This window comes from Jaculus jaculus, chromosome 4 (assembly GCF_020740685.1).
Source record: "Jaculus jaculus isolate mJacJac1 chromosome 4, mJacJac1.mat.Y.cur, whole genome shotgun sequence".
Lineage (NCBI taxonomy): Eukaryota > Metazoa > Chordata > Mammalia > Rodentia > Dipodidae > Jaculus > Jaculus jaculus.
In genome coordinates this window covers 162,905,394-163,193,751 of record NC_059105.1, presented here as the reverse complement: position 1 = coordinate 163,193,751, position 288,358 = coordinate 162,905,394, and the positions used below count along the sequence as shown (strand labels likewise).

The window sequence follows — 288,358 nt, the reverse complement described above, 5'->3', positions numbered from 1 at the left end:
ACAGAGCATACAGAAATTCATGGAGACTAAACAGTACACTATTTAATGATCAGTGGGTCATTGAAGAAACCAAAAAGGAAATCAATAATTTCATAGAATCAAATGATGATGCGAATACAACATACCAAAATCTTTGGGACACAATGAAGGCAGTCCTAAGAGGGAAATTTATAGCTCTAAGTGCCTACATTAAGAAATTAGAGAACTCACAAGTAAATAATTTAATGCTCCACCTTAAGGCCTTGGAAAAAGAAGAACAAGGCAAACCAAAAAGCAGTAGATGAGAAGAAATCATAAAGATTAGGGAAGAAATTAATGAAATAGAAGCCAAAAAAATAAACAATCCAAAGAATCAACGAAACAAAGAGTTGGTTCTTTGAGAGGATAAACAAGATTTATAAACCATTAGCAAATTTGACCAGAAGAAAGAGAGAAGAGACAAAAATTAATAAAATTAGAGATGCAAAAGGCACCATTACAACAGATACCAAAGAAATTCAGACAATTATAAGGACATACTTTAAGAATATATGTACCTCTAAGTTTGAAAATCTGAAAGAAATGGATGATTTCCCTAATTCATATGACCTACCCAAATTAAATCAAGATGAGATAAACCATTTAAATAGACCTATAACAAGTACAGAGATCCAAACAGTTATAAAAAGTCTCCCAACTAAAAAATGCCCAGATCCAGATGGGGTCACTGGCAAATTTTACGAGACCCTCATGGAAGAACTAACACCAATGCTTCTCAAACTTTTCCATAAAATGGAACAGGAAGGAATTCTAACCAACTCCTTCTATGAAGCCAGCATCATCCTCATACCAAAACCAGACAAAGACAGAACAACAACAAAATTATAGACCAATATCCCTCATGAACATAGATGCAAAAATTCTGAACAAAATATTGGCAAACAGAATACAAGAATATATCAAAAATATTACTCACTCCAACCAAGTTGGCTTTATCCCAGGGATGCAGGAATGGTTCAACATATGCAAATCAATAAATGTAATAAATCGTATAAATGGTCAGAAGGACAAAAACCACATGATCATCTCAATAGATGCCAAAAAGGCATTTGACAAAATCCAACATCCTTTCATGGTAAAAGTATTACAGAAACTGGGAATAGAAGGAACATATCTCAACATAACCAAAGCTATTTATGACAAACCTACAGCCAGCATAATACTAAATGGTGAAATACTTGAAGCTTTTCCACTAAATTCAGGAATAAAACAAGGGTGTCCTCTGTCCCCACTTTTATTTAATATGGTATTGGAAGTCTTAGGTAAAGCAACAAGGCAAGAGACACTCACAAAAGGGATACAAATTGGAAAGAAAGAGATCAAATTATCACTATTTTCAGATACTATGATTCTATACATGAAAGATCCCAAAAACTCTACCAAGAAACTGTTAGAGCTGATAAACACTTTTAGCAATGTAGCAGGATACAAAACAATTACACAGAAATCAGTATACTAACAACAAATGTGTGGAGAATGAAATCAGGGAATCTCTCCCATTCACAATTGCCTCAAAAAATATATATATAATAAAGTGCCTTGGAATAAACTTAACTAAGAAAGTGAAGGAGCCCTACAATGAGAACTTTAAAACACTCAAGCGAGAAATTGCAGAAGACACAAGGAAATGGAAAGAGATCCCATGATCTTAGATTGAAGGAATCAATACTGTGAAAATGTCAATCTTACCAAAAGCAATCTACACATTTTAATGCAATGCCCATTAAAGTTCCAATGGCATTCTTCACAGGAACAGGAAAAAAAAATACAAAATTTCATTTGGAAGCACAAAAAAAACCTCCAATAGTGTCAAATAGGGAGGGAAGGGGAGGGAAATACCATGGTTTATTGTCTGTAAGTATAGAAGTTCCCTGTCTCTCTCTCTCTCTCTCTCTCTCTCTCTCTCTCTCTCTCTCTCTCTCTATATATATATATATATATATATATATATATATATATATATATATACTCATTTGTTTGTTTATATTTATATAAAGTAATATGATGAACCTAACATGAGAAAAATCAGGAAATTCATCATGATTCTCAAAAGTTTGGGCTAATGATCATCCTGTGTCCCCCCACCCCCCACCCCATTAAGTAGAAAGCCACCAGCAATGAACACCCAGAATGTGGAACGAGGGAACAACAGGTTATTATTATCTTGGACTGTGCTTCATCAGGCTCAGTGTCTGTGGGTCGGTACAGAATCCAGACTTAGATATGTTCTTTGCATGGTGCCTCGCTATCTAGCAATCAAGGTGTCAACCAGGGAAAAATCTGTGTGCAAGCTGACTTGGGTTGTTGGCAAGAATTCAGTTCCCTGAGTTAAACAGAAATGAAAGCTTTGAATCCTGGAAGGTTGATCCCTGACGTCTTTCCGGGTGCTGAGACAACCTACGGATCTTTCACACATACGTCTTCCCAACTTAGCTACTTGCCTCCCAAAGTCAGCCAAGGAGAGTGACAGAGTCTTCTATGTGATACCGTCACACACATGTAATTGCATGTATTCTATAATCGTTGCAGTGTTTTGTTGGCTAGAACCAAGTCACGAGAAGTCACAAGGCCTGCCCACATACAAATAGGAGGTATTATGTAAGTTGTGGACTAGTAAGAAGCAGAGATTGTGGGCATCATCAACCCAATAGCCAACCATATAATACTTTTGCAAGACTGTAGTCTATAGACAGTAAGGCTTACAACTGGGCAGAAGCAATGGAAGTTAAAAAGATGACCAATCGGACACCTACAACTACAGACATGCCGAGGAGGCAGAAGACAGCGGAATACTGAGCTGAAGAATTTCTGGGGCTGGGAAATGGCTCTGTGGTAAATAGTGCTTGTGGCTTAAGCATAAGGGTTTCCTGGGCTAGACACTGCGAAGTTCACCTCCCAAGAACCGAAGTAAAAATCCAGAGCCTGATAATTATACGTGTTTATGCTTGTTGACAACGATATTCTCCCTTTTGGTACAAGAAGCTTCAGTGACTAGTAAGAAGACACAAGACTCGTCAAGGGGTCAAGGAGAATAGAAATCCCAGTGAAGAGCACTGGGGAGTCATCTCCAGCTTTCCAGGGCTCAGAGACTACTGGAGAGGAAGTGTCACCGTGGACGTGAGCGCCGCTCTCACCGCTAACCAGAGACCTTTCTCTACGGACACGGTGGTAGACGCTGCGGAGACTCAAAACTCACCAAAGCTGAAGACGGGCTGTGGAGAGCTCAACACTAAGTAAGATATCTACCATGCCCTCCAAAGCTCAGAGGATGTTGCAGAACAAGGAGCAGAAAGAACGTAAGAGGACTGGGGAGATGGCTCAGGGGTTAAAGGCACTGGGTTGCAAAGCTTGCCAGCCCAGGCTCAATGCCACAGTACCCATGTAAAGCCAAGAGAACCAAGTGGAGCTTGCATTGGGAGCTCATTTGCAGTGGTAAGAGGCCCTGAAGTGTCCATTCTCTCCCTCTCTTTCTCTCTCTCTCTCTCTCCCTCTCTCTTCTCCTCTCAAATAAATAAATAAATATTTTCAAAGGCTATAACAGCCAAAGGGTGGAAAGGAGTATCTAGCGCATTCATGACATCATGATGTTGGCCAATACCCCCTACAAGATCTTCACTGTTCTGTGCCTATTAACATTTTGTCATGGGTGGGCAGAGGGAGACTAAAGGAATGAGACAACAAAAGAGAGGAAGGACTGCCTAGAAAAAGGAGGGTCCTGAATCCAGTGGAGGTGGGGAAAAGGGACAAATGAGAATAATCAGATGGGAATAAGGTCAAACTAGAGTATGTTCATAGATCAAAGTACATAATTTAAAAAAAAAAAGACAATGGCTGGGCATGGTGGCATAACACCTTTAATCCCAGCACTTGGGAGGCAGGGGTAGAAGGATCCCCATGAGTTCTTGGCCAGCCTGAGACTACATAGTGAACTCCAGGTCAGCCTGGACTAAAGCAAGACCCTACCTCAAAAAGAAAAGACAAGGGCAGGAGGGATCCAGGTTCAATTCCCCAGGGCCCATGTTAGCCAGATGCATGGGGGGGTGCACGCCTCTGGAGTTCGTTTGCAGTGGCTGGAGGCCCTGATGTGCCCATTCTCTCTCTCTCTCTCTCTCTCTCTCTCTCTCTCTCTCTTTCTCTCTGTCAAATAAATAAATAAATAAATAATAAAGAGAAGACAAGCTATTTTTAACCTGCCGCTTTCCCTGTAGTGATTCCTAGGATCACCTTCAGTGGAACGGAGGCAGTGGAGCCGGGACACAAGAGAACATAACCCACGGAGACTGTGACCAGATGGCAGTATGTTCACGCTTTAAAGTTCTCAATAATTTAAAAAAGACAAACTCAGAAAAGAAAAGCCAGGCATGGCCACGGACTTCTATAACCCCAGTCTCCAGGGAGTGGAGGCCAGAGAATTTCTAGGGCTCCATGATGGGCAGCAGCCCTATGTTTAGAGAGAAAGTTCAGCTCCAGGAAATATGTGGGTGAGCAGTTTGAGAAGGACACCCACACTCTCCACTGGCATGGAACATGCACATCTGCGCACACACACACATGTGCATTTCCTACAAGCCGCCTAAATTCTGGTTCTGTGAAGACCAAGGAAACTGTACTTAAATAAGTATTTTTATTGGCCCTACAATGAGCAATGTGCTAGAAAGGATAGAAAACAGGAATTCACTTAAAGTTTTGCTCGGAAAATATTCCCTCAATATATTGTAAAATGATTTAGAATCAAACATGAAAAAGGCTTAGCAGGTAAAGGCACTTGCTTGCAAATCCTGATGGCCTAGGTTCAATTCCCCAATATCCATGTAAAGCTAGACACACCCCTTGTGCATCTGGCTTACGTGGGTCCTGGGGAATTGAACCAGGATCCTTAGGCTTTGCATGCCTTAAATGCTAAGCCATTTCCCCAGCCCTCTAAAACAATTTTTTAAAAGAGTTTGAGTCTACTAAAATGGGTGGGTGAGGGAGGGGAACTGGAGGGTACGGGGAGATATACACAAAACTAAAGCCAAAATGAATTAGTACCATAGAAACCTTCCTCCTGGATAGCAGAGTAAAAGATATAACCCTCAACAGAAGTATGGGGGATTTGCCTGGCAGGAATGGCCCTGGAGAGGGTGGGATGAAGCCTAATCCTAAAACAATTGGCTCTGCCAATTGTAGCTCCTAGTACCAGTAACCAGTTACAACCCACACTGAACTGTTGGACAGAGAGACCTGCAAGGTCCCTAAAACAAGACCCTATAAGGCTTCTATAAAAGCCCTTGACTATCCACCTGAGGTAAAGGTAAAGCCCTATTGCTGAAGATACCACGTGTTGTGATGCAGAACATAGAGAGATACTGATAGAGAGATGCAGCTGGAGTCTGGAAGAAAGCCAGTGCCCAGAGTGTTAACCCATATAGTGCTGGAAAATACTACATGAGCTGCTGGGGGAAAATGGCCTACAATGTTGTGAGCAAGCAGGGGACACAGTTATATGACAGCAGCCAGCCTGGCAAGACGTCCACACCTGTGCAATGACGGCACCCAGCCTCGGTGAGAAACCAAGGGCTTTCTGATTGCCCAGTGGACAGGAAACCATAGCTGGAACTGGGAACTGAGTCTGAATTCTGTGGAGACCAGGATGATGGATTCCAATGAGAAGATCCCACTAGTCTTTGGCAGAAAGGGAGGCTACACCCATCAAAGTCTCTCTAAATTAGCAACCTTCAACCTATGCTGATCTCACTCTCCACTGGAGAGTCTGTTCTTTTTTGACCAAAGAACAGTGGAAAACAAGGGCAACCAAAATATAAAGTACACAATATATAAAATATCAACCAGACAAGATAACTGACTGCACATCATGAGATGAGTCACCCCTCACACATCAGCTGGAGCCCGGGTGAAATCAGAGAGGAGCTGGCGAGATGAGCAAGAATGCCGCTCTGTGAGCCTCACAGCCTGCCCCAGGGTGATGGCGATAGACATCGAGGACACTCCAAACGTAACAAAGGGCCAGAGAAGTAGCTACGTGGTTAAGGCATTTACCCGCAAAGCCAAAGGACCCAGGTTCGATTCCCCAGGACCCACGTAAGCCAAATGGACAAGACGGTGCACGCGTCTGGAGTTAGTTCGCAGCAGCTGAAGACCCAGCCTATTTATCTCTCTCTCTCTCTTTCTCTCTTTCATATAAATAAATAAATAAACATAGCAAAGCAGAATCCAGAAGTTGCTGAGAGCTCAACACTAAGGTAGACTTAAAACAGACTCACAAGGCTCAGGGAAGTTTGCAGAAGGGGGGGGGGCGGGAGGAAAGATTGTAAAGGCCACAGGGTGGGGGAGAATTTCTAGAGGCAGTGTACCTCCTCCCATGGACTCACTGCTGCTGTTACAACTCATAACCCGTAATCCCATGCTGAATACCAGCATTCCCTCTGAGGGGGCCCTCAGTGGTGTAGGGGCAGAGAGGAGGAAAATGGTGCTGACACATGATGTGTCCATACAAAGTTTCTACTGTAAAACAAAATGCATTCAAAGAATATAATAGGAAACAATTTTGTTAACTGTAGTCAGAATCTTAAAGAACGTTAGAGAATCACTGGAGGGAAAAACATCAATGCTTAGTCAAAATGAAATAAACCTTGGCTTTAATTAAAGAGACATGGTCATGTTATGCTGTTCTTGACTTGAATTTTAACCATAATAGAGTGAATATACAGGCCAAAAGTCAAGCGACTAGCCTTTAAAAATAAAAATCTTATAAGAAAACGCATCTTGTGTTAATTCGATAAAGACTTAGCAGTAGAAGAAATCCTTCTAGAAGGAAATATTTATTTTGTTACCGCCAAAATTGCCAGTGAACCTGTGGGAGGACGCTGTAGAAAGGCCTCTCCGGAAATGAAGCCAGCGCTGCCGCAGCCCGGGGTCACAGTCTCATTAACACCAAGGACCACGGGGAGCAGAGTCGTCAAGGTCTGAAGTGCACTTTCTTCAAAACTTCCTCGCAGTTGCATTTTCATGTTTTAAAGAAATAACTGATCCATACATGTTCACATCTAGACAAGTTTTAATGCAGCCCCACATCTTTGGTACACGGGGCAATGTCGAATGAATTGTAAACTTTAATCACTCTCGAGCAGCTGGGCTGGGAGACCCTGGTCCCCGGGCAAGGTTCCGCAGCCTTGTCATGGCGTGACGGCAGCTGCTAAAAGGCCAAAAGCAACTCTATATAAACGAACAGGCTTTTAGGACAGTATTGCCCAATCGGCAGTGATGGCCAGTCCTTTGTTGGCTTGTTTTTCAACCTTCATCCCACTATAGAGCAGTAACGGGCTCTACTAAACATGTTCCATGTTTAACTGACACTACCTATGCTGTGTGACTTTTCCAAGTTGGTGACACAGAAATGCCTATTCACCTGGCTAGGATGCCATCAAACCAAAGAAACAATTTCATCCAAGTCTATTTTAGTGAACCATTAACATTATTTTTGAGGGGGTGGGTTCTTGCAGGATGATGAAGGTTACTTACAGGAGCATAGCTGAGGAGTTACTTACAGAAACAGATGACTCTTGGGCAACTAGGTCACTGAAAAGCCCCACCCCAAAGTGGTAGAGCAGTGAGGTCCCCCCCTGCCCCCCGTGGCCACACCCTGGTCTGGCCACCAGTGAACCTTCTACCTGCCATCTACTCTGACCCTCCCCGAGACCAAGTGCACTGGGGCAGGATTAGATGCGACTTCAGAGCAGAACCAGGGGAAGGGAATCTCCAGTGAGGATACGATGGCCTTCCCTGCTCCTTCTCCCAGGAAATGGTAGGCAGAATCGAGTGATGGTTGCATGTAGCTCCTCACAATCACTCTGGTTTCAAGATGACAATGACCATGACATGCCCAGAGGACAGAGGTCCATTATAACTTATAACTCGCCAACGGCAGAGCATAACACCAGAACATGTCTGTGCCCTAATCAATGACTTATTGATCATCCACCTGGATTTCATGACTGTATTAATTTTCTATAAATTGTCCTCTGTCCTCATCCTAGAAGCTGAAAACAGTTACCCTGTTGAAGAGCAGCCTGCAGATGTCACCGGGAGGGGGGGGGACCAACCTCTCATGGTATTTGCTGAGATCCTCCTATGCCAGGTACGTAAGGGCTTCGCTCACGTGAGCCCACTGAGGCTTTTTAGGAACATTCTGTGGTGGGTGCTCATTTTATAGATGAGGAAAATGAGGTACAGGGAAGTTGGGAGCATTCCTACCCCCCTGTGTCCCTACCCCTAGCCCTGAGATCACACAGTTTGGTAGTCTCATTTTCTAGAAAAGATATTTCTGAGATTGAGAGGTGGGGGGGGGTCTGGTTTAAGTCAAGTATTAAACTGACTCAATTTGGGCTAAGTTCTGACTGCCCTGGGAGAGGGTTATTTTCTCTAACAAAGGATGGTTGAATCATTGGGGGGTTTTGTTGTTGTTGTTTGTTTGTTTGTTTCTGATTGACGTAAATGAATTTTTCAGGAAGTCCCCTAACCAAATAACAATCATTTGCAACACCGCATCCCGTGGGCAAGAGTTTCCTGGGAGCCCGTCATGCCACAGTAGAGAGTCAGGTGTGTAACTGAGTTCTGAGCCTCAGTTCTCAGCAGGTGTCTGCTACCTATTCTCCCAAATGCTGGTTCGCTCACACAGCTCAGCCTCCCCCTCTTGAATGGCTTCAAGTTGGTTGCTGGAATGGTGCGTGTCAATATGCCTCATAAGCTGTGAGCCCCCGTGTGCATGTTCGCTATAGTATTGTTCACAGTAGCAGTCCCCTTGGCTCCTGACTTCTGGAAGGCACACTATTTGGGCCAGAGCTTAATGACATGGTTGAGGAAAGCCACTGGGCCTGGCAGTTCTCGGAGGCAAAGCTCACCTTGAGTGAATCAGAAAGGAAGCCTGGCAAAGGGATCAAAGAACAACTTTGGCACCAGCAAAATCCACATTCTCTGCATTCCTGAGAAAGTGAACACCCAGCTGTGAATTTATTGACTCTCCCTTAAGAAGTTCTAATGAAATAAATTTTGCTTTCTTGGTGCCTGCTAATTAGACAATTATTTAACTCTGTTTCTTTTTTTTTTAATGACTCTCTGCTGTTGTTTGAAGACTTCTGTCTATTATTTGTAATAAAAACCTGTGTCACATTTTTGCCTCATTATCCCTAACAAATAGTGCATTCCCCAGCTCCAGTCCCGGGCTCCCTTAGTTCTCCCTCCCCAGAACTTCCCCACTCTACAGCTCTCAGACTTTCAAAGACCAGCTGTTATCACTTTGTTGACTGAGAGATTTTTAGAAACTTCTATCACAGGCACAAGGCTCCATGGGGGGCTATTGAATTAAATATCAGCTCTTCAAACAGGAATTAGCTCAGAGAACAAAAGCAGCAGGAGTACAAGGGACACGCATTGGCAAAGTCTGAAGTCCTCCCAACTCAGGGAGTGAGAAACAGCTCCCATCTCCCTGCCCAGGTCTTTGCGACTCTTACCAGGGAGTCTTGGGCAGTGTTTTGCCCAGGGTTGGAGATCAAGCCCAGGGCAGACTTGGGTCATCCATCCTTTCTTTCATCCAGATCAGTGATCCTTTTCAGTAGCCCCTGTGGTTAATCAAACTACTGGGCCGTTAGTTTTCTTCAGTGAGAAAACACTGAAGGGAATAAACGTGTACTGAGACCTGTCGTAGACCGGAAGCTGCCTGTAAGGCAGGTACTGTCTTCCTACCTTCACTCCATAGCAATCCTAGTGACTAAATCCTTGCCACCCAAAGCATGCCCATGGTTGGCATCACAGATGTACAACATGACTGTCCCTGGGGAGCTTTTGCCCAGGATGGCCATGTTTGATTTATTACTCTGCCATAAAATTCTTAATAGTGTTATCTCTCAACTTGTGGCTTGATAATTAAGTCCAAAGGGCCATGGAGCATGCCCAGAAAGAGAGGAGCGCTGGTCAGCATGCATAGTTGTAACGCATTTGCATCCAGCACCTGTGAGGCCCATGAGCACAGAGTTGTGCTGGCAGGGTGACATTCAGGGAGACTCAAAGCAAATACATGGTAAGCAGGTGCCAGCCAGCAGGCCCTAGACATAGAAGACACTGCAATCTAGGGAATGCTGGCTACCAGGGAACCCTTGCATCCCTATGTTACCAGCCACTAGGGTTGAAGATGACTCAGAGACCAGGAAACTTAAGGCAACCTACAGTTCATTCTTCTAACCCTCCCTTATCCCTTTGGGCTACTGAACCCAGACAGAGAATACTAGATGGTGTATGTATCAAGAAATGAAGTAAGGGCTGGGCAGATGGCTTAGTGGTTAAGGCGCTTCCCTGTGAAGCCTAAGGACCCATGTTAGACTCTCCAGACCCCATGTTAGCCAGACGCAAAAAGGTGAGGCAAGCGCAAGGCCGCACATGCCCACTAGGTGGCGCAAGCATCTGGAGTTCCATTGCAATGGCTGAGGCCCTGGTGTGCCAATTCTCTTTGTCCCCTCCCCTCTTTCTCTCTCCCTATCTCTAAAATGAATAAAAAAGAAATGAAGTAAAAGCAGATGAGTTAGGTCTGGGTATCAATATCACCATGTGGGTAAGGATAAAATGTATGCACACACCTTGGGATAAAAATTACATAATTTTGTTGCTTCTACATATGAACTAAATGCACTTATACATGTGCTATGGACTAGGAGCAAGGTTGCTTTTTCCTAATAGGTCGTAGTTAGGGACTGGTCCACAGAAACATGGATGCCACCTTGCCTGCCCTGGCTGGACTAGAACCCGCATCTGATTTAGTCTTCAGGCAACTTCTTAATCGCTCCTCAGCAACAGCAACAGCTGTCTGTTTCTGAGGCTCAGTCCCTGTAGGTGGGTCCTTCCTGAATCAGTGTTCCTCCAGGGTCCACCAACCAATCAGGCTCCTCCTTACACAGTCCCCTCCTGATGCTTGTCATTCTAATCAGATGTCTGGTTCATGGAAGTAGGCCTGAGATACATATGTAAGCCCCTTCAGGAGATGGGCTTCTTTTGACATGGCCACATCACTGAATGACTGTCCTCAATTCTCCCTAAAGTAAATCTCGTAGTTTCCTCTTCCCTGAGTCTGCGTTTTCAGTGTTTTGCTAACGTGGACAAGAACTTGGCTTGAGAGCCACTGGCATGGGAATTCTAATCCCACGTAACTGTTTTCCCGCATCATTTGCATATAAACGTAAATGGTGCCACATAAATGATAACGTTTATAACTTAAAACTTGTTTTTCTCTATTTAGCACAGCATTATATTAAACACACACACACACACACACACACACACACACCGTGAGGAGCTGAGTGTGTGACTATAGACGAAACAATGTTTACCATAGTGCCCTTCATTAGCTTTCCTTCCTGCTACTAGAAGAAAGGTCCCACATTTTCGTTATATCTTGGGCCCAGTGGTGCCCACCTGCTGACACCATCGGTGTGCAGTGGGAACTTGGTGGAAATGCTGAATGCCAGGACCTACTGCAGACCCAGTAAATCCGAATGTGCATTTTGCCTCGGGCCTGGAGTGACTCATGAGCACATTCAAGGTTGAGATGCTCAGGGTTTGATAGCCAGCACCGTGATCTCGGGTCCCAACAGGGGGAAGGGGACCCAAACCCTGGCAGTCCCCCGGAGCACAGGTGAGAAACCATTCTACTCCACAGTGAACTGGGAAGTCAAATCCCTAATTATATCCAATTTACACAGGTAGAAACAGCCCAAAGAGTTTGGTGGACTTGCTCAACGTAGTAAGCTGCCAGCTAATGAGACATAGAATAGGAATTACAACAAACTCTGCCTGGTCCCAACCCTGAGGTGTTTTACTTGACAACAATTGCTTCCCGGTACAAATGAGTGGAAGAAATAAATGGAGAGGGTGTTATTGACCACAGATTCCTGAGCCCCAATCCCCAGTCACAGAAAGCCAAAAATCTCCTGATTTGGGCTACATATTTAGGAACAGTAGTTCCCAAACCTAGATGTTCAGGGATGGGAGAGCCTGTGAGGAGCCCCAGTGCTCAGGGCCCAGCTCAGCATAAAGCCACATCGCTAGAGTGCACAGTCAGGCATCAGAACGTTGAGCAACTTAGAATCTGAAGTTTCAAAACACAACCAGGGAGTGACGAGTCTCACCCAGGTTTGAGAACTCTGCTTGATCCTTGCAAATGCGCCTGTTCTCGTAGCTTCCCTCCAGGGCACAGAGGTTAGGAGTGGTGGCTAGTAAGCAAACAGAAAGCGTGGGGCTTGGGCTGGAGAGATGGCTTAGCCGTTAAGGTGCTTTTGCAAAGCCAAAGCCCCCACGTTTGATTCCCCAGGACCCACGTAAGCCAGATGCACTAGGTGGTGCATGCGTCTGTAGTTTGTTTGCAGTGGCTAGAGGCCCTGGCATGATCTCTCTCTCTCTTTTCTTCTTTTTCTTTTCCTCTCTCTCTTCTCCCTCTTTCTCTCTCTCTCCCTCAAGTCAACATACAATAAAAATTCTTTAAAAAAAAAGAAAGTTTGGGACTCAGAAAACTAATTTTATTCCTCAAGCCAACTGAATCAAGAGCTCCATATGTGGAAACATATATAATTTATACTCAGGATCCACCGGTGCACATTGTGTTAATAAAAGTCTAAACTGTATCAATCATTAGCAACCCCAAAGCAAGAAATCAGTACTAAATATTTATGTCCGTTTCTCCGTCAACATTTGCTCTTCGGGAATAATACCTTTCACGAGGCATTTTCCCTGCAACTCTTGCCAGGTGTCCCTGTTAAGAGAGAGGCACCACCACGGGCAGTCAAGGAGATGGTGGAAATCACAAAAATCTAAGACCCACAGAGACCTAGGGAAGAAAGGGGGGGAGTCTGGAGTCTTGTCAGCTGTTTGCAGAGAATGCTCAGGAACCCCTGAGTCAGAAGGTTCCCCAGAGGTTAAGAATTTAAACTCCTCACAGCCTGATCTTCCGGCAGCATCTGGCCTCCTACAAATCTTCCCAAACCTTATCTCAAGCCGCCACGTGCATATGACTCTGAGCCCAGATCCCCCGTCACCAGGGACCATGCCATTAAGAACGAGTTCCCCGGGTTACTTGTGTTCACGTGGACATTTGAAGGCAGCCGCTCTGTTAGTTCTACCTCAGTGTAAGACAGAGGCAAGGCCACTAGGCTAGTGCCACCTTGGAGAATACTGGTGGTTTACCAGCTAGCTTGTCCCCTTGCCCTGGAGCAGCTCAGCCCTTCTTCTCAGCCTCGCCTTTCCTATCTACTCACGTTAATTGTAGGCTGCTCTTTTCGTGTTCCAAATGTGCAGTATTAGCCCTAAAATGGAAGATGGCCATTTTGTAACTAAATAGGACCAAAACAAAGGTCACTTATACATAAGCCAAATTCCCCGCTTTCTCTCTCCTAGGTAGGTCCAGCCGGTCCACTTTGTAGAATGATGTGTTACAGAAAAGATGTTTGGTATTAAGCTAGAGGAGGACAGCCTTCAAGGACATCCCAGAATAAATTTTGTCTCCTCTACAAAACAGCTATAATGTATATCACATCCTATTCAACCTTTAATTCATCAAACTAAACATCCCATATCCTCTAGCTTTTCCTTTTTTTATTATTAAATTGCCTTAAAGTGTTTGTATGTGGCCATATGTAATATGTATTATTGCTTGGGCATATGTATTTTTAGTTCATGCGAGCAGAATTAGGTAATTCTGTTCCTTGTTTTTCATCAAACATGAGAGTTTTCAAGAGCTATTCTCATTGCTGTGTTCTGTCTCTCTCTCTCTCTCTCTCTCTCTCTCTCTCTCTCTCTCTCTCTCTCTCCTTCATCTTCCTGATTCTTGGTATTCCACTTTATTCATGTCCCTTTTCAACCGAAAGGTGAAACTCATCCCACTCTAGAAAAACAGAATACAGGAGATATTTTCTACTGGACTGATTCTTCTAGATCCCCTCAACAGTTAACCACAAGTAGGGTCTTTGGTTTAAATGCTATTATGAGTAATGACAATACCTCATTTACACCATTTGTTATTTAAAAATAATTCCCTTCTTTTTCAGGCTAAGTAAACCTAAGAGCGGCAAATATTGTTTCCCAAAGAGTCTTATACTACATTCTATTTTCACATATTTCTTTTGCTCCCAGAAATGCCTGTTGTGTTGTTAAAGGCAGTCCCAATGAAAGAGACTCAGAATGTTCCAAATAAACCTTGGAGATCATCTAGCATGAAATTGCCTGAGGTGGTATAAAACCCTCAGCATGTGATGAAGGAGGAGACAGAGGTCCAGAGGTGGTTCAGGACTTGCGGGGGAACACATGCCAATTACACCCTCAGAGCTTAGTCAGAAGCTCCAGGTCTCCTGATTCCCAAGCTAGCTCCTTCCAGCTCCCACACAGGCCTGCTCCCACAGGACAGAGGGGGGCTGGAAGCTGCCTTCCTCCCAGGTAAGCGCCTGTCTCTCTGAACGCAGAGCACACAGACCCAGTCTGCATTGCCACTTGGAAGCTGCAAGACCTGCATTATTTAAAAGTGGCGTTAGCTATCTGGGGTGGAGAATAAATAGCACTATAATAAAATCCATAAAATATACCAAATTGGATTTTTTTTTTTCAGGGATCGCTCCAAGCACAAGTTGGCAATCAAAAGGTTTACAGAAATACTGAAAATAGTGTTTGCTTTGTGGAAATTTCCTTGAATCTTGAGAGCGCTCCGGTCCTCCATCATCCAGAGTCCTTCAGGAGAGCATGAGTGGCTGGGAGTCACGAGGAAAGGCGGCATGCACCAAAGGCCCCATGAAGGACACCTTCCCCCCATCTTCAGGAGCCATGACCACTTTAGAGATGAAACCCTCAAAGTTTGACATATTCCCTGTACAGCAAAAGTCAAGCTGGGGGACAAAATGGTGGGTCTACTGTCTAGCAAGGAGAGGTAGCTGTCGCTGACGCAAGGGACCGTGATAATCACTGTAGATAGTTATGCTTGCAGGCTACTAAAAATGAAGCTTCCCTCTTCTCACACTTTCGCCCACCATTCAGATATGTCATCAAGTTATGCCTCTCCTGATGCCTGGGAGTCCAGGGGGCTCCATTTCCCATCAGCGTAGTCAAGTGACCCGCAGAAGCTGAGGACGGCTCCCCGTGGTGATTTTCCCATTCGCATAATCCTGGAGAAAGGAAGGCTTAACTAGTATGCCCCATTGCCTCTTTTCCAAGCGCGTTCGCAGTGGAAAGAACTGAAAGATAGTGGTTAAAAGGTGGAGTCAGCAGAAGGGGCCCAACTGAAACTAAGGACAACTGGCGAAATAAGCAAGGGTGATGTTTTCCTGTGAACTGGATACCAGCACAAAGGGGAAGGAGATCAATGCAGAGAAAAATCAACTCCTACCAAATCAGAGAGCCAGAGCCTCAGAGGCCCCCAACACCTCAGCACTGAAGCAGACCAAAAATGAACCCAACATGGCTCAGGGAAATCTTGCGGAAGAGGGGGCGGAAAGAATGTCAGAGTTACATGTTGGGTCATGATTTTCAGAGACATTTATCATACTAATAACTGGGGGCTAACTCCACAATGCACGACCCATTTTCATTAACAAGGAGGGTCTAATGGGAGGGGGTAGATCACAGATGAGCCTAAATAATGGTACCAAACTGCCTGTATTCACTGAAAAGAAAACTAATAAATTAAATTAAAAAATAAAATAAAAATAAAAATAAAATAAATACATTTTAAAAAAAAAAAAAGAATAGATGTAATGGGACTGAGAGATGGCTTAGTGGTTAAGGACTTGCCTACAAAGCCTAAGGACACAGGTTCAATTCCCTAGTACCCACATATGCCAGATTCACAGGTGGCATATGCATCTGGAGTTCATCTTCAGTGGCTAGAGGCCCTGGTGCACCCATTCTCTGTCTCTCTCTCTCAAAATAAGTAAATAAAATACTTTTTAAAAAAAGAATAGATGTACTATCCAGACTATATGTAAAGAATGTCTATAAACCAATAAGAATTAAAATATGTGAATAAACAAAAAAAAAAAAAAAAGGTGGAGTCAGAACGTAAGACAGACACCACTCAGGGTAAAGGAAATCTGCAGAAATCCTGAAAGGCCGGAGGAAATAGAACAGGGGCAGATGACCTCCAAAGGCACCGGGGGTAACAGCTGTTGTCTCAGCAAAGCTGGACAAATTTACCAGGCTGTGAGGCAAAGGATGAGTTCATTGAAGAAGGCAGTTGTGTAGCCACTGGCAAGTGTGGGGGGGGGGTGGCCAAGAAGAAGGGGTTCAACAGGACTAGGTGGGGAGCAAGGGAGGGTGATATAAGGTACACACGTGCCAGTATGTGAAATCGTCATATAAATAAAATAAATAATAAGTCAAATTAAAAAAAAAATCATAAATGAAGAACAAAGAAGTCCTTTTAGGTCAACTGAGCTGGGGAAAGGCTCACTCTTCTTGCAGGTACACAGAACCCAAAGGGCAGAACTTGTGTCTGCTGGGGTGAAGCTCAACCGCAAGGCCCCAGCGAGAGTGGAGTGGCCGGTGTCGGGATCAGAGGCAGCGGGGGCTCCGAGAGGGGCTGCGAGAACCAGAACGTTTTGCAGTCCTGCGCTGCGCCTTGAGAGCTGAGAGACAAGAGGAGGAAAAACAAGAAAAAGGAAGTAGAAGAGGACAAGGAGAAGGGGAGGACGAAGAGGAGGCTACCCGTCAGATCTCACCCTTTCCTGGAGCAAGAGTGCTCTAACTTCAGCCAGTGTGGCAGAAATACTGCCTGCTATGCCTTTTATGCAACACACACACACACACACACACACACACACACACACACACGTGTGCACGTACACATGCACTTTCCTTTCCAAGAAAGTCCTGTGGACATACCTATACAGCTAGTGGAAACCACATCTGGAAGTTGAGCTAATTAATGCAACCTTTATTCACCAATTACAAGACTCACCGTTGCCACGACTCATCAGACATTTGAGTAAATAGAGAACGAGAAAGAGAAAGTGAGAGAGAGAGAGAGAGAGAGAGAGAGAGAGAGAGAGAGAGAGAGAGGGAGAGAGAGAGGGAGGTCCAACACAATGACTGACTCAAACAGCTGGGACAGAGATTTCAGGGAACACGTATCAGCACTTTAGAATCTCATTAGTGATCTCAGAAAATAAACAGAGCTTCCTCTCTGTAAACCAATTCAAAGCAAACAGACCAAGCAGTTAAAAATGTGGATGGAAAAGTGAGAGAACATGGATGACAGAGTGAAGACACGTGGCATCTACTTAATGAGAGTTTTGGACGTCAGCAGAGACCGTGGATGTAGGCAATGTGTGGGTGTGCGTGTGCGGGTGTTGTATGTATGCAGACGTACAATGAAATTTTTTGAGAAATTTCAGAAGAAAATCTCTCACCTAAAAATCCAAGTAAAATTCACAATGCAGCCTAATAAAATTTCAAAATCCGGGCTGGAGAGATGGCTTAGTGATTAAGGCACTTGCCTGGGAAGGCTAAGGACCCCAGTTCACTTCTCCAGATGCCATGTAAACCAGATACACATGGCGATGCACACATCGGGAGTTTGTCCGCAGTGGCTAGAGGTCCTGACATGTCCATTCTCTCTCTCTCTCTCATAAATAAAAATATAAAATAAATTTTGAAAAATTCAAAATTCAAGAATTAAAGAAAGAAAAAAACCTAAAAACTTACACATACACAAAAAAACCAACATGGGCAGGAGGAGACTCTAAGGCTTAGGGACAATGTCTACAGCACGCATCACATGCCAGGCCCTTTTGTAGGCACTGTGAAAGAAAGCCTTCTTCAAAAACGAAAGTATCATATTCATCTCCAATAAAGTTGTAAGAAAAATTATATTTAATCCTTAAAACCAATATGTATTCAAGATATCAATTAAAACGATATGTGTAAAATAAAGTCTTTCCCATCTTTTAAGATTTGGAAAAACTCACATACCCTATATGAGAAAAAAAAAAATGCTAGAAGCTAATTTCACAGAACTGAAAAGAAATGCGAGAGACACTATGGGCTGGAAGACACTGGCAACATAACCCCAAGGAAATGGAACAACCGAGAGAGAATACACCATCATCCACTGAACCTTGATGCTCAGGACACTCTATTTTTTGTATATGTGATTTAGGCACCCAAAATGACCAGGTACTAAGCCTGATGCAACACTGGATAATCTTTTCATACTCACAACACCAAAATCACAGCCAAAAGAATTAATTTTTGTAATAAACAAGTCAAAACAAGAAAAGTTATCATTACAGGATAACATACGAACGCAAATGAAAAAATAACTAATGTGACAAGACTTGAGATTAGAAAACTGGAAAAAGAGACTGGAAATAAACAGAGTAAAATGGCTCATTCTTATGACAGGAAATCAATAAATACAGTCTGGCTTTAAAAAAAGAAATCAACAGCCTGGGCTAGAGTGAGACCCTACCTCAAAAAAATAAATAAAAATAAAAAAAGAAATCAAGAAATGTGGTGGCACACACCTCTAATCCCAGCACTGGGGAGGCTGAGGCAGGAAGCACTTCAGACCTAGAGCAGCCTCAGCTACACAACAGAACTCTCTGGAAACAACAGCAGCGCAATCAATAAACTTATATTTTAAGGTCAAAATGATGAACATCTGTTTAATGACTGCCAGGTTCTTTTAAAAATAGGTGGTAGAGGTTTATATTTAACAGAATTATCCTGTATTTTCTGCTCAACTTTCCTGTAATCCTAAACCTGCTCCAATTTTTTCCCCTTATTTTTAAGGTTTATTTAATTCAGAGGAAAAAAAAAAAAGGGTAATCACCCTCATGGATAGGTGGGTGGCTTTCCTGTGTAGTCTGAACATTTTTTTTATGATTAAAAATATAATAACTATAGAATAAGTATTACGTAACATTAAAGCAGCATGGAGAGTTCTTGACAAGTGTATTTGTGCCTTAATATGGCTTTTTATATATTAATATGGTGCCATAAACTCTCGGGGAGCTTGTCTCTGAATTTCCTATAGTTCTTCACTCAGCACTTTGTTGGTTGGGTGCAAGTCAAATGATTATTTGTGAAAAGTTTCGCAGAAAGACGAGCTCAAACACGCGGTCGCCGATGTTGTTCGCACATTCCCCCCTTACGTCAATCACTGCACTTTGCGTGACATCTACTTGGACAGATTAGGTAAAGGACCAAGATTGTCTCCGCCATCTGCTGCCTGTCTGGCTCTCCTCTCCTGGTGGCTGCCTGGCTTCGGTTGCAATCCTGAGTTTGCTGGAGCCCTTGCCTGGTAGTGCTGAGTCTGCCGCACCCCAACTCCCCCGCCACCCCTCCACTGCTTGCTCAGAAGTGTGACGGGCTTGACAGTCCCATCTCCAGACGCCCTGCCTTGCTGCTGACAGCCCGTGGCCTGTCTCCCTTCTCTTTGTCTTTCCCTTCTCCCCCTGTGTACCTCTTTCCTCTGGCACACACACACCCATCCATTTCGATCCATCCCCATCCCGCTTACCTGGCCATACGCTAGTCTGAAGCACATTTGATTCTTTCTGTCTATTGAGTAAAGTTTTGTGTGCCCTGCTCTTAATTAACTTATCCTTCCTTCAGCTCTCACACAGAGCTGTTGTATAATTCAAATAATAGATGCAACTCTGATAAAGCTATTTGTAAATCAATGTTTTACAAATGGAATCACATGTCTGAGGTGCTGAAAGAGCAGGTCAGATAAAACAATCCTCTGATGAAAAATTAAAGCAATTCCCAGTGTTTGGTTTTGTATATCCGAAGTTTCAGATATTGGCCTCAGGAAATGAAACAAACTCATCTTCATGTCCTCTACCACAATCATTCTGCCACAGTTTTGGTTGATCACCTTAAGATAGATATTGGACATGAAAAACAGTCTGTACAAGAGACAAAATGATATACCAGCGACTCTCCTATATGAAAATTAAAGTGTTGGGAGATGATGGATGAATGAGGAAAAATGCTCAAAATGTGAAAAATTTTTAAGTGTTCAACAGCTAAAGGCACTTGCTTTCAAAGCCTGACAGCCTGGCTTCAATTAATGCCCCAGCACCCATATAAAACCAGATGCATAAAGTGGTGCATGCATCTGGAGTTCATTTGCAATGCAAGAGGCTTTGGTGTTCAAATACTCATTCTCTGTCTTTCTCTCTCTCTCTCTCTCTCTCTCTCTCTCTCTCTCTCTCTCCATATATATATATATATATGAAGCATTAATTATACTTATGTATATTCTGGGCACTCTGCTAGTACTGGTAATAAAAACTGATTAAGACATAGTACTTGCCCTCAAGGATTCACAGCCTCTAACAGGACACACAAACACACATAAATAAATAATTTCAAAATAATATGTAAGTATGGTGAAGTACACCAGGATGTATTTTTAAAAAGAAGCTCCAGCAGTGACAGCCAGTGGGGAAACTGGGTCTGGTTTTTGGTTGTGTTACAATATGGAGCACGCAGTACTAAACACACAACATATATTTCTTATAAAATTGTTGAGTGATCCACTCAGCTACGCTGAGAGTTGGGATCTGCAAATTCGTGATGGCTTCAGGGTGGGGGGTCATGAAACAGAGCCTTACAAGAAGAGCTGCTCAGTGGGCTGGAGGGATGGCTTAGCGGTTAAGGCTCTTGCCTGTGAAGCCTAAGGACACAGGTTCGATTCCCCAGGACCTACATAAGCCAGATGCACATGGTAGTCCATTCATCTGGAGTTCATTTGCAGTGGCTGGAGGCTCTGATGTGCTCATTCTCTCACTCTCCCTCTTTCTCTGTCAAATAAACAAAACTGAAATATTTTTAAAAAGAAGAAGAGCTGTCCTGTAGTAAGAGTGAATGAAAAATGGAATTCCAAGGCAGAATAAAATGAGTTTAGGGCACCAAGGTGACAGGGATCATGGCACACCCAAGAACTACAAGTACCTCGCTGCCCAGCCTCAAAACAGCACGTCACTCAAATCCCCCTCGGGCATCACCAGGCGGAGAAAATCTGGTTTCCTTTATGTTCAGTTCACCACCTTGCTTTCTCCCTTGATGGCATTACCTGTATTTACAACCAAGTTGCTTCCTTCCTCCATCCTTGTGTTACCCTGCCCAAATTAGTCCCTCAAGGGTCGGTCTCTTCCAACTGTCAGGCCTCCCTTACTGGCTCATCCCCAACGTTTCAGGAAGTTTCCTAGTGTGTATTTTATAAGAAATAAAAACATGGAGCCGGGCGTGGTGGCGCACGCCTTTAATCCCAGTACTTGGGAGGCAGAGGTAGGAGGATCGCTGTGAGTTCGAGGCCACCCTGAGACTACAAGGTGAATTCCAGGTCAGCCTGGGCCAGAGTGAGACCTTACCTTGAAGAAAAAAAAGAAATAAAAAGCTCCACAGTCCAGTGTGTGCTTCCATCTGTGCCCCAGGGGGACCTAGTAGGAATAGTACTCGAACTGCGGAGTTTCCATAGGTAGCATAAGCTTGCGTCTAGAACTTTCTCTTTTTTAAAAAAAAAAATATTATGGACATACTTAGTGCAGATACATCATGTATTAGTACCACCCTCTCTCTCATCCCTGCCTCTATTCCTCTGGGGGCCCACCTCAGTGGGGTTGCAGGTATTCCCCATGGGGTTGTGGGTTATGCCTTGTGGGAGCAGCAGCCATTTGTTGGGGGGAGGCATCTAGAACTTTCCAGGACAAATTTTACTTCAAACACTCTATTGCGCTGTTCCTTAGAGCTTCAAAATTCCTGAAGTTTGAATGTTTCATCTTCTATGTCTCCTCTGATCTCACAGCATAAGGCAACAGAAAATTCTAGTGTGAGACTATGTATCACAATTTTTGTCTCAAAAACTCTGAGGTCTTCAGTCTGCTTTGGAGAATCTGCTTTTCTTTGCAGAAGGCAGCTAAAGCAGGGAGATGAACCACCCCTCACACATCAGCAAGGCCCCAGGTGAAACCACAGAGGAACTGGCGAGATGAGTAAGGGCGCTGCCTCCACTGTAAGCCTGACAACCAGCACCAAGGTGACGGAGACAGACACTGAGGACACTCAAAACACGCCAAAGCAGAGATCCAGAAGTTGCTCAGAGCTCAACACTGAAGTCTACTTAAAACACACCCACCACAGCTCAGGGAACTTTGCTTAAGACAGGGAAGAAAGAAAGTAAGAGCCACAGAGTGGAAAGGAATGTCCGGAGGCACTGCCTCACCCCTTACAATAACTGACTGATACTCTGACATCTATACCTCACAAACCTAGGGAGAATACCAGCAATCCCACTCTAGAGAGCCCTCAGCAGAATGGGGATAGGGAGGATGGAAATGATGGTACTAACATATGATGTACCCATACAACTTTCTACTTAATAAAATACATATATATATATATATATATATATATATATATATATATGGGGTCAGATTCCTGGGACTTTTCTCCTATGACAATTGGTACACCCTAACATTTGTTGCCCTGGTGTGCCTTCTCCAAGGCTGTGAAGGGATAGGGGCTGCATGTTTACCGTGGCTGGGCCATATGTTAGCTGAAAACTGGGTTCCATATTGCCCTTAGGGTAGGTAATAAGGCAGGACATGAAGCACAGTAGTTTTGCAGCCAGACAGGCTGGAATCCAAATGACATGATTGCTAGTCACGGAGTAACAGTGGCTGGCACTGCGCTTCCTTCTCCATCTGGGAGTGAGACACGGGGAAGAGGTCTCCAAGGTTTTGCTGTTTGTTAACCCAATAGCACAGCAACAAAATAGACACCTTTAGAATTCTACCAGAGGCTTCCCAGAACCGGTGCTTACATAGGGGTCCTAAGCCTGCGAGAGGGCTGTTTGCAACCCTTAGATTCGCATACCAAAATCTTAATATGCCCATTTCTCTCTCTCCCTCCTCGGGTCATGCATAAGTTTGCATAATTTTTGTCTGTATAGATGTGAGCTCCCCATGGCAGGAAGGCTCTGCATATAACTCCCCAAGGGAGAGGGGAGTCTTCCTCAATCATACACAAGATAGGAGATACCTAGCTCTATCCCGCAGGCTGCCCAGGCTTGCCTCCTGTAGTCTCTTGCCCTCCCCCCTCCCCGTCCTCTTGCGGGTTCTCCCACTAAGTCCTCTTGAACCCGCCCCCTCGTTTCCACGTGCTTGAGTCACCTTGTGTGAATGGAAAAGGCATGCGCCATCTTGAACTTGAATAGGCCTTCCTTGATTTTGCCCCTTGGTCACTCCAAACCAGCCAGAGCAGAGGGAAGGACTGCACAGCAACATGTGGGCAGTCATTTTCTAAGAGCTAAAATACTCACCCAATTTACATGATTATTTGCATTTGTGTATAAATTATACATCAATATGTATTCTCCCAAGACAGTGAGTTACTAAAATAATTTTTTGCTACTTTCAAACTTGTCATTGCTCAATTTTTCCTCTCTCCCCCTTGCTTATAACACCCACACACATTTTTTTTTTCATTTTTCAGGGGGGAAAAGAAAAGAGAGAAAGCTAATGAGATAAGAGCTAAATAGAGGACAAAATGGTGCACAGGAGAACACAAAGATGAGGAAAGTAACAGATCAATAAATAATGAACATATTGAGGCAATCAAATGAAGTGCCTCTGTCATGAGGTTGCAATAATGATTAGGAACAATTGAGTTTGTCCCTGAAAGAAAGCAAAAACAAGTATGAAATCAAATATATGCAATGTCTACATCATTTATTAGTTATTCCAGGTAGGAACAATTCTTAGGGTTTCAGAACATTTCTGTATGAATATGTAGATGAAGCCTTTTAACAGGAAGCATGTGTCATAAAATAGCGCAGCCACAGCTGTTTCATGTCTACATTAAACCAGCTTTTACAGGGAGGCTACAAAAGGATCATACAAGGCAAGTATTCAGTAGACACGGCTCATTCTACAAACCCACCTCAGTGGCTTCATCTCTTCTACCGCACCCCATCCCCAGTCCAACCCTCTAGGCAACGCTGTGTTTCTTTTAGACTTCCACATCTCAGGGGAGTCATATTCTCCTCCAAGTTCAGAAACGCATGATAGTTGCCAGCATTTCTCTTAAACCCACAGGGCAGACAGAAGCCCAAGGATGACCGCAGACGAAAGAGAGTTTGAAGTTCACAACATGCCTTCCATGTCTCATCTTCACAGGGTGAGAATTCCAGGGCACCATCCCAGTTTCTCTCCCTGGGAACTCTGAGACACCCATAATTCCCTTATGATAAACTTCTCTCTACTCCAGCCTACTTTGGTTAAGTTTCTTTTTTTTTTTTTTTCCTCCAAAGGAATCCTAACTATAACTATGGAATCCAACCAAGCTTGAGACATTTGCAGTTTGATTTTGTACTTCCAATTCAATTTATAATGTACTTGAACTATTTTATGGTTGATAGGATTGTTTTCATGTACTGTTAAACAAATTTGAACTCCATAAGATAATTTTGGAAGGAACATTTCAGAATAGTGATGTTTTATCCATAATAGTATCAGAGACTTTGGAGACAAGTATCCATGTGTGTGTTACCCAACAGATTATGACTGTATGAATTATAATACATCTTGGAAATAAAAAGACATTGGAGTTCAATAAAATTCTCACCTATGGGTCTCACTTTTTCATTTCTGCCATCAAAATACCAATACCTCATTAACTGTGAACAAACATTGGAAATGTGCTAATTCACTTAATAAATGCACGGGAAGAGCAAAGGCACGAATAATGAGAGAAAAAACCAAGTCATCAGAAGTAGGCAATACAATCTGATACGTTTCACAGGATAGGTGCAAGCTTGGTAAGTTATTATAAGAGACATGAAACAGAACCTGAGCGAAGAAGCCAGACGAGCCAGTGTGGGGCTGGTCTCTCTGCCATGCTGCTAAGGATCATGTAGAGGCTAATGTCAGAAGCCCACCATGCATCCTTTCCAGTTGGCTGTTTAACCACAGGCCAAATCTCACATGGGGCAAAACACATTCCCTTCACACTGCACAACAGAGCATCAGAAGCAGCAGCTTCCAGCCAATTACTTACACTTTCAAAACACTGTAGACTCATTCTAGCAATTTTCATGATAACAGGCACATTCAAAACACTTTTATCCTATAGTATGTAGGCATGTGGTGGTTTGATTCAGGTGTTCCCCACACACTTAGGTATTCTGAGGGTATCCCCCATAAACGTAGATTCCCAGCTGATGGAGATTTGGGAATGAATGCCTCCTAGAGGCAGTGTATTGTTGGGGGACAGGCTTATGGGTGTTATAGCCAGGTTCCCCCTTGCTAGTGTTCAGCACACTCTCCTGTTGCTATTGTCCACCTCATGTTGGCCACCCTCTGCTCATGCCATCATTATCCCCTTTCACCATGAAGCTTCCCCCTCGAGCCTATAAGCCAAAACAAACCTCTCTTTCCCCACAAGTTACTCTTGGTTGGATGATTTCTACCAGCAATGAGAACCTGACTGCAACAAGGCGCATACTGAAAGCTATACATATGAGTAAGAGACCAAGTCCCTAACTTGTAGTCAGTGTAGACTTTACCTAGCTCTATGTTCCTACCCTTTCTCTCCACTCATGACTACCAAGATGACTATCATTAGGTTAAACAGCCTGGAGCTATGGCTATCACTATTAATATTCAATATGGGCTCTATGTATGGACTGCTAGATGGTATGTATTTATATACATTAATCATGTGGATATGCATACACATATAAAAAAGAATTATATGTGCTTTATAGAAAATATATGGGTATGTGCTCTCTATATAAAACATATAATACTCTTTACCACTCTACATAGCAGACATTGCTTTACTACTTTATAGACTAGCCCATTGAGCTTTAAAGACATTGGGTAATATGACCAAACCATACAGTAATTAAGTAGGGAGCCAGGATTGAACCTAAGACTCTCTCAATGTATAATCCATATATTTCTATTTTATTTAGATTTAACATAAAGTACACTATGCTGTCTCTGTAAATGAAAAGAAGGCCAATTACTCAGTTATTCACTTGATTATTCAGTTTTGTTGTTGTTGTTATTTTCAGTTTTTTCAAGGTAGGGTCTCACTCTCGCCCAGAGTGATTGAGAATTCACTATGTAGTCTCAGGCTGGCCTTGAACTCGTGGTGATCCTCCTACCTCTGCCTCCCAAGTGCTAGGAGTAAAAATGTGTGTCACTATGCCTGGTTTATTCAGTAAATTATTTGCTTCAGAGGTGCCATTCACAGTGTATCCCATATTACTGCATACCTCAGAGACCTTGCCTACTTTTGCATATGTCTGCATACATATTTCTAAATAATACAGAATTATGGGGGAAAAAAAGCTTCTCCTACAAGAATTTTGTGGTATGTTTGGAGGATAAATAACACACCTATTTAAAAGTGAAACAAAATAAAACAATGCCTCCAAAGAAGTAAAAATATCAAAGACATTCCAAAGCAAGCGTCCGATCTCCCGAAGGGCTGCTGAGGAGATTAATAAAGGAGCCCTTTAAATACCATAGCAATTTGCTAACTGCACAGGTGGCTGGCATGGCCCGCTGCTGCCAAGCACATTCAGAGACAACACAAGGAAGCGAGGCAAATGAGAAAAGCTTTCTACATTTTTCATCTTCTGTGTTGATTTATCCTCTGTGCTATGAGTGGAAGCAAGTCATTCTCCCTCCCACACTCACCTCCTCCCCCACTTTAACTCTCACCCTTTCTCTCTTTGTCTCCAATTTAAATTTATAATTTGTCTGTGTTCTCCTTCATTCGCGTTTCCATGATTCAATATTAGAGAATGCAAATATATGTTCTTTTGCTAACTGCCCTAGCTCAATGATCACTTGTCAGTAGGCTGGCTGACAATAGATGAAATTAAAGGACACTTGAAAAGACATATGCATCTAAGAACAGACTGGAGAATATTAACAAATAATGAATCTGCATTTGGACACCAAGTAAACTTACCTTGTATTATTCCCTGGCTCATGGATAGCTGATAACGCACTTATGACTGTAAAGTATATTAGGTCAGGGATCCAATTTTGATATTTTTCACATATCTTACATTATCTATTACTACAGCTCCATAAAAATATTAAAGTGATGCTAATCACATAGATATGTGAATGCACACATCTTGTCTCCTACCCAGAGATAAACTGCATCTGCCTATTTCCTTCCTTCTACTGGTATCTGCATTTCTTACTCTTACCAAAGAAGGAAGATATTAATTTTGTGCTCTAGTAGTCAGAAGATTAGAAGCATTAAAACAGATGCACCACAGTCATGTTTATTTGGGATTTTTTTTTTTAATCTAAAGACCAAAAAGGAACAAATCTAATTGGTATACACATGAAACAGGAATGTATTCTCAAATAGCCTATTTTCTTGCTTGCTCTCCTTTCGTGTCCTATCTATCCAACAACTCATCTTTGCAAATATAGGGTTTACTCTATAATGAATCACAGGAAATCCTCCCTGTCAGTCAGCCAGGCAGGAACAATCCTCAGTGACATGACATGGCCCTTCCCAGGTGGCTATGCCTGTGGAGAAGACATCAGCAAGTCCCAGCAGGGAGAAAACCTACAAAACAGAAGGCTTAAAGTTAAATGGAGATTTGAGTGAGCAAGGTTGTTTTAGGTAAGAGAGGAAGGAGGTGGGGGGAGATGGCGCAGAGAAGGCAGAAACTAGAAAATAAGCTCTTCAGAACACAGCTAGCCACAGATCCACAGACAAGTAAGAGCTTGCTTAGGGCAAACTAAAGCCTCCTGGTCCTTGGAAACTCAACCTCACAGGATATAGATTCCTGGTTGGTACAGTTTGCATCTTATCCCCCAAAAGATTATGTATCAACGGCTTGGTCCCCAGGGTGCTGTTTGTGAGGCATGATGGAGCCCTTGAGAGCTGTCATGTCATGGGAGGTTCTTAAACACTGGAGGCATATCCTTAAAGGGGATGAAATACTGGAGGCATATCCTTAAAGGGGATTGGACACTGGAGGCATATCCTTAAAGGGAACTGAACACTGCAGGCCTAATCCTTAAAGGGGATTGAACAGTGCAAGCATATCCTTAAAGGGGATTAAATACTGGAGGCATATCTGTAAAGGGGATTGAACAGTGCAAGCATATCTTTAAAGGGGATTGAACACTGCAGGCCTATCCTTAAAGGGGATTGTAGAACACCAGCTACTTCTTCACCCCCTGGTGTGCTTCCTGGTCATGAAGTATGGTTTTGCTTGGCCTCAGTCTTGCCATTGATGTGTTACCACACTACAAACCCGAAGCAATGGATCTCCAAAACCATGAGTCCAAATCAACCTTCTCTCTCTATAAGTGGATTCTTTTGGATATTTACGATAGTGGCATAAAGCTGACTAATATACAAAGTTCCACCCCCCTCCAAAAAAAAACAACACTAAACCAAGACCTCCAAGAATCAGTTCATTTTCAAAGTACACCAGATGACGGAACATGTGTTCAGATCTACGGCCTTATGCAGCACAGAGATTCATGACATTTCCATAGTGCGAGTTTGTTTTAATAGACCCTCATGCAGATCCTGGGCTGGAGAGCCAAGGGGCAGAGAAATAGCAGTTCCTAGTGATTCTTCCTAACAAGCATGAGTCCGTAGCTCTACAGCTAAGTGCTAAGACAGAATGGAAAGAAAAAAATAGAAGTGTATTAGACAGAGAAAGTTTCTGATTGAATATGAAGTGTGATCAGACATACTAAGAGTTGAATACTGAGGTCTGAACTTGTGTCCTGGATCCATCTTCTTCACTCCACCCGTGGTCACGTGCTTCCCGGCTCCTCTGTCCCTCTGACCATTCTTGCTGATCAGATTCCCTTCACTGTTGCTACTCACGTTGGTTTCTTCGCTGCTCTGGCTTGCATGGTGTCCTGACTGGCATTGCTAGTCTAAGACTTTTAACAATGCTGTGTGTATACACACTGTGTGTGTGTGTGTGTGTGTACGCACACGCTTGCCTGAAATGTCTTTCTCCAGCCTGACTCATCGATCGGATCTTTGGTCAAACATTACTTGGGAAGAAAAGCCTTGAGTCAGGCCAGGTTCTGTCTTATCCATCTTTGCCCTACAGGCTGCTTTTCCTTTATTTTTCTCCCCATACATGAAGTAAGCTACATTTTGTGATTATATAGTTATGTCTAACTCTCCTACTGTGATGAAAAGTCCACTTAGGTAGAAACCATATATTTTGATCCAAACTCTACTCAGTACACTGCCCAACACATTGTCTGAAACACAGGCACTTTTATATTTGCTGGGCAAAATACAGTTGGATAGCTGGAAGAAGAAAAATGCTACGGAAGAAACAGAGGAACCAGGAAAGGAACAGAAAATGAAATACTTGATATCAAGGGTTAACAATAAAATGACAGCAGCAGAGGCAGGTTGGATATATGGAAAGACAAGAATAATTGCAATGACATTTGACTTTAATGGAAAGGCGATAATTTATGTATAGTCTACAGCTGAAAATAATGATTTGTAACATGTAATCATTTAAATTGTAGTTAAGTCTTTGGGCATCCAAATGAAAAAGAACAAATAGGCAATAATTTCAAACAGCAAAATAATAAGTCTTCAGGTATGACCTGGTGAAGAAATGGCAGGGCAGATTGAAAAAGGACAGCCTGGCTGGACAGGAAGTCAAGCAGGGTGGCATAGAGAAATAGCATGGGGGAAGGGCTTCACATCATCATTGTTAAGGAAATCAAATGTCACAGAGAAGATAAGGCTGGTGAGAACCATACAGACCATTAGTATGGCCAAACATGTACTTGTTGAAAAGTGGACCATTTAAAACTCTTGAATGTTGGCTTAAGAAGATCAGGCAGCTAGATAAAAGCCTGTTTTCAACCTTCATACACATGTTTATCTGTAAATCTAATGCTGACATCTCGAACAGGTCAGCATGTCCGGCAGCGCACATGTTAAAGGCCCTCTAGATGCTGTAGTAAAACCTGAGTCGCCTCCCTCCTTCCTTCCGCCTCTGCTCAGATGCACAGGTTCCACTTCCCTTTGCTCAACGGCATCTTAGGCTCCCCTGGACGCCTGGCAAACTAGACGGCATACTCAGTCATGGGCACTCACTCTGCTTGTTTTATTCTGATTGAAGAGGTACTGAGGAAGGCACAGACATGGAGGAACCATACAATAAACCTGAAAATTCAAATGGGTTCTATCTGAAGCCCCTTTGTAACATAACCTCAATGAATATGTTGATATTCAAATGATGTTGCTGTGACTCTTGATCTTTTCTCAATGTACCCACTTTACTTCCACAGAGCAGAATTCATTTTATTATAAGCATTCATCATACATTTAATTAAATGTAAACCGCCATGTACAGGGCACCATTTCTTACTGAGATGCTAACCAGTAAAAGCAAAAGGGAAGGGACAGTGTATTTGAGCCATGTGGTACTTTGAATGTATGTTCCCCATAGACTCAGGTTTTTAAAAATATTTTATTTTTTATTTATTACAGTGAAAGAGAGGAGGGAGAGAGGGAAAGTGAGAATGGGTGCACCAGGGCTTCTAGCCGCTACAAATGAACTCCAGACACATGTGCCACTATGAGCATCTGGCCTATGTGGGACCTGGAGAATTGAACTTGGGTCCTTAGGCTTCGCAGGCATGCACCTTAACCACTAAGCCATCTCTCCAGCCCCAAGACTCAGGTGTTTTTTTTTTTTTTTTTTTTTTGGTTTTTCGAGGTAGGGTCTCACCCTGGTCCAGGCTGACCTGGAATTAACTATGCAGTCTCAGGGTGGCCTTGAACTCACGTTGATCCTCCTACCTCTGCCTCCCGAGTGCTGGGATTAAAGACGTGCGCCACCACGCCCGGCTGGTTTTTTTTTTTTTTAATTAAAGCTTGTAACTTGGGTCTCCAGCTCCATGGCTAGAGGAGATATCTCTGAGTAAGGACCTGAATTCCAGCCCAAAGGTGTGCACAGAGATCTAAGCTTTACTGGAGTCCTACTTACTGCTTTCTGTGTGTTTGCTGTTTGTGATGTTCACTTGCCTGTGGTGGTTTTCCTCTCTCCCTAGGTTTAAGAATGGAATCAGCTTCTTCTGCCACATATGGAACGTCCCCCTGGATCTGTAAGCTGACACAAACTCCCGCCTCCTGTACATTGTTTCTGCTTCGGATGTTCACCCCAGAGACATGAAGCTGTCTACAACTGGGGATCACAGAAAACATCAGTTGTTGGGAGATTTTTCTGGCCCACAATACCATAGACACTTAGTGGGATGAAGGTTAAAAAGGTCACTGACTTAAGAGTGCCCATAAAGCTACAAGGTAGTACTGGAAACTGTAGTCTACCACCTTGCCTATATGGAATATGCCAGAGAGCTGAGAAATGCAAGTGGCTAGTTCGCATCCAGAAATTTCCTCCAGGCAGCTACTTTTGTCCCAGCACAGATGAGCAGACAGGCGTGAATCGGGCTAAAGAAAACTCTTACCAATTGTATTAGTCAGGGTTCTCTAGAGGAACAGAACTGCTAGAATGAATTATTTAAAAAGGGGATTTATTGGATTAGCTTACAGTAGTCCAATAGCCGTTGCAGGCCCGAGAATCACCGAACCTGGTAGCTGCTCAGTCCACGTGGCCAGATGCCTCAGCAGTCCTGACCGGGCACTGCAGATGGTGCCGGAAAGCCTGGAGGCTTCCTGAGGAGCCACTGGGTTTTGATCTACGTGGGTCTTCAGTTGATGCTGGTCTTCAGTACACACTGGTCTTCAATCCACGCTGGAAGGTAGTGAGTAGCTCTGGCAGCCAAGTGGAAGGCAGGCAGGCAGGCAGGCAGGCAGGCAGGAAGGAAGGAAGGAAGGAAGGAAGGAAGGAAGGAAGGAAGGAAGGAAGGAAGGAAGGAAGGAGGGAAGGAGGGAAGGAAGGAACTCTTTTTACCCAGAGCTTCCTTGTATCAAGTCCCCCTCTGAGCGGGGCCACCCACTCTGGGGGAAGGGCTCACCGTGGGGGAAAGACTTCTTCCTTTAGTTGATCCTTCCTAGAAGCAGCCTGTGGATTACTAAACAGATCAAGTTTTCAACACCTTAACTATCACACCAATCTACTGCTCCCCACCCTCAACGAAATGTTCCCCAACTATCACTGTCAACCCTTTTAGACTCATGCCATTTGGCAAAAGTGCTGATCTCTGGATAAACACTTTCCATGGCCTTCAAAATGTTTCCATGTGACCCTAGGAACCCATATTTAAACAACCAGGAGGAAGGTCAACAAAGAACGGAGGGACTAAATCATTGTGACCCCAAAGCTCTGATCGAGTTGCTTAATACCGGCAGCCAGGAGCTATGAAGAGGTCCTTGTGGCTTAATTATGTGTGTCTTTATGATGCGATTGCACTGTGTCATCTACAGAGGGAGGGAGGTGTCAGCCCCTCTCCTACGTACATCCACATCACATTAGACACTTCATTATGGTTGAAGACAAGCTGAGGAAAGGTTTAAAATGCCTTAAAGAGGCCTTAAAACATTCTGCATGAAGGAATTAGAGGCTAGTCTACCTAAAAAGCAGTAACAAGTGGTGGCAGAGTTAGGATAAGGAGCCAGGGTGGCAATGATGCATTGCTGGAGCTGTGAAGCTACCGCAGGTTTTTCCACCTTCTTCACGAGGTGGTGAGTATCACAAGTGCCATGGCCATTTCGTATTTGCACTGGGGATCCAGCTCAGGTTTGCACTCATGATGGACAATCAATAAATCATTAGAAAAAAAAAATAAATGAATGAAAACTGTCTTCAAACTTTTGAAGAACTTCAGCATGAAAAGATTAGATTTGAATTTTGTAGTCCTAAGTAACAGAATCAGAAACAATAAGTATAAAGGGATGGCTTTTGCATAGGTAGAAGGTAGAATTTCCTATAGAGCTTTTCTGTAGAGGGTGAGCACTTCTTCCGAGGTATCTAACAAAGACTAGCCAAATGCAAGTTGATTTGCATAGGCTGTGATTTTCTATTCAATACACAGTAAAATTAGTGTTTGTGAAGAAAGGAAAAAAAAATAAATAAAGGTCCCTATGTATAAACCCAAGAAACTTGATTCTAGTATCCCAGGGTATCAGAATTTTTTAAGGCACTCTACATAATTCTAACATGTAAATGAAATTAAGAAACATTAGTCTAGGGCTAGAGAGATGGCTTAGCAGTTAAGCCATTTGCCTGCAAAGCCAAAAGACCCAGGTTTGATTCCCCAGATCCCATGTGAGTCAGATGCATAAAGAAGACCATGCATCTAGAGTTCATTTGCAGTGGCTGGAGGCCCTGGCATGTCCATTCTTTCTCTCTTTTCCTGTCAGCCTCTTTCTCTCCCTCGCTCTTTCTAATAAATAAATAAATAAAAATAAAGAAAAAGTAAATCCATTTTTAAGAAGAAACATTAGGGGCTGGAGAGATGGCTTAGTGGTTAAGCGCTTGCCTATGAAGCCTAAGGACCCCAGTTTGAGGCTCGATTCCCTAGGACTCATGTTAGCCAGATGCATAGGGGGGCACACGTGTCTGGAGTTCATCTGCAGTGGCTAGAGGCCCTGGCTCTCCCATTCTCTCCCTCTCTCTCTCTCTCTCTCTCTCTCTCTCTCTCTCTCTCTCTCTCTATTTGCCTCTTTCTCTCTGTCTGTTGTTCTCAAATAAATAAATAAATAAATTTATAAAAAAGAAACATTAGTATAGCAAAACTTTAAAGTTCCCTATGAATTTAATACTCTGTCACTCTACATCTGAAGAAATAGAAAGTTCCATTCAAAACATCCACTTTTGACCTACTGTATTTTCTGTAGCATTGGTTGATGAAATGAATCTTCTAAGGCCAAATTTCAAACCGAGGAATAGAAAATGGGAGATGGGCACACATAATGTTAAAATCCGTATCTGTATTTTCAGTTTGCAAATTCTAAATCATTGTATTTGCACTTAACCAAAATTTCAGAAAGTTTCGGCTATGCAAACACACAAACTTCTTTCTCCTTGAGTTTCCTGATATGGAACCATCAACAGTTGGATCACCAGTAGGCGTAATTTTAATCAAAGACCTCAGTATTCTTGGATTCTGCTAGAGACCTTTCAGCCTGAGGACTGAAATATGGAAAGTGAACGGGAGAGTACATATGGTTGTTAGAATGGAAGTAGGTGACAATTAGATAATTGCATATGTTGCTTTTTATCCTCAACTATTTTAGTAGAAGTCTGCTCTTTGGTAAATGAATAATTCACTTATATTTCAAATGTATTTTAAACTTGTCATATTTGAGAGCAGGCTAAGCTATATTTAAATATTTTATTACGTTTTAATAGGTTGAGAAGTATGTTGGGAGATTTCTCTAGATAGAAGTTGGTTACCCACAGACCTAGGGAACAGACAAGGAATGGACCCTGAATCATTTCCTTCATTCCAATAATTGTGGCCAATTCCACCTGAAGATTTCCATTGTCTCTTTCCTTTTGACTGGCCTTTCAAGAACCTGATCACGGTGCTAAGGCTATTCAGAACACACCACAAGCTGACTCCCAGTGACTGAGGGCTCAACTTATCTGCACTTGTATGCTTAGAAAGGACCATTAAATACAAAGGCATTAAAACATAATGAGAGGGCTGGAGGGATGGCTTAGCAGTTAAAGCATTTGCCTGCAAAGCCAAAGGACCCAGGTTAGATTCCACAGGACCCACGTTAGCCAGATGCATAAGGTGGTACATGTGTCTGGAGTTCGTTTGCAGTAGATGGAGGCCCTGGTGCACCCATTCTCTCTCTCTCTTTCTCTCTGTCAAATAAATACATAAAAAATAAAATATTTTTTAAAAAACATAATGAGACAAGAAATAATTAATTTTACATAAAGAAAGTTGGACAGGGAGGAAGCATAATATCATGTCCACTGAATATTCAGAGACTCTACACATGCAGTCTCCTATTAAAGGAAGATCCTTTCAGCTGGAGACGTGACTCAGTGGTACAGCACTCACCTAACATGCACAAATCCCTGGATTCAAGCCAGTTATTCAGAGTCTGGTACTGGATTTTGCCTAATGAACATTGCACTCTGATCAATACATCTACAATGAATGCTTACATATGAATCTTAAATTCTTGGTAAAAATTTTCAGAAAAATAAAGTTGAACCTTATGTTTTAATAAGACACATGGCCAAAATATTTGGCCCATTTTTGTATTGTTTTGTTTATAATTAGTTCTAAAATACAGAAGCCTGGCGTGGTGGCACACACCTTTAATCCCAGCACTCCGGAGGCAGAGGTAGGAGGATCGCCATGAGTTCAAGGCCACCCTGAGACTACATTGTGAATTCCAGGTCAGCCTGAGCCACACTGAAACCCTACCTCGAAAATAAATGAATAAATAAACAAAATACAGTAGACAAGGGAGAAGAGGAGGGTGTAGAGTAAATGGGCAATTTTTTTTGTTTGTTTGTTTTTTTGTTTTTTGAGGTAGGACCTCACTCTAGTCCACACTGTCCTGGGATTCACTTTGTAGTCTCAGGGTGGCCTCAAACTCACAGCGATCCACTTACCTCAGCCTCCCAAGTGCTGGGATTAAAGGCGTGCGCCACCACACCCGACTGAGCTATCCAATTTTAAGTTAGAGGGTGGAGAAGACCTCTCCAAGAGATTGATGCTTGAGCAAAGACGCTAAGGATGTGAGGGAACTCCCCATGCGCATACTGAAGAAAGCTCCATGCGGAAGGAGCCACACACTCTCCAGAGGCAACCAGGTGGCTGGAGTCTTGGAAGGCAGTGTGGTCAAACACAATACATAATAAGAAATAGGGAGCCGGGCGTGGTGGCACACGCCTTTAATCCCAGCACTTGGGAGGCAGAGGTAAGAGGATCGCCATGAGTTCAAGGCCACCCTGAGATGACATAGTTAATTCCAGGTCAGCCTGGACCAGAGTGAGACCCTACCTCGAAAAACCAAAAAAAAAAAAAAGAAAAGAAAAGAAGAAAAGAAATAGGGAGTCTGTTGGGATACTAGCTCAGAAACAGGCGTGAAAAGACTTATAAGCCATGGTAAAGACACAGGCTGTTGGTGAAATATGGATCCACTAAAGCTCCAAGCGGGCGAAGTGCGTAATCCCACTGGTTTTCGGGAGAGTCGTGCTCTGGCTGCCATGTTGGATGGGCACTTGTAAAGTGCCAGCATGGAGGGAGACAGACACTGACGAAAGGTGCTGCAATGTGCCAGGTGCAAGAGGAAGGTGCAAAGTGACCTCAAGAGCGGTGCTGAGCCATAGACAAATCCTGAATATACACGCATCTTGGAGATAAAATAAAGGGACTATGCTGATACATGCATAGTAATATGGTAGTTTAAAAGGTCACTTAAGAATGGGGCTGGGGAGACGGCGAAGCCTAAGGACTCAGGTTCAGTTCCCCAGAACCCACATAAGCCAGATGCACAAGGTGCCACGTGTGTCTGGAGTCTGTTTGTATGACTAGAGGCTCTGGTGCACCCATTCTCTTTGTCTCTCTCCCTCTCTTTTTGTCTCTAATAAGTAAATAATATATATATTTTTAAAAACCAATGACTTGGGCTGGAGAGATGGCTTAGCAGTTAAGCGCTTGCCTGTGAAGCCTAAGGACCTCGGTTCGAGGCTCGATTCCCCAGGACCCACGTTAGCGAGATGCACAAGGGGGCGCACGCGTCTGGAGTTCATTTGCAGTGGCTGGAAGCCCTGGCGTGCCCATTCTCTCTCTCTCTCTGTCTGTCACTATCAAATGAATATATAAAAATAAACAACAAAAAATTAAAAAAAAAAACCAATGACTTCAATATTTTGACATCACTGGAACTAAAATAATTGCCCTTTACATACAGGGCAAGTCTAAGATTATGATAGGGAAGAACAGAAATTCACTATAAAACACATGAATTTTTCAATCTGCCTGTGACAAATTCAAACTGGAAGTTGTTCATATATAGTTTCACATCTCTGGGAGAGTTTCAAGCCAGAGATAAATATTTTTTGGAGTCTTTATCTGATAACTAGTATCTAAACCCATAACATTGGGCAAGCATGGATGTAGATAGGGTCAGGTACTCAGACATACAAAGACTGAATTGGGGGAACCCAATATTCAGATATCAAGGTCAGCATGTATCAGGCAAAGGGACTGAGACGGAGCGGCCCCCCAGATGTGAGGAATCCAGAAGAGAATGGTGGTGTTCTTGCAGCCTGCGGAAGAACTGGCTAAGTGAGTGTGTGTAACCACGTAACACGATGGGGCAGGACGATGAGCCTGGAAGGTGAGAATTGATCTCTGTCTTTAGCCATGGGGAGAACATGGATAGCCTTTAAAAGAGCAGAGTTTGATTGGAGTAGAACAGATAAAAAAGCTTGAGGGCTGGAGAGACGGCTTAGCGGTGAAGCGCTTGCCTGTGAAGCCTAAGGACCCCGCTTCTAGGCTCCTCCATTCCCCAGGAACCACGTTAGCCAGATGCACAAGGGGGCGCACGCGTCTGGAGTTCTTTTGCAGTGGCTGGAGGCCCTGGTGCGCCCATCCTCTCTCTATCTGCCTCTTTGTCTCTCTGTCTGTCACTTTCAAATAAATAAATAAAATAAACAAAAAAAAAAATTTTTTAAAGGCTTGAAACAAAACAGGAGATGAAATAGAGAGAGCAGACACAGTGGTGTTCTCTGACGCTCAGGAAGACCTAAACAGCTATCCCATGTAAGGAGAATACAGCACACATAAATTGGGTCCTGGATATCCACTCTTAGAGGAAGAAAAGAGCTACTTACCTCTTTCTGACAAAGGTGAGACTTTTGTGTTTTTTTTTTTTTTTAACTGCTTATCTTGTCAACCTACCTGGCTTTTAAAATCTAAAGTCACGGTGTTCCTGCTCAATTTAACAAACTTGGTGGCAGGCTTGGATTTCAGCTCCAACCAGTTTCATAGGCCACAATACAATTCCATACCCAAAATGCCTCAGGCCTCCACCCAATCAATAAATTGCAGCTAATGCCCTTAGGGAAAATGGCCTTTGATGAGGCTCGATGTTAGCAGTCAATCCAAGACCATTAACTTCCACATCTGGAAATAAGGTGAGTCAGGAAAATGAGGCTGATGGCTTCAATTTACCTCTCATTTATCAGCATCACAATAACCTGACTCAACCACATACAATTCAGGGTGATTGGATGAATTTTCTGACTAGAGGTCCTAGACAGAAATAATAAGGAGGTTGAAGGTTAGGATCCAAGATTACTGGTGGAGTTCTTTCAGAGCACTGGGTTTAGAGTCAAGGAGCAAGAATAAAAGGGCAACAATCAATGCTCAGAGGTTCAACTCCAGAAAATGAAGGAACATGCTATAAGTCCATATCACTCACACTTCCTTAATATATCATCTCAAAAACAAATAAGCAATGATCACAATCAACCTTACATGCCTATCATTTAAACCCATTACAAATACATTACTACCTTTTACTTTTTTACTTGAGTGCTTAAGCTGGCGTGATGTTCTCCATTTCATAGATGGAAAAATTGAGCTTGGAGAGGGCAAAGGCAGTCCACGGTGCTGGCTAGGGAAATAGCACACTTTGTCTCCGTTAATGACACACTCCCCTAATGAGGCAAAGAATTGGCTGAGTCTGACCAAATTTAGAAATGTATGTAATGGGGTGAAAAGAGAAGTTTTATTAGCTAACACCAGATTTCCTCTGAAGGAGAAAATTGTGCACAGTTAGAAAAATACCTTAATAAATAGCAGATTCTGGTTTACACAGAACAATCCAGAGAAATTATTAATATTGATCACTTTTGGGGGGGGGGGCAGGCTGAGGGGATGACTCAGTGGTTAAAGGGGCTTACTTGCAAAGCACAATGGTGTGGATTTAGTTCCTTAGCCACCCACATACAGCCAGACACCAAAGTGGCACAAGCATCTGACATTTATTTATTTCGTTTACAGGAGCAAGAGGTCCTGTTGTGCTCACACACACACAAAAACATACGTGAAGCAATGAATCAATTAAAAATAAATAAATAAAACCATTCGTAGCTGGGTGTGGTGGTGCATACCTTTGTTTTTAAATTTTTTAAAAAAATTTTTTGTTCATTTTTATTTATTTATTTGAGAGTGACAAAGAGAGAAAGAGGCAGAGAGAAAAAGAGAGAGAGAGAGAAAGAATGGGCACACCAGGGCTTCCAGCCACTGCAAACGAACTCCAGATGCGTGTGCCCTCTTGTGCATCTGGCTAACATGGGTCCTGGACAATCGAGCCTCAAACCAGGGTCCTTTGGCTTCACAGGCAAGTGCTTAACCGCTAAGCCATCTCTCCAGCCCTGGTGCATACCTTTTAATGTCAGCACTCAGGGTAATGAGGTAGGAGGATCACTGACTTCCAGCCCATTGTGGGCTACAGTGACATGTACCTCTATCCTCACTACCACCAGATAGATTAGATATAGATACATAGATATAGATGTAGAGAGAGAGAGAGGATATAGATAGATATAGATATAGATATATAGATACAGATATAGAATAGATATAGATATAGATATATAATAGGTAAGGTATACGTATAGATATAGATATAGAGTAGATATAGATATAGATGATATAGATATCGATATAGATTAGATATAGATATAGATTAGATAGATAGATACACATATAAATAGATGATATAGAAAGAAAGCTCACTTTTCCTTTCAAAGATGTTCCAGTGCTCACAATGTGGTCACTCTATTGAGGGGTGTGTGTGTGTGTGTGTGTGTGTGTGTTGCCCACCCAACATCTGTCACAGGAAACGGGGCAGCACGGAGTTAGCAGAGCTGCTCTGCTTCTGACATAAACAGGAATAGGAAGTCAAGGCAGAAGAAAGAAAATAAGTGAGTGAAATTAGAGGAAAGTCGGCAGACACACGTGAGACCCATGGTCTTCCAGGAGCAAAGTGAAAACACCCGACTTTAGAGCACAGATCTCTGACCCCCAATTACAAAATGTTTTGGTTCCCACTGTGTAGAGCTTTGTGTGGTCTTTCTTTCCCTTTCAATGTCACATACATACATACATACATACATACATACATACATACATACGGACTGCACAGGGAAATCCTTTGTGTAAGACCTTTTTTTTTTTTTTGAGTGAAACTAAGGAAACCAGAGCTTCATTGAACAAAGGGCACCCACAAAAAATAAGCAATGATAATGTTGGGTGTGGTAGCACATGACTTTAATCCCAGCACTTGGGAGGCAGAGGTAAGAGGATCACCATGAGTTCAAGGCCCCCCTGAGAATACAGAGTGAATTTCAGTTCAGCCTGGGCTAAAATGAGACCCTACCTCATAAAACCAAAAAAATAAAAAATAAGCGATGATGGGAAGCCAAAAGTTAAGAGCCAGAAATGACCACGGACACTTGAATCTACCAGGAATTGTCAAAGTTCGCGGGGCCAGAGGCGGAGTTTCACCACTCTATCAAGAATACATAAAAGGACAAGGGCACACAGTCCATACTTGGATTGGATCAAGAGTGGCTGCAATGAGATTAACGGTTACAGGTCTGCAAGTCCTTCATTCAAGCTTAAGCCTAGAAATCCTATCTCTAACGCAGCATCTAATGGCTGCAGATAAGACAACAGAGTCTAAACACAGACCTATCTTTTACACACCTTTTATAAATGTTTTGCCCCCATCTTTAATTTAAAAAAAATTCTAACAATACGTTCCAAGGAAATAATACCTTCTTGCACGAACAGCTCATCCGTTTCTATAATGTTTAATAAAATGACATAATGCTGAGAGCAAATACAATTGACACAAACAGTGTTGCAATAAGTGCAGTCAACTCGAGAACTAGAAATGGCATCTGTGAGCAGGAAGTACCATATGCGTTACCACAGTACAGTGTCCCACATTTTAGAGAAAGAGCGAGCTCAAGAAAGCTTGGTTAACAAGAAGCCAGCTTTGAGAACTTCCGCTGGGTTTGACTTCATTTTCCCGAACCATCGAGCAGCTTGCCAGCTCCGCACGTTCTGACACTGGCCACGCCTGGAGCCCTCCAGTGAGTGCCTCGTCCTCTGAACCCCAGACACTCCCAGGGTACCTCCTGAGGCCACCTGTCTTCACCAGTGTGGAGCAGCCCAGAGGACAGAGAACAGACTCCCCTTATGGGAATTTAAAAAAAATTAAAAATAAAATATACTCCCATTTCTAACTGAAGTCACACCATGGGACAGGCTCTGACCCTAACATAAACTCAAACTTCAGTGATGGTCCCGAAAAGCAGCCACGCAGGAGGTTCCCAACGAGACTACGCGCTGGTAACATTGAGTGGTAATGACTCAACTGTATGTATTCAGTGTAAATTAGGACTCTCTGCTGCGGCTGCAAAGGGCAGGGAGCTAAATCTTAAGCAGCAGACAGAGAAAGCAAATTTTCTTCTAATCAGAAAAGCACAATCACGGTGAAGTGGTAAAATGGAGCTAGTGGGGAAATTAGGCTCTTTCTCTTCTCCTCCAAACAGCAAGAAAGGAAAGGTGTGCATCTGAGGAGAATGATGTTAAAAATCTCCTGGAAGATGACTATCCTTTAGCTGAGGGCAGATTGAGCCTGATAATTGTCTTGGTAAAGAAGGCCTGAGGACATAAGCAGCCTGGGGATGCCCAGGAAGTGAAAGAGACTTCGAATGTCACAAATCCTAAAGTGACAGTCTGATTGATTTAAAGTCACGGATGTTTGAAAGGACTCATATTAATCACTGTGAGCAGTTAATAGGAGAGAGTTCTAACTGTGCCTAAATTCTGTGTTATCTTTTTTTTTTTTTAAATTTTATTTATTTATTTGAGAGCGACAGACACAGAGAGAAAGACAGATAGAGGGAGAGAGAGAGAATGGGCACTCCAGGGCTTCCAGCCTCTGCAAACGAACTCCAGACGCGTGCGTCCCCTTGTGCATCTGGCTAACGTGGGACCTGGGGAACCGAGCCTCGAACCGGGGTCCTTAGGCTTCACAGGCAAGCGCTTAACCGCTAAGCCGTCTCTCCAGCCCAATTCTGTGTTATCTTAAGTCTTATCAATTATGTGTATTTTGGGTGCAGTTTTTAATTTTTTTTTTTATTTATTTGCATGTGGGTGCATGGGCAGGCCAGTATCTCCTGCAGCTGCAAACAAGTGTCCATCGGGTTTTACATGGGTGCTGTGGACTTGAACCCAGGCCAAGCAGGCTTATGTAAGCAAGTGCCTTTAACCATTGAGCCTTCTCCCCAGTCCCTTATGTGTGGTGTTTAACAAATACACACACTCGAGGATTGAGTACAAAGGTAGTTTTTTTTTTTTGTTTTTTGTTTGTTTGTTTTTTAAATTTTTATTTATTTATTTGAGAGAGACAGACACAGAGAGAAAGACAGATAGAGGGAGAGAGAGAGAATGGGCGCGCCAGGGCTTCCAGCCTCTGCAAACGAACTCCAGACGCGTGCGCCCCCTTGTGCATCTGGCTAACGTGGGACCTGGGGAACCGAGCCTCGAACCGGGGTCCTTAGGCTTCACAGGCAAGCGCTTAACCGCTAAGCCATCTCTCCAGCCCCAAAGGTAGTTTTTGAAGAAAGGCAGCACTGAGTAAAAGAAAGGTATCCCTGTCTCTGGGATCCCACCTCACCTGTGGCTCATCTCATTCTCCACACCTGAGGTGGGTGGCTTAGTTCATGAGAAGTCTATGCAGACAGCAAACCAATAACTGTCACGTAGAGGCACCCGGCAGGAGACAAAGACGGGACTATGCAAAGAGACTCTGCCAGCTAAGTGTTGTCTTTATTTGTTTCTTCCATTTCAAAAAATATGAAACAAGGGCTGGAGAGATGGCTTAGCATTTAAGTTGTTTGTAAGCCAGACACACAAAAGGTGAGGCAAATGCAAGGTCGCACATGCCCACTAGGTGGCGCAAGCTTCTGAAATTCCATTGCAGTGACTGAGGTCCTGGCATGCCAATTATCTCTATGTCTCTCTGTCTCACTCCATCTCTCTCTCTCACACACACAATAAATAAAATAAAAATAGGAAATAGTGCAAATGACCTTAACAGAAGTTGCTGTCTGGGGGTTGAGGGAATAGATGCATATATGTTGTTTTGCCTGTTTGCGCCAACTTGCCTTTAGATGGATGACTTTGGTTCCATCTTCAACTTTCTTGTTTTCATTTGGGAGGCAAATATCAGTGGGGTCTCCATGTTTTCTCCTTGCCTCCTGTTCTTCCCAGCTCGAATTTAGAGCAAGGAGGTTGGTGCTGGGTCTCTGCAGGAAACCATGAACAGTAGCTGCTAATGGGAAACCTAATGACACTTTAATGGAACCAGTAATGCTAAGAGAGCTGTGCAGATAATATTTATAATAGAAGAAAAATAACTGCACTAAGCTGAAACAAGAGGTAGCCCAGGCTGGGAAGTGTCAAGCCCAATAAAGAACAGGCTGGGGCTGGAGAGATGGCTTAGTGGTTAAGCGCTCACCTGTGAAGCCTAAGGACGCCGGTTCAAGGCTCGGTTCCCCAGGTCCCATGTTAGCCAGACGCACAAGGGGGCGCACGCGTCTGGAGTTCGTTTGCAGAGGCTGGAAGCCCTGGCGCGCCCACTCTCTCTCTCCCCCTCTGTCTGTCTTTCTCTCTGTGTCTGTCACTCTCAAATAAATAAATAAATAAAAATTAAAAAAAAAAAGAACAGGCTAGAGTCTCCCTAAAGAAAGAACAACTCACCATACCTCTGAAGGCTTCCACCATGCCTACTTTAACAGGCCAACACATCAGGAGTGGTGACATGACAGCCCAGTGTTCCATAGCATCACATCTGAAACTAGTTTTAAGTAACAAGCAGTGGACTGTGGATTCACTTCATTTGTATTCACCACAGCTTCACCCTATAGGAAATTAATTGTGGCTGAGTGTCCAAGACCAGATCTAAATCCACCTGAAACTAAACATGTTGTCAATCACACTCAAATGCAGCCATAGCAACAGGGAGAATGATTGTACAGATAACTTTTCAAGACCTGGCACATCACCTGACCTTACCAAACTCAAACCAAATTCCTCTTTATGCATTGAATAGTTCCATTCCATCCATTCTCATAGGGTTAACATACCTGAAACTCTAGAACAATGGCCTGAAAGATGTAACTACCTCCCCCAGACCACTGGCATCAACTGGAAATATATGTAAGAAATAAAAATTCTTGAGCCCCTTCTTAAGCCTGCACACTCAGAAAATCTTGGAGGTGAAACCCAGGTTTTATGCTTTAACAAGCTCTCCAGGTGATTCCGACACAGCGCAAGTTTAGGAATCACTGGTCTATAACATTGTTTCTCAAACTTGGCTGCACATTAGAATCACCTACGAAGAGCTCAAAATAACAACGCTAAGACTGGCTCACCCACCTCCCCATACCCCAGACCGTCTGATTCCATTGGCATCAGGTGCAGCCTAGACAATGATTTTTTTTTTTTTAAACTAGTCAGGTGATTCTAATGTGTGAACACCACGAGAATATACTCAGAAAATGCAAGTCAACCGCCAACATTTTGTACCTACGTCAGAAAAAGTATGTAGATGATGTATTACTTGCTCTTCTCATTGCTGTAATGAAATGTCTGACAGAATGAATTATGGGAGCAAAAGACTTATATTGGGGCTCTGGTTTCAGAGGGATGTCAGTTCACCATTGCAGGAAGGCTGGGCAGCAGGAGCATGCGGCGGAGCTCCTTACATGGTGGATGAACTGGGAAGCAGAGTACAAGGCAGGAACCCATAGCAGTATGACCTGCAAAGAATCCACCCCTAGTAACCTGCTTTCATCAGGTAGGTCGCATCATCCAAGGTTCCATCAACTCCCAAAACAGAACCGCCAGCTAGAGACCATATGTTCAAGCCCATGGGCCAGTAGGGAACATTTCATGTTTAAACCTTAACACGTGGTCAACTTGCATTTAGAGTCAATAATTATGAATATTCACAAGTAACTCATGCTGGTAAACTGAGAAATGTTTTGCCTTGATCACATTTCACCCAGAGAGAACATAAATTGCTTCAAAAGTCTTAAGCTTGCCGGGTGTGGTAACACATGCCTTTAATACCAGCACTCAGGGGGCAGAGGTAGGAGGATCTCCATGAGTTCAAGGGCACCCTGAGACTACATAGTGAATTCCAGGTCATCCTAGGCTAGAGACCCTACCTCAAAATTAAAAAAAAAGTCTTAAGCTTAATTGATTCAAGCACCTACTCAATCCTGAAGGCTTCTTGTTAAAATTAAGCATACTATCTCCCTCTTTTGATTCCTGATCTTTCATACCTATTTGAAAGTCCTGTGGCCATGCTCCTCAGAATGAATAACATGTATTCCCAAGCTATGCAGCAGTGTGTTGTGGGATCCAAGAAGCTACAGAACACAGGTGGTTCACATGTCTGGAGACCCCAAGTTACTCAAAGATAAGCAACATAGACCTTTAAAAACAATAGGAAAGGCACAGGTACATTATTAATTAGAAGGTAAAATCCAATCATCTTAGTCAAGCCTGGTAACAAAGGTTTATAATCTCAGCTACTTGGTAAACTGAGGCAGGATGATTATCAAGTTCAAGACATGCCTGGACTACAGGGTGAGTTCAAGCCCAGCTTAGATAACTTAGTGAGATTCTATGTCAACAATAAACAATAAAGGAAAGGTGAAAAAATAAAAATAAAAAGGCCCAGTGGTAAAGCACTTGCCTAGTCTGCACACAAGGTCCTGAGTTCAGTTCCCAGTATCACAAAAAGTAAACTAAATTACAATAAAAGGCCTCCTGGGTTCTTCTTCTAATAGTAATGTCCTTTTCTTCTCTTCTGCCTGGAGCATTCCACTGGCACCCGGGATACTGGGAAGACACAAACACTGCATACATGAACCTTATTGAAGGTAATTTGGGATTTCCTTGGAAGAAATTACAAGTATAAACGAATGTATTCAGCTCTCACAATCATCAGTGCTTCCTCTTCTCAACCACTGTGTATTTTTTGAATTTCTTCAGAAACCAATCTTCAGTGAAGAAAAAGGGAAGTATTTTTTCTTGTATTGTAAATATTATCTACACCATTCTTTTAGCTTTAATGGTCCCCTTAAAGTATCATTCCCAAATTCCTATAAGAGATGGTATACTGTTCTGCTACAGCAAACATTCAAGAGACCTTGGAAGTCACGGCAAAGCCCTGTAACCTTTAATTGAAAACTGACTTTGGGACTGAAAACTGACCCAGGAGGGAGAGTGTGGTGGTTTGATTCAGGTGTCCCCCCATAAACTTAGGTGTCCTGAATGCTAGCTTCTCAGCTGATGGAGATTTGGGAATTAATGCCTCCTGGAGGGAGTGTGTTATTGGGGGCGGGCTTATGGGCTTTTATAGCCAGTTTCCCCATGCCAGTGTTTGGCACACCCTCCTGTTGCTGTGGTCCACCTTATGTTGGCCAGGGGGTGATGTCCACCCTCTGCTCATGCCATCATTTTCCCCTGCCATCATGGAGCCTGTTAGCCAAAATAAATCTCTTTTTCCCAGAAGCTGCTCTTGGTTGGGTGATTTCTACCAGCAATGTGAACCGGACTGCAACAGAGAGGATGCTTATTGTGGAGGAAGTGGGAACTGAAAGGTTCCCAGGAAGGAGTGAAAGGACAGAAAATTGCCAGTTTACAACCCTAGACCACAAAGGCTCAAAAAAGGGAAAAAAAAAAAAAAAGCAGTGAATAGAGATTGACAGACAAAAATCTAAATGGAGATTGTGACCACAAAGGGATACCATGGGCATTTCATAGAGGATTGTAAGTGCCAAGTTCACACATGTCTAAAACCCAAATGGTTCGTGGTTTCTGCTGAATTCTACGTGACAAAGAAACTCTCCTCTTCAGAGCTTTAAAAAAGAAAATCAGTAATAAATTTCCCCATAGAATTGGCCCTGTCTCCTCCAGCTTTCCCTTCCTCCTAACCAAGTCTGAGATGATAGGATTGGGGTGTTTCTCATTTAATTTTTGTTTTGGGTACCGATGTGCCGCACTTCTGTTGTGACCCCAAGTGTAGACAGCAGTCCAGGAAGCCAGCCCAGCATTCCCCTAGATTTGTCAGTGGCTGGGAGAAAAGCACTTTTTCTCTTTCCCATGAGAAAAAGTGTGTGTGTGTGTGTGTGTGTGTGTGTCCTGAGTATTCATCTGTCCTAAGCAACAAACGAAGTATGTCCATTTCCCAGAGAGCTGAAGAGAGGATCCAAGAGCATTGGACACACTACATTTGGAGCCACAGTGAGTTCATTCCAAGAAGAAAAAAAAAAAAAACAAAACTCTACAACCTCACAGTCTAAGCTAAGTGGCCAATGAGATCAGGATCGCAGTCTCTGCACTACAGAGAATTACAAAGATGGACCGGTTTCATCATCCATAGGTTCAGTTACCCACTGTTAAACGCAGCCCAAATGTATTATGCGGAACATTCTAGAAATAGATAATTCCTTTGCTTTACATAAGTTGCATATTGTCTTGAAATCATCCCGTTTTATTATCAGTTATTGTTATTAATTTCTTACTGGGTCTAATTTAGAAAGTAACTTTTACCATAGGCATGCAGGTATGAGGCGGGGGGAATATATTATATATAGGGCTTGCTACAATCAAGTTCCAGGAATCGTCGTAGAAGTCTTGAGATCTCGTTTCCCTCGAGGAGGATGGTCATAACTCCCTTTTCCTCCCAATCCGCTCACCATGCCCCTGAAACGCCGCAGACTTTGGGGAGGCTTCACGCTGCTTTTGCAAGCAGTAAGCCACGATAAAGGAACCAGAACGAAACGTCATAGATGGGGCTGAGGCCTCGATCACATGAGTTTGGGAAATCCGTGCAGTAGACAGGAGGCAGCCAGCAGAGATGCAGCAGGTCTTAGATGCAGAGAGCACACAGCAGCCGGAACAGAGAAGCCGGGCAGACTGGGCAGGGCTCAGATGCCACCTGGCCGTGCCTGGTGCCCAGTTGTCTGTAAGCCTCCCCTGATTCTCCTGGACGGTCGCTTACTTGCAGCCAAACGTCTACCTGCTGCTCTTAACACCCCCAGAGGTGGAAAGGACAACAGATTCTCAAACACAGATTCCAACTTCTACGTCCTCATCTGTAAAATGACATTAACCACCTTAGCCCTGTAAAATTGAAGTGAGGCATGTTAATGTCTATGCAGATGACAAAAGAGAGCAAAAGGGGCTGGAGAGATGGCTTAGTGATTAAGGCACTTGCTTGCAAAGCCTAAGGACCCAGGTTCGAATCCTCAGTACCCACATAAGCCAGATGCACAAAGTGGCACATGCATCTGGAGTTCCTTTGCAGTAACTGGAGGCTGTGGTGCTCCTATTCTCTCCCCTCTCCTCCCCCCAAACTTTCTAGCTGCCTCCTTTATTCTCTTTCAAATAATAAATAAAGTACTTTTTTTTAAAAAGAGAGCAAAAAAATCACTTGCCACCCTGCTGAGGTTACTGTGATAAAGTACCACAGGCCTGGTGACTATAAATCAAAGGTCATGTCTCAGACTTCTGGAGGCTGGAGCTCGCGAGACCTGGGCACCAGCCTGGCCAGGCTCTGAGGAGGACCTTCTTCTGGTTGTCAGCAGCTGATCCTCAATGGATCTTCACTGGGCAGAGAGATAGCCAGATGGAGCTCTCCGAGGCCTGTTTCATAAACCCACCAGTCCTATTCGTTACATGACCAAAGCTCCCACTACAGTGGAGGTTAAGACCTCAACATACAAACTTTCAGTCCATGATAGCGCTGTCCTGCCGTCATGACCAATACCATGCCAGGAGCAACTAGCCCCGCAGCACATAAAGGGTTAAAGGTGGGGGAGTGCATATCATCAAATATGAGCCTCAGTTCCAACAGCAATGAATAGCAATAAGAAGAGATTGCTGGGCTGCAGAGATGGCTTAGCAGTTAAGCGCTTGCCTGAGAAGCCTAAGGACCCCAGTTCGAGGCTCAGTTCCCCAGGTCCCATGCTAGCCAGATGCACAAGGGGGCGCACACGTCTGGAGTTCCTTTGCAGTGGCTGGAGGCCCTGGTGCACCCATTCTCTCTCTATCTGCCTCTTTCTGTCTCTGCCTGTCACTCTCTAATAAATAAATAAAATAAAATAATTTAAAAAAAGAAGAAGAGGTTGCTAATAAAAACCTTTCTAAAAACCTTTCTAAAACAAATCTCAAGACCAGAGGACAATCTTTCTTGTGTATGTTCATTTCTAAACTACTAAAGTCTAAGCCCAGGCAGGTTTATACAGATATACCTTGGTCCTAAAGTACTTTCCCTCTGTTCTTTTCCAGTTGTCCAAGTGTGAAAGGTCAAACTCAAACTCCAGTAGCAGGTTAATCTTAAGATCAAAAATAAAAGGACTCTGGCTGGAGAGATGGCTTTAGTGCACTTGCTTGCAAAGCCTAAAATGCTTGGGTGAATCTCCAGGTCCCAAGTAGGCAGACGCAGAAGTGATAAAGCATGCAATGTCACACATGCACACAAGGGGGCACACGTGTCTGGAGTTTGTTCACAGCAGCTGAAAGGCCCTGGTGCGCTTGCTCTCTCTCACTCCCTCTCTCTTTCTGTCTCCCTCTCAAAAATAAAAATGTAAAAAAAATTTTTTAAATAATAAAAATACTAGACCAAAAAGAAAAGAATAAGAAAGAAAGAAAGTAAAGATATTCTGACAAACTTCCAGCTTTAAAATTAACTAGTTTCGGGCTAGAGAGCTGGCTCAGCAGTCAGATGCACTTGCTTGCAAAGCCTGATGGCCTGGTTTCAATTCCCTAGTACCCACCTAAAGCAAGATGCACATAGTGGTACATGCATCTGGGGTTCATTTGCAGGGTCCAGAGGCCCTGGCGTGCCCATTCTCCTTCTCTCTCCTTCTCTCTCCTCTCTGTTTCTCCTGCTTGCAAATAAATAAAATTAACTAGCTAACCTTCAAATGTTCAGTATATTATTTTGCAAATCTACTACTAATAATTTGAAATAACTGCTTTTATTTAGCTTTATTATACATGTAAGAGATTAAATCTTCCAGCAAGTCAAAGAAAACATAGCTGAAAAACAGCAGCAAACATACTTGATAGAAATGACAGAAACCACTGTTCCCTGATCTGGATCAAAAATATTAAACAAAGAAAAAAGAAACACTCATTATTCTGTCAGCTTGAAGACATTTTCAGCTCGTTCAAACTGGAACAAGTCCCCCTGTGGTCTTGTAAAACTCACTGACTTGGAGTAAAGTAGAGTATATGGGCAGCTTCACCCTCAAAGATGCCACGTAAAACACCCACATTAACAAGCAGGGGCTTTCTTTTTCTCACCCCCGCCCCCACTCTCCGTTTGTTTCTCTGCGCTGTACCAGGCTCCGAGCATGTCTTCCTCGTTTCCAGCAGGGCATGCGTTTCCCTTCAGCTGCCAGCGCTGAGCTCCTCCACCGCTGCCAGGGCGACCCTCCCGGGAGCCTCCAGCAGGTACTGGACTTCCTGATTGCATGACGTTGACATAAATACTTACATCTCTTTCCTGTAAGACGGTACCTGGTAAATAGTGCCCTGGTTAAACTGCTTGTTTTGGGGGGAAAAAAAAAAAAAGCAAATAAACCAAAAAGGCACGTTAGTCGGTCTATGTCTCAGCGCTCCACTCTGTAAATTCCTGCAGAATAGCTGATTAAACGAAGGGCAAGCAAAGCTCCCATCTAAAATAAGTTTAGAGCTGTGAATTGGGGTTCAATGTTACAGACACACATCTTCATAATGGGGGGGGGGTTGGGAGATACATCTAGTCATTCCCACTTTGCAGAATGGTTAGGGGAGGGGGCAAGGAGACAGGTCAATGGTGGACTAAGAGACAGAAGGCTTGGTGATGGTTTCATTGTCTTCTGCCCTTGTCACTTTAGCATCTTCTTTGTCCCACATATAGGTATTTGAGGCATGGCCCTCAAAGGAAAGCAGCTATCCGAGGTAGGGTTGGCACTCAGCTTAAGAACTTACACAGCAGTGGCATCTTTTGAGACCTTTATATAGATGTAACTGCATCTCCAGCACCCAGTAGAATGTCACGTGCATTGGAGAAACTCAGTGAATAAAGTTGTGGGTGGGTGGATGGATAGATGGATGGATAAAGTACATCCTGGGATGGAGAGATGACTTAGCAGTTAAGTGCTTGCCTGTAAAGCCTAAGGACCCCAGTTCGAGGCTGGATTTCCCAGGACCCATGTAAGTCAAATGCACAAGGTGGCACATGCATCTGGAGTTCATTTGCAGTGGCTGGGGGCCCTAATGTGCCCATTCTCTCTCTCTCTCTCTCCCTCCCTCTCTTTCTCTCTCTTTTTCTCTCTGCCTCTTTCTCTGCTCTCTCTGTCACTCTCAAATAAGTAAATAAAAATAAACAATAAATTTAAAAAAGATGTCAATCCTGAATGTATGCCAATGATGTTAAGGAAAAGGATAAAATTTGATCTTAGTCCCATCACCCACAATAAAACTCATAACAAATAAGAATTTAATCTCCTCAGAAAAAAAGGTTTTGTTATTTTTACATTTTAATTTTTTATTTTCATTTATTTATTTGAGAGAGAGAGAGTGGGTGCACCAGGGCTTCCAGCTGCTGCAAACGAACTCCAGACACATGTGCCACCTTGAACATCTGGCTAACATGGGTCCTGGGGAAGTGAACCTGGGTCCTTTGGCTTTGCAGTCAAGTACCTTAACACCCAATTTTTTTTAAGTTTAATAACTCCAAAAAAATCATTCTTTTTGGGGGAATAAAAGGCTGGTGTGATGAAAGGGAAAATGAGCCAAACAGCTGATAAGGTTGAAACCTGAAAAACAGACACACCCATCACCGCTAGGCAGGTTGACCATCCATTTCTATCCCGCAGTGGGAACGCCAGCAGCTGGGCTTAGCCCTGTTAAAGCCAGGCTTTGACTTGAGCCCCCAGTAGGCCCCAGGGTCAGGCCTGGGAAGGTCTCCCTACCTCATGAGGGCTAAACATGGAGATAAGGCTCCAAGGACTAGGCAAGCATCCCATTGTTTAGGGAAAAAAAAAAAAAGCCAGGTCTGTGTTCCTTAAACCTCCCTTCCTTAGACTCACAAGTCTTCATGAGACCAGAGTGTGGCTGAGTGTGAACTACCAATAATGAGCACTAACATGACACCCAGAGTAGTGGGCACTGTTAAAAAAGAGTCACTCATTCAACCTGGCCCTGTGACGTCACGCCCAGCATTGTCATACCCACTTCACAGATGAGAAAAAAGCAGAGTGCACATAGCGCTCGCCCAGGTTCTTGCAGATCGTAAGTGGCACAGCCTGGATCTGAACCAAGGCTCTCCACGCCGGCTCTCCTGGCTGTCCGGCTATGAGGGAGACCTGAGCTTCAAGTTCTTTCTGAGCAGAGCCAACGAAACCAGTTGCCGATGTGGACAGCTCCCTGATGAGGTCCACACTTCCAAAGTGCACCATTAGGGCTGGAGAGATGGCTTAGCGGGTAAGCGCTTGTCTGTGAAGCCTAAGGACCCCGGTTCGAGGCTCAATTCCCCAGGTCCCATGTTAGCCGGATGCACAAGGGGACACATGCGTCTGGAGTTCGTCTGCAGTGGCTGGAAGCCCTGGCATGCCCATTCTCGCTCTCCCTCTCTCTCTCTCTCTCTCCCTCTTCCTTTGTCTGTCAATCTCAAATAAACAAATAATAAACAAAGCGCACCATTAGCCAGCACAGCCCATAGCCAAAGACACACACGCACACACACACAATTGCACGACCCTAAAGAAGTAACTCAGCAGGGCAGGGGGAAGCCCAAAGAGTCCGAGGTTTGCCCATGCAGTGAACTTAAAATTTGCACATTATGACTAGGCTGCAGAAATGGGGCTTAATGCGCTATGCTTGTGAGCCTGTTCCCATCTCTCTGCCCTATGGGGCCACCACACATTTGCGGGCAGTTGAAAGCAGTCACTTGGCCCAGCTGCCAGCCTGACTCTTGTATGGTCTTACCTCTGGGGAGGGGTTATCGGATGAGAGGGCCTGTCCCACTTGCGCCTGGGCCTCCACCTCTTCACTGTGGTGCTATCTGAATTCAAATTCAGTAAATAAAAATCCAGTCCTGGGCTGGAGAGATGGCTTAGTGGTTAAGCACTTGCCTGTGAAGCCTAAGGATCCCGGTTCAAGGCTCGGTTCCCCAGGTCCCATGTTAGCCAGATGCACAAGGGGGCGCACGCATCTGGAGTTCGTTTGCAGAGGCTGGAAGCCCTGGTGCGCCCATTCTCTCTCTCTCCCTCTATCTGTCTTTCTCTCTGTGTCTGTCGCTCTCAAATAAATAAATAAATAAATAATTTTTAAAAAAAATCCAGTCCTTTGGTTGCATAAGCCACATGTTAAGCATTCCTTGCCCATGGGAGTATTCATTCACAGGCCCTTCCTGTCATCACAGAACATTCAACTGGACAGCACTGCATGTCTGTTTATATATTCTCATGTGCTCATTTGTAGCTTACTTTTTTCCAAAAGGACCTTAGCACACAATAAAGAAAAAAATAACAAAGCACTAAAACATTAAGTCGAGCTAGGGACACGGGTCAGTCGGTATGGTGCTTGCCCGGCAGGCATGAGACTGGGTTCAGACGCACCAGTGTCCACGTAAAAGCCAGGCAGGGCCACGTGTGTCTGCCATCGCAGTGCTGGGAGGGAAGATTTCGGAGGCTGGCTAGCTCACTAGTCGAGCCACACCTGTGAGCACCAAGTCAGTGAAAGACTCTATTTCCAAAACAAGCAGGAAGAGAGACAAAGACATCCAGCGCCAACTTCTGGTATACACTCACATGTGCACGTGCACCCAAGACATGCATACACGCACCATACACATATACGCGTGCAAACATGAAAAAAAAAATAAATGAATAGGGCTGGAGCCGTGGCTTGGCGGTTAAGAGGCTTGCTTGCCAAGCCTAAGAGAACCCATGTTCAACTCTCTGGATCCCACGTTAGCTAGACACGCAAAGGCAAGTGCAAGGTCGCACAAGCCCACTAGGTGGCACAAGCGTCTGGTGTTCAATTTCAGTAGCAGAGGCCCTGGTGCACCAATTCTTTCTCTCTCTCTCTCTAAAATAAAAATAAACCAACAAATAAATTCTTTAAAAATCAAATCAGAGCCGCACACTTTGTAGAACCAAGATCTGCCAACTTGAGATCTTGGATAATTTGCATAGACCCAGAGTCTGTTTCCTTATCTCTCAAGTGGAAATACAGATTGAGAAGGCCTAATCCAAAAACTTTGAAGATTCTCAATTGAAAAACATGTGAGCACTAAAGTGATGTCACGGGTATAAGATCATACTTTACTGTGTGCACAAGACTGCTTAAAATATTGCACAAAATTTCCTTCAGACTGGGTGTATATTTATAGAACACACAACAAATTTTGTAGGTAGACTAGGCTTCCATCCTCCAGTTACATATGTCCAAATAGTCTAAACACAAAAACACGTCTAGTCCCGAGCGTTTCCAAGTACACCCGACCTCACACAGGGCTGCGGCGACCATAGGAGAAAACGCACATGGATGCACTTTCAAGGTCTTAAGACCACAACCACATTTAGTCCCTGTTATTTATTCCTATTCTGATAATCATTATTTTTAATTTTTTATTGACAGTTTTCATCAACATAGACCATATACCATATTCCCCTTCTACCCCCTCCTTTTTGTTAATCCCCCCTCAAATCCCCCTCCACTGAAACCCTTCATGTTTCCATGTAGCTTCTCTTTCATCTTGATGTCATCACGTGTTTTTTTTTTGTTTTTTTTTTTTCTTATGTAGGTAGTATCAGCCCCTGTGAGGTCATGAATATCAAGGCCACCTTGGGTTTGGAAGACCTCCTCCCCTTCCTTTGTCTCATACGTGCTTCCTGGCACCTCTTTTGGAGTGGGTCCTGGGCTTTGGAGGGTGAGAAAGACATGTCTCATTTAGTGCTGAACACTCATTCCTCTTGGCACTTTGGCCATTTTTAAGTCGCCCTGCTGATCACTGCTGAAAAAGAACCTTCTGTAACCAAAGGTGAAAGTAGCATTTAATGTATGGGCATAAACATAAGTAGGTAGAGAGCATGGTAATAATATACCCAGTCAATATAGCCAGACGACAGTAGTAGTTTACCCCTAGGACTTATGACCTTTCCAGCCCTAGGCTTTTGATTAGGTTTTCAATACTGTCAAGAATTCCCTTCCCTGTAGCAGCCCTCAAGTCCAATCAGACAGCAGTTGGTTTCCTTTATAACAAACATGCCACCATTGTACCAGTTGATTGGCCAGCAGTCTAATAATGGCTATTTTTTAAAAAAATATTTTCATTATTCATTTATTTATTTGAAAGAAAGACACATAGATTGAGTATGGGCATGTCAGGCCCGCCTGCCAGTGTAAATGAACTGCTAACACATGAGCCACTTTTTGCATCTGCCTTAACGTGGGCGCTGGGGAATCAAACCCGGGTGTCAGGCTCTGCATGCACCCTTAGCATCTGAGCCATCTCCCCAGTCCTGCTAACAAAGCATGTCAGAGAATCTAGACAAATTATATCGCTTGTGCAAAAGGAGTGAGCGTCCGTGTCAGGGTTGCTCTCTGTTCACAGAATGAAATCAAGAATATGTAATATAGAAGAAGACTGGAAGGGGAATCATTCTTGAGTTTTGTTTTTTGTTTTTTTTTTTTTAGAGAAGAAAAAAAGTAGTCCCAGGAAACTATATACCAACACAGTACTTAATAATTCTTAGAAATGTGAGAGCAGGGCTGGGGAGATGGCTCAGTGGTTAAGGCACTTGCCTATGAAGCCTAATTCAATTCCTCAGTACCCATGTAAGCCAGAGGCTCATGGTAACAATGGGTCTCGAGTTCATTTGCAGTGGCTAGAGGCCCTGGTGCACTTATTCCCTCTCTCTCTCTCTCTCTCTCTCTCTCTCTCTCTCTCTCTCTCTCTCTCTCCACTCCCATCCCTCTAATAAATAAATAAAAATAAAAATTTTTGAAAAGAGGGCTGGATAGATGGCTTAGTGGTTAAGGCACACACATCCAGAGTTCGATTATAGTGGCTGGAGGCCCTGGTATGCCAATTCTCTTCCCCTGCCCTCTCCAGACATAAAAAAAAAAAAAAAAAAAGGCCAGTTTGTTGGGCTTGCCTCAAAAAAAAAAAATCTAAAATATAAAAATTGGACTTCAAAATACTTAGAACACAATCCATTCATTATAATTACTTATGATGCTAAGTGACTTTAAGGAGGCCTTGGCGTTCTCCCACGATACCCCTAAGCTTAGAAACAGAGAGTGAGTGCAATGCATTGGGTAGACTCATGTCTGCTTGAAAACTGCCCCACGTTGTGTTGAATCTGCATTCCAAGTTAGCTGAGGAGGAGCCTGGAGACATGGTCTCGGAGCCCTGCTGCACATTGGATGGATGCTCTCAAGGGAAGTCTACAGAGGACAGCACAGATCTATTCACAAACGCATAAGCCGAGAAAGCTTGAGTGACGTGCCCCAAACCTGCTACTCCAACACAGCCAGCCCTGCCTGCACATATTCCTTGGAATGCATCCTTACAACTCACTAGGCCTCACCCGGGCTCCGGGACACATTTCTCTATGTGGGTGTAGAACTGGGAACAGCTGGTCGAGGGAGAGGTGTCCCTGGGCAACGAGGATGAGAAGTTACTGCTGCTGGGCTGGAGGGATGGCTTAGCCGTTAAGGTGTTGGCCTGCAAAGCCAAAGGACCCAGGATCAATTCCCCAGGACCCACTTTAGCCAGATGCACAAGGGGGCGCACGCATCTGGAGTTCGTTTGCAGTGGCTGGAGGCCCTGGTGCACCCATTCTCTCTCTCTCTCTCTCTCTCTCTCCCTCTTTCTCTGACAAATAAATAAATAAATAAAAAGAAAGAAACAAATTCCTGGAAGTTTAATAAAAAAAGGAAAAGTTACTGCAGCTTTGTTCCCAGGGGCCTCCCATGTCTCTGGGTAAGGACATACACACAGAGACATGGTGTCCCACTAAAACTATAATTATACAAAGACAGATGTCATTAACCCCCCCACCCCCGAGAACTGAGGGTCAGAGTGGTTACTGAAGGTGCAGAGAGTGAGCGGGTCAGCAAGAAGCACTCCTGGGGTTCCAGGTATGGCATCCTGGCTCCCAAGCTGACCGTCTTGCCTCTCCCCCACCTACACCTGATGTACAGCTCATTCCTTCGCAGCTGTCCTCCTCTTTTCCCTCATTCCTCTCCGTCCCTTCTCTGTGATCTGCTCTTTAGCCCAACCTCATGCTTTCTATCTGCTAGCATACTTCAAGAGAGGCCAGGTGGATCCCCTGCCCTAGAAAATTATGTTCATGTCCCCCAGGCGTAAAATTAGTAGGTATCCCAAACACAGTAAGGAATGACCCATATTTTTTTACTGTTTGTTCCATTTTTTAACACCATTGGGACAAATAATTGTCCTACATTTTAAACTGGAACGAGGGTGTGGAGGGTATGTAAGTGTGTGGTGAGGGGAAAGAAAGAGAGACTGACTATATAATAACCTTGCTTTCTGATCTTATAGATAAAATCACTTCATCTGATCCAACTTGCCCATATCACGACCTCTTTCACCCAATTCACAGAAACACACACACACACCACACACACACACACACACACACACACACACACGCACTATCAGATGTCTAATAGCCTCCAGTTTTAGTGCTGGCATCCTGAACCCCAATATTATTATCCACCTCTTACATGTTCATAACAAGCTTGTCTGCTAGAAAGAAAAAATATATATATTACCATCAAAATTTTAAAGAATCATCAAATCAGAAAATGTCAGTCATTAAATTTACAAGGAGTTTTATTTCCAAGACTCTCTATATGGAGTCCCCTAGCTTCTGAGCCAGCTCCTCTTATCTCGCCAAGCTCCTTGGCAAAACTACCAGGAGGAAAACTAGATCCCCTGTCTTTGATTCCAGTGCTTTTACAAAACCACAAATTCATACCCTAAAGAGGAAGATACTTTAAATGAAAATAATGTATTGAGGCCTGGAGGGATAGCTTAGCAGTTAAGGAGCTTGCCTGCAAAGCCAAAGGACCCTGGTTCGATTCCCTAGGACCCACGTTAACCAGATGCACAGGGTGGCCCACATGGCGTCTGGAGTTCGTTTGCAGTGGCTAGAGGCCCTGGCGCCCCCATTCTCTCTCTCTCTCTTTCAAATAAATAAATAAATAAAAATAAAGATATATAATAATAATAACGTATTGGGTGAAAAGGAGAGAAAGAAATATATAAAGGGACAAAACTTCCTGTCACTTCAAGTGCAGTTCTGTGACCAGATCTGTGCTCAAACAGGAAAATCGCTAGAAGACAATCGTTCCAATCCACCGGGCATTCTCTAAACCTCAGGGCACTGGTTGAGGTTTTGCGTATTTTCTCATTTAGTCTGCAGTGCTGGGGGGTAACTATCATTATTCCATTTGACAGATTAGAAAAACCTACCTGATGCTCACCTTCAGCTTTGGTAGCGACCCAGAGAGATTCCCTAGACTGTTAACAGCACGTTAGAGACGATTAACCGAGGTCCATAAGGGTGCCGTGGTTTTGCCCACGGTGCCCCAAGCAGCCCAAAGCTCGGGCAAAGAGCAGCGTGTCAACAACAGAGAAGGGGCATCAGACTCTCCCATTGGACCATTCGTCAGAAAACCTTCAAAATCCGACCCTGGCAGCGATACGCTGCAAGTAAGTCCAAGTGTGGGACTTTTAGGGATCCATGAAAAAAAGAAAAAAAAAAAAGGACAGTACTCACCCCTGAGGAAACCCCAGTCCATAATTCTACAATGTAGGCATGGATTTGTCACAAAGCAAACTAAATCCTCAAAAAATGTAATTTTACAGAAAGGGAGCTTAAAAAAAAAACAGAGAATTGATATCTTAGGAAAGGTAAAGTTATGACAACGGATTGTAAATCCTGATCATAAATTAAGGACGAAATGAAGGGAGTGTGTGTGTGTGTGTGTGTGTGTGTGTGTGTGTTTGATTCAGTAGCCAGGTGTCTTCTTGGATACGCTAGCTCCACCTGGTGGTGAGATTAGAGAAGTCACACGGTCCTCTCTGGTGCTACTGAGCCTGGTATTGCAAAGGTCAGGATAACCACGGCTGGACATAAATCGCCAGGCTCAGGATTTCACTAAGTGGCAATAGCTGTTTGTGACCAAATAGCCTGCTTCCCAGAGATCTTATTTTATCCAAGATAAACCAAAGTGCAACTTGATACATTTGGGTGCAGATCAGGAGTAACTTTACTCACGTGTGCTCAAGTTTAATATTATTGCATAATGACATCTCACAATTGCATGCCACTTCCACATACAAAATTGCATTTTATTAACAAAGCAACAAATTTATTCCGTTTTATAGACATGGAGGCTGAGGCTCCTTGTGATATTAATTGGGAGGCTTGTCTGGATAGCCAAGAAGTTTACTAAGCCTTCCCTGGGACATCGGGAACTGTAAAGATGAGATTCTGAAAAGGCCTAGAACGACAATCAAGTGCCTGTCAAAGAAATGACTTCTGCATAAAGACAGCGCCTGCCACAGACTCAAATGCAAAGAGCCCTAGCAACAGATGCCAGCGAAACAGGTGCTGCAAATGGCTGAACCACCAGGGAGCAGCGGGCCACGTCCATCACTGAAGCCCTTCGGGGTAGTATGGTACGAAGCAAGTCGGTGCCAGGGTGGCCTCACCATACTGATGTTAAAGTAATTACACCATCCCACCAGATCTTTTTTGTTGTTGTTCATTTTTATTTATTTATTTATTTATTTGACAGTGACAGACACAGAGAGAAAGACAGAGGGAGAGAGAGAGAATGGGAGCGCCAGGGCTTCCAGCCTCTGCAAACGAACTCCAGACATGTGCACCCCCTTGTGCATCTGGCTAACGTGGGACCTGGGGAACCGAGCCTCGAACTGGGGTCCTTAGGCTTCACAGGCAAGCGCTTAACCGCTAAGCCATCTCTCCAGCCCCCACCAGATCTTTCAAACCACCCAAAGTCGACTGAACTTTGCCCCCTCTTATACAGGCTTCTGTCTATAGAACCCTGGGGCCATTATTTTCATCCCTCCTACCATAGCCAAGGAATCCTATTCAGCAGAAAATAGTTCTTTAAACCAGTGGTGCAATCAACTTTCTGGGACTGCTTGCAGGGGGGTCTGCGTCAAAGGCAAGTGTTTACCCAACCCTTTTTGGAGAAGTGTTACTTGATTTTTTAAAAAATTTTTCTATGACCTTATAAGCCATTTGGAAGGTCATGTGTTTGTTCAAATGAATTTTATTGATCTCAAAACTCATCAAATTTATAAATAAGTATGCTACATACAGCTCTTTCATTTACCTTTGCATTCTAATACCTTTCTACCAGATGTTTTTGAGAGGGAGCGGCAGAGCTTGACAACTCATTCTGAGCTCTACTTAGAAAAATATGCAGACAGTAATCTTTTTAATCACCTTATAGGAAGAATGGGGAAGGTCTCTTCAAAACATTATGCAGCTATTTCCAATACCTTTGTTTATAATTTACCTTTTATTTTGATGATGCTGCTACTTGACATAACATTATTAAAATCAGAGGATTTAGAATTTTTGTCACCTTCATTGGCCCCAAGTTAATTTATTAGTTTTTAATAATTTTTATTTATTTATTTGCATGCAGAGAGAGACAGAAATAGAGAGAAGAGAGACAGATAGAGAGAATGGCACTCCAGGGCTTCCAGCCACTGCAAATAAACTCCAGATGCATGTGCCACTTTGTGCATCTGGCTTTACATGGACACTGGGGAAACAAACTCAAGTAGTTAGTTTTTGTAGGCCAGTGCCTGAACTGCTGAGCCAGCTCTACAGCTCCTAATTAATAAGTTTATTTTTTTAAAGCATCGAGTGGAAGACCCAGATACCAATAAGACTTGTTTCAACAAAGTACCTTTATTTTCTGCTTTAGATAACATTAAGAAATCATCAAATCACACTTCTTTGACTATTTAAGACACCTGAGTCAAACAGTATACAAACAAGACACACACACACACACACACACACACACACACACACACACACACACTGGATGCATTGACTTAGATACAACCACAACGAAGGAGCCTGACCTGGTCCCTCAATCTCTCCCTTGATAAATAACATCCTCTCTTAATATGTCACATGACTGACAGTGATGACTACCAATCAAAACCTTTCTGGTTTTGTCCTGGGGTTCCAAGAAGTTGGCTTTGTTCTTAAAAACACACTACAAACTGGCAAGCATTTTGTTGACATGCTGCAATACATAACAAATGAATATCTTAAAGCTCTTAATCTCTTCTCCATTTTTTTGTATAAATTCTCTGGGAAATAATTTACACCTCACTGTTCAATAGCTGTCATGTTGTGGGAAAGAGCTGCACACTGTGTTGGGGGAGAAAAGTCATCAGTGGCTTTAATCAGCAGTGGACCCTGTAAGTTCTGTAGCTGGCCAGCCATGCTAAGTATATGCCAACTGGTGCAATGGTGGCACGTCTGATATGGAGGAAACCAACTGATTGGATTTCAGTTTGATACTGAAAACCTAATCAAAAGTTTATGGCTAGGGAGTTCAAAAGCCCTATGGGGCAAACTATTACTGTTGCCTTGCTAAATGAATACTCTACTCACAAAACTTCCCTGTAAATATTTATGTGTATGCCATATATTAATGCTACTTTCACTTTTGGTTAGAGAAGCTTCTTTTTTCAGATGATGGTGACCACTGAGGTGACTCAAAACTCATCCAACTGCTGAGAAGAAGAGACAGAGGAGCACTCAGCACAAAGTGAAGCAGCTCTATGGCAACCTCCAAGGCTCAGAAGTGTTGAGAACATAGGCCCAAAGGAAGGGGAGGAGTGCTTGCAATGCAGTCCTCCAAACACGAAGTAGCCTTGATCTGCGAGACCTCACAGCCACCTCACACTACCTATACAAGACCTGAAAAATAGGAGGGAAACAAATGATGTCAGAATAAAAGAGAAACTAATTGGAAAGAATAGATTCAATGGAGAGAGGATTTGAGAAGAGTGGCGGATGGTGTTGCAGTCAGGTTCTCATTTCCGACAGAAAACACCCAACCAAGAGCCGACTGATGCAGGGGATGTTTTATTTTGGCTCATGGACTTGAGGGGAAGCTCCATGATGGCAGGGGAAAATGATGGCATGAGTAGAGGGTGGACATCACCCCATGGCCAACATAAGGTGGACAACAGCAACAGAAGAGCATGCCAAACACTGGCAAGAGGAAGCTGGTTATAACACCCATAAGCCTGCCCTCAACAATACACTCCCTCCAGGAGGTGTTAATTTTCAAATCACCATCAGTTGGGAACCTAGCATTCAGAATGCCTAAGTTTATGGGGGACACCTGAATCAAACCATCACATTCCACCCCTGGCCCCCATAAACTGATAGCCATACATAAGATAAAATGCAATACATTCATCCAAATTTAAAAGTCACTGTAGTTCTTAATCAATCCCGATAATATTCTAACATTGCCAAAGTCCAAGATCTTTTAATTGAACCGTAATACCAAAAATGCCAATAAATAAATAAATAAAAACCCATAATGGCACAGAATAAACATTCACACTGCAAAAGATGGCATTGGGCATAGCAAAAAAAAAAAAAAAATTCAACCAATACATGATTCAAAACAACCAGGGCAAACACCAAACTCTATAGCTCCAAGTCCAATAACTAACCAGTGTCAAGCCTCCAAGTTCGTTAATGCTAACCAGCAACAAGTCTCTAACAGTTCTAATTCTGATCCTTCACCTAGGCTACTCACAGTCCTGGAAAACTTCATCCAGTGCCAGCAGCTCTCCTTTGCAGCCATCTCATAGTATTGGCATCTCCACTGGGCCTCCACTACAACCCAGAGTTCATCCTCCTGGCTCCAACAGGTCTTCATGCAGGTAATCCAACAAGCCAGCTTCACGGTGCCCATGGCTATTTCCAAAATAAAAAAAAACCATGCTGCAAATTCAATGACTTGCTCTTTCCTGTATTTCTTATACTCCATAATACCAGGTAGGCTGCCAATTTGTTAATCCAGGGGGGAATAAAGCAGACTTTGAAGAACAGGACACACCTTACCATTCAGACCCCTCCAAAAGACGGCATTTTTTCCATTGCAGGTCACCTGGCCCAATCTCAATGGCTGTAATCTCTCAATTACAGCTGAATGGTCCAGTTTTAGCCCCAAAATGTATTTTTTTTTCTGTTCCATATCCTTCTGCTCACACCAATCCATTTCTATGCAATGCAATCCTGCACAAGTTCTCAGGACACAGGAATAACAGCAAGCCTCTCACACAAACTGCTTCTAGCCCAGTCCAGGCAAAGTCATTTCTCACCCTCATAAGCCAAACCTCACAGTCCATAGTTCTTACTGCATTCAGGTCTTTCGTTCCAACCAGAATAGTTCATCAAGCTGTACTTACAGCATTGTAAGTTGTCTCTTACACAAAGACTTTAAATTCTTCCACATTCCTCTTGAAAATCAGCTCTGCCCTCCCTCCAAAAATAACAGACTGCTGCCACCACTGCACCTAAGCCATGACCCCATAGGAAATACCTACAACCCCACTGACGAGTGTCCCCAGGGGAACTGGGGCAAGGATGAGGGAAAAGAATGAAGCAATACATGATGTATCCATATATACATCTTAATAATAATAACAATTTAAAAATAAATAAAAATAGAGACAAAAAGAAAGAAAATCAGCTCCAAGAGACATGCAGTCATGTTTCTAGCAGTAATAACCCCACTCTTGGTACCAACTTTACTGTTGCAGTCACGTTCACATTGCTAGCAGAAAAGAGCTGGCCAAGAGGGTCTTGTGGAAACAAAGGATTTATTTTGGCTTACCGACTCAAGGGGAAGCTATGTGATGGCAGGGAAAACAATGGCATGAGCAGAGGGTGAATGTTATCTCCTTGGCAACAGGAGAGTATGCCAAATACTGGCAAGAGGAAGCTGGCTATAACACCCACAAGCCTGCCCCCAACAATACTCCGCCTCCAGAAGGGTTTAATTCCCAAATAGCCATCAGCTGGGAACCTAGCATTCAGAATACCTATTTGTGGGGGACACCTGAATAAAACCACCACAGATGGGAATTATGATCATAGTATATTGTCTATGTGCATGGAAGTTGTCAATAAAAACATTTTTAAAACACAATGTATTTGGGAGGTGGGTCAGCAGGTCAGAGAGCTTGCTATACAAGTGTAAGGGCCTGAGTTTTACAACATCCACATAAAACAAAGACCAGGCATGGCCACACATGCCTGTGCCCCAGTGCTGAGGGAGGCAGAGGCAGGAGAGCCACTAGAACTTTCTGTCCAGCCAGTTTAAATCACTGGCAGCTCCAGGTCTAGTGATGGACTCTTGACTCAACAAAATAAGGTGGAAAAGCAATAGAGGGAAACACTCCATGTCTTCTCCTGGCCTCTGCATGCATGTGCACAGGCATACACACACACACACAGACACACCCCCCACAGTATTACAAAACACACACATAAAAATGCCATTTCACATTGAAAAGACTAAGCAACATTGGTATAGGGCATTCCAGATTGCTTGAGAGATCTTAAAAACCCTAGATAGGGCTGAGGAGATGGCTCAGCAGTTAAAGGCTCTTGTTTGTAAAGCCTGACAGCCTAGGTTCGATTCTTCAGTGCCCATGTAAATTCAGGTGCACTAAGTGTAATATTTTATTTAGTTTGTGTGTCGTGTCTAGAAGCCCTGGCATGCCCATTCTCTCTACCCCACCCTGTGTCTCGTTCATTCTGTCTCTCTCTGCTTGCAAATAAATAAAAAAAAATTTTTTTAATCTTGAATGGCTTCTTAAGACATAGAGCCCATCACTAGAAGCTGTTTAAGCTATACATTAAGTGGAAATATAATTAATGAAATGTAAATGGCTCCAGCAATGAGTATTTTTCTCTATCAAGCTGGCAAATATTAATAACATGAGAGCATTATAAAAATCCTCCATTGTCTAGTACCATATCTTTTATTATGCCAATATGCATCCAGAGCCTTACAGTGTTTATGTCCTTTGACCCATTAATTCTTACTCTAGATAACTACTCTAAGGAAATCATCATAAAAAAGGGCAAATTTATGGGCAAATATGTTTATGATAGCATTATTTATTATTGTAATAAATGGTAATAATAAAAATGGCCAGCAACAGAGGACTGCCTTAATAAATTACAGGCCACCCATGGCACACTGTGGACTGTTACACGATCATTAAAAGTCAGATTTACCAGGAATCTTGACTGGCATCAGGTCATACTTACAACGCACAAGTGAAAAATAGATATGAGGCTGCTTTGGCAACACGGTCTCACCACTTCTTTTCTTTTTTCTTTTTTTTTTTTTTATTTTGAGACAGGGTTTCACTCTAGCCCAAACTGGCATCCAACTCACAGCTATTCTCCTACCTCAGCCTCCTGAGTGCTGAGGTTAAAGGCATGAATGAGCCACTTTACCTGGCTTTAAACAGTGCTTTTTTTTTTAGGATGGGGGGGCGGTTGTATGTAGAGAAAACGGTAAGAAGAAAATGCCATAGAAAAAGGTAAGAAAAAATGACTAGCCACGAAAAGAAGATAAAATTACAAAGGGATTTTCAGTTTTTTTTCTACATCTTTACTGTATTTTTTTTCCCAAACCCTCCATAATGTGCATGGATTTCTTTAATAATTAAAGCACTATGAACCCTGAGCACATGCAGTAATATGGCATCCAAGGACGTGAGAAACCTCCATCTGACCCACTCGCTTCTAGCTCTGGTGTTGCCTAAGCAATAAGACGTTTGTTTCTACGCATCCATGTTTTTTTTCTGCCTTGATGTTACAACTTCTTGGAAGGTCTTACAAGAGAGCATGAGGACTTCAGAGATGGCTTAGCAGTGATGACGCTTGCCTGCAAAGCCTAGGGACTCATGCTCAACTCTCCAGGTCCCATGTAAGCCAGACGCACAAGGTGATGCAAGCACGCAAGGCCACACATGCCCACTAGGTGGCACACACGTCTAGAGTTTGATTACAATAGCTGGCGGCCATAGAGTGCCAATTCTCTCTCTCTCTCTCTCTCATAAAAATTTGTTTTTTAATGCTTAAAACAAAAGATAATATGAAAGTCAGCTCTTCTAGGTGGCTTTCTCTGAGTCCCCAGTAGGAAGGACTTTGTTGTTTCTTTATATGTGTTTTGAAACTACTTGAGACTTGGCTGTAGAGTGTCATTTACAAGACTGATTGCAATTTTTCAATTTCTGTGTTTAGTACTTCTAACGGACTTTGAAATTTTGTAAGGCCCTGAGTCTTAGGAACCTTGAAATCTCTAATAACTGCTACTGCTCCTCACATACTACACATATTTAATGTATGCACAAAAGAATGGTAAGTGTATGGAAAGACGGGAAATGGATGGTTACCTATAGGTTTTCAGATGATAATAGACTCCAGAGACCTAGTCATCTTGCAGATGCTTCGCCTGTTTGGATGAGCATACCAAAAGTGACACACAGGAAGCCGTGCCCGGAGCACTGCTAAGATAAAGCGGGACTATAATTAGCTTATAATGGAACTGGAATTTTTCTAGTTGAAACAACAAATCTGTTATCCTGCTTTACAGTAAATGCCTTTCTACATAGGATACCCACATGCTTTTCTTTTTATTATTAAAAACCACTCCAATAAAAGACATGCTGAGAAATTATTGCAATTTCTACTAATTAAAAACTAATTAAGTCATTTGCTGAATAATACATGTATTCTACTTGCGTTATCTATGAGCATGCTCTTCACTCACAAATATTTGTCTCCATTTCATTAAAGTAATTAAACTGCTCCAAGTATGGTTATTTTTATAAGCATTTTTATAGCCTGCTCTCAATTTTCCATACCAATGAAGAAGCATAATTGAAATATTTAAAACCGAGTAACAGATAACAGAGACCCTTCCTGCAATTCTCCTCCTCCCCCTCTGGTTTAACAAACGACGAAAGGAACGGACTTGAGTTTTAGCTCTGGTCTCTTCCCTCACTCCCACTCTGTGCGCCTGCATGGGGAAATAATTGCACGTGAACAGCATGAGCGTGTTCCTGCACATACACCCCCTTCCCTTCCATCTCCCCTTCTTACATGCTGTGTGTGCTGGTGAGGTAGATGGGAATCAACGACAAAATTAATTGCACTCTGTCTCTCCTTCCTCATCACGATGCTTTGTCTCAGGCAATTGTGACAATTTCTTAACTTCCTAGAAAAAAAAGAAGTGCTGCTTAAAGCAAAAAAAAAAAATTAAGAATTTTGTTCATTTTTATTTATTTATTTGAGAGTGACAGAGAGAGAAAGAGGCAGATAGAGGGAGAGAGAGAATGGGCGCGCCAGGGCCTTCAGCCACTGCAAACAAACTCCAGACGCATGCGCCCCCTTGTGCATCTGGCTAACGTGGGTCTTGGGGAATCGAGCCTCGAACCGGGGTCCTTCGGCTTCACAGGCAAGCGCTTAACCGCTAAGCCATCTCTCCAGCCCCCTAAGCTAAGAATTTTAATGGAGATTCTGAGTGAAGGTGTCAGTGTGAGCATGACACCTCGCCTGGCTGCAGCTCGGTGGGCTCTTTGAAAGGAAGGGGTTAAGTGAGGATCCTGGGAAGGACGGGCAGAAGGTAACTGGAAGTTGGATGCATCTCGTCATGTATGCGGAGAAACATGACAAAAGAAACATATACGGGAAACAGATGGAAACCCCGTGTCTCACGGTATTTTGTAAGGAAAATGGAGACTTCTCCCACTCCTTCATGCCAGCTGTGGGCCGGCATGTGAAGGCCAGGGGTCACGCTGGCTCCGAGAGGACAGCAGTGGTGCTGGGCAGGGCAGACCATGGGGGAAAGTGGAGCTGAGGGGAGACCTGGCACACCACCCTTCAAAACACATCGAGTGCCTAGACAGTAGCTGGCGCTTGGATGATGCCCTTGAGGCCCTGAAGGACAATATCTGATTCCTGAGGTCCAAGACACAAGAGAACTGTGTGGCAAGAAGCGGGAGAAGCTTTGAGTGTTGTCTTGGTTCATAGTGTGTGTGTGTGTGTGTGTGTGTGTGTGTTTAATACAGGCCTCAGAGGCAGTTCCCACAATGTGTGCAGCAGGTTCAAATGAGAATCTCATTCAGACCCCCACATGTTATATGACATCTGCTTTCTTCTGAACTTGCCCCTGCTTTAAATTTTATTGAATTTTAATCGGCGGGCCATCTGATGAAATGTTCTAACCTAGATTAGATAGAATGTAGCCTGTACGGCAGCTAAGCGACAGGGAGGACAGCGGAATTACATAATGGAATGTAAACTAGATTTTAAGAGCAATAAAACTGCAGCCAGCGGATCGGGTCTCCTCGGGGGTAAGGAGAGGTGGAAACAGGCAGGTATTCCGCGCACGGAGATCTGGAAATGCAGCAAGTCCCTCGGAGAGCAGCCATTCGCCATTCACCAGGAGCTCTCTCCTCCTCACCACCCACCCTGACACTGGCAGAAAGGACAGGCAGGTTCATGGACATGACACTGACCACGATTATGTACAGGAAGAGAGCCCCCCCCCCACCCCACCACTGCTTGTGATTTTTCCAAGGTTCACCACAAGAGACAATGGAGAGCTGCCTGCTCAAATTTATTGTGCAACCAGACCTACATGATCTTCTTAAGATGCAAACTCTCGGCTACAGAGATGGCTTAGCAGTTAAGGGCGCTTGCCTGTGAAGCCTAAGGACCCAGGTTCGATTCCCCAGGACCCACATAAGCTGGATGCTGTGCATGTGTCTGCAGTTTGTTTGCAGCAACGGGAGGCCCTGGCACGTTTCTCTCTCTCTCTCCCTCTCTCTCTCTCTCTCTCTCTCTCTCTCTCTCTCTCTCTCTCTCTCTCTCTCTCTGTGTGTGTGTGTGTGTGTGTGCCTTTCTCACACACAGTCTCAAATAAATAAATAAAACATTTTTTTTAAAACAACCTTGGATTTAGAAGGTCTGGGGTGGAGCAAAGAATCTGCATATCTAGCATGCTCACATGTGGTGCTGATGTTGAGTAGCAGAATGTGCCATGATATTTTCCTCACCCATATCTGCCTCACTCAGTACCCAGTTAAAACTCAGACACCTGAGCCCCCATCTAGACTATCATCTCTAAGAGAAGATGCCCAGAAAATTTTCAGTTTACCAGATTTCTCTGTTGCTGTTTTTTTTTTTTCCAAAGGAGGAATAGTCCCTTTTTTTCCTAATATTTTATCTTTATTTATTTATTTATTTGACAGGGACAGAGAGAGAGGAAGGGAGAGAATGGGCACACCAGGGCCTCAGGCCACTGCAAATGAACTCCAGACGCATGTGCCACCTTGTGTATCTGGCTAACGTGGGTTCTGGGGAATCGAACCTACATCCTTTGGCTTTGCAGGCAAACACCTTAACCGCTAAGCCATCCCTACAGCCCTTTGTTGCTGTTTCTTGCCAGCTCTCCCACATGCCAAGCAGATTCTCAAGAATGTCTAGTGGGGAGTTCCCCATAGAAAATACTGTCAAGTCAGGAACGTGAATGGCAAGCGGATTGGCAGAACTGGGAGACAGGGAGGACGTGTAGGGACGTGGAAGAGCGCTGGAGTGTGTCTGTGTGCAGGAAATGGGTCCAGGACCCTCCCACGGGGTCATCAAGTGCACGGTTGAGGGCAGGCCCAGCTGCCGACCAGCTATGCATTCCCAGCAGCGTTTTGAAGATAAACTCCATTACCTCGCCCGATTCCGTGGGGACCCATCTCTGTCTTCCTTTGCCTCACCGTCTTCAGCCTGCCGCCCCATGCTGCTGGCTCCGCTTCCGTGGTCCGTCATCTCATCTACCTCCCGGTCCCGTCTCCACCACCGGCATTCCAGCAGCCACTTTCCCTCACTCGGACCACAACCCCGATTCCCATGACATCCCACTGTTCAGCCACTGCATTCAAAATGCAACCTGCGCTTAAGCGCTAAAGGCCCCTCCATCTCTCTTAGATGCCACCTGCTTTGCCCTGTGCTCCAGCTACACTGGTTTTCCTTGTTTCTTCGGGGGGGGGGGGTGCACGTGTGTGTGTGTGTGTGTGTGTGTGTGTGTGCAGGTGTGGGCTTGTGTGTGTGCATATGCATGAGGAGACCAGAGGTCAACTTCAGGTGTTATCCTCAGGAGCATCGCATACCTCTTTTATTTTATTATATTTTGTTTATTTGAGAGAGAGAGAGAGAGAAAGAGAGAATGGGCCTCCAGCCACTGCAAATGAACTCCAGATGCATGTGCCCCCTTGTGCATCTGGCTTACGTGGGTCCTGGAGAACGGAAAACCAGGATTGTTTGGCTTTGCAGGCAAATGTCTTACCCACTAATCCATCTCTCCAGCCCATCTACCTCTTTTTTGACACAACGTCTGTCCTTGGGCTGCAGCTCACCCATTAGGCTACCCAGCCAACTCCCGAGCTACCCCTGTCTCTTCCTCTTCAGCTTTGGGATCAGGGGCATGTGCCACCATGCCCAGCATTTTACATGGGTACTAAGGATGGAACTGAAGTCCTCACATTCCCAAGATGAGCACTTTACCCATTTGATGTATCTCTCCAACTCCTACTTTTCTTTACTGCTTAGATTCAGCAAGCTCCTTTCAACTTCGAGGTCTTTGCACACACTCACTTCGTCATGTGTTCTCGTGCCTAGCTTGTTTGTGCCAGTTAATCTCTGCTGGTCAACATGACAGGAATTTGCATCCCCATGGAAGTAAGTCTCTTCTCATGGCTGTGAGGGACTTTCTAGACTGTATAAGTTGAGGTGGGGAGGGTTCACCCTAACTTGGTGATACCACCTCATGGGCTGTAGTGCAGGGCTTTATTAAAAGGAGAAAGAGAGATGAGCAGTCAGGATTCAATGGCTTCTCTGCTCCATCCTTGCTGATGTGATGGCGTGATGGAGGCTGCCCACTACTGCCGTGCTTCTCCAGCCATGATGGACTCTGCCTGCTGGAACCGTGAGCCAAAATAAACTCCTTCCTTCTGCAAGGTGCTTCTGGTCAGGTATTTTGCACCAGCAAGGAGAAAGTAGCTGATTCACAGTTCAGCTCTCTGTAGGTCTGAGCCTCCATGTCACTTTCTCCAAGCAAACCTCCCTGCCCACCTAACCTTGAGTATGTCCTTCTCTGAGGCCCTGGTTTGTTTTTTTTTTCTTTTCTCCAAAGCATGGACTAAAATTAGCAACTATTTCGCTTGTTTAATAATGTAGCTTTTTTCTTCCATCACACCCCTTAAAGTAAGGTGACCCCAACAAGCAATTTTAGCATCTCCTGAGAAACTGAGGGTTGGGCCTATGCTTGGTTTCAGAAAATTTCCCTTGTGGACCTGTACATGCTTGACAGGTGAGAACCGCTGATCTGAACTGTAACTGTGACAGGTGTAAAATCCACATCTATCTTGGTTGTATCTGGTCAGCAACTAGGGTAGAACGTATAGGAAACACTTGGTAAAATTTTTCCTTAAATAAACGTGTTCCATAAACCAACAAATGTCCATACAGCAACCAGTATATCATCCAAGACCTACTAGTTTATGCTCAAAATCTCTATGTGGAAAAGGAAATCCACATCGATCGTTTCCATCAAAGGAGTCATAAGCTGGCTTTAGGGCACAGAATAGGTTTTAAGGTGTACAATAGAAGATGGAATGCCAGGAAGAGACTGTCACATTGCCCAACTTGGAGATGATGGTGGCAAGAACATGGGTGATGGCAGCAGGCATGGAGAGGAGATGGGAAATTTTAAGGACAGATGGGAGGCTGAGCCACCTGGACTTTTATGCTGATTGGTACAGGCATCAAGGTATGAGAGAAACTGAGAGATTGGGAAAAGCATTACATAGGAGAGGGTGGGAAGGAGGATGAGGACGCACTGTGACACTGAGTCCAGAGTGAAGACAAGAGAGAGCAATGAAAGAAAATAAGTATATTACCTTTGCTTAGGAATGGTTGCCTCTATCCCTCCCTCTCCCAACAAACCCATGCAAGAATCGGGCCATGATCCCAAAAGACATCATTCTTAATGACATAATCCAGAATGCTGACACTATGAAAGATCAGCTCTCTAAGTCTAAATATTCCAAATGATAAAAATCTTGAAAATATATTTCTTCCAAAGACATACATTTACATTTCAGAAGGGATTTATTTATTTGAGAAATATATCAAAACTGAAAACTTTGTGGCCCACTATACACTATAAAACAGGAAAAAACATACACAATTTTGTAAGCGAACCCAAGTTCGCATACCAACTACAACTGCATGAGTTTAAGAGTTATGTGCAGATGAACTACATTCATAAAGAAATCGGTCCAAAAGCAAACACATGCAAGTCAAATGCATAAACACATAACACTACCATTGGTACTTAGTACAACCAGCTTTCAGCCTGGTCACTTGAAAAGCCAGGAAAGACAAAATAAGTCTTCTGATAAGATTGATCCACAATCATGCAGGACAGAAAGAGGACTCACATATTCTGTCAGTGAGAATATAACTTAGGGTATCCATCATGGAGTGATTTGTCATCATATGACTCAACAATCCCACTACTTGGTATGTATCCAAAAGGAAGGAAGCCAGTATTGGAAAGAGATGCCTGCACTCCCATGATTGCTGATGGACTATTTACAATAGTGACAGAATGGGTCAACCTCAATGTCTATCAACAGATAAGGACAATGAAGCAAGCCCAAGGATGACAGCTCCCGCCCAGAATCCCAGCACATGGAGGCTGAGGTAGGAATGTCACTACAGGTTCAAGGCTTGCCTGGGCTACATAGAGTTTCAGGCCAAACTGAACTGCAGTAAGCCCCTGTCTAAGAAAGAAAGGAAGGAAGGAAGGAAGGGAGGGAGGGAGGGAGGGAGGGAGGGAGGGAGGGAGGGGGGGGGAGGAAATGCAGTGTGTATAAAATAGAATATTATCTGCCATCAAAAGGAATGAATTCCTGTTATTTGAGGTAATGTGGGATGGAACTGGAGGATATTAAGTGAAGTAAGTGAGACCTACATGTGGAAACTTAACAAAAAGCTAACATCACAGTGATATGGTGGTTACTAGAGGTCAGTAAAATGGGGTGCAAGATGGAGGTATCGAGAGGAGGCGGCTCATGAGTATAAGGGTATAGTTGGTTAGGAGGTCTAACTTCTAATGTAAAATAATATGGCTAAGAGCAATTAATTGAACAATTTCAAGGTAGAGGATTTTGATATTCCCAACACAAAGAAATGATTTTGAAGTGACAGAAATGGCAATCACTCTGATTTGATCATTACTTATACATGTATTAAAATATTATACTATGCCGTATAAGTATGTATCATTGTTATAAGTCAATTAAAAATATATTTAATTGTTTTAAATTTTTTTGTTTCTTTTTATTTATTTGAGAGTGACAGAGAGAGAAAGAGTGAGAGACAGAGAGAGAGAATGGGCTCGCCAGGGCCTCCAGCCACTGCAAACAAACTCCAGACGCGTGCGCCCCCTTGTGCATCTGGCTAACGTGGGTCCTGGGGAATCGAGCCTCGAACTGGGGTCCTTAGGCTTCACAGGCAAGCACTTAACCACTAAGCCATCTCTCCAGCCCTTAAAAATTTATTTAAAAGGGTTTTTTTGTTTTTCATTATAATGAGTCAATACAACAAATGCAGTCACCCAAAGACATGAAGTCTCCAGAAACTACATCTTCTGCAAATGCATAGGAAAATGAACTTTTGGTGTTTTACAGGTACATACAATGCTTAGGCATGAATCTACCTTGTAATGATGTATTTTTAGACTCAAATTACAAAAAAAAAAAAAATGCATGCAGTCAAATCTGTAAAATCGTTGCATAACCTACCCTCCTGTCCTGGAAATGGTGCAGGGATGAAGTGCATGGCACATTGAATTGTAAAAGTTAATGCCAACCACTTGAATTCGAGCAGAGGAAAAACTCAAAAGGAAATTCAACATCTGTATTGCAGCCAGAGGTTACAGGCAATCACAGAGGCAGCCCGTAAAAGCTGGCCGGTTTCCATGATCGCTAACTACATTTGAAGCCTGGTATCATGAGCCACAGCCGCTCCTTTTTTTCTTCCAGCGTCTCAACTCTCTTTGGCAAATACGGTCACATTCTTTTTCTGGTGGCGTGCCCCTGTGACCTGACCTGCACCGGCATGAGTATTCCTTCTCTTCTCGTCTTCTGGGCCATGCTTCCTGCTCCGGGGTGTTCAAAGCCCATTTCCACCTGCACTCATAAACAGACCACCGATCTGGTGGAAGCAACCCCTGCGAACAAACAGCAGCACCTTAGCATGAGAGCCTTCTTATCCTACTGCGCACATCATTATTCGTGAGCCGGCCAGTAACTCCGCTGGCCTTTTCAGGTGAACGCAGCTTTAATTTGCTGAAGAGCAAGTGCAGACAAATGACGCATTTTTAAATGGAAGTTTCATCGTCGCAATATTGCATGGCCAATCTACTCATGTGAATTTTCCAGCAAATGCTTTGGGCTGAGATGGAAAAAAAAAAAAAAAAAAAAAACCACTCTATTGATAACACCTTCAAATGCACTTTTAGATGCCTTGATTAGGTTTACTCCTGAATTATTCTTCATGGTTTGGGGATTCTATTGAGATCCAGTCTCTCAAATGGAGTTCAGACTCAGCCATCCAACATAATGCCTCTTCTTCTTGAGAATTTTTCTGCCTGATATGATGCAACTACCCCATTATCCCATGTACAACTGAAAATGCACAGTCACACTAACCCAGGCCTCAACTTTCTGCCCCTCCCTCTCCTGTGTATCTTTTTCTATCAGGATTGCACCATTCAGCATTTCAACACTTGAAATTTTAATCTCTTGGGATTTTAGACTTAGACCTTAAAGATTTTAGAGTTTAGGAGTTTTCAACTTTAGGGATCTTAATCTCTCAAGATTGCAATATTCAGGAGTATGTTATTTCAGTTTGTGTGTTTCAAGATTATGGTTAGAGAGGAGTATTCTCATGCAACCCAAAATTATGTATTTGGAAGAAATCTCGTAGCACTTTTTTTTTTCTGATGCTTAAGACTGAGAGGGCAGAGCCTTATGCTTTCTAGGCAAGCACACTACCAGTGAGCTAAATCTCAAGTCTTTTATAGTATGTGGAAATGGCCCCATGTTTCCCATGTGGCTGAAGCTGCCCCGTCCACGCAGGGTGTGGCTGGTCCACTGCTGAGGCCTCAGGAAGTGCCCCAAGAGCCCTCCCCCCCCCCCAGTTCTTGCCTTCCTGGTGATCTGTGGGGAAAGAGGAATTTCCAATGACTAACATGTTTGACTATGCTACAAACAACATTGTATGTAGAGAATTTCAGTGGCGGACGTATTAAAGCTATACACAGTCTTCTACTTGAAGAAACATGGGTAGCCCAAACATCTCTCAAACATAATTTTCCAGGGAGTCCCATGGCCCCATGGAGCACCAGAACCCCCTACTTAGGCACCCATGAGCAGAGGTGCAGACAGACAAACAGACACGGAGGAGTGAAGCCCAGTAAGAAGATTGCACGTGGAATGTTAGATGCGCATAGTGGTGCCTGCATGTTTGTTTAATGCATATTTTGAAAAGTTGTAACTGACCAGCTGTCTTAAGTGGCTATCTCGGGCCCCTTGGGAAAGCATCCAGTTTATCATGTGGGAAAAAGAACCTAGAAAGACCTGAGCCGGTCCTCACTTGAGGTATTCCTGAAAGGCTGCAGACATGACATCCCCGGACCTGGTGATCTGTCGCAAGAAGTCTTGCCCTGTCAGCTTCCCTTCTTGTTCTAAGACTGCAGAACACACGGAAAGGTTCTCTGGTGTGGGCAAAAGAATCCCCTAGAGTGACCAAGAGAAAGTGCCCTGCCCAGGATGTCCAAGCCAGCAAAGTGGGGAAAGAGAGAGGAGACTGCCCCTGCTCCAGAGCCCCTTAACTAGGACCATAGAAGCTTGGCAGGCTTGGAGACAAAATTCAGGAGAAAGAGTTTCCAGGCTTAGGACCTTTCTAGCGGGGAAGGGACAGGACTGCTCATTAGAAGCTGAACCGAGCTGCGCTGCCCAGCTGTGAGCTAGAGAATGGCCAGAGACGCCACTGTGCTTCTGGGTTTCATAATAGACAAAAATCCAAACAAGCAAGCTTCTTGTGTTTTAGATTCATGAATTTAAACTAAGTACCTGTTTCCCTGTAGTCTTGGTTTCTATATAAATATGTGAAAAAACAAAAGTGTAACGATGTATGCCTCTTAGATTTACTAGGTGGTGTAGATCAGAGAATGAGTACGGGAACACTGACAAGATAATCAAAACCCAACCACATAGAGATGTGACTGCCGTAACGACTGTGCATGCTTATTAAGTATTTACAACGCACCAAGCACCAGGTCAAGTACTTTCATAGGCTCCGGGTTGTTCAAGCCTTCTCGGAGCAGTGTGAGGTAGGTACTGTCATGATCCAAGTTTTATAGAATAAGGAATCCAAGCTCAAGAAAGCTGATTTATTTGCCCAGAGGCACGCAGATGCAAACAGCGAAGTTCTGAAGAAAAGATCCTCTGCGCACAGAAAGTGTTTCCTGCTCCACAAATAGTGATGTGGGGAGGTGGTACATTAATAGAGAGCAGGCAGAGTGATCTAGGGTAAGCTGAGCATATTGCAGTCAGCAGCTGCCCCTCTCTGGGGTCAGCCTAACAACATAATCCTTTGAGTTCAATTTGCACACTCTGACTGAAACTATATATATATATATGTGTGTGTATGTATGTATGTATGTATGTATGTATGTATGTATGTATGTATACATATCCTGCCAGGAGATTCATTCAGGCCTCCCTGGGGTGGGCAAAAGAGCCCAGCTGGGTGTCAGTGGCCAGAGCGGATATGCGTCAGCACCAGAAGTAGCCACAGGATTTTCTGTGCTGACTCCTGAAACAAATGACCCCTTCCAGACCCGCAAGCCGCCGAGCCCTGCACTGCAGAAATGAGGGGCACAGGACCCATGGGCCCGTGGTGGGAGGCCGGCCTTAGCCACATCACGTGGCATCTGACCTCAGGCACCCTGCAGAAGCCCATTGAAACTTGGAAATACGACAGCATTTAGCAATCCTGAGGCAAAAGCCTCTACTCGGGGATTAAGACATGGAAAAGAGATTTTCCCAGTCAGGAACTGATGAACAAAACCCCCCAGCCCTGACGGGGGGCGGTCTTTGGATGAAGTCTGGCGGGGTTTGGACGGAGTGAGAGCATCATCAGTGGAGCAAGGTGGCGGTGACCTTTGCAAGTCCTGCCTACACCTGGCCACGCCGGGCAGTCCCCTAAGCCTCCAGTGAAGGACAGCTCCAGTCACCTGTATGTCCTGGTGGCTGGGAGGAGCAGGCTCAGGAAGACGAAGTGTGGGTGATGGTGGGGGACACTGAAGAGGACCTCCCAGAGGAATGGCAGCCCTAAAGGGGTGAGGGGGTGCTGGAAGCCCACCGGGGGCTGTGATGCAAGCACGGGGAAGGAGCAGTCCACTTCTACCCAGCCCTGTCTGGGTTGTGAAATCCATCCAGGCTAGAAAAGTGCTGCTCATAAATGACGTGACATCAGCCCCAAACCTACGGAACCGCCTCCAGGCTAACCCGTGCTGCGTGGAGACAGACGTCTGCCTGGTGGCCCTTGAGAAGAGAGGAAGGGAGGCCAAGAAAAGAAAGTGAAGGAAAGGAGTGAGAGAGAAAAGGAGGCAATAGGAACTCCTCTTAAATTAAAGCCAAATACTAGATGAAGACATTTTACACCCAAAATTGGCCCATATGCAATAGGACCAGCTTTTACTCCATTGGTTGAAATTTGAATAAAATCCATTGTTTTAAAATCATGCTGCCAAGCTTTTAGGCCATCTGCTTTTCAGTATAACTTTCACTCTTGTAATAAAGGGGGAGGGGGGAAGAGCTTAAAATTAAACATAAGTGATCAAAACCTCAAAAATTTCCAGTCAAATTTCATTAACTGATAAAGGTCTACCCTGAGCCCTGGGCAAGGGCAGTGAACGGGATTTGGTTTAATTTGAAGATTAAAGGCCTTTTGAATAATTGAGACTACACTAGAGACTATAGTTTGAATGACATTCCAAGGTCAAAACTGAAGAGCTAAGAGTCTTTATCCAAAACACCAAGTTAACCTTTCAGATGGGGAAAAAGGCAAGCTACTGTGGCCTTGAACTTCCATGGCTGATAAACAAGAAACAGACAATATAAATTGGTAATCTACCTGTTTATACACCGATTTATCTTTCCTTTGGTTAAGGATCTGACCAGTGGAGTCTTGAATATTTTAAGGTGTTCTGTATAAGGTAATGTGTTATCTTGACAGTTTATTAGCAACAAAGTCAGGAAGGTCAGAACCGAACACTCCTTCTATAATTTTATTTCCACACAGCTTACATCTTAATAAAAGGTGTCTCTTGCAACCATAAACAGAAACCAATCTGCATTCGTAGGTACAGAAAAAAAAAAGGTGCTTTCAAATATATTATAAGCAGAGAACTGCCTAAGCTTGTATAGATTGGCATTACTCAACACTCTTTAGACATGAGCAAGATGCAAAATGACCTGCTTCTTCTCTTGGCTAAACAAAAAGTACATGGCAAAGTCCAAACCTAAGCCAATTAAGATTATGGCATTTGTGGGGGGGGGGTATTAATAATAATGCTATACAGATAGAATGCTTCATAATTCAATGACCAGCATCACTTGGGTTAAGGTGTACAGATGGAAACTCAAGGCCCGATCCCTTATATCTTTGGGGCTCAATGGGACACAAACAGACATAAATTGCCTGATTTGATCCTTGGTGTAACTATCATGAGTACTGTGATTGCGTCCTCTTCTTTCGACACCCTTGTTTTGGTGTGTGTGTGTGTGTGTGTGTGTGTGTACGTGCATGTGTGTGAGTAGGCACATGTCCATGCTGTGGCACACGTGTGGAGGTGAAAGGACAACCCAGTGTGGTCCTTACTGGATCCTTCATTGTTCTTTGCTGAGTTCACTAGGCAGCTGGTCTAAGAGCTTCAGGGGGATTTTCTTTTTTCTTAATTTTTATTTTATTTTATTTTATTTATTTATTTGAGAGTGACAGACAGAGAGAGAGAGAATAGGCGCGCCAGGGCCTCCAGACACTGCAAATGAACTCCAGACATGTGCGCCCCCTTGTGCATCTGGCTAACGTGGGTCCTGGGGAATCAAGCCTCGAACCAGGGTCCTTAGGCTTCACAGGCAAGCGCTTAACCACTAAGCCATCTCTCCAGCCCATCAAGGGGATTTTCTTGTCTCCACCTATCTTGCTGTCAGCACACTGGGGTTACACTACTATGTTCACACTACTGCTTCTGGTTTTGGGGGGTTTTGGGGGATAAGTTCTAGAGATCCAAACTCAACCACCAAGCATTCTCCCCAACCATCTTCTCTCCACCCTTCTCTCAACAGGTAGCAACCAAGACTTTACTGTGGAGCCCACAGGCTGCCCATGGTGACCAATGCACCTCATGGAAATGCATGGCAGACCTGGTTTTAGACACGATACATGTAAGAAATAGATATTATGCTTAACCCCAAGCTGCAATCACTAATTCAAGGTCAGGGATATGATATAACTGGGACCAATGAGATGATACACTGGAGTTTTCCAAGGGTTTTGAAAGAATAAAGTCCTCGCTATTCTCTGAAACTTTCTAAAGGTTCCCACACACACACATTCTCCTCCATGTGGGCAGAGGCATTTAGGTTTTGAGTCGGAAAGCAATGGGGAGAATTTTACAGCATAAGGCTGGCACCAAGACCACAAGAAAAAGAAGAGAGCAAAGAAAAGTGAGGATGGTGCAGTCCAAAGCCCAACTTGCTTCTAGACATCCAATTACCTAGCCCAAGAAATTCTCTTTATTACTTAACTGGCCTTGATTTAAATTTTGCTATTACTTGTCATTGATCTGGTCCTAGTATTACAATCAACCTCGACGTGAGGTGATTTAGTTAGGTGTCCCGCCTCCATTTCGGAGATGTCTGAAGCTCCACAATTGTATGTGACACACCACATCACAGCTAGTGCTTGAGTAAACCAAGGCTCAAATTCAAATCTTCTGACTCCAAGTCCAGTGCTTTTTCCATTGTCAAGTGCTCCCTGCCTTACACGGCCCTGGGAAGCTCCTTGTTCTGATTTGTGATGGCCGCTGAGTTTGATTTAAATAGTCAAAGATAAAAAGAAAAGTTTTTGTTGGCTAAAAAAGTAAATTTTAAAAGTTACTGTTAAAGAATAGCAGCTTTGAGCTGGAGAGATGGCTTAGCAGTTAAGCGCTTGCCTGTGAAGCCTGAGGACACTGGTTCGAGGCTCGATTCCTCGGTACCCACGTTAGCCAGATGCACAACTCCAGGGCACACGTGTCTGGAGTTCGTCTATGGTGGCTGGAGGCCCTGACGTGCCCATTCTCTCTTTCCCTCTATCTGCCTCTTTCTCTGTCACTCTCAAATAAATAATAATAATAATAATAATAATAATGAGGATAGCAGTGTTGTTATTTTTGTCTTGTTTTTCTTCTTTTTCTGGAAGGTACTCTACTTATGTGTGTGCCGGGCAATAGGACTATTAGTTTCATTTATATCACCATCAATAACATCAGGCATGAAGACAGGCTATCAGGGTATGGATGAGGAATATAGTTCTTATTGGGCAAGAGATAAGTCTAAAAAAAAAACAACAAACAGAAGCGATAGGTCTGTCACTAAACACCAGTTTATTAAGCACTCGCTAGGCCGTATAGAACCTTAGCCACAGCTGCTTCTGTCTTCCATGAATGTGTTAACTAGTGAGATGCTTTCCCAACAGCCCCAACACGAGATTAATTCTCTCTATACATACATTTATGTGCTCAATAATTACTGGTGGCATATTAGTTACTTTCTAATTCCTCTGGCCATAAAACCTGACATAAAAATTTAAATGAGAAATGATTTTTTTTTTTGACTAATGATTGCAGAAGGCTTCCGTCCATCTTGTCGAGGACAGCGGGAGAGAGCAGCCGAGATCACTGCGGCAGGAGCCTGTTTACATCGTGGCGGACCAGGAGGCACAGAATGCCCAGGAGGGTGGTAACTGGGCCAGATCAAACTTTCATGGCTGAGTCCTTAGTAACCATCTTATATTTGCAGTTTCCACCTCCGAAAAGTCCCACAGTCTCCTGACATTATAGTGTCACCAGCTGGGGGGGGACAAGACTTCAAAACACAAGCCTGTTGGGAACACTTCCCATCCGCACCCTAACAGAAGCCCCTATCACAGCAAGAAGTCTTTGTTTGCTTAAGGATCCGCCAACTCAAGTGGGCCCTAAGTAGCCATGTGTTTTGTATCTACAGTTTCAACCAACTTTAGATCAAAAACCTTTTCAGGTTCAGAAATAGATGGGATGATACACACAGGTTATGTGCAGATGCCATGCCATTTCCTGTAAGAGACGAGCATCCTAGGCTTTCGTATCCACGTGGAAGTTCTGGAAGCAGTTCTCTGAGGATGTGGAAGGGTGAGTGTGCATGGAAGGGCATCTGGACAGGAGTCACACCGAGAGGTCAGTCAGAACAAAGACAAACCATGACTGCTCATCTGAAGTGATATTTCGGGTTACCAGAGAAATGAATGTAACTTAAAGCAAAAGAGAAAAAAATCAAACTGCCTAGAGATAAAACAGACACCAATTATTGTTTTAAATTAACATTGTGTCTCTAAATTAATTTCTAGCTGAGAGGGATCACTGTGGAATAGGCAGCTACAGCCACAGGAATTGCTCATCGTCTTTCTCTCACTTAGAATACTCACTCTTTACCAAAATTTTTTCAAAGGGAGAGAATCAATGCTCATGCTTCAAAATTATTTTCCTTATTTGCAAAAAAGGAATACCATGAAGTTTAAATAAGATAGTGGAGTATTGAAGACATGGCTAACAATAATCTAAACGTGCCATTATTAACCAATGCTAACTGTCCTTTTCAATTTTATCCAGATTGCCAAGGGTAAGCCACTTCCCCCGTTTCCCATGTTAATGTGACCTGGAGCAGCAAAGGCCATGAGGGCTGCTTAAAAGCTTTTCCCAGACATTCCAGAGCATCCTTTGTTTTTAATTTATTTATTTATTTATGTAGGAGAGAAAGAGTAAGAGAGAGAGAGAGAAAGAGAGAGAATGGGTGCACCAGGGTCTCCAGCCACTGCAAAAGAACTCTAGATGCATGCGCCCCTTGTGCATCTGGCTTACATGGGTCCTGGAGAATCAAACTGGGATCCTTTGGCTTTGTAGGCAAACACCTTAGCCACTAAGCCATCTCTCCAGCCTGAGCATTCTTTAGTGCTCAACCCCCTTCTATCCTGGCCCAATCCTTCATAGTGGTCTTGGCTGACCGCCTGGGTTCTTGGGTTGTTAGACACTCAATGCAGTTTGTCTTTGCTCAGTCTTGCCTGCTCTAGAAAAAGACAAGCAGCATCCTGGGGAAGGGAGGGAGACTCTTAGTTGGAAACATGGTGTAAAGTGGAGGTCCATGTGGAACACCTTCACAAAGGTAACTGCAAAAGATGAGAGTACTCCTGCCTTTTCCTGTGTTCTGCAAAGACAGAGTCTCAAGGGCTCCAATATTGGCCTTGCCTGAAAATCCTCAGCATAGTTCCAAGAACAAGCTGGAATAAGATTTTATATCAGTTAAGGTAAAGCACAGAAAAAAAAAATTGAATAGAGAGAATTTAATATAAAGAATCGCATAAAGCTATTAGCCAGGAAACTGAAATAATAAATGTACATTAAGATATCCAGCAATGCCAGAAAACAGTTAGGATCCCTAGGGCTGGAAGAAAAAAAAATTACAATTATTAAAACTTAGAAAAGGAGGGCTGGAGAGATGGTTTAGCAGCTAAGGCACTTGCCTGCAAAGCCAAAGGACCAAGGTCCAATTACCCAGGACCCACTTAAGCCAGATGCACAAGTTGGTGCATGCATCTGGAGTTTGTTTGCAGCAGCTGGAGGCCCTGGTGCTCCCTCCTCTCTCTCTCCCTCTCTCTCTCTCTCTCTCTCTCTCCCCTCAAATAAATCAACAGAAATTTTAAAAAATAAAAAAAGAGGAGGGGGAAAATAGTTGCATGGGGTGCAAAGACCTCAGAGGAGGAGGTGCCAGCTGGCTGGTAAGGTTGCCCTGATGTTAGAAGAACTGCACACCAAATTCAGCTGCTGCTGTGGGAAGGAGTCGCTGCCACAGTGACTGGGTGACAATCAGAGGAACAAAAAGAAAATAGAAAGGAGTCAACTTCCATCTTCCTTTAGCCTCTTAGTCGCCCTCTCCTCACCCCCTCCTGGCAATGCTAATAGGGACGCAGTAGACCAAGCACAGCGGACTGCAGAGTGTCACAGAACAAAGTAGTGAAAGTGGCTTTGGGGTGAGAGACAGAGATTAATGATTGACACAAGGTTCTCCCTCCTGAGCAGAGACTTCCCACTCTGGGGAATCACCAGACATCGCAGAGACATCCATTATGCCTCTCTCTACCTCAGAGGACCCGTAGTCCCTGTCACAGAACCTGAGGGACACAAAAGTTTGCCAAAGGTTAAAAAAAAAAAAGCCTTCATGTAAATACTAAAACTTCCCAGACAAGATAGCTCTCAGCACCTAGGTTACAAACCATACTAAAAGTGAAAGGACTCGGGCTGGAGGGATGGCTTAACAGTTAAGGCGTTTGGCTGCATGTGACTTCTCTTCAGTTAACCTAATGAAAACAATCTTTCACAGGCATGCCCAGAGGCTAACCTAATCTAGGACCTGGTCAAATTGGCAATCAACATAAAGCATCACATGAGGAACACCACACCAGGCAAGGGAAGGAAGCTGAGTCTTTTCCTGCCATTCAACGAGGCTCAAAGCAGAACACCAAGGCTTCTACTCTGTGTAATGTAACTCCATGCAACGTGGGCCGACATGGGACCTGTTTCCTCATGGTCCCGTGCTCAGACACCAAGGGAAGGAGGGAGAAACGGCTCCAAGACAAGTCACATGCTTCTAATAGGCTAAAACTAACCTGACTCTAATGTCCACTGGCATGGCTGTCCCTCCTTGAGATAATCGAAAACCTCAGTGCAAGTCCCGGGGGAGCCATCATTCCCATCCTTGTTTCCTCATCCTACTGATCCACTTATCTAACAAATGTGCAAGTTAGCTCCTCAGGGAAGTGCGTCCCAGGAACATCTGAGCTAGGTCAGAATAAGGCATCAAGTTAGCCCCAAAGACATACGTAAGGTTGCCCAGTTCATTTTGTCCTGCCATGGCAAAATGTAACAGGCAGTGTAACTGATATAAATAATCAGTGACTGGCTCATGGTTCTGGAAAGTAGGGAATCCAGGATCAAGGAGCTGGAACCTGGCAAGCACCTTCGTGCTGTATCCTCACATGGAAAGCAAAGAGGTGGCCAGACCTGTCCTTTTGTAAGGAAACTACCCCCATAATGACAACATTATTCATGAAGGTAGAGTGTTAATGGCCTGGTGGCCCCTCAGTAGTCACATGCTTTGGGGGAGCACATGGAGATAATTAGAAATGCTGAGCTTATAGACCATATTTTTTAAAAAAATTTTTGTTGTTTTTATTTATTTATTTGAGAGTGACAGACAGAGAGAGAGAGAGAGAGAGAATGGGCACGCCAGGGCCTCCAGCCACTGCAAACGAACTCCAGTTGTGTGCACACCCTTGTGCATCTGCGGAATTGAGCCTAGAACCAGGGTCCTTAGGCTTCACAGGCAAACACTTAACCGCTAAGCCATCTCTCCAGCCCATAGACCGCATAGTTTTATATTAGATTGCTAGAATCCACTAATCAGTATACAGCCATGGGATCTGCTGTTCTTGCCCCCAGAAGTTACTGGGGTGGCTGAGGGCCAGAAATCTTAGCAGGCACCATTCATGAATAAAGGAGAGAAGTCATGGGGTGCAGCACCAGGGAACTGAGGTGATGACTAAAGATCTTGAAGGGACTTTCTCTCCTCTAAAAATAGCACTGGGACATTGTGACAGGTCACTCAGGTCCCCAAGAATCTGTCATGTGATGAAGTATGGAGACGGCCTTGTACCTGCTGGGAGGAGAGTTTGTAGAGTTTGAAGAAGAAGAAGACTTGGTCCAGAGGTTGTGTCCCGCTGTGTCCACTCCACCCCTGGATTAGAAGAGACGTCTCAGCTGTCACTATAGCTGGGATTGCTGCCACGTAGAATAAACCAATAACCAGCTCTGAGCCTCAGAGTCTCACAGAGGGGAACAGCAAACCAAATATGTGCCAAAGCAAAAGGATACTTTCAGGGGAGGCAGGTGACAAATGACCAAAGGTGTACTGTAGACACTTCATGATATTCAAGCCCAATCCATATGAGATGTAGATGGTGGTCAAAAAAAAAAAAAAAAAAAGACTGAATACTGATTATGACACTAAACATCTTTGCACAAATCGACAGGAAAGTAAAAGTGAGACTCAAATTAGCGCCACCAAATGCCCATGACAAGAACAATCTCAAGGCCCCAAAAAGGAAATTTTGAGAAAAAGGTAGAAAACTTTGAGAATAGTTTCAAGAGAACCAACATAGCAATGATGGATGCCCTAGAAACCACCGACGGAATGCAAGGATGAGGAAACAGTGAATAAGAGAGAACTTCAGATCCAATTTTCAGATCAAAAGTATACAGTATGTTCTAGGAAAACTTTTTACTCAAAAAAATACACTGCCAAGGATGTCTGGATAAAATTAATGAGCTCTACTCTGGATCTCTCATCCCAGCTTTTGAGTGCTCTGTGAGCTTTACTCTTCTTTTTAAAATTATTTTTTTAATTATTTATTTATTTATTTGAGAGCGACAGACACAGAGAGAAAGACAGATAGAGGGAGAGAGAGAGAATGGGCGCGCCAGGGCTTCCAGCCTCTGCAAATGAACTCCAGACACATGCACCCCCTTGTGCATCTGGCTAACGTGGGACCTGGGGAACCGAGCCTCGAACCGGGGTCCTTAGGCTTCACAGGCAAGCGCTTAACCACTAAGCCATCTCTCCAGCCCTTTACTCTTCTTTTATGGACTGGTGCCCAGTAGTTTTCTGGCTGTCAGCTCCCTCAGTAACTGCTGGAGGCAAGAACAGCAGATCTTGTGGGTTCAGAAGAGGGAGGCATGTTCCTGGATGCTCTAGTCTCAGACTCCCATTTCTTGCGGGACCTTTAAAAAACCCATGCTGATTCTGCACAAAAATAGGAAGAGAGATGAAAATAGAATTTTAAGAACAAACAAATGAAAAGAAAATGCATGCATACATTTCAGACATTTACTTACTGGTGTGAACCAAGAAAAGACTTGCATCTTAGAGGATGGTAGCAAATTTGTAACATTTTCTACTTCTCCAGTTACATTAAAGGGACTATTATCTATGTCCATAGATGCATAACTTCTAGTGAGTAACGTAGACCCAGGGTTATTAAAATCTATTAGGAATATACTAGGAGCTCTTACTGTTACTCAGTCTTAGAGCCTTGGATAGCGTTCATGAGACCATAGGTTGATTCACAATTGAGAGGGGGAGAAAAGAGAGAATAAATATGATATAGATAAATATATGATATAGGGATAGATATTGATAATATAGATAATTACGTCATGAGTTTCTAGCATGAAGAATGATATCTACTACAAACTACTCTAGAAATTCTTATCCACATTGTAAGCATAAAGGTTTAGAATATTATCTGCAACTTTTAAGAGGAAAACATTGCAACTCAAGAATTCTATACACTGTCAAAAGGAAAAACTATTTTTCAGAATACACACACACACACACACACACACACCTCACCAGAAAACAATATTCAAGAAAGACTAGAAAAATCACTAATAAATCAGGAGAGAAAATATCTAATTATCTTAGATCATGAGAGGAAACAGCAATGAGCATACAGCTTTGCAGGATGTGTAAGACAGACAGAAAAACAGACACAAAGAGATAACTATAAGTGGAAACTAATGAACTGTGAGAATGGATGATCCATTAAATGAGAATTACTAGAATAGAAGCAATACACTTCAGTAACAAAAAAACATCAGTATCCAAGAACAAAATGTACTAGGTTATTTCAGCACTACATCGAAGTTGGGGATAGGAAAAAAGGGGGGGACATTAATACATTCCAAAAGTCTCTCCTGAGGACTTTCCAGGATGGTTGAAATTAAAATATTCTTTAAAATCATATTTTATTGCAGTAATGATGGGAGAAGTTAAGGGGGAGTTACAGTGTCTTTGTGAGGGAAATAGACAAGTTTTTTTTTATAAGGTGGGAAAATAAGCACAATTGTTTGATAACACTACAAGGAATAGAAAGTACAGTAGAATTTACAAATTTACAAGAGGAAACAAATTGAATGTCAATTTTTAAAGGTGAAACTAGTGAGCAAGGGCTGGAGAGATGGCTTAGTGGTTAAGGCATTTGCCTGAGAAGTCAAAGAACCAGGTTCAATTCCCCAGGACCCATGTAAGCCAGATGTACAAGGGGGTGCATGCGTCTGGAGTTCATTTGTAGCAGCTAAAGGCCCTGGCACACCCATTCTCTCCCTTTTCCTCTCTCTCCCTCTCTCTTTCTCTCTCTCTAATAAAATAAATTAAAAGATAGTGAACAAGAAATACTCACTTGGATTATTTAAATATTTTAATATTGCAAATTAATGTATCTTTTGGCTTTTGTGCCACATGTATCTTTTGTCTACTTTTAGGGGCTTTTGTAAATACAATATAAATACCTAGCTAATTTTATGCTACTTCAAGAGAAAGATAGAAGCCTTCTAACCACACAGTTCCTTCAACATTTACATAACAAATGTCACATATATTGTGTTTTCATACATTAAAATTTTTACATAATTTCTTCTTGCTAGAAATATTCTCAGTACTGTAAGACAAAAGTAGCCTTTTGTATTCATCCAGAGATCTGCCATTTCTGTTGCTCCTCTGTCATTTCTGAAGGTCCTTTCATCCCGAACAACTTCCTTTGGCATTTATATGAAGCACATCTGCTCTGGAGAGTTCTCTCAGCTCCTCTTCATCTGAGAAAGGGATCTTTATTTTCCCTTCATTCCTGATGGATATTTTCACTGGACACAGAATTACAGGTTTGACAGTTCATTTTCAGGACTTGGTTTTTACTCCATCCTCTTTTGTCTTCCATAGTTTGTAATGAGAAATTCGGTCTTTCTAGTCATTGCTTCCCTAGATGTAACATGTCACTTTCTCTAGCTGTTTTTCAGTAATTATTTTTCTCTTTAAATTTGATGAACTTAACTGTGATCAGCCTAGGCACAACTTCTTTGAGTTTGTCTTGTTTCAATTCACTGTGATTCTTAAGTACAAGTACATGTGATTTTTTTTGGGGGGGGGCGGGAGGAGAATGGGCTAAGGGCATACTTTTCCCCTTAGATTTGGAAAGTTTGGGCCATCATTTCTTAACATGCATTTTCAGCTGTAATCTGTTTCTCTACTCATTCTAGGGAGCCTGTAACAGGGAGATTACACTTTGTGGTCTTTCACAGGTCTCTGAGGCTCTGTGTATTATTTCAACCTTTCATTCCTTTGCTCCTTAGATTGCTTAATTTCTATTGGCCTATCTTTCAATTCACTGTTTCTTGGTTATTTCACTATGCTAGTCAGTTCACTCAGTGCACTTTGCTATTCTAAATACTGTATTTTTTCTTATATATATCTTCTTCTATTCTTCTATTTTTATTCTCTTCAGAGAGCTCCTACTTTCCCGTTCAAGTATGTGAAACTTGATCTCATGGAGCACAGATATAACCAGAGGTTTAAATGCTTTGTGCAATAATTCCAGTATCTGGGGCATCTCAGGACTGACCTATGTTAATTATCTTTCCTCTTAAGAATTGGTCACACTTCTCTGAGTCTTTGTATATCAAGTGATAGGACATTCAGGATATCATATCATATAGTTGGGTGTGGTGATACAAACCAGTAATACAGGAGGCTGAGGAAGGACGATGTTAAGCTTTAGACCAGACTGAGCTGCATAACAGGACCTTGTCTCGGAAAATATGAGTAAAGGGCTGGAGAGATGGCTTATACAGTTAAGGCGCTTGCCTGAGAAGCCTAAGAACCCATGTTCAACTCTCCAGATCCAACATTAGCCAGTCGCACAAGGGTGAGGCAAGTGCAAGGTCACACGTGTCCACTAGGTAGCACAAGGTCTGGAGTTCCATTTCAGTAGCTGAGGCCCTGGTGCACCAATTATCTATCTCTCCTCTCTGTGTCTTTCTCTCTCTCTTTCTCTAAAAAAAAAAAAAGAGAGAGAGAGAGAATGTGTATAGAATGTAAAGACTCTGAGTCCTCTTTCAATTTTATCAACTTGTAAGGATGTAAAAAGTGAACGTTCATATATTACCTGAATATAAAATAGCTTATCAACTTTAGAAAACAGTGTGCAGTTTCACATAAAAGTCACACATACAACATAAACTCGCCACTTTATTCCAGTTTGTTTACCTGAGATATGCACAGCAGCTTCATTCCTAACCCTTCCCCGGGTGGAAATGACCCAAATGTCCACCAGCAGGCGACTGGACAAACAAACTGTGATGTATACATACAAAGGAATATGAAAGAAATGTACCGCTGGCTGCATAAAGAAGAAGTCTCAAAGTAATTATATTCTTTGGGGGAAAAAAAGATAAGCAAACATGAGTGCAGATCCTATGACTCTACTCATATAAATTTCTAGAAAGTTTAAGCTAATTTATATTAACAAAAAGCACACAATAGTGTTTGCCTAAAAAGATGAAACAAAGGGATAGATTGCAAAGAAACATGGGGAGCTTTTGAAAGTAGTAGGAATGCTTGTTTGATTGAGGAAGTGGTTTTAAATATATATATTCATACATCAAAACTGATATATACCTACACATACACACATATGTATATACGTATGTGCATATACAAATAACACCTTATGCCATGCATGACTGATCTCTTCCATTAAGGACAAAAGAGAAAAGCCAGATTTGTTTTTGCTTTAAAAATAAAAACTTGAAGCTTACAGGATAATGAAAGATTGGAAACAAATAGACAAAGAGGTATTGAAAAGACAAAAAGCAAAAGAAAGTTGAATGAAGCATTTTAAAACCAGACAAGGTTATGGGAAAGACAGAGCTATTTTGCAATAACAAGACAACACCATTTACAAAGCAGGTCTTGTGTTCAACAAATAGCACAACAAATTAACACGCGAAGCAAAAAAGCACTGAAAATGAAAAGAAGGCTTAATAAATATGCATGTTTAGTGGAAACACTCAATACACCTTCTTTCAGACAGGTTTGCATTGCTTGCAAAAAAAAAAAAAATCACCCAACCAAGAGCAGCTTGTGGGGAAAAAAGGTTTTATTTTGGTTTAAAGACTTGAGGGGAAGCCCCACAATGGCAGAGGAAAACGATGGCATGAGCAGAGGGTGGACATCACCCCCTGGCCAACATAAGGTGGACAATAGCAACAGGAGAGTGTGCCAAACACTGGCATTGGGACGCTGGCTATAACACCCATAAGCCCGCCCCAACAAAATACTGCCTCCAGAAGGCATTAATTCCCAAATCTCCATCAGCTGGGAACCTAGCATTCGGAGCACCTAAGTTTATGGGGGACACCTGAATCAAACCAGCACACACCTCTTTCAGAAATGGATAGATCTACTAGACAAAAAAATAAACAAATGCCTAGAGGAACTGTAAGCTGAGTAATACAATCAATAATTAAACAAAACATAAAGAGAATTGTATTGGTCCAAATAGAAAATACACTTTTACTTTATACCCACAAAACATTTACAAAAATTATTGTAGGTTTTTTTCTTTGTTTGTTTTGCTTTTTGTTGTTGGTGGTGGTGGTCTGAATGGGGTGGGGGGCGTTGTGGTTTTTGGTTTTTCAAGGTAGGGTTTTGCTCTAGCTCAGGCTGACCTGGAATTCACGATGTAGTCTCAGGGTAGCCTCAAACTCAAGGCTATCCACCTACCTCTGTTTCCTGAGTGCTGGGATTAAAGGCATGTGCCACCATGCCTGGCTACTATTCTAGTACTTTTATAAAAATAAAAATTTATTCAAGAGCTATAGGAATGGCTTAGCAGTTAAGGCATTTGCCTGCAAAGCCAAAGGACCCAGGTTCGATTCCCCAGGACCCACGTTAGTCAGATGCACAAGGGGCACACGAGTCTGGAGTTCATTTGCAGTGGCTGAAGGCCCTGGCGCACCCATTCTCGTTCTCTCTCTCTCCTTCTTTATCTGTCAAATAAATAAATAAAAATAATAAAAATGTATTCTAGAAAATAATTTATAGGCTACATTTCCCATTCATTATAAACTAGAAATGAAAAATAAAAGTGGCATGCTGAGATCCTGTAGGCCTTTCCTAAGACTGAAATATCACATGACATTAAAAGATACACAATGTGGGCTGGAGAGATGGCTTAGCAGTTAAGCACTTGCCTGTGAAGCCTAAGGACCCTTGTTCAAGGCTCAATTCTGCAGGACCCACGTTAGCCAGATGCACAAGGGGGTGCACGCATCTGGAGTTCGTTTGCAATGGCCAGAGGCCCTGGCGTGCCCACTCTGTCTCTCTCTCTATCTGCCTCTTTCTCTCTCTCTGTCCATCGCTTTCAAATAAATAAAAATAAACAAAAAAAAATTTAAAAGATACACAATGTGAAAGTCATAGGCAGAAAAATTGGGAGCAAATTTCACCTGAACTTCCTGACTGTATAGGATTGGGACAGCTATCTAAGCCATCTGAGATTGTCTCATTCCTATAATTGTGGTGATTCTACCCACTCTACCGACTTCACAAAGGTTTCATGATCTATTGCAATGAAAATCATTGCACTTTTCAAATTATGAAACATTATGGAAACAGAGTTTTTGTGGGAAAATAAATCCAAGTGACACTCATGTAGACTCACGCAAATACTGGGGGAAGGGGAGGAGAAAGGCTTTCGAAATTGTCTCTTATCCTAGGGTCCACCTGTAAACTCATGCAGAGGCTGTTTTAAGAACTCTACTACCAAAGCCGCTTGTATGAACAGTAGGAACTACAGCAAGTAGCAATGTTAACTTGCCACTAACCTCCAACTGATGTGGAGAAAAAGCCCCTCAGATAGGAGCTACTTAAATATTTGATGACTAATAAATTAAATGTTAATTAAATACTTCAGTGATTTTCTTCCCTGACCAGCATATAATTAACATTTAATTTGTTATAAAATATTTAAAGTTATGAAATATCCTATGGCATCTAAAATGTCTCTATTGTCAAAGCATCTTGGGACCATGTGCCAAGGGTATAAGAGGTTAGACTGGCATTTAAATCTCAGAAGATAGAACATTTAAAAAAAAAAAAAAAGCCTTTTGTGACTTTCTCACATAAGGAAACTGAGAATGAGATAAGGAAATCTCATTTCCCAGCTGAATTTAGCCAAGGAACTTACAACCCAGGGGTGGAGGAATGGTTTAGCAGTTAAGGCATTTGCCTCCAAAGCCAAAGGACCCAGGTTTGATTCCCCAGGGCCTACGTCAGCCAGACGCACAAGGGGGAGGGGCGCACTAAGGAGTAAAGGAGGAAATAGGAATGAGGCGCCCTTCGCGATCTAAAAACCAAACCGTAGAACCCCAGCAGACCCCTCAACGGTAAGCAGCAAACACAATGAAAAATTTGTCCAGAAGAAAGGACCATCCTTTTGGCCTCTGGGCTTCCAATACCCCCAGAAGAATAAGCACTGGAAGAAGGCAGACTGGACGGAGCAGCTGCGTCACAGGGAGAGAGGGCCATGAAAGCCAGGAGACGGGCTGCACGTAACAGAGACAAGAGCATTTCCAAAGGCTGTGAGGTCGAGTCTGGCACGTGTGTGGAATCAAGGGATGTAGTGGAGCTGCCAGGGCAGAGAGAAGGAGGGAGGGAGAGGGTGAGGGGGAAGAGAGAGAGGAGTGCCGTGTCAAGAGAGCTAGCTAGCAAAAACAAAAGGGTTTTAGGTCTGAGGAAAAAGCAGCCTCATTGTTCATCTTTAAACTGGGTCTGGGTTGGGGAGATGGCTTAGTGGTTAAGCACTTGCCTGTGAAGCCTAAGGACCCAGGTTCGAGGCTCCATTCCCCAGGTCCCACGTTAGCCAGATGCACAAGGTGGTGCAAGCATCTGGAGTTCGTTTGCAGTGGCTGGAGGCCCTGGTGCACCCATTCTCTCTCTCTCTCTCTCTCTCTATCTATCTATCTATCTCTATCTATCTCTCTCTCTATCTCTCTGCCTCTTTCTCTCTCTATCTGTGATTCTCAAATAAATAAATACAAATAAGCAAAAAAATTAAAGTGGGTCTATGCGACTAAACAAAGCAGTTACTGGATGAGATTGTCTTCAATTGTGGATGGAACTCAGTCAAACTATGGAATGAGCCGGGCTAAGAGTAATTCACCCCAGAAGGCTCCTCTGACCTACGCCCACCACATCAAAGAGAAAGGGTGGGTCTGCACCCCCAACAACCATGGGGTGGGGAGGGAGGGGGTGGTCAGTCCCTCCTTCCATCCATTCCTGTCTTGGTAGCCCCAAACCCCAGCGCAGTGCTTCAAAATGCACAGGTTCCATCAAAGGTGACGTCGGTGTGCCCTGCCCGCCACCTCTTGCCCTTAGCCTTCATGAGGGCAGATTTCAAAAGCTTCCCAATCTCCCTTTCTGTTACCGCAGACATTAAAGGCAACTGCTGCGCTCATAGGCGCTCGCATTTAAAGAGATTCCACTCCAGCCCCCAGCCCCAGGCGCTAGCTTCCACTGGGCGTAATATTTGGGAGTCATGAAAATCGCATGTCACTTATCAGTGACTGATTCAGAAGCATCAAGGAGCCTAGCTGTTTCTGTCTGAGGAGATAGGAGGAGAGGTCTAGGGGACCTCTCCGGGGAAGTGCCTGCTCCTCCCCAGCAGACATCTCCTCACCTTGTTGGGGGGGGGGGGGACACCTTGTGGGGGAGGAGAAGTAATCCTGAAGATAGAGCACCTTACTGAGGATGGGAATGGAAAGAAAAAAAAAAAAAAAGAAGCTGCTTGTACCTGGCAAATTATCCAACTCTGGGATGGCCCATCTCAGAATGTCTCACACTATCTGTACATCTGTACGTCTATCTTTCTGTCTGCTTTGCTTGTTTCAAAAAATCCCTCCCAAAAGCCGGTGGCACACGCCTTTAATCCCACCACTTGCACTCGGGAGGCAGAGGTAGGAGGATCGCCGTGAGTTCGAGGCCACCCTGACACTACATAGTGAATTCCAGGTCAGCCTGGAACCAGAGTGAGACCCTACCTTAAAATACCAAAAAACAACCAAACAAATAAAAATCTCTCCCAGTCCTGTCACGGTGGCACAGGCCTCTAATCCAAGCACTGGGGAAGCAGAGGTAGGACAGTCACCATGAGTTTGAGGCCACCTTGAGACTACATAGTGAATTCCAGGTAAGCCTGGGCTAGAGTGAGACCCTACCTCAAAACACACACACACACACACACACATACACACCAAAAAAATAATAATAATGCTTCCCCTTCCTTTCCTGTTAGCTACCATCTTCCATTTTTCATGGTAGTTCTGACCTTTTGAATTTACATGTATTCCCTACCATCTAACTCACATATGCTAGGTTTCTGTGCAGTCACATCCTTGGCCTTGGTCCAGCTCGGTCCAACCTCAATTTGGTGTGCCCTGCTCACTGGGCACTCGTATCTTTGCTGGTAGTAAAGTCCACACTGGCTCCATATAGCTGTTCCTAAAATGTAATTGCCATATAATTGGTTCTGTTCCTTGTAAACAGCAGTATTCCTGGGTCATGCTCTAACTTTAGATACTGGAGCAGGATCCAAGGTGACAAGAACAAGCGCGCCTTCCTTCATCAGGGTCTGACCTTCCTCTCATGCCTTTGATCATCGTTCAGTTCTCTGCTCCCCAAAAATCACTTCACTCACCCCTACCTGTAGGCTCAGAGGCAGCTACTCAAATGGACAGAATGCTTTTAACAGGAGGCGTCCACTGACTTGTAGACGGAAGATGGCTTCAATAAACAGTATCATTTCTCAGCTACTGCAAGCCTTGGTCTTCTTGTTTGCTTTTCCCTGGCCCGTCAGCTCCGGCATAAACTATCTGCATGGCGTTGCTTCTTAGGTCTGCCTGCCCAATTACTTAACTTGGTCTCTTGCGGCCTGGTTCTTGCTCCCAGCTTCTCGGCAAGTGTAACCTTAGTCATTCCCTCTGCTGCCCACTCCCCAAGACTGTCAGGTTTAGCAACACTGAAAAAATATAAGCAGAAGTGAGGAAAATTAATATAAAATATTGCGGGGCACGTTGTCCTGCAGATATAACACAGGGCAAGAGACAAGTAATTTTCCACTGGGAAGGTGATGGAGCAATAAAAGAGAATTAGAAAGGGATAATGACATTTGCATCAAGCAAAAATATACGCAGATGCTCTGTGATGTACACAAAACTATAAAACTCTGGAGCGGAGAATGGTCCACCAAACGAAAGGCTGAGAGGAAAAAAATAAATACAATGAGGCTTTGGAAAGCGTCATATGTCTTAGTCCGTTCAGGCTACTACAACAAAACACCATAGACTGAGTGGCTTATAAATAATAGAATTTATTTTTGCAGCCTGCAAGCCCGAGATCAAGGGACTGGCAGGTTTCCTGTCTGGAGACAGCCCGCTCCTTGGTTCACAGGTCTTGCCCTCCTGCTGGATCTCCCACAGGGACAGGCTGGTGCTCTGCCAGCCCTTTAGTTGAAATGTCAACATCTGAACGTTAGGGACGCATACAGACGTTCAGATCGTGGCATTATGAGGCAAACAACTTCAGAGCTCATTTTAACTGAATCCGAACGGGAACATTGGAAATTAGAGGAGGACTCTAGAAACTAGAGGAGGATTCTGGAAATTAGTGGAGGAACTCTTGCTGTGGCTGCACTTGAACCCATCTGCGGAATGTTCATTGCAGGAGCCAAGGACTGTGAAGAGAGTCCATTGCCATCAGTCAGGAATCCCGTGAAGTTACCCAGCAGCATCGGGCCTGGGGAAGGGTGCTAGCTTGTCAGAAGATGCTTCCTTGGTAAACCCACTTCCAGCCAGGCCAGCTGAGTCTCCGCTGAGCTTCCCAGTGATAAACCTCTTCTTCATGTCCCTAGACTGGCAGGGCATCTCAGAATCACACATAATTGCCATCCTTGGAGAAAAGAGTCCATTAATGATCTGGGCTGAAACCCACGTCTGAATGCTAATGAGACGGTGGCCTACAAGGATATTAATTAGGGGTGACACTTTTAGGGCAAGCTTGACTTTTCCTTCCTGAAATTCTAGTTGAGACTTTGCATTGGATGTGAGCAAAATGCATATTTGAATTTAAAAAGGAAAAAAAAAAAAAGAACAGTGAAAGATTGAAAAAAAAAAAAAAAGAACAGAAGAAATAAAATTAAGGAAAGGGAGCCATGAAAGCAGATTAGGAAGATTTCAATCCTAAAACGCAAAAAGTAGTTCAGGTGCCTAAAGTGTCAGCCATCCTTCCCCGGTCACCTAAGACTGGAAACAAAAAACAAAAAACGAATTTCAAGTTATCTTTCCAGAGCTCTGAAGACAGTTTAATACTCGCTCTCAGAATATTAAGGATCTCTGGAACCTAAGCACTTAATATTTCTTTTCTGATTTTAGGTTTCTTAGCCCACAAACATGGCATTTTACCTGTACTTCTTGCTTATCATTGTTTTGCTTAAAGTGTCATCTTGAGACCAGACATATTAGTAAGGTAGAATCATGGGCCCACCTCAGACCAGCAGGATTAAAATGTGAGAGTAGCTATGAAACTCTATCACACCTCATTTTCCTCAAAGAAAGAAAGAAAGAAGCAGAGAGAATCTACTACTCCCAATATATCTTTAAAAGTCTTAGGACCATCTTGACCTACTGTCTAAATACCTATGCCTTCAGATATTACACTTCAATTTCTCTCATTTTATTATGTAGAGTAATTTCTTTCTCCACCTATCTCTGTGCTCACCTTTATGGATATATATTTCAAAAAAAGAACTCACTTGTGCTTTTTGACAAAGCAAAGGATTGTGTACCCTTGTTCTCAACATTTAATATTCCAGCAACTTTGAAGTCCTGCGTTCTTCTGCTTTCCTCCCTTGCTGGCTTCCAGATATAGAAGGAAACAGTGCAGCTGCATACAATTTTCCTCTGATATTAAATACATGACCTCTGCTACTCTTCAACAGTAGAAACTGCTTTAGTCACTTTGGATTTTGAAATTCTTTGTTCATCCTGACACATGTCTGAATCTCAATGATTCATTGTTTAGCGATATTCTTGGTCACTCAAATCTACTAAGGCTAAACACCATACATGAGCCACTGCTTTCAAACATTTTCCCGGAATTATGGACAAAGAACAGGAAGTATTTGAAGGAAAAGTTCTAAGTGGTTTCTCTTTGTTGGATTAGTTTCTTCTCCAGGGCAGCCTCTATCTCAGAGTCTAAATTCATGAGATTCTGGCCACTCAATAGTCAGTCACCCAAGTTGTTACCCCTAGCCATGGGTCCCCTTGGAGAAGTCTCTCTGGGATTGGCTACAATCCCTAATTAGAAGCTATTAAATTATTGGCTGTAGATATGTGTTGCTACATGTTAGGATGCCCAAAAACATGAGGTGCTAGCAAAATTACTGAAAACAGGGAGAAAATAAAGAGGTTCAAGGCTGGAGAGCTGGCTTAGTAGTTAAGGTGCTTGCCTGCAAACCCTAGGGACCCATGTTTGACTCTCCAGAGCCCATGTTAGCCAGTGGCACGAAGGTGAGGCAAGCGCAAGGTCGCACATGCCCACTAGGTGGCGCAAGTGTCTGAAGCTCAGTTGCAGTGGCTGAGGCCCTGGTGTGCCAATTCTCTTGGCTTTTGGGTTTTGTTTTGTTTTTTTTGTTTGTTTTTTGTTTTTTGTTTTTTGTTTTTTTTTTGAGGCAGTCTTACTCTATCCCAGGCTAACCTAGAACTCTGTAGCTCCAGGCTAGCCTGGAACTCACACTGCTTCTTCTGCCTCAGCTTCCCCCATGGGGAGACTGAAAACGTGCACCACCACACCCAGCTGAGAAGGCGCTCAACTGTATCCTGGGGTCCTATCATTTCATACCATCTCACCAAAAACGTTAGCTTTCTAACGTGAGCAACAGAACTCTCCCAGAAGCTTCATGTCAGAGCTGTCTGCTAAATGAAAGATATCCTAAAGATGCGACCAGCTATGGTGCAAAAGGGAAGGTCTACAGGAAACCAGTGTTAGGCTAAGCCTCTAGTATAACGATTTGGAAGGTAGCTGCAAGTCAACAACTCAAGGTAGGCTGGATTTATAACTGATTATCCAGATGAAAATACTCCCAAGAGTGATGGGGTGATTTTGAATAGATGGCCCCCCAATATATTCAGTTTTTTTATTTGTTTGCCACCTGGCTGGAGGCAGTGTCACTGGGTGCAGTTGTGGGTTTAAGATTTCAATCTAAAAATATACAAAGTGTGCCTAGCTGGAGTCCCTGAAGCGTGCTGTGGCTTTGGGCTTTTAGGTTTGTGCTTCTCTCTTTCTCCGTTTGGGTCCATGAAGGCAGGCCAGCTTCTTCTGCCATTATGGAACTTCTTCTCTTGGCTCTGTAAGCTTCACTAAATCCCTTCCTCCACAACTATTTCTGGTCTGAAAGTTCATCTCAGTGAACCTGAAGCTGTCTGCTACAACTATATTGACAATGGCTACTATGCAATGTAAGTGGGGATAACCTGAGTCAACTTGCTAATGCGGCACACTGATGCCACTAAACATGCCTAAGAACCTACCTTGTCATGATCATTGGCCTTCCAAGCAGGAACCTTCAACCACAGACCTAACTACCGGTCCTCCTATATCATGTCAAGGTTAAACTGTCTGTAGAGGATTTTGAATTACCATTATCATATGAAAGCTGAGATTAATTTTCAGCCTTTGAAATGAAGTGACTTCATTTCATAGCAAGTATGATGGCGAATTCATGTGTTGAAACCTGTGGTGGATTGATTCAGGCGTCCCCCATAAACTTATGTGCTCTTTATTCTAGGTCCACAGCTGGTGCCAATTTGGGAATTGAGGCCTTCTAGAGGCGGAGTATTCCTGGGGGAGGGCTTGTGGGTGGTGGTGTAGCCAGGTCCGCGTCGCTGGCAGACATCACCTGACCAAAAGAAGCTTGTGGGGAAAAAGGGTTTGTCTTGACTTACAGATTCAAGGGGAAGCTCCATGAGGGCAGGGGAAAACTATGGCAGGAGCTGAGGGTAAACATCACCTGGCCAACCCCAGGTGGACAACCACAGCAGAAGAGCGTGCCAAACACTGGCAAGGAGAAATTGACTATGATACCCGTTAGCCTGCCCCCAACAGTACACTGTCTCCAGGAGGCTTCAATTCCCAAAACTCTGTCAGCTGGGAACCTAGCATTCAGAACACTTAAGTTTATAGGGGATGCCTGAATCAAACCACCACATTCCACCTCTGGTCCACATAAACTAATAACCATCCATGATGTAAACTCCGAATGCATTCAGTCCAACTTTAAAAGTCCCCATAGTTTTTATCAATCCTAATGATGTTTAAACATTTCCATAGTCCAAGATCTTTTAACTGAACCATAATACCAAAAAAAAATAACCTCAAAAAACCCATAATGGCACAGAATAATAAACATTCACACTGCAAAAGATGGCATTAGGCATAGCAAAGAAATCTTCAACCATTTTAAGATTTAAACAGGGCAAGCATCAAACTCTGTAGTTTCAAGTCCAATAACTCTAGTCAGTGGCAAATCTCCAAGTCCAGTAATTCTAACCACTGACAGGTGCCTGGAGTTCTAATTCTGCCCCTCTGGCTAGACTACTCACAGTCCCAGAAAACTTCATCAAGGCTGGCAGCTCTCCTTAGCAGCCACTCGTCATCCCAGCATCTCCACTGCAACCCACAGTCCATCCTCATGGCTCCATTAGGTCTCCTTAGCAGACCTGCTTCACACTGCCCATGGCCATTTCCAAAACACAAGATCATGTTGCAGATTCAATGTCCCCCTCCTTCCTGCATTTCTTATACTCCATAATACCAGGTAGGGTACCAATTTTTTAATCCAGGGGGGAATAAAACAGACTTTGAATAACAGGGCACTCTTTGAATGCTCAGTACCCTTCAAAAGATTCTGCATTCTTTCTATTGTCCCAATATAGGTCACCTGGCCCAATCTCAATGGTTGTAATCTCTCAATTACAGCTGAACAGGCAATAGTTTCTGCCCAAAGATTTTATTTTTTTCTGTGCCATATGTCTCTTCTCACACCAGTCCATTTCTTTGCAGTGTAACACTGCACAAATTCCCAGGACACAGGCATAGCAGCAAGCCTCTCAGACAAACTTTCTTGTATAGTCCAGGCAAAGCTCTTTCTCACCATTATAGGCCAAACTTCACAGTCATAGTTCTTATTTTCAACTCTGACCAAAATAGTCCATTAGCTGGACTTACAGCACTGCAAGGCATCTCTTGGTTTCAAGTCCTTCCTCATTTCTTTTGAAAAATAAGCTCCAAAAGGCCAAAGCCACAGTCAGGTGTCTAGCAGCAATCCCACTCCTCGGTACCACTTTACTGTTGCAGTCAGGTTCGCATTGCTGGTAGAAATCACCCAACCAAGAGCAGTTATAGAAAAAAGGTTTATTTTGGCTTAAAGATACAGAGGAAGCTCCATGATGGCAAGGAAAATGATGACATGACCAAAGGGTGGACATTACCCCCTCACCAACATCAAGGTGGACAACAGCAATAGGAGAGTGTGTCAAACCCTGGTAAGGGAGAAACTGGCTCTAATACCCATAAGTCGACCCCAAACAATACACTGCCTCCAGAAGGTGTTAATTCCCAAATCTCCATCAGCTGGGAACCTAACATTCCAAACACCTAAGTTTATGAGGACACCTGAATCAAACTACCACAAGTGTTATACCCAGCTTCCCCTGGCCAGTATTTGGCACACTCTCCAGCTTCTGTTGCCCATCTGATGTTGTCCAGGAGGTGATTTACACCTCTGCTCATGCCACAGCTTTCCTCTGCCATCACGGAGCTTCCACTTGAGTCTATAAACCAAAATAAACCCTTTCCTCCCACAAGCTACTCTTGGCCGGGTGTTTTCTGCTAGCAGTGAAAGGCCAATGCAACAGTAAAACTGGAATTGGTACAGGTTGTTGATAGAAACATGACTGTGTGTCTCTTGGCCTTTTAGAACTGATTTGTGGAGGAATGTGAATGGATTTGAAACCTTGGCCTGAGAGACACCTTGCAGTGTTGTAAGTACACCTTGATGGACTACTCTGGTCAGAGTTGAAAGACTTGAATGCAGTAAGAACGATGGGCCGTGAGGTTTGGCTTATGAGAGTAAGAAAGAGCTTTGACTGGACTGGGCTAGAAGCAGTTTGTGTGAGAGACTTGCTGTTAAACCCATATCCGGAGAACTTCTGCAAGGTTTCATTGTGTAGAAATGGACTGGTGTGAGCAGAGGGATATCACATAGGAAGAAATATCTTTGGGCTTAAATTGCTGGCCATTGAGCTGCCATTGTTTGAGAGATTACAACCATTGAGTTGGTCCAGCTAGCCTGCATCGGAACAACAGGAAGAATGCAGACTCCTTTGAAGGTCCCTGAATGCTGAAGGGGTGTCTTGTTCTTCAAAGTTGGCTTTATTCCCCACCTGGATTACCAAGTCGGTAGCTTGTCTGGTACAGTGTAGTATAACAAATGCAGGGAATAAAGAGTCATTAAATTTGAAAAACATTTTTTTATAATGGCCATGGGCAGTGTGAAGCAGACATTTTGTATTACCTGTGTGGGAACCTAAATGGAGCCATGAGGATGAACTGTGGGTTTCAGTGGAGACCCAGTGGAGATGCCAGGACCATGTAATGGCTGACAAGGACAGCTGCTGGCACTGGATGAAGTTTCCCAGGACTGTGAGCATTCTAGCCGGGGTGGGGAGTGGGTGGAATTGGAACTCTAGAGACTCATCAGTGGTTAGAATCATCGGACTTTTAGACTCATCACTGATTAGAATTGTCAGACTTAGAGCCATAGAGTATAATGCATTCCCTGTTTGTTTTAAGTATTGCATTGCTTGAATATTTATTTCTTTGCTATGCCCAATGTCATCTTTTACAGTATAAATGTTTATTTGGTGTCATTATGGGCTTTTTTTTTTTTTTTTGGTATTATAGCTCAGTTTAAAAACCTTGGACTATGGGGATGTTTGGATATCATTGGGATTGATAAAAACTATGGGTATTTTTAAAGTTGCACTGGATGCATTGGAGTTTACATCATGGATGGTTATCAGTTTATGGGGGCTAGGGGTGGAATATGGTGGCTTGATTCAGTTGTCCCCCATAAAATTATGTGTTCTGAATGCCAGCTGCATAGCTGGCAGCAACTTGGGAATTAAATCCTCCTGGAGGCAGTGCATTGGTGAGGGTAGATTATGGGTGTTAAAGCCAGCTTCCCCTGACCAGTGTTTGGTAAACTCTCCTGTTGCTCTTGTCCATCTGATTTTAGACAGGAGGTGATGTCCACCCTCTGCTCATGCCATCATTTTCCCCTGCCATCATGGAGCCTCCCCTTGAGTCTGTAAACCAAAATAAACTCTTTCCTCCCACAAGCTGCTCTTGGTCGGTTGTTTTCTGCCGGCGATGCAAGGCTGACTACAGCGAAACCTAGTCACTGCTGCGGTATACTAGAAGGTGAGGAGCTCTGGGAAGTGATTACGTCATAAGTGTTCCACCCTCGTGACTGGATTGCTGCTTTCCAGAGAGCTAGAGGGAACCAGCATGAGGCCTTTCTGCGTTATGTCCCTCCCATCATCTTCTATCATGGGAGGACATAGCATTCACTCTTTCTGCCAGCAAGAAGGGCTCCTTGAGACATCAAATGATGTTGGACTTAATCAGTCACAAGAAATGCAATAAGTACATTTCTGCTCTTTTTTTTTTTTAATTTTCTTTTGGTTCATTTTTTATTTATTTATTTTGAGAGCGACAGACATAGAGAGAAAGACACGCAGAGGGAAAGAGAGAGAATGGGCGCGCCAGGGCTTCCAGCCTCTGCAAACGAACTCCAGACGCGTGCGTCCCCTTGTGCATCTGGCTAACGTGGGACCTGGGGAACCGAGCCTCAAACCGGGGTCCTTAGGCTTCACAGGCAAGCGCTTAACCGCTAAGCCATCTCTCCAGCCCCATTTCTGCTCTTTATCCATTCCCCAGTCTGGTGTTTTACTGTAGCGACACAAGCAGACTGAGACAGTGACACCAGGCCATTGTGCATGGATCATTACAGGACGGATGGGAACAGAGGCACCAGGAGCACGCTGAGCCCCGACACAGGGACATTCACTGATGATGCTCAGCCACACACACCAACAGAGCCTCCTGACTTACAACATGCTCCAGGCGTAGCCCATGGAGCTCAGAAGAGAGGAAGGGGATGAGTTAGTTTTCCAGCACTGTAACAAACACCTGAGCAAACCAACTTAAATGAATCAAGATTTCCTTTGGCTCATGGGTTTGGAGGGTTTTCATGGTTTGGGGGAGTTTCCATGGTTCAGGGGTGGGGCGCAGGTTCTGTTGCTTTGAGCTTTGGGCAAAGAGAGTACTTCAGTCAAAGAAGACTTCATGGCAGCCAGGAGGCCCGGAAAGATACAAGGAGGAACCAAGGACAATAAAAAAAAAAAAATCACCCTTCAAAGACAACTCCCGCCCCTGTAACCTACTTCTTCCAAGCAGGCCCCACCTTCCAGTTTCTATCAGCACCCAAAAATGCCATCAAATTATGAATTCATCCATAGGTTAGGTCAGAGCCCCCATGGTCCAGTTCCAATCTCCTCTCAGTGAGTAGATCCACCCGCCGGCAGCCCAGCCTTCAGCACATGAGCCTTCTGGGGATACTCCATGGCCTTTAGACATGACCAGGAGCAAACGTAAAACCAGAGGTTCTCTTAGTGGGTGGCGAGGGGCCATTGGAAAGGAATGCGGGACAAGTGAGGCTCGACAAGTCAGGCCAGAAATCCAGTCACTGTGGGGTCTGTTGCAATAGGACAAGACTCAGTCACAGCCTTGGGTTCATGTTCTGCCTGGAGAAGCCAAGATCACAAATGCAGACGTTCACACTGAGATGAGGATAGTCAAACTCAATGTAGACTTGGCATGCACTTTAAAATAGATGTGTAAACCAACAAGCCCTTTCAAGTAATAGTGAAGAGACTAGCGTCCATAATACTTCAGTCACGATTCTAAGTGGTTTGTGCCTGCAAACTCCCTGTGTTTTCACGGTAACTTTAACTGGGTATTATTAGTATCCTCCTCATTTTGCACTTGAGAAACTGAGGTATTGAGTTGTAAGCTGTGAAATCTTAGAGCAGATTGGAAGCATCGCATCCACCATTTGTACAGTTCCGTCTCTAAGGACTCAGATAAGAAACCCAGCCATTTTTTTGTAAAGCAGCCCCACTTACGAAGCTGATGAGGAAGGATTTCAAATCATCCCAGGCAGAATCTCAAGGGTGAGTAGGAACGGGAGGACGGTTTCAGAGTGGGACCTGTAAAGGTCTGCTCATTTGCATGTAGCTGAGCCTGGCTTATTACAAGTGCATACTTCAATTAATATAAGAGTTCAGTGTAGTTCACCTGGAACTAATGGCAGAGGGAGGAAGCCAACTGGCTCCTATTTCTCAAATGGGTGTAGGGAGCAAGAGACATCAAAAAAAAAAAATCCTAATAGAAAATCAGAGTTGCTCAGAAGGGAAGCTCACAGCTTCAGGAAAAAAAAAAGCTGAGAATCAAGGCCAAATTGAAACAAGAAGAGACCACTTGCCTTCTCAATGGAGACCTCAGGATTGGAATTCAACGACCTGCTTGTGAGAAACATCAGATTATCATCATCGGAGCACATTCCAATAAACTAGAGCTCTTACTTGCCTCGGGATGAATGTTTTTAATTTTGGATGTTGTTCTGAATTGTTTGTTATGAAAATGTTCAATAAAGGAGGTGTAGTGTAGTGCAGTGGAGGATCTTATGCACCATCAAGAAAGGCAGATGTTGGGGCTGGAGAGATGGCTTAGCGGTTAAGCGCTTGCCTGTGAAGCCTAAGGATCCCGGTTCGAGGCTCGGTTCCCCAGGTCCCACGTTAGCCAGATGCACAAGGGGGCGCACGCGTCTGGAGTTCTCGTTTGCAGAGGCTGGAAGCCCTGGCGCGCCCATTCTCTCTCTCTCTCTCCCTCTATCTGTCTTTCTCTCTGTGTCTGTCTCTCTCAAATAAATTTTAAAAAAAAGGTGTGAAGAAAAAGGAAAACATTTCTTTAAAAAAAAAAAAAAAGAAAGGCAGATGTTGGAAAAGCCTTGCAGTCAAAGACCAACGCGGGCTGACTGGCCAGTAAATAGGGGTGGGAGTCTGTAACTGGAAGAGGGATTAAAGATGGCATCACGGGGGCTGGAGAGATGGCTTAGCGGTGAAGGCATTTGCCTGCAAAGCCAAAGGACCCAGGTTCGATTCCGTAGGACCCACAGTGGCCAGATGCACAAGAGGGCGCATGTGTCTGGAGTTTATTTGCAGTGGCTGGAGGCCCTGGCATGCCCATTCTCTCTCTCTCTCTCTCTCTCTCCATCTCTCTCTTTCTCTCTCTCTCTCCTCCCCTCATTCTCTGTCAAATAAGTCAATAAATAAAAATAAAGCATAAAGATAGCATCACACAGAAAAAAGCAGCTCTTTATCTTCTCAAACCCTCACAGAACTTGTGATGCAAGTAGTGGGTTCATAATTACCCCTGGGGATTCAAACAACAGCTGTAGATGTTATTTTGGCCATAGGTGTGAGGGGAAATCAAGGATCCTAGAGAATTATGTGACGGATCTGTGAGGGCCAGGAAATACACCTTGAGGCTTCGGCCACACAGATGAGTTAACCAGCGAGACCATTAGACAGGAGGCATTTTGGCTTCTGTGTGCAATTGTTTGTGGTGTCTCATTTCCAGATGAAATTTCTAATGAACTAATTCTTTGATAAGGAAATTTCTTAGTTCATGGAGCTTCCGTGGAGGAAATAGACCAAAGATATCCATAGTCGATGAAACCAGTGGCCTAAGAATTTCCTGTAAAAGTCTCTGAATGAGGTCACGGCACATTTATATTAAAGGATGTCTGGGACCATCTCCAGGAAATGTCCTAAATGGGACTGACTGATGTCGTCTTGCACCGTTACATAAGGACTTTTGCTCTCAATGGCACCAAACACAACTCAAGGATTTTTTTTTTTTTTAATTTTTATTTATTTATTTGAGAGCAACAGACACAGAGAGAAAGACAGATAGAGGGGAGAGAGAGAATGGGCGCGCCAGGGCTTCCAGCCTCTGCAAACGAACTCCAGACGCGTGCGCCCCCTTGTGCATCTGGCTAACGTGGGACCTGGGGAACCGAGCCTCGAACTGGGGTCCTTAGGCTTCACAGGCAAGTGCTTAACCGCTAAGCCATCTCTCCAGCCCAACTCAAGGATTTTAATGACTATCTCTTCATAAGGTGTGGCAGGCCTCTCTAAGCCTCCTTTCAAAAGAGACTGCATATCCGAAATGAGGCATAAAAATACGCAACTTTTTCAGACTCTTGCTAACAGTCTAATCATCTAAAAGCCACCCTTATTCTCTACTTTGATATGTGGGCTTCTATAAATAAATCGTGAGAAGTTAAGCCTTGCATAAGCCAAAGCAGACCAAATAAAACGGCGAGTGGCTGTCACGGTGAGCGTCCGTTTTCAGCTCAGGTAATAAGAGGATCAGCGTCTGTATGGCCCTTTGCTATAATGGCTGCATGTTTCTACCACGCTGCCCAGCAGAGGAGAAGGGGAGGCTGGGAAGGAGGAGCTATCTTCATAAAGGCTTCTGGAAAGAGCATCTCAGCATGATGGTGAAAAAGCATGTTGGCTCTCCGTGGGAATTAAGCAGCTGAACTATATGAATCTATAATTCCAGAGGCGCGACAGCCTCAATGTCGTAGAGGGTAAGAAGATTCAAAGGCAAGGTCCCTACTAATCCCTATGTGGCTTACTACAAAGGGTGTGCTGTCAGCAGCAGCCACCATGGGGGCTGTGGCTTGGGCTCTCGGGCTCCATCCACATGCACTGGAGCGTCTTTGTACCCCACTGGGACTCCAGAGACAGGCGATGCTTATTTCTCTCATCCTATCCTTCGAAAGAAAAAAAGTCTTGCCTCCGCTGATAACATACCCAAACACAGGGGCTGGCAAGGCCACAGCTGTGGCACATATTTTAGAGATAAAGCCCAAACACACAAGGAGGAGGTCAGTCCAAAATAGAATCCCTGAAGAATTGAAGGTCAACCCAGCAATGAGCTCAGAAACAAGTGGAACAAACGGCTACAGCTCCAGGGCAAAACGCAAACCCTCAGAGAGTCTAGGGGGTTGCTACAGAGATAAGGGCACCCTGGAAAGTCACCCCCTGGGTGAGGATTTCAGGATCCTACAGAGTCATAGAAGCAATATAGACTTTTCACGTGTCTGTTTTTGTTCACTTTGTTTTTCTTTTCTTGGTTCTCTCCATGATAAGAAAGGATAGACAGGAAGACCCGACCTGTCCTTCTGACCATGACAGTGACTACTAACAGCAGTCAACTGTAACAGCAGACAGAGGACACAGGACACATATGTTTCAGATGTTGAAGTGAAGACAATGCATGAAGGATGGATGAAATGAAATGAGGACTCTGGCTTGCTGGGTGGCACTAATTTCTGGGCTGAAGTTCGGTGAGGTACACACACACACACACACACACACACATATGCATGCATGCACAGGCACGCACACACACACACACACACACACACACACACACACACGCATGCATGCATGCACAGGCACGCACACACACACACCCCCCACAGTGGGAGGATAAGAGTTTGGAGACAAGACCTGGGTGGGGGGATAGAATCTGTACAACAGGGAAGAGGGAGCCTCATAGGGTAGATCCCATGAAATCTGCAGTGATCTGTGGGCCCGTTGGAACAAAGAGTAAGTGGTAGGGGACACAGGGCGAGACAAGATTAGGCTAAGCAGAGGAGCCACTGGAATCAACAACTCCACAGTGAGGAAGACCATGGAAGTCACAGAGTTCTGGGACACATAGGTATTCCAAATATAAAGAAACCTCTTGGCACACCTCAAGCACACAAATGAGGCCTCGAAAAAAAATCATAAAAGCGAGCTGGGCATGGTGGCACACACCTTTAATCCTAGCACTCAGAAGACAGAGGTAAGAGAATCACCATGAGTTCGAGACCACCCTGAGACTACATAGTAAATTCCAGGTCAGCCTGGACTAGACTGAAACGGTACCTCAAAAGGAAAAAAAAAGGGGGGCTGGAGAGAGGGCTTAGTGGTTAAGCGCTTGCCTATGAAGCCTAAGGACCCCGGTTCGAGGCTCAGTTCCCCAGGTCCCACGTTAGCCAGATGCACAAGGGGGCGCCCGCGTCTGGAGTTCGTTTGCAGAGGCTGGAAGCCCTGGCGTGCCCATTCTCTCTCTCTCCCTCTGTCTTTCTCTCTGTGTCTGTTGCTCTTAAATAAATAAATAAATAAATAAATAAATAAATAAATAAATTAAAATATTTTTAAAAAAGAAAGAAAAAAAAAGCCACAAAAGCATTACTGTATTCTAGTTATAGAGTAAATGTCACTACAGATTTAGCATTAGTGACTTTCTTAGTTCACAGTTTGAGGTTTCAGTCCATCATAGCAAAGGACACAATGACAGGAGCCTGAAGCTGCGGGTGGCATTGCATGGGCAGTCAGGAACCAGAGGGGGGATAATAGTGCCCAGCTCCTGTTCTCCTTTTTATTAGGCCCAAGTCCCCCACCACAGTTATGGTGGGTCTTCTTACCTCAATTAACCCGTCCTGAAAGCCACCCATATGCATGACCAGAGATTCATGCCCTAGGTAACACTAGAGCTAACAATTTGGAAATTAAAATCAACTACCATAGCGTGTTAATCATTTTTTTGTCAACATGACAAAATAATTTACAACAATTTAAATTTAAACAAATTCAAATGAAACAATTTAAAATGCATTTTGGCTGAAAATTTTAGAGGTTTCAGCCTCTAGTCAGCTGGCTCTGGCCTTCTGGGACAATGATGTGGAAGAGCAAAGTAGGGTGCATGTGGCACAGGAGAGTAGCTCACTTCGCGGGAGAGAGAGGCAGGGCGAGCGGAAGGGTCTGGAGGCAAGATTCCTCATTCAAGGACATGTATCCATTGACTTGTATCCTCCAGCCCAGCCCCTCCTCCCAACTGTCCATCAGCAACAAACTCATCAATGGTTGATAAACTTCCTCCAAGCAGGCCCCTCCTTCCAACTGCCAAGACCTATGAATTCATCAATGGATTGTTGATGATCCTCCAAACAATGCCACTCCTCCCAATGGTCCATCAGCTATGCATTCATTCAGGGATGGATGATGTTCCTCCAAGCAGCCCCTCCTCCCAACTGTCCGTCAGCTGTGAGCTCATCAATGGTGGATGAAGTTCCTCCAAGCAGCCCCTCCTCCCAACTGTCCGTCAGCTATGAGCTCATCAATGGTGGATGAAGTTCCTCCAAGCAGCCCCTCCTCCCAACTGACCGTCAGCTATGACATCATCAATGGTGGATGAAGTTCCTCCAAGCAGCCCCTCCTCCCAAGTGTCCGTCAGCTATGAGCTCATCAATGGTGGATGAAGTTCTTCCAAGCAGCCCCTCCTCCCAACTGTCCATCAGCTATGAGCTCATCAATGGTGGATGAAGTTCCTCCAAGCAGCCCCTCCTCCCAACTGTCCGTCAGCTGTGAGCTCATCAATGGTGGATGAAGTTCCTCCAAGCAGACCCTCCTCCCAAGTGTCCCTCAGCTATGAGCTCATCGATGGTGGATGAAGTTCCTCCAAGCAGCCCCTCCTCCCAGTTGTCCGTCAGCTGTGAGCTCATCAATGGTGGATGAAGTTCCTCCAAGCAGCCCTTCCTCCCAAGTGTCCGTCAGCTATGACCTCATCAATGGTGGATGAAGTTCCTCCAAGCAGACCCTCCTCCCAAGTGTCCCTCAGCTATGAGCTCATCAATGGTGGATGAAGTTCCTCCAAGCAGCCCCTCCTCCCAACTGTCCATCAGCTGTGAGCTCATCAATGGTGGATGAAGTTCCTCCAAGCAGCCCCTCCTCCCAAGTGTCCCTCAGCTATGAGCTCATCAATGGTGGATGAAGTTCCTCCAAGCAGCCCTTCCTCCCAAGTGTCCGTCAGCTATGAGCTCATCAATGGTGGATGAAGTTCCTCCAAGCAGCCCCTCCTCCCAACTGTCCGTCAGCTATGAGCTCATCAATGGTGGATGAAGTTCCTCCAAGCAGCCCCTCCTCCCAAGTGTCCATCAGCTATGAGCTCATCAATGGTGGATGAAGTTCCTCCAAGCAGCCCCTCCTCCCAACTGTCCGTCAGCTATGACCTCATCAATGGTGGATGAAGTTCCTCCAAGCAGCCCCTCCTCCCAACTGTCCGTCAGCTATGAGCTCATCAATGGTGGATGAAGTTCCTCCAAGCAGCCCCTCCTCCCAACTGTCCATCAGCTATGAGCTCATCAATGGTGGATGAAGTTCCTCCAAGCAGCCCCTCCTCCCAACTGTCCATCAGCTGTGAGCTCATCAATGGTGGATGAAGTTCCTCCAAGCAGCCCCTCCTCCCAACTGTCCGTCAGCTGTGAGCTCATCAATGGTGGATGAAGTTCCTCCAAGCAGCCCCTCCTCCCAAGTGTCCGTCAGCTATGAGCTCATCAATGGTGGATGAAGTTCCTCCAAGCAGCCCCTCCTCCCAAGTGTCCGTCAGCTATGAGCTCATCAATGGTGGATGAAGTTCCTCCAAGCAGCCCCTCCTCCCAACTGTCCGTCAGCTGTGAGCTCATCAATGGTGGATGAAGTTCCTCCAAGCAGCCCCTCCTCCCAAGTGTCCGTCAGCTATGAGCTCATCAATGGTGGATGAAGTTCCTCCAAGCAGCCCCTCCTCCCAACTGTCCGTCAGCTGTGAGCTCATCAATGGTGGATGAAGTTCCTCCAAGCAGCCCCTCCTCCCAACTATGACCTCATCAGTTGATTGATGAAATTGGGATGTTTATGACCAAATTACCACTTGAAAGTCCATCAGATGGCAACCAAGTCTTTAACCCATATATCTTAAGGGACCTTTTTCAGATTCAAAGCATAAGATATAGGTTAACCAGGCCCAGAAAGCCAAGTGCCGCATGTTCTCCCTCATATGTGGATCCTAGCTACAGATGATTGGGCTTCTGTGTGAAAAGGAAAAAACTCAGTAGCAGAGGCCAGTAAGTTAAAAAGAAGATATAAAGGGAAGAGAAAGGAAGGGAGGAGGGTACTTAATAGGTTGGTATTGTATATATGTAAGTACAATGATTGAGATGGGGAGGGGATATGATGGAGAATGGAATTTCAAAGGGGAAAGCAGGGGGGGGAGGAAGGGAGGGTATTACCATGGGATATTTTTTATAATCATGGAAAATGTTAATAAAAATTGAGAAAAGAAAAGATATAGGTTAAAATTGTCCCCCATTACTATAACTCCCACCCATCCAGCCATTAACTAGGCTTGTCCAAGTGAGCATTCCCCCTCCCACACCCGTTGAGGCCTGTGAACAACAAATTAGAGACCAGACCCAATTGCTGCTGACATCACTTGCCTGTGAGGTCAGTAGGGACATTCCAGTCTGGTCACATTTTCCAGCCCAGACCCACACAGAGCCCACCTGGACATGGGATTCATCGTAATGACAAGGTAAAAAGAAAAAAAAAAAAAATAGGCTGACTAGCAAGCAGCAGGTAAGCCATCTCTATCACAGCTGCCAGGGCCCAGGAAACATACAATGTATGACATGCAGTGGAAATTGCCAGCCATAGGCAGCGTAGCTCACTGTTACAAGCACAAGGCCCTGAGCTCAATGACTAGAGCTGGAAAAAGTAAAAGTTGCTAGTCATGAAAAGTAAGAAATTGTGATCGATAACACTCCATACTCCTCGGGCTAGTGACCTGAAGACAAGTGTATGGAGCCCTACCAAGGTACATGCAGGTATATAGACCACATACACTACATTACACATTACACACAAAATTGAAAGAAAAAAAAAACAGAGGGATGGCTTAACAGTTAAGGCATTTGCCTGCAATACCAAAGGACCTAGGTTCAATTCCCCAGGACGCATGTTAGCCAGATGCACAAGGGGGCACACATGTCTGGAGTTCGTCTGCAGTGGCTGGAGACCCTGGGGCACCCATTCTCTCTCTCTCTCTCCCTCTCTCCCTCTTTTTTCTGTCAAATAAATAAATATTTTTTAAAAAAATGAGATAAAATAAACCATGCCTGTCATTTGTAAGCTTCCCCCATCTCTTCTGATAGCTAATAAATATAGGTCACTCTAAGGGTGGCAGGAAGTGAAAATGAGAGATTATCAAAGAAGTTTTATATGTGGGGGGTCAGCAAACTACAGGCTGCGGGCCAAATCCAGCCAGCTCCCTGGTTTTGTAAATAGACAGCTCCTGGGACACAGCTGTGCGCCTTCATTTCTGTGTTGCTTGTGGCCGCATAAAAGCAACTGTATCGGAAATGAGCTGTGTGGCACGGACTGGCCCACAAAGCTAAACCAACCCCCCCCCCCACTTTTGGCCCTTTACAAAAAATAAAAAGTATGTCATAGGCTGCCCCTAAGTTAAAAAAAAAAAAAAAGTGACTTGAACTTGACAAAATTCTGTGAGAGTTTGGTTCTACGAGCAGTTCTGAGGAACTGCTGCTCCTCCTGCGGCGTCAGCCAGCCACAAAGGTCACTGGGCCGGTGAGGATGAAGGCAGAGAGCGGTCTGCTCCACGATCTCGATGACACTGTCACACTGTCCGGAGCCAGCACTGGCTGCCAGCCTCGCACCAGGTTGAGGGGCCTGGAGTATGACCCTGGGGCATAGTGTGAATCCTGAACGCTGACGGTTCTTTTACCAACCACTAGTGATGACGACCTTTACAAGGAAATGCACTCCTCTCCAAAGCAGTGGGCTTTAAAAAAATAATTATTGACAACTTCCATAATCCTAGACAATAAACTCCAATCCCCTCCCCTCCTCCACTTTCCCCTTCACAGCTCCATTCTCCATCATATCCCCTCCTCCTTTCAATCCGTGTCTCTTTTATTTTCATGTCTTCGTCTTTTCCTCCTATTATGAGGCTCTTGTGTAGGTAGTGGCAGGCCCTGTGAAGCCATGAATATGCAGACCATTTTTGTGTCTGGAAGAGTGTAAGGAGTCCCGCCCTTCCTTTGGCTCTTACGGTATTCTGCCGCCTTTTCCGCAGTGGACCCTGAGCCTTGGAAAGTTAGAGATGTTTCAGTGCTGAGCTCTCCTCCTGTCACTTCTTCTCAGCACTTCATTTCCTTTGGAGTCATCCCAGAGGTTAGAGAAGCTTCTCTAAGTAAAAGTTTTTCAGGGCTGGAGGGATGGCTTAAAGGTTAAGGCACTTGCCTGCAAAGCCAAAGGACCCAGGTTCGATTCCTCAGGACCCACGTTAGCCAGATGCACAAGGGGGCACATGCATCTGGAGTTCATTTGCAGTGGCTGGAAGCCCTGGTGCACCCCTTCTCTCTCTCTCTCTCTCCCTCTCTCACTCTCTCCCTCTTTCTCTGTCAAATAAATAAATAAAAATAAAACAAAAGCTTTTCAGTCTATCCCAGAGAGAATAAATAGTGGTAACTACAGACATGGTACTTAGGGAAGGTGACCTTAAGAATCAGACAGCCCATGACAGGGAGGCTTATCTTTTTTTATGAACACCCCAACCATTGAAGTTTAAAGGTCCTTCACCCCTATTTTGTTCTACAGCACACCCTTACTTTCAGGCTAGGCGGCACCTCTATGCACCCAGGCCTGAGGTCTCTTTCATCCAGTCATTGTCCCCCGGCCGTTATCCCCGCCTCCCTTTACTTCACCATCCTGCACACACCACATAATGCAACATTTAAACTTGGCCCCTGGTGTGGACTAAGTTGTATGTTTGGAAATAGGGCTTTCAAGAAGTTAAGATTGAAGCTGGAGGGATGGCTTAGAGGTTAAGGCGTTTGCCTGCAAAGCCAAAGGACCCAGGTTCGATTCACCAGGACCCACGTTAGCCAGATGCACAAGAGGGCGTATGCGTCTGGAGATCATTTGCAGTGGCTGGAGGCCCTGGTATGCCCATTCATTCTCTCTCTCTCTCTATCTGTCTCTCTCTTTCTCTCTCCCCCTCTTTCTCTGTCAAATAAATAAATAAATAAAGTTAAGATTGAATATGGTCATGCGGGTGGGGTCCTAATATGACATGACTGAAGTCTTTATAAGAAGAGACACCAGAGATGTTTCCCAGGCCAGACAGAGAAAGAAAGACCCCAATGAAAGCCGGACGTGGTGGCGCACGCCTTTAATCCTAGCACTTGGGAGGCAGAGGTAGGAGGATCGCCATGAGTTCAAGGCCACCCTGAGACTACATAGTAAATAAATTCCAGGTCAGCCTGAGCTAGAGTGAGACCCTACCTCGAAAAAGCAAAGAAAAAAAAAAAAAGAAAGAAAGACCCCAATGAGGGCAGAGAAGGCAGACAACCACAAGCCAAGAGACACATCCGAGGGAACCCCGCACCTCAGACTTGACCTTCCAACATCCAGAGCATGAGACCATAACTTCCTGGAATGACACCTATCTTTGTAATGACACCTGGTGCTTGGTCATGGCATACAGAACTAACTTAAGGATGGTCTTGCATTGTCACAGGCTTCTAGTGCACTAGATAGTCCTGTTTTAACTACAAAGCCATCTCTCTAACACTGAGGCCCTTCTTGATCTGTCAGGAGTCCTCAGTGAGGAAAAGGCATCGGCCCTCCTAGTGGCTTCCTTAGTACTGAACACTCTTTTTCCTGTGAGTCTTTGTGCTTCTCGCTGCACCTTTCAAACATCTGCTAGCTGGGCTGGAGAGATGGTGGTGCACGCCTTTAATCCCAGCCCTTGGGAGGCAGAGGTAGGAGGATGGCTGTGAGTTCAAAGACAGCCTGAGACCACACAGTGAATTCCAAGGTCATCCTGCGCTACAGCGAGACCCGACCTCGAAAACCACCCAAACAAAAATATACATTAGCCGTTCTTTCTCCACACTTCTCTGGAGGTCTGTCTTTATTTCACCCTTAACCTTACAGGGCACTCTTAAGTTATCGTTAACTTCTTCAATATGATTTGGCCCCTGATTTTGAGTTGACAATTACCGGAGTCAAGTGACATATTCACCACCGCAGTGAAACGAACATGCAAATGAAATCAAAACTAAGGCAACTTTTCTAATCCCTAACCGTGTTCTCAGGCTCCATGGTTCAGCACTGCTAGGCAACGTTTACGAGAGCCACAAGGGGGCAGTGCAGTCAAGCTGATCATAGCCCAAATGACTTACAAAGGGGGACCCAGGAGGCGAGCCCTAAGTGCAGAGCTCAGAAATTGCTTGCTTCTGTCCCTGGAGACAAGCAGCGACAGGTGAAGGGTATGGAGAAGAATAATGCAATAGGCTTGCGAGAAATCCGTTTTCATGTCTACGAGATGAGTTTACACCCAACAAGAGTGCCTTAAAAGTTCATCCCGGCCCAATACTGTGTTCTTATTGAAAATCAAGAGGCAGAGGAGGAGGTGGAGGTCAGAGATAACTTGATCTTGAAGTCTGGTCGAGCAGAGGGACTTGAAGAATTGGTTTTAAATATGGTGACATTGTCAGGGTGAAGTGACCGAAAAGCAATATCCAACTGATATTAGGAAGTTTGTGCCCAGAGCTCAAAAATGAGAAATGAAAAATGAGAAAAAAATATATATATATAAAATAATTTGACAGGTCATAGAAGCCACATACCTGGAAAGCTTACTCTCCTGTGGCCTGAACCTGATAATATATATAACCCATCTTCTGTGTTTTCCTAATCTGCAAATCTAGAATGCAATTTGTACCTGTTCTAACTCTGTCATTTGCAAGTGACAAAGACTCAACTCAATAAATCAATAAAGAAGAAAATCAATAAAGAAGAAAAATGTCCCTTGCATCTGTAGTCTGGAGAAGCATTAGCCAATAGAAATACAGTGTCAGATGCCTATAAAAGATGAACGTCATTAGTACACACATCTTGAAAAAATTCAAAAGATGAAAGTAAAATTAACTATTGTAATTTACATAATATGACATATCCAAAATTGTCCTATTTCAGTACCTAATTAAAATATATAGTCATACACTACACATAATTAAACATATATATGTATTATGCATTATTAATGAGATCTTACTCACAGTCATCAAATACGATGTGTACATTGTACATTTCCAGAACACCTCAGTTTGAACTATGTTCTGGTTTGGATAGTAAATGTACCCCAAACATTATATGCTAAAGGATTGGTCCTCAATGGGGGTGAACACCTTAGGAGGTGGAACAATGAAGGAGGTTCCCTTGTAGCAGATACTGATATTCAAATCTTACCTCTGCCAATTAGTCATTCTGACATTGGGCAAGTCATTTAACCTTTCTGACTTATCTCCAAAACTGAAGCAAACAGAACTACTTAGCAAGTTATAGATGCCTGGAAAATGTTTGGAAGAGCCTCTATAAGAGTGTATCATAGAAGGGAGGGGCTGGAGAGATGGCTTAGCAGTTAAGGCACTTGCCTGTAATGTCAAAGGACCCAGGTTTGATTCCCCACGATCCATGTAAGCCAGATGCACAGGTGACACATGTGTCCGCAGTTCATCTGTAGCAGCTGGAGACCCTGGCGTTGCCCATTGCCTCTGTCCCACTCTCCCTCCCCCACCTCTCAAACTTAATAAGTAAATAAAATGGAAGGACTGGGAAGCAGAACCATTACAACCATTAAGGAATCAGGCTTTCATTACAGAAACTAGACCTTATACAAGTGTGGAGAGAGAAGATAAGTACTTCTCCGCAAAGGGAGAGATGGAGAGAGAAGAAAAGCCACTAATGAGAAAGAAAGACTTCCTCTGTACCTGCTGCTGACCAGAAGTGCTAGGTCAAGATAGCAGGCCACGGGGAAGGAAACACGGAAAACTGGAGCTCATGGCCTCTCGTGTCATTTAACACATATATTTGTAGTGACCTCCCTCCCCCACCTGCAAAAGAAACTGGTGGCCTCTATGGAGCCACACATGCCCGGCCTCGACTGGAGATGCTAGAGATGTGTTGGGAGCAGGAGGGGAAGCAGACCTCGCGGCTGTGGACTCCAGCAATGTCAGAGCAGGTCAGCGGCCTGGTGAGAGGGCACACGCTTGTCATTCCACACTACAGAGGCTGAGACGGGAGGATCGTGAGTTCAAGGCCACCTTGGGCTACACCGTGATATCTGGTCTCGACAAATAAAAAGCAAAAGAAACCAGCGAGAGAACAGCGTGTACCTTGGTGACCCCAGAGCTGTACACGACCTCTCTGAGTACAAGGGGTCACAGTTTACTCCTCCCTTCCAAATCCCACAGCCATTTCTCTTGTAGCCAATTTTAACCCAGAACCAAGCAAACATAGACTCCTGCAGGAAATTGTCATAAAAACCAACCTTTTTTATAATCATGGAAAATGCTAAGAAAAATTAAAAAAAAAAAAAACAACCTTGCCAGGGGTGACCATGTACACCTTTGATTCCAGCACTCGGGAGGCAGAGGCAGGAGGATCACCATGAGTTTGAGGCCAGCCTGATATTACATAGCGAATTCCAGGTCAGTCTGGGTTAGAGAGAGACTCTAGCTTGAAAAACCAACAACAAAAAAAAATCATCATTATTATTACTGCCACCATTGTATATGTGTCATGCGTAGTTATTATTTATTGCTCATATTCCACACCACTGGAGTGTAAATTGTGGGGGTCATTTCAGAAAAGCGATTTTATACAGAGTTTACAGCTATTGCATACACATTACTCTACCCACATCACAGCCCCGTTGTACAAGGCCAGGTGGATTTGTGCATCACAGAAAAGTCACGGAAGGCTGCAATTCAGTTGCTGGTTACTTAACCTGTTCCCATTCCAGATATTCCTCTCTGCTCCATCCCCTCCTGCACCACATGGTGGCAGCACGGGGTATTAACTGATTTCAATATATAGGTAGGTATACATCAGTTAAATGAGTGAATCCTGTTTCCATGAACCGCCTGGGAGGTTGATCAGTACTGACCAGTCATACCTCTTTTGCCTACAGAAACCCAGATGGTGAATTTTTTAGGGATTGCAGTTTCCTCCAGCTGACAGTGGGTGTCGCCCTGGAGCTACCGAACACAGCCAATACCCAAGATCTGAAAGCATTAGGAGGCAGCGGAATGCACGCTGCGTTACACAGGATGCCACCTGCATCTTAACCTGGATAAAGCCATACAAAACTAGAGGAAAAAGAAAATCCATTGCACTGCTTCCTTCATACTACATTGCAGATAATTACTATTAAAAGGTGTTTTCCCCCAACACAGGCTTTGATTGTCCATCAGTCAGGAAGAATGCTCGGGACAGCAGCTATGTGCCATGGATGGGGACTGACCGTTAAAGAAGATTGTCAAGTTGCTGGGCGTGGTGGCACACACCTTTAATACCAGCACTTGGGAGGCAGAGGTAGAAGGATTGCCATGTGTCCAAGGCCACCTTGAGACTCGATAGTGAATTCCAGGTTAGCTTGGGCTAGGGTGAGACCCTACAGCGAGATACCAAAAAAGAAAAAAAGATTGTCAAAAGTGCTCCTTTTGTGTGTGTGTGTGTGTGTGTGTGTGTGTGTGTGTGTGTGTGTGTTGTATATTGTAGTGTGTATGCATGCATAAAACAGAGGAAAATGTGTGTGTGGAATCAGATGTCCCCCACAAACTCGTGGTCCCCAGCCGACAGCAATTTGGGAGGTGGAGCCTTGCTGGAGGAGGTGTGTTGCTGGAGGCAGACTTAGAGGCATTATAAACAGCTCCCTCTTGATAGACTTCAGCTCACTCTCCTGCTGCTGTTTTCCACCCGCTATGGCAGAGGTGATGTCTGGCCTCTGTTCATGCCATGCTTTCCCCTGCCATCTGGAGGCTTCCACTCAAGACCGTAAGCCAAAAACAAAAGCTGTCCTCCCGGGCTGGAGCGATGGCTTAGCGGTTAAGCGCTTGCCTGTGAAGCCTGAGGACCCCAGTTCCAGGCTCGATTCCCCAGGTCCCACGTTAGCCAGATGCACAAGGGGGCTCACGCGTCTGTAGTTCGTTTGCAGTGGCTGGAGGCCCTGGCGCGCCCATTCTCTCTCTCTTTCTATCTGCCTGTTTCTCTGTCTGTCACTCTCAAATAAATAAATATAAATTTAAAAAAATAGGGCTGGAGAGATGGCTTAGCGGTTAAGCGCTTGCCTGTGAAGCCTAAGGACCCCGGTTCGAGGCTCGGTTCCCCAGGTCCCACGTTAGCCAGATGCACAAGAGGGCGCACGCGTCTGGAGTTCGTTTGCAGAGGCTGGAAGCCCTGGCGCGCCCATTCTCTCTCTCTTCCTCTATCTGTCTTTCTCTCTGTGTCTGTCGCTCTCAAATAAATAAATAAAAAATTTTTTTAAAAATTTAAAAAAATGAAAAGCTGTCCTCCCACCAGCTGCTTTTGGAAGGGTGCTTTGTCCCAGCCACGAGAAGGTAATTACCGGAGTCAGGCTACTCCTTTATTTCTCAACCCGGAGCTGCCGTTTTCAGTCAAACTGCTGACCAGTTAGCCCCAGTGAGTCCATTGCCTCCTCTCCTCCCAGGACTGGGGTTAGAGGCATATTTGTCCATCTGTTTAAGAGAGGGCTGGGGATCAAAATTGGAGCAAACCAGGCCCTGTCAGGCTTTCATGTTTGCATGGGAGCCATCTCCATAGCCTCCTTTTTTTAATTTTATTTAGAGAGAGAGAGAGAGAGAGAGAGAATTGGTGCACCAGGGCCTCTGCCACTGCATCTAACTCCAGACGCTTGCGCCACCTGGTGGGCATGTGCAGTCTTGCACTTGCCTCACCTTTGTGCGTCTGGCTAATGTGGTATCTGGAGAGTCAGACATGGGCCCTTAGGCTTCACGGGCCAGCGCCTTAACTGCTAAGCCATCTCTCCAGTCCCCGTTCTGTTTTACCATCCCCCAAGTCTGGGTGACAACTTCTCAGACTTAGTGTTTTCTTTTTTCTCAAGGCAATGCTACACACGGCCCTCTCCCTGCCTGCTTTGCCCTTCCCAGAATCACCAGGCCTGGTAAACCTAGCTCTCGGATTTAGACAAGAAGATGTATTTATTGTGTATCTATTTCAAAGTAGTTTTCATATTTGTAACCTCACTTGAAATGCTATAACCACATGGTATAATGACATTGGCACAGCTGATACCATCATGCTCACCATAGAGAAGTGGGATCGGGGAAGCTGGGTCAGTCAAACAAGGGAACACCAGTGCTTGGCGAAAGGAGAGACTGTCGCTTGAGTCTCATCTGGGAATGCGCCTGGCCAGGGTGAAAGAGAAGCCAACCAGCCCGCACAGCCTTCTCAGACAAATGCCTTAAGCGCTAAGCCATCTCTCCGGGCCTATTTATTTTTTTATTGACAACTTCTATTCAACATCTTCCTTTAGGCAATGAGTGCATAGTTAAAATTAAATTAAATAAACAGAGGTGTAAGATCACATTTTCTGGCTGTGACCGTATGGAGGATGGTCTGCAAGTGGGTGAGATTAATGGCAGTAAGTCCAGCCACAGAGCCCAGCATGACTGTCAATGTGCGGACTCCGTATGGGGACAGTAGTGGTGGCGAGGGGTGGTGGAGGCTTAGCCCTTCCATAGTCTCTTGCAGTCCTGATAAATAAGTTCAACAAAAGCAGACAGTCACAGAACCTCAGGGACAATGGGCTGCTTGCTGTCCCTATGCTCTGCTCACTGTCCAGAGGATGCCACGTCTAAGCTGCCACCCACACGCGTGTGTGGGAACAGGAAGTGGGGAAGGGAGTGTAAAAAAGCAGGCTGTCTCTCCAACACCTCGGGGAAAATGGCACTCACCTTATGAGGGGGAAGTGAGGAGTTAGAGAATGTACGCACTGCCGGGCACAGGTGGGCTCTCAAGGAATCATTTTTCTCTCCTGGAAGGAAGGACTGGAGCCAAATCCTCCCTTTCCTGGCCCCCTTCTCCTCTCACGTCAAACACATTCATACGTGTTCTAGTGCGAGATTGAAATGGCAGGTCTTCACTTCTCTTTCAAGCAAGATGGAGGAAATTCTTCCTCATATGGAATAATTAAAGTCAGAGCTGGGTGAGAGATTTTTCCCCCCTTATGGCTGTGTTCCATCAACTGAGAAGAAAGTCTCTTTCCTGATAATTCTCCCTGAAATATAACTTTCTTTTCACCGTACATTCGAATGGTGAGGCGTGCTCTCCGCAGCACATCTGAAGATGCGTCGGACCCACGGAAAAAGTGAATTTCTCTTCGTTGCCTTGCAAGTTACCCCAAAGCACTGCACTTTAAAAAACAGAAAGAAGAAGAAGGCTGCCTTGCTCAAGCTGTTCCTTTTATCAAAGGACAGTCACAAATCAGAGTTTTCCTCTGGAGGCCTCTGCAGTGATGTGGAGCCCAGGACCCCCTCATGACTTCTGGCTGACAAAGGGGGCTTTCAGCTAGCTCCCTACTTCAGAAAGGCCTTGCAGAGAGGGCCAGCTGGGATAACCAGCCTTTTCCCCTTCCACCCAAGCTCACCCAGGTTGTTCTAGGGAACTAGAAATGAGCGTGTGTACTGAGCCAAATCATTTCTATCTTCTAAATGTCAATATGATCAGACATGCACTTTTTCTTCTTCTCGGGGCACAGAAATGAGAAAACCCTGCTGTTGCGCAGCAGTTAACAGCCAAATGGCTGGCATTGGAATCGGCGTCCTTGCTCTGCTGCTGCTGCTGCTGCTGCTACAGAGCCCTGGCTAGTTACTGGAGCTCTTGACCCTCAGTGTCCCCATCTGGGAAATGGGTTCTTAGCATTGACCACAGAGTTGTATGAGGATTAGAAGGTAAGTGTATTTTGAAGAGAGTGGGTATAAAGGACTCTGAATAGTGAGAAACAAATAGTTTCTAGGGCTGGAGAGATTGCTTAGTGGTTAGGGCACTTGCCTACAAAGCCAAAGGACCTAGGTTCGATTCCCCAGGACCCACATAAGCTAGAAGCACAAGGTGGTACATGTGTCTGGAGTTTGTTTGTGGCAGCTGGAGACCCTGGAACACCCATTCTCTATCTGCCTCTCTCTCCCCCTCAAATAAATAAACAAATAAAATAATTTAAATAGAAACATAGTTTCTGGTCTCTAGATGTGCTAAAGACAAAGGCTCGTGGTTAGATTGATCCATGAAGCTTCTAGAAACAGGTCTGCCACTAAACTGCAGTTGTAAATGCTGAGCCACAGGCTGAGTAGAGCTCATGAACGTATGCAGTTAATTCCCGAAGACTCTAACCTTCTTTTTTAGCTCACTGACCACACAAGCTATCTAAAAACTACACAAATCAACGTCTCCAACTCAGAAATTCAGGAGACCTGGATGACTGGAGCAAGAGTCCTGCTGACAGCTCTTAGCAGGAGCTGAGCATTGCTGGACTCTTTTCAGGGAGTGGGACACAATTTGGTCATGTCCCTGTGTGCCCTGTCTGGCTTGGTTCTCACTTACTTAACCCATCTAGGCATTTGAGGCTGTGTCTATACCAGAGGGACTGGGGATCACAAATCATAGCTTAGCCTACATTCTCACAAAGAATTAGCACTGGCCAGGCATGGGGCACATGACTGCAAGCTAGTACTTACAAAGCCAAGACAGAAGGATTGTGAGTTCAAGGCCAGTCTAGGCATCATTGGGAGACCCTATCTCAAACAAATAAAAAGTACTGGCCCTGTGAAGTTGGAGGAGTGAGCTGGTTCTTGACTTCTGGATGGTTTAGGTAAGGAAAATAAGAAATATTAAGGGCTAGGACTAAGAGACTCTTATGTTCTTTGGTTTCTCTAATAGCACTTCCTATTTGTCCTAATAAAATTCAAATGCATAAAAATAAGTTAAATAAATAAATAATATTTGTTTGTAAGAAATAGACCAGAGAGCAGGACACCCAGCTTCCAATCAGAATGTTCCTGGTGTGGACAAAAGATCAAGCTCTATCACACCTTCCATGGCTCAGGGTCCATTGTTCCATTGCAGAAGAGGTGGCGGAAAGAATGTAAGAGCCAAAGGAAGGGTAGGACTGCTTACAACGTGCTCCTCCAGATACAAAATGGCCTAGGTATGCATGACCTCACAACACCTGACACTACCTACACAAGACCATCATAAGAGGAGAAAAAGATCATGACATCAAAACAAAAGAGAGACTGATTGAGAGGAGAGGGGATATGATGGGGAGGAGAGTTTCAAAGGGGAAAGTGGAGGGGGAAGGGAGGGAATTACCATAGGATGTTGCTTACAATCATGGAAGTTGTCAATAAAAAAAATAAGTTGTCAAAAAAATGGCTGATGATAGGCTGAAGAGATGGACAGTGGTTAAGAGCAATTATGAGGGCCTGAGAAGGCCAGAGAGACTGCTGGAATTTGACCCCCAGGACCCACCTAAACAATCTCATGAGGAGCAGCGACTGGAGGATCATCTGAGCTTGTAAATCTCCAGGATCAGTAAGGGACCCCATCTCAGTAAAACTGGGTCAAAGAGGAAAGGAACAGGACATCCAAGATTCTTCTCTGGTCACCACAGGCAAGTGAAAGGGGCAGTGCATGGGCACAGTCATGGTACACACACACACACACACATGTCTAGTGACTTTTTACATATACCATAATTGAATTCAGATCATGAATGGCTAGCACAGTATTTTCATTGTACATTTTGACTTAAGTTAAATTATCTTTTAGCTCAGTTATTATGAGCTTTATTTCAAAGCGGTAATTCCAGTTCCACAAATATTACCACTGATTTCCTTTCTAAAAACTTAATGCAGGGCTGGAGGGATTGCCTGGTGGTTAAGGCACTTGCCTGTGAAGCCTAAAGGCCCATGTTTGACTCTCCAGATCCCACATAAGCCAGAGACACACAAAAGGTGAGGCAAATGCAAGGTTGCACATGCCCACTAGGTGGTGCAAGCGTCTGGAGTTCGACTGTAGCAGCTGAAGGCCTGGTGTGCCAATTCTCACTCCGGCCTGTCTTTCTCTAAAATAATTAAAAAAAAAAAAAAAAGACTTAGTGCTCAAATTTTCACAAATGGAGAATTTCATTTCAAAACCTATTGAATACAGGCTTTATATTTAGATTTATATACCTGGTTGTGTTTAAGTATGGGGAAAAATGCCTTCACTGAGTCACAGCAAGGCTTGCCTATGTTTGTGTTCATTAGCCTATTATAAGCAGTGGTTAAAGATAAGGCAGCAAGTCCATTTTATGTTTTTGGTTTTAACTATGCTACTTTTATTAGAATTCCCTGTATCCCAAATATTTCTAATTGAAAGGCATTTTACATATTGAAAAGCATTTTAGTTTGGCTTATATACAATATTGAATTAAGAATATTTAATACTTCTGGCCTCTGCATGCACATGCCTGGGGCACATGCATCTGCGCACACATGCGCACACACACATACACACTACATATCACATCGCATACATACTCTACACACACACACACACACACACACACACACACACACATCAGCATGATAAATGCCTAGCAAATTGTGTCATTTTCTGTATGTTACTTTCTCATTGCTGTGACAAAACACTAAGGTAGATGCACTTTAAAGAAAGAAAGGGTTTATTTTTTTAACTTTATTTTTATTTATTTATCTTAGAGAGAGAAAGAAAGAAAGAGGCAGACAGAGAGAGAGAGACAGAGAGAGAATGGGTGCACCAAGGCCTCCAGCCACTGCAAACGAACTCCAGACGTACGCACCCCTTTGTGCATCTGGCCTTAGGCAGGTCCTGAGGAATCGAACCGACATTTTACATTCAGACCACCACAACCTTATTTTCAAATGCTTTATTATCTAAATCAGATGTTACCTTGAGACAGCTATTCAGAAACACAAAAAAAACTGTGAAGCTATTGCATATGTGTGATTGGTAATGAGGCTTTTGTCAACTCATGAAAAAGAAGGATTAAAATAGAGGAGAGAGCTTCTAAATTAGATATACATAAGACAAGATAATTAAAAACAAAAATGATGGATTAAAAAAGAAGAGCTCTCTAAGCCAGGCGTGGTGGCACATGCCTTTAATCCCAGGACTCAGGAGGCAGAGGTAGGAGGATCGCCGTGAGTTTGAGGCCACCCTGAGACTACATAGTGAATTCCAAGGCTGGATTAGAGTGAAACTCTACCTCAGGAAAAAAAAAAAAAAAAAAGAAGAAGAAGAAGAAGAAAGAAGAGCTCTGCCACTTTACATACACTATTAGGTAGGAATCATGACACACACTGTCTATTATGTAAGAATCATGATTCCATTCTATACACACTGTCTATGATGAAGGAATCATGACCGTATTTTCTAGGGTCGGGCTGAAGAACTTGCCTGGTCAGTAGGAAGTGATGGAGTTTGGACTGGAGCTCAGGGTCTAGCAGGACTTCCTCCCACTTAGCATTCTCCACACTCACTGTATGTCTTCAGAGACCACATTTCCCCCAAAACTTCCTCAAATCCACCCTCCTGTGGATGTAACTTTGACTACCTACACTTCTGTGGATAGAGCTCTCTGCAGAGCTAAAGATGGGGAAGTAGGTTGGTGTTTTATGCAAATTGTGAATGCCCTAGGAAACTGATGTGAGACTCCCTAAGTGTGTGAGAGCTAAAAAGGAAGACTCAAAAAGCTTGGCTATGTAGAATAAAAAAAAAAAATCACTCTAGTGGTTTATGTCAGAGATTGAAATTTTCCTCAGTGTTTTATCTTTTTTCAAATAAGCTAAGAATGACTAAAATGAAATAAGTGCTGTGTTCACACCATGCTGAATTTGAGGGAGCACCAAGCCTTTCAATGTTAGCTTTTTAAAAAAATTTGTATTTATGTTTATTTGAGACAGAGAGAGAGAGTAGGAGGGAGAGACTGCGCATGCCAGGGCCTCTAGCCATTGCAAATGAGCTCCAGATGCATGTGCCACCTTGTGCATCTGGCTCACGTGGGTCCTGGGGAATCGAACCTGGGTCCTTAGGCTTCACTAACAGACTCATTAACCACTAGGCAATCTCTCCAGGCAGCTTGTGACCTTAAGATTAACCAATTTAAGGCCGGGCGTGGTGGCGCACGCCTTTAATCCCAGCACTCGGGAGGCAGAGGTAGGAGGATCACTGAGAGTTCAAGGCCACCCTGAGACTACATAGTGAATTCCAGGTCAGCCTGAGCCAGAGTGAGACCCTACCTTGAAAAGCAAAAAAAAAAAAAAAAAAAAAAAAAAAAGATTAACCAATTTAGAGCACAAGGTGGTACATGCATCTGGAATTTGTTCACAGCAGCTGGAGGCCCTGGCATGCCCATTTTCTCTCTCTCTCCCTTCCCTCATAAATAAATAAACAAAATATTTTTACATAACCAATTTAGGGCTGGAGAGAAGGCTCAATGGCTAAGGCACATGCCTGCAAAGCCTGACTCTGGTTTGATTCCCCAGGACCCACACAAAGTAAGATGCACAGGATGGAGCATGCTTCTGGGGTTTGTAGTGGCAAGAGGTTGTGGCTCACCCATCTTCTCTCTCTCTCTCTCTCTCTCAAATAAATGATTAAATAAAAGTTTGTGATTTTTTTTTACCTAAGCAATTTAAGCCTCAGATTCTTCATCTGTAAAATTAACCTAACACTGAGCTTGGATGTTAGGAGCACTAAATGAGATATGGAATGATCAGCATGCTATCGGACATGAAGTACTTTCTGTATAAATACTGATGCCTCATAAGTCTCCACAGTGATGATCATCACATGAATGTACTATTTTGGAATAAAATGTAAGGGAAAAGGGCAACAAGGGAGCACTGGAAGCAGACAGACAGTAATGACCACATCTTCTTCCTTCTGCGCAGAGTCTCAATGCACTGTTATATGCAGTAGAAATCAAATAGCACCCCTGGCAAGAAGAGAACACACAAATGACTTGGTCACAGCCTAGAACTTTAAAGCTCCTGAGCTCTTACCAGTAGCAAGAGATGCTATTCACTACATCCAGACTGTCCTCTTTATTTTACAAGCATTAATTTGCCCTCCCAAGTACAAAGCTATCTACTATTGCCTCTATTTTGTAAATAGAACTGAGCCTTAAAGAATTTTGTCACCCAGGAGCCCTGGAATTGGTCCTCCCGAGAGAGGGCCCCATGTCTTGGGAAGTCTTGTGGCTCTGTGACAACCAGTGAGCTCTTGGTGGACCTTGAAGCTTTGTGCCTCATCCAATGCAATGGGCAGTTGACAGACACCATGTATGCATATAAATGAGCATTCCATTTTGCTTGAGCCCCAAAGCAAAATCTGTAGTCCTTGAATTTGGGGAGTCCATCCTTCAAGTTCAACTGATGAATGAGAGAGAAATGGGACTGTGATGTAAACCACTATCGGCTAAATTATCTACCCTGGTTGTCCCACTTGAAAAATTAGTGGTATCAACCAAAGCCATGGTGTTAAATACACAACAGACACCTGCTTATTTCTTTGTCTGATGGAAGTGTCTGTTGTTAATGCCCTGCGATTAAGTCAGAATGTTGTGCCCTGCCTTTACCTAACATAGAGAAATAATACCTTCTTCTCAAGGGAGCCATGAGGAGAAGCTATAAATAATTATATACACACGGAATTTTACAAGTCACCTTGTCTCTGCAATGCATTTATCACCTTAACATTTTTCTGTGGAGTAAGAGTATTATTTTACTTAAAATAAGTTAATTGAATTGTCCAAAAGAGGGCAAAACACTAGAAACCCAACACTTTCTTTTTAGATGCTGGTTTGTTCAGTCAAGAATACATACTAGGAGAAAACTATGTGACAAATATCTTAGTAATTTAGACAAATTAATCTCTTTTATTCTGAGTTTCTACACTTGCAACGTATGAGTGATGGCATCTTTCCAAGAGGATTTTAATTAACTTGTACCTGAAATGCAACTTTAAGTGTTTGCCACATCGTAAGCACAAAAACAAGAGGGAGGCTGGAGAGATGGCTTAGCAGTTAAGCGCTTGCCTGTGAAGCCTAAGGACCCCAGTTCGAGGCTTGATTCCCCAGGACCCACATTAGCCAGATGCACAAGGGGGCGCATGTGTCTGGAGTTCGCTTGCAGTGCATGGAGGTCCTGGCATGTCCATTCTCTCTATCTGTTTCTTTCTCTCTCTCTCTGTCTGTTGCTCTCAAATAAATAAAAAATTTAAAAATTAAAAAAATAAAAAAACAAGGACGAGTGACATAAACTACATCACAATTACATAACATGGGACGCTTTCAAACCACTGCACTCAGTATGTTTTCTCTACAGCCTTTCCAGAGAAACCTGGCCCTCCAGTGTGACATAAAGTGCCACTAAGATAACGGACACAAACTTGGCACCTCTGTAAGCAATGATAATGCAGCCTTGCTTTGGGAACTTATATTTGACTGCTATTCGTTTTCATTTTTATTTACTTATTTATTTGACAGAGAAAGAGGGAGAGAGAGAATGGATGCTCCAGGGCCTCCAGCCACTGCAAAAGAACTCCAGATGCGTGTGCCCCCTTGTGCATCTGGCTAACATGGGTCCTGGGGAACTGAACCTGGGTCCTTTGACTTTGCAGGCAAATGCATTAACTGCTAAGCCATCCCTACAGCTCTTGGCTCCTATTTTTAATGTTGAAGTTAAAAAAAAAAAAAAAGAGGGCTGGAGAAATGGCTTAGCGGTTAAGCACTTGCCTGTGAAGCCTAGGGACCCCGGTTCCAGGCTTTATTCCCCAGGATCCACGTCAGCCAGATGCACAAGGGGGTGCACACGTCTGGAGTTTGTTTTCAGGGGCTGGAGGCCCTGGCGCGCCCATTCTCTCTCTATCTATCTGCATCTTTCTCTCTCTGTCACTCTCAAATAAATAAACAAAAAAAATTTTTTTTTAATAAAAAGATATTTTCTTTCTTTTTTTGTTTTTGTTTTGTTTTCCGAGGTAAGGTCTCACTCTAGCTCAGGCTGACCTGGAATTCATTCTGTAGTCTCAGGGTGGCCTCAAACTCACGGCGATCCTCCTGACTGCTGGTATTAAAGACATGCACCACCACACCCGGGCGACATTTTCAGTTTGATAGATTCAGCACATCCTTCAAGCACTTGCTCTGAAGCAATGTGCTAGGTATTGTGACCACAGCTAAGCTGCAGGAGTCTATGCTGCCTGCTTGGGCAGTGGTGTGGGTGCAGGACTGCAACCTTTAAACCCAATACTTGACAGGTAGGGACAGAAGGACCTCAAGTTCGAGACCAACCTGTGCTACATAATAAGACTCACAAACCACAAAACCAAATAGCTAAGCCGGGCATGGCAGCGCACGCTTTTAATGCAAGTACTCTGGGAGCAGAGCGAGGATGACCATTGTGAGGTCGAGGCTACCCTGAGACTACACCGTGAATTCCAGGTCAGCCTGGGCTAGAGTGAGACCCTACACTGAAAAAAAAAAAAAAAGGAAGAAAGAAATTTAAAAAGGAAATAACTAAATGTGTAAATGTGCACATAGGTACTCAACGGACAAAGTTTTGAATTCTGAATAACATTAATGGCTCATGTCAATGTCACTTTGTAGTATTATAGCTACTCAAGATATCATCATGGGGAGAAATTAGGTGAATATTTGTGACCTGTATAATTTCTTACAGTTGCAGGTAAATGTGCTATCTCAAAATAAAATGTTTAAAATAAAGTTGTATGTTTCTTCCTGGAAAAAGTTAATCCAATATACATCAAGAGCTATAATCATGTCCCTAATTTGACTTGGCAACTTCAGCTTAGAGATGCTGACATTTATCTACTCAATACCCAGAAAAGGCAGTATGGTAGATGATGGAGACTCAGGGGTGAAAAGAGCATGGCTGGACCCTGTCTTCATAAATTTTTGAATTAAGAAAGGTGAAAATGGAGCTGGAGAGATGGCTTAGCAGTTAAGGCACTTGTCTGCAAAGCCAAAGGACCCAGTTCCCCAGGACCCACGTAAACCAGATGCACAAGGTGACACATATGTCTGAAGTTCGTTTGCAGCAAGTAGAGATCCTGGCATGTACCCATTCTCTCTATATCTGCCTCTTTCTTCCTCTCAAATAAATAAGTTAAAAATTTAAAAAGGGCTGGAGAGATGGCTTAGCAGTTAAGGTGCTTGCCTCTGAAGCCTAAAATCTCATGTTTGACTCTCCAGGTCCCACTTATGTAAGCCAGACACACAAAGGTGAGGCAAGCGCAGGGATGCACATGACCACTAGGTGGCACAAGCATCTGGACGTCAACTGCAGTGGCTAAGGCCCTGGCGTGCCATTTCTCTCTCTCTCTCTCTCTCTCTCTCTCTCTCTCAATCTCTCTTTCTCTCGCATGCACTCTGTAAAATAAAATTTAAAAATAATTAAAGAAACAAAGGTGATAATCATACGGGTGAGAACTGTAATCAGAGTTCTAATAGGAGAAATGTTAAGTAGTTTTTAAGATATTATATGCCCATTAAATGATTATGAATATTATGGAAAATGCACATGAAACTAAGAGAACACTAAACTACAACATATCCATTACTACTATGATAAGTAATGCCAACTTATTTATATGAATAAACTTTTATTGAATTTTAGATAATTAGAAAGAATAAAGAAGTGCAAGATAAGTGTTTTCTAAACAGCATCTGGTAGTATTTTCTCTGTGACATGGTATTTTTCACTTTATAAAAAAGTATAGACATTCATTTATTTAAATTTTTACAAAGTCAAGAACCATCAAATGGAACAAAATAAGTAATACTAAGGTAAATCCAGCTTTCCCCCAACATCAAAATGGCCACAGCAGTGAAGTTCTTGAGTGTGGCCCCCTTGGAAGGACAGCGTGTGCAGCAGCAGATGGTTTCCATTTGTTCCAGAACTGAAGAAAGTGGGGAGGCCGTTCCCTGGGAAGACTGCTTGCAGGAAGAAGGCAAGCAGCGTGGTGAAGAGAGACTAAGGAAGAAAAAGACGCTCAGGAAAGAGTCAGTATCGTAAGTAACTGAGGAAACAAATCTGAGAGAGGAAAAAAAAAATCACCATGGGTTGCTGCTAGTGTGATTAAGGCGCGAGATAGTCACCGATACAAGTGCGGCCAGATGCGCGTCTCAGAGAGCAGAGCGCGGTTCGCAGGTGGCCGGCGCAGCGCAGAGGCCCGAGCCGCGTCACGAAGCCTCTGCAGTGGTGCAAAATGCATTCGGGAGAAAGGGCGGACCTGAGCTTTCGGGTGCAGGGAAGACTCGCCAAGAGCACACTGGGAGACACTCCATTTGTTTAACTCTTATCTCTTTTGCAAAAAGAATTATTTTGAAGGGAGAAAAAAAACCACACACACAACAAAGCTATTCCATGCCCTTGTGCAACAACCTCCTAACCCCACTGGTCAGATAAGGAGTTATCTTCCTCACTGCAAATGGCTTCGGCACTGCCCTCATTACTAGTGACCTCTGTGATAGCCAGGGAGCCCTGGACAGCCTTGCTCTGGGGGGCTGCAGAGGCCCTTCCTCTTCTCCTGTTCCCTTGTCACCCACACCACCTAGCTCTGCCTGCACTCCTGAGATACAATCACTGAGCAAGGTGGCATGTGCTTTCCTAGCTCCATGCCTCTCAAGTATTTTTTTTTGTTTTGTTTTCTTTTTAAAAAAAAGTTTTTTGCAGGAAATAATGAACAGTAATTACCATGGACCTTTAACAGATCCCATAATAACCAGACAAGCAAGAAACTGTCAATGTAGCAAAATTCCAAATATGAGATCCATGGTTCAGAAAGAATAAATAAATATGGAGGGGTTCCCCATGAAGTTTCCTTTGATCCCCCCACCTCCCACCACACACAGCATTTCTCACTGAGTTTTGTTGTGTAAAAAGTTTTGATTCTGTGAGAAAGGTCCAGCCCCGGCTGGAACCGACATGGAGATAATGCAGCCCGAAGCCCCTCGGCATCAGAAGGACTGGGGCAGGCCGCACACATCATAGGCTTTCTGATTCATTCTTTGAACTCCACCTGGCACTTTAGTCTCTTAAAAATTATTAAGTTAGGCAAGAATTAAAGAGCAGGCCCATGTGGACCACAGTCAGGGTTGTAAGCGCTAGTCTGCTCTTGTATCTTTCTCCTTGGCTTGGCACATCTTTGAGATGCAGCATTTTTACCTGAATCCCAGAACCACCATGGTGAGGGAACATTCTTCATGACAGAGGCCCCCACCCCCCCAAGTCCACGCCACATGTGGATCGCAGTGGTCAGGTAACAGCACCACCTTCTTTGTGCTTTTTACTAGTTAATATAACCACAGGGAAAGGGCACCTGCCCAGCACTTGCCCACCCCACTCTCCCCTTTGCTTGGAAGCATTTCCATTTATTCTCTCCTGAACATAGCAGCCCCAAAGGTCCTATACCAGGGATCCTGCCCGACTCTGGGCGGGCACCATGACAGGCACTGCTCCGATGCGCTCCAGGGTCGCTTGGCTAACGGCACAGGAGGGCGCATGCTGCGGCCGAGGCTTCCTGCTGACTGAACCATTGTTCCTGGGGGCCATCTGGGGTGATGACCCTCTGTTGGCTGTCACTACCAGAGTCTTATGTGGACCTGGCACCAGATGGCTCCCGTTGGCATAGATGGACGGGATAATGGCATTGCCGGAGTGGAGGGAGAAAGGCTGGCGCAAGTCACTGAAGTTGTTGAACGACTCTGTATTTCTGGGGACTTTCAGGTCGTGGCTCCAGTATCGACTGTTGTAGGTATTGGAAGAGGTCAAAGTGTTGTTCTCCGAGGAGGACATCTCTGTGTGAAAGGCTTTGGCAGAAGAAGGGCATTTAGGTGGGAGATCATCCTCCCTGCAAAGGAGCAAAATGAAGCTGTCAACAGGAGTTACTGGGGATTTATCTCCCCTTCTACCCAGGACTCTCTCTTCCGATACCTGACACCGGAGGACATTATGTCTGAAATGCAAATCCTCTTTAGAAAATAAACAAGGCACCGGAAATGACCTCAGCTTTAGTACTCATTCCCTGTGAGACAACTGTAAGGAAAACCCTTTCTCAGCTATTCAATCTTCAAGAATAGACAAAGAAATATCAATTATCTCAAAGATTCTCAGTTACCTGTAACTGAAGTACAAACACACACACACACACACACACACACACTATTAATAAGAAAATAGCCAATGAAGAAATCCACTGAGTTAGTTATCATAAGAGAGCTAAGAAACCAAGTTTGCATATGGAGAACTTGTTCATGAGGTCCTGATTTTATACTGCGGAGCGTGAGAAAACACTCAATGGTCTGATGCTGGAGTAGAATCTGTCCCCTAACATAGCCAACACCCTTGCAAATTACAAGAGGCTTCAAAAAGTTATTCATGTAAGATGGTAACTCCAGTATTTCACATTTACTGAGTACATTCTATCAGATACTTCATGAAAGAAAGAAAGAAAGAAAGAAAGAAAGAAAGAAAGAAAGAAAGAAAGAAAGAAAGAAAGAAAGAAAGAAGGAAAGAAAGAGGAAAGGAAAGGAAAGGAAAGGAAAGGAAAGGAAAAAAAGAAAAGAAAAGAAAAGAAAAGAAAAGAAAAGAAAAGAAAAGAAAAGAAAAGAAAAGAAAAGAAAAGAAAAGAAAAGAAAAGAAAAGAAAAGAAAAGAAAGACGAGGAACACATGGTCAAGCAGGGGCGGTGACCAATGTAAGAATGAACGGAAGTGTGAAGGGTCGGGCAAAGGCTAAACATGTCTGGATGAGTTTGGAGTGAGAGTACGGGATTCAGTAAGACTCAGCTCAAAGAGACAGCACATGGTTCCCAAAGAGTGGAAAGGCTCCCAGAACAGATGGGAATCTGCACTGAGCAGGGTCAGGGGTGCGCTGGTCGCGCTGAGGAGACGGGGCCACAGACTCATCCTCTACAACGATGATGTGACGAGCTCTGAGACAGCCTGAACTGGCAAGCCTCCACAGTGTCCCAGGGTTGCTTTTCTTTAAAGATCACAGTGACACTTTTTAAGACACTCATATTCTCATCTTAATTATCTGCTGTGATCCTTATGTAGCCTCAGTGATCCCCCACCCGCCACAGGTTTATGGGCTGGAATGTGATCCCTACTATAGGGCCTCTGAGTGTGAAGTGGAATCCACGGTGGTACTGAGAGACACGGGCTCTGCTTGGATCAGATAAGACCGTCAGGGGGGGCTCCATGACTGAACCCTGGCAGCTTGGTAAGACAGACCAGACAGACATGTGCTCCCTAACTCTTGCCATGTGATGCCCTGTATGTCTTGAGATTATGCCAGCAAGATGCCAATCACCAGATGGCATCCCTAAATCTGGCTCCTCCAAAACTCTGACTCAAAATAAACTTTTGGGGCTGGAAAGATGGCTTAGTGGTTAAGGCACTTGCCTGCAAAACCTAAGGACCCAGGTTCAATTCCCCAGAACCCGCAGTAGCCAGATGCACATGGTGGCACATGTGTCTAGAGTTCATATGCAGTGACTAGAGGCCCTGACATGCAAATAAAATATTAAAAAATAAACTTTTCACACAAAGTAGAAAGGAGGATTGGAGAAAGCTAGCTTCCCCCTCCCTTAGGCAGTCTCAGGAATGGACGCTCAAAGAGAGCCTTGAGATGCCACCCCCCAGATGGTACTCGTGTTTGATCAAGACTGACCTGCCGTACCCCTGCGGCCCAGTCTACCCACCCAGACAGACACCCTGATGGGCTGGCCCCGGGATCTGCCCTCTGCGTTCACCAACCCATCGTATCTTCCCCATGCCAACAAAGGGTCCTGTCTTCTTCCTCTCTGGGAACCCGCCAGCATGGCTCCGCTCTGCTCTGCATCTCGCCTGGCCTGCCTGCCTCTCCTCACTAAAGGCCACAGGGACACCTGTGAGTAACCAGGCTGGGTGGTGGTGGTCGGGGGGGAGCACATAAAGCCATTTCTTGGTTTGGGTGGCTTTTCTGTTTGTTTTTGCTTTATAGTTTGGGGTAACTTCTCTCTCTGATTACATGCGTGGTTTTCCTCCGGTTTCTGAATCGACCATGTGCGGGTCCTTCCCAAGTCGCCCACACAAGCTCCTGGATTCTACTTTCCACGTGGCAGCAGCTTTACTCTAATCACTCGTTAAAAGCCTCAGTTTCTCTTAAATCCACCTGCTTGTGGCTCTATTCCAGTTTGTTTTTTTTTCCAAAACAACCCTCAATTTATCTTAAGCAAACCTTATAAACTATGCAGTGTTTCCACTGAGAGCATTTTTCCTAAACTCCACAATCTGTGATTTCTCCCTTAAATCAACTCCACAATTTGTGATTTTTCCCCTGAAAAAACTTAATAATTCATAATTTATCCTTCTCGTGTCTGTTTTTCATCAATTCTTTATTAAAGGTAGGACAGAACCAAAAACATGAGGTTCATATTCTAAGAGACCCCTCCTGAACCCCAAAATCCTGCATCAGAAGCCTGCCTGGGGTATTTTGGTGTGGTAATTTAAAAAGCAGACTAGGACTGGAGAAATAGCTTAGCAGTAAAGCTGCAAAGCCAAAGGACCTAGGTTCAATTCCCCAGTATCTATGTAAGCCACATGTACAAGGGATCACATGTGTCTGGAGTTCGTTTGCCATGGTGACTGGAGGCCCTGGCACGCCCATTGTTTATTCCCCCTCCAAGTAAATAAATATATATTTAAAAATAAAAAGCAGACTAATACACTCATTCACACAAGGCATAGTGCTATATATAACTTTGTACAGGAAATGGTCTGCTAAGGTAATTCCTTCTTACTTTCTGCTTCTATCTGTTATACAGGCCAGTATAACAGGCATGTTTTAAACAAACTGTTCCAGTGGGCAGTCATTGATCTGACCTAGAAATGTGCAGGGGCAGGGATCTTCATTTGTCCCCTCCTTGGGCACATGCCGACCGCCCATGACCTAATAGTTCAAGATGAGTATGACCACAAAGAAAAGCGATATGTACAAGAAAATCTCATTTATGCACTTTTATTGCCTTTACTGACCATAAGAGTTACAAGACCAGCAATGAAACCCTGAATCTAAATTGGGTAGAGACAGCACACTGATTATGCGGGATCAGTTATCTGACTTACAAACCTGATTTCGTTAGGAATTTCTTCTTCCTCCTCCTCTTTGTTTTTACTTCTCCAGTAAAAGAATGCCCCTAAAATCAGTGCAATGCAAAAAATGACAATGACTGCACCCGTGCCAATGGCTCCAGCTATCACTCCAGTGCGTCGGGGCTGGGCTGCAAAATACATTTAAGGTAGACTTAAAGGAAAGACAAGTAATAAACAATGCATAGCAATGAAACTGGAGAAAAATAAATAAGCTGGGCTTAAAATGTACAGAACTGACATATCATATCTACATAAAGTTAAACCTTGATTAACTTTCAACATGCCCAGTGGCTACGGCTGACCCATTCTAGGCTCTCGGCCTCAGCTGAATGTAAGCATCTCCGAAGGCATCAGGAGAACAGCAGCCCAAGCTGGGTGGGACAGACAGTGCCTGTCCAACTTCCCAGAGCCCCCCAAGGGAACGCTGGCACTCAGTGGGACTCTCTATGGCCTCATCACAACCACATCACTCGCTTCTGCAACAGAATTGAAATAACCCAGAATTCACAACTGAAGAGAAATGTTCAGCACTGCCTATTTATAACCAGGCACCCAACAATCAGGCAGATAAAAAGGATTAGGGAAAAAAAAAAAAACCAAAAAACAAGAAGGTCTTATGACAGCTATGAGATCATTGCTGACTTCGATCATGTCTACAGCACCGTGAAACCAACAGCAGCTTGTTTCTAACGATCCTGAGAAGATATTTTGTCAGAAAGATTATCACATTGCTGGAGCTTAGAAAGTATAGCAGGATATTATATAATGCTTTCAACAGTGATTGAAACTAAAAGAATTTCGATGTGCTCCTCAAATACCCTCAAAGCAACTAAGCAGAACACTGCATTTTGTGGCTAGACAAAGGCCTTGGAGTTCAGCTCAAAGTTGGCATCCTAACTCTGTGGACTTACGTGAGATAACCTGGAGGTCCAGAAGGCAGGTGCTGGTCCCAATGGCGTTAGAAGCCACACACTGGTACAAGCCTGAAGACAGGGCACTGATGTTCCGTATGGTGACTGTCCCCTGGACTTGATCTGTCACAGAGATAGGAACCAGGCAACAACATGGTGGTATGAATAAGGATATCAAAGAAATCAGCACAAGATAAGACTATTGAATAGATGTACTGGAAAGTTTCCAATTTTCTTATTTTTGGGGGGGGGGCAGGAAGAGAAGCTCTTGACTAAAGATTAAAATTACTTCTAGAACAGGTTGAAGACTTGGAACTATTAAGGACTGTACTAAACAAAGACAATTTGAAAACTCAATTACAAATCAGCATATTATATTCTAAATGCCAATGGTCTTCCTTAAGAAAAGGCTAATGAATACCCTAGAGAGTTCATGATCAGCAACACCATATTTTACCTTGGACGTGCAATACTGTGAAGATCAAGTGAGAACCTATACACACTTTATACTTGATGGAGAAAATACCAGTTCAGTGCTCTGATTATTACAATTTCTCAGAGCCCCCAAGAAACCATAGCGCATTCAAACAAGCATGAGTTTCACCAGAGGGAATGTCACAATGGAAAGAAAGCTGGAGATGGCCAAGAGAGCCTCAGACTAGGATGCAGGTCTGACCTCCAAGAATAGAAGAAGGATGTCTGGCTAGGAGGAGGAGTCTTTGACTGCAACATGACTGCACAGAACTTTCCACCAGGCATATGGAGTTTCCTTGAACCCAAGTCATCCATTGCAAACATCCATGCTTTTCAGGAATGGGTGACATTCAAGGTTTCAACATGCCCTATCACTTCTATGAGCAGCCCAGGGGAAGCTTGGCCCTTGTGCCAAGCAGTAAGAAACCAGAGGGTATGAAGTATCCAGGGATGTCAATTTCCTTTCCATACCAGGTGAGTGGCACACTGCCTTTTCAAGGCCACCATATTGCATTACCAAGAAATGCTTTTAGCAATTCAGTACCAGCACGGTTTGACGATTGTTACAAAATGTAAATGACTAACTAGGATAAAAATCCAGGTTAACAGCTATGAAGACATGCCAAACACTGGATGTACTGAAGAAGAAACAGGAGAAAGATAGCTTTCTATAGGTAGGGGAAAAGGCCCAAGGATGTCTCTTTGTCTGTCCTGGCAGGAACAGGTCCCACATCTGATCCACTCTCATCCAAGCAACACTCTCTGGGGGCAGCAACTTCCATTTCCTCCTCAGCCCAGCACACCTCTGTGGGCTGACCCCTCCTGAGTCAGGCTCTTGAGTCCATGAACCAATTGTGTCTCTCCCTTACACGCCTGGGTCTGATAACAACGCTCACCTTAGTTGGATGTCTGATCCGTATCACAGAGCCTAACCATGTGTGTAAGTTCTCTCGTCTTCCTGATTTTTGCCAGAACAGCAGCCACCAGCCTGCAAGACCCTCTCTCCTCCTTCCCGGCCAGCGTGGGAAGGCGCAGGGGCACTCCCTTCTACCTGGGTGTTCTCCTGCTGGCCCTGAACTGAGGCTCGCACCCTGTACAGGGGGCTCTCTCCCTGTGCTGCACCTATGACCTCTCTTTGATCTCTGAGGGCTTCACTTGTTCTAACCCTCTCTGGTCTTCTCCGTGAAGGGGTATGCCTGATTCTCGTGCTTTGTCTTCCACCTGTGGGTGCCTGTGCCCTCTTCAGAAGCCTCCCTACCCCCTGGGGGTTTCTCTGTGATGGAGAGTTTTTCTACCCGCCCCCCCCACTCTCCCTTTCCAGCCTACTTTTCAAAAGCTGGACATCTCAGAGCAGCTACACAATTTGTCCAACATCAGGTGATACACCAGGAGCACAGTCCACAAAATCAGATCTGTCCACGTCCAAGCCGGGCAAGGAGGAGAATTCTCCTCGGGCTCAAGTCTTTCAAGTAGCCTTCTCCCTGAATCTTAAGTCCCCCTACAATAGACTTTATAATTCATAATTTACCTCGCTCAGAGTCTGTTTCATCAACTCATTGCTAAAATCAGTTAAGGACTCAAAAGCTAGGCTCACAGGCCCTCCCTGAACCCCCAAATCCTACATCAATACAATCTCAATCTTTACTATGGTCTTTTGAGGAATTTTTTACTATTAATCCACTGGAAAAAAAAAAAGAAAATGCTGTGAAGCTTCAGATGGACAATAAGATTTCACAGCTACTCATGTGAAGCTGGAATTGTGCGGCTGGCTATCTCACCTCTAGTTCTGGGCTTTACTGTATCCCCTCAGCGGAAAAGAAATCGTGCTTCGTCACCACAGCCATCCAAAGTGCCTGTGAACTGAGAAGCACGTGGAGGCTCCCAAAGGCGCCAGTGCAAACGATAGGGCACCAGGTGGACGCATGCAGGGCCACACATGAGCTGCGCCCGCCCCGCGTGGACTTTCTACACGGAACGAAGATCTGATGACAGGCTTCGCCAGCAGCTTTAAGGCAGAAGCCAGGGCGCACCCTCCTCAAGGCCTTCCCCCAGTGCAGCAGCACTCACTGAGCGCCCATCTGCGCTGGATCCTGAGATTAGCGATATACCATCTACAGAACGAACCTTAATGAGAAGAAGGCAGGAAATCACTGTCCCAGCACTCACGAGGCAGAGGTAGGGGGATCACTGTGAGTTTCAGGCCACCGTGAGACTACATAATGAATTCTGGGTCAGCCAGAACTAAAGTGAAACCCCCCCACACCTTGAAAAACCAAAATAAATAAATAAAAAAGAAGGTTAAATGTCAACCAGGAGTACAGATCTCAGAGCTAAGGGAGCCTACAGAGTGGGGATCAACAGAACATGGCGGGAGAACACCACGGCCCTACGTGCACGTACATCAATGCCACCAGGGTTGTTCCTAAGCTTTCTACCATAATCCAAGGGAATTATGTTCATGAATAAACACACTTGAATTAGCTTCAACAGTAATAGGCCAAAGGAAAGATTTCATTTTTGCCTTGTTAACTGGGAACAATTTAAAAGCTAAGTTTATATCATATCCCAGACAGGATACTCAACAATACTGGATTGCACAGCACACACCAGAGTCAGTGTTGGTAGCGGCCATTTGCTTTGCCCTTGTGTGTTATTTCCTTCACCCTAAAAGGTATTCCAAGTGCTTGTAGTGTTGGGGGACCAGGAAGGTAGGGTTCAGTGATTTCACTCACATGCTTGTCTAGCCTGATAGCAGTAGTTGACTGCTTCCTTGTGTTCTATTGACTCCCCAGACCCTCAGGAGAGACCCCTCTTGTGTGAACCTCAGCACCCTGCATGCTCTAGACAAGCACTCAGCCCCCTGATGGCAATCACATGCCTCCTTGTCATGCTGTGATCGAGAGTGGGGTTGTCATTTCAACCTTTGTACGACCATCCTCAGAAATTACCCAGTACACAGAAAAGTGCTTAACAAAGATAATTCACTGATAGGTGGAAGTGCTCCTCCCCCTCAGTGTCTGCTGGATCCCATATGTGATGAGCTGGGAGCTTTAACTACCCTCAACTCACCTCAAATCTTGCTTAGGCTATATACTCCCTATTTGTCATATACGTGAAATCTCAGAGTAGGTACACAATTTGTCCAATGTCACATGATACACAAGGAGCAGCAGATCTGGCCTCCCCCTAGCTCATGATGGTCACACATCCTTGGCTTTCTGGTTACACATTTGAAAGTACCTATTATACAGAAAATATCTACAGGACAGTTCTTAACCATACAAAGTAACGAGGCTATTAGTATTAAAAAATCAAGGCAACTGCCCAATACCATCTTTAAGTATCCTAATATCAGTTAAGAAAAACCCAACAATTCCAAATACTACTATACTTTTCTTTCTTTTCCTCCCTCTGGCATGAAATTCTATAAATTTGATCAGTTTGCATCAAACTAATAATTGGTATGAAAATAACTGGGGAACTTTAAAAAGCTGCTCTAGGCAGTATTTGAACATGTGCAAAGAGGTACTTCAAACCTTTCTTGGAATCCAGGCTTGGTGGCATATGCCTTTAATCTCAGCACTCTGGAGGCAGATGTAGGAGGATTGCCATGAATTTGAGGCCACCCTGAGACTACATAGCGAATTCCAGGTCAGCCTGGCCTAGAGTGAGACCCTACCTCAAAAAACCACACACACACACACACACACACACAATACTTTTCTTTGAGACCAAGATTATGGACTCCAATGAAAACCTCCCAAAATCTCTCTAAACAATGCTTATCCCCTTAAATCTATGCTGATCTCACATTGCATTGGAGAGTCTACTTTGCTTTTTCAGAAGGCAGCGAAAGCCAAGGACAACCAAACTCTATCACAAAGACAAGAAAAGACAGCTGGCTCCCTGGCAGGAGATGAGCCTCCCTTGCTCATCGTCCAGGGCCCAGGGGAAGCCACCGAGGAATTGACAAGATGAGCAGGAGCGCTGCTTCCGGGACGGGCCTGACAACCTGGGCCCGGGGATGGAGACAGACACTGACAATACTCAAAACAGGACTCCGGAAGCTGCTGAGAGCTCAACACTAAAGTGGAGTTAAAACATTCCTTCCAAGGCTCAGGGAAGTTGCGGGAGAGGGGGCAGAAAGACTAAAGAGCCACAGAGTGGTGGGGGGGGGGGTCCCCAGAGGCATCGTTCCCCCCTCGCAGAACGACTGCCCGCTGCTCTCACAACTCGTAACCCACAACCCCACGCTGAATACCAGCTATCCCAGTGGGGAGGGCCCTCAGTGGAGTGGGGACAGGGAGGAGGAAAATGATGGAACTAACAATGCATGATGTGTCCGTATAAAGTTTCTACCTAATAAAAACTAAATAAAAAATCTTTTCTTAGCTGGGCGTGGTGGCACACGCCTTTCAACCCAGCACTAGGGAGGCAGAGGTAGGAGGATCACAGTGAGTTCAAGGCCACCCTGAGACTACATTTGAATTCTAGGTCAGCCTGGGCTAGAGTGGGACCCTATCTCAAAAACAAACAAACAAACAAATTTCTTCCCTGGCCCATCCTTAGCGTGTTGCTGACATACGTGCTTGAGCGAACGCAGAACGTAAGCAGGGCACAGGAGGCAGGCGGTGTGGAGGAGGATGGGGCAGGCACGTTGGTCACTCTTCAGCAAAAGCGCAGAGCCCTTCCTGCCAACAGCGGGCTCGTTTCTCAACCTGTCACGTGCCCGCACCTGCGCTGCTACAGAAGCCGTTTGCTGAAATGAAGGTAGGGAACAGATATCCCTCTGCTCCTCTTTCTTTCCAACACGGAGAGCGCAACTGTGTGGAACTGCATACGGCCTGGGTGGCTCAAAGGTCATCAGCCTGCGCTGAGCTCCGGAGTAGCCCTGTGGCCCTCCACGCTCCACCTGGCCTCTCCGGCTCCCGAGCAGCACAGGGACCCACCAGGCCCTGCACCTGCCCTGGCACGCTCTGCGAACCAGAGAAGCAGATGCAAGTGAATGCTTCCCGTGCCACCCTTTCTCCCCACTTCCACACTCCCACATCCCGCTGGGCCTGTGGCGTGTCAGCTAAGGGCCTGGGTCCAGGCGGCACCCAGCCCGGGTGACACTTTCTCCTGCCTCCCAGCATCACACAAGACTGACCATGTTGCCTGTTTAGCCTGGGTGTATGCAGTCTTCATCTGTAATTTGGAATTAGGGTATCCTACGTGGGAATTCTGTCTAGAAATTTCTTGGAAATTTTATATATTTTTCTAAATCCTGAAAAAAATCTTTCTACTTAAAAAAAAAAAGAAAAACAGATTATTTTTATTTTCTAATTAAATTGTTTCTAAAAAAATCTTTGTCCAGAAATTTAAAAGTTTTAATATGTCCAAATCCTTAATATATATTAATCGGAATTTCCGCAAGAAAAACCATGAATTACTCTGTTTTCATGATTTATATGTTTTAAATAATAAAAGACTATAATAATAAGTAGTGAACCATTTCTTACATAAAAGTCCCTGAAATAATTTGTTTTTTTTTAAAGTTCAGTGGAAGTGGAGGGTGGTGGCGCACAGCACACCTTTAATCGCAGCACTCCACAGGCTGAAGTAGGAGCCGAGCCCTGAGCTTCTGGCCAGCCTGGGCCTAGAGTGAGGCCCTGCTTCAAAACAACAAAATAAAAACGTAAGGGGCTGAGGAGATCGTTCAGTGGGTGATGTATTTGCCACTGAAGCATGAGGATGGGGGTTCAGACCCCCAGAACCCACCTAGAAGGTCAAGTGTGGGAGAGTGGACTTGTAATCCCAGTGTTGGGGAGGCAGAGTAGGCAGAGACTTGTGGCTTACTGGACAGTCAATCTAACCTAATTAGGTCTGTTCCAGGACCAGAAGAGACCCTAACTCAAAACAAGGAAAGGTATATGGCACTTGAGGCATGACACCCACATGCAGGTACACACATAAAACACATGAATGGACACCAACTTAAACACCACAGGTAATTAATATTTAAATTCCAACACACTTATATTATGTGGTATTTGGCATATGCCCAATAGGTTTGATTTTTGCTCGCTAAATACAATGTGGTAATGCTGGCTGAATTAAGATGGAGTTAGAGAACAGATGAAAAAGAACCATTCTCCCAATTAGGAGAATGCAAACATACTCCCAGAGGGACGGGAGACTGCACAGTGCTTCCTGTCAGCTCAATTCCTTGATCGGGTGGTAAAAGCATCTCATCTGCTCATTGATCTGGTCATCAAGGTGGAGGCTGCTTTCATGGGTTCAGAGTCAAATCCACTTGATTCCATTTTCCGTGTGTTCCACGGCAACAGTCCTACCTTCTCTACCCGCACAAAGAACTGAAGCCCACACCAACATTCAAACGCTGGAAACCGTCAACAGACTTTCCTGGGCAATAGCTGAATAATGTAACCATCAAACACTGCATAGGATCAAATGTCCAAATTATCAAGTTTAGGCCTTCATTTGCCATTTCTTGGATACCACTCATGAAGCTTACATAAAATGTGTGTGTGTGTGTGTGTGTGTGCGCGCGCGCGTGCACGCACACATACACATGAATATTTCTCTGTACTGATTCACCATGAGCAACATACAAGGTCATGAACAGACGTTTATGACAGGGAAACAGCTAAGAGCAAGACTGGCTGAGATCTTGACTACGTCTTCCTCACGTGGTTGAGAGTGTCAGCTCTGTGCGTTTTAACCTATCAGTGGACCCGAATCAGTGTGTCTCTATGCTGACTGCTAATTTTCAATTCTCGAAGAAGAATGGCACTTCATGCTCAAGAGTTGTTATGACTTCTGTCTTTACCTAGAGGACCCAGGGTCCCCTACCTCAAAACCTTGTGCAGGGGAACCCCTATGGACTCTTTCACCCAGAAGCCCCCGGAGAAATCCAGGCAGACACTGACTCTTCCTAGTCCCATTTTCTATCCAAGTGTCAGATGCTGATCATATTTATCTTCAGTCTCTTTTGAATCCTAGCCTGTCCCCCATTCTTTCTCCGTCACCCCAGCTAGGCTTCTAGGGTTTGGGGGAAGACACTCAAAGTCCACAATTGGCCAGCCCCATCCATATGGCCTCTGATGAGGGCGCATATGGAACTGTATACACATTGCCAGATAGATAGCCATGGCAATTCATGAGTTGAACTCACTCTTACAACAGGTCACTGTCTTTTGAGAGCTCAGGAGTTCCACAAGACCTACTTTATTATTACTATTATTTTGGTTTTTTAAGGTAAGATCTCACTCTAGCCAAAGCTGACCTGGAATTCACTATGTAGTCTCAGGCTGGCTTTGAACTCATAGAAGTCCTCCAAATCTCTGTCTCCCAAGTGCTGGGATTAAAAGCATGCACCACTGTGCCTGGCCTCACCAGACCAACTTTAATCCCTTCCAAAGGCATGCCCTCAACCAACCCAAGGGTCTCCTACTAAGCCTCACCTATTGTGTGAGGACCAAGCCTCTAACGTATGAACCTTTGAGGGACACAGCCAAATCGGGTCAGACCATACAGTCTCTTTCAATCTGGACAATTCTGTCTTCACATTTGTTGGTCTTGTGTTTCCAGGTTATGTGTGTTCAACAAAAATAACACAGAAATGATACGGGTCCTCGGTGCAGATAACAAGGAGGCACATGATGTCAGTTTGTCACAGGGTTGGTGATGTTTGCTTTGATCACTTGGTTAAAGGGGTAGTTGTCAGGTCATTTTCCCCTTTACAAGGTTACCATATTTACCTTCTAATTAATGACTGATTTGTGGGGTGTACTTTGGCGCTATTTAAGTAACCTTTTCCTCATCACACTTTTGCATACTGTTTTGACATCAGTATTGGTTTTTAATTACATCACTTCCTCCGTATGCAGTAGTGTGTATTCTACTGTCTGACGATGCTTTCTCCTCATCTCCACTTACTCACATTCATCGATATCAACAGTCAGTGATTCTCATTCTAGTCTATGGATTAAATCCATAGTAACTCTGTGGACAATATACCTATTTTAATCATCAAATCACCCCAGGTTTGGCAGAGGAAGCGCCTCCAAGCCTCCATGTGCAAAAGTCCCTAACTACTGTTCTCTCACTATTAACCAAACTTTTAGGATGCTCTCCACTGATCTCATTATTATTCCCTCAGAGACTGCACCAGGGCTTCATTCAAACAACTACATACACTCTCAGTAAAGCAAATGTAGGAAAAAACTTTTGTTTGAGGAATGAATGATATTTTAAGATCTACTTTACCAACATAGATGGCAAGAGGTGAATTTAAATAAAAACTATGACATGCTTAATGTGTATTATGACAATAGGTAAGGTTATTTGAAATTATTCTGATTATTAATCCAAAGACTGAATACAAAAGAGAAAAGTTTTCATCTTTGGCATTCACATTCACCTTTCTACTTTCTACAGTAACAAACACTCAAGTTGTTCTGACTTTCCAGAAACGAAATACAGAAGGCCCTTTCTCCATGTATCTCTCAGCCTACATACAAATGACCAGTAATTCCAACTCCCCACAGAAATAATACCAATATAAATCACAAACCCTTCATGCTGTTTCAAAGGACACAGAAGATAATGCTTTTAAACCTTGGATTTTTTTTTTTACTAACTTTCATTTTGTATTAATTATAACCAGTTATTCCTTTTATTTTATTTATTTATTTGTGGGAGGGAAAGAGAGAATAAGAATGGGTGTGCCAGGGCTTCCAGCCACTACAAATGAACTCCAGATGCATGTGCCACCTTGTGTATCTAGCTTACGTGGGTCCTGGGGAATCAAACCAAAGTCCTTTAGGTTTGCAGAGAAGCGTCTTAACTGCTAAGCCATCTCCCCAGCCCTATGACTGGTTATTCTTGTTCATCCCCTTGCCCCAGCTCTCATTACCCTGGAGGCCCTCCTCAGTGGGATTACGGTATTCACTGTGGGGTCATGAAGGCCTCAGTAGGTCCCTGTGGTAACCCCTGGATTTTACAGAAAGGTTATGCAGGCCCAGAAAACTACTACAGAAAACAGTTACTGGAAACTATATATTTTGAACATAATTTCCAGCATTTCAAGACAAGAGCTATTTTAGCCATGCCACTTACAGTAGTGAGATTAACAAGTCAGCCCACAAAAAAAAAAAAAGGCATTTATCCCACTGTGTTGCTGAAACTCTTAGCAATAAACAACAGTATTCAGTATTACGGTAGTCATAGCCAGAGCAAATGATGTTATTGTGCTAAAAATAAGTTTTGCTTTCTCTTGGTTTTTCGAGGTAGGGTCTCATTCTAGCCCAGGCTGACCTGGAATTCATTATGGAGTCTCAGGGTGGCCTTGAACTCACAGCGATCCTCCCACCTCTGCCTCCCAAGTGCTGGGATTAAAGGCATGCACCACCATGCCCAGCTCTGCTTTTATTTTTTAATAAAGAATTTTAGACTATCTGAATTGAAATGTGTTGGAAGTCTATTGACATTCTTTTGGAATCTACAGGGAACTTATAGGCTGTTCAGACACTTGTGACTCTGGTTCTGTGGGGCACCAAAACAGGCAGATAGTTTCTGGACTAGGCAGAAAAGGACTGCCTTTAAGGGAGGCATTTTGAGATGATCTCAAGTCACACCCTCACCCTGCCTGCTTCAGTTGCAGGATTCAACTGTTTGCCATCCTCACCCAAACAGATCTCTCTTGAGTGAGTACCCTGCCCAGGTGTGGGTGGATTTCCCCTCTGAACCCAGGCCGAACCTGGTGCAGATGTGCCCAGGTGTGCTGAGCTCGAACTCTATCTTTTCCGATCCGCGCTGGTAAGATTCCCCTTCTCTGCCCGCCCGCAGCACGGCAGGACGGGAAGGGACACTTGGGCTGTTTTCACTTTCAATCTCTGGAAGCGCACACTTACTGTTTTAATCCCTTCTCACATTGCTTGATCTCAGGCCCACATTCGGTTATGTGGGCTCCTGGACAGTCTCCCCACTCTACCTTCCCCTCCTCAGCACTTTCCCTTCCCCAATCCCTGCAAAAATCTGAGTAAAAGGTGATGTTTTAAAAGTGATAGTCTTTAGTCTGGAACTGCCTATTTTTTGGTTAATTTGCAGATGTGAACTCAGGGCTTGGGGTTCCAGGGAGCACCCCATTGTAGGCCAGCCCTCCGTTTCAGTTCTTCACGTCTCAGTTCACCATACTGCCTGGGTCTCTCTTTCCCCTGCAAGCACAGACCATCAACATGACTCCAACAGGGGCTAAATTCAGGTTGCTTGGGTCTCTCCATCAACTGCCAAGTCTTCATATTTAAAATAAGATTTGAACATCTGCCCTGAGACTGCTACAGGGAAAGTGTTCTATACTAGACAGAGAGTGTAACACTCAACTCCATTTCCTTGAAACACAAGATTTTACATATGAATCTATAATATATATCTCATTTTATTTCATAAAACTTTCCTCAAAATATCAAAAACATTGTCTTTAAAATCCAACTGAAACAGATTTACACACAGAAAACCATCTATGATGCACAGAACTCCTCTGCCTGGTGTGACCAGTTCCGCAGGCTCCATGACCCGAGAGGCCTTTCTGTCCTTTTTAATCTTCCTCCTCTCAGTAAACATGATGGAAACAGGAGACAGAGGCCTCTGTGACCATGAGGATGTCTCTCACACTGGTTGGGGCACCTGTGCCACAAGCAAGAAATCAGATAGAAAGGCTGGAGAGACGGCTTAGCGGTTAAGACGTTTGCCTACAAAGCCAAAGGATCCCAGTTCGATTCTCTAGGACCAACGTAAGCCAGATGCACAAAGGGGCGCATACATTTGGAGTTCGTTTACAGGGGCTGGAGGCCCTGGCATGTCCATTCTCTCCTCCTCTCTTTCTCTCTTTCTGCTTCTTTCTCTTTCTCAAATAAATAAATAGAATATAAGAAAGAAATGAAATAGAAAGGTCAAGCACTGTCCCCAAATTAACTCAAAGAAGTTACCATCATCATACTATTTCAAAGCTCGGAGGGGACAGAATGTCTGTATCTACTTGCCATGAGCCATGTCTCACTAAGGTCACAGACATAAGAAAAAGAATGCTATATGCTCTTTAAAACTGAAAATACAAAATGCTTGAGAAAATTTATTCAGCCCTTAGAAATAGAGAGGATTATTTTTTCCAAAATCTATGAAATTACTTCGCAAATACCAGCCCTTTTCATGAGTACTATGAAGCAGGCATGGCACGGGTACATACCCTGAGTGGCTGTTGGAGGTAGCTTGAGGGTGTTGTCTAACTTCTCCCAAAGGTAGGTCGGTCGAGGAATGCCTTCCTCTGAACTACACAGAAGGATGACGTCGCTGCCGATATCCTGGGACCCTTGGATTTGGCAGTGTGGGGCAGAAGGGGGAACTGCAACGGGAAGAATGAGCAGTAAGGTCCATGCTCGCCCTGAGCCCAGGGGTAAGGAAGGAGACATCAACACAGCACACTGTGCAGCCCTGGTCACAGTGTGGCCCACACACCAGCAGAAGCCAGAGGACAGGCCAGCACCCACTCCCAGGGCCTGTAGCAGCAGGAAGCACATTTGCGAATGGAGCTATGGCCTTTGGCTCTATTTGCAAGGTCTGACCTCTTCCTCTAAAGGAGGATTCGCAAGGCCCTGGAATACCCATTCTCCCTCCATCTACCTGCCTATTTCTGTATTTCTCTCTTTCAAATTAATAAATAAAAATAAAATATAGAACTTAAATATAAATATAAATATATATATATGTAGCTGGGCATGGTGGCACATGCCTTTAATCCCAGCACTCAGGAGGCAGAGGTAGGAGGATCGCCATGAGTTCAAGGCCACCCTGAGACTACATAGTGAATTCCAGATTGGCCTGGGTTAGAGTGAAACTCTACCTCGAATATATATGTGTGTGTGTGTGTGTGTGTGTGTGTGTGTGTGTGTGTGTGTGTGTAGATATATATAGCCAGGTATGGTGTCACACACTATAATCCCATATTCTTACTTAAGAATCAGAGGAAGGGGCATCAGGTGCTCAAGGCCATCTTCAGCCTCAAAATAAGTTCAAGACTAGCTTGGGCTACATGATAAACCATCTCAATAAAAAAAGAAGCAGCAGCAGCCTGAATACTGTGGGCATCCAGTTACTCAATGCTTAACTATAAACATCAGAATAGCATTTGATTCGATATTGTTTTATACTTAGTGTTCGGAGTACTTTATAATTTTAATATACTATCAGAATAATAATTTTAGTATATAAATTTCTACTCTGGTCCTCAGCTTTTTTTTTAATTCTGAAAACTAGGAAAAAACATATCAAAGATTATAGCATATTGTCTTCCAAAGAAGAAAAATGGCAAGACATCCTCAATATCAGTATCCTCAAATAACTCGAATATCCTCAAAGAAAAGAAAAGTGGTGGGAGATTGTGAGCAGGACTTTGGAGTCAGCGCTGAGACTTGAGCAGGCTGGGGGAGGTCTAGGGCGTGAGCCGTCTCTGAGCACTGCTCAAATGAACTGGGTTTGGCCACCTCCACTGTAAGTATCCATTCAGAGAAATGAGAAATGGTTGAGAGATCAAACATGGTTAGCATGGCTATAATTTAGTGTGACATAGTCTACTCATCTGGTATAATGGAAAGAGTGTTGGCTAGAGTAAAGAGACCTCAAATTCTAGTCCAAACTTGGTATTGTTCATTGTCTTAAAGCACAAGGCCATAAGACCATTTGGACTCAATATTAAGGTGGACATCTGATTTACTGTTTAAACAAGGATAACTTTAAATAATTGTTTATTTTTATTTATTTGAGAGTGATATATATATATAGATATAGATATATATATGTAGATATCTATATCTATATCTATATCTATATCTATATCTATCTATCTATATATATATATAGAGAGAGAGAGAGAGAGAGAGAATTGGCACGCCAGGGCTTCTAGCCACTGCAAAAGAACTCCAGATGTGTGCATTCCCTTGTGTATCTGGCTAAAGTGGGTCCTGGGGAATGGAGCTTCAAACCAGGGTCCTTAGGCTTCACAGTCAAGTGCTTGACCACTAAGCCATCTCTCCAGCTCAAGGATAACTTTAAAAAATATATGTGTTTATTTATTAGAGTGAGAGAGAATGGATGGACCAGGTTCCCTAACCACTGCAAACGAACTCCAGACGCATGTGCCACCTCATACATCTGGCTTACATGGGTCCTGGGGAGTTGAACCTTGGTCCTTTGGCTTTGTAAGCAAATGCCCTAAACCACTAAGCCATCTTTCCAGCCCAAGTATATCTTTAAAAGTACAAGGAAATGGAATTAACAAGGTTCCAGGACAGCAGGTACAAGCTGACCACTGTGGTGATCCCATTTCCTGTTACAGATGCAGGAGGATATGAAGTCACTCAGACACAGGCTGTGACCTCTGCTCTGTGCTGACACTAAATAATTCATGATTGAATTGGCTCTCGACAGAAGCTTCCAGCCTGTAGAAGCTTAAGCAATGGTAGGTGGTATTTTATACTACCTTCACCCACCTTCAGAAAATGTCCTTAAAGACGTAGATTTTAAGCCGGGCATGGTGGCGCATGCCTTTAATCCCAGCACTCGAGAGGCAGAGGCAGGAGGATCACCGTGAGTCCAAAGCCACCCTGAGACTACATAGTGAATTCCAGGTCAGCCTGAGCTAGAGTGAGACCCTACCTTGTAAAAAAAAAAAAAAAGAAAAGAAAAAGAAAAAGTAGTAGATCTTATAAAGTACTTGAAATTAACAGAGGAATGGGAAGACAGTGTAAGAAGCTTAAGAGGCAGAGAAGACTGGAAGCAAGAGAAGGCAGGCGAGGCAGGAACTGAGCAGACAGGGAGGGAGGACAGAGGAAAACATGCTTGCGTAGATTCTGTGAAAAGCACCAGGTGTCCGGACTGTCCCGTCACTCACCTAACACTGTGAGGCCAGTGACCCCAATGTTCCTGCCCCCTCTGTCTGGAAGGTTGTTGACCAGGCACTGGTAGGTGCCTGTATCTGACAGCTGAGTGTTATTGATGAAGATAGAGACATTGGTGGCAGGCATGGTGCCTGCGAATCCTACCCTACCATGGAACCGGGGGGCGCCATCAAACACCTGTCCGCCCTGATAGAGAATGACCTGCAAAAGAAAGCAGTGTAAGAAAACGAGCCGCGGGCCGTGCCCCTCCGAGACACAGACCGAGCAGGAGCCACCTGTGCGCGAGACCAGATGCTCCCGCACAAAATGCTGGGAATGTTCATTTGTGAGCGCTGTCACCAATTGTTTTGTGATTACCCCTGTGTGCAGGAATCTTGGGACTCTAAATTCTCACACACTAAGTTAGAATATGACTTCTTCCTTATCTGGCTCATGGAAACACAGAAAATATCATTAATGCTATACTAATAACAGCATGTAAATATTCTCGTCAATTCTGAAAACTACAAAATAAGGTTTAAAAGATATTAGCATTGCTATTCTCAAATGCTCCTTAGGCCATAGGGAGAAGCAATTTCAAATCAATGATTTCTATTCTTGTCAACGTCTATGATCAAAGCTAAACATTCCTGGGGGAACAGTTGGAATATCATATACCAGAAAAGCCCTGCAACCTCAGATAAGGAACTCTACTAAGGTTCCACCTACACAAACGAGGGAAACTGTACCCAGGATCTTTCTTTACCTCACCAGCTTCAACAATGACACACACAATGAGGAGGTTGAACAAAATGATCTTGAAGGTTTAATTTAAGTAAAAAATTTTGTGGTGTGAGGAAATAAAAGAATTTATGATCAGAAAATGTAGTTTATTGAATATGTTAGGTAGTAATTTTTAAAATATTATCAGGGGAAAAAAATGTCACTTTTGTAAATGTAAGTGACAACACAATTCATTAATTTTCTGGGCATTAGTGTTTATAGTGAGCATCACCATTTATGAATCATCTCCGTATAGTTGGCATGCCTTCCTGGGAGCAGTTTCCATGGTCACACATATCTCTGTCCACCCTCCAGTCTGTGAGACTCGGAGTTGGCTATTGTTTAGACATGTAGGATTATCCCAGCAGACCATATGACCCATTGTTTTTTGCTTCCTACAATCACTCCCCTTAAAAAATCCCTTCTCACTGGGCATGGTGGTGCATGCCTTAAATACCAGCACTAGGGAGGCAGATGTAGGAGGATCTCCATGAGTTCGAGCCACCCTGAGACTACACAGTTAATTCCAGGTCAGCCTGGACCAGAGTGAGACCCTACCATGAAAACCCAAACAAACAAACAACAAAAAAGAAAGAAAGAAAGAAAGAAATCCCTTCTCATTTACCCGCACTAGGCCAATCCCTGTTTGAAACAACAGACCCGGCTTTTCCTATCTTACTATTATTTCCTTGTCAGCAATGGTTTTGTTTGTGTTTGAGTTCTAGGCTCTAGCACAAGATTTCCCCAAGAATCTTCTTAATCTTTGGTGATGATGATGGTCTTTTAAAAAGAGGCCAGCCTCTTTTCTTTTTCTGACAGCTATCTCACAAGCAATACAGATGGGCGGAGAACAGAGCCAATGCCACCTTGTTCCTGAAGTCAACCATGCACCCTTCTCTTCTGAAAGTGTCGGTATTTGCAAGGCAGAGCGGAAATACCTGTTCGGGCTGGTTTGCGTTAGAGAGAGGAATGACCATCCAAATGACATTGAGGTTAATGAGGGCAGCACTGGTCGAGAAAGAGCACTGCAGTGCTGCTGTCCGACCTCGGGCCACCTGGACACTCCCAGGGCTCTCTGACACTTCCAGGGACGCAGCGACACCTACGGAAGAAGGAACAGGGAGGTGACGGCTCGCCCTTTGCCAACTGTCTGAAGCCCGAAGCCCGCAGAGGTCGGAAGTGTCACGCTATCTATCCCATGACTGCTGAACGTGCAAACAGACAAACAGGGCAACGTTACTGAACGATCACTGGCCATAGCTGAGGCACAATGATAAAAGTGGTGCATCCCTTTGCATCATGGAAACTAAGTAAAGGCATTAGGGCCTATTCTCTTCTATAAAACAATACCTAGTATTTGGCTAGATTCAAATACAACATGGAAAATTCCACTGGCAAGAGTTTGAGCACAGCTTGTAAGTGGTGATAAGGGTTGAGGCATAAACTGATGTTAAAATAGTACCCCCAAACTGTCTATATATAGTCTCACAAAACATGTATAGTAGCTCTATGCCAAAAACCACATATAACACCCCACCAAAAGAAAGAAAATCAGGCTGGACAAATGCAAAGATATACAATGTTCACGAGTTTGAAGGCTTGAATTTTGTTAAGAGGTCAATTATCCACACAGTCAGAGTAACTCTAATCAAAATTCTACCAGGCATTTCAGTAGATGTAATGGATTTATTTTAAAACATATGAAAAGGCGAAGATCATACACAACCAAAATAATACCAAAAAAAAACTATCAACAATGGTGAATTCACACTTTTTTGTGTTTTTTTTTAATGTTTATGTGTATGTGTTATTATTTTATTTCTTACCAAATGGTGCTGGGATAATTTGATAATATTATGTAAGAGGGAAAGAAGGCTGGATGGCTTAGCAGTTAAGGCACTTGGCTTGCAGTGCCTAAGGACTCATGTTTGACTCTCCAGATCCCACATAAGCCAGATGTATAAGGTGACACAAGCATACGAGGTGACACATGCGTACAAGATGGTACACGCCTCTGGAGCTCAACTGCAATGGCTGGAGGCCCTGGCGTGCCAATTCTCTCTATATATATTAAAAAAATAAAGACATAAAGAAAGAATTTAGACACATGCTTTACAGAATACACAAAGAAAACAACTCAAACTATTTACTAACTTAAAAGAGCTAAATTTATATGACATCTACAAAATAAACATAGAAGAAAATTGTAGTTACCTTGGCCTAGTCAAAGAGATCTTAAAAATATTACCAACATTATGAATCATTTTTAAAAAGTATAGGCTGGAGAGATGGCTTAGCGGTTAAGCGCTTGCCTGTGAAGCCTAAGGACCCCGGTTCGAGGCTCGGTTCCCCAGGTCCCACGTTAGCCAGATGCACAGGGGGCGCACGTGTCTGGAGTTCGTTTGCAGAGGCTGGAAGCCCTGGCGCGCCCATTCTCTCTCTCTCCCTCTATCTGTCTTTCTCTCTGTGTCTGTTGCTCTCAAATAAATAAATTTTAAAAAAGAAAGTAGTAAAAGATACCTCCTTAGAATTAAAATGTTTTGTGCTGCAAAACATTTAAGAAAATGCAAAGTCCAGGTATGGACTTGAAAGAAATATTATAAATCATGTATTTGATAAAGGATAGGCATCCAGAATATATAAAGAACTATGATAACTCTTTTTTTTAATTTTTTATTTATTTATTTGAGAGCGACAGACACAGAGAGAAAGACAGATAGAGGGAGAGAGAGAGAATGGGCGCGCCAGGGCTTCCAGCCTCTGCAAACGAACTCCAGACACGTGCGCCCCCTGTGCATCTGGCTAACGTGGGACCTGGGGAACCGAGCCTCGAACCGGGGTCCTTAGGCTTCACAGGCAAGCGCTTAACCACTAAGCCATCTCTCCAGCCCAAGAACTATGATAACTCTTATTTGCAAAGACAGCCCTCTTTTAAAGGGTTATACATATTGAAACCACAGTTCCATTGCACGTTCCCTAGAATGGCTGCCATAAACACAGTCCCATGTGCTAATGAAGACTTTGAGAAACTAGTCTCATGTTTGCTGGGGAGAAGGTGAAACAGTGTAGCCCCTTTGTAAAGTAGTTTTAATGTTTTATAAAGCTATACATGAGCAGATTATTATAGCTCAGCACTGCCATTTCTTAGGAATCTACTCAAACATAGGAATACACAAATAGTCATCTGTAAATATTGATAGTAACATCACTTATACAATGCCCCCAAACAGAAATGATACAAACACTCCTCAACTGGCGAATGGCTAAGCAAGATGTGGTATATGCAGACTATGAGAGTCTATTCTGTAATAAAATCCATCAGACCACTGGTATGTTACAACAAGGATGATCTCAAAACATTTTGTTAGATGAGCAAATCCAGAACTTAAATGCTACATTAAACATGATTCCAAATCTATGAAATATATGGAAAAGTTAAATCTACCCAGACAGAAAGAGTGCTGGCTGTCCGGGCTTGAAGGGAGGGGTAGTGGGCAAATAAACAAGCTCAGTGGAACTTGGTAGGACAATGAAAAATTTCTAACAGCAGACTGTTGCAATCGTCGTTCAACCCTGTAAACTCCGTACAACTCCGTACAAATCCCTAAAGTTTAGACTAAATGGGTGATTTTTGTAGAATGTAAATTATACTTCAATAACACTGTTAAAATTCAAAAACAAAAAGTGACTCATCAGAGCCAACTGTTAGGAAGTCATAACAATTGTTATCTGTTCTGCAGAGAATGCCAGCCCTCCTTGGTGGATGATGGAACAACATGGAAATAAATCGAGATTAAAATAGGTCAGACAGACCCTCAACACAGCTATTTAAAATCATGAAAAGTACATAAGTTTATGGCAGTATTTCAGCTGTTTTATTTTCAAGAGACAGTATCTCGACTCTCTCCAAAAAAGTAAAACAAAAATAGACTGTTGTGACTACAATTAGTTTTAAAAGCATACTAACACCTTCCTATAGAACTTAATGCTCCCCACATTTCTGTCTGATGCTGTTCTCACAAGTTAAATTTTCAGTACAAAATGTTTCATAAAACAGGCCATCTGTGATAACTTGTGTAACAACACGGGGGAAGCTCCTATTATAAAAACAAAGCTGGAAGAGCTCAAAAGATACCGAAGGAGAAGGCTTTCGTCCTGTAGAAGGCAGCCAGGCTAAGAACAAATTACCTCATAAGGCAGATGTGACACACAGTGTCCTTGTGTCACTGATAACACAAGCCCATAAGCCCCCGACGAGGAGACAAATTTAACACAAATTTTAAAAAGAAAAAAAAAATAGCAGTAAAACCTAAAAATGGAAGAGAAAGGCACATATGGGCAAAAGTCCTCAGATAGCAAGTACAGGACAGGCAGCAAGGGGGAAAGAGCAGACGGGAAGACCCCCTTTATGGACTTGATGCCTTCGTATGGAAACTTGAACCAGACACCCCAAGCTTTGACACAGCGGCCCAGGAAATATTCTAGATAGGCTGCTTTCAGGACTTGTGAACGCATGGGTGAAGCTGGGCAGGTCCGGCTGGAAATCTGCCTCTTGCATCTGCTCAGCTATGCCTGTGAGGCCTCACGTCTCACCAGGGCTGCAGCGCCGCGGGGCAGGAGGAGGGCAGCGCCAGACACACGCAGTGACTGCCACCACGACTGCCCGCCTGGTTAGCATCTGGACACGCAGGTCACACCAAGTCCACAGCAAACACTATACAGATCTACTCGTTTTAGTCTATAAAACAGCAACGAGGAGGATGGAGGCCCAGAGAAAACTAACCACTAGCTGAAGGCCACATAAGAAAATGGGCCATTCCATATTCTGACCAGGCAGTCTGCCTATCGAAAACATACACTAGAGCCAGGCATGGTGGCACACTCCTCTAATCCCAGCACTCGGGAGGCAGAGGTAGGAGGATCGCCGTGAGTTTGAGGACACCCTGAGACTACACAGTGAATTCCAGGTCAGCCTGGACCAGAGTTAAGACCCTACCTCGAAAACCAAAAAAAAAAAAAAAAAAAAAGAAAGAAAGAAAATATACACTAAATTGCTTCATATGGGCTGGACAGATGGCTTAGCAGTTAATGCACTTACCTGCAAAGCCTAAGGAACCAGGTTTGATTTCCTAGTACCCATATAAGCCAGATGCACATGATGGCACATGCGTCTAGAGTTCATTTGCAGTGGCTAGAGGCCCTGGCATGCCTATTCTCTCCCTCCTCCCATCTCATAAATAAATAAATAAATAAATAAATAAATAAATAAATAAATAGTTCCATAAATGTTTATTATTACTACTATATTAGTCACAAAATCTTAAATGATAATAGACTTTTATATAAAGCCATTAAATGAAAAGTCTGTTCAATTCCCTGCTTATAAACCTACCAATCTGCTCAGTCTGTCCCATCCTCTCCCTGTTAGAGGAGAGAAGTTTCTCTAGGGCCGGCTCCTTAGGCGAGCTTTGAACTCCGTCTCGGAGCCCTTTGGTAAGCTTATCATCGACGGCCGCACTCTTCACCGCCACAAGCCTCTCTCTGCACGGAACCTCCCTGACAGCATGTAACTTTTACCAGTATTTCAATTTCAAACTAACTCTGGCCTCCCTGCCTTCCTCCAGGGTCTATTGCCTTGGATTCTTCATGGTGACATTCTGGGGAGAACTGTCTGTCCTCGTTCTCGCTCTCCACGGACTCCTCCCCTTCAGTCTGGGGTTTGCTCCCGCCCCAGCAGCTCCTCCAGGGCTCTAGAAGGCTCTGTGTGGCTGCATGTCCTTATATTGTCAAGCAGTGTTGCAGTCAGGTTCGCATTGCTGGCAGAAATCACCCAACCAAGAGCAGCTTGTCCCCACAAGCTTACAGACTCAAGGGGAAGCTCCACGATGGCAGGGAAAAGAACGATATGAGCAGAGGGTGGACATCACCCCCTCGCCAACATCAAGTGGCCAACAGCAACAGGAGAGGGTGCCAAACACTGGCATGGGGACACTGGCTATAACACCCATAAGCCCACCCCCAACAATAAACCACCTCCAGGAGTGTTAATTCATTCCCGAATCTCCATCAGCTGGGAACCCAGCATCCAGAACACCTGGGTTTAGGGGACCCCTGAATCAAACCGCCACAAGCGGAGGCGAGCAGCCGCGCTCTTGAGCCACCCCTGCCCTCCGCGTCGGACACAGAGCTCCGCTCCTCGACCCGCTTCTCTGGACACATCTCGGTCTCTCGTGCTGTTTAATTAACTCCTCTCCACACGGCCTCAAGTGCTGGCTTTCCTAAAGGACTGCCTGACTTCTAAACTTTCCCCAGAGAAGCTCGCCCACAGCCATAAATTCAAGTTTCATTTATGAATCAATGGCTTCAAACTTCTCTACCTCAAACCTCTTTTCTTACGCAGCACCTCCTAGACACTCCCCCATGACTGTCCAGAGTCACCAGAGTCAGCGTGTTCAAGGTCAAAGTCTTCCCTCCCATGCCAACCTCCTTAGTATATCGGGTTGCTTTCTTCTTTTTGATTTTTTTAAGTAGCTTTTTTGTTTTTTTGCAAGGAGGGTCTTTTTAAATATTTTTTTTTCATTTTTATTTATTTATTTGAGAGTGACAGAGAGTGGGAGGCAGATAGAGAGAGAGAGAATGGGTGCATCAGGGCCTCCAGCCACTGCAAATGAATTCCAGATGCATGCAGCCTCTTGTGCATCTGGGTAACGTGGGTCCTGGGGAATTGAGCCTTGAACCGGGGCCCTTAGGCTGTGATTCACAGGCAAGCGCTTAACCACTAAGCCATCTCTCCTTTTTAATTTTTAAGTTGATAAACAAAATAATGGGTTTATAGCATTTTACACATATGCGTCATCATCCTTTGTTCTCATTCATTCCCTGCCCCGTGCTTTCCCATCCCACGTCTGGCTGGCTGCCTTCCCCCAGAGAGCCAGCTCCCCTCCAGGCCTGCTTTCAGGATCCATGCCTTCCATTACTCTTTTATCTCTTTGGTCCCTTCCCTTTGGATCTCTTCCTCCCCACTCATAATGACCTTTCGAGTTTCATAACCTATGCATGTACACACACACGTTCAAACAGATACATATATACCTATAATTATATACCACTGAATTTTAAATCTACATTCCACATATGAGAAACCATGTGGTATTTGTCTTTCGAAATTGGCTTATTTCACTTAACATAATGATTTCCATTTCTATATATTTTCCTACGACTGTCATGCTTTCACTTTTTTATAGCTGCATAAAATTCCACATGTATTTACACCACACTTTATCCATTCACCTGCCAATGGCATCTAAGCTGGTTCCATTTCCTGGCTATTGTGAACAGTGTAGCTATAAACATGGGCATGGAAGGTATCTCTGTGCTGTGCTGACTTTGGGTATATACACAAGAGTGGTTTAGCTGTGTTATACAGAAGCTCTGTTTCTAGACCAGTTTATACTCTCACCTGCTGAGAATAAGCATTCCTCTTTTCCCTCATCCTTTCCAGAATTTGTTGTCACTTTGTTTCTTGATAATCAGGACTGAGATGAGAAGCAATTTCAAAGGAGTTTTAATTTGCATTTTCTCTGATGGCTAAGTACATTAAAGATTCTGTGTAGTATTTATTTGGCCATCTGAATCGCTTCTCTTGAGAACTGTCTCATCAGTTCATGAGCCCATTCGCGCTGATTGGATGATTGGTTTTCTAGTTGCTCAGTTTTGCAGTTATTTATATATTCTACATATTAATAAACTGTCTGATATGTGCCTGTCAAGATTTGTTTCCATTCTGTAGACTGCCTCTTTCTGGTGACTATTTCTTTTGCTACACAGAAGCCTGTTAATTTCATGTAACTGCATTTGTCAATTCTTAGGTTTATTTCCTGTGTAACTGAAGCCTTTTTCAGAAAACCGCTGCCTATGCCCATACCATACTTTCAAGTGTCTTCCGCCTGAAGTTGCAAAGTTCCAGGTTTCACCTTCAGCCCTTTGATCCATTTTGAGTAGATTTTGGTGCATAATGGACATGGATAATTTCATTTCCTACATGCAGAAATCTAGTTTTCCAGCATGACTGACTAAAGAGATTGTCTCTTCTGCAACTGTGTGTTTTTGATTGTCAAAAACCAAGTGGCTGTAACTGTGCTGTGTGAATTTATTTCTGAGCCTTCTATTCCACTGGTCTACATGTCTGTTTCGTTTTGCCATTTTTGTTACTGCAGCTCTGTAATATAATTCAAAACGGAGTGCTACAATATCTTCAGCATTACTCCTTCCGCTACGAGTTGCCTTGGCTAGCCAGGGTCTTCTGAGCTTCTTATGAACTTTAGAGTGGTTGTTTTTATCTAGTTCTGTGAAGAATGTCAGTGGGATTTTCATAGGGATTACAATGAATTTGTAGATCACTTTTAGTAATATTACCATTTCTACAATATTAACTCCAATAATCTGTGAGTATGGGAGGATTTTCCATCTTCTGTATTCAATTCCTTGCTTCAGTGTCTTAAAGGTTTCCTCATTTTATCCCCTGGATTAGTTTGGTCCTATGCTTCCTTTTTTAATTTAATTTAATTTAATTTTTTATGAGGTAGGGTGTCACTCTAGCCCAGGCAAACCTGGAATTCACTATGGAGTCTCAGGTTGGCCTTGAACTGATGGCGATCCTCCTACCTCTGCCTCCCAAGTGCTGGGATTAAAGGCGTGCGCCACCATGGCCGGCTCAAAGGTACTTTTTGTGTGGAAAAAGATTACCAAGTGATTTCTGTCTTTAAGCTTATCTATGTGCTATTTTATACCTATTGATTTGCACATGCTAAATCTTGTACCCTTGGACTGAAACCAATCTGATCATAGTGTGTGATCTTAATGTGTTGTGCTCTCAAATTCAGTTTGCAAGAAGTTTTGCCTCTATTTTCACAGAGAAATTGGACTACAGTGTATCTTTTTGTTGTGCTCTTACACAGTTTTGGTGCCAATGCTGGCCTTGCAGAATGTGTTTGGCAGTGTCCCTTACCTCTGTATTTTAAAAAGAGTTTTGAGAAGCATTAGTGTGAGGTCTTCTTTAAAATCTGGTAAATTCCACAGTAGCTAACTCCTTTCTGGTGTCCTTTATAGTGGGGAGTGGTTCAACCAGCACTAAGTTGAACGTGAAACATTCAGAAATCTTTCTTGTGCTAGAGAGATAGCTTAGCAGTTAGGGTACCTGCCTGCCAAGCCAAAAGACCCAGGTTCAATTCTCCAGGAACCATGGAAGCAAGACACGCAAAGTGGCTCATGAGTCTGCAGTTTGTTTGCAGTGGTTGGAAGCCCTGGCATACCCATTCTCTCTTTCTCTTTCTCCCTCTCTCTCTCTCTCCCTCTCCCACCACCACCCCCCACCACGGCCTTCTCTCTCTTTCTCTTTCTCTCTCACGCACAAATAAATTAAAAAAGAAATCTTTCTTAACTCCTATTTTTCTTAGTGGACAAAATGGATCATACAACAGCGTGGCTTTCATTTGGGTAGTTATAGAGAATAAAAAGAGTTCTCGAATAGGGGATTTTGCTCTTTCCTCTTGCCTTTTCTCTATCCAGTTTTCTTTCTCTGAATTCCAACCCTTTTAACTAACTGAGCTCTTCCTTGCTACTCTAAGTGTTACCTTTTTGCAAAATAACCTCTAGTTCAGGTCACAGCCACACACACACACACACATGTAGTCATTAGTGTAGTTAACATACAGTCACTCATATACTATAAGGTCTAAGGATGCACACAATAGAAATTTGATAAATACATATTGATATATTGATTTAACCCAGCTTTTCCACTCTCCATATGAAAATACAAGGCTACAAATTAATGGGCTTGCCTGAGCTCTTGAGATCAGGATCTGAGTCTTCTGACCCTCAGTCAAGTCTGTTTCCCATTCTACCAAATTCTTTCACACATCCTGTCTCAGAAAACATGTCATGACAATCTATCATCTGCATTTGGAGCGGGGATGGGGGGGTGGGGAGGGAGGAGTTCTTTACAAATGGGATGGAGATGCAGTAATAAAAGCGTCTATTGCTCTCTTCCTTGTCTCACATGGAAACATCTGACAGTAAAAGGCTGGTGTTCTATTTAAAACTCTTTGTGGAATAAAAATTTTAACAGAAAGTTACCTAAGACCTTAAGATACCATATATCAGAAACCCGAAGTTTTCAGACACTCTTTACTACTGAGGAGAATGTATACAAGGAAGGTAGATGGAAACTGGTTATAGAACACCAAGCACTATCAGAGGCCTTGGGGAGATAATTTTTAAGTTAGAATTGTGGTACACTGAGGGCTAGAGAGGTGGCTCGGTTGTTAAGGTGCATACCTGCAAGACCAAAGGACCCAGGTTCAATTCCCCAGTACCCTACATAAAGCCACATACACAAGGTAGCACACGTGTCTGGAGTTCATTTGCAGTGGTTAGAGGTGCTGGCATAACTATTCTCTCTCTCTCTGTCTCTCTCTCTGATTCTCTCTCTCTCTCTCTCTCTCTCTCTCCCCCTCTTTCTTTCTTTCTTTCTTTCTCAATTCTCTCTCTCTCTGTCTCTCTCTCTGATTCCCTCTCTCTCTCTCTCTCTCTCTCTCTCTCTCTCTCTCTCTCTCTCTCTCCCTCTTTCTTTCTTTCTTTCTCAAATAAAAAAAAAATATTTTAAAAAGAATTGTAAGCCAAGCATGGTGACACATGCCTTTAAACCCAGCACTTGGGAGTCAGAGGTAGGAAAATCACCAAGAGTTCAAGATCACCCTGAAATGACACAGTGAATTCCAGGTCAGCTTGAGCTAGAGTGAGACCCTACCTGTAAAAGCTTTAAAAAGGAGGAGGAGGAGAAGGAGGAGAATAAATGTGGGTTGCAGAGATGGCTTGGTGGTTAAGATGCTTGCATGTGAAGCCTAAGGACCCATGTTCAACTCTCCAGGTCCCGTGTAAGACAGATGCACAAGGTGACACAAGCACGCAAGGTCGCATGTGCATAGGATGGCACACGCATCTGGAGTTAACTGCAGTGCCTGGAGATCTGAGTACACCAATTCTCTCTCACACGCACTCGCTTTCTCTCTTACTCACCCTCTTTCTCATAAAAGATAAAAAGGAACTGTGGTATACTGAATGATCCAGCCCATCCTACCTGAAAAGGGCCTGCATGTTTTTGGGCAAAGATGCCTGAATGTTTCTACTAGATCACCTATGAACACACCTACTAGCTGATGCAGGGTCTCCTTGGGGTCTGCCCAGAGGATTTTCTGATGAGCTTCAGTGGAAGGAAGCTGTGAAGACTTCTGGGTTCCTAGAGAGTATAGCATTCTGGGAAATGAATATACATGAATGAATATGTATGTATATGTGATACACACACACACACACACACACACACACACACATACATAAAATTGTATAACCTGCTTTAGTTATCACCTAGGGAAAAAGAGCTGGCTCCTGAACCAATTTAAAGGAATATGGAAAATAAAATGTTGCTTTGTGATTGTATTTCAGAATCTTTTAAAACATATTGAGTACAGCAAATAAAATTTTAAAAATTCTTCAAGAACATAAGGAAAAAAGTGTTTTTACATTTTAAATGCTCAGTTTTTATCCATTTCATAAGAAAGCAACTGAAAACACTTTTCTTTAGAGTGTATTTCCATGTTTGAAATTCTCCACAAGACTTAAAATTTTAATGTTAAATATTGGATTAAAAATTCACTTACAACACCCTGCAATTTGCAATATTTACATGTGAAATGCATAATTCAAGAGCTGAATTGGTAGCATTTGCCAACTTGAATCTTTTCTTAGTACTTTCAACCCAAATATATACAGTCAACTCATGAATTCTGAATGACTCTTAGCAATTAAATAAAAAAGGAATAAAGTGCATGGCCATGTTTCCTTTGAGGGGTTGCAATCATAAATTACAACTGTCTTTTATTCTTCCAAAATGCAAAGCACAAAGCAGAAAGAATTATCTATGATCAGGAAATTCTTGTTATACAAAAGCAAGCTGCCAGCGAGAATCCTAAAAGTCCTGAGAGAAATTCCACAGTGTACACCCAAGGGACAGGGACATTTAAGTCATCCATCTGCCAATGGCCAGACTCAAATGACATGAAGCCCCTCCTCTGGCCCCCCACATCCCTACCAGACATGGAATGATGGAAGCTCAGGATGAAGACTGGTCCAAGCAACCCAAGTGAGATTTCAAGACAGAATATTCTCTTGATGTTCATGGACATATACTTCTGTTTTGGGGCCAACACCAAGCCAGAATATGTTCCCTCAGGAATGCAATCAACAAAGCATCAAGGGCAAGAAGACTTAAATCAGCCTTTTTCTCAAACATTTAATAGTAGTCAATGCTGACTTTTGTAATTCATATATGATCTCACAAGTGTCTTTTGCATATAAAATATATAAATTCTATTTAATCTATTCACATAAAGTTTGATAGTTCTATCAGATTTAAATAAATGTCAACACTATTACACTATTCTCTTCTGGAAGAAACTAAGAAATTGCATAATTATCTAAAATTGTAGTGGTTGTTTTTTGTTTGATTGGTTTTTTTGTTTGTTTGTTTTGCAAGGTAGAGTTTCAGGTTTCACTCTAGCCCAGGCTGACCTGGAATTCATTATGTAGTCTCAGGGTGGCCTTGAACTCACAGTGATCCTCCTACCTCTGCCTCCCGAGTGCTGGGATTAAAGGTGTGTGCCACCACATCCGGCTCGTAGTCATTTTGAAAGCACATAACTTTCTCTAAATTTTAATTAGATGACAGAATCTATCTTTATACATACAAGATCTCTTTTAAAACTACCATGTGAACTAAAAATGATGTACATATTTATTGTAATTAAATTATCTTTTGAGGGCTGCAGAGGCCTGCAAAGCCCAAGGACCCATGTTCAATCTGTTTCCAGATCCCCCATAAGCCAGATGCACAAAGATGATGCAAGCACAAGGTCACACATGACCACTAGGTGGTGCAAAAATCTGGAGTTCAATTGCAGGGGTTAAGGCCCTGGCATGCCAATTCTCTCTGTGTGTTTCTCTCTCTCTCTAAAAAAATTATCTTTTGACCACTGACACGGTAAATGAAATGATTGTTAATGTCTGGTTAACTTTGTGAACATAGAAGTTTCTATGACATACTGTTTATCTACATTATCAACTTACAGGATCACTGCCTCACCTCTACTGCATTTTATGCCCTCACATGGTATCATAAAAGCATGCAACCTCACATTTTGGCTGAAGTACTGAACACTTATTCTACAGTCTATGTGGTATTATATTTTGACAGTACTGTAGTTCCCATTCAGATATTATTTTAGTGTCTTCCCATTAACTTCTATGCTTCAAGCACAACCATGCCTCAGGGACCACTCCAAGGGCAAAAGGCGTGGGAGGAGACTGAGCATCGAAGTGATGCCTCAGCTACAATTCTGATGAGCATCTCAGAGATGAGAGAGGCACAGAGGGAGCCCTAGCCCTTGTACTGAGCCACTGCTCACCCTACATCATCATGCATATCTGTCACCTTTCTGCTTTCACACCACGGCATATGTATGCGTGTGTGTGTGTGTGTGTGTGTGTGTGTGTGTGTGTATTCAACAATATCTCCTAAAGCCTAGTATGAACTTCATAACAATCCTCCTCAGATGTCACATTAACACCCCCCATGTCATGTCCTTCTATGGGCTTAGGTGTTCTACTCCACTTAGAAATTCCCTAGCAAGCCGGGTGTGGTGGCACACACCTTTAACACTTGGGAGGCAGAGGTAGGTGGATCGCCGTGAGTTTGAGACCACACTGAGACCAAATAGTGAATTCCAGGTCAGCCTGGACTAAAGTGAGACCCTACCTTTAAAAAAATAAAATAAAAGTGAAAAAGAAATCCCCTAGCAGGGTGACTCCAGTTTGGCAAGATAGGAGGAGTCTCTAGAGTAATTACAGGTAATCTAGCCACTGCAGTGCCACAAACCAAACAGGTGGCAGATAATTTACACACATATTTTTGTCCCCTATGTTATGACACATAGGATTCTGAAATTCTTTATGATGAAATAATACAACATCTAGATTAACAACTTCATCTTGGGAAACCAGGCACACTGAGCCCGCACTGCTGATGAGTGCTCCCCTTCACAGCCAGCGGGAGCTCTCCACACAGTGCAGCCCCCCATTCTCCATCAAGCCACACAGCCCACTGTTCTCCTGCATCTCATCTGCCTAGCTCCTGGGGAGACCACACTTGTAAATCATTATTTAAAATTAACATGAGGCACGTAATCATGATTGACCATAAAGAAGCAAGACAAAAAAGCAGAACCAAGTTTTGCAATGAACATGATAATACAATTATTAACTATACTCCAAATTCCTTTCAGAGAAAAAAAGAAATCTTTATGCATGGGTCTCAGTGGTTTATGACACGGGATCTCACTCACACCCTGGCTAAGAACAATTGTACCAGGAACCAGAACTTGTCCAAGGAGTCCTTTACACACTAAACAGCTGCTTATGAGATGGTCATCTTGTCAGAAGATACGCTGAATGTTGATGGCTGCGGCTCAGCAGTACGCTGCTTGTTCAATACGTGCAGGGCCTTATTTTCTATCTCTAGCGCTACCGGGGGGGGGAGATGGGGGGAGGGCACATATACTCAAAACTAAAGCCAGAATGAATTAGTACCACAGAAACCTTGATAGCATACTGAAAGATATAATCCTCAACCGGAATAGGGGGGAATTATCAGGTAAGAACAGCTCTGCCTCGGGTACAAGGTGACACCCTGTTGCTGAAGACACCACATGCTGCCGACACAGAACATTGAGCGATCTGGCTGCAATCTGGAAGGATGCCAGTTCCCAAATGGTAAGCCATATACTGCTGGGAAGCACCACATGAGCTTCCGGGAGGGGCTGGGAATGGCGAACAATGCTATGGGTAAGCAGAGGACCCTGCTGCACAAAAGCAATCAGCCCGACAAGACGTACACACCTGTGCAATGGTGGCATCCGGCGTGGGTGGCTAATCCACAGTTCTCTGATGGGCTAAGAGATCTGCTCACGGGAAAGGGGGCCATGGCTGGGAGGAGGAACCAAGTCAGAATCCTATGGAGACCAGGATCATGGACTCCAACAAGAAGGTCCCGCACTAGTCTTTAGCCAAAACAGGAGGCTACGCTCATCAAAATCTCTCTAAATTAACAATGCTTATCCCCTTAAACCTATGCTGATCTCACTCTTTTACTGGAGAATTTGTTTTTCTTTTTCATAAGGCAGCAAGAACCAAGGACAATCAAAATCTATCAAAATGAGAAAAGATATCTGACTCCCAGGCAAGAGATGAACCACCCCTTACACATCAACCAGGGCCTAGGTGAAACCACAGATGAGCAGAGTTGGTGTGGGAAAGGGGGCCTTAGAAATCAATAAGAAATGTATGCCCTACTGGTTAAAGGAGAGTTTAAGATTTAAAGGTAACTTGACCTAAAGAAAACAGAATTCTTTCTTCTTGCAAACCTCTGTGAACCTAGGAATGATGAATATGATTTTAAATTTTTTTGTTTATCATTTTTATTTATTTATTTGAAAGCAACAGACAGAGAGAGAAAGAGGCAGATAGAGAGAGAGAGAATGGGCACACCAGGGCTTCCAGCCATTGCAAACGAACTCCAGACGCGTTCGCCCCTTGTGCATCTGGCTAACGTGGGTCCTGGGGAATGGAGCCTTGAACCCCGGGTACTTAGGCTTCACAGGCAAATGCTTAACCACTAAGCCATCTCTCCAGCCCATGATTTTAATGTACCAAGGCTCAAATGAAAGATGTCTTACTTCTATGTTTCTAAATTTCAGAAACTATAGTTTAGGGTCACATCAAGGAATGAGAAGAGAAAACTGTCAGAACCTATGTGTTACTTGTTTGTTTATGTGGTGTCTTAGGATCTCCTTTCAATCTGAACAGGTAAGAGACTTGCTTTTATGGGGAGGACATTCAAAATGCCTTCCTACTGGGTTTTCTAAGAACTGAAAAACCAAGCCTTTAGCCAGGCTAAGAAGAAAGCATTTCTCTTTCCCGGTTAAGCTTATATTACTGACCCAGTACCATTACTTGTGTTTAGGCAGGCTAGTCTGATACGGGGCTGACTGACCCCCTCAATCCCAGGACCAGCTCTCAGGTTTAGATTGGGAAATGCCATCAGTCCCCAGGTGGCAAAAGGCCCGAGCAATGACCCTGGATGTTAAACACGAGCATTCACTCCACCTCGCCACTGAGTTGAATACAGCCCCACTTGGCTGTAATGAGAAAGCTCCAAATGTTTAATGAAGCATTCATATGATAAAAGTGGCTAAATCAACAAGTTGTTATTTATTTTACAAATACAGCCATCTGAAACTATTAGGAAGGATGTTGGATTCTGAAAATGATTCGTTTTTAAACATGGCTCAACTGAAAATATTTTATTCTTGTTCACTAATAGTGCCTCTCTCCAAACTGAGCCTGAATTTTAAATTTTTTCTTGTGTTCTTTTTTTTTTTTACATTTGCCAGTACTATTTTTTTTATATATTTATTTATTTGTGTGAGAGAGAAACAGAGAGAGAATGGGCACACCAGGGCTTCCAGCCACTGCAAATGAACTCCAGATGCCTGGTCCACCTTGTGTATCTGGCTTATGTGGGTCCTGGGGAATCAAACCAAAGTCCTTTGGCTTGGCAGGCAAGTGCCTTAACCGCTAAGCCATCTCTCCAGGCCCTGTCAGTACTAGTTTTTAACATAGAATGAAGTTGAAGCATTCTTATAAGGTATATACAACATGAAAAAACAAGAAGTTTGAAATGTGGAGAGCTCTGGTTATCCTTTCAGAAGCTTATAGAAATCTAGGAATATAGGGCTGGAGAGACTGTTGGCAGTTAAAAGGCACTTGCTTGCCTGTGTTTAATTCCCCAATACCCAAGTAAAGCCAGGTACATCCAGTGGCACATGCATCTGGAGTTTGTTTACAGTGGCTAGAGGCCTTAACATACCCATCCATATTCTCACTTACCCTCTCCCTCCCTCCCTTCCCCCCTTGCAAAAAAAAAAAAACTGTTTTTTAAAATTTTATTTATTTGAAATAAAGAGAGAGAGAATGAGTGTACCAGGGCCTCTAGCCACTGCAAACAAACTCCAGATGTATGCACCATCTTGTCCATCTGGCTTACATGGATACTGGAGAATTGAACCTGAGTCCTTAGGCTTTGCAGGCAAGTGCCTTAACCACTAACTCATCTCTCCAGCCCAGTTTTTTTGTTTTGTTTTGTTTTGTTTTGTTTTTGAGGTAAATTCTCATTCTAGCCCAGGATGACCTGGAATTCATTATGTAGTCAAACTCACAGCAATCCTCCTATGTCAGCCTCCCAAGGGCTGGGATTAAAGGCATATGCCTCACGCCTGGCAATATTTTTTTTCACACAGAGAAATCTAGGAATATATAGAGAGATACAGGAATACTATAGCAATGTAATTAGGTCCTGGCAATGCATCCATATACGTTTCATAATTTCCCACGCCTTGTTTAACCTGACCTTCCCCTATCTTCCCAGCCCCTACAGTAGACTTCACTCAGTTTCAGAGTCCACTGACCTCTCCCCACTCAAGAGTTGTATGGTCTGTTATCATAATTAAATTATCACACAATTCTTCTAATTCTGCTGTCAAAATACCACTGATGAGGTATAATCCGAACGGGTTATACTTCCCTGGAATTCCCTTGGAATTATGATGACACTTCAAACTCTCATATAGGACTTTGCTCACTTAGTTTCAAAGGAGGAGCTATATCCCCAGGTCCTAACAACAAGCTCATAATACAATAAATAACAAACACATATTTGACACTATTCTTTAAGAACCCATGTGGCAAGCACTGCTGAGAGCAATTTAGATAATGTTTAGTAACAGGCTGCAAGGTGGTATGTTTGTTGGTCATGAAATGGAGCTGGACTCAGACCACTGTCTACTGTTCCTAATCTGTACCCCCATATAGCCTCTCTATAATGGAAAAACTTAAAATTCAGGTGTGGTACCTAACTAGCTTCATATTCTTAACATTTAACTTATACCATGTTACTTAAAACTCTTTGAACCTTAGTTGCCTTTTTTTTTACTTGCTGTATTTTATTTATTTATTTGAAAGAGGCAGAGAGGGAGAGAGTGGGGAGAGAATGGACATGCCAGGACCTCTAACCTCTGCAAAGGAACTCCGGATGCATGCGCCACCTTGTGCATCTTGCTTACTTGGGTCCTGGAGAATCAAACCTGGGTTCTTTGGTTTTGCAGACAAGCGCCTTAACCACTAAGCCATTTCTCCAGCCTCTTGGTTCTCATTTTTAAGAAAGATAAAAACATCTACTTCACAGGATCATTTTGAAAAGTGCACTTGAAATTTCCTTGGACAAAGGATGCTTTAACAAGCAGTAACTGACTCCAGTCTTAGAAAAATAACTTCAGGTTGTGAGCAGTGAGAAAAAGGAAACAGAAGAAAGAAAACAGCGTGATCAGCTATGCTCATATAACTGTCCCAGAGACATGAGACATCTCAAGGAAATTATAGTCATGCTCTTATGATGGTATAAAACTAGTCTTATTTTACTAGTATTGACTTTAAAAAAAGAATACAAAATTACTCTTTTCAAATACTTTATTTTACGTACTTGAGAGACAAAGAAGTGGAGAGAGAGAGAGGGACAGTGAGTATGGGCACACCAGGGCCCCTGCCACTGCAAACAAACTCCAGATGTATGTGCTACTTTGTGTATCTGATTTTACATGGGGATTGAGGAATCAAACCCAGGCCATCAGGCTTTGCAAGCAAGTGCCTTTAACTGCTAACCTATATCTCCAGCCTCCAAATTGCTCTTTTGTTTTGTTTTGTTTTTGAAGTAGGGTCTTGCTATAGCCCAGGCTGACCTGAAATTCACTATGTAGTCTCAGGGTGGCCTCGAACTCGTGCCAATCCTCTTACCTCCACTTCCAGAGTGCTAGGATTAAAGGCATGCATGACCATGCATGGCCCAAAATTACTCTTAACCATATGTTTTCGTTTTCATATGTTTAAAAACATATATATGGGCTGGAAAGATGGCTTAGTGGTTTAGCGCCTGCCTATGAAGCCTAAGGACCCCGGTTCGAGGCTCAATTCCCCAGGACCCACGTTAGCCAGATGCACAAGGGGGCACATGCATCTGGAGTTTGTTTGCAATGACTGGAGGCCCTGGTGCACCCAATATTCTCTCTCTCTCTCTCTCTCTCTCTCTCTCTCTCTCTTTCTCTCTCTGTCACTCTCAAATAAATAAATAAATAAATGATTTTAAAAAAGAAACATATATCTACTAATAATGTATTTCAATGCCTCCATGTAAGAGGTCAAAGACTGAGCACCCTCCACAACAAAGCCATCCTGAAATGCAAAAAAAAAAAAAGTGAGAAAACAAAAACTAATAAGAAACAATGATAAATCTAAGCAAAGCCACAGTAATACAGGAAAAACAGGCACAGACAGGGAAAGGGGAAGAAAACGAGGCAGGAAGGCACTGCACTGTAAACAGCATCTGATACGCTGATTAGTGCTATTTCTAAGCAGATTAACCAAATCCCAACTGTTTGACATCAGGTCTGTCTCTAAGCTTCTCTGCCCTCATATGTACAAAGTCAATAAAAGATTTAAACACACAAATAAAGTAGAAGCATGTCATTCCATCCTGGGATGACACTGAAATGAGGAAAGTGACAAAGCTTCAAGGGAATAGAGAGAAGAGACCCGCTTCCCTCAGCAATGGCCCCCTGCAGGCGGCCCGTGAGCATGGTGAGACGGTGTGTGCCGGGCTGTTCTTTCTGTCCCCGTCGTGGAGAACCTGTAACCTCAGTATGTTCTTGATCCTTGCAGCAACCACAGGACCAACCACAGAGGCAAGAACTCAGAGGGACAAGGACACGTGGATGCAAAGAATGCGCAACAGACACAGATCCATCTTTGTATTTTGCACTAATTTTGCTTTCCAGTGTTTCTTTTCTATTTTTCTTTGCAATCAATTTTGGAATATACTGAATCCTTTCCAGGAACAAGCATGCAACTGGTAGCTGAGCATGCAGTGTACTGAATTAAGCTAGTGGTTTAAAAAAAAAAAATCACACATTCCCCGCCGAACCTCCTCATGCTGTCAAAGGCTGACCAGAACAGCTGGACTGAACTCAGCATAGTGTAAGGACTTTCCTATGGCACGCCTATGTGTAACACCTAGAGCATTTTATAACTCTCTGAAATGAGCCCATTTTATTATAAAAAGAACTGGGCGTGGTGGCACATGCCTTTAATCCCAGCACTCGGGAGGCAGAGGTAGGAGGATCACCGTGAGTTCAAGGCCACCCTGAGACTACCTAGTGAATTCCAGGTCAGCTTGGACTAGAGCAAGACCCTACCTTGACAAAACAGAAGGAAAAAAAAAAGAAAGAAAGAAAGAAAGAAAGAAAGAAAGAAAGAAAGAAAGAAAGGAAAGAAAAGAAAAGAAAAGAAAAGAAAAGAAAAGAAAAGAAAAGAAAAGAAAAGAAAAGAAAAGAAAAGAAAAGAAAAGAAAAGAAAAGAAAAGAAAAGAAAAGAAAAACTTCACAGATTTAACTGATTTCCCAGCATTTGGCCCAGAAGACTGGGTTTTTACTACCTTGCATATACGCCTGAGTAAGAAAATTACTATGGGTGTTGACTACCTCCCAACCCACTCCTGAGTGACGAGAAAACTATGGCAGTGGCATTCCTGAACTGTGGCATTGCTGGTACACTTCTTACACCCTTAGCCCTTCCTCAGAGCTGGAAACCAGAACTGGAAGGGTCACACGGAGACAGGTCCTCTGCCAGGTGAGCATACTTTCCTCAGAAGGAACCTTAACTGTGCCCTAACACCTCCACTTCATAGAAAGACAAGTGCATCGGCAAGGGTTGGGACAAGAATGAGTGCTCTCTGAGACCATTCCTCGGAGGGACAGACGATCCCAGACCATCTCACTGTATCCTTTGCTAACATCTGGTTCCTAGAAACCAGCTCAGAAGCCGCGTACCTGGCCAAAGCCCACAGTAGGGTTCAGAAGGCCTCCTTCCTGTTTGGGTCTTTGAGATGTTCACTGATAAATGAGCATTTCTTATACCTTACGGCAACCTAAACTAAATAGCGAGGTCTTATTAGTGGCCCAGCTAAATATGCTAAATCTGGTCATTTGGATGTTACAGGAAGATATATTTTTATGACTCCCTTTCTTAAAATAAATGGATGGAAAAAGCAATAAAGGGTATGGACACAATGGTTAAATGAAGGAACAATGAAAAGAATGCCAGACACATTATTAGCCACTTAATAGGAAAGGGCATGTTTGATTGTTTCAGGAGCAGGACAGAGAAAAAATGCCTGCTATACCCGTGCAGGGATGGCTTTACTTGTGGATATTTAGGGGAGGGAAGGGGAAGAATAAAGAGGCAGTGGCTGAGGGCTGGGTCTCGGGGCCCTGAGGAAGTCGCCTGTAAGCTACTGCTTTGGTCCACATTCACAGGGGGCAGGCCGATGCCTATGTCAGATACTAGCAACAGAGTGGCGTCTCTGAGAGACCCACTCCTGTCCTCATGAGACTTACACAGCGGTAGAAATATGGATGTTAACCATAAAAATACATGGAAATGAGACATTTTGGTTGTGAGGTTAACTTACGGATTTGAGGGGCATCTCACTGATAACAACAGCTACTTCCAGAACTATAAGCCCGTCCACAAATTTCTAGAAAATTGAGACGGAACCAGGACAGCTAGTGGGCTGGGATGTGTGCACGGAGCTTTCTAGGAGAACAGAAGGGGAGCGCCTTCCTTTGGAGTCCAAGGACTGAGACTCATGACCTCTATATCTAGTGGCAAATGCACTGAGCAAAACTGCGCATGTGTGCATCTGTAACCGAGATGGGTATATGCTCACAACAGAGAAAACCATAGTATAAATCAACCGAGGCATTATTCAAACTTCTGACAGAAACAAAGCAGCACCATCGCACCAAAGCAGAGGTTAGCTTACATAAAAGAGTGCTCTACAACTATTCAGCTTCTCAGTCCTCGAACTGAAATGCTTAAAAACAATAGTTGTAGTTTGTAGGTTGTTCCAACCTTACCTCATATGGTAGATTTCAGTTCCATGTTAAATTCAAGTTAGGATACCTTGAGATTAGTATTTCCACCCACAGGGGGTTTTTCTATTCATAAGAGGATCAGTTACCCACAGTGCTCAGACAGTCAGTCAGTGGCTAGATGGCATCTTCTTTTGCTCTCCTGCTCCACTTTCATCAACTTCAAAGTTTTCAAAGTTTCTCTGAAAGTATTTATTTTGAATAGCTCTATATGTCACATCTAAATTTCCTTAGGGAATAAACAGATTAAAAATTCTCTCAAATTTATGTAAAAATAAATATTTAGGTAAATCCTAGATGTTACATATTATTTTAATATTTAAAATATATACTAATATACATATAACATATGTAAATATATTTAATTTTTAGCTTTTCAAGATGTTAAAAATTAACAAATGGTTTAAATGCCACTAATTCTAATCATGTTATTTCAGCTATTATAAAGCTTGAGCCCATAACAGAAAAGGAATTTGTCTGAAGTTTCAACGGTAGTCCTTAATTTCCAGCTGTGAGTGATTTCCTCAGTATCAGATTTGTTGCACAAAGGACAGAAACTCAGATATACAGGAACAGATCCCAGGAATTTATTAACAGAATCCTAAAGCTTCTGATTTTTTTTTATATGTTCCACTGTTACTTGTTCATTACTCCTCCAGTCACTCAGTTACTGTTACGTGACAGAGGTAAAGACAGTGACTCTGAAATCAATCCACCCTAATAACTTCTAGGAAATATTGGAACTTTAAAGTTCTAGAATAAAATTAGATTGAAATTTTAAAAAATGTAACCAGATTTCACTAATTTCAGCTACCTATTCTTCCTTTCTCGCCACTTTCTAATATATTAGGCCACAGACCCACAAAAACTCAGTAATTGTTCCTTTATTCAGAAAACCAAACTTTGACATTAATATTTCTACATGAATTCTAACACAATACAAGAGCTTCAGATGCTTACTCTGCTATGTAAAATACCTATTACAGGGCATCTTATGTTAGCTCATCTTTCATTATGCAAGAATTTTAAATACACTTAAAATTAGCATAAGTAAGAAGTAGTAAAAGAGCAAGACATGGGGTGCACACTTTTAATCCTAGCGCTTGGAGGCAGAAGTAGATGGACTGTTGTAAATTCAAGACCAGCCTGGGACTACAGAGTGAGTTCCAGGTCAGCCTGGGCTAGGATGAGACACTGCCTTGGAAAAATAAAAATAAAAAAAAGGAATAAAAGCAAAAAATATCCATTTTTACACCATATCCATAGACATCTGAAGCTGGCAATGCTAAATATAAACTGTGTAGCAAACTTCTAGGTAATTTCATAGCTATTTAAGGAACAGAAATAAAAAGATGATCATAGTAATATTAATTAATCTAGATTATGTAAATAACATTAAGCCCAATGTTCTGTTAAACCACTCGACTGAAGAAGACTGGAATTACCAAAGTGATTAGAAAGTTGCCAGTAAGTATTAGTAAAAGGTACATTAAAACTTCTGCTACCAGCCATGAAAGACTAAACGATTTCATTCTATCCATTGAAAATGACTACACAACTGAGAAAATAGATGAAGCAGTTGTTTCCTGAAGCGGGATGAGAAGTGCACAGGGTATATCCCAGCACAATGACTGTCCCCTGCTTGGTGTCCAGGATGGAATAAGAGGAGCACACAGCATGCTCACAAAACAGAGGACAAAGGGACTCAACCAAGGGCCACAGAGATGTGCAGGATTTGTAGACTAGTCTCTCCAGTCTGACGGGAGCTTTGGAAGCCTCCCTGGAAAATAAGCCTGCAGACAGCTCATCTAGTGCAGAAGGTGCTACATAAACAGATGGGGGAAAATGACCAACAACTGTCCAAGCAACTCATGGTCTAAGCTACTCAACAGCAAACAACCCGATGTGGTGCTCACCAAAGTGCAATAATGGCACACAGCCATGGTGGGTAACCAACTGCTCTTGAGTTAGCTAATGGATCCACTCAGTGGAATGGAACCCATAGCTAGAACTGGGAAACAAGTCAAAACCATATCCAAAAAGTGAGTTCGTTCTCTAATATCAAGACCCCAACCATCTTGGGCTACAAGAGAGCCTACACCTATTAAATTCTCTCTACACTAATAATGGTTATCCCGTTTATCCAGTACTGACTTCACTCTCTGTTGGAGAATCTGCTTCTCTTTTTCAGATGGACGCAGAACCTGAGGAGAGAATCAGCCCATTGCACCTCACCAGGGCCCCAGCTGAAACCACAGAGGAATTGGAGAAATGAGCAACAGTGTAGCATTCTTGGTGAACTGGGTATCAGCACAAGAGTGGAGGAGATAGACACAGAGAACACTCAACTCCCAACAAACCAGATATCCAGAGACACAGAGTCTCCCAAGACCTTATCACTGAAGCAGACCTAAAACAAACCCAACATGACTCAGGGAAATTCACAGAAGAGGGGGAAGAAAGGCTGTTAGAGCCATAAGTTGGGACATTGTGCACAAAGACATTGCCTCTCCCCATACCTGATGGCTACCTCCACAATGCATGACTCATGTTCCCCAACAAGGAGGATCCCTGCCGAGCGGGGAGGACAGGGGAGAGGCTGGATACACAATGAATATGTGCATATCTAGTAAAGAAAAGAAAAAGAAACTGTAAGGGAGAGTACCAGGGCCTTGCTGGCCTGTAGGACACTGAGCAGTAGAAATATGTGTAACTGCAGCCCCAGAATGACAATTAAGAAACGACGACGTGAAGAGATACGATAAAAAATACTCCATAGGCCAAAGGAGTTAAACAGAACCCAGCAGAAGAAGCATGAAGAAGATAACAACCGAGCACACCATGGCCAGACTGCTAACCCCAGAGATAAGGAGATCTTAAAAGGCAGACAGTCTTCGAAATGTAGATTAGAGGAATGTTAAGAGGATCAGTGAGACCAGGGGCCAACTCAAGGAAACCTCTAGATGGTAGATCTCTTCTGTAACTTGACTGTGGTTGTTACACAACTATTTGTTTGCCAAACTAGAAGATCTGCACACCAAAATGAGTGAAGTTTAGCATGTATCAATCATGCATCATTTGCACAAATGCTAAAAAGGTCCCATCCAAGATAGGCTGGTTTGCAATTAACGGTATAAACAGGCTTATGTAAAATTCATTATGATAGAGAGGAGAGGCCAGGAAAGGAGAAAAGAAAGAGAACGAAAGACAGAAAAAAGAGCATCCAAAAGTCAGAGTGGTCTGAAAGATGTTAAGTCTGTTTTAACATGGGAAGGTGCTTAAAGGGCAGCAAGGTGTGTCTTGGTTGCATCAGAGATGCAGTGGCTCTCAGCTCAACAAAAAATTTCATGGTCTAGCAAAGAGAGCAAGCAAGACCCAATCTCACGTGTGAGGTCTGACCTGTCTGTCAGCTCCTTTTTATTAGAATATCCTAGATATATGTGTCACATGCATCTCCCTTGAGGACAACATCAACATGATGCCTGCCTGTGCTTCTGGAGAAAGCTAGGTGTGGTTAACACCGCACCACAGAGACGTGGTCTGTGTGAGAGTTGAGCTACTAAGACAGCCCTAGTGAGCTGGGTATAAGTATTCTGTGTCCTTAACAAAAAGGGAAGCAGCTAAGGCTGTCAACGCTATATCTAAAAAGTCCCATCCAACAGCTAATATTAGATGCAATCAGTAATTTCATTAATATTCAGAACATGGATCTTAAAAGAGGTTCACAGTATTGAAATTATAGTAATCAAGCTGATCGTGGTAGCAAAAATTTGTAACCCCAGCACTTAGGAGCTGGAGGCAAGGAGGATTAGGAGTTGAGACCATCCTGGGCTACATGAGACTTCAAACAACCAATCAAGCAAGCAAACAAACAAAATATTATGATAATCCACTGTGAAGCCCATTCATTCTGTCAAACTTGAGAAAAGGTACAAAGGGCTATTTAGGTATCATCTCTTCTCTGAATAATTATTTATGCCTCTGACACTGGGCCACATACTCACTTCATCAGCAGTGAAAGCAAGTAAAGAGAATCTCATTCGGCTAAGATGATTATAGATTGCAAAGATGCACTTTAATTTTAGTTCCTTGCTCACTGGTTGAAGCATCCATGCTGAGTAGGGACTATGAGTATTTTGGGGTATGACCATAAGAATTAAGCAAAGTATAAGTTCTAATAGTTTACGTGAAACATTCATTTGCTCTCTATTTTATATTTGGTTAGGTTCCTTCTAATTTAGTTTATACCTTATTAAAATTCATATAATTTTTATGTAGAGGGCTACCTTTTAAAAATGTGTCAGGCTCTGCAACTTGAGCATCAGCATCAATTAAGCTGTGAAGGCCCACCTAGGACACAGTAAAGCTAGTTCAAAGCCCGTGTCATTGACTAGCAGAAGTTGATCAGTGTCTTTTATCTTTTCATTATACAAATTATTTTAGTAAATTTTGAATTTTCAATTGGGCCAAAGTGCATGCCTCTGATTCAATTTATTTTCTTTCCATATATTAAAGTACGCTTTTATATGCTATTTTAGACCTAATTTTGTTTGGTTTGGTAATTGCTACAAACATGTCATGAAGAGCCTTTTTACCCAGTTTACATGTTAAATTTTCTTTTCCCAAAAGGCCTGAAATCAGCATCATCAGGCTTGGGGGCTTCTCTATGTCAGTTTCTGCCTTATTTGGTCAACTCTGAATTAAGCCCTTGGCTGTGTCATTGACTGCCATGAGTGTTTTTCCAGAACCCTGAAATATTTTGGATGCGGCTAGAGTAGTGTTTAAAGATAACTTTATACATCTGAACGATTTACTAGAAAATTACAGGATAAAGCAAGTGAAAATTTAAGTCATTACAGTTAGGATGCAAAATTAAAGAATAAATACTCTTTTTAAACTGTTACATTAGTAAGCCTAACCGAGTAAGGGAATATATTACAAACTACAGTTTCTTTTTTTAACTTAAAACTTTTAAAGTATAACATCCATAGTGAAAAATACGCATACCTCAAGTATATGCTTCCACAGCTTTCCATGAGGAGCACACTGTGTAACCAACACACATCATGGCATTACCACACTCTCACAAGCCCCTTCTAGTCACTCCCACTCCCTAGCCAAGGCAACTACTATGCTGGCCTCTAAAACCACACATGTTGTCTACTGTGCTTGAACGTGACCAAGTCATGCTGGATCCTTTATGGTGTGATGGAGGCTTCTGTCCAAGTTTTTGATGGTAAGATTTAACAGATTACTGAACACAGCTGAAGTTCACTTTATTTCTAATGCTGTGACTATTCTCCTGGGGAACATACGACATGTCTATTCATTCTGTTGCTGACAGGCACACTGTAACCAACTATCTATAGAACCACCAGTTCAAAAATAGCTTAACAGGGGCTGGAAGGATGGTGCTTGCCTGCAAAGCCAAAGGACCCGTGTTTAATTCCCCAGGACCCATGTGAGCCAGATGCACAAGGGGCGCATGCATCTGGAGTTCATTTGCAGTGGCTAGAGGCCCTGGGTGTACCCATTCTCTCCTCTCTCTCTTTCTCTGTCAAATAAATAAATAAATAAAAATAAAAAACATTTTTTTTAAATATTTATTTATTTATTTGAGAGAGACAGACACAGAGAGAAAGACAGATAGAGGGAGAGATAGAGAATGGGCGCGCCAGGGCTTCCAGCCTCTGCAAACGAACTCCAGACGCGTGCGCCCCCTTGTGCATCTGGCTAACGTGGGACCTGGGGAACCGAGCCTCGAACCGGGGTCCTTAGGCTTCACAGGCAAGCGCTTAACCGCTAAGCCATCTCTCCAGCCCAAAAATAAAAAACATTTTAAAAAATACCTTAACAGTGCGCGCGCGCGTGTGTGTGTGTGTATGTGTGTGTGTGTGTGTATGTGTGTGTTCATATGTTGAATATCCTGTTGGTGGTATGAGCTGTCACACCTCCCATTGGGCTTTTAAGCTCCTGAGCAATGCTGAGGCAGATAATTCTTTTTCTTTTTTTAATATTTTATGCATTAGAGAGAGGAGAGAGGCATGTATAGAGAGAAAATGGGCATGCCAGGGCCTTCCGCTGCTGCAAATGAACTCTAGACATATGTGCTACCTTCTGCATCTGACTTACATGGGATCTGGGAAACAGAACCTGGGTCCTTAGGCTTCACAGACAAGTGCCTTAACTTCTAAGTCATCTTTCCAGCCCTAGACAATTGTTTTCTAAAACATGGTGTCTAAACATATCCAAATCCTAAGAAGCAGCAAGTCCCCGTGTGAATGTGTGTGTGTGTGAACAATGCAAAGTATAAAAGTGCTTTGCTAGTGAAAAATGTATGGAATGTTATCAAATAATTAAATGAGATCTCTTTTTTTTTTTTTTACTCATTTTTATTTATTTACTTGAGAGTGACAGAGACATAAAGAGGCAGAGAGAGAGAGAGAGAATGGGCGTGCCAGGGCTTCCAGCCACTGCAAAAGAACTCCAGATGTGTGCACCCCCTTGTGCATCTGGCTAACGTAGGTCCTGGAGAATGGAGCCTCGAACCCAGGTTCTTAGGCTTCACAGGCAAGCGCTTAACCGGTAAGCCATCGCTCCAGCCCCAGATCTTCTCTTTTTTGCAACACAAAGTCTTGGGCAAATCAGATGTCATTTGTGCTAAAACTCAGATTACCATCATCTTCTCCCTCCAAAGTTACCATTAACAACTTGAAGATTTTAAAAAAGAGTGCCTGAAAGAGCGCTTAGCGGTAAGGTGTTTGCCTGTGAAGCCAAAGAACCCAGGTTTGATTCTACCAGGACCCACATAAGCCAGATGTACAAGGGGGTTCATGAGTCTGGAGTTTGTTTGCAGTGGCTACAGGCCCTGGCACACCCATTCTCTCTGTGTCTGTCTCTATCTCATTCACTCTCTGCTTGAAAATAAATAAATAAAAATAAAAAATTATTTTAAAAAAGAACTTAAAAGATTATGGGGAGATTACTCAGTGGGTGAAATGCTTATTATGCAATACAGGTCCTGAGTTCTGATCCCCATAATGCACATAAAAGTCAGTCCTGAAAAGCCAGGTGTGGTGGCCCATGCCTTTATTCTGGGACTGAGGAGGCTGAGGTAGGGAAACTGCCATGAGTTTAAGGCCAGGCTGGGCTACAGACCGAGTTCCAGGTCAGCCTGGGCTAGAGCAAAACCCTACCTCGTGAAAAGCAGACAAGTAACAAATTCAGAGGGTGACGATTAAGAGTTCCTACCGCAAAAATGACAACTATGTGGCCTAATGCATTTGTCATATCTAAACATTCCACAGTGTGTGCAGGTCTGTGTGTGAACACGTGTGTGTAGGAGCATAAGATTCTGTGGATCTTGAAACGATGCCATAGGGAGCACCTACATGTGAGAATGTCCAACGGGTGGCCCATTACTGCCCATGTGCGAGGAGTCCTGAGAATCCTGTGAGAGGCGTTCATGAGAACGGTACAAAGAGCCTGGAAACACAACCTGCATGAAATGGAAGCTGACAGGATGGTGATACTGCCAAGCCATGTGACAGGTGCGAGAAACTCGGGCTGAGGGAGGAGGAGGAGGCTGAGCCACTGGTCTGGGACGGCTGGTAGCTGCCAAGGATCCGTGCAGTACCACAGTACAGACCTCTTATTTTGATTATGCTCAGAGAACTCCTCTCTGGTTTCTTGAGAGGAAGCAATATGACCCTTAAAAACCAAAAGCTATATTTAAAAATGCTGCAAATTTTAAGCAATATTAAAAAAAGCAAAGATGCCCTAGGAAACCACGTAAGAGTTACTCTGGTAGGAAAGAGGCTACCCTTTTGTTTCTGATCCAGTAAGCTGGGACCTGGGTCATATGAGACAATGAAAACTGTCCGTGTCAGCAGAACTACGTGTGCCAACCACACCAGGAGGAGAAGACGGATTTTGGCACCGTACAACTGGAGAACAAAGTCAAAAGCTCCTGTTTCTACTATTCAGAAGCTTCCACAGCGTGGCCTTGGCCAGCTGGGAAAACACTGCACTCTGTCTGAGAGTCTGCAGGAGCTTAAGGAGGCCCCGCGCCAGCCAGCCGGCCCACTGCAAAGAAATGAAATGAGCGCACACAGACACAGCACTACACACGAACTCCGTTCAAGAGTAAGAAAGAGTCTCCTGAAACCTAATCAGACTCTACCGTAGTTTCCAGGCTTTTCCAGCGAAGCCTGTCTAACTGAAATGCTGACGATGAAATCTGAGCCTAATCTGTATCCTCCCTCCTAAGGGCTGTAGGGAGTTTCACTCATTCATAAATTATCTTCAACATTCTCATGAGTTTAGCTGCCACTGGTATCGTAATGTTCATTTTATGCCTTGAGAAAATAAGACACAGTGATTATGTGGCTTGCGTAAAGCAATGCAAGAGATTTGTCAAAGGCCAAGATGAAAATTCAAGATTCAAGATGTTCATTCTCTTTCCACTGAGACTGAGACACACAGTCCCAAGAAGAGGACTGAGCAAAGGGCAGTCCCAGGTAAGTTAAGATGCCTCACCTCTGAGAGAAGGGCTGCACTCACTCTAATGGACAAATAGTACCTAAAATTAATTCACCAAGGAACGCTGGCCTTCACCTGCTAGCCCATAACCTAAATAAAGCAGGTTCAGTGGAAGAGGAGAAGGGACAATGAGTAATACGAAAGTCCAGTGACCATCACCCCATATGTATTGAGTCAAGAATAGGGGCTGGAGAGGTGGCTCAGCAGTTCAAGGTACTTGCTTGCCAAGTCTCATGACCTGGGTTTGGTTCCCCAGTTCCCATGTAAAACCAGTTGCAAAAAGGGGTGCATGGGCCTGGAGTGCATTTGCATTGGCAGGAAGCCACTTGTGTGCCCATACTTCCCAACCCCTCTCTTTGTCAAATTCTGTCTCTCTCAAATAAATAGTAAATTAAATAAAAATTTTAAAAGAAATACATTTTTCAGGTAAAATACATCCTTCTCCATTTAATATTTAATCTTCTTGATGTTACTGGTTCCTTCTACAGCACATTCTGTACTGCGTGCATTGGGAGTAACACATGGCTATGTCATGAAAGGCACCAGAGATAAAACTGTATCTAGCCACTAACTTGAAAAGCCCTGTTGCAGTCAGCTCCACATTGCTGGGATGAACATCCTCAAACCAGACACAGTTTATGGGAGGAGGGATTTATTTCAAGCTTACAGATCCAGGGGAAGTTCCCCTAATGGCAAAAGAAGGTTGCTCACCTTCACAGATCCAAGCAGAGAAAAATTACCAACAGCCAGCACCATAAACTTGAATAGCCAGAGTTCAAACTTCTCTTGCCACACCTGTGGACTGGAATCACATCTGTCCCTAGTAACACACTCCCTCCAGCAGGCTGCTGGAGAATTAATCAGAAAGTTTAACCTTGATCAAAATCCCTGAGTCCATGGAGGACATACATTCACATCCAAACCACCACAAGCCACAAAGGATCTAATCTGCCAGGTCATCCATCACCGACTCCTACTTCCTCCAGTTAGGTCTGAACATACTAAAACCTCCTTAGCCCACCATTAAGTGATTAATGAGGGTTATTTCCAATTATAACACAATAATGTAGTGATAGCAATCTATTGATCATCATATAAGATACATATATCACTATGACATTACAAAAGCTTCCAAAGGCAGAGATGAGGAGATAGCTCAGTGGGTAAATTTCATGCCTTGCAAACATGAGGACTGAGTGTGATCCCCAGAAACTACATAAAAATGTTGGATGTGGGCTGGAGAGATAGTTAAGCAGATAAGGCACTTGCCTACGAAACCTAAGGACCCAGGTTTGATTCTCCAGGTCCCATGTAAGCCAGATGCACATGGTGGCGCATGTGTCTGGAGTTTGTTTGCAGTGGCTGGAGGCCCTGATGTGCTCATATTCTTATTCTCTCTCTTTCTCTCTTTCCATCCTTCCACCCCTGCCTCCCTCTATCTATCTCTAATAAGTAAATTTAAAATAAAGAAAAAAGAAAAACACTGCTGGATGTGGCACTACATGCCTACAAACCTGTGGTGGGGAGATGGAGACAGGAAGACCTCTGCGGCTCACTGGTCAACCAGTGTAGCCTCATTAGTGAGCTCCAGGCAATGAGACTGGTCTCAACAAAGGTGGATGGCTTTCCCAAGATGATACCTAGGGTTGCCTTCTGCTTTCCACATGCCTACACAGATGTGCACACTCATACACATGTGCACACACATATACATAACAGAAAAGCTCTTCAGGCAATATGCATTTTGTTGACTATAGAGAATACTGGAGGCTTATGTTTCTCTCTGATACATTTTTTCTTAGTTAAAAATATACAAATGTGCAAATTCACATGGTGCAGTAAGGTTTACATTACTGGCAAAAAAAACACCTGACCAAGAGCAGATTTGGGGTAAAAAAAAAATGGTTTATTTTGGCTTACAGACTCAAGGGGAAGCTTCATGATAGCAGAGGAAAACAATGGCATGAGCAGAGGACAGACATCACCTACTCACCAACATAAGGTGGACAATAGCAACATAAGAGTGTGCCAAACACTGGCAAGGGGACACTGGCTATAACACCCATAAGCCCTCCTCCATCAATACTGTGCCTCCTGGAGGTATTCATTCCCAAACCTCCATCAGCTGGAAACCTAGGATTCAGAACACCTAAGTTTATGGGGGACACCTCAATCAAACCACCACTTCATAGATACCCCAATTCATTAGTCTCTCTCAGCCTGGAAAGGCACTAAATAAAAGAGCTTTGATGTTCTTGAAGAATAATCACTTTTCACCATGCAATCTTTTTTCAAATTGGGCCGAAATTACACATTTCTACTAGGGAGTGAATTTGCAGGTCATATTGCAACATCAGTCCCACACTACCATGTAATACTAGTCTGCTGGCCCTGTCTTGACTATTTCTCACCAAGTAACAGAAGGCAGTTACCAAAAAAAAAAAAAAAAAAAAAAAAAAAAATTCTATAAGCCATTGGGTTAGCTCTATCCAACAAAATTTTCTCTAAAACTGGCAGTGTTCTAATATCCACGCTATCATTGACAGCCATAGTTAAATTAATTTTAATTTAAATATCCATATGCAGCTAGTGGCTGTCATACTACATAGAACAGCTTAAGACATTTAAGTCATTTTATAAAGCTAAACTCTTTACCAGTCATCTATCCCCTATGTCACAGATGAGAAATAGTGGTTCATGGGCCAAACTTGGATGCCATTTTGTGATCCATGGTACTTTTGCTTTTTAATCTAAGTTAAATTACTATAGATAATGTACTCCCCAGTTAACCATTGTATTTAATATTTTGTGATTATCCTTTATGTGTGTGTGTGTGTATGTATACACACACACACACACTTTACTTGGGTACTCCTACAAAATTTGTCAGATTCCTTATTACAAAATATTTTGAATATTGATTTTTTCCAGCTTTCTGACTGGGTATGAGGCCCACTCAGTGGGAGGTAATTCATACCTGGCATTTAAAACTATGTCAGAATTGTGGAGATAAGAAGTTCACAGACTCTAGAGAGAAGTTTCCACTACTCCTTGGCTAAGAAGAGAAGGTATGTCCATCAAAAAGTCTTTGAAAGTACTATGTTTATTCCCTTTGATCCATGCTATTCTCATTCTTGATTGGAGAATTGGCTTTTTACAAATGGCAGTGAATACCAGGGAGAACCAGTACCCATCAACAGGAAAAAATAGTCCACTGCCTACATGAGACAAGTCATCTCTATCACTTCTGCCAGGGCCAAGGAAACACCACAGAGGAAGTGGTGATTAAAACATGAGTGCTGCTCTCACTGCTAACCTGACAACTTCCTTTGGGGAGATGGTGGTACACACCAAAGAGACTCAAAATCCATCAAAACCGAAATTCAGGAGACACAGAGAAGCTCAACACTAAAGGAAACTTATAATGTGCCTGCCAGGGCTCAGGGAACATTGCAGAAGAAGGGGCAGAAAAATTCTAAGAGCTACATGATGGGAAGTTGTATCCTGAGGAATTGTCTCCCACTACTGAGACTGACTGGTACATTCATGGCCCCACATGAAAACCAGCAACACCACTGAGGAGGACCCTCAGTGGAATTAGGGGAGGGGAAAGGAGCTATAAGAGTATAAAACCCAATGGGAATATGACCAATATGTAACATGTTCATATTGTAAAGTCCAAAATAATAATATTTTAAAAAGAACAGTGTTAGGTTTAAAGCACTGGGAATTCACAAATACTGACTGCCCCACACATGAATAAACTTTTTCACTGTCAACACACCTACTCCAGTCATACATTGTTTTTCATGCTGGACCTACATTGACATATCATTACTCTTTTCATGCTGGACCTACATTGACATATCATTACTCAAAGTCCACAGTTTGCAGTAAGATTTTCACCTATTATTATACATTTTGTGGGCTTTAGACAAATTATTAATGCCATGTATCCATCACTACAGTTACCTGTCTCAGTCCATTTGTACTACCAAAACAACAACAACAAAAAAGTGTTCCCAAGCCTGCATAATGTATAATGAATAGAAATTTCTTCCCTTACAGTTCTTGAAAGGTCCAAGATCAAGTTGCCAGCAGGATCAATGTTTGGTGAGGGTTCAAGCCTCTGTTTCCAAGACAGCACCATGGGCACTGGACTCTCATGCAACAAAAGGTAGAGAAGGTCAAAATAGCCAAAATGAGACCCCTTCACCTGTTTATAAGGCACCAATCCATTCATGAGAACCCTCAAGACTCCCAAACTGCCTACCTTTGAATTTATGTTTGAACATAAATCTGGGGAATACACTGGAACTACAGAACATTGTCACTGCTCTAAAATCCTGTGTGCTGCCTATTAACATGTCCCTCCCTCAAACTCCTAATCCCTGGGGTCTTTTCATTGGCCCTATAGTTTGATTTACTGTTGTGGAGATCAAACCCAGGGTGTCACGCCTGTGAGGCCAGTGCTCCACCACTGAGCCACATCCCCAACCCTAGCTCCAAAGTCTTGCCTTTTCAGAATGCCAGAGGTAGAATCATACAGCATCCAACCTGTTCAGACTAGCTTCCTCCTCTAAGCAGTATGGATTTAAATTTTCTCAATGATGCTTTTGTTTGATGGATCATTTCTCTTTAGTACTAAGTAATATTGGATTTCCTGGTAGCACTGCACTTACTTATCCATTTGCCTACTGAAGACCATAGGGCTTGCTTTCAAGTTGTGGCAGTTATGAACAAAGAATTGATGAACATGTGTGCACATCTTTGTGGGGACATGTTTGTAATACCTTTGAAAAAATTCCAAGAACTCTACAAGTGTTAGATCTTACAGTGAAGGTAACTCAGCTTGTAATAAACTGTTAAACTATCCTTCAAGGTGGTTGTGCCATTCTGTATTCCTGCTAGTGATGGACAGGAGTCAGTGAGGTCCGTTCCTGTGTCATCATTTGCTGTTGTGGTTGGTGTGATCAGGGTTCCAGATACTAGACAATCTAAGAACCATACAGCAATATCTCACTGTCTTTTTATTTGCATTTCACATGTAAGATAGGAGCCTATTTTCATATATACATTTGTGGTTTGTAAATGTTCTTAATTCAGGTGTCTGTTAAGGTCTTTGGCCAATTTTAAATCAGGTGATAGCTTATTATTGAATTTTTTAAGTTCTTTGACTATCTTGGGTAACAGTCCTTGAACAGATGTGCTTTTTGCAAGTATTTTCTCTCTGCCTGTGGCTTCCTTCTTATTCTCTTGACAGTCTTTCAGTAAAGAGATTTTTATTTTTCACTTTTTTGTTGTTTTATTTGTTTTTGTAATGCCAGGGATGGATGGATTCCAGGGCCTCAAGCATGCTCCACAAAGTAAGTTTCTACCACTGAGCTACATCTATACCTCTAAATTATTAAAATTATTAAATTATTATTGCTACTATTATATAATAAATAAATAAATACTAATAATATATAATGTTGCATAATAAGTAAATGTAGAATATAAAGGTTAAACTCTGATAAAAATTACTCAATCTTCAGTCAAGGCTCCTAAAGCATCAATGAAATTAAAACTAATGTCTAGAACATTAAAAATGTCCCCACTGGGCCTCAGGAGGTGGCTCAGTGGGTAAAATGATTCTGCCCCAGCATGAGAACCTGAGTTTGATCTCCAGCAGTCACGTGACAGTCCGTCTGCACCTGGCACCGTGCGCACCTCCAATCCCCAGCACCGGGGCGAAGGCACCGGGAGGACCCGGACTGCTGCCTACCTAGACTTGCCAAAGCAGTGAGCTGCAGGCTCAGTGAGAAACCCCGTCTCACAGAACAACGTGGCAAGTGCCAGGAAAGACATGTGACACCGACCTTTGGACATGCGCACATGCAGTATGCACGCGACCACACATACACACACACATGTGCAAAAAAAAAAAACACATCCTGTTACTTGTCTAAGGCCTTCCACTTAAGAAATTTATCCACAGAAAAACTTCAAACATGCCAATATATGCAAAGAAATATGTATATCACTGCTTATGCAAAGCAGAGCTTTCTGGTGGGGGAAGATGAGGGTCTTGCCCCAGCTGATGGCCCTAGGCATCATTGCTACTGTCAACTACAAAAGGAGCACTCTTGGGCTGGAGAGATGGCTTAGCGGTTAAGTGCTTGCCTGTGAAGCCTAAGGACCCCGGTTCGAGGCTCGGTTCCCCAGGTCCCACGTTAGCCAGATGCACAAGGGGGCGCACACATCTGGAGTTCGTTTGCAGAGGCTGGAAGCCCTGGCGCGCCCATTCTCTCTCTCTCTCCCTCTGTCTTTCTCTCTGTGTCTGTCGCTCTCAAATAAATAAATAAATAATTTAAAAAAAAAAAAAAGGAGCACTCTTCAATGGACTGGTTTCTGCTGAGCCGTGACTTCCCTGGGACCATTCTGCAGAGGAGTGTGGCTTTCATTCTGGGCCCTGTGGTCCCAGACAGCTGGCTTTGCTCATGGAAACCACACAAATAGCTCTCTACCAACACCAGGCAGAAGTTATTTCCCAGTCTTTTTCACGTTTCCTCTCAAAGCTTACCCAGAAAGAAGCTGTGTTCTCAAAACACGATAAAGGGTATTTACCAGAAACACTGAAAGTATCAAAAACTCACAAAATTAATAAATTCACCAAATAATAGGTTAAAACTAAATAAGAAAAACAAATTCCAAAAATCATAGAAGAAAATTATTTTTCAGTAGGACTCAAAATTCCTGGCTTGAGGGGAATTGGAATAAAGTAGATACTAAAGGAATAGGACTCCCATCCAGGCACTAACCAGGAAAAAATGACCTTGAGTTTCATTTCAGACACGGAATATGAAGGTTCAATATACAGACCCATTAAGGCTCCTAGAAAGTGGGTAGAAATACAAGTAAAGAACAAGGTGTAGACGTCACAATCAAGCAGATGGGCCACTGAGGCTATGAAATTGTATTCAAATGTGAGCACCAGAGCTAAAAGAGCGTACCTGCTCAACCCAGAGGAAGGAGGCCTGGAGAAAAGAGAGGGAGGAGAATGAATCAAAGGAGATAAGAGCAAGAAGAAGAGAAGAATGCTAAGGGAAAGGGGAATCAAGGCATTAAAAGTTATAAAATTGTCTAGTACATTTAAGCCAATTGACTATGAAGCCAACAGGACAACAACAAGGTCTTTGAAAAAAAAGTTTAAAAAGCAACCCAGCTCACAGTGGTAACTGTAGCGTTAGGAGCCATAGCTCCTCTGCCGGACGACCCATGGTGGGAATCCCTGGGCTTGCTGACCTATGGAAGGTTTTCCCTTGGCCAAATGCATCAGCATTATCTGAGGTACCTGTTTAAATACGTAAAGTGATGACTCAAGTAGAATCTAAGGAGGCAAAACTCAAGACTATGTCTCTTTAACAAGCTCCCCAGGTATTCCTTACACACACGAAAACTTGAAGACCAGGAACTGGGAAGACGACTCATGGGTAGACTGTTCTGTGAGCACCAGTAGCTGAGCTCAGATACCCGGAGCCACCTGAAGGCGGGCCCGACAGCGCGCGTGTCTGTAGTCCCCGTGTGCCTGCAGCGAGGAGGGAGGCAGAGGCGGGAGAGTCCCTCTGGAGCTCGTGGGTCAGCAAACCCGGCAAATGCGACAGTGAACGAGAGCAGTCTTGAGCAAAGTGAAGACAAGGACAGACACCTGAAATTGTCCTGACCTCACGTGTATACCATGGCACGTGCCCGCACTCACACATGTGAACATGTGCGCACATGCGTGTGCACACACATACACACCCCCAAGATCAATAAAGAACACTGCTCTCCATACTCTTCAGTCTGACCCTCTGCCCTTCGGTGGATTGTCTCTGAAAATATGAAGTTATGATTCCCTAACCTAACCAGGATGCAAAAATCACTCTATAACTAGGAAATAATCTGAAGGAACCCACCACAAATCCTTTAAAAAAAAATTTTCCAGTAATTCATTTTGATCATGAATTTCCTTCATTCTTCTGACAGTTTTTAAGTTACAGGTCTGGGAAGAATTATATATATATATGTGTGTGTATGTATATAATTAGCTAGGACCCTCAGAGATGAAGGGTAGGCAACATAAACTGTGCAAAAAAAAAAAAAAAAAGAATAAAAGGGAGAGTTGTGTCTAGTGTGAGGTCCTGAAAAGGACTCATGCAACCTAAAAACACAAGGTTACTATTATTAAGACACCTCTAAAAAATTCAGTTTTTGGCTTCCTTTTGGCAGGGAATAATCCTTATATTTCTATGTACTTATATATAGAAAGAGAGCATCAATGTTTTGATACATACAGGAAGAGAATCAATATTTTGTCCTTAGGGAGACTACAATTTTAATTAATATCCCCTAATTGATATTGATTTTAATTAACTGATGACAGTCAGACAACAGGCCTCTTCCAGGCTTGGCAAACAAGCCGTCCCATGAGCTCCAATCATGTGGAGAAGCCTTTTGGCCTCAACAACCTCTGACTAGGTAACACTTTTTTTTTTTTAATTTTTATTTATTTATTTATTTGAGAGCGACAGACACAGAGAGAACGACAGATAGAGAGAGAGAGAGAGAATGGGCGCGCCAGAGCTTCCAGCCTCTGCAAACGAACTCCAGACGCGTGCGCCCCCTTGTGCATCTGGCTAACGTGGGACCTGGGGAACCGAGCCTCGAACCGGGGTCCTTAGGCTTCACAGGCAAGCACTTAACCGCTAAGCCATCTCTCCAGCCCTAGGTAACACTTTTTAAACTCTTGGAATACGGAAGCCAGAAAGATCCTTGACAGGCCAATTAGTTAACCTTCACATAGTTTCTAAAATCATGACAAAACCCACCTCCCATCTTCATAGGATCTGCTCTGCCTCTGGAGTTCTTCCACTTACATCCTCCTCGACTGCTCTGCAGCGTTCCAGACATGAATTTACCATGGGAAAAGTGGTCTTGGAGCGTCATCACACTCTAGGTTTGCATATTTGTTCTATAGATTGTTAAACAAAGCAGCAGATAATTAGAAAATAACTCAGGAGAGTTTGATGAGTCATACTGGTGAACAAATTATAGCATTCCACAGTTATACACACTCAGCGACAGTGGGCACAAGGCAGAGGTAGAGAGAGAACGGATAAAGAAAGGGTCAGAAACGAGCCTTGCCACTGGTAAGCCCCAAGCTGAGGACTATATGCTCAAATAAAAAGGAGTGAGATCACATTCACAAGAGTCAGATTGACACTTACAGCCAGCCATGTGGAGCGCTTTTCTCTTTTCCTAATCTGCATGCCCACTTCATCCTCACAAACTGAAGGCTCGAGCAAGTTTCCCGTCCCTCCAGGCCCCCACTTTGTCTAAATTCTATTCCTAGGCCGTCTCTGGGACACCCAGGGCTCTGCCCACACGGGAGTTGGTAACATAGCACCACATCGAGAGCAGACAGCTGCTCCTGCTAGCTTCTGTGACTGTTCCAGAAAATGCGCCACGGACGGGAATGGGAAGGAGACGGGCAAGGCCTCCCATCTGCTGTGGACCCCCAGGGAACATCAGTCGGAGTTGATCGGGGATTTTGAGGGAGAGCTCTAAGTTAACCATATGTTAGATTTTCATTGAACCAACTTATAAAAAGTTCTTAAAACATACAAGAATGCTAATGTTCTGCCCTCAATCCCCCCACCCCCACAAACACACACACACACACACACACACACACACACAGTCTCTGAGCCACACTGTCTAACTTCAGGTAACCATTTCTTTGTCACTCTTGTTCTCTACTCCGTATTTGCTTTTCAAGTCTCAGATCAGATATCACTTCTTAAAGAATCCTTCTCACAAACACCCCTCCCTCCCAGCCATTTCTCAAAATACCCTGTGCTTTGCTTCTCAGAAATGTTTCAAAGAAATAGGTGAGTATGCAAGCAAGTGAATAAATCGATTTGAGGTGCTTTCCTCTGTAGAAATGTGTCTGCTGTCTGTTTACAATGCGTTGGCAAGCAGTACCACCGAGGAAGCCAGAGATCCCTCCAAGGTTACTGTAGATTCTCTTTACTCTCACCTCGAGGACACACTCCAATACCCTTACTGTATACTGGCTAATTTCTGGCTACAGACAGACTGATTTTTGTTTTTACTGATCGATTTTATTAAGGTTGACTTATAAGCAAAACATTATAAAATGCAAACTACTTGTAAAGGGCTATTTGTGACTTTAAAAATGTATTATGAAGGGCTGGAGAGATGGCTTAGCGGTTAAGCGCTTGCCTGTGAAGCCTAAGGACCCCGGTTCGAGGCTCGACTCCCCAGGTCCCACGTTAGCCAGATGCACAAGGGGGCGCACGCGTCTGGAGTTCGTTTGCAGAGGCTGGAAGCCCTGGCGCGCCCATTCTCTCTCTCTCCCTCTATCTGTCTTTCTCTCTGTGTCTGACGCTCTCAAATAAATAAATAAATAAAAATAAAAATAAAAATAAAAATAAATGTATTATGAACTAATGGCAAAAAAAAAAAAAAAAAAGAATCTCACAGGTCATCCTAAAGAAGGGCTCGTGGCCTACTTTTCTACAAAATAGGTTTTGTGTTGCTCTCTGGGCAGGGGGAAAACCAGCTCACGACTGGAGGTGGGGGGGGGTGAAGTAAGGGAGAACAGAAAAAGATTCCTGTGTGCTTGAAACCGCTCGGGTTTCGCTTCCTTCCTTCCCTGTCTCCTACTGCTTTGGGCCCCAGGGAATGATATGAGCCAGAGAAGCAATGTGGGGAAAGAGGACCTTGCCTCTCTCAAAGCTGACATAGAACCACCCTTCTGCAGAAACCCTCCTACCACCGAACAGAAAATAAAGCCGACGAGGGAGGAGAGCAGTGTTCTTTCCGGCACATAGAGAAACACTGAGGATCTAGAACAAAAGGAACTCATGTGTCAGAAAGCTACCCTAATATTAGAAAACTTTTCACAATCGAGAGAAATTACATGGCAGTCAGAAATAACTGCTTTCTCCCTTCAGACAGTGGGGAAGTATTGACGAACGATGTGAGCTTGTGATGCCCGGCTTCCAGAAGTTCTCCTTATAACATATACCATTGCATTAAAAAGAGAGTTTAGTTAGCTTCCTATATTTAAGTGACAGTTGAAAAATTAACACCATCGAGTTTTCTAAAAATAGAGCAAATCAGCTTTGTTAGAGATGCGCACAGCGCAGCCACCCACTGCCTGCTTCTATTAGCGGCGAGAGGGGGTGAAACGCAGAATCATATAAAAAGTAAAGCAAATAATGGTAAGATTCACCTCACACAGTCATACATCACAAACAGCAATGGTTTCTCCCCTATGGACAAATAATTTTTCAGTATCTGCTATGAGAGCTACATGTTAGAATTCAAGAAAAATTAAGAGAGGCCAGGCCCCTAAGAAGCTTGTCATCTAACTGGAGAAGAAGCAATTGCAAGAATGGAGCCACTGCAAACAAACAGTAGACGCATGTGCCACCTTGTGCATCTGGCTTACATGGGTCCAGGGAAATCAAACCTGGGTGCTTTGGCATTACAGGCAAGCATCTTAAACGCTAAGCCAAAACCCCAGCCCTTAAATACTTTTTTTTTAAAGCAAGACTACTGAGTTTGAAGATAAGGGAAGGTTTTAAAAAGGCAGCATAATCTGGACTGACCTTGACAATGGGTAGGATTTCGACTGGTAAAAGAGAGGAAGAGGATGGCTTGTGTCTGCGTATGCGGTAGAGAAGTATAACCAACAAAAGAGAGGGTAGATGGAACGTGAGACACGGTGTTAGTTTTCCATCACTGGAACAAAGGCCTGAGGCCATCACTTGTGGAGGGTTCATCCAGTGACTGTTGCTTCGAGCCTCTGCAGGCACTGCAGGCAGAAATGTGTGGCAGAGCAAAACTGCTCACTGCCTCATGGCCAAGGAAGAAAAAAAATTAAAAACAAAAAACCCAGAAAGGATTGCGAGTGCCTCTCTCCTGTTCACAGCACATCTTCCAATGATGTGAAGACTCCATACTAAACTCCACTGCCTAAAAGGTTGTACCACCGCCTAACAGTACCACACCGGGGTCCAAGTCTTGAACAAATGAGCCTTTGGAGGACCCATGAGCTCACGATGGTTTCTACTGACTATTCACTTGACAGGACCTAGAATCACCTGTGAGGTACCAGCATGTACGGACTTATCTTGATCCGGGTTGTTGCTGGAGTCCTGGTCTCTATCTACGGGAGAGAGCCGGCCGCGCAGCGACATTCGTCACTCCCTTCTCCCTCGCTGCGCTGAATGTGACCAGTTCTGCTTCAAGGTCCTGCTGCCATTTCTTCCCTGACAAGATGAAACTGGAGGGTGTGAGAGAAGGCTTGGTACTTAAGGCGCTTGCCTACGAAGCCTAAGGACCCAGGTTCCATTCCCCAGGACCCACGTAAGCCAGATACACAAGGTGGGGCATGCGTCTGGAGTTTGTTTGCAGAGGCTGGAGACTGTGATGTGCCCGTTCTCTCTCTGCCTCACCTCCCTCCTCCCCACCCCCAATAAATAAATAAAGATTTGAAAAGATGGAGCTGGAGCTGTCAGGTAGAATAAACCCTTCCTCCCCTAAGCTGATTTTGTCAGGCATTTTCTCGGAGAAACGAGCAGCTGCGTGATACAGAGCTGTCACCAAAGTCATCTGGCAACAGGAGACTGATGAGGAGACCAGCCCTAGTGAGAGGCTGGAGCTGGGGAACAGAAGCAATGGAGGGACCCAGACTATAACGAAGCTACATCCAGGCCTGTCCTTCAAAATGCTGCTCCCCTCCCCCCACACACACCCTGCCAAGAGCTGCTGTGGCAGGTTCTGTGGCAGAGCACACACTCGGGTATGAGGTGTTTTGTAAAACTGGGCTTCACTTTTGTTTTGAGGCCCCCATTTTGCTGAATGGGCAAGCGAAAATCTCAGTCAAGTCAAGGTGATCTCATTTCCGGTATCCCTTCGCAAAGAGCCACGGCCAAGTCCCAGGGAACTCCAAAATGCTGCATAAGGTCATGGAGACGGGGAAGGGTGGGTGGAGGTGCTGAGACTTTTATCCTGCGCAAATCCATAGCTCTTCCACCCAAAGTCCCTCCTCATCCCTGCCACAAGCCTCTGCACGTCGGGCTCTCCTGTGGCCGCACTCACGCCCTTTCTGGTAAATGCTATAGATAGTTCCAGGGGGCTGGGACAAATATCCAACCCGACACAGCGTGTGAGAGGAAGGGGTTATGATCTCAAGCTCACAGATCCAAGGAAGCTCCATCAATTGTGGGAGAAGCTGATTCCATACATCAAAGCAGAGATAAGCAACCCAACGGCCAGCAAACACCAGAAAGTCGCTAACAGGACCCCTGCACGAGCTCAGTGCCTCTCTGCGCCCCTTTAGCTGTTATTCAGATCTGGCCCCAGTGGCATGCCTGCGCTGTGGCCTGCTAGGGCTGGAAGCTGCAGAGTCAGCTTTCATAAGACACTTGAGTTTGTGGGGGCATACACTGAAACTACCACAGGAAAGAAAAATCTCAAGTGTTCTTGGCACAGGAATATGCAGGGGTGCACTAGGTTTGTCTGCCTAGCACCCACTTCCACAGATCTCCAGCAAAAGCAGTGCCAAGGCTGGTGGTGGTGAGGTGGCAGTGCCAGGGGCTCGCCCTTCCGAAGCCTAGAGCCAAGTCCCAGTGAGTGCCACACCCACAGATGTGCCTACCTCCGTTAGCTCTCTGCCCAGATGGGAAGCTGAAGAGACACATGTGAAAACCAATGTCACCATAAGGTGGCAGAAGGCCCCGTAGTGACTCAAGGACACAGAACACAGCTTGCATCTGTGGCTTCATTCGGAGACAGTGGCAGCTCTCCGTGGAGAAATCTGTTGGGTCAGCTTTTATTGAATGAGCAAACTTCAAGGAGTGAAAGTCCAGTAACGGAAAACAAATACCCAGAGAAAAGCATCTTAGGTTTGTGCGTGCACAGGAGGAAAAGAGCAGCAAGCACTCAGGGCTATGCCAGACTGTGTGGCTTGCACTTGATCCTGGTGACTGAAACAAAAAAATGAAAAATACAGAGATAGAGAAGTATAGTTAGTGGCAAAAGAAACGCATCCTGTCCACCCCCTGCTTGTCCTCACCTCTGAACGTTCTAGCTTATTAGTGGATAAAGAATGGTATGTTTAAGGTAACATAGTCCAGCTGTTACATTCATATCGATTCAGTAAGAGATTTCTCAAGTCGTATCAAGCTGCTGTGCTCAGAGACAAACTCTAGAGCAGGGCTACAAGAGCAGAAAGGAAGAACTCGACAGTGTTTTGCTCTAGGGCTTCTTCTCAGTAAATTTTCACCCAGGCTTCAGATTTGGGGGTTCCCTCCATGCTTGTCTCTGATCCCAGTTGGCCAGAACTAAAATAACCAATGATGTGGTGGATTCTGAATGCCCGGGTCTGAACATGAGTTCCTCATGCTCATGTGACCTAAAAGCACACGGGAGGCACACTGTCCTCATTATAGATCTGTCACAATACAAGGCCTCATTTATTCAAGTTGAAAATATTACACTATAGTCAATCTCACTTGAGCTTTTCCAGAACACTCTCTTAGTACCTTTTCTGTCTCCAGTGGATTTATCACTTCCTAAAATGCTTATTAGGAATGTTGTATACCTCGCTTTATTGTCTTCTTGCCCACAGGGTCAAAGAGACAGGGAATCTTTGTGTTTTTAATATTAGAAAGCACTGCTCGAAGAAAAAGAAGAAAATGCTGCTCAATTACTAGCCGTTGAGCAGCTTAGTTCATTGTGACTAGATTTGTAGCAAGTCCAGCTTAAGGCCTGGGACACATAATTCAAGGATAAATGAAACATTTTCAGATATGTAGTCCAGAGCCTCAGTGCATAAAAGCAAATTAGGCATACAATAGCCCCTGAAAACTGAAAACAATGAATGCTTTTAATGAAGAATTAGCACCTCCTTAAAGCAGTGTTTGACAAGATGAAGTCCACACCATAAATGAGTCAAGAGTGGGGGACCTTGGTAGGTGCTGCTGGGACTCAGGGAGACCTGAAGCAAAGACGCAGAGCCCGGGCAGGCGCACCGGAGCGCTCCTCCACCTGGCTGCGTCCACTAACAGCGGGGATCGCAGTCACTCTAATTATGGTGTCTCGTTTCATTTCTGTTCGGACTGCTCACTCCCAGCCTCCTCCTCCCAGTGTGACGTCCTCTTTGCTCTGCCTCGCTGAGCAGCTCTCACCCAGGCACTTGCCCCTCCCAGCAGGGAGCAGAGCTTGTCATACGTAGAGAGAAGCCAGGCCTCTCCTGCCCACTAGCATATGCCAAGCCCAGCAGTGGCCTGGCACACATAAACGAGGCCTGGTCTAAACAGAAAGGGGCACGGACAGCGCAGAATGAACTGTTCTGTGTATAAGGCCTGGGCACACAACCAACAGTGAAAGGCATTCAGTGCGTCCAGGGTAATTCCACACAGAACTGGAGAAAATGGCTTTCTCTTGTCAAGTGCCTGAGTGAGGAATTTGGTGCCTTGAAATTGGCGGCACCAGGGCTCTGAGAGAAGGTTAAACAGAATGATGAAATAAAGACCCAGCCAGCTTTTGAAGCTGCCTGTCTGCGCTCCCAAAGACTTGGTGCCACAGCAACTTGAAATCCCAGTGGAGGAGGCACTCTGACATTGCTTCTACTTCCGAGGGCCTTTGCTTCGGCCACTGGCACTGACCACTGGGCATCCACCTACCGAAAAGCACATACTGAGCAGTGAAGGGCTCTTAAGTAAAACTAAGAGGCGATAAGTGACGGGATGCAACTGGCATAGTGGGGTGCTGAGCTGGACCTTGAAGGCTTAGAGAAGTGAGGAAAGAGGGTGAGGGAAGCGCCCGTGACAGAGAGGGAGGACACCACACTGGCTGGGAACAGGGTTCATGTGGAAGAGCGACACAAGATGAAGTGGGCCAGGCTCTTCACAAGTTATCTTAAATGTCGGGGTAAGAAGTCTGTCACTGCAAACATACAAGCCTTCAATAAAAGCATCTGAATAAAAATGGTACAGGGATAGAATCGTATTTCTTTAAAATGCACTTGGTGGGCTGGAGAGATGGCTGAGTGGTTAAGGCGCTTACCTGTGAAGCCTAAGGGCCCATGTTCAATCTCTCTCCGGATCCCACATAAGCCAGACGCACAAAGGCAACACAAGCACAAAGTCGCACATGCGCACTAGGTGGTGCACACATCTGGAGTTCAATTGCAGTGGCTGAGGCCCTGGCGTGACAATTCTCTCTCTCTCTCTCCTGTCTCTCTTGCTCTTGCTCACTCGGAAATAAAACTGAAAAAGTAAAGCACACTTGGTAGCCACAGGCAGATGATCTGAGGAAGACCACGTGGAAGAACGCCTCTGGATTCACAAATGAGAACCACCTTTCCTAAGTACTGGCAAGTGCCGTAGATCAGAACAGTGGGCAGAGAGGGAAGACTGTCAAGTCCCTTGGGAAGCCCTGTCACAGAGAGTGGAACGCCACACAGGAGCATGGGGGACACCACCAGGCACCTCAGAATCCCACAAGCTTGAGCACATCTGTTACAGACCCTCATCTTCTTGCCCTTCTCTTTGAACATCGTTTTTATGTGATTAAGTCCCCAAGAAATGCTGCAGACACTTAATTTTGCCTTTACTTTCAATCCCCCCCCCACCTTTTCTCTACCCTATGTGGTATTAAAAGTTTGAGGCCAGGTTTCCATCTTTGTCCCTGCACCAGAGCCCATCTTCTCTTTCCTTCCACAATCTTTCTTATCTATCACCTTTGGAGTTAAGCTCATTTAAAATGTATTTGTCAAGATATCTAGTTACCACTATGATAAGAAAGCAAGGTTTCTAAAAGCAAAAACAACTGTCCTCCTTTTCCCAGCTTAAATATTTCTTAGTTTCCTTTACTTTACCTAAAAGATTAGGCCATTAATCTCCAGTCTCTAAAACAAGCCTAGAAATAGCTCAGCCCTCTTTCCTAGACCAATATATGGCACAAGCCTCATCCTAATTGCTCTAATTACATGAAGAACATAATGAGATCCAGCAGCAGATGGCTATAGATTAAGTTCCACAGAAAAGAAATTCTCCCTTAGCCTGTTACTGAAGAATCTTGGCCTTGAAAAAAAAATTCAAAATTAAATCATTTATTCACAAAGCCAAAGATAACCCTAAATGTTATCCAACTTTTCTATTTCCTAACAGTACCTTTCCTTAAGAACAAATTCATCATTTTATGAAGGTTTCTGTTACCCTAAGAAACAGATAATCTGTAACCTGTATAAAAATACATTTTTAAGTTTATAGAAAGTTGTTAGGAGTTCAAACTATGAACCATATATTTCCACAAACCTACATCATTATACTATTATATTATATTAATATCATATTATTATTATTATAGATGTGCTCTATCAAATACGGAATCAAGAAGTAACTTGGCCTAACAACAAAGTCTGTCTAAAGTATTGCTAACTCTAACACAATCAAAAGCCAGACTTCCAGTCACCATTTTAATAATCATCACTTTAAGCTTAGAGTCCAAAACTTCAATTTCATATAATATCCTTAAAAATTAGTGTGTTATCTGGGTGTGATGGATATGTGTAATCTAAAGTGTCTGCTCAGAAGGCTGAGGCAAGAGGATCAGAAGTTCATGATCAGCCTGGGCTACATACAAAATTCTTGTTTCAAAACAAAACAGTTTCAGGCTGGAAAGATGGCTCGGCTGTTAAGGCACTTGCCTACTAAGCCTAAGGACCCGAGTTCAATTCCCCAGTACCCACATAAGCCCATAAGCTAGATACACAAGGTGTTGCAGATTCTGCCATCCACCAGCAGTGACTAGAGGCCCTGACATACCGATTCTCTCCCTCTCTCTCTCTATCTGCCTCTTTCTCTCTCACAGTCTCTAAATAAATAAATTTTTTTTTAAGTTTGGGGGTTGGAAAGATCACTCAGTGGTTAAAGCATCTGACTGCAAAGCCTGCCATCCTGGGTCCAATTCCCTAGCACCCATGTAAAGCTAGATGCACAAAATGGCACATGCATCTGGAGTTCATTTGCAGTGGCTAGAGGCCTTGACATACCCACACACACACGCTCCCTCACATGCTCTCTCTCTCCCTCCCCCCTCCCTCTCTCTTAAAGATTTTTAAATTGATAAAATTGTTTAAAAAAAATAAAATGTACTTCCCAAGATGGGAATATTTTCCCATTTATTAGGGTTCTCCTCAAGGATCATTTGACTGTTATAAATACACCAGGCACTACCTACCTTCTCTACTGTAGTGAGTTACTATGGTTTTATGCTGCCCCAGTAGCCATTTTATGTAGGTAGGTAGGTTTGTGTGTGTACATGCGTGTGTGTGTGTGTGTGTGTGTGTATTGCTTTCTCAGACCAAAATCAAGACATAGAAGTTTCGCATAGCTTTCAGCTCTCTCCTCCTGTTTCCACTCTGATTAATCCAGAAATCTACCTTATCCAGCTCCCTCCTGATGACTGCCACCCCAGGGGACTCTCAGATTTCACATGCCGCATGAGTTCCTCATCCCATGCGGAGTCCTTTTATAGATCCAGAGGTTCTCTTCCAAATGACGAGTTAGGAACCCAGTCACCTGTGGATCTCTACCTCAATACATAGTCTCCACAAACTACATTGTAGAAGGCTTTGACTCATGAATGATGCCAATCTCCTCCTCACGGCTTCTTGTAGTCTACCTATGAACTACAGAATGAGCACACAGCTTCAACATAATTGAAAGGAAATCAGGAAAATACAGCCACAGTATGGCTCTGAAGAGAAAAAAGAAAAAAGATTAAGTGAGCATACAGTACTGTCTCTGACCCAATGACGTACTTGATGCCTCAGATGTCCAGAAGTCTTTATATACATGAGCATCTTTAACACAACCACTTCATGATAGGCATTACTATTAATGTCTTCACTTGGCCAATATGAAAAGTAAGGCCCAAAGGAGGTTAAAAGGAGCTCCTAGGCAATTGGACAGCAGCCCAGCTAAGAGTCAGTCAAGCAGTGTTTCAGAATAGACTATGCCCAGCTGCTCTCTGCAAGGTCTAGGGCGCCAGCATTCACATATCCACAGGGTTCCATACAAAAGGAAGACTTGGATAAATTCTGAGTCTTGAGAACACAAAGTGAGAAAGAGAAAAATTTAAGCGAAGAAAGCGTTTTGGAGTGGCGATTTAAAACCAGGCGCCATTCTAGATATTGTGCTCCTATTGCAAGCAAGCACTTAACATTTCAATCAAGTACAGATTATGGGTCCAGTTACACAAATAAGAAAGCAGACTCACAGGGATTAAATAATTTAACTAAGATATTACACACAGCTAGGATTAAAACCCAAATCTATCCAGCCTCACAGCCTACACAGAACTTTACCATGATTCACTGCTGTTCACAGAGCCAATGGAAACCCTGGTCTGCAGGTGACCTTGTCAAATTTTAACTTCATTTTATTTATGTGTTCGCTCATTTTGTAATTAAGCTTAATTCTGGTGCAAACATTCATTTAGCTGGGACATGGAAACTTATTCTGCTCTTTCAACAATTAAAGCTAATAAAAATTAAATGGACTGACAAGATGTACTTAAGGAAAGGGTTGATGTTCATATAACCAAAGCAATGTCGAGACTTAACAAACATAATTGGGTTAGAGGGAGAGTAGTGATTGGACCCAAAATATTTTTCTTTAATGGACAGACTAAATTGAAAAAGAGAGAGTGGCTGGAGAGATATCTCAGTGGTTAAGGTGCCTGCCTACAAAGCTTAATGACACAGGTTTGATTCCCCAGGACCCACATAAAGTGAGATGCACACTGTGGTACATGCAAATGGAGTTTGTATGTGGTGACCAGAGACCCTGGCACACCCATAATCGCTCTCTCTGTTTCTCTCTCTCTCTTGTCTCTCTTTCTCTTTTGCTCTGTATGTGTGTTTGTCTGTCTCTGCTTACAAATAAATAAATAATTTTTTTTTTTTTTAGAAAAGAGAGGGAAGAGGCCAAAGGAAGAGAAGGGGGGAAGAGAGGAGAGAGAGAATGTGAGTGATTGACCAATCTATGCTTTTGAAGGAGCCAGGTCAGCAGCTGACTTTCTGGGTATACTCAAATGGAAGGGGGGAAGGAAAAGGTTGCTATGAATCTCAATATTGACAGGGTAATTTCTTAAAGTCATGTACGGACCATAAAGTAATAGAACAAGAGCATCCAAGAACGAGTTCCTCGGCCCCTCTGAAATAGATAAAGCCTCCGTCAGAAGGCAAAGTGTAGAAGATCACCTGAAATCTCTGGAGCTGAAAGAGCTCTGGGTGACGAAAGGCTGTCACTCACAGAGCCTGCAGAAGGGCAGACGAGAACAAAGGCCGCTGCAGCTGGGGCAGTTACAGTGGCCCCTGCAAGTGCCTGGAGAAGACATCCTTGCTTTGCTAATAATGTTCTCTGAACCTTTTTCTAGGAACTAATAATAAAATTAATAATGATAACATGTTGCTTGGAAGCCCACCCCGAGTCAACAGAAAATATGCCGAGCCATTCTACAATGAGCTTGAGGTTATGTAAAGCATCACGTTAAAATTTAATACCCTTCAAGATCCAATCTTAGTTAATTTCAAAGCTGTACTTCAAACCAAAAGGCATTATGAGAACTCAGAATGAAAGGGAGGTGGCGGCGTTCTGCCTCCACTAAGCAGAGACCTGAAGTGGGAGGTAAGGTGAATCTGCCAGGCAGTTTTGTTGACAGCGTTATTTGGGATATGCTCCAAATGTGGCTCTCCATCACAGTGTAAGATCAAAGGGACCTTTCACTTGTTTCTCCCATCATTATTATCAGGACAGATAAAGTCAGCATACCTGGCCCTGACCTCTAGTAAGCCCCAACCCCACGTACCAGGTTGGCTGCTGGTAACCCTTCCCCTTGGGTCACATCCTGCAAACAGAACTGATTTACCGTCTTTCTCCCAAGTCTGGTCTTCTTTTACCATCACAAGTAAAAGCACCCAAACAAAGAGACTCGCCCTGGAGGGGCTTCTTCCTTGCAACACACTCGCAGGTCTCACCTCCTGGTGTGCCCTACCCCCTCTCCCCTCAGTTTATCCCCCCCCAATACACTCCATCCCACACCAGAGCGATTCTTATAAAAGGCAAATGGGACCTGTCACTGCCCAATACAAGAGCCTTGGAATGAATGGCCCCCTTTCTCCACAAGGTATAAATCAAGTTTCTTAGCATGACCAAAAAAATAAAAAAGGCCTTCAATGAGTGCCACTGACAGCTTCATCTTCTGTCTCTTGCCATCTTACACCCCACCTAGGGAGCCTGAACCAAGTTCTTTCCTCTGGTTTTTGCAGAGGAAAGCAGCCATGCCTGCTCAGAACCAACACTGCCCATGTAAAGGATTGGCAGGAAATAATATTTTGTATGCTCAACCTAACAAGAAAATGAAAGGGGGCCTTTACTGAGGTTTTATCACATTCACAATACATTATGCCAAAGGCACACTTTCCTGATGTTATTTAGTCACTAAGTTCAGTCACTGTGGAATCCTGAGAAGGGACAGGACAGCACCCAGAGAGCAGCAGACTGGATCCAAACATTAAAACATGAAGTTTGGGCTGGAGAGATGGCTTAGTGGTTAAGCACTTGCCTGTGAAGCCTAAGGACCCCGGTTCGAGGCTCAGTTCCCCAGGTCCCACGTTAGCCAGATGCACAAGGGGGCGCACGCGTCTGGAGTTCGTTTGCAGAGGCTGGAAGCCCTGGTGCACCCATTCTCTCTCTCTCCCTCTATCTGTCTTTCTCTCTGTGTCTGTCACTCTCAAATAAATAAATAAATAAAAATTTTTAAAAAAACATGAAGTTTTACATGAATACAATGTGCTTCTCACTTAAGAAAGGAATGTAGAAATTAAACAGAAAGAAAAGGGAATAGAAAAAAATTAAGGAGAAAAAACATTTCAAGTTCTCCACTGTTCTCTCTTTCCTCGGCACTCCTCAGAAGAACAAGAACTGTGGGTAATGAGGTCATCTAAGAAGATGGTATTTACTAACTAAGAAGGTAAGGTAAGGTTAGTAGGTCAGTAAAGTTAAGCATTAATTAGCTTCATTCCATTAGACAAATATCCACTAAACTCTTAGAAACCATCTCATAAACACATGAGCCAGCAAACATGAGCAGAAGCCCGGCTTCAACCCATTGCAAACAGAGCTCAACGCGCTAGCCTCCCCGGTGGTGCGTGTACACTCTGGCACGCGGGACCCGTGACCAAGAAGGAAGCACGAGGCTCAGCTCAAATGCTGCATGGGATGCCTGCAGAACACCAAGTGTGAGCTCTTTCACTCACATGCAAATCCCAGAGGCAGACAGGTCTCTTCCAGGAACTAAGGAAGCGTGGAGTGCCTCTCACCCTTCTTGCACACACGCTCCTGGTTTGGGGACATGGCACAGCAAACTGTCAGCACTGAGGACAGCTGGCTAGTGTGTGTTTGAGCTTCAAGTTTAAGAGCAAGAACTAGAACCAGTCCAGAATCTTCCACTCCTGGAAGATCTGCTTAGTGCACGTTTGGCTTGCTTGGTGGGGGTAACCCAGACCCCATCACACTGCTTCCATTGCCAAACAATGGTTGGAGTTCATCACTCAGAGAACTAAAAGGGCTACAATTCAGGGACACCAGGCAGAAAGGCCAACAACAGTAGCCTTGAAAACTTCCAGGGAAGAAAGAATGTAGCAGCAACGGAGTAGGCATGTGACTGAGACTTGGCAGCTGGCCCTGTGGGACAGTCTATGGGCAGAGAATTCACGTCTTTTCTCTGCTGCCAGAGGCCAAGAAGGCATCACGGCCAGCCTCCATCAAGCTAATGATCAATGAGACCTTCCTAAGAACAATGAATGAATAAGCACAAAGCCCCTCTGTGGGACTTGTGCATATGACTGATCAGCAGTACTCTAGCTACGCTTTGGAACTTTTACCAGCATTAATGGTTCAATATTAATCATGATTCAAATATGCAACCAATGCAGGGTTAGCACCCAAGCTGGTAAGTCAAACTCAGAAACAAATGCCAACCACAGAGTTCAGCTTCACTTATCATCGAACACTAAATTGAGACACAGGGGAGAAAATCAGCTCCTATGAAGATTAATAAGATGTCTTAGAGAAGGCCACAGTATACTTATGGAGAAAAAAATCAAAGAGCAAGTCAATATGCTACGATAATTCTTAGCACAACACATAAGTGGTAGTGCATAAAGATCACTAGCAAGAGACAAATGACAAAAGAAAGCAAGTAACTGTGGCCTCCTGTGAAGACCAAAGGGAAGAGGGACAAAGCAACGCTACAAATAGTTTAGCCTGGGTTTTTACTGAGGACGTAAGTGGCGTTAGGAATACAACCTGTCCAGAGTGACCTATTAGTCGAGGTCAAACCCTGAGCACAGCTCGGGTTCCCGATGGTCCCCCACACTGTTCAGAAGCCACAGGAAAGGGGACAAGTTCTAGGCTTCTGAAGTGGGAATGCAACTTTTTCAAATATTTTTTATTTATTTGAGACAGGAAGAAAGATCCACACAGAATGTGCAGGTGTGCCAGGGCCTCATGCCACAGTAAGCGAACTCCAGACGTATGTACCACGTTGTGAATCTGGCTTGACGCGGATACTGAGGAACCGGACACGGGCCATCAGGCTTTGCAAGCAAGTGCCTCTGACCACTGAACCATCTCTCCAGCTCAGAATACAACTTTTGAAACTGCAGTTCCTACAAGCATTTGGATCAACCCAATATACGTGGAGAGGGAGAGGAGTGTGGGAGCCAGCTGTCCTTGAGGTAGAAACCTGGAGGACAGAATAGCATCTCCCTAAATTTTATCAATGAAACCCCCTAAAAAAGTGAAAACTGTTTCATGTGTAATTGGCAGCAGCAGGCATGCTCCTCAAGCAACCATCTGTGAGAAAACTTGCTTCGATGAAAGCCCCAGTTCCAACTTCCTCACCTGCAGCAAACAACTATTCTTTATCACTTGTGCTAACAATCTAGTGATGGCACCTGTCTACACTCAAGAGTTCTAAGAGACCACTGAAATTAAGGCATTTTACAATAGAATTGCCCCTATTTTATCAGGTCTTTCCTTTAATTATACATCATGACATTTGAAGAAATACTCATATGATATTTAACTCTTCACAAGCTACACCGCAAAGTAACATGCAAGCAATCATTATTATCTTTTGTAATTTTTTTGTTCATTTTTATTTATTTGAGAGTGACAGAGACAGAGAGAGACAAAGAGGCAGAGAGAGAGAGAGAGAGAATGGGTGCGTCAGGGCCTCCAGCCACTGCAAACGAACTCCAGACGCAGCATCTGGCTAACATGGGTCCTGGGGAATCGAACCTTGAACTGGGGTCCTTAGGCTTCGCAGGCAAGCGCTTAACCACTAAGCCATCTCTCCAGCCCTCATTAGTTTTAATGCTGCACGTAAGTCATTCAACTGACGTTTGCTGATTTACTCTCTCTCCAGCAGTGGTGCTGGACCAATACTGACCTGCAAAGGAGCCATCTGTTTTACACTTTTTTTTTTCTAGTATTTCATTTTCAGTATATTTTACAAAACTATCAGCCCGTGGAGCTTGTGAACAATGTAATATAAAGTGACGCAGCAGAAATCTGTTGGCTTTGCTTAGTACACCACAGCAACACAGATGAAGAGAGATAGCCTGTAAGATTAGGAGAGGCTCTGGGCAGGATAAAAACCTCCAAGGGGCAGAGGGAGAAAAGATTTCCAAGAACAGCCCAGATGAGAAGCACAGCAGGCAGAGGGGGAGAATCTGACAAAACCCTGGATTATACAAGTGGAGGGTAAGGTTACAAACTATGCTGGAGGGCAATAATAAACAGTGAAAGGGCAGAAAGCTACGTTCCAGAGAGATTGGCATAACTTCATGTCGTGGGGTTTGGGCTTTCCCCGAAACACAATGGGGAATCAATGAAGACTGTCACAGGCAAGAGGAGGGTGCATTTCTGCTTTTGTTAAGATCACCGTGGCAGAGCCGGGGAGATAGCCCAGCAGCTAAGCGTGCTTGCCGCTTAAGCATGAGGACCTCAGCCCGGTGGAGTTTGACCCTCTAGACCCCCTAACAGCTGCAGTTGGCATGGCCGAGCACAACTTGTAACTTCAGGTGGGGGCAGAGGACAGAGAATCACTTGGGCTTGCTGACTGAAACAACAGCAGCTTCCAGTTGAAGGGAGACCCTGTCTCAAGGCAATCAGTAGAAGAGCAAAAGGAGAAGGGCACCCAAAGCTCCTGGCCTCCAGGAGCATGCTCCTGGTGTGAACACATGTGCACACACCACACGTACAAGGAACAAATCACTGCGGCACGTAGCAGGTTTGGCTGGGTGGGGAGAATACAAGAAGAAGCGCGGACCAGTCATGACTGTATCAGGACGATCTAAGTGTGACGAGATCTACGTTACCCCAAGGAAAATGGGCAGGACATAATGGCTTAAAGAACTGTTTTGTATATCTATATAGGTCAGAATGTGGAAAGAAATCATTTTCCCCTCAACTCTGACCACATTCAGTTGGGCAGATGAGCAGGTGCTACGAAGATTTTTACACGTTACTGAGAGAATGGGAGATAAAGCAGAAGCGAGGAGAAAAGGTGAATTCTAGAACAGAATCCAAATATTACCAGGGCATTTCTGAGAGGTCTGTGAGGTACATGGGGTAAAATATGAAAGTCTACATGATCTTGGGCTTTATTAATCTTAACTAGACCCACATAAATAGAAGAATTTTCTAGGTGACAGCCACATACTTGGTTTTCCCATTTGAGATGCAGAACACTGTTCAGACACTGAGAACAGTCCTTTAACTGCTAGTCTCTTCCATTTCCTGGAGTTAGGTGTGGACCCAAGCAAACCTGAGGTGTATAGCAGATCAAAACTCATTCTCACCCTAGGAACCCTGTGAGTTCAGGTCATCTCTGTGGAGAGTATATAGGAAAGGGGTTCCTTATCTGAAAAACAGTGTTTCCCAAGACGTCCCCAGGGATGGACAACATAATTCCTTCAAATGAAAACTGTTGAATCAACCAACAACTCAACAACACCTAGTCTGCAGGGAAAGTGCAGCCTTCTCAGAGCTAATGCAAACTCCACAGAGATCCAGAGAACTGTGTGTCTTCATAGGTTGGAAGTCAGTCTTAGCAAGTACCTGGAAAGGCCAAAAATTAAGCGTTTTTGGTTCTGAGGCAGGGTCTCACGCTAACCCAGGCTGACCTGGAATTCGCTATGTAGTCTCAGGCTGGCCTGGAACTCACAGCAATCCTCCTACCTCTGCCTCCAGAGTGCTGGCATTAATGGCCCGCACCACCACACCCAGCATATACCACTTTTCATGGAACATTCTGGAAAAAAACGAAAAGGATTTTAGGAGTCAGGGAAAATAGCTGCTGCTCTGGAGCGGCTGTTCTGCATGTGGCCTCCCCACAACCAGCACACACGGGGAGCACAGGGCCGGAGCAGCGCTGGGGGGCAGGACCAGGCCCTGGGCGCGGGCAGGCTGCTCTTCAAAGCTCTCAGAAAAAGTGGCTGGCCTGTGCATCAAGACACATGATTTCTACAAAGGCTTAGTTTGGTAACTTCTACAGCAATCTGGTCATGAACTGGAACAATTAACTCCCTTTTCTATCTCTACAGCTGTATCTGTATGAGTAAAATTCAGCAATTAACCCATGAGCTAATCTAATGCCCAAGAACTATACAAAATTAAATATTTAAAATATTTAATTCACCTAAAACTAATGAGCTCTTAACCTAAGATCTTCAATTTGCCACTTCATTTTGTTATTAAAAAAAACCACTATATTGCCTATATCAATGATACTGGATATAAATGTTCATATATAAAAAGAACAGAACAAAACCAATCTCGTAAGAGCATTGAACTGCCCTTTTCTAATTTAGAAAATGAGCAAACTCCCAACTGGTGCCCAGAAACTGCAAAATACTATCGGGAATTAACAGAAAACAAAAGATCTAATTATCCACAAGGTCTGGAAAAGACAGAGAAGAGAATTACTTCACGCCAGCGGTGCATGGAGGCAAGCAAGGCAAAGTGGGCATGCAAGTCGCCCGGACCCTGTGCAGTTCCGTACGATGCGCTCGCAGAGAAAGCGATGAACGAGCTTCATTGATAATCGTGGCCACGTCATGGCTGGCTGAACATTCCGTCCACAAACAGAAGGCTTCTGTGTTTGCTCGAATCAACCATAGGAAAGTTTTAGCAAAAAAGACTGTTGTATTCAAATGGAAATCAGTACTTTCCAACAAGAATGAACAATTAGCAATTCCTTAAGCTGGCACTAAGAGAAGCAGCCAAGAAACGGACTAGAACATCCCAAATGCCCAATATTCCAAAATGTGAAGTAAGTCAGAAAGACTACTATCATTTGCATTTTGAAAGCGTTTACATGGCACAGCTAAGACACTCTATAGGCCTCTCGGTTACCCACCTACACTGCTGGGTTCCGGCCAGATATCCTGCTGTAGATCCCAAACTATAGTCCAAGATTCCAGCACGGGTGCATTCGCATGGTTTGCCTTGAACATTCGGCAAGAAAAGGACAATCTACAAAAGTCTATTCATCAGATGAAGGCCACTAACTCTTTATTAGTGCATTCTAGCAAATGCATCACCAGGAAGAGCAGGACACCCCAGCACCCACCTCGCCTCCATCTCCAAACACGCAAACACTCGCAGTTTAACTAGCCAGGGGATATTTTGTTTTGCAAGTCTGAGCAACAGGCACCGAAACTGGTTGAAATGATTATGTGGCTACTTTAGAATTGGAAAAAAAAAAAAAAAAAAAAAAAAGTTGAAGGAACAAACACAGGCATAACTGTTGCTAGAGCTCAGAAAAAACTTGTTAGCTGTGAATCCAAGAGCACAAATGATAAAAGAAAATAAAATTGATAAATATCACCCAGATTAAAAATGTGGAGCTGGGGAGAAGGCTTAGCAGTTAAAGATGCTTGCTTACGAAGCCTGTTGGTCTGCCCTCAATTCTCCAAGACCCACGTATAAAGGGGTGCATGCATCTGAAATTCATTTGCAGCAGCAAGAGACCCTGGCAAATGAAGTAAATGGAAGTTAAAGCATCCTAAATGTCCAGGTGTACTTTTTAAAAATGTTAATTCTTTCAACAGCATCAAGAAAGTCAACAGACAGCCAACAGAACTGGAGTAAGGATTTGTGAACTGCACGTCTGCTAAGAGACTGGTAACCAGCATGTCCACGTTCAGAACGTGTGTGACCTCACCCCACACTGCCTGGGGCCTCTGGAGAGCACACTGAGGCGGCGGTGGGGAGCACGCAATGAGCAAACCGCCTACCTCATGGAGAGGATTAAAAAACAAAAAACAAAGAGGAAGAGACGAGAGTCCCACAGTTCTATTCAAAGATACAATCCCAAAGGCCCACAGATCGACCATCAAACCCCACTCCTTGAAGACTCCATCAGCTCCCAGTAGCATACCTGTAACATGTGACACTTGGGTGACACCCTCAAACCATAACAATGGATCTAGAGAATTAACCACAGAGTATGGATATGACGCAAATGTTAAACCTTATCCTGAAGTGAACGGTGAGCCAATAAAGGTTACTAAGTGGGTGAATAAAGTGATTATATTATTTTAGTAACATCATTCTAGCAATGTTTATAAGATGAAAAGTCATTAGGACAAGGGTTCTCCCTTTTATTTATATAATTTATATATTATGTGTATAAATGCTCAACCTGTTTTCAGATGAAGTTTTACATAGTAACCCAGATGTAACAGAGAAAAAGGCAAAGCTCTCTGGCCAAACAGGAGGCCTGGGCTCTGTCATGCCCACCACTAAAGAGTGCCAATGCTTCGCAGAAGATGGTGAGGAAAACTCCAGACTAAAGCCAGGTAAAGATTGGACAGGTGACGCAGTAGACGTATGGGAAAACAGCCAGCGCCTACAGGATGCAGCGAGGGGGGAGAGAACCCAGAAAGCTCTGAAGAGCTCTCACTGAACTGAACTCACGTTGAAAAAGAGAAGAAAAAAGAAATCAAGTACCAACACGCACCCTTCTCTCATCTACCACATCTCTCAGCTGCCACGGCCACCGGCCTGGCTCTTGCCCCCTCACTTCACACCTCTGCAGCAGGGTCTCAAGCCGCTCTCCGCTGCTGTGCCTGACGTTAATTCGCTCTGCACCCAGAAATGGTCTTTCTAAAGTGGGAAACCTTCAGTGGATTCCCAGGACAGAGAACATGCTTTGTTCTACACCACTTGATATAACCAGTGAAAAAAACTCTGAGGACAATAATACTGTGGACAATAAATGTGCTGAAAAGAAAGTATCCAAGTTCTGTTTGGGGCCTGTTGGGCAAGAGGAACCTGTGGACACCACACTGGCAGGAAAGACCAAGAAGCGAGCTGACCGGCTCCACTCACTGAACACGAAAAGAGGACTAAGTCTATTTCAGGTAATCATGAACTAAGTTAACTTGCTTGCAGCAAGCTCAGCTTTTAGGAAAGATTAAAGTGTCACTCTAATCTGGAAGTCAGCCACTCTGGGGTTAGGCTTAGGTCAGCATGTAAAGGGCACCAGAAGCCATCCCTCAATGGCTGGATCTGCGGAGCATCTTCATGAGGAGGAAGACCAGACATGTTGGGTCACTTCTCTCAAACTTCTTTTGCAACGTGTCTGCTCTTCTGGCTCCTGATGTCCTTAGCCATTTACAAAGGACTTCTTTAAATAAATAAATATGTGTGTGTGTGTGTGTGTGTGTGTGTGTGTGTGTGTGTGTGTGTGTGTATTTGAGAGAAAAAGAGAGAAGCAAACAGAAAGAGAGAAAGAATGGGCACTCCAGGTCTCCTGCCACTGCAAATGAACTCCAGACATTTGTGTCACTTCGTGCACCTGGATTTATGTGCACACTGGGGAATTCAGCTCAGGTCACCAAACTTTTAAAAAGAAAGTGCCTTTAACTGCTGAGCCATCTCTCCAGCCCCCCAAATGGCTTCCTTAGCACAGTCATCAGTTTTGGTTGAGTCTTAGCACATCTGGGTCGTACCTGGAAGTCTGTATTCTGACTATATACCAAGGATTTTCCAAGTTTTGATACAGTCAACATGAGTTACCATAATTTTTGTCTTCTACTGGAAGCTCCCCCAATTATAAAATTATAAAATAATATGATATGAAGTACTAGAAAGTAATTTACCATAAAGTGTTAATCCTAACAAATGTTCAGAGCTACCAGGACACATCTTTCTCCATTATATGCGTGTGTGCACGTGTGTGCATATACTTGTGCACGGCCAGGCACACATGCATTGCTGGTCCAAGGAAACCTCAGGTATTATCAGCAATGCTACCTACCTTTTTGTTGTTGTTCGTTGTTTGGTACTTTTTTATGAGACAGAGAGAGAGACAACTGGCATGCCAGGGTCTCTAGCCTGCGTGCATGTGCAACCTTGCACACTTGTGTCACCTTGTGCGCCTGGCTTACATGGGACCTGGAGAGTAGAACATGGGTCCTCAGCCTTCATAGGTAAGTGCCTTAACCACTAAAGCCATCTCTCCAGCCCCTAGCCATCTTTTTTGAGACCAACATTGGTCTCTTAGGGCTGGAGAGATGGCTTAGTGGTTAAGCGCTTGCCTGTGAAGCCTAAGGACCACGGTTCGAGGCTCAATTCCCCAGGACCCATGTTAGCCAGATGCACAAGGGGGCGCACACATCTGGAGTTCGTTTGCAGTGGCTGGAGGCCCAGGCGTGCCCATTCTCTCTCTCTATCTGCCTCTCTTTCTGTGTCTATTGCTCTCAAATAAATAAATAAAAATAAAAACATTTTCAAAATTGGTCTCTTATTGGCCCAGAGCTCATTATAAGGTAAAACCGGCTGTCCAACAAGTCCACCTATCCATCTCCAAAGCAAGCGCCACCATGCCCCACATCCTACTTGGGTCTGGGAGTCAACCTCAGGTCCACATACTTACAAGGCAAATGCTTTACCAACTGAGCCATCTCTTCAGCTCCCAGGCAAAAAAAAAAAAAAAAAAAAAAAAAGACTTTTCCAAAGAGAGAAGCTGAGACCTGGAATAAATTTGACCAACCATGATACATGATAAATCCAGCAGCCTTCGCCACAAGGACAGCCATTATCTCCTCAACATGATTTCCGGTATCTCCACAAAGGAAAAAGGCGGCCCCCTTGCCAGTGGGGAGAGCCGTACAAGCCCTGCGCAGGAAAGGCACACCCGGCGCAGCGGGCTCTGGAATGGGGCTGTGCACTGGGAATTCTGAAACTTCTGAGACAAAGTAATAAAGTATAAAAACGTCGGGGGAAACCTTTCTTGCTTTTATCTTCTCCATAAACTAAATCTCAGTTGTTGTTGATTTTTAATGAATATTTTATTTATTGGCAGGAGAGAGTGAGAGAGGATTTTGCACCAGGACCACCTGCTCCTACAAATGAACTCCAGAAGTAAATACCACTTTATTGCATCTGGCTTTACGGAGTTACTGGGGAATAGAACCCAGGATGCCAGGCTTTCAAGCAAGCACTTTTAAGTGCTGGACCATCTCTCCAGCCCTAAATCTGAGTATTCAAAGATCCTGCAAAGAAGCCAGTGTGGTTAAAGGAGAAAGAACTCTCTGAGGGTCGAGGACTATGGAGAAAGGAGAGTCTATACGCACAGGTTGGTTCCAGAGGGATGCCAGCTCTGTGGGTGTTTCTCCTGCCAGCCCCCTGCCGCAGGGGCCAATGCTTTTCCATTGACTTGTTGAAACACGTGGACACTCACTCCTCTGGAGAAGCCTAACCTACCCTGTGAGCATGAGGAGTCGACATCATTTAATTCATTCGCTCCGGTGGTCAGCCGTCTAGACAGCCAGTCCAGAGATGGAGCAACCATCTTAGAGAAAAAAATCTGAACTTGCACTATCCAAGCTTTCCCTTCTTCCATAAAGACAAAGCCCTTTGCAATATCCATGTCACCAAAGAGAGAGAAAGAGAGAGAGAGAGAGAGAGAACTATAAACAAAGAACCTATGAAAGATCATTAGGAATTAACAGATTAATTATTGTGCTTTAACTCTGAGCCTCTCCTGTTATGTTGATTGCCAAATAGCTGGGAAGTTCCATAGGCTTTTCTTCAATCATTAGTGTCTTGTCACATAGTATTTTCAATTAATACACAAACTGAGAAAGTTAAGATGCTGCAGGGAACTGGATATATATCCTGAATTATATACTCCCACAGAATTATAAGTTAAACCTGCAAATTAAAATCAGGTTTTACTAAGAAACATATTACTTGATATGATAATAAATATTAATTTGGTAAGACTAGCAAACAGAATGAGAAGAGGAGGAACAGTGAACAAAGAAGAGAAGAGATAAAGGAAGGGACATGAAAACAAGGGGAGGAAGTTATTTGGAGAATGATCCCACTGGCGGCTCTCTGGGCTGCAGGGAGAGATCTACTTACAGTCCTCTGCTTTGCACTCCTGTTTCAGAGGCAGGACACATCCGATCCAGCAAACACAGGATACCCCATGAATAGGAACCCTCTTACAAAACAGAGCACAAAGTTACAGAGATCCAGCTACAATTGTTCAGCCACCTTCCCCTTGCAGTCTTCTTTAAATGTCATAAATAAATAAACAAACACAGGAAAAGGGCAAGAAGAGATAGGAGCACTTGGTGCTTAAACTTCTGTGTAAATTAGATGTACTAAGAAATGCCCACCAGATGCTAAGATATGGTTTCTGAGCCACTCATGTGGTGTATGATGGTGCATGCCGTTAATCCCAGCACATGAGAGGCAGAGGTGGGAGGATCGCCACGAATTCGAGGCCACCCTGAGACTACAGAGTGAATTCCAGGTCAGCCTGGGCAATAACAAAACCATACCTCAAAAAAACTATATATATATAGTTTCTGGGTATGTCTCTGAGGATGTTCTTGGAACAGATTACGCGTTGAACAGGCACACTCATTAGAGGGCTCTCTCCAATCTGTGGCGGGAAGTCCGAACAGTGAGTGCCGGGCCAGGCAGTGTCCAGTGTTCGCACCTTTGACATAAGGACAGTTTCATGTACTGGCGGCTCTAAACAACTAAGATCCCATTAAAAAAAAAAAAATGCATCATGGGCTGGGGAGATGGCTTAGTGGTTAAGCGATTGCCTATGAAGCCTAAGGACCCCAGGTCGAGGCTTGATTCCCCAGGACCCACGTTAGACAGATGCACAAGGGGGCACATGCATCTGGAGTTCATTTGCAGTGGCTGGAGGCCCTGGTGCGCCCATTCTCTCTCCCTCCCTCTCTCTCTCTCTCTCTGTCGCTCTCAAATAAATAAATAAAAATAAACAAAAAAAATTTTTAAAACTGCATATCAAAATGGCCAGGAAGGGCTGGAGAGATGGCTTAACAGTTAAGGCATTTGTCTGCAAAGCCAAAGGACCCAGATTCAATTCCCTAGGATCCATGTAAGCCAGATGCACAAGGTAGCACATACATCTCTCTCTTTCTCTCTTTCAAGCAAATAAATAATTTTTTTAATTTAATCCCAGCACTCGGAGGCAGACGTAGGAGGATTGCCGTGAGTTCGAGGCCACCATGAGACTCTGTAGTGAATTCCAGGTCAGCCTGGGCTAAAGTGAGACCCTACTCAAAAAAAAACAAAATAATTTTTTTTAAGGTAGTCAGAAGAAGTGAGGGACAGTGCCACCCAAGAATGGGGGGAACACTGGAAAGGAGACAACAAGACAGGGAGAAGATTAAATTTGTATGATAATCTCTGCTCACATTTCTAGAAGATGCCTGAAGCACTGTCTGCTGGGACAGACACACACACAGTGACGTGGGTCTACCACCTAGCGTGGGCACTGCCCGTCAACACTCTACACCAGCAGGCAAGCCTGCATCCTGAAGGCAAAAGAAAACAGCAGCCCAGACACTAAATCTACTGGAAAATGACGGGGGAGCCTGAGAAAGAATCCAAAGAAGTGGAAATCGTGATTTTGTTGAAACACTGTACAACTGAGCAATGTTCCCAGCTGAGCCATGTACCACGGATACACAGAGCCAACTTGCGGAAGCCCCAGGATGAGATCGGGGTCACCACAGGCATGACGGACTACAGGCTGGGTCTAACCAAGTGAAAGCTTGCCTGTTTACCATGGAAAAGCAGTAACAGTAGACAACATACTATGGAGCAAGCTAACAGAAACTTGAGCCCACAAGATGACGCTCACTTCAATATACTGATGGCAAAATTTTAAATTATTCTCATAAAACGTCTAAGAAGTTCTGATTTAATTTCAAAGAAAAAGATAGTCAGCAGATGCTGCATTACATAAGGATTTTCTCTGTGTGGGGGAGGGTGTGCATACATGCATTCATGCATGTTTATGAACACAGCATTGGCTCCCGTGACTCTGGAGGACAGAAGCACCATGTCACCCACCTTGTGCTGGAGAAACCTTGTGGTGAGAAGATCTCGTAGCTGGAGGGTGGTGGATGTGAGTTCTGTCTAGTCCTGAAGGCCTGAGACCCAGGAGCAAGAAGGCCAGGGTGACGTCAGCTCAGTGACCCTGGCATTATGGGATTCAGCCTCTCCCTCACTTGTTGCTCTACTCAGGCCTTCAACAGAATGATGCCTGCTATTGCATCAGGTTCACACTGCTGGTAGAAATCACCCAACCAAGAGCAGCTTGTGGGAAAAAGAGATTTATTTTGGCTAACAGGCTCGAGGCAAAGCTCCACTATGGCAGGGAAAACGATGGCATGAGCTGAGAGTGGACATCACCTCCTGGCCAACATAATGTGGACAACAGGAACAGGAGAGGGTGCCAAACACTGGCAAGGGGAAACTGGCTATAATACCCATAAGCCTCCCCCCAACAATACACCTCCTACAGGAGGCGTTAATTCCCAAATCTCCATCACCTGTGAACCTAACATTCAGGACACCTAAGTTTATGGGGGACACCTGAATCAAACCACCACACCAGCCCACACAGGCCAGGGCCTTGTGCCTTCTTCACTCTCCAGTTCAGACCTTAATCCCACCTGAAAACACCCTCACAGGCACCCACAGCTTCCTCAGTATTTCAGGGCCCAGTCAACTGGACACATAAAATTAACCATCATAAATGCTAATTTCAAAATGAAGCCATATTGGAATTATTAAGTATAGATTTTATATTATCAATAATAATGTTCAATAAAGAACCAGAATAGGCATTTATAATGACAAATAAGACAGGATGTGTCTATTTTAAAAATATAAGATATAATAAAAAAAATAAAGTGGAAAGGCTAGTTACAAAGTACCTACAATTTTAAAATTCACTAGATTAGTTTAAAAGCAGAATAGATTAAAAAAGGGGGGGGGAAGCAATGAACTTTAGGTCAGAACAATAGAAATCATAAACTTTTCAAAATTAAGAACATTTGCTCTTCAGAAGTAAAAGTGAAATCAGACAGTGAAAAGGCAATCCCAGAATGACAAAATAGTCACAATACATGTATCTGACAAATAAAAATTATCCAGAATACAGAAAGAACTCCTCCTACTCACTAGTAAGAAAACATTTAAAAAGACATTTGGACAAGCACTTCACCAAGACAATGATATAAATGGCAACAAAGCACATAAACAGGGGTTCCACAGTTCTAGTCATCAGCAAAAGACAAACCAGAACCCCATGAAATACCACCATACCTATGTCATCTATATCTAACCTATACCTCTATCTAATCTATATCTGTACCTATATACATATTAAGAGGCTGAAATCTTAAAAGATTGACCATATCAACACTGAAATGATGTGAATGTAATGAATAATCTGAAGTTCACAATAAAAGCAAATTTCTGAGCCTGTGAGGGATTTTCTAGATTAGGTTAATTGAAGAACCATCCTAGCATGGCTGAGGGTGCTAGAAATAAGAAAGTGGCCAGGCGTGGTGGCGCACACCTTTTAATCCCAGCACTTGGGAGGCAGAGGTAGGAGGACTGCTGTGAGTGTGGTCAGCCTGGACTAGAGTGAGACTCTACGTTGAAAAAACAAAACATCAAAAAAATAAATAAATAAGAAAGTGGGCAGAGTACCAGTATTCACCTCTCTCTGCTTCCTGACCATGGACCAAATGCGACCAGCTATTTCATGTTCCTGCCACCATGCCTTCCCCATCAGGATGGACTGTGACCTGGAACTGACCCAAAACAAACCTTTCCTTCCCAAAGTTCCTTCCACTCAGGTATTTGGCCACAGCAAGGAGAAAGTAACTACTACAGTGAACACCTCTCAAATGCTGGTAGTGGAGATGGAAAATGGGATGACTGCTTTGAAAAGCAGTTTGGAAGATTTCTAGAATGTTGAACACCAACCACTTAACTCACAAATACTCAAAAAAGTGAAAAGAGCTGGGCATGGTGGCGCACGCCTTGAATTCCAGCACTCGGGTGGTGGAAGTAGGAGGATCACTGTGAGTTCGAGGCCACCCTAAGAACACAGAGTGAATTCCAGGTCAGCCTGAGCTAGAGTGAGACCCTACCTCGAAAAACCAAAAAAAAAAGAAAAGTGAAAATATGAATTAACAGAAAGTCTGATACAACAATCGCCAGTAGAAACAAGTCAAATGTTCCTCAAAACAAGAATGGAAGGATGGGGGCTGCAGAGATGGCTCAGTGGATAAGGCACTTGCCTGCAAAGCCTAAGGAGCCAGGTTCCATTCCCCAGGACCCACATAAAGTTAGATGCACTAGATGGAGAATGTACCTGGAGTTCATTTGCAGTAGCTAGAGGCCCTGGGTCACCCATTCTCTTTCTGTCTGTCTGACCCCCCTCTCTCAAATAAATAAAGCATTTAATAACAAAGAATGAAAAGATGAACTTAGTCTATCCACATGAAGTTGTTCTCTCAGTAACGAAAATCATCCAATTATAGAAATACACAGTAACACAGATGAATTTCAAAATCACTAAAATCATTACAATGAATGAAACATACTAAGTTCAAAAGAGTATATATTGTATCCCTCAATTTATACAAAATTCTATACAATACAGAGGTTTGGGAGCTGGCTCAGTAGTAAAGCTCTTACCAAGCAGATGACCCAAATTTCGACCCCCAGTACCCATTTAAATGTTGACATGGTGTGGTGGTGCTCCCCTGTAATCCCAGTGCTTGGGAGGCAGCGACAGCCAGGTTCCCGAGACTTACTGGCTAGTTAGACTAGCAGAATGGTGAGCCCAGGGTGTGTCTCAATAAAGGAGGTAGAGAACGCTGCGCACCTGATGCCGTCCTCTGGCTCTGCATGTATGGATGCTCACATGAGGCAACATACATACGTTCCCATATACATATGAGCACATTCACACACATGTTCATACACACATGAACACTGACACATACCATGCACACATATGCAAGCAAGAAAAATATAAACTAAGAGACAGTCTCAGAAAATAGATTAGCAGCCTCCTGGTCCTGTGGGCACAGAGAAAGATGGATGAGAAAGATCACAGGTTATCTCCAAACAGTACTAAAAATGTTCTGGGCTGAGAGGATGGTCCAGCCATTAAAGGCACTTGCTTGCAAAGTCTGATGGCCCAGGTTTGATTCCCCAGAACCGGCATAATGCTAAACATGTGCAAAGTGGCACATACATCTGAAGTTCATTTGCAGTGGCAAGAGGCCCTGGTGTGTCCATATATTATTATTCATTCTCCCTCTCCCTCTCTCTCTCTCTCATCCTCTCTCATTGTCTCTCTGCTTGGAAATAAATAAAAAATTTATAAATAAATGTTCTGCATCTTTACTGAAGTAGTGTTAGTGGGTAGAGGCACATATCATAGAAGTACACTTTTGAAATCTATGAAAAATTTTTAACAGAAACTGCATACAAAGTGTTGATTTAAAAAAAAATGGATCCTTTTCCTGAGGTCTGATCAGTGGATTTCACAACTAGACCCACCTGGGTTCTCGTCCAGATTCCCAACCTTACTGACAACCTACAGAAGCTTACGTCACGTCACTGAGCTCCAATGTCTTGATTTCTAAACTCAGGATAATCGTCTGCCTGGCACTGTAGTGGAAGGGAAGAAGTTGTACTGGAGGGGACCTAACAACCTTGCAAGCAGCAGCACTGAGTATGAACACGCAGAAATGGACGGGTGCCCAGCTCACAAATTCAAGTGCACAGGGACTTAGGACAAGAGCTGACAGAGGAGAACTACCTGATGCCTGGTGGTTAGGGCCACCTGTGGAGATCAGGGGAGACGCAGAAACAGAAATGTTTCATCTGACTAATGACATATAATTAATTGTGCCAATATGCCCAGCACATAAATTAGCTCTCTCCCTAACACTTCAAGGTAAAATCTTTTCATTGCCATTGAACAAGAAATGCTGCTCCTGAGACAGTTTGTACTCAGCTACACTGGCAAGGTCAGGAGCCAGACCCTGAGGGCACTTTCGGGCTCAGAAATGCAGAGAAGGGTAAGGTGACCCAGGACCTTCGCACCTTGGCACCTTCCACCTCCCAGAAGTTAGACAGGCAAATGATACACAGGCAACTTGGGGAAAGAGCCTGCAGGAGACTGTGGGGTTCACTGGAGGCCTCAGAAATACGGGCAAATAGTCTCTAAAGATGGATTGAGAAAGAAAACCCGCAATGGTTTGCTACCCTCAAAATTCTCTACTAGGGCATTGCCCAGGCCTTTGCTGACCCCCAAGTAAGTTCTGCACTATGACTTGAATTGCCACATCTCTTCCCCCAAGCCCACGGCTTGCTTTAGCCCGTGCTCAGCTGGGTTCTGTTTGATGAGTTGAGACTAAATGTCCTTTCTCTATACAATCTAGAATCTGAGGTCTGGCTTAATCTCTAACACGAGAACTAGCAAACAGATACAAATGGTCAGACTAGTCTTGGTAAGTAGCTACCTCTTTGTTTTTACATTTCTCAAGTATTAAATTAAATTCCCACCAAATTCTTTCTTTTTCCTTCTTGTTTTTCCCATTTGGAAAAGAAAAAAAAAATTCTTTTCAAGTTTTTCACACACATCCTTTACCTTTTATCTTTTATTTGGGCTCTGAAACACTAATTATGCCAATTTTTGTTAACAGATTCCCTGAGAATCTCTCTCTGGGACTTAATGTCCCACATCTATGAAGAATCTCACATGATCTATCCCCATCTCTCCAGCTCGCTCTCTCCATCTCTCTCTCTCTCCCCCAGCCAGTGCATTCTCCACAATGCTGCCAAAGCCGAGCTGCTAAACAGCAAACCTGATCAATAATTCTCATGTCTCAACCTCTTGGAAAGCTACTCACTGCCCCGGGGCTAAAACCCAAACACTCGGTGCCTGCCTGTCCTCTGGCTCTAGCCTAGCTCCCTTTGAAGCCCCCCCTGGGTCCCGTGGAGAGACAGAGGAACGCCAGGCTGGTCCCCACCTCTGTGGCTCTCCTGGGGGCTCTGTGGAGAAAGGCTAGCTCCTCCATGCTCCCCGCTTCCTCCACATCAGCCTTTTGCTCCTGAACTCTCTTCCTCCAGGATGAGCCTTAGGGGCTCCCTGCCCTCATCAATTCACTTCTTTTTGGGTGATGGATTCATGGATCTTTCTAGAGATCATCCCTTCTCAAAGCTTTTTCTCTAAGTTGCCTGTCATACACTGCTGGGAACAGACCCCCACCCCCCACCCCCAGCTCCATCCTGGGAGCTCATTCCCTGTCTCCTTTCACCTTCTTCTCCCCAAAAGAAATGTCTTCAATTTCCTATTGGAACAGAGGACTCAAAACATTTAGTTCTGAAACAATTTTCTCAATGAAATTTGCTAGTGGGAAATATAAGACACAATGTTGATTCTTCTAACAATGTTTAAATACCTTCTATATGCCTAGCACCGTGCCAGATTCTAGGGACAAAACAATGGTCAAAATAACTTATAAGTGTAGAAAATAAAACAAAGAAATTTGTAGTAAAAGGCACCTCCAGGCTGAAGAGATGCCTTACTGGTTAAGGTGCTTGCCTGCAAAGCCAAAGGACCCAGGTTCAATCCCCCAGGACCCATGTAAGCCAGCTGCAGATGATGCTGCATGCATCTGGAGTTCATTTTCAGTGACTAAAGGCCCTGGTGCACCCATTCTCTCCCTCTCTCTCTCTCTCTCTCTCTCTCTCTCTCTCTCTCTCTCTCTCTCTCTCGCAAATAAATAAATAAAAACAAAATATTTTTAAAAATAAAAAAGAGGTACATCCAAGATCAAAAGATCAATGAACCCAGTCCACCTAGAGCGGAGGAAGCGTCTTGCCTAAATCTACTCAGTTAGTTCATGACAAAATAAAACAGAAGTGGGTTTAGCCTATCCCACCAAATTCAAGGGACTTTTGAGTGATACAATAGGTTAAATACTATTTTTGTTTCATTTACTATTTTCAGGTCAGTGGAGGTTAGGTCAAGGCAGGCTCCCAAAATGGAGTCACCGAGGACAGCAGGATGGCAACACAGACTTATCCACACTCCTCAAGAAACTGCCCAGCCATTCATTACCCCTTCCTTGCCTAACAATGCCCCAGGTCATGGTTTCCTACCCCCTCTTCTCATAAGTCACCTGCTCACTGTTCTGGTCTCACACCCTAGACATCTGAAATGGCTGATGTAAAGAACAAAGGAGTTCTTTGCCCGTCCTCACCTTCCCCCAGCTGAAGAAGCGCTGTGAAGCCTGGAGACTCCGGTGGGCTGCACTCCGCTCTGGTGAGCCAGCCCTGGCAGCTCGGGCTTTTCCCGAATAAATGCTTTCATCTTTGCCTCAGAGGGGTTTGCGTGGTCTTGGTCATTCCCAAACCTTACAGTGGACATCTATAATCCCAGCACTTAGAAAGCAGAAAGCGGGGCAATCAGGAGTTCAAGGCTATGTGGCAAGTTCATGACCTGAGCTACATGAGACTTTGTTTCAAAAACAAAACAAAGCTGGGTGTGGTGGCGCATGCCTTTAATCCCAGGTCCTGGGAGGCAGAGGTAGGGGGATCACTGTGAGTTCGAGGCCACCCTGAGAATACATACTGATTTCCAGGTAGGCCTAGACTAGTGTGAGACCCTACCTTGAAAAAAAAAAAAAAGATACCATATACATCTCAGTAGCTTAAAATAATATTAATTGATATGTGAACAGAAGTTTGAACACCACACTTTCAGAAAGGAAAGTGATGTTAATACACAATAACTTTAAACAAAATAGCCTGACAGAGCTCCAGCCACAGGAGCTGAGCTCCATCTAAGTCGGCAGATGACATCTATTTGCGCTCGTTAGCACTGCCTGGCATGTGCTACACCACCCCCCTTGGGTAATTTACATTTTTTAAAGCATGTATTTCTAAATTTAGGAAGTTGGGATAATCAGGGTGGAAAAACCCATCTGCTTGATGTTCACTCCAGCTGCTGCAGATTCTGAAATGAAGTTTGAGTATTTTCTTCTGTTACATCTTTCCCCGTGTGCAACACTCACAAGGACCCCGCCGAAGCAGAAGGCGGTGGGTCTCCAGTGCGTGTTACGTTTGGTACGTGATGCAGCGCCTCATTGTGCCTAAAACCTGTGTCACAGTTATACAAGCACGTCTATGGACACTCAAGGCACACATACATTTTTTCTTATGTAAAACTGTTGAGGTAGGATGGCAGACAGAAAAACCTAGGAAAATAATGATATTTGACTCTTTCATAGGTTACGATAGTTTAAACAAGACAGAAAAGGTAAATTAAATGTCACTTAGCTATTTGTTTTACCCTTTTTATTAATCCAAACTCTGGTCCAAACTTTGACACTTACACACTGTGTAGTTTTGAAAAAATGTCATTTACATGACATGAAGAACAAAGGCGGTAAGAGGAGCAAGGAGGTGAGCATAAAAGGGAAACAAAAAGACTACAGGCATTTGGGAGATCTACAATGTTGATCCTACAGGAGAGCTACATACGTTTTCACAAGGAAGCAAGCAAGCACACCTGGAAGAAATGTGCCCCTTCTGATTTGAAATTATTAACAGTAAAGCCAGTGGTAATTTAGTCCCTTGAAAATGTGTACATCAATATAAGTGAAACGTATATTTGTTTAGCAAATACTAAAACAACTTAGAAATATTTCTTAAATGAATACAATCCAAACAACAGTTTTATTTTTCTAATGTAGAAACATAAATTAAAAGAAACAGGAAAAGGACCTAGGATATGTATTACTGTAGATAAACATCAAATGAAATCGCTCCCCAAATCCTCCTTGCACTACCAAAAATAATTACAAAAGCACAATCAGAGAAAAGGCACTTTCTGGGTCCACAACCTTTACTGCATGTACAAGCTTTACTGGTACAAGCAAAATAGAGAGGTAACAAAATGATCCAGGTTCTCACTAGTGCTCTTAGCAATAGGAAACCAGTGAATTAGAAATGAAAACAACTGCTTTTATAACATCTGGTTTTCCTAACATAAACTAAGTGCAAGGGTATCAGAGACAAAGACCGTGAGACCTACACAACCCTGGTGCTTCACCAAGGAGCCTACAACACACCCAGAGGGTGTGAGCAAAGACCAAAGAGGGAAAAGCATCTGAAAAACGTCCACTATGACTGAAGGATGCTTATACACATACCATAAAACCTGTCTACGGGGGCTAGAGGATACTTACACATGTACCATAATATACATATAACATAAAACACGTCTACTGTGACTGGAGGATACTTACACACATAACATGGCATGAACATAACATAAACATACCTACCGTGACTGCAGCATACTTACACACAATATGACATAAACATAATATAAAACACGTCTACCGTGACTGGAGGAGATTTACACACATAACATGACATGAACATAACATAGGACACGTCTACCGTGACTGGAGGATACTTACACACATAAACAAACACAACATGAACCATGTCTCCCATGACGGAGCATGCTTACACACATAACAAGATCCGAAATGGTAAGTGAACAACTGAAGAAGTGTCTGAAACTTTTCAGTACCAGCCCATTTCTCTCTGCCTTGCATGATGTTAGTCTGTCTTTGCTTGTTACATTGGTGCTGTTGATGGGATCGATTTTTGCCTCTGAATCTGGAACACAGTGCTCACCTGCAGGCACGGGGTGAGTGGAGGACAAATCACGAGTGGGATGAAGATGAGCAGCTGTCCAGCGCAGCCCTCCAGGAAGAGCTAGAAGCTCACCAAGCAACAGGTACCTCAGGTCCATCTATTGACCTGTCCAGTCCCACTCAGCACAGGGCTACCTGCCCCACTGTCCACAAAAGTAACTCAGAAAATGACAGTTCCTTAGCCATGGAAGAACAGCGGGCAGAGAAACCCCGAGCCCACCTCACAGAACTGGGGGTGCAGGCAGAGCACACAAAGGTTGGGGAGGGGTCTTGGCAACAGGTGACCAGTATCCCAGGAACTGTCACCTCAGCCATCGACGTGTGGCTGCTGGACCCGGGCGGGCACAGGCCGGAGGGAGGAGGCGTGTAAGCCCAGGAAGAGAGCGGGCGAGGGGCCCTGGCAGCTGAGGAGCCTCGGAAACCAGGCTGGTGAGCACCATGCATTCTCAAAGAAAGAACTAGCCAGGCGCGGTGGCGTGCGCCTTTAATCCCAGCGCCTGGGAGGCAGAGGTAGGAGAACTGCTATGAGTTCAAGGCCAGTCTGAAAATACACAGTGAATTCTAGGTCAGCCTGGGCTAGAGCGAGACCCTACCTCAAAAAAAATAACAACAAAGCAAACTTTTCTCAAAGTAAGAACTGCTTAGAAATAAGTCAATATATGTGAAAACTGGTACAAAAACTGTGGATAAAGATGGTGGACATTCATGGTAACTTATTAGTCAAGGTGTAATTCTTAGTGCTTTTTAAAACCACCGTTATAAATCTAAAGGGAAAAGCCAATTTTCACCAAAAGGATGAGAACATTGTTAGACAAAGTTATTAACTATGCAGCAAAATGTTTAGAATGCGGAAACAAATAGTTCCATGTATACAGATGATATGCAAAGCAGAACTTCCCAGGAGTTACCATAGCTACCAAAAGACAATTACTTTTTAGGAAACAAAAGAAAAGAGAAACTATTAGGGGCAGTTCAGAGAGCTGAATAACAAACATGGTACCCACACTTAATTCACATCAGTCCCTAGGAGGGACTAGCAATGCCCCTTCCCTGTGTACGTGCTGTGCACTGCGCTGCGCCCTGCCCGCCCACCCTGGCACGCGCGGGTCCTCTGAGCTCACTTAAATCCCACGCGGGCCCTGCGAGAGCCGCCAGGCCCCCGTCTCAGTTGCACATCGAACCTCAACTGTACAATGATCACTTACTATTGATGAAAGGAGGGACAAAGAAACAGGAAAGCATAGCAAACCAGCAGGGGCAAAAGTGTCCACAGAGTCATATGGACAGAGAAAGAAGAAAGCTCCAGGTAGGCAGCTCAGAGGAAGTGATGGCCAGTCCTCAACAATTTCCACACTGGGCAAAGGTATAAGTACAGCCGGATGGGGTGGCACACGCCTTTAATGCCAGTTCTCGGGAGGCCAAGGCAGGAGGATTACTGTGAGTTCAAGGCCAGCCTGAAACTACAGAGTGAGTTCCAGGTCGGCCTGGGCTAGAGCAAGACCCTACCTTGAAAAGCCCCCCCCCCCAAAAAAGTGTAAGTATAGCGCTCTTCTGAGACGCAGTCAGTCTCTTAACAGGGAGTGGCTATAGTAGCAAGAAACAAAATGCGTACTTCCGGCATCCAACGACATAGGGTGAACATTCCCATTAACAGGAAGGCATGGGTAAAAGTAAATATGGGACCAGAGCAAGACAAAAGCCCAGTAAGGCAAACATTAAGCCCTGCGGCCCCTGCTGAGCGTCTAGGGCTTGCGGTAGAATCACCTAGGCTCCAGCTCTGCCTCTTGCAGCACATTCAGTATTTGTCTCCGTGCTTCCTGACTGCACGTGTAAGGGAACCAGTTGTCTCAAGCTTGCGCCATCACCATTTCCTCACCAAGATGGACAAGCCCCCTGAACTGTGAACCGAAAGGAAGCCTTCCTTTCTGAAGTTTTTATCAGCTTATTTTGCTGCAACAACAAAAAACAAACCTTTACTGAACTGAATCATAACATTACTTTCCAGCCCCCCCCCAAAAAAAAAAAAACTTTAAGGCAGATTTCAAGATGAGGTAATTAATATTTTGTTATTCTGTTTGCCCAGGCAGGAAAGTGGACCTTAGAAATCAAATCAGCTGAGTGAACTGACCTGATCTCTCTGACCATCTTTTCCTTGTTGATAAATAAAAAGAATACCAGGATATGCTAAAGATTAATTATGTAATGCATATTAAAAGGCTAATGCCGGGAGAGACAGCTCAGCCGTGCAGTACCATGTAAAGGGCTGGGAACAGCAGAGTGCATCGTAATTCCAGTGCTGGGGAGGCAGAGACCAGTTAATCTCTGCGTCTCGCTGACCAGCCAGACTAGCCTAACAGGGACATTCCAGGCCAATGAGAGACCCCGGTGGACAGCCCTCCTGAAGAAGGACACCTGGAGCACCTGCATTTGTCTTTGGTCCTCCACACACACCTGCACACACCTGTGCGCCCCATACCTGAGACATGTATACACACATGCATGCGCAAACATGTATGCATGCAAAACAGGGACTGGTACACATGCCTGCCATTCAAGACTCCTTCTTCTCTAACATTATAACCGAAGCGAGGACAGGAAGCAAGTTTCATATTTCCAGTTTTTCACTGACCCCAAAACTTTAAATATAATATTTTAATTAATTTTCTTTGAATTTGTTGAGTTTTCTAGCACTCATTTATTTGATGATATGAATGAATAAAATGTTAAAGTTGGTCTGGAGAGATGGCTTAGTGGTTAAGTGCTTGCCTGTGAAGCCTAAGGACCCTGGTTCGAGGCTTGTTTCCCCAGGACCCACGTTAGCCAGATGCACAAGGGGGCGCATGTGTCTGGAGTTCATTTGCAGTGGCTGGAGGCCCTGGAGTGCCCATTCTCTCTCTCTCTCTCTCTCTCCCTCTCTCTCTCTCTCTCTCTCTCTCTCTCTCTGTCTCTGCTCTATTTGCCTCTTTCTCTGTCTGTCACTCTCAAATAAATAAATAAAAATGAACCAAAAATTAATTTTAGAAAATGTTAAAGTCTCTAATTGCTAGTGCTGATTTTCCCCTAAGACACATCAAACAGATAAGTAAGGATCAATAAGGCAGGGACAGAGGTTAGGGAGAAAGCAGTCTTCTTGAGGGAAAAGGTCTGAACTGTTCAGGACTTACTCTTATGGTATAGTTAGGCATTTTAGTCTCATGGTGCTGAAGGTTTAATTATTTTCACAGTTCAGGGTTCTTAAATTCTCTGCAAGGTCAGCCACAACTCCTATAAATAAGATACTTCCCACATTCTTCTCTAGGTAGGCCCTAGGATGAAGACAAACCCACTGCAAATCCGAAGCTTAGAAGACAAGATTTAAGCCACCGGCAGACATCTGAGCCTAACATACTACTGACATTTTACACATGACCTTACTCTTCCAGGTACTAAGTTCCAGACACTGAAACTCGCTCCACTACGTAAATCACACTATCAACAACTTCCTTACGGGATCCGGTACTGGAGCTTACCAGACTGTGCGGGCTGAAGAACTAATGAGCAGGGCCAGAGAGTCGGCTCAGGCAGTGAAGTGAGTTCAGATCCCCAATACCCACAAAACAGCCAGGCGTGGAGGGACTCAGCTGCAATTCACTACTGGGGAGGAAGAGACATGGGACTCCCTAGGGCTTCCAGGCCAGCCAGTCTAGCCAAATCAGTTGAGCCCCAGATTCAGTGAGAGATGATGTCTCAAAAATTATATGTGAGAGAGAGAGTGAGTAAGCCACCCATCAGCCTCTGGCCTCTGCACGCACACAGACGTGCTTGTGCACATGCTCACATACATGCATGCACACACACCTCACTGTGTGCAAATACACACGCACACACCTATATGCACATACAACACACACACATACACAAACATGAGAAAGTAATGTAAAAAAACATATACAGTCTATGTGATGCATGGTACCTACTGGGTACCCAATAATTTGACATCCAGACTGGATGTCATAGCATGCAAGCATGAAGACCTGAGTGTAGATGCCATGGCACCCACAAAAAATATGGGTCCTATACCATGTGACTCTAGTCACAGTGCTGGGGAGGCAGAGGCAGGAGGAACCCTAGAGCTTGCTGGCTAGCTGGTCTAGCTCCAGTTCAGGGAGAGGCCATGTCTTAAAAACTACAGTGGAAAAGCAATGGAATAAGAAACCTGATACCGGCCCCTGGCCCCCACACACAGGGAGGCGCATGCATACACGCACGCACACAACACACGCTTGAAAAAGAAGGCAGAGGAAATACGTGGCTTGGGGAGGCAGCAGCGGTGGCGGCGGCAGACCTGCAGCTCCGCGGAGCTGGCATCAGTGCTGGAGAACTTGGCCGGCCACCCTTTGGCACATGTGCCCAGAGCCTAGTCAACTCCAGTGCTCCAAGCTGTTTAACCACATTCAGTTCACTTGGGTACCTCAGGATCAGAAGAGGCTGCAAAATCCAAGTTAAAAAAGAAACACTCTAAGTGCTCAAGCAAATAAAGATGCTTTTCTGGAAAGAGAGATCATTTCTTGAGGCTCAGCAAGCACGTGGTACAATTGCTGCCACTGAGCACGCGTGCTGCCGTGTGGTCTATCCGCTTAAGCTAAGAACTAGGACAGTGCTCAGGATCGGCACATCTGGCTAGACAGGGGCACGAGATTCGATGGGCCTGGCCATGCATCTGACTCAGTTGTATCGAGGACAGCAATGTATCAGTTTATACTTCTGGCCACTTCTCACACTGCCCCTCTTACACAATCTACCCCCATCCTGGATGGGGGGCAAAACTCATGTGGACAAGTAAATTCAGTATTTTGTTATTTAAATCCTAAAATCTGATGAGTTCATAAGAAAAAAAAAAAAGATCGCATGTTTCATGGACTGAAGGCCACCTAGGCAGTACCCAGGTTAACTACGTGGCTTTATCTCGCCCACCTGGCGTTTCAACGGATGTATCTGCCCTCCTGCTTCCTGATGCAATCCGAACCACAAGGATGCTATGGTCACGCCTCTTCTGAGTCACGTGGGTCTGAAAATTATAACTAAAGCTATAATTCTAACTATAGCTACCCATATGCAAAGCATACCTTAGAACCACATGAACCGCTGTGTAAGCTGCTAGCAGAGGGAGAGTAGGTTTTCAACATGGCTGAAAATTAGAAAAATACACTTCAAGAAGTCGGTGAGGCCAGAGAGACGGCTCAGGGGGGAAGGTGTGGCCAAGCACGAGGACCTTGTTCAAATTCCCAGGAGCCACACAAAATGCTGTGCATTGAGACCGGTGCTTGTAATGGCAGCATTGTGGAAGCAGAGACAGGAAGCCCCAGGGCTTACTGACTAGCCGGTTTGAACAAATAAGATATTCCCTCGCTAAAACACCCCTAAAAATAAGCAGTGATCAAGGAAAACAGCGTATCTACATCTTGCCTCCACATACATGCACACACGATGGCAGACATATGCCCACACTCACACCTGTGAACTACATACATGCACACACACACACACACACACACACACACACTTGCATACACACCTGCACACCTATATGCAATCATACACACACAAAGATGATGAAACACTTCAAATCTCAAAAAAAATATAACACTAAATTTGGCCAAGAAAAAAAAATTTCAGTGAACGCCCAGAAAATTATCTTTAAGTCATAAATTAAAATCCCCTGTACAAGAGCCACATGTTGGGTCATGGTATATACAGACATTTATCGTACCAATAACTGAGGGCTGACTCCACAATGCACGACCCATATACCTCAACAAGGAAGGGCCAATGGGGAGGGGTAGGTCATGGATGAGCCTAATAATGGTACAAAACTGCCTGTACTTGCAGAATAGAAAACTAATAAAAAAATAAAAAATTTTAAAATTTTAAAAAATCCCCTGTACAAATAAGTATGGACAGGGCTGGAGAGATGGCTTAGCGGTTAAGCACTTGCCTGTGAAGCCAAGGACCCAGTTCAAGGATCAATTCCCTAGGACCCAAGTAAGCCAGATTCACAAGGTAGCACATGCGTCGAGTTCATTTGCAGTGGCTGGAGGCCCTGGCGCACCCATTCTCTCTCTCTCTCTCTGCCTCTTTCTCTCTCTGTCTATCTCAAATAAATAAAGAAAAATAAACAAACATGGATAATGGCATTATGATACAAAAGACTTGATATGTAAAAGGCTGTTACCAGCAAAAATAATTATTTGAAAAGAAATTACTACGCAATGCAAAGATTAAGGTAACCTTGGCTCCAAATATGGACAATGACATTTCTGAAGATGATGGTGACAAAGACGGTGGTAGAGGCCTGAGGAGAGGCCTCAATGAATAAAGCCCTTGCTGTGCGAGCCTCAGAACCTGAGCTCAGAGCCCCAGGGATCCACACATACCACACACGACATTTCACAGAGCATCGGTGAGCCCAGCACACCTGTAGCAAGAATGGAGACAGAGGGCTGGAGAGATGGCTTAGTGGTTAAAGGGCATGTCTGCAAAGCCAAAGGACTCGGGTTCAATTCCCCGATACCCATGTAAAGCCAGCTACACAAGGTGGCACATGTGTCTGGAGTTCATCTGCGGTGGCTAGAGGCCCTGGTGTGCCCATTTTCTCTCGCTCTCTGTCTCTCTTAAATAAATAAATGAATCTTTTTTAGGGCTAGGGAGATGACTTAATGGTTAAGGTACTGACCTGTGAAATCTCCTCATTCTCATGTCCTCTCTCTTTCTCTCAACCCCCCTCAAATAAATAAATAAATATATAGATTTTTTTTTTAGAAATTAAAAGGAGACAGAATAGCCCAGCCCGCAGGCCAGTTAGCATGGCCAACACAGCGATGAGTAAGGAATGAGAGAGCATGCCTCAAGGTGGAAGGGAAGCAGGGACACCCCCAGTTGTCCTCCGACCGCCATGGACACACCATGGCAGACATATGCCCACACTCACACCTGCGAACTACATACATGCACACACCATGGCAGACATATGCCCACACTCACACCTGTGAACTATATACATAAATACACCATGGTAGACATATGCCCACACTCACACCTGTGAACTACATACATGCACACACCATGGCAGACATATGCCCACACTCACACCTGCGAACTACATACATGCACACACCATGGCAGACATATGCCCACACTCACACCTGCGAACTACAAACATGCACACACCATGGCAGACATATGCCCACACTCACACCTGCGAACTACATACATGCACACACCATGGCAGACATATGCCCACACTCACACCTGCGAACGACATACATGCACACACCATGGCAGACATATGCCCACACTCACACCTGCGAACTACATACATGCACACACCATGGCAGACATATGCCCACACTCACACCTGCGAACGACATACATGCACACACCATGGCAGACATATGCCCACACTGCGAACTACAAACATGCACACACCATGGCAGACATATGCCCACACTCACACCTGTGAACTACAAACATGCACACACCATGGCAGACATATGCCCACACTCACACCTGTGAACTACAAACATGCACACACCATGGCAGACATATGCCCACACTCACACCTGTGAACTACATACATGCACACACACACCATGGCAGACATATGCCCACACTCACACCTGCGAACGACATACATGCACACACCATGGCAGACATATGCCCACACTCACACCTGCGAACGACATACATAAACACACACCAAAACGAGATGATGGTGGTGGAAATAAAGAAAAAGTAAATTAAAGAAAAATGGAAGAAAAGAATGATATGAAAAATATATAAGGAGCATTATTTAAGAACAAAGTGAGATTTCAAACCATTTTGTTAGGGCCTCTATCTGTCCTTTGGGAGTGGAGACTTTGAATCCTGATCATGACTTATAATAAGAATATATTGGGCTGGAGAGATGGCTTAGCAGTTAAGTGCTTGCCTGTGAAACCTAAGGACACTGGTTCAAGGCTCAATTCCCCAGGATCCACGTTAGCCAGATGCACAAGGGGGCACATGCATCTGGAGTTCGTTTACAGTGGGTGGAGGCCCTGGCACACCCATTCTCTATATCTGCCTCTTTCTGTCTGTCGCTCTCAAATAAACAAATAAAAATAAACAAAAAAATTACAAAAAAGAATATATTGATCACTAGTAATATGCAAAACATTGCACTTGATCCTGAAGGGCAAAAAGTATAAGAGCACATCAAAAGATTTATCTAACCAAAAAGAACACACATCCATGTAAATACATAAACAGCCAAGCCATCATTTTAGAAAACAGGTTTTAGGTATCTGGGCATGGTAGCACACACCTGTAATTCCAACACTCAGAAGGCTGAGGCAAGAGGGCTGTAGGTTTAAGGCCAACCTGTGCTACATAGAGTTCTAGGTCAAGCTAGGCTATAGAGATCTATCTCAAAAAAATAAAAATTAGTCCTGGGCCCTCAACTCTCATTGACCCACAAAATATCAACTATAAAACAAAATATGAAGGGTAAAATGCCATTGCTTATAGAATACAACAGAAAATATCTCTATGACATTAAAAACATTAAAAATATCCCCAACTTAAATGCAAAAAATGTTAGCAAAAAAGGAAAATAATTGTCAAATCTCAATTAAAAAAAAAAAAAACTTACAAGGGATGGAGAAATGACTTAGCAAGTTAAGATGCCTGCCTGCAAAGCTAAAGGACCCAGGTTCAATTCCCCAGTACCCACATAAAGCTAGATGCACAAACTGTAGCATGCATCTGAAGTTCATTTGCTAAAGGCCCTGGCACACCCATTCTCTCTCACTCTATCTGTCTCTCTCTCTCTCTCTCTCTCACACACACACACACACACACACACACACACACACATACACACACAGTCTCATAAATAGATAGATGATAGATAGATAGATGGTGATGATAGGTAGATGATAGATAGATAAAGATAGATAGACAAAATATTTTTTAAACTTATAAGAAAATTAGAAAATTTATTTTGGCTCACAGTTTCAGAGGTTTTGGTCCATGGTCAGCTGGCTGTACAGCTATGTGCCTGTGATGAGGAGAAACATTATGATGGCTCCCAGGCTTTTCCTTCACCCTTTTATTCCATACGAGCCCACAGCCTACTGGATGTACACCCACATTGACTGTGGGCCTCCCCATGTATTAGTTCTCTCTGGAAATTCCCTTGCAGACACAATCAGAAGTACAATTTACTGCTCTCCTAAGTTATCTCTCAATCAAATCAAGGTGACAATCAGGATGAGCCATCACAACCAGGCATGGTGACAGAAGCCTATAATACCAGTATTTAGAGGTGAAGCAGAAAGATCAGCCTCAGTTACATAAGTTCAAGACCAGCCTGAGGTAAATGAGATCCTGTCCCAAGGAAAACACACTGAAAAAAAAAAAAGGGGGGTTGGAGAGATGGCTTAGTGATTAAGGCACTTGCCTGAAAAGCCTAAGGACCCACGTTTGACTCGCCAGGTCCCATATAAGTCAGGAGTACTAGGTGGCACAGATGTGCAAGGCTGCACATGTGTACAAGGTGGCATACATGTGTAGAGTTCAACTGCAGTGGCTGGAGACCCTGATGCATCAATCCCACCCCCCCTGCTCTTGCTCTCACTCTCTCTGTTTTGTAAAAAAAAAAAAATTATAAATTATAAAACAAAAAGATTAATTACTTCAATGTCTTGTTTAACTCCAAGATTCATGAACATGGAACAAGCCATTACTGAACCTTTGTCTGATCCTCAGAGCCCAGCATTAGCAGGCAGAGGCAGGGGAGCTCCTGAGAGGCCCGAAGAATGTGGGTCTACACAAGAGCTTGCATTCTGATGGCAGCTTCATCTCCAGTCACCAAAAACAGCAAAAAGCCAGACCCAGAACATTCATACAGTGAAATAGTGCTCAGAAATAAAAGGGAGTGAGCTACAAATTACACAAACATCTCCAACGCATATTCTCTCGGTGAAACCACGAACTACAAGATGCCCAATAGATTGGAGGGTTTTGGAGGCTTAAGGAGGAAAGAGAATTGAACAGAGGAAGCATAGGGAATTTTGAGAATGATGAACCTAGTCTGTGTGACACTGTAATTTCAGTTACTTAACATGACCTTGTCAAAACCCATAGATCCTCATTGTATGCAAACCACTGAAAATTATTTAGGATGTAAGGGCATCAAACAATAGAGTTCAGAATGTGGCAAAGGAATCAGAAGAAAGGGCAATGCATAAACTATCTGAAGACACAATACAAATGGCCCCAGATGGAAGCTACATGTCTTAGATACACACAAGCTGGGCACATGAGACATCTCAAAAGAAAAGCTAGCAAACTTGAAGACAGCAACAGAAACTACCAAACATGCAACACATTAGGGCAAGACACATGTCTATGACAACCAGAGCACCAGCCGGGCTGTGGACCATGTCATTACGCTGGCTGCATGTATAATCAAGTCCTTAACGAAGGAGGAGGAGATGTTGGAAGAAGTAATGATCAAATTTTTTAAATTCAATGAAAAGTATAGCTCTGAGATATGAGATACTCATTGCACCATGAGCATTAGAAACATATTTTTAAAAATACACCAAGGGATGTCATTACATAAAATAAAGAGAAGCCCTTAAATGTAGCCAAAGATAAAACACCTACGTACAGGAAAATCAAAGGATGAAGTACATTTCTTCTTGGATGTAAGTTGCATGACAGTGGAGAAAATTCCTCAACATTTGAAGAAAAATTATTTCAACCTACAGTCCTTCACATAGTCAAAATATTCTCTAATAAGATGACAGCTGACTTGATGCCTCAGGCCTGAAATTCTAGCATGTAGGGGACAGACTGGAGGATCATGTTTTCAAGACAAACCTGGACTATATAGTAAGACCCTATCTCAAGAAACAACAACAAAAGTGATCTAATGTGTTTTTCAGATATAAAAAGAAGATCGAAACACAAGCCCAGTACAAGAAATGTTCACGGGGCCCCTTCCTCCAAGCAGGAGCGTGATAGCAGGCAGGCACCCGGGTCCATAACAACCCACACAGCCTCCGCGTCGCATGACGATGCCAAACAGAAACGGAGCGGGTTCCTCACCTCCGGAAAAGCACCCAGTCTTTCCCCAGTTACTAACGGCAATGGTGGTGTTTCTGTGGATGCCCACGATCAGTCTGAAGAAAGGCTCCTCTAGTCCTTGTTTACTGGAAGTTTATAGACGGTTGGTGGATGTCATCACAAGTTTTTTTTAATCTATTGAAATTAACATTTTTTTTTTTACTTTTAATCTGTTAAAGTGGTGACTTGGAAAAAGTACATTCTAGAGTACATCAAAAGACCCCCCCCCCGCAAGAATGTTCCTAACAGTATTACTTATTATAGATGAAACGACAAACAAGCCAAATGCTTGTTAACAGGAGGGAGGGAAATAAACGCCCTGGTGTCCGCATGTGATGCAAGGCCGCACTGCAGTGAAGTTGAAGGAACCAGGGCTGAGTGTTTCCCCACCCAGGGGATGCATCACATAAGCAATGTTGAACAGAAAAAGCCAGGCAGAAAAGAATGCTTCATGAATATGCAAAATTCCACTTACATAAACTCCAAAACATGCAAACTAATTTCTGGTGCTACAAATCATGACACAGATACCTCTCAGAAGCAAGAAACAGCAGGGAAGTTGAGAAAGGCCAAGGAGGAAGGGACTGCACACTAGAGTCTAGACGAAGAGCACTCACTGATGACGCGTGAGTAGCACCCATATTTTGCCTTTGAAGATTTTCGAGTCCCTGTCGCTACTTCCAGAAAATACAGCAACTTTGAGATACACCATAATCAATGAGGAAAATGCCATTCAGCAGAGAGAACCATGCACACACCATAGACAGCAGAAAGTTGTTAGGAGACACTCAGTGGGAGGTTACCTTACGCTCAGCTCCCAAAAGGAAAGGCTGAGAACTGCATTAACCTTTTCAAAGGTGGAGCACAAATGAAAGGTAAACCAACCCACAGCCCCAAACTACATGTTTCAATCATATTTGAAAATAAAAATATCTATGCTTTTATTTAAAAAAAATTCAGTCCGTAGGAATATCTCAATCCCAAATCTAGAATTTCAGTTTTCTGCCTGGAAAATGGAAAGAATTAGATTCTTGCCTAATGCGAGAACAAAGTCTGCTCAGCCTGCAGAGCTGGCGAGGAAGGGGAGGACAAGGCAGGGCAGTGTGCGGAGGGCACCAGAGCAGCCCGAGGACACCTGCTTAGAAAGCTGGGAAAGGAAGAGAGCTTACAGGGCAGTTAGCCAGCCGCAGAGACCAGGCGTGAGGAGTGCTGGAAGGGCAGGTCAAAAGACATCAAGATTAGCATGTGAGATTGCTTAAGCCAGCCAGAGAGGGTGGGAGATGGTCACCACAAAGCTGAAGAGACACATGACCTGAGTGTCCACAGGGAAAGACTAGGGAGCCACAGGGGCACCGAAGGGCCCTCCTGTACCTCTGGAGCGCATCCTGTAAGGCTTCTGGAGTTGGCGGCTGCTGCTGACAGAAGAGAGGACCTAGCAAAAGCAGTGTGTGGCAGGAAAGCCCCATGGCGGAGTACAGGATGGATCAACGTGAAGAAAAAGATCAGCCAGAGAGCTAGCATGATATCAACCTAGAATGATGAGGAAGAAAGGGATGAATATAAGATGGCAATGAGATCATGAAGAAGAAATACTTCAAAGCTTCAATGGTCTTTCAGTAATGAGAAGACATGAGCTATTTTTGCCTAGGAGCAGGCCGTGAGATCACGCACGCAAGAGCATGGTGCCACCGCAATTAAGAGTCCCCAAACTCCGGACACTTCAGAAACTGTGCCAGGCTCCTACCTCGACGTGAAATAGGCACCGCATGTATGTAAATGTCATATACAAAACTAGATGTCTATTTTTCCTAACTAACATATTTGAAATAAAACGAAAAGTAAAGCTGTTGCAATATTTAATTTAAACACATGAAAGCTGAACTGGCTCACTTGGCACAGTTGGGGAAATCACAACAAAAAGGACTGGGGGAAAAGGCTCTGTCCCCCTCCATCCAGTCACAGAAAGTGGGTCTGCCAACTTGCGCTGCTCAAGAGGATGGGCGGAGAACGCGAGAGGAAGCGCTGAAAATTGCAGATTATTTTTGTGTCCGTGCACTGCATCGTCAGTTATGGAATATTTGTTAGACACTGAGGAGTAAGCAGATTTGATTTATTTTAATGCAGGCAGATGGCTTGGCCATGGAAATTGTGAAGAGATTTACTGAGCGGCCTCGTCAGATCAAGGACACTATGGAATTAAAGGGCTCTGAGAGACCTTACTGGTCCAGCGCCCTGTAGCTCACATTAGACTTCCGCACTAATGAGAAAGAAAACTCAACGCTCTCAATCCAAGACGACCAGGGCGGAGTGGGACAAGGGCACAACTAGAAAAAGAAGTGCCAATGTTAAGACTGAATACAGCAAAACTGGCTGATCAGCAGGTGAGTAAATTATGTCAGGCCCTGAGGACGAGAAAACTTTAAAGAACAACAATTAAAAAGTCACAATTCCGGACAATAATTTCAGGGAAATGAATCATGTTTAAGTTTCTGTAACTATTTTGGTATGAAAACTCAAGAACCATCTCTTATCAAGTGGCTGGGCTTCAGGAAAAATGTAATGATATGAACGAAAGAGGCTCTACTTAACAAGATCCCTCAGTAGGCCAGTATGTCTAACTGTGCATATCATGGACCACCTGGCTTTGTATAAAAACCCCATCTTTCATGAAAACGCAACAGGGGGTCCCTCCGGGGCCACACCTACCAACATCCTCAGAACTGAGACGCACAGGAACCACACCGCTGAAGCGTCGCGGCTGCCCTGGCTAAAATTAAAGTGTCTTCAAGCTCACGGGCTTCAGTTTTAATCAGTATGAGTATCAGTGAACATTTTCTCTAGAATAAACAAAATTTAGACAAGTACGTCTGGCTTAGACGAAGAAAAATCCTAAAAGATGAGCAAAAGGATCAGATGCCATGGTCATGGTTAAAAAGAAGGGAAACATTTAGACTCTGCTTTGAATGACCCTCCAAGCACGCAGAATCTGTTATGATATGAAGGACTTAAGATGAAAAACAGAGGCACAAATACATCTTACACCAAAGTGAGGAAATCTCTCTTTCTCTCCCCCTACTGTGTGTGTGTGTGTGTGTGTGTGTGTGTGTGTGTATGTTGTGCACTTACAGGCACATTAGGCCATGGCATGCATGTGGAGTTCAAAGGACAACTCTGAGGTATCAGTTCTCACCTTCCATCGTGTCTGACACGGGCTCTCTTCTTGTTTATTGCTACAAATGCCAGAACGGCTGGCCTGTGAGCTTCGTGATTTTTCCAGCTCCACATCCACTGCCATAGGCACAGTGGGATTCCAGAAGCCGATGCCACTGCGTCAGGCTTTATGGGGGCTCTAGGGATCTGACCTCCGGATATTCAGATTACACAGCAAGCACTCTGAGACACTGAGCCATCTCCCCAGGCCAAGAAAATCAATCTTCAAATAAAAATGTTACATACAATTATTTACTTACATCTTAACTACTTTTTTATAATCTTCTACAGCAGATGGAGATAGTTTTAATTCCTAGGACAGAAATCACCATGTCTTATGGCACTGATGGGGGGAAGAAAGTCAACTATTTTATGAAAAGTTATGCAACATATCTTCAGTTTATTTTAGTCCAATATCCTCACTACTAGAAAAAAAAAGAATGCAAAAACCGCAGCAAAGAACAGATCACCTAATCCAATGCCCTCATTCTGAAAAGGAATGCAGGCCTGGAGAATTATATATGCCCCAGGTCACCACCCCTCCAGTGATTCATTCTTGGTAGAGGGCTTATCTCCTGCCTTAGATCAAAGCCGCTCGATCCTCATACCAATAACTTCCACTGAGCATTCACGACGTAACAGGCACTATGTTAGGCCCTTTAGAGCAAGATTTCATTTTATTTAGCTTTCTTGAACATAAGAAAAAGTCCAGTCTGGAGAAATGGCTTAGTGGTTAAGGCATTTGCCTGCAAAGCTAAACAACCCAAGCTTGATTGTCCAGCTCCCAAGTAAGCCAGATGCACAAGGTGGCGCATGCATCTGGAGTTCATTTGTAGCAGCTGAAGGCCCTGGCACGCCTAGTCTTTCTATATGGCCCCCCTCAAATAAAAATAAATAAAGGGCTAGAGATATGCCCTAGTGGTTAAGGTACATGCCTGCAAAGCCTTGATGCTCCAGGTCCTACGTAAGCCAGATAAATATGGTGGTGCATGCGTTTGCAGAGGTTGGAGGCCCTAAGCACGCCCATTCTCCCTCTCTCTCTCTCTCTCTATCCCTCCCTCCCACTCTCCCCCTTCTCTCTCCCTTTACTTCTCCCTTTCTGCTTCTCTCCCTCCCTTCCTTCCTCCTTCTCTGTCTCTAATAAAAAAGTCCAGTCTACTTTACAAGATAAACTCAAAACTCAGGCTTGGTTATCAAGTGCCATTCCTGAAGACATACAGTAAAGAAATGTCAAGTTGGAAATTCAAACTCAATATGTCTGGAAAAAGTACATGTGGGCTGGAGAGACGGTTTAGTGGTTAAGGCATTTGCCTGCGAAGACTTAGAATGGATGTTCAAATCTCCAGGTCCCACACAGCCAGATACAAAGTGACACAAGCTTACAATGTTGCACATGCACACAAGGTTCACAGCAGCTGAAAAGGCCCTGGAATGTCCATCCCCCCATCTCTCTCTCAAAAATAAAATAATTTTTGAAAGCCGGGCTTGGTAGCCCACACCTTTAATCCCAGTACTCAGGAGGCAGAGGTAGGAGGACTGCTGTAAATTCAAGGTCACCCTGAGAATACAGAGTGAATTCCAGGTCAGCCTAGAAACCCTACCTCAAAAAAACAAAATAAATAAATAAAAATAATTTTTAAAAAAGTTTAAAAAACACATGTGCTTTACACAGTGCAACTATCTCACCAAAATGCTGAGTGCATACATCTAAATAATTTCACTTTGGCGAATCTGCACCGCACAGTACTGATACAAATGCACAGGCCGTAAGTATAAAAATGCTCATGACAACATCGTTGACATCAAAAACTTGGAGACAATGTAAATGTCCAATAAAAGGGACATAAGTGAAGTGTGGCTAATGCTGCTACTAAAAAGACTGAGGCATATCCATGTAACAGATGTAATATTCCTACAGTAAACTGCTGTTTTAAAAATAGATTTTAGAACAATGTCTATGTTATGGGTTAATTTTGAGAAGAAATTCATTTACAGATACACTTGATCTGTGATTACATAAACATCTGAAACAATGCACAAAAACCCAGAAAATTACTCAAAACATACCAAAGCAGAAATCCAGAAGCTGCTAAGAACTCAACACTAAAAACGACTTAAAACACACCCACCAAGGCTCAGGGAATTTCACAGAAGAGGGAGTGGAAAGACTGTAAGAGCCACAGGGTGGAGGGAATATCCAGAGGCATTGCTCCCCCAACAATGACTGACTGCTGCTCTCAAACCTCATGACCCCTAACTCCAAGGTGAATACCAGCAATCCCACTGAGGAGGGCCCTCAGTGGAGTGAGGCAGGGAGGAGGGACATGATGGTGCCAACATGTGATGTGTCCATACAAAGATTCTACTTAATAAAAAGGAAAAAACAAAAAAGGAAAGAAATCCAGAACATGTAGTGGGTAGAATTTGGACATGACTCATATCTCATATACTTTGGCAATATTTGAAATTTTATACTAAGAATGTTACTTTTGCCGGGTGTGGTGGTGCACACACCTTTAATCCCAGCACTTGGGAGGCAGAGGTAAGAGGATCACCGTGAGTTCAAGGCCACTGTGAGACACCATAGTGAATACCAGGTCAGCCTGGGCTAGAGTGAGACCCTACCTCGAAAAACCAAAAAAAAAAAAAAAAGAATGTTACTTTTGAGATTATATGATTTTTTTGTTTATTTTTATTTATTTATTTGAGAGTGACAGGCAGAAGGAGAAAGAGGCAGACAGAGAGAGAGAGAGAATGGGCTCGCCAGGGCCTCTGGCCACTGCAAACAGACGCGTGCGCCCCCTTGTGCATCTGGCCAGCGTGGGTCCTGGGGAATCAAGCCTCGAACTGAGGTCCTTAGGCTTCACATACAAGTGCCTAACCAACCACTAAGCCATCTCTCCAGCCCGAGATTATATGATTTTTTAAAACTTTTTTGAGGGAGAGTCTACCTCTTCATTTAATTCAGGCTGACCTGAAACTCACTCTGTAGTCCCAGTCTGGCCTCGAACTCACAATGATCCTCCCACCTCTACCTCCCAAGTGCTGGGAATAAAGGCGTGTAACACCACTCCCAGCTGAGATTATATTAACTTTAATATATTATATATTAAATAAAATTTAACTTAATATATTATGCATTAAACAGTATAATATAAATAAGCAGTTTTAAATGAGTTTATTATTTATTTTGAAATAACACATGCATATTCCATTCACAGCCATCCCACATAGCACAGATTAACTGTCCAGCTACTTGTCTCCAAAATGAGGGAGACAATCTCATATTCTGCTCCAAATACCAGTATTTCAAATGTGGCCACAGCCTAAGACCAGCTTAGAAAGCCTGTGGGATAAACCCAAACGTTCTTAGCAGCAGCGAGGGGTTACCTGCCATTTCCCTGGGCTGGCAGTGCGCTGGTGGTTCAGAAGCAGTTATGGTGAAACCGCTGGCACCTTTCCATAGGTCTCGGCACCAACGTCACTAGTCTTTACCCTAATTTACTCACAGTCTGAAAAGAAAATCTGGTTTCACAGAAAACTGGCCCTGGTGAAAAAGTAACAGTAAGGCTACTAACTCATGACGTGCCGTCACACTCAGCGTCACAGGAGGCGCGCTAAGTGGCATGAGTCACACGTGCTACGCATCGGAGCACAGTGGCTGTCCCGGGGAAAGTACGGGCACAGGCACGTGGGCCCAGACCTCACTGTCTTCATGGACTGTCACCCTGATTTGAAAGCACAGCTCTCAGAGGGTGGGGATTCAGATTGAGGAGATGACACATATCTTCTCAAAACCTGAACGGAGCAAAAGCTATCACTTAGAGTTGTTTGTTCCGATGAAGTAGATCTGGAGCAGATATGAAAATCTTAGCAACGTGACTGTAACAGCTTCACAAGGCTGGAAGACTGTTCTGGTAATGTCTTCTGTCAGACAGTGTAACATACCAATAGGCATAAGATCTCATAACCTGGCGAGTTAACACTCTGCTGCGATCAATGAGCAATATTTTGTACAAAACCATGTATGACTAAACGATCCATTCAGGAAAACAAGATAAACCAAGGGGTTTTAATATGACGTATAGGAGATATTTACTGATTTTCTTTCCACTTCCCATTGCAACCAAGCCAAAATGGTCACATTCTGGTAGACTATTCAGAGTATCCAAAATGATGATTATACTGCAATACAGAAGCAGAGATACCGAATACAGTGTATTCTAATGAGCCAGACACTGAGGAGATTTCAAAAACTACAAAACAGCAATACTAATGTTTGCTTCAGGGGGGATTTTTACATATCAGAAAAAAAATTATAATGACATCTAATAGATTTCTTAGTTTGAAACAGATTGAGAGGGGCTGGAGAGATTGCTTAGCAGTTATGGCGCTTGCCTGCAAAACCTAAGGACCCAGGTTTGATTCCCCCGTACCCATGTAAGACAGATGCACAAGGTGGTACATGCATCTGGAGTTCATTTGCAGTGGCTAGAGGCCCTGGTACACTCATTCTCGCTATATTTATCTGCCTCTTTTTCTCTCTCCCTCAAATAAACAGGTTTAAAAATTAAAAGAAGAGGGCTGGCAAGGTGGCTTAGTGGTTAAGTGCTTGCCTGTGAAGCCTAAGGACCCCGGTTCAAGGCTTGATTCTCCAGGACCCACATAAGCCAGATGCACAAGGGGGTGCACGCTTCTGAGTTCGTTTGCAGTGGCTGGAGGCCCTGGCGAGCCCATTCTCTCTCTCTCTCTCTCTCTCTCTCTCTCTCTATCCACTTCTTTCTCTCTATGTCTGTCACTCTCAAATAGATAATTTTAAAAATGTAAAAAAATTAAAAGTAGATTAAGAAATATTTCCAACAGTTGTCATTTTTAATTTCCAGGTCTGTAAACAAGGAAACACTCTGTGCCGCCCAGCAGTCTTTGAGGACAGAAGTTTAAGCACCATTACACTGCAGTTAACATGCACTTCACCTGCTCCCTGTGCTGTCTGAAATCGTGGCTACCAGGAGAGGGTACGGCAATCTGTATTTACACATGAGTAATACATGTAAGCGAACTACACAAGCAGGCTTGTTTTACTGGCGAGAACCTAAAATGCTGGCCTGGTAGGACTATGTTAACATCACGAGAAACGATGTTCATGACACTGCAGCCTCGGCGTTTTGCATGTATTCTGTGTTCTGGCAAACAATCTAGACCCATGGGGATAACAGAAGGCACGCCAGTGACAGTAATGAGCCAGTCCCAGGAAGTGCGACGATGGACGTGCGCTGCTCCTTGTGCTTAAGTCTCTCCAGCACGTGGATGCGGACTCGGTCATGAGCAGAGATGACTTCTGCCGTTTCCCAGGAGCAGAAGCCACACTGCAGACTGAGACAATGGCTCATCAGGGAAGGAGTCACAGCTGGCATGAACTATGAATGGAGGGGCCGGAACAGGAGGAGCAAGAGCTGCCGATTCCCACGGGAATGGGGCTACCCCACCCCTACTGGCACTGATTTAGTTAACATGCCTATTTCTATCAAGACATGCAACATCTCTAGAACTTTATATACAATGACATGTGGAGGAAGACGGAGCGCCTAGACTGTAGCAGATAGAACACATGTGATTTTAACTGTCTCTCTTCTTGAAAACCTGGACAGGGGCCTCAAGGCTAAGAACGCACCAGCCCTGTGCGTGGGAAACTTCAGAGTTTACAATACAATGTCAAGAGCCTGATATCATCTTTACTGCACTGGGCAACACCTCCAGAATTCCAACAGAAAACAATTCAAAAATGGACAGAGGGACAGATAAGCAAAGAAACTATTGTAAAGAGCTGCAAAAGCTAATATTTTTAATCAACTCTTAAGCCTCACAGAATAGTTTTTAAAAACCATAAAAGTAAATCATTATCACTTACATCCCAAGCTAGTGTCGTTGCAGCTGACACAGGCCCATCAATCCCTGAAGGAAATTCCAACAAAAATTCTTTATTTTGTGAGTGAGTGTGTGTGTGTGCGTGTGTAATGTATGTAGTATGTATGCATGTCTATGTGCATGTGAATATATACATGAGCACATGTGTGTAGAGGCCAAAGGTCACTACTGGGTGTCTTCCTCAATCGCTCTCCACTTTTTTTTTCTTTTGATTTGTTGAAATAGGGTCTTGCTCTAGTATAGGCTGACGTGGAATTCACTATGTAGTCTCAGGGTGGCCTTGAACTCATAGCAATCTACCTACCTCTGCCTCCCGAGTGCTGGGATTAAAGGTGTGCACCACCACACCTGGATAATTGCCTTATTGTTTGAGACAGGCTGTCTCACTGAACCCTATCTCTACCTCTCCAGCATTTGGATTCCAGGCATATACCACCATACCCAGCATTTTATCTGGGTGCAAAGGAATCAAATTCAGGTTCTCATGTTCACAGGACAAGCACTTTTCCCCGCAAGGCACGTCTCCAGACCCTTGTTTTTCTTCTTAAAAGAAAAGAGATGGCTCAGCAGTTAAAGGAGCTTGCTTGCAAAGCTTCAATGCCTAGGTACAGTTCTCCAGTACTTACATAAAGCCAGATGCACAAAGTGGCACATGTGTCTGGAATTTTCAGTGGCAACAGGCCCTGGAGTGCTAATATTCATATATCCTTTCCCTCTCTCTCCTTCTCCCCCTCACTTGCAAATAAGTAAGAAAAAAAAAAGAACAAGGAAAAATAACATCCTTTTCAGGCCTGCCAAGCGCATAGGCCAGGCGCTTAAATTAGTGAACATTCACTTACATGTGAAAAAAACAGGGCTGGAGAGATGGCTTAGTGGTTAAGCGCTTGCCTGTGAAGCCTAAGGACCCCGGTTCGAGGCTCGGTTCCCCAGGTCCCACGTTGGCCAGATGCACAAGGGGGTGCATGCGTCTGGAGTTCGTTTGCAGAGGCTGGAAGCCCTGGTGTGCCCATTCTCTCTCTCTCCCTCTATCTGTCTTTCTCTCTGTGTCTATCGCTCTCAAATAAATAAATAAATACATTTAAAAATATATATATACATCCACACCCTGAGAGAATTATATCATGTTTAACTTCAGGGAACATGGAGGAAGTATTAGCATGTAATCTAGGTCCATATTCCTACCTACTCCCACTTTCTAAGGTGACTTCTGATTCTGTTTGGTTGGCTCCAAGTATTTGTTATTTTTCAAATCAATACTTGAACTAGGTAGAGCTAAATTATGGGAAATGGCCAAGAGTGAGTAGATTATCTAGCAGAATCTGATGCTACCAACTGGGGAAGATGGGAGAGAGAGAAAAACTGCACATAAATGGAAGGACAGGAGAGAATTTAGACGGACAACTGCTGTGAACACGGGAACTGGGCAAGGTAGGAAAGGCATTCTCCAAACTAGCACCTTGTTATGTTTCCTCTCAATTCCTAACAGACTCTAGTCAAGATTTAAACTCCTTTTCAATTTTTTAAAATATCTAACTAGTGAGTCTTAAGAATGGCCTAGCAGTGGCTCCATGACATTAGAGTTGCATTTTCAGTGTCATGGTGTTTAATTATCTGTGACCACCCTGACCCTAAATACTGATCTACTATCATTAAAATCCACTAATATGGACCTAATTCTCTGATAGTTCCTCCAAAGAATCAATGTGTTATAAATATTTCCCAAGGCCAGTGTTTCTGGTATGCAAATTTCTTTAAAGTATGCCTCTAATAATGTCAATTTATCTTATCATCCTAAAAGCTGAAAGCTGAATGAAAACAAATCATTAAGTACACTTTTGAGAAGACTATTCATTACACAGCTCACACTGGCTTTACAGTGGTTTAATCCTATTCCGTAAACACAGAAAATTGAGGGATATTGGTGAAAATCGGATTCTTCCTATAACACAGGAGGGAGAAGGAGCTTAGCACCTACAGTACCTGGCTGCGGATGTGCAGGTCCCTGGGGAAGCCCTCATTTGCCAATGAGAAAACACACTTTCTCTCTTTGATGCCCCCCCCCTTTCTGCCACTGACGAGGATGGCCGTCACTCTCCTGGACGGCAGGAAATGAGGTACAGATACGATCACCCAACTTCACAGCAACAAAAATGCCTCCATGGTTTAATGAGATTGGCTTAACCAGTAAGTAACCTAATTAACTTCCTACTTTTAGGACCAAACTCATCTCCCAAATCAGATGGCATCTGAATACCACCCAGAAACTGACAACTCCTCTTAAACCAGTGGCTCACAAAGAATGATCAAGAGAGGATTTGACATGGCACAGATGGTGAGGGTGAGGGTGAGGGTGGGGGTGGGGGTGGGAGATGCTGGTCGCTGAGAGTTAGGGGTGAGCCACATGAATGCCAGTCCTCACTAGAGGGGTAAGGCTAAGCGGCTGTGTTTGTGGCAAGCATCAGATCAGAATTATTTAAAAGTTGAGAGAAAGAAATTAGCGTCAGTCAGTCCAGATACCAATAGGTATCAAATTCTTGTTCTAAATAAACTAGAAGTTGCTGTGGGAGTGGTCGAGTGGGGATGTTGAGACAGGGCCTCTATCATACGGCCCAGGTTGGACTGGAACGTTCCACATAAAACCAGGCTGCCTTCACACTCAGCCTTTGGCCCCAGCATCCCAAGTAGTAGGATTCCAGACATGGGTCAACAAGCAGAGCTGACAGATGAAGATTTTCATGGGACGACAATCTCCAAACTTTGTCCCAAATTAGCAAATATTGCCAGCCCCTTGTTCTGTACTAAATCGCGTCTAAAGAATATCATGCCCCAGAACTTCACCTTGTTTGACACTAAATCACATGGCTTAAGTATGAAGATGTTTTCACTATCAAAGTGTGAAAACACATTTGAAAATGTACCACTTACTGTTACCAGGGGCAAACGGGGTGGGGGGGGAAGTAATACCAGTATCTTTACCCATTGCATCATGACCTTGGGCATAACAACAATGTTAAACATCACATTTGAAAAGCACTGGAGTTGATATTTAAAATAGCCTATGGTAAACAAGCTTAACTTCTCTAAAACTTTCGTACAGCAACTGTCACCTTTCAGATAGGTCAAATATCAGATTTATACTAAAAAAGCAAATTCTTCCAAAATGGTCACATCATCAAATTCAGTTGAGAAACTGAAATTTTCCTAATGCCAACATGGAAAAGGTTCACGACCTTTTTGATTTTCTTTTCATTTTTATGTGAACTTTCCTTGCATTTTATACTATTTCTCAAATTCTGTGAAGTTATCTGCTATTGCAAGAAATCACAAGGAGAAGAAACATTTTAGATATCTCTAACCCAACGGTGCTACTCTATAAAAATGAACTTTTCAATTGAATTCCCTTTAAGGTTATTTTTAAAGATTTAACAAATACGACACATGTCTTGGTATCCATTCTATTTCTTTCTTTCTTAAATATTTTATTTATTTATTTACTGGAGAGAGAGAGAAAAAGGCAGATAGAGAGAGAACGGGCACCCTGGGCCTCCAGGCCCGGGAACAAACTCCAGACGCATGCACCATCTTGTTATCTGGCTTATGTGGGTACTGGGAAATCGAACCTAGATCCTTAGCCTTTACAGGCAAGTACCTTAGCTGCTAAGCCATCTTTCCAGCCCCGTTCTATTTCTTTTATTGAAAACCTCTTCCGCCTTTTGGTGCATGGTTCCCTGGTAACTTACGTAGGGGCATCGCCCTTGTCCCTGATACAATAAGCACCCTCCTACATTCCCCCAGTGGGTGATCTAGAGATGCCCTGAGACTCACTCAAACCAAGTGCGCCACAGCCCGGTTCAAGAGCTTGCCGGGACATCTCCTGGAGACAGATGGGCACTCAAACACAAATGGGTACTCTCCCTGCTCCTCCCTCTTCCCTCACCCTCGTAAGGAAACTGAGCACCAATGCCTCTCCCAGCACAAAGCACAAACGCAGCATTCAACTCTCTCTGCCATCTCCCCCAGCTCCCTTTCATCCCTTGCTCCTTTGGACTCTCCAGCAAGGCTCTCTTCTGCCCGTTCACTTTTCCCCTCAGGCTTCATCCAGGCAGTTCCTCCATCTGCTAAAGCCAAACTGCTGCTTTACTGGAGAATTCAAATTCTAGTCGCTTCACATCAAAAGTCAGCTTGACCAGGGCATATTTCTTGATGTCACTAACAAAGGTAACCACCATCTACGTGTTGTACCATAAATTATCTGTGCACATGATGCTGAACACCCCTTAAAGCTGACTAACTCTTCTGCGTGTCTATCTCCCACACACACCCTCCTCAGGCCCAAGATACCCAAATGCAGAGTGGTACCTGCGAAAATACCTGTTGACCAAATGGACGCATATGTGATGGTAAAAAAGTGGCTCTATAGAGTCGATTATTACAAACGTCCTTGGAAGAGTTTAGAAGCACTCTCGGATTGCTTAGGAATAGCTCTGCTGAAATCCAAGGCACTAATCAGACGGCCTTGCAAGCCTGATTCTGAGAATGCAATCAAACTCTTTTTTAAAAAAGTGTTGCCTAACAACTCAAAAATGATCTATACACAAATGCCATTTACAAAAAGAAGAGCATAGCATTTATTCCAACCTACAAAGGCAGGGCAGAAAGGAACACTGGCCCGCTCACACTGATAGCATTAATTTGAAAGTGTAAGTTCATGAAAGGCACCCGGAGATGTGACTTCATTTATCTGCACGTCCTCAATACTGAACTCCAGGAAAGTTATCTGCGTTGCCATGCCCAGCTCGACTTGGCTGATCTACCTTCCCTGGCAGCTATGCCGACGGAACAAAGAAAGTTCTACCCTACTGAATGAATATGCAATTTAACTTGTGTACCCGGAGAGCTGTTGGGCACACGGTAAGTGCAAGGAAGGCCATGAAATCAAGGGAACACACTGATGTCTCCAGAAACGGGGTTAACCGCAACACTCTAAATCACTGAACTTGCTTGTCAAACAAATGGCTTTAAACAAAACCCTTCAGAATAAATCTCCGCAAACCTCAGCAATCAATCAAATGAGTCAGAAAATGTGATTCCACAGGACAACATGCACACAGTTAACGGGGCACCGTATACGATGGAATTGGAGAGCAAATAAAATGTAAGGAAGATTAAGAGAGCGGGAATTAAACTTAAACTAATGGATGCTTTTGTTTAAAAAAAAAACGTTAAAAAGAAACAAAACGATGCTTTTTCTTTCGTTCTAATATTGTCACATTTCTATGTATATTTTGAGACAATTTTGAGACAATGATTTTGGGGGGAGGATGGAGTGCAGATAATCTCTAGCTTTCAAATGTTAACGGCACACTCTATGCATTAAAAAAAAATGGGTTTTTTTTAACTATCCGCAGGCTTCTTCAAGTTTAAGATGCTGAAGGCAGACTTTAAAAAAAAATAAAATAAACCTGCCAAGTTATCTTTTCACCCATGAAAGTCCTTGGGAAGGTGATGGGAAAATCTCAAAGTTTTCAGGCGGGCGCGAGGGAGGAGTTCTGAGCAGCCCGCGGGTGGCCGGTCCATGGCGGGGTTCGTTACGGGTCCAGGGGTCACCGGGCCCCCGGGATTTGGGGGTGCTGGGGTGGGGCTGGGGGGTCCGCGGCTACTCACCGTGCAGGGACAGGAGCAGCAGGGGCGCCAGCGGGGAGCCCCGAGGCGTCATCCCCCGGCCGCCGCCCCGACCCCGCCGGGCTTCAGTCGCCGGGTCCTCGGGCCGGGCACAGCTGCCCCCGCCCGCCGCAGCTCGGCTCTCGGGCGCCCGCCGAGGCTCGGGGAAGCGCGGGCGTCCCGGCCCCGCGCGCAGCCTCCCCTCGCCGCCGCCGCCGCCGCCGCCGCCGCCCGCGCCGGGCCACGCAGACACGCCCCCGCCGTCTCCACGGCAACCGCGGCTCCAGCGCGACGCCTGGCGGTGCGGCGCCCGCGGGAGCCACGCGCTCAGCCACCTGCCGCCGCGTGCTGTCCTCCCCGCCCGGCCCAGCCACACCAGGGACCAAGCGGTCTGTCCCTAGCCCTCGAGAGCTTTATAATAATTGTTATGTTATGTTATGTTATGTTATGTTATGTTATGTTATGTTATGTTATGTTATGTTATGTTATGTTATGTTATGTTATGTTATGTTATGTTATGTTATACTATACTATATTTATTATATTATATATTATATATTTTATTATGGTATATATTACATTTATTATATAATATATATTATATATTATATGTTATATGTTATATATATTATTATATATTATATGTATATGTATAATATATACAATACAATATAATATATAATATTATATATATTATGCATATAATATATATATTATATACATATATAATATATATTATATACATATTTATATTACATATTTTATACATATATGCATATTTATATTACATATTTTATACATATATACATATTTATGTTACATTATATATTATATGTGTATAATATATTATATATATTATTATATATTATATGTATAATATATATTATACATTATATTATATATCATATATTATATATATTATATTGTATCGTATATATTATATATTATTTTATATTATTATATTATGTATATTATATGTATAATATATATTATATATTACATGTATAATATATTCTATTGTATTGTATATATTATATAATATATTATATATTATTATTATGTTATTATTTCCCTCTAGATAGCCCTCTTTCCCTTCTTTGCCCTGCAAGGAGTCTTCTGTCTCCCTGTTCTAGTCTCTGACATAACACTTAAGTCAACTTTTTTAGGGTATTTTTTTCTCTCCCCCCACCACCACCCTTTGAGTCACGGACTCTTTTATTTTTTTATTAGTTATGTATATAGCGTGTATACAGTCATATGGTATCATCGTTAGCCTTCTCCCTGGCGTCCCCGCCTCCCACCCCTGTGGATTATGGGTGTTGCATCGTGGGGTTAGCCATCAGTCAGGGGGGAGAGGCAATGTCTCTGTGTGTAATGACCCGGCTTGTGGCTCTAACAATCTTTCCACCCGCCCTCTTCGCGAATTTCGAGTCATGGTCTCTGGTAGTCCACTTCTGCCTTGGCCAGCAAGAGAATGTCATTATTCAGTGGAGACTGATCTTGAACTCTTCTTTAAAACAAACAAACAAAAAAAAATGTTTGGAAAAGAGAGAGAGAAGGAGGAAGGTGGAGAGACAATGGGCCAGCCTCCAGCCCCTGCAAATGCAAACTCCACATGCGTGCACCACACTGTGCATCTGGCTTACGTGGGTACTGGGGAAATGAACCTGGGTCCTTAGGCTTTGCTGGCAAGCACCTCAACCACCAAGCCATCTCTCCAGCCCCTGGTCTTGAACTCTTGATCCCCATGCCTCCACCTCGGGAGTACTGGGATTCCAGGCCTGCAGCACCAAGCTTAGCTTTTAAGCTGTTGTTTTGTTTAGCTTGTCACCCTCTAATATTTCAGGTTTACCCTTATAAAGCTCAGTCTTAAAGCTGTCTTAGACTAATTTCAAATACCTAACTGTTAGGAAGGTGTGCTGATTGTAGAGAGTGTTTTCTTTAGTTTTTCTTTCTTGTTTTTGTTGAGTTGGAGAGAAAGACCTTGCTAACATGTGAAGATATTTTACCTAAATCATTTGAGTTACATCTTGCCTGATAAAATCCAATCTTGGGCTGGAGAGATGGCTTAGCAGTTAAGGCGCTCACCTGCAAAGCCTAAAGACCCAGGTTTGATGCTCCAGAACTCACCCAAGCCAGATTCACGTGGTGGCACATGCATCTGGAGTTCCTTTGTGGTGGCTAGAGGCCCTGGCATGCCCATTCTCTCTCCATCTTTCTCTCTCTCTAATAATAAGGAAAAAAAAAGAATAAAAATAAAGTATTTTTTTTAAAAATCTAATCTTCATTTTATCTCCATTTTGGTTTCTGTTCTCGTTTTACAGCCCATGGTCATGTTTTGCTTCCGCACTCACACCCAGCTGCACCCATTTGGGGATATACTTGTCCAGGGATCACCGAACCATTACAGTTAACTTCTGAGCAGCATGGGTTGGAATTCCCAGAGTCACCCAGGAGACACGCCGTGCCAGGGCAGCTCAGAAACCGTGATCTGCTCAGGAGAAAGACACATACATAGAAGAGTTTTCAAAACACATATTTGGTGTTAGATAAATGGCTCAGTGGGTAAAGGATTTTCCTGGAAAGCATGTGGACCTGATTCTCAATACCCAAGTAAAAGTGCTGGGTGTGGGGAAAGGCAGACAGAAGAAACCCTGGGGCTAGCTTGCCAACCACTCTAGCCTAATGTTGAGCCCCAGACCAATCAGACACCTTGTCTCAAAAAGGTGGATGACCATTCCCAAGGATAATACCCAGGCTACCCTCTGATCTACACACACACACACACACACACACACACACACACACACATATATTTGTGTAAGGATTGAAAATAATATCAAGAGGATAAAATTATACTCTTATGAAAATGTGAGGGCTGGAGACACGGCCCAGTGGTTAAAGGTACTTGCTTGCGATGCCTGATGACCTGGATTCAATTCCCCAGAACCCACGTAAAGCCAAATGCACAAAGTGGCACACATGTCAGGCGCTCCCTTGCAGTGGCAGGAGGCCCTGGTGCTCCTAGTCTCTCTCCCTCTCTCCTCCCCTCCTCTCTCTTTTTTCTCTCTCCAAGAGACTTTTTAAAATATTTTTAATTTTTATTTATTTACTTGAGAGAGAGAGAGATTGGGTGTTCCAGAGCCTTCAACCACTGCAAACAAACTCCAGATTCTTGCGCCACCTGGTGCGTCTGGCTTACATGGGTCCTGGGGAATTGAACCTGGGTGCTTTGGCTTTGTAGGCAAACACCTTAACTGCTAAGCCATCTCTCCTGCTCCGAGAGATAACTTTTAAAAAAAGAAGCTGGTGCTCAATTTATAATAGCTGGGAAATGGAACCAGCCTAGATGTCCCTCAACAGATGAGTGGATAATGAAGATGTGGCACATTTATACAATGGAGTTCTACTCAGCGGTGAAGAAAAGTGAAGTTATGAAATTTGCAGAAAAATGGATGGACTTGGAAAGTATTATACTAAGTGAGGTAAGCCAGGCCCAGAAAGCCAAGCCCCACATGTTCTCTCTCATATGTGGATCCTAGCTACAGATGATTGGGCTTCTGCGTGAGAATGAAAATACTTAGTAGCAGAGGCCAGTAAGGTAAAAAGGAGACATAAAGGGTAGAGAAAGGAAGGGAGGAGGATACTTAATAGGTTGATATTGTATATATGTAATTACAATGATTGTAATGGGGAGGTAATATGATGGAGAATGGAATTTCAAATGGGAAAGTGTGGGGGTGGGGAGGGAGGGAATTACCATGGGATATATTTTATAATCATGGAAAATGTTAATAAAAATTTAAAAAGAAAATAAAAATAAAAAATAAAAAAAGAAGCTGGGCATGGTATTGCAAGCCTTTAATCCCAGCACTCAGGAGGCAGAAGTAGGTAGATCTCCGTGAATTCGAGGCCACCCTGAGACTACACAGTGAATTCCAGGTCAGCCTCGGCTAGAGTGAAACCCTTCCTCAAAAAACAAACAAAAAGAAAAGAAAAGAAGGGGCTGGAGAGATGGCTTAGTGGTTAAGGTGCTTACCTGCAAAGCCTAAGGACCCAGGTTTGATTCTCCAGGCCCCACATAAACCAGATGCACCAGGTGGTGCATGCACCTTGAGTTCCATTTGCAGCGGCTAGAGGCTCTGGCATGCCCATTCTCTCCCTCTCTCTCTAAAATAAAAATAAGCTGAGCATGGTGGCACATGCCTTAAAAAAAAATGTTAATGTTACAGTTTCAAGTAAAAATGAAGAGGAAGTGTTGAGGAATGCCATCACTTTTCACAAGAATGCCCTGAAAAGACAAGCTTATGCAGAGACTGGAGATGCCTCTACTTTGTTCTCTTATTTCCATTTATCTTTCATATTGATAACGAGTTTACATTCCCAACTATGACATCATCACTAGGCCTTTTGCATTCGAGGGCAAGGACTGGATTTTCTTTTCTCCATCCACTTCTCTCTTGAATAGAGTCTATCCCCAGCTTGAAGAGGGCTTACTAACAGCAGAAGGAGAAAAGCAAATCCTTGTTGACGCAGTAAGTGCTGCTTAGAGCCTTCACACTGCTTTATCGTATCCCACATTGAAATGTAGACAGAGGGCTGGAGGGATGGCTTAGCAGTTAAGGTATTTGCCTGCAAAGCCAAACGACCCAGGTTCTATTTCCCAGGACCCACATTAGCCATATGCACAAGGGGGCACATGCATCTGGAGTTCGTTTGCAGTGGCTGGAGGCCCTGGCACACAAATTCTCTTCCTCTCTGTCTCTCTCTCTCTCCCTCTCCCTCTTTCTCTCTGTTAAATAAATAAATAAAAATAAAAATATCTAAATGTAGACAGAATATTTATTTTCTACTTAAACAGATAACCTAATAGCCTGCATTTTAAGGTCCTGATAAAGCAAGTTACTCAATACACTTATCACATCAATTCAGCAAATATTAACTCAGCACCTTCCTTGTGTTAAGGCACTGGGTTGAAGGTTAAACAGAACCCATAAGGTATGACCCTGGCCCCCAGATCTGTTCCAACTGCACCTGGGCTGTCCCTGGGCTGTCAGGAGACAGTGGTGAAATAAGTCTCCTGACTTTTTGTCACAGTGGTGCAATCCTGCCCCACTGGACAAGACCTGATGAGTCTTTGTAAGGATAGGGCCTTGGCAGTTTGATAGAGGTGTCTTTGCAGCAGAAAAAGCTGTGGGGCTTCGAAAGGAACAGTGCAGTCAGAATGCAGGAGGCCCAGAAGCCCAAGGCCAGCTCGTAGATGTGGATCCAGGAAGCACAGCAGGAGAACTGGGAGCTTGCAGAAGCCATGGGCAGAACTTGTACAGGAAACAGAAAAGGTGTGATCTTGAACCCACAGACGTACTGCCACCGTCAGGCACGCTGAAGACGTTTCTTATTAGTAATGATAAACTCCACCAGCCCTTTCATCCTAATCTGCCTGATGACCACAGCGGGATTTCTTTAAATCCCTTAAGTAGTTTGTGTGTGAAAGCAGGGATGTCATCAGATGTTTGTATAATACTTTATAACTTTCAAAGCGCTGTCACATCTGCAATCTATTTGATCTAGCTGGGTGGGAGGGGGGGTAAGGAGGGTTTGTATTCTACCTCCCTCTTCACACTGAATCTCAAAGAGATGAAGAGCCGCCTCTGAGATTGTAAATAGCAATGGACAGAGCTAGAAACAGGGTCCTCTAACACTTATGATAGCCTTTCCTACCACATTATTTCTTTCAAGACCAACAGTCAAAGACATCCTGGTAACTTATACTGTCTCTGGGGAAGCCGGAAAAGTCACCTCTGCAGCATGTATCCCTCCTCTACTCCACCACCACCCCCACCACACACACCCCAAATTAGTAGCAGTAACATTTGAATGAGATTTGCCCCACCCCCACATAATTTACCAAGAAAGACATGGAGAGGTGAAGGGCCGGGACAAGGGACCCAGTAAAGGACTCTCCTGAGGTTATTATAGTCATCTTTGCTCAAAACCATGGATGACAGAATAGAGTCAACTTCTAATTATGTAAGTATGGATTTGCCAAATTCAAATTTTAATGGCACACAAACTTCCAGTCCATCAAAATGCTGAACCACCTCTTTCCACAATGCATGTCCAAGAATGGAAATTAATCTTATTGTTAGCTTAAGAGAAACATAATTAAGAAAGACAACGATGATAGAATTATAAAGCCTTCCAAAGTTAAATATCAATTACTTTTGAATTAGCTGTTTTAAATTAGCAATACCTCAGATTCCTTTCCACTGATGTATATACGTTAAATGTTAATTGCATTCAAATGTGGGAAATATTTATTTATGAAATGCTTACTAAGAATATGATTTTCGCCTTTAATCCCAGCACTTGGGAGGCAGAGGTAGATGGATCGCCGTGAGTTCGAGGCCACCCTGAGACTACATAGTGAATTCCAGGTCAGCCTGGGCCACAGCGAGACCCTACCTCAAAAAATATATATATGATTTTTTAAAAAATTAGTGAAGACCTTTTGAGCCAATGATTCATCCTGTCACTCTTTTAGCCCAGTTGCTTAGTGTTAGATATTGTCTGTGTTAGTACCTGGTCCTTTGAAAGGTAAAACTTGAGGGCGAGGGAGAGAGCCAGTGAATGCTTCCTTGTAAGCACGAACACTTCAGTTCAATCCCAAGTAACCATACAACAAGGTCAGGCGTGGGGATGTGCGCTTGTCATTTCCGAGCTGGGAAAGAGGAGACAGGAGGATCCCCAGGCTCGCCGTCTAGCCTAAATGGTAAGCTGCAAGCCAATGAGAGAACCTATGTTTTAAAAACAAAAAAAAAAGTAGGGCTGGAGAGATGGCTTAGTGGTTAGGTGCTTGCCTGCAAAGCCTAAGTACCCCGGTTTGAGGCTCAATGCCCCAAGATCCAAGTTAGCCAGATGCACAAGGGGGCACACGCGTCTGGAGTTCGTCTTCAGTGGCTGGAGGCCCTGGCGCACCCATTCTCTTTCTCTCTGTCTCTCTCTCGCTCTGTCTGTCTCTGTCTCCCTGTCACTTTCAAATAAATTAGTAAAAATAAACAAAAACAAGTGGATGAACTGGAGAGATTGCTTAGTGGTTAAGGCACTTGCCTGTGAAGTCTACAGACCCAGGTTCGATTTTCCAGGACCCACATTAAGCCAGATGCACAAGGTGATGCATATGCATGGAGTTTGTTTGCCGTGGCTAGAGGCCCTGGTGTGCCCATTCTCTATCTGCCCCTCACTCTCAAATTAATTAATTAATTAATTTTTAAAGTGGATGGCATCTGGAAGGAATGACACCCAAGGTTGTCCTCGAGCCACCCACACACACAAATACAAAAATATTGAAAATAAAAGTAAAATATGAGAGAAATTCTTAAAAACAGTCAAGGAAGGGGGCTGGGGAAATGGCTTTGCAGTTAAGGCACTTGCCAGGGGAGCCTAAGGACCTAGGTTTGACTCCCCAGAACCCACATAAGCCAGATGCTCCTGGTGGCACATGCATGTGGAATTCATCTGCAGTTGAGACCCTGGCATGCCCATTCATTCTTTCCCTCTTCCCTCCCTACCCCTCTCCCTCTTACACTCTGTCTCTTTAATTAATTAATTAATCGATTAACTAATTAATTAATCGATTAATTAATTAATTAATTAATTTTTAAGAATCAAGAAAGAGGAAGCTGAAGAGATAGTTCAGCTATAAAGTAACTTGCTTGAAAGCCTGCTGATCTAGGTTCACTTCCCTATCACCCACATAAAATCTGGGTGCACAAAATGGCATGTGTCTGGAGTTCTGTTTGTAACAACAGGAGGCTCTGGTTTTCTCTTTTTCTCAGTCTCTCTCTCTAAAATAAATATTTTTAAAGAAGGATCCTCAATAAAAACTCTAAAGTAACAAGAAAGCTGTGGAGAGGAACCAGTGAAACCACCAGAGTAAAACAGCGAGAAAACCAGCCAGCGTTTATTGTATGTTGACATAAATAGACCATTTAATACTTTTAAGTATCCTCAGGTTTTACAGCCGTTTAGCATCTAGCTCCCCCTGGATGTGTAGATAGCTTTGTCTCTCCTACCTGCTTCTCCCAGTGCCTTTGACAATGCTAGCAATCTAGAACTTATACGACAACGATGAGAGACAATTTTTAACCTCCTCCCCAAAGTCCAATGACTGCCACTACTATGTTGGATTGTGAAGAAAACTTTCACAACCTCTTCACCTATTTGAGGAAAAGTTATAGCTCTTTTCCTTGAAAGCCTTTCATCATGAACACATTTATTTTTAAGTAGTTGCTCTCTGGGCATGGCATATTATAACAAAGTGGGACTGAATTCATTCCAGTGAGAAATGTTAAACAGCATTACTGTGTTTTGGAGACTTGACAAGAGTAATAACGTAAGTAGCGTTTTATCTGTCACCTAAAATTTGGCATGATCTCTTTGTGCAAGGGAATTTTTGAGTACCCAGAAAATTCTCCAAATTTCACTACACTGGTTTGTTTCAAACTCCTTTCACTTGATTTTGTACGTGTTGTTAGAAGCAACCAGTTGTTTCACCGTTCCCATGAGTGCGTTTTTCAGAGAATTTTAAACTGTAAGGCAGATTTTCATTTGCAGCAACAAAGACCAGAGGTTTGATTTATGGAGGAAAAAAAAAATGAAGCTATATTTTGTTAATCTAATGTGGAGTTGATGGACTCAACACAAAATACGGGAAATGAGGCCAAAAGCTAGGTAAAAAGAAGAATCCTCTGTGTTGTTCTCAACACAACACCCACAGTGACCTTATCAGGTCCCATTGCCTTGACCTTCCTTGCTGGGACAAAGTAGCCACCAAGAGCAGCTGATGGGAGGAAAGTTTTTTATTGGCTTACAGTCCTGAGGGGAGGCTTATGATAGATAGCAGGAGCTGGACATCGCCTCTGCCTTAGCAGTTAGAAAACAGCAGCAGGAGAGTGAACCCAGTTCTGGCACGGGGAAGCTGGCTATAACACCACTACGGCCTTCCCCCAGTGGCACGCCTCATCCAGAAGCCTTCACCCCACAAATTGCCATCAGCTGACCATGACTCAATCCACCATAGGTCCCCATTACACCAACCCCTACCCAAGACCTTCCTGTGGCTTCTATCTCACTCAGAGAGAAAGCAAGTCCTTACGACATAGATTTTATATTTTATATTATATATTATATTTATATATATATAATAATATAATACATAAAATATATCATATCTTGTTATAGTGTATATTTTAACTGCTGTCATTAAGACCTTCTCCAGCTGTACAGAGAGAATTCTCCAGGATTTGATTTGTAGTGACAAGCAGAATCAAAAATGCTTCCCAGGCTGGCTGGAGAGATGGCTTAGCAGTTAAGGTGCTTGCTTGGGAAGCCTAAGAATGCATGTTCAAATCTCCAGGTCCCACTTAGCCAGATGCACAGTGACACAAGCATGCAATGTCACACATGCCCATAAGGGGGCGCGTGTGTCTGGAGTTCATTCACAGCAGCTGAAAAGGGCCCTATTGTGCCCATTCTCTCCCTTTCTCTCTCCCTCTCTCTCTCTCTCTCTCTTTCTCATAAATAAATAAATACATAAATACACAAATAAATAAATAAGCTTCCCTACTTCTTAGCAACCCTAGAGCAGTTATAGAACACATGGTTAGCCATTGGAGAAGACTACTTCTGGAAAAATAAGTCTCGAACAGATGCCATAAAAATAACTCAGGACTATGTACCCAAGATGCCGACATACCCAGCAAGCATCTCTCTGTTGGAGAATCTGCTTCTCTTTTTCAGATAGATGCAGATCCTAAGGAGAGAACCACCCCATCATACCTCAAAAGGGCCCCAGCTAAAACTAAGAATAATTGTCAAAACAAGCAAGGGTGCTGTTTTCTTGATGAACCTGGTACCAGCACAAGGGTGAAGGAGATCAACATAGAGAACAATCAACTCCTACCAAATCAGATATCCAGAGACACCGAGGCTCCCAAGACCATCACTGAAGCAGACCTAAAATGAACCCAATATGGCTCAGGGAAACTTGAAGAAGAGGGGGGCAGAAAGAATATCACACGTTGGGTCACCATACACAGAAAGATTTCCTCCTACGCATAACTGAGGGCTAACCCCATAATGCATGACCCATATACCTCAACAAGGAGGGGTTAGGGAAGGGGAGAGGACAGGGAGGAGGCTAACAATGGTGCCAACTTGACTGTATTCACTGAGTACAAAACTAATTAATAATTTTAAAATGCTAAAAAAAAATAACTCAGGGCTAAAGACAGGGAAATGATGATAGAGATGAAATTAAGGAAGAATTCTTACCACTTTCCACAGAGCAGAGGCAGGGGTAGAACCCAGTGAAAGAGAAATGGAACAAGATAGCTTCTTTTAAGTAAGTAGTCAGCCAGGGACCGAAGCCCAAGGAGATTTCACCTTGCCTTCCCTGGCAGGATTAGAACCTCATCTAGGGTGGGGACTACTACTGTTTTCTGGCTAAATGGATATATTATGCTCACCAAACTACCCTCTGAACACTTATGTTTATGGCCATGTACTAATGCTACGCTCATTTGTGGATAAAGAAGCTTCTCTCTTCAGATGGTGGTGACCACTGGGAGACTCAAAACTCACCAAAGTGCTGAGAAGAAATGACAGTCGTGTGTTCAGCACTGAGACATCTCTGTCCCTCCCTCCAAGGCTCGGAGGCCATGGCAGAAGAATGGAAAGAATATCAAAGCCAAACAAGGGGAGGAGTACTTTCCAATACTGTCTTCCAGACACAACAGGATCATGATATTCATGACCTCACAGTAGCTGGTGCTACAAACACCAGGCCCGCATAATAGAAGAGTAAAAAAAAAAAAAAAAATTATGGGGCTGGAGAGATGGCTTAGCGGTTAAGCGCTTGCCTGTGAAGCCTAAGGACCCCGGTTCGAGGCTCGGTTCCCCAGGTCCCACGTTAGCCAGATGCACAAGGGGGCGCACGCGTCTGGAGTTCGTTTGCAGAGGCTGGAAGCCCTAGCGCGCCCATTCTCTCTCCCTCCCTCTATCTGTCTTTCTCTCTGTGTCTGTCGCTCTCAAATAAATAAATAAATAATTTAAAAAAAAATAAAAAATAAATTATGACATCAACGTAGAAGAGATACTACTCAGTGAAGGAGGTACTTGGGAGGGTGAAAAGGGAGCGTGGTGGGAGGGGTTATGATGATGGTATATCGTCCATATGTATAGAGGTTGTCAACTAAAAAAAAAAAGTCCTTCAAAAGAAAAAGGAGTTAAGACATTTGCACCAATGCTTCAAAAAGCTGAAAAGACCAGGCAATTCCTAACAGGACTTGATCCCTTGCAAGGAGGCCCTAAGAGTCCATTGCATAGAGCCATGCATGTGAAAACCTAAGTTGCAGTAGAAACCCTATGATGCTGAGATGCCAGGACTATGGGATAGCAGCCGAGAAAAGCTGCAGGCATGGAGCTGGCCTGGCCCCAAACAGGTCACACTTGCTAAAAGCAGCAGATCTGGACAAACAGGCTGTCCACAGCCATTGGAGCTAAGGTGTTTTCAATCAGGAACACCAGGATGCTGAATCGTGGAGCTATGTGGCCTAATCTTTCTTTGATAGGTCCCCAAATGTTTATTCTGTGTCGTTGCATAATTTTTTGTTGCTGTTTTTAAAAAAAATTTATAGGGTCTTACAATTAAGAGGTTGCTTTGAGTCTCAGAAGAGACTTTAGATTTTGGAATTTTGAAAAGTGCTGGGACCAGTAACGACCGCGGGTACTTTCAGAGATGGACTAGATGTACTGTACATTATGAGATTAAAAAAAAATAATAATAAGGCTTTAGGAGCCTGGAGTGGAAAGTTATGACTTTAAAAATTTGTCTTTGGCTATGGAGTTGTGATGGTGATCTTCATTGCCAACTTGACCGCATTTAGAGTCACCGTGGCAACATGCTTCTGGATGTGTCTGTGAGAGTTTTCCCCACAGGGTTCAAATGAGGAGGGAAGATGCAGCTTGAATGTGGGCAGTGCCATCCCATAAGCTGGGATCCAGGACGGAATTAACAGATAAAGAAGCTGAAGGCCAGCAGTCACCTCTCTCTGTTTCACATCGCACGGCCAGCGCCTCACACCACTGCCATTATGCCTTCTGCGCCATGAGGGACTGTGTCCCCTCAAACCGTGAGCCAAAACAAGCTCTTCCTCCCCAGAGTTGTTCCTGTATTTCATCACAGCAACTGAAAGAGGAACTAATACACCTGGCTTGGTTATTTCTTGTGTAGCCTTCTCGCCTTTTCCTGAGCTACCCAACTCTCTGGACTTTTTCTTTTTTAATTAAGCCCCATTAATTTCTTGTTGTTCGTGACGAAGAACTTTAAAGTTATTTATGATTAAAGGGTTGTGACCATCTTGTCTTTTCAGGTTAAAGGTACTGATTAATTTATACTTAAAAAAATAAAAAATATGGGCTGGAGAGATGGCTTAGCAGTTAAGCACTTGCCTGTGAAGCCTAAGGACCCTGGTTCAAGGCTCACTTCCCCAGGTCCCACGTTAGCCAGATGCACAAGGGGGCGCACGCGTCTGGAGTTCGTTTGCAGAGGCTGGAAGCCCTGGCGCGCCCATTCTCTCTCTCTCCCTCTACCTGTCTTTCTCTCTGTGTCTGTCGCTCTCAAATAAATAAATAAATAATTTAAAATAAATAATAGCCAGGAGTGATGGTGCATGCCTTTAATCCCAGCACTTGGGAGGCAGAGGTAGAAGGATCGCTGTGAGTTTGAGGCCACCCTGAGACTACAGAGTGAATTCCAGGCCAGCCTGAGCTAGAGCGAGACCATACCTCAGAAAACCAAAGATAAATAAATAAATATAAACAAAGATCCTTGTTTAGATCTGTCAGAGAAAATGTATCTAGACAATTCCTCAAATAGTAAAAAAACAAGCATGAGAACTAGTAGGGTTTTTAAAGTTGGCCTCCAGTCTGATACCATATATAATCAGTGACGAGCTCAGAGCCAGGATACAATTCACATTTCAATTCAACCCCTATTTATAGTAGATTTACAATGCTCTTTTACACTGGAACTCTAGAAAATATATTTCCAGAGAGGCTTAACTGAGGAGCTTGGAACTGAAAATGATTATCACTGTTCCATGGGCTTGGGGCCAAACGTGAATATAAAAGGGAAGGGGGAAGCCAGCTAAGCACCCATGACTACCCATCCTTGCTGACGAGGCACCCCACTTTACTGCCAGCATGCACGCCCCACCATGACTGACTACATGCCCTCAACACACGAGCCAAAGCCAACGCCTCTTTCCTTCCGTTGCTTTTGTTAGATGCAGTGTTACAGAAATGAGAAAAGTAAGTAACACATTTACACTTTTCTGGATAAAGAAAAGTGAGATTCAAGGAAGGTTGAAATCGCACAGTGAAGATCATGTAATCCTTACCAGTAAAGCCCAAAAAATCCAACCCAAGCCTCCTGATTCTAAGGCCAACGTTCCTTACACTGTGCCCTGATACCTTCTTGAATTATCAAGGGAATAATAGCTTGGAACTGATCATTTTTCTCCTACGTTTTGGATATTGTTTTGTTTGTTCAAGTTTTGGTCTGTTTTCTGTATCCATTAATGAGCATTCTTCTTTGAGAAATAGATTTACAAAATTAAATAGATACTAGCCTCGGAAAAATTAAACTGAATTTCTGGGCTGAAGACATGTCCCAGTGTTTAAAAGCACTTACTTGCACAGCTGGATGGCCTGGGTTTGATTCCAGATGCATATGCATCTGTAGCTTCTTTTCAGTGGCAAGAAGCCCTGGCATACCCATACTCACTCTGTCTGCCTCTTTCTGTCTCAAAAAAATAAATAAAAACTTTCTAAAAAAAGTTAACCGGGGCTGGAGGGATGGATCAGTGGTTAAGATGCTTGCCTGCAATGCCTAATGACCCAGGTTCAATTCCCCAGTACCCACATAAATCCAGATGCACAGGGTGGTGTATGCATTTGGAGTTCATTTGCAGTGGCCACGGGGCATGGTATACCCTTTCCTCCCTCTCTCTCTCTCTTTCTCCCCTTGCAAATAAATAAAATATAAAAATGTCTTTCTTTTAAAAAGTGAATCTGGGGCTGGAGGGATGGCTTAGCAGTTAAGGTGAAGCCTGCAGTTAAGCCTGCAAAGCCAAAGAACCCAGGTTCGATTCCCCAGGACCCACACTAGCCAGATGCACAAGGCAGCGCAGGCGTCTTGATTTCATTTGCAATGGCTGGAGGCCCTGACATGCTCATTCTCTCTCTCTCTCTCCCTCTTTCTCTGTTAAACAAATATACAAAAATAAATAAATAAAATATTTTTAAAAGTGAAGCTGAATTTTATATTTAGTGAGCTTGAAGGATGAAATGAATAACACCCTATTTATATGCTCTTAATAATAAAATCACAGGGATGGGGCAATGGCTTAACAATTAAAGGCACTTGCTTGCAAACCCTAACTGCCTAGGTTCAATTCCCCAGTACCCACATAAAGTCAGATGCACAAAGTGTTGTATGCATCTGGAATTTTCTTTGTAGTGGCAAGAGGCCCTGGTGCCCATACTCTCTTTTTCTCTCTCTGCCAAATAATAAATAATTATTTTTAAAATTTTTTTGTTTTATTTATTTGAGAGTGACAGACAGAGAAAGAGGCAGATAGATAAAGAATGGGCATACCAGGGCCTCCAGCCACTGCAAATGAACTCCAGATGCATGCGCCCCCTTGTGCACCTGGCTAGTGTGGGTCCTGGGAAATCAAGCCTCAAACCAGGGTCCTTAGGCTTCACAGGCAAGCACTTAACTGCTAAGCCATCTCTCCAGCCCAATAAATATTTTTTAATATCAGAAATAACCCATAAAATCTGTAACTTAAAAATAGTGAGCTATGCTATGTTTCTATGGCAACATAAGGGAAACTTAAGTGACCTAAGAGATATTTTAATTATAATACATTAGTCAAAAGCTTTAATATAATGTTTAGAAAACTCACACATACCCAGTCATTATTATCATAAAAACCCACATATGGGGCTGGGGAGAGATGGTTTAGCAGTTAAAGCATTTGCCTGCAAAGCAAAGGACCCCAGTTCGATTCCCCAGGCCCCATGTAAGCCAGATGCACAAAGGGGCACATATATCTGGAGTTTGTTTGCAGTAGCTGGAAGCCCTGGTATGCCCATTTTTTAAAACCACAAATGAGTACCTTCGTACAAGAAGTGTACACATTAGCGCACACTCTACGCCATGTTTGAGCCTCCTCAGCCTGTGCAACCACCTTAGCCTGGTTTCCAACACATGTAACCTAGCAATGCCTTGCTGTTTTCTACTCAGGGCTCCTTCTGACACTGCTCTGAAACACTGGTTCGAACCTGGCGGCACTCATGTGGGTGACCCAGAAGAGAAATGTCAACATCCGATCATCTTCCCTCACCACCTCACAATGGCAGTTCTTAGCCATATTCCATCATGCTCATCAGAAGATGCCAGACCAATAAACAGTAACTCAACAACAACAAATGCATCTTTAATTGGCTTTTTCCTCTTCTTTTAACACCACCACCCCCCATCAACTACTACTGTCCTCTGAAGTCACTTCTTAAATAAATAGGTTACACATAATCCTCTTACTCAGGCTATACTTTCAGGGACAGCCCAGCAAAGAGACTGCCCCTGCAGAGATTGTATACACCCACATATGTGGTTCTCACTGTGACTTACCGCGTTGTGACTTATAGCACTCCAATTTTTATAGTATCCAGCAATTTTAAATTACAGATCAGAATTATGCGACCAGTATTCTTCTTGTCCTAGAGATTTCAGAAGTTCTCGATAATGTTTCACGTGATTACTGGAATCAAATAAAGAAAATACCGAGCTTTGGTGTTTGAACTCCTAACCACAGATTTGCTCGATTTCCACTCTGGTATATATTTTAATACTCTTTTGAAAGTCAATTTACCTCTCTATACTCAATGACCACATTTATTAAAATGGGATGTAATTCCTATTTCACAGGTTGTTATTAGGACACAATGAAGTAATATGTGAGAAAAATGCCCATTATACTGCCAGGCAGATAATCAGCCTGGCAAATGCTGTTAGCTTCTGTTATTACCATTATTAGTAGAATAGGTTTGATTTGAAAGTCTGCCACCATGAGGATAAAATATCCATTTTGTACACCTGTTATTTCCACCTAAAATGTTTCATCACAATTTATTTTGAAGCCATAATCCAATATATGAATTCACTCAGTGCTTAGAAACAAAATATCTCCACAGAATGAACTGGGAAAAAAAACCCTCTGTGTCTAGATCTTTGAAATGAGAAACTTCAAGTTCTCAGCGATTTAACGAAAACCTTCCCTACAAGCAGTCCTTCCCTGAGTTTCCAACTGCCTTGGGATTTTCACGGTTCTTGGGCGGTCTTTCACCAACTCAAGTATAGAAAGCTGTGATGCTGCTGTAAGTGAAAACGAAGCAGTCATGTCATGTGAAAAGCAGAGTTACATTATCATGAAATTATAAAACCACCAGGTTAATAAGCTGACTAGCTAAACAGCTAGAAATCCCTGGTGTCTTTGCTGCTGCTGGATCCTCACCTATCTCTGTCCTACAATTTAGCACCACCTGGTGACACTTCAAACTCAAGCTTAGCTTCCTGGTGGGGATTTTCCTGAGTTCTGGATTGACTGGGAAACTTTGTTGACACCAGGAGCAGTAGTTAGTAGGCAGTATAAACTTGCTACAAGACACTGGCTGGGCCATGGTGTGTAGAAATCCATTCTCTGATTCTTCCACTTGAACGTACAGCTTCATTCACTTCAGCACATCTTTCCTTAGAATGTAAGCTCTTCAACCTGCTTCTTGATGTGGGTTCCTGGATCCTGGGGGCCACAGTTCGCCAAAGCATCCAGGCAACCGTGGAGAGCAAGGTCTTGAGTAGCCGTGAGCGTGAAGGGATGTTACACACCCAGGAGACGACTTCAGAGAGTCCTTCAGTTTATTCAAGAGGGAAATGGGTTTATTAGCAGTTGAGAGCAGGAAGAGGATCCGAAGGGGATGGGTGGGTTTAAAGGTTGCTAGGCAATGCCTAGGGACCATTCATTCAAGCACATAGGGAGAGAGTCAGGTGATCTACAAGGTGTCGGGAAGAGGGTTTCAGGGGGATGGGCTATGTGAAGGCTGCTGGCTGATAAGGAGTTTCCAAGGCAACTGGTCAAAGGTCACAGGCCAAAGCCTAAGTTCAGGTGTGCTGGGCTTGGAGAGGGAGTGGGTCATAGGAATCAATTATCAATATAATTATATGCTAATTCTCATTGTTCATAGGGCAGAGACTATATTATCGCCCAGGCTCTGTCCAAAGAACTGCTGAAACATTAACCATCAAACAATGATGGCTCTTTGTGGACAAGGCAAGACTTTATCACAAAACCATACAAACAAATATGGCACGATTTCTGAAAGAGGCAGAGGTCTGTTCCAAGTGACTCCATGACAGATAAAGTTGTCATAATAAAAATGATGTAAAGCTGGGCTGGAGACATGGCTTAGCAGTTAAGGCATTTCCCTGTAAAGGACCCAAGTTGGATTGCCTAGAACCCATGTAAGCCAGATGCGCATGGTGACACGTGCACCTGGAGTTCAGTTGCAATGCCTAGAGGCCTAGGTGCACCCATTCTTTCTCTCTCTCTCTTTCTCTCTCCCCTCTCATAAATAAGTGAAAGATTAAAAAAAAAAAAGATAGAGAAAGAGTACTCTAAAGTCATAAGCCTTGGATAAAAGTTAAAGATTTACTAGGAAAAGGAAGTGGGCAATTTTTAGCATATAACTTAACTCTGCATTTCTTTCCCCATGTCCCTATCTTGTAAATCATGTTTTCCTGCAATTTTTTGCATTTAAGGTAAAAAGTTTTTATTGTGTACAGATTGGAAAGAAGGGTACTTAGGGGGAAAAAACTCATTCTTTTGCTTTGGAACAAGCATTTGTTAAGCCCATGCAAGAGTACTTTCAACAAGGTATCAAAAGTTAGGTATAATCCAAATGCTGCATAATATACATTTTTCTCAGCAGCACATGGGACATTCTCTAAAATAGACCATATATTAGGACACAAGGCAAATCTCCACAAAAGCAATAAAATTGAAATAATCCCTTGTACTCTATCTGACCACAATGGGATTAAATTGCAAATCAGCAACGAGAAAAGCTACAGAGCATACAGAAATTCATGGAGACTAAGCAATAAACTATTGAATGATCAATGGGTCATTGAATAAGTCAAAAAGGAAATGAATAAATTCACAGAATCAAATGATGATGATAATACAACATACCAAAACCTTTGGGACACAATGAAGGCAGTCCTAAGAGGGAAATTTATAGCTCTAAGTACCTATATTAAGAAATTAGAGTTCACAAGTAAACAATTTAATGCTTCACCTTAAGGCCTTGGAAAAAGAAGAACAAGTCAATGCAAAAATCAGTACACAAGAAGATATAATAAAGATTAGGGCAGAAATTAATGAAATGGAAACCAAAAAATAAAAAAAAAAATCCAAAGTACAATTAAACAAAGAGTTGGTTCTTTGAAAGGATAAACAAGATTGATATACTCCTAGCAAATTTGACCAAAAGAAAGAGAGATAAGACAAAAATTAATAAAATTAGAGATGAAAAGATCACTATTATAACAGATACCAAAGAAATTCAGAAAACTATAAGGGTATGCTTTAAGAATATATATGCCTCTAAGTTTGAAAATCTGAAAGAAATGGATGATTTCCTTGATTCATATGACCTATGAAAATTAAATCAAGATGAGATAAACCATTTAAATAGACCTATAACAAATACAGAGAACCAAGCAGTTATAAAAAAAGTCTCCCAACTAAAAAAAAGTCCAGGCCCAGATAGATTCACTGGTTAATCTTACCAGACCTTCATGGAAGAACTAACACCACGGCTTCTCAAACTTTTTCATAAAATATAAAATGAAAGAATTCTACCCAACTCCTTCTATGAAGCCAGCATCATCCTTATACCAAAACCAGGCAAAGACAGAACAAAAAAAGAAAATTACAGAGCAATCTTCCTCATGAGCATAGATGCGAAAGTTCTGAACAAAATTTTGACAAATAGAATACAAGAATATATCAAAAAGATTATTCACCCTGACCAAATTGGCTTTATCCCAGGGATGCAGGGATGGTTCAACATACACAAATCAATAAATGTAATACATCATATAAATGGTCTGAAGGACAAAAATCACATGATCATCTCAATAGATGCAGGAAAGACATTCAAGAAAATCCAACTTCCTTTCATGGTAAAAATGTTATAGAAACTGGAACCAGAAGGAACATATCTCAACATAATAAAAGCTATTTATGACAAACTTGCAGCTAACATAATACTAAATGGAGGAAAAACTTGAAGGTTTTCCACTAAATTCAGGAATAAAATAAAGGTCTTTACTGCCCCACTTTTATCTAACATAGTACTGGAAGTCTTAGCTATAGTAATAAGGCAAGAGACACTCATAAAAGGGATACAAATTGGAAAGGAAGAGATCACATTATCACTATTTGCAGATGATATGATTCTATACATAAAAGACCCTAAAAACTCTACCAGCAAACTGTTAGAGCTGATAAACACTTTTAGCTACATAGCAGGATTCAAAATAAATGCACAGAAATCAGTAGCTTTCCTATATACTAAGAACAAACATGCAGAGGATGAAATCAGGAAATCTCTCCCATTCACTATTGCCTCAAAAAAAAAAAAAAAAAAAAAGTACTTTGGAATAAACTTAACCAAGGAAGGAAGGATCTCTACAATGAGAACTTGAAAACCCTCAAGCAAAAAATTGCAGAAGACACAAGGAAATGGAAAGACATCCCATGTTCTTGGATTTGAAGACTCAATATTGTGAAAATGTCAATCTTACCAAAAGCAATCTACACATTTAATGTAATCCTCATTAAAATTCCAATGGCATTTCACAGAAATAGAAAAAACAATCCTAAAATACATTTGGAAGTAAAAAAAAAAAAAAAAAAAGGCCTTGAATAGTCAAAATAATTTTGAGCAACAAAAATAGGGCTGGTGGTAACCCCATGCCTGATTTTAAGCTATATTACAAAGCCATAGTAACAAAAACAGCATGGTATTGACACAAAGACAGACATGTAGATCAATGGAACAAAATAGAGGACCCATATGTTAACCCAAGCAGGTTCAGCCATCTGATTTTTGACAAAAATGCCAAAAATATTCACTGGAGAAAAGACAGCCTCTTCAACAAATGGTGCTGGGAAAAATGAACATTTATATGTAGAAAGATGAAAATAGATCCTTGTCTTTCTCCATGCACAAGAATCAAATCCAAGTGGATCAGGGACTTTAATATCAGACCTTAAACTCTGAAATAGCTAAAGGAAAAGGTAGAGGAAATCCTTCAACATATTGGCATAGGGAATAACTTTCTGAATATAACCGCAATTCCTCAGAAAATAAAACCACTAAAATCAACCACTGGGTTCTCATGAAATTACAAAGCTTTTGTACAGCAAAGGACACTGTGAATTGAACAAAGAGACATCTTAAAGAATGGGAGAAAATCTTTGCCAGCTACATATCTGACAGATAATTAATATCCAGAATATACAAAGAACTCAAAAAATAGAACAATAAGAAATCACACAACCCAATCAAAAAAATGAGAGTTCTAATTGGAAGAAATACAAATGGCATGTAAACATCTAAAAACGTGTTCTCGGGCTGGAGAGACGGCTTAGCGGTTAAGCGCTTGCCTGTGAAGCCTAAGGACCCCAGTTCGAGGCTCGGTTCCCCAGGTCCCACGTTAGCCAGATGCACAAGGGGGCGCACGCGTCTGGAGTTCGTTTGCAGAGGCTGGAAGCCCTGGCGCGCCCATTCTCTCTCTCTCCCTCTGTCTTTCTCTCTGTGTCTGCTGCTCTCAAATAAATAAATAAATAAATTTAAAAAAAAAAAAAACGTGTTCTCTTGCTGCTACATATATACCACTGGGATTGTACAGAAAGGGGACAGATCAAAGTCATCAGGTTGTTGGTAAAGGAAAGGTATAGTGTAACAAATTCCCCCGAAACTGAAATGCTCTCTCTCCTGAAGAGAGGAAGGAGGCTCTGATCCAGGAAGTCAAGTCTGGGAGACCTGAAACTTAAAGGTCACACAATCACTCCCCAAGGTTATGTTAATTAGAAACTAATACTTTCCTGTGGTGAAGCAGCCTTCCAGTCGTCCATTGCTTCTGTTAGCAAACCCTCACCCCGCTCTATAAAGTTACTGGTTCACCAAACTGGTTTGGGTATAAGTGTACTTTGACCTGTCGTCTGTGTCCTATCTGGAGTGAAGACCTGTGTTCGAATTCACCCCAGGGAGAAGGTTTCCCGGTGACGAAAGGAAAGGGACACAGAGATGTCAGGAAAATTGGTGAGCCAGAGAAACCCTGAATTTGGAGTGAAATGGCCACAGAGAAAGGGTTACAACAACATGGTCATATGGTACTCTACATTTTCTTCTAAAATCTTGGTTTGCTTTTCATATGTGTATCTTTGATCCTATTGGTTCTTTTTTTTTAATGATGTGAAATAGGGATAACCAGTTAACCCAGCAACATTTAGCCAAGTCTTTTCCTTATGAACTGCAGTGTAGCCATTGTTATAAATGGGATGAGTGAAGCCTGGCATGGTGGCACACACCCTTAATCCCAGCACTTGGGAGGCAGGGGTAAGAGGATCACTGTGAGTTCAAGGCCAGCCTGAGACTACATAGTGAATGATTGGTCAGCCTGGGCTAGAGCAAGACCCCCTTGAAAAACCAAAAGTAAAATAAATAAATAAATAAATAAATGGGATGAGTGTATATGTATCTTCCTTCTCCTATATTTTTCAATTTCCCTGCCCTTGCCACAATACTACACTACTGTATAATTACTGTATATTTATAATATCTTGATATCTGGTAGTCTAAATTTTCCAGCTTTATTCTGCTTGATTGCCTTGGCTATTCTTGATCCTTTTTCATTTCCATGTGAACTTTAGAATCCACACTTCAATTTCCACAATAAAACCTTCTCAAATTATGATTCGGATTATGTTGAAACTACAGATGAATTTGGGAAAAAATAATCCTCTTATAATTAGGCCTCCCAATCTAACAACATGATATATTAATCAAAGTCAGGGTTTGGTTTTTTTTTTTTTTTTTTTGCTTTTTTTTTCCATTTCTTACCATATTATTCTGCAGTTGCTTGTCCATTTAAAGTTTTTCATAGATAAGTGATTTTTTAACATAAGTGTTATTTTTCAAGTTCATTTTCTATTTAGTTGTTGCTGGCATATAGAATACATAGCTTTGTTTGAGACAAGGTCTCACGTAGACCAAGCTGACCTCAAACTCACTCTGTAGGGAGGGTGACTTTGAACTTTTTTCACATGCACGTGTTTACAGCATATGTTGTGGTGTGTGTGTGTGTGTGTGTGTGGCGTATGCTTGTGTGTGTGCAGATGCTCACACCCTGTGCATACGTATGTGTGGAGGGCAGAGAAGGTCCTCCTCTGTTACTTATCCACAGGGTTTCTTGAGACAGTCTTATCCCTAAGCATCTTTGGGGGTCATATTAGCTGGCCCGGGAGACCCAGTGATTCTCTAGCTTCTGCTTCCCTCAGAACTGGCGGGAGGGGGGGGGTTACAGTCACCGTATATGGCCATACCCTGCTGCTTAACTAAGTGCTGGGAGTCAACTCAGAATGAATGAGGCCCTCTCAGGTCCTTGTGCTTCCATGTCAAGCACTATTAGCCTCTGAGCCATCTTCCCAGCCCAACCTTGAACTTTTGAAGTTCTCACCTTCCTGTCTCCCTCTCCCAGATGCTAGGTTTATAGGCATACACCACCTTGGGATTAAACCCAAGGCTTTATGTGTGCTAGACAGCTCTCTACCAACTGAACTCCAACATGAGCCAACCCTTCACTGGAGTTGAGTACTAAACTTCAATTATGTCCATGAAATAAATCCCACTAAATCATGATGCTTTCTATTTTGTGTATATACAGCTGGATTTCATTTTTTTTTTTTTGAACTAAGGTCTCACTCTATCCCAGGCTGGCCTTGAACTCATGGCAATCCTCCAACTTTGGCCTCCGAGTGCTGGCATTAAAGGTGTGTGCCACTACGACTAGCCTGGATTTAATTTAATTTATTGTTATTATTATTATTATTTTGATGTTTTGAGGTAGGGTATGGCTGTAGCCCAGACTGACCTGCTATTCACTATGTAGTCTCAGGCTGGCCTCGAACTCACAGCAATCCTCTTATACCTGCCTCATGAGTGCTGGGATTAAAGGTGCATCCCCCCCAGGCCCAGTTCATTTATTTTTTTTCATGCTTCTAGGCATGTTTGCATGGAGACATGCATGTGTCTGTGCACATGGCCAGAGGTTGATGTCAGGTGTCTTCTTTGATCACTCACCAAAGTATCTGTTGAGACAGGTTCTCTCACTTGAACCCAGAGCTTCCCAACTTAGCTAGTCGAGCAAGCTATCTTGCTCTAGAAATCCTTGTGTCCACCTCCCAAGCCTTGGGACTCCAGGCAGACCACCACATCCTCCCTGCATTTAAGTAGGTGCTGGGATCTGAACTCATGTCATCATGCTTGACTAGCAAAAATTTGACCCACTGAACCATCTCCCCATCCCCTGAATTTCATTTTTATTTATTTTTTTAAATTTATTTCTATTAGATATGGACATATTTAGTATGTAAACAACACATGTTGGTACCATCCTTTCCCTCCTCCCTGCCCCTTTTCTGAAGAGGCCTTCCTCGTTGGGAATGCAGGTCAACCCCATGGGGATTGTGGGTCATGCATTCTGGGGACAGCAGTCAGTTATGGCGGAGGGGCAATGTCTCTGTACAAAATGTCCCAACTTGTGGCTCAAACAGTCTTTCTGCCCCCTCTTCCACAAAATTCCCTGAGCCATGCTGGGAGCATTTTAAGTCTATTTCAGTGATGGGCACTGAGGAGCCTCTGGATCTCTGGTTTTAGTAGGTGTTGAGTGTCCTTAGTGTCTATCTCCTTCACCCTTGTGCTGATATCAGGTTCACCGAGAGAGCAGCTCTCTTGCTCATTTCCCTAATTATTCTGAGGTTTCAGCTGGGGCCAGGGTGAAGTGTGCTGGGTTGTTTATCTCTTCAGGTCCAGTTCCTGTCTGAAAAAGAGAAGCAGATTCTCCAATAGACAGTGAAGTCAGCACAAGCTAAATGGGATAACCATTATTAATTTACAGAGACTTCAAAAGAGAATTAAAAGGGTGTAGACCCTCGTATAGTCTTAGGTTAGTGGGAGCTTGACAATGGAAAGCAGAATCATTATCTGTATATGATTCTGACTTGTTTCCCAGTTTCAGATATGGTTTCCTTTCCACTGGGTGGATCTGTTAGCCAATCCAAGAGCATCTGGTTACCCACCATGGCTGTGTGCCACTATTGCACTTGTGTGAGCATCACATCAGGTTGTTGGCTACTGAGTCACTTAGACTTTGAGTTGCCCAGACAGATGTTGGACACTTTCCCCCTATAGCTCTTAAAGTACCTTCCAGCACTGTATGGGCTAAAGGTCTGGAGAATGGCTGTCTTCTGGATTCCAACCAGGTTTCTCCATGGTCTGCACAGTGTGTGGTGTCTTCAGTGGTAGGGTCTTACCATTAACCTCTGGTGGGTAATCAAGTGCTCTAGCAGAAATCTGTCTTGTTATTTTGGGGAGATCTAGTAGGTCTCTGATCAATAGCTCATTGTGGATGTACACCACATCCTGTAACAGCGAGTTACAGGCCAGTGCCGAGGGCAAAGAAAAAAGAAAGAGACAGAGAAGAAAGAGAAACAGAAGAAATTTTAGGTTAGGTTTCATCTCACCCTCTCCAGGGCCCTTCGATTCAGGTGCTCCCCTAAGGTCCTCTTGAGAATTCCACCTTTTAGTTTAACTTCTAGGATACAGGATTCTATGGTACCAGTTCAATTTGAGTTCAGTTTTTTTCTTTCATCTTTTTTTAAATTAGATATGGACATATTTTGTGTGTAAACAACACGTGTTGGTACCATCCTTTCCCTTCTACCTGTCCCTTTTCTAAAGAGGCCTCTCTAGTTGGGATGCAGGTCAACCCTATGGGGATTGTGGGTCATGCATTATGAAGGGGGAGGGGAGGCAATGGTTCTGCAAAATGTCCCAACTTGTGGCTCTAACAATCTTGCCACTCCCTCTTCCACAAAACTTCCTGAGCCATGCTGGGAGCATTTTAAGTCTACTTCAGTGATGGGCACTTAGGAGCCTCTGGATCTCTGGTTTGGTAGGTGTTGAGTGTCCTCAGCGTCTATCTCCTTCACCCTTGTGCTGATATCAGGTTCACTGAGAAATCAGCTCTCTTGCTTATTTCCCCAATGCCTCTGTGGTTTCAGCTGGGGCCAGGGTGGGGTGCACTGGGTCAGTTATCTCCTCAGGTCCAGCTCCTATCTGAAAAAGGGAAGCAGATTCTCCAACAGAGAATGAAGTCAGCACCTGGTATATGAGATAATCACTATTAATTTAAAGAGAATTAAAAGGGTGTAGACCAGGCTGGAGAGATGGCTTAGCAGTTAGGCGCTTGTCTGTGAAGCCCAAGGACCCCTCCCCCCTTCAAGGCTCAATTCCCCAGGACCCACATTAGCCAGATGCACAAGGGGACACACACATCTGGAGTTCATTTTCAGTGGCTGGAGGCCCTGGCACACCCATTCTCATTCTCTCTCTCTCTCTCTCTCTCTCTCTCTCTCTCTCTCTCTCTCTCTCTCTCTCCCTCCCTCCCTCTTTCTCTATCTGTCATTTTCAAATAAATAAAATAAAATAAATAAAAAAGGGTGTAGACCCTCTTATAGTCTAAGATTAGTGGGAGCTTGACAATGGAAAGCAAAATCATTATCTGGATGATTCTGACTTGTTTCCCAGCTCCCTTTCCACTGGGTGGATCTGTTAGCCAATCTAAGAGAGGCTGGTTACCCACCATGGCTGTGTGCCACTATGGCACTTGTGTGAGCATCACGTCAGGTTGTTTGCTTCTGAGTCACTTAGACTTTGAATTGCTTGGGCAGATGTTGGCCACTTTCCCCCAGTAGCTCATATAGCGCCTTACAACACTAGAAGGGCTAATTGTCTAAAGACTGGCTCTCCTCTGGATTCCAGCCAGGTCTCTCCATGGTCCGTGCCAACAGCGTTTGGTGTCTTCGGCACTAGGGTCTTACCATTAACCTCTGGTGGGTAATCAAGTGCTCTGACATAATTGTCTTGTTTGTTTTGGGAGATCTAGTAGGTCTCTCTGATCAGCAGCTCATTGTGGATGTAGACCACATCCTGGCACAGGGAATTACAGGCCAGCACCAAGGGAAAAGATAAAAGAAAAAGCCAGAGAAGAGAAACAGGAAAAATTTGAGGTTAAGTTTCATCTCATTTTCTCCAGGGCCTTTTGAGTCAGGTGCTCCCCTAAGATCCTCTTGAGGGTTCCAACATTTAGTCTGACTTCCAGGATATAGGATTCTATGGTACCAGTTCAATTTGGGTTCAGTTTTGTGTTCCCACACACACCTGTTTTCCCTTCCCACAAGCCCTACCCTCCCTATTGTCCAAGCCTTAAGATGCTATTCAGTTATGTCAGCAAACTTGGGCTGATCCAGGTTAGGAACTGCAGATGAGTGAGATCATGTAACGATTGTCTTTCTGTGATTGTGTGAGTTTAGTTAGAATGATCTGTTCCAAGTTTGACCATTTTTCTACAAATTTCAATGTGTCATTTTTTCTTACTACTGAATAGAATTCCATCATGTAGATATACCACATTTTGGTTATCCATTCATCCAATGATGGTAGATTCCAGTTCTTAGCTATTATGAATTGAGCAGTTATAAGCACGGATGAGCAAATATCTCTGAATTGAGATGTGGAGCTTTTAGGGTAAATTCCCAGTAAGGGATTAACAGAGTCTGTTGGTAACTCTATATTCATCCTTTTCAGGAGTCTCCACATTGATTTCCATAGTGGTTGAACCAGCTTACATTCCCACCAACAGTGAATGAGGGTTCCTGTATCTCTACATCCCCACCAACATTTGTTTTCATTTGATTTTTTAACGTTTTCTATCCTTACTGGGGTTAGGTAGAATCTTCTAGGTGTTGTTTTTTTTTTTTTTAATTTTTTTAATTTATTTATTTGAGAGCAACAGACACAGAGAGAAAGACAAATAGAGGGAGAGAGAGAATGGGCGCGCCAGGGCTTCCAGCCTCTGCAAACGAACTCCAGACGCATGCGCCCCCTTGTGCATCTGGCTAACGTGGGACCTGGGGAACCGAGCCTCGAACCGGGGTCCTTAGGCTTCACAGGCAAGCGCTTAACCTCTAAGCCATCTCTCCAGCCCCTTCTAGGTGTTTTAATTTGCATTTCCCTAATGGTTAGGGGTGTTGAACATTTTCTTAGGTGTGTGTTTGTGTTAGCCATTTGTAATTCTTCCTCTGAGAATTCCCTATTTAGTTCTCTGGCCCATTTTTGGAGTAGATTTTTTTTTTTTAATTGTTTAGTCTTTTGAGTTCTTTGTAGATTCTAGATATTATGTTTCTGTCAGTGGTATAGCTGGAAAAGATTTTCTCCCATTCAGTGGGTAATCTATAGCTCTGTTTATGGTAGGTATGTCTGTGAAAAAGCTTTTTGTTTATTTGTTTGTTTTTCGAGCTAGGGCCTCACTCTTAGCTCAAGCCAACCTGGAATTCACTCTGTAGTCTCAGGGTGGCTTCAAACTCATGGCTATCCTCCTACCTCTGCCTCCTGAGTGCTGGAATTAAAGACGTGTGCTACCACACCGGCCTCTGTCTGCGAAAAAGCTTTATAGCTTCATGAGATCCCATTGGTTGAATGAGTGTTTAATTTTCTTGGGTACTGGGGGCTTTGTTCAGGAAATATTTTCCCAGTCCTATATCGGGGAGTGTACCTCCTATTTTTTCTTCCAGTAGTTTCAGGTCTTATACTGAGGTCTTTAATTGATTTGGACTGATTTTTGTATATGGCGAAATGAGTGGGTATAATTTCGTTTATCTACATATGGTCATCCAATTTGTCCAACACCATTTGTTGAAGATGCTGCCTTTTCTTCCGTATACAGTATTGGCACCTTTGTCAAAGATCAAGCAGCTATAGTTGCTTGCCCTAAGGTCTGGGTCTTCAATTCTGTTCCACTGGTCTATGTTTCTGTTTTTATTGCATTTCCATGCTGTTTTTGTCACTATGGCTTTGTAATATAGCTTTAGATCAGGTGTGGTGATACCACCAGAGGTGTTTCTTTTGCTGAGGATATGTTTCAATATCTGAAGCCTTCTGCCATTCCATATGAATTTTGAGTTCTTTTTTTTTTTTTTTCACTCTCCGTGAAAAACAACGCTGGTATTTTTATTGGTATTGCATTAATTCTGTATATTGCTTTTGGTAGAATTGTCATTTTCACAATATTAATTCTACATGTCCAGGAACATGGGAGGTCTTTCCATCTTAAGTCTTCATCTAGTTCTTTCTTGACTGTTTATATGTTTTCATTATATAGCTCTTGGTTAGTGTTATTCCTAGCTATTTAATTTTTGGGGTTGCTATTGAAAAATGGGACAGCCTCACTGATTTCTTTCTCTCTATATTTGTCCTTTGTATATAGAAAAGCTATTGATTTTTTGTTCATTGATTTTGTATCCTGCCACTTTGCTGAAGGAATTTATCACCTTTAGAAGTTTTGAAATGGAGACTTTCAGCTCACTTATATATAGGATCATGGCATCTGCAAATAAAGCTAACATGACTTCTTCCTTTCCAACTTATATCCCTTTTATTTCTTTCTCCTGTCTTCTTGCTTGGGCTAGTACTTCTAGTACTATGTTGAACAGCAGTGGTAAGAGTGGGAACCCTTGTCTTATTCCCAATCTTAGTAGGAACTCCTTGAGTTTTTCCCCATTAAGTATTATTTGGGCTTTACGAGCTTTTTATTGTGTTCAGACATAAACCCTCCATGCCTATTCTTTCTAGTGTTTTGATCATAAAGTGGTATTGTATTTTGTCAAAGGCCTTCTCTGCATCAATTGAGATGATCATGTGGTTCTTACAGTTCAATTTATTTTTGTGGTGTATCACGTTGACCAATTTCCATATGTTAAACCATCCCTGCATCCCTGGGATGAAGCTAGCATGATCAAGGTGGATAATGCTTTTGATGTGTTGTTGAATTCCATTTGCAAGGATTTTGTTTAAGATCTTTGCATCTAAGTTCATTAGGGATATAGGCCTATAATTTTCTTTCCTTGTTGCATCTCTGTCTGATTTTGGTATTAGGGTGATGCTAGCTTCATAAAAGGAATTGGGGAGGATTCCCTGGTCTCCAATTATGGGGAACAGTTTGAGAAAAATTGGTTTCATTTCTATGAGGTTTTGATAGAATTTAACTGAGAAGCTATCCGGTCTTGGACTTTTCTTTTTGGGGAAGTTTTCTTCAATCAAGTTGAGCCTACTGTCAAAAGCTGAATGCTCTAGGATATGATTCTGTTCAATCTCATTGATATGATTCTTGGTTCTTTGATAGTTTGCTTCAAGTTCAGCAAATTTTTTTTTGTTATTTTATTTATTTTAGAGTGACAGACAGAGAGAAAGAGGCAGAGATAGAAAGAATGGGCGCGCCAGGGCCTCAGCCACTGCAAATGAACTCCAGACGCGTGCGACCCCTTGTGCATCTGGCTAACGTGGGACCTGGGGAACCGAGCCTCGAACCGGGGTCCTTAGGCTTCACAGGCAAGTGCTTAACTGCTAAGCCATCTCTCCAGCCCTCAATTTTTTTTTTTTTTAATCCCGGTCTCATTGTTGAGTTTTCATTTTGGGAATGAATTTGTGTTGCTTCCTCCAAGATTTCACTGGAGGCTTCCATAGTAGGACTAGACATCCTTGGCGGAGATCTCTGTTTTCTGACTTTCCTTGGCCTTTTTGCATTGTTTTCTACCCATTTTAAGAGGATTCTTTATTTTATTGAGGAGAAAGCAAGTCATTGTCCTTTGGCCCATTCATCCTCTGACTCTGGTGAACAGGGATGTTGGTACCTAGTGGCCAGTCAGGACGAAAGAGCAAAAGGCCTGATTCCACAGCTCACACAGGGGCCTGGCCTCCCCAAGCAAGACACAGTGGGACCTAGCAAGATCAGGGGGCTAGGAGGAGCAAGGGAACAGAATCTGGCCTGCTCTGTGCTGTGCCCTCCAGGACACAGATCAGCACAGGCAATCCAGACTGGGGAGGTGGAAGGAAGCCAGATACAGGGGTTTGGCCTACTCACTCCAGACCACCAAGCCTGCCCAACACTGTCTGTGAAAGGAACTCAAACACAGGAGGTGGGAGGAGCCCAGAAATGGGCTGAATTTTATTTTACTTCTTTTTTTTTTTTTTTTTTTGAGGTAGGGTTTTACTCTAGTCTAGGTTGACCTGGAATTCACTCTGTTTTCTCAGGGTAGCCTCGAACTCATGGCAATCCTCCTACCTCTGCCTCCCGAATGCTGGGATTAAAGGCATGCGCCACCATGCCCGGCACTAATTTTCATGAGACAGTGACCTATAATTATTTTGTAGTCATAATTTTCCTGCAAGGTTTTGAATATATGTTATGCCTATCCAGGTGAAAAGTATCCCTCATTTTCTATTGTATTAAAAAGGATTAGCCATTAGTTTATTGTTCAACAAACACTTGTAAAGATCTATAAGTATGGGCTGGAGGGATGGCTTATTGGTTAAGGCATTTGCCTGAAAAGCCAAAGGATCCAGGTTCGATTCCCCAAGACCCACATTAGCCAGATGCACAAGAGGTGCATGCATCTGGAGTTCATTTGCAGTGGCTGAAGGCCCTGGGATGCCCATTCCCTCTCTCTGTCTCTCTCTCTTTCTCTGTCAAATAAATACTTTTTTTATTTTTTTAATATTTTTTAAATTTTATTTATTTATTTATTTGAGAGCGACAGACACAGAGAGAAAGACAGATAGAGGGAGAGAGAGAGAATGGGCACGCCAGGGCTTCCAGCCTCTGCAAACGAACTCCAGATGCGTGCGCCCCCTTGTGCATCTGGCTAACATGGGACCTGGGGAACCGAGCCTCGAACTGGGGTCCTTAGGCTTCACAGGCAAGCGTTTAACCGCTAAGCCATCTCTCCAGCCCAATAAATAATTTTTTAAATCCATAAGTATAATATTAAGTTTTTATTTCCATTTCTGTTAGCTTTATCTAGTTATATTTTTCTGACCTGGGCCAGTCACTCCTTAGGAAACCTGGTGGTCTCCCACTCCTGGGAGGTCACCATGTTCATGTCCAACTTAATCCAGACACCCAATCTACATAGGCCAGAACTCCTGGACTCAAGTGATTCTCCTGCCTCAGCCTCGGGAGTAGCTGGGACTACAGGTGTGTACCAGCGTGCCTGGCGCTTGTTATATTTTCCAATCAAAGGTAACCATTTCATTCCAATTTACCTAAACGTACTGGTTTAAAAAATTGTACATAAGCCGGGCGTGGTGGCGCATGCCTTTAATCCCAGCACTCAGGAGGCAGAGGTAGGAGGATCGCCATGAGTTTGAGGCCACCCTGAGACTCCATAGTGAATTCCAGGTCGGCCTGGGCTAGAGTGAGACCCTACCTTGAAAAATAAAAAAAAAAAAAAAAATTGTACATAATAGCTTCTTAGTATATTTTCATATCTATAAGATCTATGGTAATAAAAAAAATTCAGATACTTTGTATTTCTATTATTTTACAGCGACAAATTGCATTTCTATTATTTTACAGGGACAAAGCAGGCATAGGATAATGGTTAGGGCTTAATTGGACCAAGTAATTCTGATCACCTCTTTTCAAAAATCCTAATTTAGTCGGGCATGGTGGTGCACGCTTTTAATCCCAGCACTTGGGAGGCAGAGATAGGAGGATTGCCATGAGTTTGAGGCCACCCTGAGACTCCATAGTGAATTCCAGGTCAGCCTGGGCTAGAGTGAGACTCTAACTCGAAAAACCAAAAAAAAAAAAAAAAACAAATTAAAATTAATCCTGTTTTAAAGGACCTTAATTTTCCAAACAATGGAACATTCACAAGTTCCAAGAACTAGGACACAGACCTGTCTTTTTAAATGTTTATTATCATCATTATTATTATTAACAAGATGTTTTGTATGGCAACATCATGTGTTGGTGCCCTTTCCCTCATCCCTGCCCCCATTCTGTTGGGGCGCTCCTTGGTAGGGTTGCAGTCCTGTCCTTTTGAACATCTTCCTACACCTCACTGCGCCTTGATCCCCACATCTGCATCTGGGTGTGTCTTTTTTTGTGCATACTATGCTGGTAGTTCACTGCAATTCTCAATCTGTGGCTTGAATTATTAGAAAAGTTTTAGAATATTTGTAGTTTATGATCTTTTCAAAAGCTTCTCTGTGTTTTCTTTCTAGATCTCAAACGTATTTTAGATTTTGTGTATACAGCCTTCATGGACCAGTATGCTGGCACCAGCTTGTCAGAATTAGCTATTAAGGGCTGGACAGATGGCTCAGCTGTTAAGGCACTTGCCAGCAAAGCCAAAGGACCTAGGTTCGATTCTCTGATACCCATATAAGCCAGATGCACAAGGTGGCACATGCGTCTGGAGTTCGTTTGCAGTGGCTAGGAGGCCCTGGGGTGCCCTTTCTCTCTATCTGCCTCCGCCTCTCCCTCTGTCTCTCAAGTAAATAAATAAATAAAAGATCTTTAATAAAGAATTAGCTATGCAATATCCAGTCACTGTGTGGTTGCTAAATCACTGCCAGCTTGAGGTCATCATAGGGAGAATACGTGTACGTGGCAGTCAGCAAACATGGGCTTCAGCACATTACTAGCTCTTGTGTATAATACCCTATTTGTTTTATTCTTTCCATTCTTTTTAATTGATATACATCCACCTGGAAACTTTCTCTTGAGCTATCTTTTTTTTTAAATTTTTTTTGGTTCATTTTTTATTTATTTATTTGAGAGCGACAGACATAGAGAGAAAGACACATAGAGGGAAAGAAAGAGAATGGGCGCGCCAGGGCTTCCAGCCTCTGCAAACGAACTCCAGACACGTGCGCCCCCTTGTGCATCTGGCTAACGTGGGACCTGGGGAACCGAGCCTCGAACCAGGGTCCTTAGGCTTCACAGGCAAGCGCTTAACCGCTAAGCCATCTCTCCAGCCCTCTTGAGATATCTTTCAGTTCACCAAATCTATGCTGTACTGGGTCCAGTGTCATAAAACCCATCCATGGAGTTTGTGACCTCCACATGTGTTTTACATGGGTAAGTCCATTTCATTTTGTGCAGATCTGAATTCTCTGGTGAAATGTTTGATCATCTCACCTATCTGTCTATATATTATTTGTTTTCTTAAACATGCTAGTCAAATTTATTTTTACTTTTTGTCTACAGACTCCACTGTTTGGACCAGGTGTGGCTCTACTACAGTTTCCTGCTTTTCCTCTTCCTTACAGACATTTGTCTTGCCTCATTGTACACTAAAGTCTGTGTATTAAGAGAGACACTATGGGGCTGGAGAGATGGCTTAGCGGTTAAGCGCTTGCCTGTGAAGCCTAAGGACCCCGGTTCGAGGCTCGGTTCCCCAGGTCCCACGTTAGCCAGATGCACAAGGGGGCGCACACATCTGGAGTTGGTTTGCAGAGGCTGGAAGCCCTGGCGCGCCCGTTCTCTCTCTGTTCCTCTATCTGTCTTTCTCTCCGTGTCTGTCGCTCTCAAATAAATAAATAAATAAGTAAATAAATAAGAGAGAGACACTATGCTGGACATGGTCATGTGCATCTTTAATCCCAACACGTAGGCAGCAGAGGAAGGAGGATAGCTATGTGATCAAGGCCAGCCTGGGACTACAGAGTGAGTTCCAGGTCAGCCTGGACTAGAGTGAGGCCCTACCTCACACACACACACAAGACACATGCAGATAAATAAAAATATTTTTAGATTGGAATCTCCAAATCTTTCACCAACGTTTCTCCTGTCTTCTACTAGCCTACAGGATGACAGACTGATTACTAAACCCAGTCAGAGCTCAGTGCCTCTGAGTCAGTCCTGTTCCTCCTACTCTCCCGGGCTTCCCGTGGGCAGCCTTCAATACTGACAAGCTGGGGAAAGATCCAGCTCTCCCCTTCCAGGATTCTCAGCTCAGCTTCTGGGTTCCTGTCCCCTACATGTTGAAATTTAATGGATGTGTTGAAGGAGAGACCAGCCATGTGGTGAAAGCAAGTCCCCTTCCTTGATGAGTCTGTTTCCTCAATGTCATGACACCTCCCCCCCCCCCCCCATTCCACTTTGCCTTTTGGAAGCTTCCAGCTTAGACCCTCCACCACCTGTGAAGCACCTAAACTTGGCTAGTGTCCCAGAGGGAAGCCAGACACACACAGGAAACGCTTCAAGCTTCGGTGGCTCACTCTGTCACTGTATCACCTCTAAAAACTTTTTCTCTCTCTCTCTCTCTCAATCTCTCTCTCTCTCTGTCTCTCTCTCTCTGTGTCTCTCTCTCTCTGTCTCCCTCCCTCCCCCTCTCTAGAGACCCTCTGCCTAAGCTAAGGTCCTCAAAGGGGCAAGTAAGTACGTATTTCTCCTTACTTGAAAATAGATCTTCCCTGTCTGAAAATTTAGTAACATAAGCTTGCTTTGACAGCTCTCTGATCCTTTCAACACTGGACTTGCCATAGTCTACACATCCTACCCATTAGTAGGAGACTCAGCAATGGGTGTAAGAAACATCCCCAGTAGATTCTGATTAGCCTCAGGAGGCAACAAGTGACCTGATGAAAGAAACAATTAGGGCTGGAGAGATGGCTTAGCGGTTAAGCACTTGCCTGTGAAGCCTAAGGACCCCGGTTCAAGGCTCAGTTCCCCAGGTCCCACGTTAGCCAGATGCACAAGGGGGCGCACACGTCTGGAGTTCGTTTGCAGAGGCTGGAGGCCCTGGCGCGCCCATTCTCTCTCTCTCCCTCTATCTGTCTTTCTCTCTGTGTCTGTCGCTCTCAAAGAAAAAAAAAAAAAAGAAAGAAACAATTACAAGGTGAAGGTCGAGGCTAACATACCTGGGGTCCTTTCAGCTTTCCTACATTGCTACAAGACAGATGGGCTGCCATACATCACACCTACTGAGTTTCATGCAGAGAAAAGGAGAAAGTTTCAAGAGCCAATCATTAGCTTTCAAGACACAACCCAGAAGTTCCAACCTTAAGCTTTCAATATCATTTT

General features: G+C 43.5%; 1 protein-coding gene across 3 annotated transcripts; it reads right to left on the bottom strand.

Annotated features, from left to right (window-relative positions):
- Positions 1-131,331: 131,331 nt before the first annotated feature.
- On the bottom strand, positions 131,332-253,014 carry Igsf11 (immunoglobulin superfamily member 11). 3 transcript variants are annotated; one of them, XM_045147559.1, is made up of 7 exons: positions 252,949-253,014; positions 153,924-154,087; positions 152,217-152,424; positions 149,517-149,672; positions 137,795-137,917; positions 136,861-137,011; positions 131,332-133,598 (listed from the first exon to the last, which is right to left on the bottom strand). In XM_045147559.1, the coding sequence occupies exons 1-7, from the start codon at positions 252,998-253,000 to the stop codon at positions 133,154-133,156; spliced, it is 1,299 nt and encodes a 432-aa protein (XP_045003494.1). In that variant the 5' UTR covers positions 253,001-253,014; the 3' UTR covers positions 131,332-133,153. The 3 variants fall into 3 exon arrangements, with proteins under 3 accessions (XP_045003494.1, XP_045003493.1, XP_045003495.1); XM_045147558.1 differs by lacking the exon at positions 252,949-253,014 and adding an exon at positions 192,590-192,725; XM_045147560.1 differs by lacking the exon at positions 252,949-253,014 and adding an exon at positions 154,812-154,828.
- Positions 253,015-288,358: the final 35,344 nt, after the last annotated feature.

Bases quoted from the DNA above. Each gene is read 5' to 3' on its own strand.
- Igsf11 (XM_045147558.1), bottom strand. From the start codon at position 192,707: ATGACGCTCCAAGACCACTTTTCCCATGGTAAATTCATGTCTGGAACG. The intron at 152,425-153,923 runs GTATTTCCGCTC...TTTCTTTTGCAG, and splicing joins ACGCAAACCAGCCCGAACAG to GTCATTCTCTATCAGGGCGG. The intron at 137,918-149,516 runs GTATGTACCCGT...TCTCTGTGACAG, and splicing joins ACCTCCAACAGCCACTCAGG to ATCAAGTCCAGGGGACAGTC.